The sequence below is a fragment of the Muscardinus avellanarius genome (genome assembly GCF_963383645.1).
Source record: "Muscardinus avellanarius genome assembly, chromosome: 14".
NCBI lineage: Eukaryota > Metazoa > Chordata > Mammalia > Rodentia > Gliridae > Muscardinus > Muscardinus avellanarius.
This window is the reverse complement of record NC_137800.1, coordinates 41,261,083-41,498,724: the sequence shown is the minus strand read 5'-3', so window position 1 is coordinate 41,498,724 and position 237,642 is coordinate 41,261,083. Positions and strand designations below refer to the sequence as shown.

General features: G+C 38.9%; 2 protein-coding genes and 1 pseudogene across 3 annotated transcripts; 1 reads left to right on the top strand and 2 right to left on the bottom strand.

The window, feature by feature from the left end:
- Positions 1 to 8,888: 8,888 nt before the first annotated feature.
- MTMR7 (myotubularin related protein 7) lies at positions 8,889 to 135,533 on the bottom strand (the record flags this gene model as incomplete). The annotated part of the gene is made up of 14 exons (XM_080710694.1): positions 8,889 to 9,254; positions 12,691 to 12,817; positions 15,090 to 15,230; positions 16,701 to 16,901; positions 27,940 to 27,989; positions 29,967 to 30,092; positions 32,096 to 32,205; positions 57,884 to 58,016; positions 69,409 to 69,543; positions 78,863 to 78,991; positions 87,086 to 87,243; positions 102,434 to 102,596; positions 105,005 to 105,127; positions 135,510 to 135,533. The coding sequence occupies 14 exons, from the start codon at positions 135,531 to 135,533 to the stop codon at positions 8,889 to 8,891; spliced, it is 1,986 nt and encodes a 661-aa protein (XP_080566820.1).
- Positions 27,108 to 27,614, bottom strand: LOC308273528 (centrin-3-like; annotated as a pseudogene). Its single transcript has one exon. The product of its transcript is annotated as a centrin-3-like (transcript).
- An 80,743-nt stretch (positions 135,534 to 216,276) lies between the features above and the next one.
- LOC308273140 (disintegrin and metalloproteinase domain-containing protein 21-like) lies at positions 216,277 to 218,724 on the top strand (the record flags this gene model as incomplete). Its single annotated transcript, XM_080710242.1, has 1 exon — positions 216,277 to 218,724. One exon carries the CDS (start codon positions 216,277 to 216,279, stop codon positions 218,722 to 218,724), a length of 2,448 nt encoding a protein of 815 aa, XP_080566368.1.
- Positions 218,725 to 237,642: the final 18,918 nt, after the last annotated feature.

Below are 237,642 nucleotides of genomic sequence, written 5' to 3'. Positions count from 1 at the left end.
CCATTTTTTCTCCACTTGTATTATTTTAGGAATGATTTTGTTGCAAGAACAAATATCAAACCAAAAAAATTAAGTAAAATCTTATGTAATTGGATAACAGGGATACAGTATAGCCAAAATGAAAAGGTATAGTTCAGTCACCAGAGAGTGAAAACACTAGGAGCTGCTCAGTAACCAAAACAGCTTCTCTTTCTTTCGCTTTTCCTGAGACTGCTTGTTTCTCATTTCTTCATCTCTGGGGTTTTTGTTGTGTTTTGTTTCGTTAATAATGGGATACAACCAATGGCCTTTTGCATGCTAAGTAAGCTCTCTACCACTAAAGCCTATGCCCAGCCTTTTTTTTTTTTTTTTTTTATCTCCCAAATCACTCTTCAACCATTGCTGCCCACAGCCGGATTATGTCATCTGACAGTGAAGTAGCTAATGGAAACTAGCAAGAGTCTCAAGTTCTGACAGAGCTCCCCAGAAAGACATGGGTGAGACACCCATTCTGGCTTAATCAGCTTGGTCTGGAGATTAGTGCCCCCTGGTCCTCTGCCCGGTCAACTGGGCTGAAGAAGTGGACTTTAAGAAGGAGCAAGGAAAGTTCCCTAAAAAAAGGAGTGGGCTCCAAGGAAGGAAGTGACAGATATTTCTTATCTTTAGGTTAGATTCTTCTACCCGCCACAGTACTGCCAACTCTGAATTGTCTTATGTCTTATTTTCCAAATAATACTGTAAATTCCTTCAATATAGGAACTGATTTTTAAACCAGTTTTCACAACTTGAAAAGAAAGTAGATATTGAGTAATGCTTATTTATTTATATGAGCAAACAAATCCTTTTCTATTTTATCATAATCAAGTTATGATAAATATTAATTGAAAGAGAATATAAAGGGGTGAAAATTGATCATGTTAAATTCAATCTTAGGGTTTTAAAATTTTCTTTTCTTTCCAGATTTTCCAGAAAACATGAACTGCCAAGAGAAAAATGGGACATAAAACTAAGCACATTGTTTTATATTTATGATTTACAAATTGGCATTTCATCACAGGCTGAATTCACAGACACACTATATAGATTGTATACAGAATTAAGACTGATTTTGTATAGATTAGAATAATTGATATGATCGTTGCTTTGAGAAAATTTTCTGCACTATTTGCACTAAAATGTTTATTTATTATTGATAAATTCTATCATATTTAAGTTCCATAGCTATTCCTCTTATTATTGATTAAATGCCTACGCATGTAATTTTAGCTAGTTTTCAATATTTTATAAAACTAATTTGTAGTTTCTATTTGAAACTCATTTCTTTATCAAGAATGGTGTTGTTTAGCTTATTTTTCTCTCAATTTTTTTGAAAAACTTTTCAACTGTGAAAAGACCATTATTATTATTTCTCTGTCTTTCTGGATGGTAAAACTTTCAAAAGCAATTTATTTTTGAATATTCATAGTGTCAGGAAACACCAAACCTGCCAATGTGCCATCTCAAGTAAGTGACTTTTAATACTTAAAATAAATCAAGAATAAACCAGCTGCTCTTATATATTGTTTTATTTTTAAAACTAAAGATGCATTTAAGTAACAATATAAGTAAATTAATATTTTACTGAATGGAACAAAACTGCCTTTCACTTAAGCCAATCCAAAACAGACTTTCTTGCTAATTTTTTTAAATGTGGGTCTGATGAACTTGTGCTTTAGATGGATATACTTTCTAAATTCCTAATATTAAAAACATTTTTTGTTAATAAAAATAGTAAATCTAGAGATTAAAAAGTCAATGAGTTTTTCTGACCTTCAGTTATATTTTCCTAAGAGAAAGTATATAGCAATAAGTAAAATTTAGTTTTCAACTATCCTAATTTTTAATAAATACAATTAAATTTTCTCTTTAATATTTACTGTATTTAGCAATTTGCTTCTACACTGTTTTACTGAATGAACATATTTAATGGGTAGCCCTAAAAGCCTATAAAGGGAGAAAATCTTGAACTGAGACTTCATAAACTAGTATCTAAATCACAAAACAACCTAGTGCATATTTTTGTTTAAATCTCATCTTTGTATAATTATCATTCCAACACCAGTGTACATTATAGATTGTCTTGTTTTCATTCTTCTCTTTTTCTCTATGTGTTCTTGGCAACAGAATTTTAAGAAAAAATTATTTTCTTAAAGTTGAGAAATACTTAGTCTGTGATTGTAGAAGGCAAATATTAAGTGGACTATAAAGGTACGATGTTGAATATTAAAAATAACTTTTATTAATTGACTGTCTTCTGGCACTATGCTAAGGGCATGCTAAAATGACCAAGTTGTAGAAGGTAAAGTTATTATTCCTGAATTATAGATGAGATAATTAGATAAAGTTAGGAGTCTCAAATTTGTGATAGTTTTTTTTGTGGGGACACTGGAGACTGAACCCAAGACATTCCACCTCGGAGCTACACCCCCAGCCCTTTCTTTTCTTTATTTTATTTTTTCTTGGTACTGGGCATTGGAACCCAGGGGCATTCTACCTCCAAGCTATACCCCCAGGGCTATTTTTTATTCTTTATTTTGAAACAAGGTTTCACTGATTGCAAAAGGCCTAGCTAAGTAGCTGAAGCTGTCTGCGAACTGTGATCCTCCTGTCTCAGCCCCCAGAATGCTGGGATTACAAGCGTGCGCCACCACTCCCAGCTCCCCCCAGCCCTTTCTGTTTTTTGTTTTGATTCCCTCTCGCTAGGTTGCTGAGGCTGTCCACAAACCTGCAATTCTTCTCAGCCTCCCAGGCATTGGAATTGCAGGCTTGCACTATCATGCCTGGCCTGTGATAGTCTTTTGGGCATTCAGAAACCTTTCATTAATGCTCTGGTCACCAGAGCTTAACATTTCTAAAACCACTGCAGTCAGTGGGAGATATAATAGTTCTAGTTTTTTGCAGACTATCAAGTAGATTTCTTAGAAGCCACATAGAACAAGAGGCCAGCAGACCATAGCCCTTTACAAACAACATTAATTCATTTTATTAATTTTATTAAGAATTTACTAAAAACACTGTAGAAATACTAGACAAAAATAACTCAAACATGGTTTAGGTATTTAGGTTTACCTTTTCCTCTATAAAAATATATTATTACATATTGTCACGTATATAATATGTAAGTTATATATAGTATATATTTTCTTACACAATACATCTCTTCTATATAATGACATGAGCAGTTCAATATTTTATTCTTTAAATGTTTTAATTATCCCAGTTTCATTCTCTATTAATTAATTTATCTTTGTTTCTCCAAAATTAGATAACCTCCTTACAAACCAATTATTAAATATAGGAGTATGATCACAATTATCTCTCTTACTCAAACGGACAAATTAATTTAGATATAAGTTATTTATATCATTTAGGGTGGAAAAAGTTTGCATTTAAATATGCCTGTGTAGCCAAGTATGGTCACCCATTCTCGTAATCTTGTAATCCCATTACTTGAGAGGCCATGGCAGGAGGATCTACGTTTGCAGCCAGCCTCAGCTACTTAATCCTCTGCAACTTAGTGAGACCCTGTTTCAAAATAAAAAAGAATAAAAATAGGGCTGGGAGTATAGCTCGGAGGTAGAATGCCCCTGGGTTCATTCCCCAGTACCATAAATAAATAAATAATAAATATAAAAAATAAATTATGTCTGTGTAGATTTGGATTGTGTTATTACAATAAAACTAAATTTTGTAATTTTGTGGCTGTATTCTTTTAAAAGTTGGCTATAGAGCCAGGTGTGGTAGCACACGCTTGTAATCCCCACTCTTGGGAGGCGGAAACAGGAGGATCATGGTGGTTCGAAGCCAGCTTCACTGGCTTAAGAGACCCTGTTTCCAAATAAAAATATAAAATAGGTCTGGGGGTGTAGCCCGGAGATAGAAGGGTTTCCAGGAATACCAGTACCACCCAAAAAAAAAAAAAAATGGCTATAGCTGGGCATGGTGGCACATGCTTATAATCCCAGTACTTAGAGAAATCTGAGACAGGAGTATTGCAAGTTCAAGTCCAGCCTCAGCAATTTAGTTAGACCCTATTTCAAAATTTAAAAAAAGGGCTAGCAGTGCAGCTCAGTGATAGAGGGACCTTGAGTCCACCCCAGTCCCAGTCTCAGTCTCTCTCTCTCTCTCTCTCTCTCTCTCTCTCTCTCTCTCTCTTTCTCTCTCTCTCTCTCTCTCTCTCTCTCTCTCTCTCTCACACACACACACACACACACACACACACACACACACACACACAGGCTGAAGACATACATGCCAAAATAGATTCTGATTTTACTTTAGTAGAAGACTAGATGGAAATCAAAGTTGTAGAGGAAAGCTTAGGAGTTATTAAGATTCCCAAAGTATAGTTGTGCCAAGGATAAATATTTAAATGTAAACCTGGCTTGGTGGCCCATACCTATAATCCTAGTACTTGGAAGGCTTAGGAGGATTGAAGGTTTGAGGCCAGCCTCCACAGTTTAGTGAAATCCCTTTTCTTTTTTTAAATTTCTTATTGGTGCATTATAGTCATATATCATATTGGGGTACAAGATGGTGGAGGCATACATGCACATATCACCCAATTAGCCCTTACCCAATTCCCGCCCCATTCTCTCCTCTTCCCTCCTTCTCATGTTTGGCTTAGTGATTGACACTGATATGTTTGTTAATGTACATCTTGTACATCAGAGAATTTCCCTCTTACCCCCCTAACTCCAACTAGAATGGCAGTCATTCAAAACACAAACACCAACAAATGCTGGCGAGGATGTGGAGAAGTGGGAACTCTAATACATGTTGGTGGGACTGAAAATTAGTGCAACCACTTTGGAAAACAGAATGGAGGATCCTCAGAAGAATGGGAGCAAACTTACCATATGATCCAGCAATACCACTTCTGGGTATCTACCCAAAAGAATAGAAACCAAACTACCAAATGAATGCATGTGCATCTATGTTCATAGCTGCACAATTCACCATAGCCAAACTATGGAACCAGCCAAGATGTCCATCAATAGTAAATGGATTACAAAATTATGGGATATGTACATAATGGAATTTTAATCAACCATAAAGAAAAACACAATTATGTCATTTACAGGGAAATGGATGGAACTGAAGAACATTACGCTAAGTGACATTAGTCAGTCACAAAAAATAAGAAACCTTTTTTCAAAATAAAAAAAGGGGTTTGAAGTATAGCTCAGAGGAATAATGCCCCTGGATTCAATCCTCAGCCCTACACACATACGCACAAACACACACAAAATTCTATCTCGAGAGGAAATTGCTGTATCTATGAGGTATGTGCTAAAGTAAATATATTTTAAAGTTGAAAGAAATTTCTAGGGATAAGTTGAGACTGGAATTTATATTAGTATAAATGTTATTGGACAAGCAAGTTTGAATCATAATTTATATGTGGTTAAAGGACAGCTCATTCATTTTCATAAGAAAGTAATCATGTGCTCTTAAAGAGTAAAAGTTAGCTAGGTGTGATGGCACATACTAGTAATCCCTGTACTTGGGAGGCTGAGACAGGAGGATCAAAGGTTCAAGGATAGCCTCAGCAAGTAGACATCAACCTAGTGAGATCGTGTTTCAAAATAAAAATAAAAAATAGGGCTGGAGATGTAGTTCAGAGGTAGAATGCCCCTGGGTTCAAACTAAAAATAAAAAATAGGGCTGGAGATGTAGTTCAGAGGTAAAATGCCCTGGGTTCAAACCCTAGTGCCACATACACACTCACACACACGAAGTAAAAAGGGTTTTTCCTCTTTTTTCTTTATCTTTTATTCTATTGAACCTTTGAGTTACTGGTTTACTCAATTATGATCAAAATTTTACCTATTTTATATCAAATTTACCTTAATATCACTAAAAAATCATTTGAGGTCTAAAGAATACTAGTTGGGAAATAATATGTGGATATCAGTTATACATGAGTTTATTCCCATGTTTTAACTGCCCTAAGTAATAAAAAAACTTCCTGATTTTTTATTTAAAATGAAGATGTAATGTTAAGAAATTATAGTCTTGTTTTATTAGCCATGCTCTTTCAAGGTTCTGTGAAAACAAAGTAAGGGTTTTTTTTGCTTTTATTTGGTACTAGGGATCAAATTACAGGGACATTCTACCTCTGAGATGCACCCCCAGCCCTTTTTTATTTTATCATTCTTAAATTTTTAACAGGGTCTTGATAAGTTGCTGAGGATCAGAGATGCTGAGACCATAAATCCGCAATCCTTCTGTGTTATCCTTACAAGTATTGAGATTACAGTTGTGTGCTATCACATTCAGCTTACAAGTTTTAATAACCAATAAATGCAACTTTTTTTGTGTGTGTGGTACTGGGGTTCCTGGAAACCCGTATATCTCTGGGTTACACTCCCAGACCTATTTTATATTTAAACAGGGTCTCTTAAGCCATTGTGGCTGGCTTCGAACCTACGTGATCCTCCTGTCTGCCTCCCAGGCATGGGGATTACAAGCGTGCACCACCACGCCCGGCAAATGTAACCTTTTTATAGATTTGAGAATTAACTTCTAAGAAGACTAAATGAACATATATTTAAATTATAATGTCTTAGAAAAAGATTGAGGAGACAAAAGTTTATGGCTCCAATGGAAGATGTCACATTAAAAAATTAAAATATCAGATATACTGTTTATTTTTCCAAATAAATACATAATCTTTTTTGGTATAGACACTCATTTTTTTAAAAATAGTATTATTTTTGTAGACTTAACACTGCCAACTGGAAGAAAATAAGCCACATCCTCAGTATTATACCACAAAGTTCCTGAGAGTGGATAACTACAAGAATGGCATGAAGTGAGTTGTGTATGTTACAAAAATGGTCAGGCCATTGCCACTGTATCATTTTAGGAAGGAATTCTCCACATATATTATGGAAATTGAACTTAATTGGGAACAGCTCAGCACAAAATCTTAAATTTATATATATATATATTTTTTTTTTTTTGGGTGGTACTGGGGTTCCTGGAAGCCCTTCTACCTCCGGGCTACACTCCCAGACCTATTTTTTTTTTTATAGTTTTTTTATTTGGAAACAGGGTCTCTTAAGCCAGCAAGGCTGGCTCTGAACCAGCACGATCCTCCTGTCTCTGCCTCCCAAGCACAGGGATTACAAGCGTGCGCCACCACGCCCGGCTTAAATTTTATATTCTAAAAGAATTATACTTGCTTTTTTACACTAATGAAATACTTTTATATTACAGATCTTTAGTATATTAAAGTCATTCTATTTTAAATATTATAAATAGTTATAATTAGTTATTTCATATATATACATATGTATATATCACTACTCCAAATCTTTCATATTAGAGATTTCAGCACTGACTTCCTTGCCCCTTTACCTTTTTTCTGTTTCAGCAAAATTTATTTTTCTATAAAAATTTTGCATATTTAAATTATTGACATAAATTGCAAAAAATTAAGTCTAAACTAATCCTTTTACATTCTAGAATATGCTAATATTTCTAAAGCCATGAAGAGCCAGTATTGTTCTCTTTGTTCAAACATGGCATCTTTTCTATTAAGTTCCTTCAGATCAAAAGTTTAGGTCATTTAGTAAAGTCTTGTTTTTTACTATAAGATTGGAATGATTCTGTTTCAAATGTAAATTTTTTTTTTGGTGGGGGCAGGTTTGAGGATAGAACCCAGGGGCATTTCACCTCCAAGCTACACCCCCTGTCCTATTTTTTATTCTTTATTTTGAAACAGGGTCTCACTAAGTAGCTGAGGCTGTCCGTGAACCCTGATCCTCCTGTCTCAGCCTCCCAAATGCTGGGATTACAAGTGTGTACCGCCACACCCAGCTTTAAATGTAAATTTTAACAAAACCTTTCAGAACTAACTTTAAACAGTCAGTGGTTATTAGATATTACTAATGCAAATTAAATCATTTAACCAGTTACATAATTTCTAAAATAATTAGATATAACTTATTCCCCTTGGTAAATAGGTGTGACAGAACTAAAGCTTCTAGTTCTTAAATGGGAACTAGAGAATCCCTGATGTTTTACAATGTTATACTTTGGGATAAGGTGATGATTGGCTCACATGGTCTTGCTAATGTAGTCTTTTGAATAGTAACAAAAAGTTATTAATAAAGTGAATGTGTCCTGAATTCATATGTAAGACCCAGACAGTGAATGTTACTTCTTTATTAGGTATCAGACCCATGTTTTTAAAAAGTGAATTGTAAGCTTTAGCATTTTTTAAATAATGAAGAGAAACAGAAGAAATTTCAGAGAAAGGCAAAAAATTATTAGAACAATTCAAGATATATTATGTAAGGAAAAGTTAAAGTGATTACCATACCTGAAAGATAATATTAAACAATTTCAAATCTCCTTAGGAATATATCCATAACAAAAAAGGGTATATCTCATTGAAGTTCCCGACTTTTAGAAATATTGGAAATAGGGTCAGAAGGAAAGATAATGTCAAATGTTTTAGGAAACACAAACAATGCATCTGGAAGTGAGGAGGAGAGATTCAAGACCTTTAGCAGGTTCAAGGGAAAGGGGTCAGGGGACTCTGAGGAGATGCATGCTGTGGCAGAAGATTTATATTGGTAACCTCAGGTGATGATAGAATTGCTTTATTGTGAGTACAATTTCCATAATCTAGAATACATTTCAAAATCATGAATAATTTTCCTTACATTTGATAAAAGAAATGGCTACTTCCCGTTCTTCAACTAAGAGTTGGTCATTTTCCACTTTCAAATATGCATTTTATAATTCTTAATGATAATATCCCATTGCTTGAGATATTTTTACTTTGAATTGCACTGTCTCCATATTTTTGCAAGCATTTCCTGTGTGTCCTTCACTTTGTAACTCTGTAGGGAAGCTCAGGCAGTGAGAAACACGGCTTCATCAGAATCCCGGTCCTTGCCACTGTCTTCGCTCGGGGCACGCTCACCACCACTTGGAGACCGACAGCTCAGATCCTCCACCCCAGACTCTTGGTCACTGTTCACTGACAGATCAGGATCTGAGCTTTTCAAATTGTCTTGGGTTAGAATCAGAGCAGAATCTTCATCACCTTGTGAAGGGCTCCTGGATGGAAATGATTTCATATTCCCGCTGTAATCCTGGGGAGTGTTTGCCGCGCTGTTATCTGAGGTAGAAAACCCTGAGTGTTTGCTGGGTTCACCTTGCTTATTGCTCTTCACTTTAGTGTAATTAAACTGGACTTTCTGAATTTTTTCCAGCCTCTAAAAAGGAAGCAACAATTTCAGGGGAAAATCATAAATAATTGAATATATATATCCTTAGTATTACCTCCCAGCTGCATATAATGTTAAGAATCTGGGACTTACATGGATGTGGATTCAAACCTAGACCTATGACCACAGACAAAACTAATTCTGTGAGGTTTGCTTTCTTCATCTCTAATGTAAAGATGGCAGTATCTGCTTTGACAGGCTTTCTATAAATATAAGTAGTATAACATAGGTAAAGTACCTGACAATCAGTAGTCTCCCTCTTTTCTATGCCTATATGGTTTAACATAGTGAACAAGAAAACTCGAAATATGTTCTTTAAGAGTCAGAAATGAAGTTTTATCTAGTTTTATCTAGTTTGAGATATAATTCACTTATCATAACATTCACCATTTAAAACATACAATTCAGTGGTTTCTACTATATTCGCAAGATTGTGTAGCCATCACTAATTCCAAATCATTTTCATCACCCCCCAACTTAAAAAAAAAACAACCTCATAGTCATTAGTAGTCAAGCCTCCATTTCTCTCCTCCCCATAGCCACTGAAAACCACAAATCAACTTTCTATCTCTCTGAACTTTATAGTTTGGATATTTCCTATCAGTGGACCACATAATGTGTGTCTTTTGTGTCCTTTTAGTTTATATGTCCACAAGGATCATCCATGTTGTAGCATGTCCAGTACCTCATTGCTTTTATGTTAAATTACCCCATTACATGGATATGCTCCCTTCATCAGATCATGGACATTGTGCTATTCAAAATATATTTTACCAGAATGAATCCTTCAGTGTCAGCAGGGAAGGTGTTAGAAAATCAAGCATTATGTATTCATTGAAAACACATTTATGTAAGATACTAATGCAGAAGTAGTGTGCTGGGCAAAATGAAGAATGGATGAATCCAGACCCAGCAGTAGAGAACCTGGGCTAGTACAAGAGAGGAAAGTTATGTAATGTAGGGTTTGGGGAGAAGCAAATTTAAAGGGTATTGGGTGGTATGGTTTGAGAGAAGAGAGAAGAGTAAGCTTCATGAATAGGACTGAAAAAGTTACACTTTGGACATTCTAGTGATAAAGCATTCCTTGCAGGAGGGACAATGAGAAAAACACAAAGGTAAGAAGGTGCCAATTGTATACAAAAAGCAGAAAATTGTTCAATTTTAGCAAAGGGAAGAGCAGAGAATAAAATTAAAAGGGTAGATTAGACTGAATTTTGAGGAAATATCAAGTGCCAGACTAAGAGATTTAAACTTTATTATAAGGAAACAGGACCACAATTTTTAAATTAAGGCACTTTTAGAAATTCTAAATAACTTAAAATTATTATTTTAACAGAAAGAATGTTTGAAGAGACTAATAGAATTCTAAGAACTTGGATAACTCTAGGAAGAGTATATAAAACTGACCCAACAATGACATGGTAAAAGGTATAGCATAACTCCAGAGCTCAAAACACCTAACTTGTGGCTCATTTTGGTCCTCTGCCTTTGTTCTTTTATTTAAGATGTTTTGGCCCTGTGTACAGTTCACAATTGTGGCACTCAATATTTAGGAGTCCTCATGAGAGGGGACCTTGCTGCACTGACAGGGTTCAAAATTACTTCTTCAGAAAAGTAAAACATGAGGAGAGGCAGAACTAACTCTTCAAATGGGCCCAGTGGTGTTTTGTTTTACCCTCACAGATATATACTAGATTACCATTTACGTTTGGTTTCAAAAGTCTTCAAAACCGATTTAGCCTTATGAATCTGTTTTGCCTGTCCAACTCTACTGTGCACCTGAATAGACTTAAAGTCTACCACAATATTTATATCTTGAAAGGTGATGTTTTCTAGAATATATGAGAAATCAGCCTCACCAGCTACCTCCAAATGACTCTCCTTTATTGCTGGGAACCTTGAACTATAAAGCTGGGGCCATCATCTTCAGTGGAGTGTACCTGCGGGCGAGTATCCACTGGGCAAAGGAGTAAGTGTGTTACTTTAGACACTGAATAATCTGAAGGTAATTGAAGTTCTCTTCTAGTCATGTTATTACTTTATGAGATACAAAGAATAACTTTAATTATTGATTCTTTCTTGTCCTAATTGTTTTTCTTTTTTCTTTTTCTTTTTCTTTTTCTTTTTTTTTTTTTTTTTGGTGATACTAGGGTTCCTGGAAACCCTTCTAACTCTGGACTACACTCCCAGACCTATTTTTTTAATACTTTTTTTTTTTAATTTGGAAAGAGGATCTCTTAAGCTAGCGAGGCTGGCTTTGAACCAGCATGATCCTCCTGTCTCCGCCTCCCAAGTGCAAGGATTACAAGCGTGCGCCACCATGCCCACTAATCCTAATATTTTTATTCACTACATATCGTTTTCTTTTTTCTTTTCTTTTTTTGTTTTTGTTTTTTGTACCTAGGTATATTCTACTTCTGGGCTACAACCTTAGCCTTAAAAAAAAAAGAAACTGTCTTGCTAAGTTGCTGAGGTCCTTACCAAGTTACTGAGTATGGCCTTGAACCTGCAATCCTCCTGTTTCAGCCTTCCATGACTAGAATTATAGGTGTGTGCCATCACAACTGACTACATAAGATCTTTTTAAAAGAAGTTTTCATCATATTTAAAACTCTAGACCTTAATTCAGAATTCAAGTCCCAAACAACAGGAATTTATTGCCAATTTTTTATCAAGTGAATGACATGGTGATGTAGGATTTGTGTGTGTGTCTGTGTGGTACTAGGAGCGGAACTCAGGGGTGTTTCTACCTTCAGGCTATACTCCCAGACCTATTTTATACTTTATTTGGAAGCAGGGTCTCACTAAGTTGCTGAGAGCCTCTCTAAGTAACTGAGGCTGGCTTCAAACCTGTGTCAGCCTACTGTCTCAGCCTCCCAAGCACTGGGATTAGAAGCGTGCGCCACCATACCCAGCTTGTGATGTAGGATTTTAAGAAGGCAATATGAAGTAGAATGAAGCAAGAATCCACTGGGTTTGATGATCAACTAAACTGCAGTGGTATCACTGGAAACAAAGTTATTCAGTTGGGAAAAGCATTTAAGTATATTATAACTTCCCTGGCCATATATGGAGAAATTACAGAAGCCCAAAATAGACCCCGCTCAATTTTAACTATTGTCACTTATTCATTAATATAAAATTGTTATATAATCTTAAAGTATGGAGTAATGGGCTTTTATTGCAGTTGCATGTGTCTAATTTTACTTTTTTTTTAACCTTTTCTTTTCATGCTTTCTCCAGACTTCAATTTAGTACTCTCAAATAATACTAACCAGTGTGTGTGTGTGTGTGTGTGTGTGTGTGTGTGTATTGACCAGTACCCAAGCAGTACTGATTTTATGTACTAGGCATTAAGAGGCGTTCATGGAGCAGTGTTCTTAAATAAATACACAAGAGATTAACAATAGCCAGTGTGTCTTACTTCTTCTAGGGCCTCCAGTTCTTCCTCCAGCTGCTGGGATTCCTCCTTCACTGCCATCAGGTAATCTGTAACAGATTGTCGGGGCTGCATCCCCTTTTCAAAGCGATTATACATTCCACTCCAAAACCTGGGAAGAAAGGTAGAATTTTATAATACCATCATACCGCAGTCATAAAACATGCTCTCAGATTTTCTCAGGAAACATTAATATTCACAGTCCTACATCCTTAATAATGACCAAATGAAATTACAGGTTCAAAAAAGCTACTTCTTTTTTCTTGGGTCATTAAACTTTTAAAATAAATTTCATGAAGAGTATATATATATATATATATATATAATACTGAATTTAGAAGACATGTTTTTCTATAATAGATTGAAGTAGCATTTGTTGCCACTTTTTTTTTGGTTTAAGAAATTGGCTCTTAATTTGAACTTCAAAAATTAGTCATTAAGGTGTGGTGGCAGTTTGTAATCTCAATACTTGGGAGGCTGAGACTGGAGAATCACAGGTTAGTGGCAGGCCCCAGTAACTTGTAAGGCCCTCTACAACTTTGACCCTGTTTCACAATAAAGATTTAAAAATTGGGCTGGCTATGTAGTTTGGAGGTAAAATGCCCCTGAGTTCAAGTCCCAGTACCACAATAAAATATGATTAGTAATTGTATATTTAAAATCCTCCAGCAGCAAAGGGGAACTTTTAAACTTGAAGATTTTAAAGCATTGTTTTTTTATCACAGCCACCACAAACCAACATTTGCATTTACAGAAACTCCTCCCTTTTTTTCCCTGTACAATAAAGCATACCAGAAGGTGAGTGAGAATGAATAATGCCACAGGGATATCTTTAGATCCATTATCCCACTTATTTAGAACAGAAAAGTACTTTGAGAGCAAGGACTTACTTTCACTCATTGTTTTATCCAAAGTGTCTACAACAGTGCTTGATTCTTCAGAAAATGTTAGTAAATTAATAATAACTGGAAATGAATAACTTAGTTGCAATACAATGACTGTAGTGTGTCTCCATAACTCTTAAAACTGTTGTTTTACATAAGCCATGGAGACATTTTTTCTTACTATTACACTATTAATATTCTGCTATAAAAGCCTGGGGAAATGATAATCTGAAGTAATCAGCAACAAAACCATCTTGAGGAATGAAATCCATAGACGGGAAAAGCTGCTAAATGTGTGTTGAAGTGAGCAGGGTAGAGCAATAAGGGCTTCTTCTGTCTGAGCTTGTCGTGTGTGTGTGTGGGTGGGGGGGGGGTACTGGGAATGGAACCCAGGGGCATTCTACCTCTGAGCTACATCCCAGCCCTATTTTTTATTCTTTATTTTGAAACAGTGTCTTAATGAGTTGCAAAGGGCCTCACTAAGTAGCTGAGGCTGGCCGCGAACCTACTGTCTCAGCCTCCCAAATGCTGGGATTACAAGCATGTGCCACCACGCCCGACTTGAACTTGTCTTTTTATTGACCTCTGAGTCTTTTTTTTCGATATCATACAAGACTAAAAAAGAAACTAAGTGGTAGCATACAACATACATATCTAGTGCACACCTAATAGAACTGTTAAGAGGCTAGCCTGCTTTCAGCATCCCAAAATAGACCATCTTAATTTTATTTTCAAAAGGAGATATACTAGGACTTAATCTTGATTCAGGAGTGATGAAAGGGTAATCTGAGTCATCATCTTTATCAAAATTTGTGAATTCAAGCCAGTCATGGTGGGGCACACCTGTAATCCCAGTACTTTGAAGGCTGACAGGAGGACTGCAAGTTCAAGGCCCATCCTCAGCAATTTAGTGAGACCCTGTTCTAAAGTAAAAAGAACTGGGATTGTAGTTCAAAGGAAGAATGCCTCTGGATTCAATCCCTAGTACAAAAACAAAACAAAAACCCTGTGATTCCAATTTGACATATAAGGTACTTTGTTTTCACTGTTTTTTTTTTCCCTTCTTTCTCTTTCTATCTCTCCCTCCTCCCTTCTTTCACTTAAAAACATAAATTAAGCCAGACGTGGTGGCACATGCTTGTAATCCTCGTGCTTGGGAGACTGAGATAGGAGGATGGCTTCGAACCAGCGCTATCCTCCTGTCTTCGCCTCCCAAGAGTGGGGATTACAAGCGTGCACCACCACGCCCGGCTGGAACTTACATTTTTAAGATGTCATTATTGTAAAGCATCAACTTCTGAAAAGAATTCCACAGTTATAGGGGGATGGAGAAGGAAAAGACACTATCAAAAACACCAGAATCAGATATTCAAGCAACTTTCTCTGGTGGATTTTATGTCCAAAAAAACCTTTGAAGCTCAGTGTCTCATTCAGTTTGGCCTCTGAATGTTAAACAGTGCCAGAATCAAATAGCTGGAGAGTCTCTAAAAATCGACCTACTTGTACATGAAGTTGCATGGAGCTGTAGGGAGATGAAGGCTTCCCTGGGTCTGACTGTGATCAGCTCTGAATAGAGGGTTCAGGTAGTCGGCCCGATTCTTCCACAGGTGAGCCCACAAAGAGTATGTTCTTTCTTGAATTCTGTAACAAAGAAAATAGAACTAAAAATGAGTTATCTTGGTTCTTAAGATAGAAAGGTAGAAGGGAACTGATAATTTTTATCTGAATACCAAAGGCCCTTGTTCTGCAGCAGGAATTGTATAGCCTTTTTGGTGGTTTCTTTATTTAGTAGGATAAACTTGTAAAAATGTTCACTTCTGCACTATCTGAACTAAGCCTTGACAAGATGTTTAATTATTCAGTGTTTTTAAAAAAAGGAAAAAAGAAAATGCTGCTGCATGGTTTCCTTGTTTTTTCCTCCAAATCACTGAATATTATCTGCCAGGCACCATTCTAAGTGTTTTCTCTCATTTGCTCTTTACTGAATTCTTATGATACATATCTATTTTCTGGATGAAGAAACTAAGGAATGGAGAGATTAAGTAGTCTCTCCAAATTTCATAGCTAGTAAGTGGAAATGCCAGGATTCAAACCCAAGCATGTATCATCAGAACTGGTTAGTCTTATGCAATAAACCACAAGTTGTTTAGGATAACAGATGAGTCTAAAGGATGTACTGCTTCTTTCAAGTCATCGCCATTTATCAGGAATTATACTTGAGAAGCTCCTTGTAGAAAACAAACCAGTATCTACTTGAAAGATAATTTTTCTTTCTGTTCAGCTCAGATGGTATAAAACCACTGGAGCATTTTATTTAAACTGATCATTTTCTAAAGTAAATTTGATTATATACATGCACCACAGTAAAATGACTTGATTCTATGACAATTTCAAAAATATTATCATTTCCACTTTCTAAATCATCTTATTGTTAAGTTTTTGACTTTATTATTATTCAGAAGTTCACATTTTGTCTACTTTTATTCTTGGATAATGCAATACAGTTTTAATCTAAATTAAAAGTGGCTTGAGTATAAAATTTGCTTCCAGTTGTATTTGCAATTTTCATTATAACAGTATATCCACCAAAGATGTCTAATTTCTTCTTCTTCTTTTTTTTTTTTTTTTTTGGTGGAACTGGGGTTCCTGGAAGCCCTTCTACCTCTGGGCTACATTCCCAGACCTATTTTTTATATTTTTTTATTTGGAAACAGGGTCTCTTAAGCCAGCACGGCTGGCTTCGAACCTGCACGATCCTCCTGTCTCCGCCTCCCAAGCTCGGGGATTACAAGCGTGCACCACCATGCCTGGCTCTAACTTCTTTTTGAGTGCAAAAATTACTTTCTTTGACCCTGGACAGTTTTTTTTTAAATATTATCATATCAAGTCTCCCAACCTATTTGTGTATATCAGGTAAAAATGGGGAGCAGATTAATATCTGTCAGTTGATGACATGTAAACCACTTTGAAATGATGTCAGGAACAAGAAAAATAAATTTAATCTGTCACTATGGATATGCTAAGTGAAATAGTATTCAAAATTGTAAAAGGCCACCTGAAATTTTTCAATCACCAAACTCTTTAGATAAGAATTAAACACCAAACACATACTTGAGTTCTCTTCTCTCCTTTTGGCTATTACATAAGAAGTTTCCAAACTGGCAGGAATAAATGTGATGTTGAATGTGAATCAAAAACCTCTCATTGAACTCAAAGGCACAGGGAAATTGTTCCATTAACTGCCACACACATTCAATGAACTGGTCAATTACTGGAGAGATTTCTTTTGGGTCACCATCTAGATTGCCGTATCTATAAAAGTATAAGAGATTTTATAAGGTCAGGTTTTTTATTAGAAAGTTATAAATGTAAACACACCTAGTCCTAAATAATCTTATCTATAAACTCAGGGTGAGCAAATGGAAAAATAACTTTAAATTTCAATTTTAAGAGACATTTTATGTAATAAAAGTCTAAAGAAAGAAGAAACTATCCAGGTTATAGTTTCAAAAGGAAGTTTTAATGCTAGAGATAAAATTCAAGGAAACTTGCCATGGGAAATAAAAACATTTTCTAATTCAGACTTTAAAAGTACATAAGCACTTTTTTTTTTAATTTATTTTTTATTGGTGCAATGTATTCATACATCATAGTGGTATAAAGAAAATACTTTTGTAGACATACATGCACATCTCGCCCAGTTAGCCCCTACCACGATCCCCACCCCATTCCCTCCCCATCCCTCCTTCCCACGCTTGGCTTACTGGTTGACATCTAGTATTATAGCAATTTATACAATATTAACATTGATAATCTCACATAACAGTTTCATTTGTCTGGTACCAAACTTTTGATGACTTAAAGATAACATTTCAATATTTCTTTTTGCTTTCTTTCTTACCAGAGAATATTTTTTTCTTTTTTTTTTTTTTTAGGTGAAACTATCATACATTTATTTATTTATTTTTCAGAAAAAATCTATCCTGATATGGAATATGGACTCTAGATACCCAAAACAGTCTCAAAGAAGAACAAAGCTAGAAGATGTATATTTTCTGATTTCAAACCATATAAAGCTACAATAATTGAAACAATGTAGTACTGTTATAAAGGCAGATATATAAACCATTGGAGCTAATTAAAAGCCTAGAGATAAATTCTTCCATACATTGTCAAGTTATTTTTGACAAGGTTTCCATGAACTTTTGGTAGAGGAAATACTAGTCTTTTAACTAAATATTGTTGAAAAATAATAATAAATGAAAAAGAATAAAATTGGACCCTTACCTAACACATATACAAATATTAACTCAAAATAGATAAAAGACCTAAATATAAATCTTAATACTATAAGCTTTTAGAAGAAAATCTGGGTCATAAAACCTCACAACATTGAAATTGGAAGTGATTTCTTGGATATGATTTCAATGGCACAGGCAACAAAAGAGTAAATAAACTCCCTAAAAAATAAAAAAAATATTGTATATCCAAAGACAATGTAAACAGAGTTAAAAGTTACTGATCCTCTTCCAAGAGTTCCTCCTATGACCCATTTCTCCCTAACTCTCACATATTAGGGAAAGCATCTGATTTCTTATTTTTTGTGCCTGACTGATCTCACTTAGCATAATGTCCTCCAGTTCCATCCATTTCCCTGAAAATGATGTAATTGAGTTTTTTTTGATGGCTGAGTAAAATTCCATTGTGTACATATCCCACAGTTTTGTAATCCATTCATCTGTTGATGGACATCTTGGCTGCTTCCATAGTTTGGCTATGGTGAATTGTGCAGCTATGAACATAGATACACATGCATTAGTTTGGTAGTTTGGTTTCTTTTCTTTTGGGTAGATACCCAACAGTGGTATTGCTGGATCAAATGGAAGATTTGTTCCCATTCTTCTGAGGATTCTCCATACTGTTTTCCAAAGTGGTTGCACTAATTTGCAATCCCACCAACAATGTCTTAGAGTTCCCACTTCTCCACATCCTCGCCAGCATCTGTTGTTGTTTGTGTTTTGAATGATGGCCATTCTAGTTGGAGTTAGGTGAAATCTCAGGGTAGTTTTGATTTGCATCTCTCTGATTGCCAGTGATGTTGAGCATTTTTTCATGCATTTATTGGCCATTTGAATTTCTTCTTTTGTGAAGTGTCTATTTAGTTCATTTGCCCATTTTGTTATTGGATGCTTTGTTTTCTTAGTGTTGAGTTTCTTGAGTTCTCTGTATATTCTAGATATTAGTCCTCTATCGGTGGTGTAGGTGGAAAAAATCTTCTCCCATTCTGTTGGCTCTCGATTGAGATTCTTGATAGTTTCCTTTGCTGAACAGAAGCTCTTCAGTTTCATGCAATCCCATGTATTGATTCTCCTTTTAATTTGTTGTGCCTTTGGGGTCTTGTTGAGGAAATGTTTGTCTGTACCTATGTGTTGTAGTGTTGGACCTATGCCCTCTTCAAGGAGCTTCAAGGTCTCTGGTTTAATTTCCAAGTCTCTGATCCATCATGAGTTGACTTTTGTACAGGGTGAAAAAGTGGGATTAACATCCAATTTTCTGCATATGGTTAACCAATTTTGCCAACACCATTTGTTGAAGAGGCTATCTTTTTTCCAGTGTATGTTTTTGGCCCCTTTGTCAAAAATCAATTGGCTGAAAGTGTGTGGACTTGTTTCTGGGTCTTCTATTCTGCTCCATTGGTCTATATATCTGTTCTTTTGCCAGTACCATGCTGTTTTTATTACAATGGCTTTGTAGTATAGTTTAAAGTCAGGTATTGTGATTCCTCCTGCGTGGTTTTTGTTGCTGAGAACTACCTTAGCTATTCTGGGCTTTTTGTTATTCCAGATAAATTTAAGGACTGATTTTTCTATGTCTGTGAGGAATGATCTTGGTAGTTTAATGGGCATTGCATTAAATCTGTAGATCACTTTTGGGAGGATGGCCATTTTAATGATATTAATTCTGCCAATCCATGAACATGGAAGGTCTTTCCATCTTCTAAGATCTTCTTCGATTTCTTTTTTCAGTGTTTTATAATTTTCTTTGTAGAGATCTTTTACTTCCTTGGTCAAGTTTATTCCTAGGTATTTTATTTTTTTGTGGGAGATCCTGAGTGGAAGTGTTTTCTGAATTTCTTTTTCAGTGGATTTATGGTTGGTGTACAGGAAATCTTCTGATTTTTTAAGATTGATTTTGTATCCAGATACCTTGCTGAATTTGTTGATCAGTTCTATAAGCCTTTTGGTTGAGTTTGTTGGGTTTTCTAAGTATAGTATCATGTCATCTGCAAATAGTGAAAGCTTAAGTTCTTCTTTTCCTATTTGTACTCCTTTGATTTCCTTTTCTTGCCTTATTGCTCTGGCTAGAGTCTCTAGTACTATATTGAAGAGAAGTGGTGATAGTGGACATCCTTGTCTCGTTCCAGTTTTTAGGGGAAATTCTTGAAGTTTTTCCCCATTTAATATGATGTTGGCAGTGGGCTTATTGTAGATTGCCTTAATAATGTTGAGATATGTTCCTTCTATTCCAATTCTCTGCAGTGTTTTTATCATAAATGGATGTTGAATTTTATCAAATGCTTTTTCAGCATCTATTGAGATGATCATGTGGTTTTTGTCTTTGATTCTGTTTATATGATGAATTACATGGATTGTTTTTCGTATATTGAACCAGCCTTGCATCCCTGGGATGAACCCTACCTGGTCATGGTGAATGATTTTCTTGATGTGGTTTTGAATGCGTGTTGCTAGTATTTTGTTTAATAGTTTTGCATCCAAGTTCATCAGAGATATAGGCCTGTAGTTTTCCTTCCTTGAACTGTCTTTATTCGGTTTGGGTATTAGTGTGATGTTGGCTTCATAGAATGTATTTGGGAGAGTCCCGGTTTTTTCTATTTCCCGAAATAGTTTGAGTAGTATTGGGATTAGTTCTCCTATAAAGGTTTTATAGAATTCACTTGGGAAACCATCTGGTCCTGGGCTTTTCTTTGATGGTAAGCTCTTTATTGCTATTTCAATCTCTTTGATTGTTATTGGTTGGTTTAAGTGTTCTGTATCTTCTTGACTCAGTTTAGGAAGGTTGTATTTATCTAGGAAGTTATCGATTTCCTCCAGATTTTCCATTTTGTTAGAGTATAGTTTTTCAAAGTAGTTTCTGATAATCCTCTGGATTTCTACGCTGTCAGTAGTAATGTCTCCTTTTTCATCCCTTATCTTCATAATTTGGGTTGATTCTCTCTTTTTTTTAGTTAGGTTGGCTAGTGGTTTATCAATCTTGTTAATTTTTTCAAGAAACCAGCTTTTGGTTTTGTTGATTTTCTATATTGTTTTTTTATTCTCTATTTCGTTAATTTCTGCTCTAATTTTAATAATTTCCCGTCTTCTGCTGGCTTTGGGGTCCAATTGTTCCTGCTTTTCAAGGGCTTTGAGGTGTGTCATAAGGCTATTTATTTGAAGATTTTCTGTTTTTCTTATGTGAGCACTCAGTGCTATAAATTTTCCTCTTAATACTGCCTTCAAAGTGTCCCAGAGGTTTTGATATGTTGTTTCTTTATTTTCATTTGTTTCTAGAAATTTCTTGATTTCACCTCTTACATCTTCTATGACCCATTCTTCATTCAGAAGTGTGGTGTTCAGTCTCCACATGTTTATGTTGTTTCTCTGGGTCTTCTTATAGTTGATTTCTAGTTTCATTCCATTATGGTCTGAAATGACACAGGGAAGTATGTAACATTTTTTAACTTTGCTAGTGCTCATTTTGTGTCCCAGGATGTGATCTATTTTGGAGAATGTTCCATGAGCAGCTGAGAAAAATGTAAACTCTGCTGTAGTTGGGTGAAATATTCTATATGTGTCCAAAAGGTCCATTTGGTTAATGGTGTTCTTTAGTTCTGAGACATCTTTACTGACCCTTTGTCTGGAAGATCGGTCTAGTATTGTGAGAGGTATGTTGAAGTCTCCCAGTATTATTGTGTTGGGATTTATGTGTGGCTTCATGTCACAAAGAGTTTGATTTATGAAAGTAGCTGCCCCTACGTTTGGGGCATAGATGTTGATTATTGTTATTTCCTCTTGCTGGACTATTCCTTTTACCAGTAAAATGTGACCTTCTTTGTCTCTTCTAATAAGTTTGTGTTTGAAGTCTAACTTGTCTGATATCATAGTTGCTACTCCTGCTTGTCTTCGAGTACCATTAGCATGGATTACCTTGCTCCAGCCCTTTACCTTGAGTTTGTTCCTATCTTTACTTGTGAGGTGTGTTTCTTGTAAGCAGCAGATGGATGGATTGTGGCTTTTAATCCATTTTGCCACTTTATGTCTTTTTATTGGGGAGTTGAGGCCGTTTACATTTAGTGTGATTATAGAGAGATAATTTTTAATTCCCAACATGTTAAGATCTTATTTCTGTTTGAGATACTGTTTATTCTTCTTTGCTTAGTTGTCCGCTGGATGGGAATTCTTGTTTCTTTGGTTCTGGCGTGAATTACCCATTTCCTCTTTGCAGTTAATCTCCTTGAGTATTTTCTCTAGCGCTGGTTTTGAAGACATAAATTCCTTCAGTTGCTGTTTGTCATGGAAGCTTCTTATTTCCCCATCTAATTTGATGGATAGTTTTGCTGGGTAGTAAATTTTTGGCTGGAAGTTGTTTTCTTTCAGAGTTTGGAATATGTTACTCCAAGCCCTTCTGGCTTTCATAACTTGGTTTGGGAAGTCTGGAGTGATTCTAATTGGTTTGCCTCTGTATGTCACATGGCCTTTTGTTTTTGTTGCCTTTAAGATTCTCTCCTTGGCTTCCACATTGGTCATTTTGACAATTATGTGGCGTGGGGATCCTCTTCTCTGATCCTGTCTAAAGGGAGTTCTATAAGTTTCCTGGACCTGTGTATCGACCTCTTGCTCTATGTTTGGAAAATTTTCCGCTATTACTTCCTTGAAGAGATTGTTGATCCCTTTGGTTTCACCTTCTTTTCCCTCCTCTATTCCAATTATTCTTAGGTTAGCTCTCTTGAAATGGGCCCATATTTCTTCAATGTCAGATTCCTGCTGTCGGGTTTTTTTTTCTAAATTAGAAACTATGCGTTCATTTTTAGCATGATCATCTTCAAGAAGCGAGATTCTATTCTCCATGTGGTCTAATCTGTTGTTTATACTTTGAATTGAGGCCTTTACTTCATTAATTGCATCCTTTATCTCTTTTTGACTCTCTCTAAATTCTTTTCGAAAGTCCTCTATTATTTCTAAAGTTATTTTCCTAATTTGATCTTCTAGAGATCTTTGGGTTTCTGTGTTATCAGATTCTGATGTTGTGGTGTTGTTGGCATTCACTGCTCCATTGTTATTTCTCTTTCCCATGATTTTGGAAGTTTGTGCCTTCTCTGGGTTCTTCCCTGAGTCACTACGAGTTCACTTAAGATGCTCTGGATCTCTAGTCTATGGTATCTCAGTCACCACTACTCCTTTACTGTGTTGTATCACAAAGTCTCAGACCCAGGGAGTCAATCAAGGCTGCTTAGACCGTGGGGGGTGCCAAGTTGGGCGTTCTCCAGTGGGGAGTTGTGACTATGGTATGATATCTCTGCCACTGCCACTCCCCCACTGGGCTGCACTGCTAAAATCTCCGTCCCAGGGAGACTATCTGCGCAAGTCCCTGGGAGTGCAGTACTGGGATTTCTCCCCTAGGGGCCGCAATTTGACTCACGGTTGTTGAGTGCGCTGATGGAGCTGTAGTGAACTCGGTGGATTCGCTGCTGCCGCCACTGGCAATATGGCACCACTGCCACGCCTTCGGCCGTGATGCGGCGTATTTCTTCTCTGGTTTTGAACTCTGCTCTGAGTCCTTGCCAGTTGTGCTGCGCCCAGCCCTTGGGAGCTTTAGATGTTCCCTGCACCAACAAAACTGCTGACTGCCGCCCAGCTGTTCAGCACCTGCTCACCTCGGCTCGCTGTCCACCCCTCCTCTCAGGCGCCTGGTGGCTGGTTGAGTGGGTTGGTCTAGGGCCGTCCGGTGAACTCGCCGCTGCCGCCAGCAGTAAGACGCTGCTTCTGCATCCTAGGCCGCGAGGCCAGAGTACCTCCTCTCTGGATTTGAGCTCTGTTTTGAGTCTCCCTCCTCTCTGGAGCCTGGTGTTGCTAGGGGAGATGTAGGCCGCGCCGCTCCGGCCGCTCTGCGCCGCGGCTCTGGCTGCTCCGCACCACGGTTCTGGCCGCTCCGGCTGCTCCGGCCGCTCTGCACCGCGGCTCTGGCTGCTCTGCACCGTGGGTCTGGCCATTCCGGCCGCTCCGGCCGTTCCGCGACTTGGCTCTGGCTGCTCCGGCTGTTCTGGCCGCTCCGCTCCGGCTGCTCTGCCCGCTCCGCTCAGCTGTTCTGGCCACTCTGCTCCAGCTGCTCCGGCCGCTCCACTCCGCGGCTCCGGCCACTCCGCGCCGCCGCTCCAGCCAATCCGTGCTGCAGCTCTGACTGCTCCGGCTGTTCTGGCCGCTCCGCTCGGCTGCTCTGGCCACTCTGCTCAGCTGCTCGGAACCGCGACTCCAGCTGCTCTGTACCGCGGGTCTGGCCACTCTGGCCGCTCCGGCCGTTCCGCGCCGCGGCTCTGGCTGCTCCAGCTGCTCAGGCCACTCCGCTCCGCGGCTCCCCCCAATCCGCGCTGCGGCTCTGGCCGCTCCGGCTGCTCAGGCTGCTCTGCGCCGCGCGGGCGCAGCACTTCGGGCTGGTTTTTTTCCGGTGTCTTGTTTTTCCAGCCCTTTTTTCTCTGTCCCTTGTATTTACCGTTTTTATTTCTTTGCTGTGGTGTTTTCTGGCTCTGAAAGGCGCTGGTTTTGAGGTAGTAGAGTTGGATTGTTAGCGGGACTTATAAGTGCCGCTTTCCTCCGTCGCCATCTTCCCGGAAGTCCTCCACATAAGCACTTCTGAACTAATCTTCCAACTTTATTAGAGACTAATGGGAAAGTGAGAAGAATATTCTAAGCAACTTCGGGGCTTTTCACTCTTGTACTGTTTGCTAGGAAGGGACAAGGAAGGGAATAGAGGTTTCCCAAGGTTCCAGGGATATTTCCCTTTCTATAGCAAAGATAATGTTGGTCACATCATTTATTTCCATATGACCACAGATTTCCTCAGCGGTGTGTGTGTGTGTGTGTGTGTGTGTGTGTGTGTGGCACTGGGGATTGAACCCAGAGACATTCTGCCTCCAAGCTACACCCCAGCCCTATTTTATTTTTATTTTGAAACAGGGTCTCACTAGGTTGTTGAGAGTCTCACTACTTGCTGAGATAGCCCTTGAACTTGCAATCTTCCTGTCTTAGCTTCCCTAGTACTAGGATTACAGTCATGCACCACCACATCTGGCTCCTCAGATACTTTTCTCCCTTATCTTTGTTTTTTACAAATACATTAGTCTTCCTCCTTGCATTTATATAGAATTTCATTGAAGAGTGTGCCCGGCTCCATATATTATTTTGTAATTTTTAGAATCCATAAGGTGCTTGGGGTACAATCAAAGACAAATAACAAGGCTGTAATAGGAAGATCACAGGTTTAAGGCCAGTGCATGGTAACTCAGCAAGACCCTGCTTCAAAATAAAAAATGGAAAGAGCTGGGGGTGTAGTTAACAGGTAGAACACCCTTTGGTTCAATCCCCTGTACCATGGGGCAGAGAAAAAGAAAAGTAGTACAGAACCTCATCTCAGCAATGAATAATTAACTTAAGGAACAGAATTGAGCAATGTCAGTTTTAAGAGTTTTCCCAAGAATAGAAACTTTAGAAATTATCTAAAGCCTTCTCAGAACTTACAGTTCCACTCGCCCTTGGTAGCTTTAAAAAGAGTTGCCCAAGCCAGGACTGGCGGCACATGCTTGTAATCCCAGTACTTGGGAGGCTGAGACAGGAGGACCACAGGTTTGGGTCAGCCTCAGCTATTTAGTGAGGCCCTCTGCAACTTAGTGAGACCCTGTTTCAAAATAAAGAATAAAAAATAGGGCTGGGAGTGTAGCTCAGAGGTAGAATGCTCCTGGGTTCAATCCCCAGTACCACACAAAAAAAGTTGCCTAATATATTTGATTTTTGTCAGACAGAAAATTAGCTGTTCTACAACCATTTCCATGTTCTTTATGTCATCTGCCTCCCGCTTCATAGATTCTAACTGCCTGGAGATGGTCAATAGAACCCAAAACTGAAAACAACATTGTGATTCTAAGAAGTTTACTTGTTTAGAGGCTTTATTTTTCTCACTTGTAAGTAGAATTACGATTTTCTAGAAAGGTAATCATAAAAACAATTCCAGAAAACCACAGCATTGAGGCTAAATGCAAAATCTTCAAAAACCCTAATGAATAACTGCATGAACTTAAAATTTATTTTAGGGAAACACACTGAAACCGTTAAAGATAATCTCCAATGAAATTATGAACAACTACCTAAATTTAAATTTTAGCAATAAAAGACTAAACTAAATACAGCTACAGCATTTATAATTCAGAGTCTAGAGTACATCAGAACACAGGACAACCTTTATCATCAACACTAACACAAAAGGAGGCTGGAGGCTCCTGAACCACAGCTAAAACCCTTCATCTGGGTGAGGCATAAGCTAAGTTTTAAACATCCTTGCCACAACCTCAAGAAATAGGGAGACCATCCTATACCACAGATGGAAAACAAAAGATCAGAAGGAAAGATGCCCAAGGCCAGAAGCAAATGCCACACCCTGGATTTAGAGTTTTATCTGTCAGGCTCCAAAGCTTGGACCACTACTGTCTTGCACTGCCTAACAGAGACATCTGGTACAAATACCACTTTTATCTGAATGCCTAGGAACAGTCCAATCTGATTACCCCTGTGGAAGAGCAGAGATTTCGTTCCATGGGCATTTCACGACTTGCAGCTTAAAGTGAATGCCAGCACTTCTAAAATAGAGCAACTCAGAGAGTCAAGTGTGCCTGGAAGGAGAAAGGGGGAGCCATTCCTTTCTAGGCCAGTGAACGAGCAAGCACTGTCTGTCTCTTCTGGAACAATTTAACATGAGTTAATTCTTCCCAGTTAATACTGAGGGAATAATAGAGTTTGTAAGCAAAATTTGAACTTTCCAAATAAGATATACAAAGTAAGAAACCTTTTGAAATGAAGCCTGTTTTCCACTGAACCTTCAATTAAATACTTTGGAAACAGTGCTTTTCTCTTTTTCTCTTTTTCTTTTTGTGGTACTGCAGATTGAACCCAAGGACACTCTATCTCTAAGCCTTACTTTAAGCCAGCCCATTTTTAAATTTTTTATTTTTTTATTTTTTAAAAACTTTATATAAAAGCTATATTACAAGTACAAAGCTAAACTATTTGAATACTAACAATACTATTCATACAAAGAAACTTAACAGTAGTAAAATACAAACACAGAAGATGCTTAATTTTGGTCCTTTTGGAAAAAAGAACTAAGTTGCTTTCTTTCTTCTTAATGGCTCCAGGCACAAAAAATAGAATATAAGATGGTAACAGCAAAATTCCTGGTATTTATCCTTGTAATTCTCTAAATATCACCAGTCATAATAGCAATGAACTCCTCTTGATTTATTTCTCCATCACCATCTTTAGCAAATTCTTCTATCATAGCCCGAAGTTCTTCATCACTCATATTTTCACCCAATTCTCTGGCAACAGGTCGCAAATTCCTCAAGCTTATTTGACCTGAATCGTTATTATCAAATAGTTTAAATGCTTTAAGTATTTTCTCATGTGGATCTCTTTCCAATATCCAGTCTGTCACAACTTCATTAAAATCTTCAAAGGTGATTTTCCCCGTGGCTTTTCTGTCATAATCTTTAAGAATCTTCAATACATCAGCTTTTTTTTTTTACATCAAATCCCAAGGAGGCTCTCATTGCCACCTTTAATTCATGATAATGTACTGCTTCATCTTTGTCTGTATCAAATAGCTCAAAAGCATCTTTGATTCTTGTTTTTGTTCCTCAGAGAGTTCTCTTCTTTTTTTCTTTGTTTTGTCTACTACAAGCTCACTTCTCAGAGCTAAACTCATTTTCTCTTCAGACACAGATGTCCCGCTCAAGAACGACCTTAACCCCCTACTCAAGGGAGTATCCATTTTTTATTTTTAATTTAATTTTTAATAGGGTCTCACTAAATTGCTAAAGCTTGTCTTGAACCTGTGATCCTCCTGGCTCAGCCTCCCAAGTACTGTGATTACAGGCTTGTGCCACCACTCCTTTAAGTATTTCCTCATGTGGATATCTTTCCAATATCCAGTCTTAATGTAAAATACTAAGCTTTTAACAGAAAACACCACTCCTGGTTATACATAGTTTTTATAAATATTCAAAAAAACATTTTAAAATATTTCTTACCTGTGATTAAACTTATGGCCAAAGGAAATCCAGTCCTTTTCAATTAATACCTACACAAAAAAAGAATATAAATATTATGGAGGAGAGCAAATAAAGGAAAATAAGACTGCAACCAATAATGATAAGGGATTCAGAAGTCTTTGGAGCAGAAGTCACTATCCTCAAGTAACCTATAAATAAATAAAAATGCATTACACCAATGCACACAGGAAGGGTCAAGTTGAGGATCATCTGTAGGAAAAGTACATGAAAATATACCACTCATTGAGGACTTCCATGTGCCAGGCATGTTCAGATTGCTTCATATATGATCTCTTTTCACTGTAGAACAGATGATATCCCTGTCATTTTACAAAAGCAAAGCGTAAAGCACAGAGAGATTTAAGCATTTGCCTTTTAGGGGGAAGCAAAGGATACCACCCCATAATCTAGGTCTCTCTGCACCATGCCTCATCTCTTAATATGTGAGGCTACCTCTCTGTATAATGTAAAGTACTAAGCTTTTAACAGAAAACAACTTGGAATGCTTCCCAGCAATCTATACTGCACATTAGAAGAATTCTAAAATCATGGGTCTGAGTATATTAGTAGTTTTAGCCCTTCTTTGGCATTTGGTTTACTATAAGTTTATAATCTGAAGTAGTCTTGTTTTAAAAGTGAAAATTAATAATATAAAATAGCCCATTAATATCACCAATGCTCTAACATGGCCACTAGTTTCCCTAAAAGAAAACAAAAACAAAAACAAAAAAAATTTCTTTGGGTTTGCAAGTTTAATGTGGCACAATTAGGATGAGTTAATGGCAGAAAAGGATGGTATATGGAGAAAGACTCTTGACAGTGTGTGATTGGGAACCTCTCCACTCTTCAAATGAAATGAAGGAATCCAACCGTCCACTTCAGCCCAGGACAGGGGTCTGGAGCAGGGGTGTCGCTGTCGCAGGTAACTGGAAGTTCTTAGACACTTCCTAAAAACAGCAAAGGAAAGGAAAGCTCCGGAAAGTAGTCCAAAGTCCACCTCTTCTCTTGTTCCCAGGGAGTTAGCTGATACCACTTGCCAATGCAGATCTAGCAGTCAAGAGAGTCTTGTCAGCATCTGTCCCCAGCACGAATTCAGGACTCACTGAAGCACTTTCTACCAGACCGTGGTTCAAGAGGCAGGTAATTGCCCAGTCACTAGGAAGCCCTCACAGTTGTTTAAGGAAATAGCTCCCTTGAGCCCTTGAGCCAGGCGTGGTGGCCCATGCTTGTAATCCCCACGCTTGGGAGGTGGAGACAGGAGGATCACGCAGGTTTGAAGCCAGTCTTACTGGCTTAAGAGACCCTGTTTCCAAATAAATATAAAAATAGGTCTGGGAGTGTAGCCCAGAGGTAGAAGGGGTTCCAGGAACCCCAGTACCACCAAAAAAAAAAAAAAAAAAAAAGAGAGAGAGAGAGAGAAAGAAAGAAAGAATGAGGGAAAAGAAATAGCTTCCTTGTAGCCAAAACTTAACCACCCCAGGAAACTGAGGTTGGAAGTAACCTGGTGTGCCTTGATGCACATATAAAATGTTTAAGTTCCAGGAAAGAATGTGCTCACCATTTCATCAGACAACATAAAGCACTGTGAAATCTTCATATTCTCATTCAGAAATTGTGAAGGACTACTTGAAAAATAGAAATCTGAAAATGAGAGCAGTTTTTCCTCCCAAAAACTATTTGCATATACAATACAGAATTTTTTCTGTTACATATTCATACACTACCCCAAATTTAAAATACTTATGAGAAAATGATGTATAAATTCACTATTTTCCAAACTACTGAATGTATTCTGTATTGACACCCAAATTCACATTCAGATTTGAAATTCACCTCTTTACAAGCCTTTTGTTCCTTTTTCCCTTTAACTAATTTTGCTGACCTACTAAAGGTAAAATGATATTGATGAAGAAAAAAAAGTTGCTCAACGTTTCTAAAACAGAGGTCCACTGCTGGTCAAAACAGAGGTCCACTGCTGGTCAAGGCTGTGCCTCTGGCACACTCACCATGAAGCCCTTCAGAGTCCGGTAGTGTGGATCTAGCAGGAGACTCGCCACCGAGCACACTTGAGCAGTCCTGTCCCAGCCGTCAGAACAGTGGACAAGCACACTCGCCCCTTCCTCTGCAACTGCCTGGAAGACACCCAATTAGCAAAGAGTCACAAAGAATGACTCTAAGAAGGAAACATCTCCCACCAGAAACAGATTTGATTATATATTTATAGAAAGTGACAGACAAGACCTGCTATTCTTTTTAGCATATGCCCTACCTCACTGGGGCATTGCCAAGGAGGGACTTAGGGAGTGCTAATAGCTGAACTTCTCTTGTCCTTCCCAGTCCACCCAGAAACCATCACTCAAGTCACCTCAAATTAGCATATGTACTAAGTAAAAAAGTATGCTTCCTATGAAACACAGCTTTATGACTTGTCCCCTTGCTTACCCTTGACCCTCATCTACCCTACAGTTTCCACATTAAGCCGTACTGAAATCCTGCAGTAGCTACTGGCCCCAAACTTTTCCAAAAAGAAAAAGATGAACAAATTATAAATTATAAGACTATGAAATTATAGATAATAGGATAAGTGCCAAGTGATGGATTCAGGGGTGGGAAACAAAGGAGAAAACAAAGCTAAAAAATTATACCATAAAATCTAAGAATTCTTGTTTGCTATTGCAAACAGACACACAATTTTAAGCTGTGTATTTTGGAGACATATACTGGAAAACATTGGGAATATTTCAACATAGCATCTGTCACTACCAGAAATTCTTTTTTTCTTTTTTCTTTTTTTCCTGTCAGCTGTGTGAGGGAAGAGACTTGATCTGGCTTAGTTGGCACTGAAACCATAGAACCTAGTCTGGTGCAGTACCAGGCCCTAAATAAATATTTGTTGAGCATACCATGTCATCAGGAAAGATATGGTTCCCTTTGGGTTTAATCTAAGAGAAATTTATTTTTAAAAACACCAAATAAACATGGGTATGCATATGTTGCTATAGTTCTCTGATTTTAACCCCTTTTGAAAGATAACCAGGAGTGGTATAGGTTATATGGTGGATCCATTCCCAGTTTTCTAAAGAATCTCCACACTGATTTCCATAGCGGCTGAACTAGTTTGCACTCCCACCAACAGTGTAAAAGAGTGCCTAAGCCGGGCGTGGTGGCGCACGCTTGTAATCCCCGCGCTTGGGAGGCAGAGACAGGAGGATCACGCAGGTTCGAAGCCAGCCGCGCGCGCTGGCTTAGGAGACCCTGTTTCCAAATAAAAATGTAAAAATAGGTCTGGGAGTGTAGCCCGGAGGTAGAAGGGCTTCCAGAAACCCCAGTACCACCAAAAAAAAAAAAAAAAAAAAAAAAAAAAAAAAAAAAAAAAAAAAAAAGAGTGCCTAAGTGAGATTAGCCAAGCACAGAAAGAGAAGGGACGTATGGTTTTCTCTAATATGCCCAAACTAGGGAGCATTAGGGATACTAGAGGGACTCCAGATAATGGAGGGGAAACTTCAGCAAAGCCTGAAAGGAGGCATAGGGGAGGGAGAAGGCTGAGGTAAATTAATGGCAAAGCTACATTTGAATATGTGTATACATGTGAATATAACATAGTTAACATGGACACAGTATTGGGAGGGAGGGAAAAGGGAAAGCCGTGGATGGAGGGCACCAAGTATTGTGTGAATATATGCCACCGTCAACATGATCCACATTACGATGTGAGACTATAGTGCTCAAAAAAAAAAAAACAAAAACCCACCAAATAATACAGTAGAATACATTAAAAAAAAAAAAACAGTGTATGTGAAAGTTGCAGCAATATTCTTAAGGTTCTTAAGGTAGAGTGGATCTCACCTGCTTTAGTTGTACTCTCTTATAGATAATTCTTTCCTTCAGGAGTAAGCCTAATGGAAGGGAGAATATTCTGGAAACATTTTACCATTTTCTCACTGTGTTGACATATCACTGGACTCTCACAAATGATGTCTTCAGAGAGCAAATTGTATGGAGCGCTGAGAAGGCAGCTACCTACTGGGTGCAGCACAGCTCAATACAGTGGAGCCACTGAGGAGAAGACAGGCCACCTTTTCAAGGTCTGAGTGGCTTGCTGATCTACCCATTTGTTTTCTCTGCATTAACATACCTTTGCAATGAAGATGCCTGCATCCATGATAGCCTTAATGTGCCTTAACCAGCCAGAGTTCTCTAGCCCCCACAGGAAATCACTCATAGAGGGAGATTTAAGTTCACACACTGTAAGATAAATTATGTTATAAAGGTAAAATTAAGAAAATATCTAATTTTATATATGATCATATTTTATAAATAGTTTATTAGTAACTTATTTGTTGTGGTGGATATTTTCTGAGAACCCTAAGTAAAAAATACCCAAGTTTCCTAAACTTAATTCTGTGGAATATTTCAAGAAAGGCTTTCTATTTGGTCATGAGGGATGCTGCATCTGGCTATCAAAATCATATCTGTAAGGTTTAAACCCCAATATTAGTGAAAATCATTGAATGGCATTATAGTAAAGAACTACCTGCGATTACCTACTTACCTTTCCAGCAAAGTTATTAAAAATAAGAACTTAAGGAATAGTTGAGATTACTATGGAGGAAAAAAACAAAACTAACTCCAGCACTTTACCCCAGTTAGAGCTGTTCATCACCCAACTACTTCAGATTAAGATTATTAAAAAAACACAAAAGGGAACTATTAAAAGTCTTAAATGGAAATGATCAAACTCCTTTATCAACAAACCAATGAGAGTAAAGCTTCTGAACTTAAAAATAAAACCTATATCACTCTAATGATCCAAACCCAGTGCATCAGGTAGGGGTTTTCTTTTTGAAAAGTAAAACCCTGTATCCCAATGAGACCTAAGCAGTTACATAATCACTTATATAAGATTAGTGACAAGTAATTTCCATCTCAGGAACTAATCCTTTATATAAATGAAGCTCTGAAAAAGCTTCAGTTACTGTTCTGACTATAATCACAAATACTCTACCTCCAGTATTATACCTATATTCTATTTGAGATTATAGCAATAAAGCCTACTTTAAAAGTCTTTCAAGAGCCGGGCATGGTGGCGCACACTTGTAATCCCAGCGCTTGGGAGGCTGAGACAGGAGGATTGCATAGGTTCGAAGCCAGGCTCAGCTACTTAGAGAGGCTCTCAGCAACTTAGTGATACCCTGTTTCCAAATAAAATATAAAAAAAAAAAAAATAGGTCTGGGAGAATAGCCTAGAGGTAGGAAAACCCCTGGGTTCCACCCCCCAGTACCACAAAAAAAGTCAAATCAACCCATGAAAACTAAATAATAATCCATAGTTTTATTTAAGTACATTTTATTATATTCTATGATACAGTAAACACATGTGGGGAGAGGGGAGCCCTATTTCCTTTTCTTGACTCAGCCAGTGGCTAGCTATGTTACTTAGTACATGTCATTTTTTTTTCTTTTTTTTTTTTTTTTTGGTGGTACTGGGGTTCCTGGAAGCCCTTCTACCTCAGGGCTACACTCCCAGACCTATTTTTACATTTTCATTTTGGAAACAGGGTCTCCTAAGCCAGCGTGCGGCTGGCTTCGAACCTGCGTGATCCTCCTGTCTCCACCTCCCAAGCGCGGGGATTACAAGCGTGCACCACCATGCCCGGCAAGTACATGTCATTTAACTCTTTGAGTCTCACTTTTTTTTTTTTTTCACTTTTACAATAGGGAAGATGTAGTAAGTTATATCCTTCCACCTCAAAACTCCCAGATTCAACTTTGTTAACTCTGAACACATTGTGCTTATGGAACACGTGGCGACCATTAACGACAACATTTAATGTAGCAAATGCCCTGTCCCAAATGTGCCAGACAAGAGTAGGTTAACTCTGATTTCCTGCATCATAAGAACCACACACACACAAAAGCAGAAATCGTTCAATTCTGAGTCACGGACAGCAATGATGAAGGAAATAACACTGAACTTTCCAGCAAAAAGCCCTACTTAAGAAAACCATATTAGGAATCTGTTTATGTACGATTTCAAACTCTTCTTTCCAAAAGCCGGCCCCACTGGAGCACAGCATGATAATCTAAAAAGCAGCGGGGACAGAGGTCCTTCAGCAGCTCCCAGCTCAGAGCCCTGTCCTGTTCCAGTCAGTGCTGTACCCTTGGGGCTCCAAGCCCACCATCACATGCAGGAAGACACCATGACTACCTGATAAAGTGCATGCAGAACAGTAAAGGAAAGAGTGCTCTGCCGAAGCCCAGTGAAAAATATACACACTGATTCTCAGAATCCACCATTCTATCAGTCCACCCCGCCAGGCCCTGGGTACTCAGCAGTAGGTTATTTCCAAGCTTCTAATTTTAACCATTAGACATTATGAAATATTAAAACGTGTCAAAATTTTAAATGTTACACATCTAGACAGTGAAAAGTTACTCAGCAAAATGAACTGTCATGCCATGAAAAGAAATGGAGGAAACTCAGATGTGTGTTACTGAGTGAAAACAAAACACAGTCTGAAAAGTCTACACACTGTATCCTTCCAACTATGTGACCTTCGGGAAAAGGTAAAACTATGGAGACAGTAAAAAGATCAGGGGATAGGCTGGAGAGACAGATGACGAGGTGGGGGCACAAGAATTTTTAGGGCAGTGAACTCTGTGTCTAATGTAATCGTGATCACATGTCATTAAACATTTATCCAAGCCCACGGGATGCAGAATAAGAGAAAGCCCTCATGTAAACTGTGGACTTCGGGTGACAGTGATGTGTCAATGTCGTTTCATCTGTTGTAACAAGCATGCCGCCCTGGTGGGGCTGTTGATCGTGGGGGCGGGGTGCAGGGGAACTCTCTCTACCTACAGCTCTGTTTTGCTGTGAACCTCCAACTGCAACAAAAAATAAATTTAAAAAATTATGGAACAGAAACCTATATTTGCCACAATTACTTTGGCTCTCTTGAAAGAATGGAAAGTGCTACAAAGTCCCATAGTCCCATGCCACCCTGCTCTTCCCTGTGCAGTTTCTCCCTTTATATGATTTTGTCCTTTCTCTAGTACATACTAGCTATTTGAGTTTGGACATGTTACTCAGCGTCTATGTTCCTTTGGTTTTCTGTAAAATGGGAATAAATAGCCCCTGTACCAAAGGTTGTAATATATTTTATGCCTTATTACTAATATTGCCCTCAAATAATATAGCTTATATATAAGAATATAATGTATATCTATATCTATATATCTATCTATCCACATTAAAGAGACCTGCAGAGTACAGTCAGGGGGTTAGAGGGAGGGGAAGAGAGGACTGCAGAGGGAAGTAGCTCAAACAGTGCTGTGACCGTATGTGAAGGTGTTACTGCCAGTTTCACTAAGGTACGGAGAGGGAGGAGGGGGAGCAGGGCGGGGAACGGGAGAAGTACACCAAGAGCTGTGTGCATATATGTTTTCTTTATCACATTGAAACTCACTATGATGAGTAACTGCAGTGTACTGATAAAATAATATTCAAAAGAGCCTTTTGTAACTTGATTTTTTTCATTCACTATTTCATTGAGTTATCCATATTATCCAAGCAGATCAACATCATTCATTTTAATGGTTATATAGTATTCCACTTTTAGTATATCTCAGATTATTTATCTATTTTCCTGCTATTGACAATGGTTTCCTCTTTTATTATTTATAAACAGCATAGTAAAAAGAAAGAAAAGAAAAATCTTTCTTTGTGTAATCTCCTTGTGGAAAGTCTCCTGTACTTGTATTCATGTAAGTGGCGTGGGCTGGGTCACAGGATTGCTGCATCTTAACCACCACGGGCTACCAAGGTGCTCTGGAAAGGAGCTGCCCTAGTTTACATTCTCACCAGCAGAGTAGGAGGGTTCCTTCCCTTTGCAGCCTAGCTAACACTTGGTACTGCTGACACATTGAGCTCTGCCAGTCTTATTTCTCCAAGCATATTTATGCCAGGGTTTGTTTGTTTTCTTGTATTCTCTCTGAATTGGATCTTTTGTTCTGTTTTCTATATTCATTTTTTTTTTTTTTTTTTTGGGGCGGGTCTGGGGATGGAACCCAGAGGCTCCGAGCTATACTCCCTGCCCTAGTTTTTAATTCTTCATTTTGAAACAGAGTCTCACTATGTTGCAGAGGGCCTCACTAAGTAGCTGAGGCTGTCCGTGAACCGTGATCCTCTGGTCTCAGCCTCCTGAACGCTGGGATGACAAGCATGCCCACCACGCCCGGCTGTTTTCTATATTCTTCTTGCTCACTTGCTCTGTTGATTGCAGTGTGTGTGGTCTCTGACATTTGGGCTGTGATTTTAATTTCTGGTAATTTCTCTCCCTTCCGTGTAAGAGCGAGATGCAGAAAGGCTACAGGAAGTTCTGTGTGCATGGCCGGCTTTCCTAGCTGCCCGGCTTTGCTGTGGGAGATTTGACCAGTCTGATCCCCAACTTTCTCTTGGCAAGGCTGAGGCCCCAGGGCAAATCTATCCCTAAGTGAATCTATCCCTAAGAGTGGAGCTGGGGTGGGAAGCACAGGCCTCCTCCCTCCACACACGACTTTTACTTAAACAGTTTGCCTGGGGTTCCTGATCCCAACATATCTCTGATCAATCTTTCCAGAAAGTTCATCGCCATCTTCTCTCATGTAAGCATGGGGAGAGGCTTCCCTGCCAGTACAGGGGAAGGACAGGCTGGGCCCACTGGACTCCTCTCAAGCCGTCACTCAGCCAGTCCTCAGCCCCGGAGGGTGAAGCCCGGAGTCCCAGAGCCAAAAGCTCCGCAGTTCCATCTTGCCTGCCCCGAGGCTTCTCACCCTGGCCACCAGTTCTGGCTTTTCTCCATTTTCCAGCTCTCATACCATCACTACCATCTCCTCTTGCAGTCTTTTGTCTTATATTTTTCCCTTTTTACCATTTATTTATGATTTTAGTGGCAAGTCAGAAGGAAATAGTAGCTTTATGTGCTGTTTAATGAAACAAAAACAAGAGACCAAACTGTGAGCCAGTACAGGGTACAATTTAGAATAAGATTCCTTACCTCAAATTGATCCCCTACAAAAGAAAAAAAAAATCTACGCATAGACTCAGGGAGCCGGCTTGAGCCTGGACATCACATGATAAAAATAAAAATGTACCCAAAGACTGAAACCCTGTGCTTGGACTCAGGAAAACTCACACTGTCCTGTGTGCAGAAGCTCACAAGCTTAGATACTGTTCATCTGGGCAGAGGCAAATGAAACACTCTTCCAGCAACAACACTTCCATGATTCCACAGAAACCCCCAGAAAAGACTTCACTGAAGATAAGTTTGCGACAGACTTAGGAACAGTGTTCTAGTAGAAGCAAGCCAATTGAGGCAAAAAAAAAAAAAAAAAAGAAAAAGAAAAGATAGGATCAGCCCTAAACGTATGATGGAATGGAACAGTAACCTGTACTTGGGTATATATGAATCGGAGCGGGGCGGGGGGGCTGGACTAAAACACAAAATGGACTCTTAGTGTGTTGGGATTCATACTTCTGGTGGCTTGTGGGTAGATGAGCATCTGCCGTGGCAGTGAGGTTGTTCCCCCAACCATGGTCTTGAAATAAAGTGCTTTTCAAACCACTACTGGTTCTCCTGCTTCCCTGATCAGGCATAAACCAGGAGTGCTTCAAGGAGAGCTGAGAAAACTGCGTGTTGACCTTAGCAAGGGTACTAACTTGTACTAGAAAGAAATATAAGCAGAGCTTACAAAAGCCTCAGCTGTAACATTTACAGAATAATGATCATGTACATGTTGAGGACAGAGCTAATCAAAATTAGGGCGGACTTCGAGGCAGAGAACACTTTTGCTATGACAGAGAATTAGAAATTTCAGGGAAGACCACTTATGTTTGGCAAACAAACTGTGGAGAGTAAAGATGAAGAGATACGATGAAAACATCTTATCTCTTTATCTGGGCTCATGGGTGTGCATGGTGGTGCACACCCATGAGCCCAGTACTTGGGAGGCTGAGATAGGAGGATTGCAGGTTCGAGGATAGTCTCAGCAACTTAGTGAGGTCTCTCAACACTTTAGCTAGACCCCATTTCTAAGGTAGGTATTTGAAGGAAGAATGCCTCTGGATTCAACCACCAGTACCAATACATACATACATACATACATACATACATACATACATACATACTAGAAAGGGTTAGGGATATAGCTCAGAGGTAAAATGTATTTGGGTTTGTACTAACACATAACTTAAAAAAAATAAAAGGTCTGGGGATGTAGCTCAGAGGTAGAATGTCCCTGGGTTCAACCTCCAGTACCAATAAGTAAGTAAATAAACAAGTAAATAAATAAATAAAATACAAATGAGAGTATAGCTTGGAGATAGAATGCCTCTGGATCCAAACTGTAGTACCAAAAGAGGGGGTGGGGGAGAAAAAGAAATTGATGATGTAGAAGCTGAGTCCCAGGAAGCACGGTAGCCGTGGCACACCCTGGAGAGCGTCTCCTGAGCTCAGGGGAGCACAGACACAGTTTGAAGACAGACTATTAATTACGAGGCAAAGGCCAAATGCCACCTCCTAGTTAAAACTCGGTGAGACCTGTCGCTTTTGCCCCAACCCAGCAGCGATCTGTCCTTTTCCTGACACACTACCAGACAGGCCCTCCAAGTGGCAAGGCCCTTCTCTGCCTATGCACAAGGAGACATCCCAGAGGGAAGTATAAAAAAAATTCCAGCACCCTCTGGGATCCCTCGCTACTCCCCAGGTGCCTGCTGCTGTCAGTCCATCCATCCCAGGCCATGACCCAAAGCGATCAACTTAATCCTAAAATACACATTCCACCACGTGAAGTCCCCGGAATCATCTGACTCCTCCAGACCTTCCACAGATAACATTCTCTTGCAGGTTTTCTTTTCCCCACTAAAAAGGCCAGACTTTCAGGCTGTTATTGTAGAGGGCTTTGGGCTTGTTTGCATTCTTATTTATTCTAAAAAGTCCAGGGAGCCTGCGGACTATCTTGGCATCCAAACTTTGGCGCTCAGTCCAAGAACAAACTATCCTTTTCACTTTCTCTGCCCACAAGTCATACACATGACAGCAAGTTTAAAAATAAAGACACTGGGCTTTCCAGCTAACCTGGACATGGCCTGTGCCAAGAGAAAGAGAGGAGTGGACAGCTCAGAACAAGCCCTGTAATGTCCCGGGACAGAGACTCGCCCAGCGCTCTCCTTTCCATGCAGCTCACATGCCCAAGGACAGGCGCCGGGGCTCCTGCCACATCAGCCCCCTTCGTCCCACACTGAGAACAGCTTCTTGTGTAACACTGCTGTTTTCAGGAACACTGAACTTGCAAACGCTTGGTAAAATAACCCTGCTAGGTTTTCAGACAAGGTGACAGCTGAGAGGGTGTTTTCTGCTAATGGCCAGTGGCTGTGTTCAAGGCAAACAGCTCTGCAGATGATTAACAGACATGACAGATGGGGGTGCACTTGAGACTGCTGCAATTAGCACCTGGGTCCTTAAATATGAAATTGTGAGTTTGTTTGGATAAACCCAGGATAAGGCAGAAATACTGATTTGCTCACTCTTGTTGCCAAACCCAAACCAATATTTACAAACCATTTTGCTGAACAAAGTTCATTTCAGCTGACATCAGAGGCATATGCCACAAATTACAGAGAACTGTACTCACAGGCCTGGAGTTGAGTGCCAGGTCTAGTGATATTTGTTTTATAGAACAGTGCATAAACACCATAAAAACCATGTTTAATTTTAAAACCTAAAAATTTGAAATGTACTTAGAAAAAAAGCTTTGTCTGGTGCTCCTCAGTTCCTACACCTCTCTCATTCTTTCCTATATAGTTGCTGAGTGGGGTCAGCGAAGACACAAAGAAAGGGTCCATCTGGACTCCATGCGACTGTTCTTTCCTGTGCCCTAGGAGCTCAAGTTGAAATGCTCACAGCCTTACTTATCATTCTGACACATGTTTCTGCATTTGATTTATCCCTTTCCCATTTTGGAGTTAAGAAGCAAAGACCAGGGAGATAGTCTTCAAAGAACTGGCAAAATGATAATAATCTCCCTTCACCAAGCATCCTGGAGAGGGAGACCCTTCCAACTGTGAAGTGGAAATGTTTAGTCAAGCCTGCTTTTGGTCTACCTCTTTTACTTGGAGCTCACCACGGTGACACAGAATAAGCTTGAGCTCCTCATTGAGCCATATTCAACTTACTAATGTCAGCAGTGCTCTCCTCCCTCCTGGGCCAAACTTACTAACAAATGTGGCCCTCTTTATGGAGAACTGTGCATTGTTTGGAGAGATCTGTGTATGAGCTTCCCCACAGGACATCAACAAGGTTCAAAATTATTCTTAAAAATATTTCTGAGTGCCGGGCGTGGTGGCACATGCTTGTAATCCCCGCGCTTGGGAGGCGGAGACAGGAGGATCGCACAGGTTCGAAGCCAGCCGTGCTGGCGTAAGAGACCCTGTTTCAAAAATATAAAATAGGTCTGGGAGTGTAGCCCGGAGGAAGGAGGGCTTCCAGGAACCCCAGTACCACCAATATATATATATATATATATATATATATATATATATATATATATGTCTGAGCCAGATGTGGTGGTGCATGCCTGTAATTCTAGTTCTTGGGAGGCTGAGATAGGAGGATTCCAGGTCCAAGGATAGCCTCAGCAAGCAATGAGACTTTCACCAACCTAGGGAGACCCTGTTTCCAAATAAGAAATAAAATTGAACTGGGGGTGTAGCTCGAAGTAGACTGCCTCTGAGTTCAATCCCTATTACCACCAAGAAGAAAAAAAATCTGACTCTGTTCCTGATGATATCCTCTGGAATCCCTACATAATAGTGCCATGAAAGCCATTTTGTATAGCCTAATTTTCTCATAAAGAATATGATAATAAGCCAGGCGTGGTGGTGCACAATTGTAATCCCAGTACTGGGAGGCTGAGACAGGAAGATCGCAAGTTCTCAGCCAGCTTCAGCTACTTAGTGAGGCCCTCCACAACTTGGTGAGACCCTGTTTCAAAATAATAAAAAATAGGACTGGGCCAGGCATGGTGACACATGTTTGTAATCCCCGCAATTGGGAGGCTGAGACAGGAGGATCACACCGGTTCAAAGCTAGCCTCAGCTACTTAGTGAGGCTCTCAGCAACTTAATGAGACCCTATTTTCCAAATAAAATATAAAATAGGTCTGGGCATATAGCCCGGAGATAGAAAGCCTCTTGGTTCTATCCCCAGTACCACAAATAAATAAATAAATAAATAAATAAATAAATAAATAAATAGGACTGAGGGTGTAGCTCAGAGATAGAATGCCCCTGGATTCAATCCCTAGTACTGCCAAAAAAAAAAAAAAAAAACGAATATGATAATATAAAATGACACAGTACAATCAGTATAAATTCTTGTTAACCTGTGTTAACATTGCTTAAATTAGTAGCATAAAAATAGTAAACATATATTCTTTATGTGCATATGTGTCCAGCTACTAAACATGCATGTATACATGTGAAGGTATGTGTACACATGCACAAATATGTTCCAGAACACTAATTCCTGTTGTCCTAAAGAAAGTCAAACAGCAGGTTCACATGAGGAATGCCCTATCACCGCTAACTAGTTCCACATACAAATCTTGTAAATAAAGACAAATTTATAGTATATGACAAAAACCTTCACTATCTTAGGGTGAATATGTTAAGAAAAATAAGATGTGAATATTAATAGCTGGGGTGTCTAAAACCTGGCTGCAAATAAAAATATATGTGACAATTTATATACATCTACTATGTATAAGTAATGGGGCTTGGTGCTTTCCTCTCAGTGTGTTCTGTCTTTCCCCATCATAGATAGTTATCTCAACTTACAGGGAAGGAAGGGGCTCAGCTGCTAAAACCATCAGAAGTACATGGTGATGGGCCTGTACTTCCTATGCCCCATCACTCGATCTTTTTTATTATTTCACTACAAATAGAAAGTAAAAGTCAGTACACAAACTGAGTCAGGATAAATAGGAACTGTGTAAAAGGTGGGATTGGAGGGATGATAAATCTAAATATAAAACTGAAAAGCAAAGGGAAATTGAGAAGTTTAGACTGGGAGGAGACAGGGCTATTGAAAGGCTGTAAGATGAAGATGCTGGCAGCAAATAACAGAAGTGGTGAGCTAAGTGCAGAAGATGTATGAGTTAGGATGTAATCCAGCTCAGAAAGCTTCCAGGACCAACACATTCATCAAATTTGAGACCATGTTGTCACTGGCAAGAAAATACTGGAGCTGCCAAACCCCAACTATGGCCTTAGGGAAAAACAGCTCATCTCATCACTGAAATAGTCATGTGTTATCTTTAATTCCATGAGATAGGCTTTCTTCTATAAGTTCTCCTTTTGCAATGTCCTCTTTATCCCAAAACTTGCCACCAAGATTAATAAAATAGAAAATAAAAACCTGAGGGTGGGAAATTTTACAATTATCTTTGAATTGTCTTAGTGAACTGCAAAAGAAAGTATAATATGGATTAAAAAATAGCTGTGATTCTCTTGTTAGGTAAAGCATTATTTTGTTTTCTCTTGATCTCTCCTTTCATGATGTCACCTGAAAATGAAGTTTTTGGCTTTCCTACCCAGTTAAAGCATCCAACCATGACATATGTAGGCATCCCTCAGTGAGGAAAACATCATTTTTTCTACCTGCCATAATTTTTGCTATCAAGTTGGTTGCTTCTTTCTTCTTCTTCTCCTTCTCCTTCTCCTTCTCCTTCTCCTTCTCCTCCTTCTCCTTCTCCTCCTTCTCCTTCTCCTTCTCCTTCTCCTTCTCCTTCTCCTTCTCCTTCTCCTTCTCCTTCTCCTTCTTCTTCTTCTTCTTCTTTCGTGGTACTGGGGTTCCTGGAAACCCTTCTACCTCTGGGCTACACTCCCAGACCTATTTTTATATATTTTTTTAAATTTGGAAACAGGGTCTCTTAAAACAGCAAGGCTGGCTTCAAACCTGCATGATCATCCTGTCTCCGCCTCCCAAGCACGGGGATTACAAGCGTGCGCCACCACACCCAGAGGAGCTTCTTTTTCTATAGAAGAATGAAGCAGCTTTCTATTCACTTCCCAGCAATGTAGACTACCCTCCATAAGTGATGAACAGGTGAATGAGATAACAGCAGGAGCTCCTGTTGATTAAGCACATTATAAGCAGGAACTGTGCCTGAGACTCTGTGTCTATTATCTACCACACAGAGGCCTAAGTACTCCCAATTTTCAGATTGTAAAGAGTGGGCAAAGGAGACTTATTAAGTCATCCATTGTTATACAGCAAGTAAATAACAGAGCTGGACCCTGTCCCACAGCATGTACCCAAGGAGTGTATGCCTTGCCTTGTACCTCAGTGCTTAGGAAATTACCATCTAGATTGACTAATAACATCCAGGATTCCTGCAGTTGTGTTTAAATCCTTATAGAACAGCACACAGAGGCAAAGCACACATCCTTTTGTGTGTGTGCATGTGTGGGGGGACAGGGTTCTGGGGAGTAAGCCCAGGGACATTCTACACTTCTAGCCCTATTTTATATTTGTTTTCAAACCAGGGTCTCACTTGGTTGATGAATGTCTCACTACTTGCTGATGCTATCTAACCTGCAATTCTCCTGTCGCAATCTCCCAAGTACTGAGATTACAAGTGTGTACCACCATGCCCAGCCAAGTATACACTCTTGATCCATACTTTCCCCCAAATGACCAGGGGATGCTAACTAGTAAATCCTAACAAGCAAGATCTATTGGCCCAACAAAATGCTCAATACAAAGCCTGACAAAAAAAAAAAAAAAAAAAAAAAAACCTATCCAAAAAACTGGATAGTAAAAAGCTATCCAGTTTTACTTTAAAAGAGAAAGTGGATTTTCTAGGCGGAAACTGCTGGGATTACAAGCGTGTGCCACCATGCCCAGTTTGTACTGTCTTTTAAATTGAGAAATACAGAAAGGTATGCATGGGAAGGCATGGGACCTATCAAATACTTGCCTGGCTAGCTGAACTCATCATCACCTGATCCATTTGATCTGGTGCTTCCCAAGAGAGAGCACTTGCACCTTCTGTTGGAGAATACTTGATAGTCTGCGGGGAAACTTTTAATAAGTCATGAATTGACAGGGGAAATATATTAAGTGCATTGCTTTACAGATACAGAAAATGAAATTTGTTCAGTTTTACTCGGGGGCTAACTCAAGAACCCAAACCTAGGTCTTCACATATTTAGGCCAGGGAACTTTCCACCTCTAACTTCACACTCTAGAGAGGCAGTAAAGCCGAGTGGTTATGAGTGTGCTACTTGCTTTTGTTTTGTACTGGGGGTTAAATCCAGGAGCAATCTACCTCTGAGCTACATCTTTTTACTTTTTATATTTAAACAGGGCCTTGCTAAGTTGATGAGAGTTTACATTGCTGTAGCTGGCCTCAAACCTACAATCCTTCAGTCTCAATCTTTGAAGTATTGGGATTACAAGTGTTAGAGTTAGATATAAAATTTCCCCTAAAGAGCTCATTTATTAATGTTTGGAGTTGATATAATAGAGTCTTGAAGGTTATAATCCCAGAAATGCAATGGATTTACCTGAGTGGTACCTGGGAGGCTGGTAGGGTGTGGCTGGAGATGGTCCCTGGGAGTGCAGCCTGGGGTATTATATTTGTTCCCTCCTCCCCCTGCTCTCTCTCAAATTTCCATCCTTGATGATGCGAGGAGCATAGCCCATGTGCTCTCTCTGCCTCCTGCCACCATGCCCAAAGATCTGAGGTTCCTGGCCTCACACAGACTGAACCCGAAACCATAAGAAGATAAATTTTCTTTAAGTTACATGGTCAGGTTTTGTTTTGTTTTGTTTTTTTGTTTTGTTTTGTTTTGTTTTTTGGTGGTACCGGGGTTCCTGGAAGCCCTTCTATCTCCGGGCTACACTCCCAGACCTATTTTTTATACTTTTTTATTTAGAAACAGGGTCTCCTAAGCCAGCGTGCGCGGCTGGCTTTGAACCTGCATGATCCTCCTGTCTCTGCCTCCCAAGCGCGGGAATTACAGGCGTGCGCCACCACACCCGGCCCATGGTCAGGTTTTTAATTAAGGCTGTTAGAATGTTGGCTGGAACATTTGTATGCCACCAACCCAGCATCAGTTTGGTGTTTGAATTCACATTAATGAGATGAAAATCTTGGTTCTAGTACTTACTCCTGTGAGCCAGCACAGTGACTCAGTGTCTGCACTTCAATCTCCTTATCCGTAAAATAAGAGTAAAAAGAACAGCCACAACATGATTGCAATAAGGATCACTTGAGCAAATAAATACACCTTCAAAATTTCAGTGTCCAGTACACAGTAATCCTTCCAAAATATTATGTCATCATTACTGTGTAGGGTGGTTTTCTGGGAGCCTGTGTGATATCAAAACCACAAATCAAGGATCATTATAACGGTATGGAAAGTATTAGGTTCAAACCCTGCTGTGTTATGTGAAACTGGAAAGGATGATTTTAAAAATCTCTTAATTACAACTGCAATAAATCAGGTCAGAACTGGAGAGAGACACTCCTCCTGGCCTTGAAGAAACAAACTGCTACATGTGACCCGCTCATGTAGAAGTCCATGTGGTAGAGTTATGGTGGCCTCAGGACCTGAGAGTGGCCTCCAGCCAAGCAAATGTGGGGCCCTAGCTGGGCATGGCAACTGCATCTTTAATCCAAGTACTTAGGAGACCGAGACAGAAGAATTTCAGGTTCAAAGCCAGCTTCTGAAACTCAGCAAGAGCCTCAGCAACTTAGTAAGATCTTCTTTCAAAAGCTTGTGATCCCAGCATTTGGGAGGTTGAGACAGGAGGATGGCGCTTCTAGGCCAGCCTCAGTTACTTAGTGAGGCCCTTTGCAACTCAGTGAGACCCTGTTTCAAAATAAAGAATAAAAAAAAATAGGGCTGAGGATGTAGCTCAGAGGTAGAACGCCTCTGGGTTCCAACCCCAGCACAGAAAATAAATAAATAAATAAAGCTGGGGTATAGCTCAGGTAAAGCATTCCTGGGTTCCATCCCCAGAACCACACACAAAGAAAGTGGGTCCTCAGCTGAACTCTGCCAACAGTCTGAATGAACTCCGAACTAGATTATTTCCCCATTGAAACCCCCTGATGAGACCACTGCCCACTGACACTTTGATTGCAGTCTGTGAGACCCTCGGAGAAGGTCTCTGGGTTCCTTTTACACAGAGGACATGTGTAGGCTCCTGACCCACTGAATCTGTGCAATAATAAATGCACTGTTAAAAATATATATACCAACTACAGGAAATATTTTGTAAATAAGAATGGAAAAATATTACCCATCCTCCATGTGTGCTAAGACAGTGATCACTCTAGACATTCTCCTGGTCTTTCTTTATACCTATGATTCAACGCATAGTAGATAAGCAAATACACACAACTTCACAACCTGGAGTTTTCATTTACGTTACATACATTCTCCAATATTAGCAGATATATTCTTGATATTTATTCTTATTGTTGTTGTTTGTGGTACTGGGGATTGAACCTGGGGTGGTCTACTATTGAGCCACACTCTTGGCCTTTTTATTTTTTATTTGGAGACAGGGTTTCACTCTTGGCCTTTTTATTTTTTATTTGGAGACAGGGTTTCATGAAGTTGTTTAGGCTGGCTTTAGACTTGTGATCCTCCAGCCTCAGCCTCCCAAGTTGCTAGAATTACACATGAGTGCCATTGTGGCTGGCCATATTAAATTTAATTAATTTATTTATTCAGTTATTTCTTTATTAGCACTGGGGATTGAACCCAGGAACAGTCTACCTCCAAGCTATATCCCAGCCCTTTTTTTTTTTTTTTTTTTTTTTTTGTGGTACTGGGGTTCCTGGAAGCCCTTCTACCTCTGGGCTACACTCCCAAACCTATTTTATATTTTTGAAACAGGGTCTCTTACGCCAGCGCGGCTGGCTTCGAACCTGCGCGATCCTCCTGTCTCTGCCTCCCAAGCGCGGGGATTACAAGCGTGGGCCACCACGCCCGGCTCCCAGCCCTTTTTAATTTTTTATTTAAAACACAGTCTTGCTAGGTTGCAGAGGGCCTTGCTAAATGGCTGAGGCTGGCTTTGAATCTGCGATCCTCCTGTCTCAGCCTTCCAGGTACTGGAATTACAGGCATGTGCCACCAGGCCTGGCCATATTTATTATTTTTAATGAATGTAAAATTTACTATTAAGAATGTAGAGCAAAATTATTTAATCAGTCTCCTATTGTTGAACATCGGTGTGGTTTTCAATATTCAATTATTATAAATAAAACACTATGAATGCTGGGCATGGTGGCGCACGCTTGTAATCCCTGAGCTTGGGAGCCAGAGACAGGAGGATCATGCAGGTTCGAAGCCAGCCTCTCTGGCTTAAGAGACCCTGTTTCCAAATAAAAATATAAAAAATAGGTGTCTGAGAGTGTAGCCCAGAGGTAGAAGGGTTTCCAGGAACCCCATTACCACCAAAAAACACCCCCAAAAAACAAACAAAAAAAACCCCACTATGAATAAAATGTGTATATCTTTATTTTAAAACTATATTTTGGATTAGTCCCTAAGAAGAGGCAATCTGGCTTTAAAAAAAGTATCTCTCCCTGCGCTTGGGAGGCGGAGACAGGAGGATCGCGCAGGTTAGAAGTCAGCCGTGCTGGCTTTAAGAGATCCTGTTTCCAAATTTAAAATAGTATAAAATAGGTCTGGGAGTGTAGCCCAGAGATAGAAGGGTTTTCAGGAACCCCTGTACCACCAAAAAATAAATGAATAAATAAATAAAGTATCTCAAAACAAAATATATTATGCCTAAATGATAACAAAATGCTCATTTTATCACATTCTTTTTAATTCTGAATATTGGGGTTTTTTTCGGGTCCAGGGATGGAATGCAGGGGTATTTGACCTCCAAGCTACATACCCTGCCCTGCTTTTTTTTCTTTATTTTGAAACAGGGTCTCACTAAGTTGCGGAGGGCCTCAATAAGTAGCTGAGGCTGTCCGTGAACTGCCATCCTCTGGTCTCAGCCTCCCGAATGCTGGGATTACAAGCATGCGCCACCACGCCCAGCAGTTCTGAATATTTTTAAAATGTCAAAAATGGTACTTAGAGATTTTAATTTATATTTCTTTAGATACCACACAAGTTTAAGCATGTTTATTTGATTATTTATCTTAACATACTGCTTCCTTTTAAAAAAATTATCTTATCTAACCTGAGACTGTTCTTCTACAAAATACAGATACCAGGCACTGTGCATTATTGTTATGAAAATCAAATACAATCATTAAAAAGAAAATACGTATGAAATAGATACATTAGCAGTTGCTTACTCTTCAGTTAAATGAATAAATCAATCATAAGTGGTCAGCTGCACAATGTCTGGCAATATTAATCCAAGACTCATGTGGAATGTAGGCACAAAATTAATAACAAGAAAAGAGTGAAAATATCTAGTCAATAGCCAAAAGAGGCAAGTTGGTTGAAAAGTGGGAAGTTGCCCCTGTTACGCCTTTGCCATGAGCACCTGCCTACCCAGAAAATAGAGTGATACAAAGAGGCCTCCCGGTGTAGTGTCACCTCACCAAGTCGAGATGTGAAAGAAGTCCCATGCATACTCTCTCCCTGCCTCACATAGATTCCCTCCTAACACCAAGGATGCCCACAAGGCAAAAGCTCCATCTCAGAACAATCTCCGCAGCCTTGAAAAGAGCCCTCTCCAGGCTCTCCTATGGGCTCTCTATCTCAGTAGCAAAGAAAGTACAGGTGTCCTTTTAATAATTTAAGAGAAATCAGTTACCTATATCATCCAAAAAAGAAACTATTATGAAAAGCATTTAATGAATTACAAAACCACTTATGTAATTGAAAGGCACCATTATCTCATTAGTAAGTACAAATACCACACAAGTATTTTGGTTTTAAACTTTAAAAATCTAAGTTCAAATTAAATCAGCTCTATTATGGACCTATACAGGATGTGAACTTTTTCTAGATTTCTATTTCTAATGAAATATCCTACAACTCTTGCTCATGAAAAAGCTATTATCACCAGAATGCAAATAATTTTTACTTTTCTATGATTTAGGATATACTCTGATCATATCCATAATAGAGGTTTTATAAAACTGAAGAAAATTCGAGTCCTAAATGAAATGCACCATTCCCACCTACCAGGGGGCCATCAGTATAAACCTTCCCATCTCTTTGATGCCAAAGACAACTGTTTGAATAAGAAAACACCTGAGAAGGTGGGCCTGATTGCATCACCTCATCATCAGCTGAGCCTCCACAGGTGGTTTATAATTTACTCAGTGAAAAACAGATAGTCAAACATTGGTCAAGTCTCCTGAAAGACATCCAAAAAGTTGTTCTCACTTATTGCACTGCACATAGCTGGAAAGTTATGTACAAGTACCAGGATCCCTTATGAAACAGAGCAGCCCTCCAGAACTTGGTCAGTTTGCTTGTCCTTTAGAAAAAGCAGTGAGTCAGACCCCAGGGATAAGTGTTGAAAACAAACACATACTAATATAAAAGATAAAGTCAATTTATATGCTATTAGTACTCCTGTGAGCCATTTTCTCCATAGAATAATATTTATGTCCTCAAAAAATCATCTTATGAAATTGCCAAGTGAAGAATATACATATTATCAACATAAAGGCTTCTTAAGTGATTCTGACAGAAATAAGCATTCATCATATTAAAGCTAGACTACCATTTCTATAACACTACTAAGCTAGCCTAGTTTTTTATCTATAAAAATCATTGCTTACAGCAGAAATGGCTAAAATTCCCATAAAAAATCTCTAAAAGTTTAAGAAGCTCAAATAAGCATACCCAGAGTATTGCCACTGTAATAAAAAAGATAGCAAATTATGTATAGGAATAAGATGGAGATAACTCTTGGACTATGATTTTTTTTTTTCAGATACAGGAAGGGATTCCTTCTAACCATTCAAAGGCTTATTTTTTTCCCATTACTGAGGATTGAACCCAGGGCCTTGCCCATTCCCAGCCCTTGAAAGCTCAATTTTAAAGTGTTTAACTAGGGGCATTGAATTATTACAGCTAGAAAGGCTCCTAGAAATTATTAATTCAATCATCTCATTTTACAGCAAATAGCAGAACCTCAAAGAAATTAAGTAATATGTTCAAAGTTTCATATTTACTTAAAGAAGCCAGGGAGTCCAGGAAAAAGAATGAAATTTAGGCCTGTGTGTGATGCACAAGTTTCCCAGCCTCAACACCTGGCCTTGCCACACTCTGCTCTTCTGATTAATAGGAATACTGTATAGGTAATTTAGAGCAAATGTATATGCCTATAAAAATAATTTAGCATCTTTGTCCCTCTTCCCACCAGATTATACATTTCCTACTGAGACAACACATTTCCTAGTGCTCAGCTCCATCGCTATGGGACATTTTCCCCAGAAGTGCATACACAGTGTTTACAGGCAAGGCATGAAGCCATCTCTTTCAGTTGCAACTGAAGCTATAAATGGTGGACAGTGACAACAGATTCCTTTGTGGGCCTTCATGATTACAAGTAGATGAAGCCAGGTTTGCTTGAAATGTAGAATTTCTGCTAATCAGTTTATGGGTGGCTATATGAATAACTCTTCCATAATTGATCTTTCTAATTTCCTGTTCATGTGAGCAGGCAAGTCTGTGTACTTATCCTCCAGTGCTTATTTCTATGGTGTTATTGCAGGGGGTGAAGGATATTGCAGCTGTTTATGTACCTAGAAATGAAGATGAGGACATCTATACTCTCTCTTCAAATGGCACTCTAGAAGCTAGAGGTACAATTTATGAACCTGGTCTCTGCTGCAAGAACAGCAACTTACTGTTTTATGTGTAGAACTGTTTTCTCTCCAAATGGCCATGAATGTGAGTCAGACAAACATTATTAGGAAAAATAAAAAATATCCCTGTGCACTTTCATCTCAGATGTTAAATAAGTACCACTGGAGAGTCTCTGACTGCACTACCAAGTGACAAAACTATCTCATAGTAATACTTGAAAGAAATAAGAGACTTCTGGAAAGATGGCAACCAAGGGAAGCAGCACATCTCAGTCCTGCTGATACTTGATATCTAACAATGTGAAAAAATACAGCATAAAATTGAACAGAGCAATAAAGATCGAAAGGCAACAAAATAAAAACTAGAAGACAAAACAAAGGAGAGAAAGTACCATGTCTGCCTCCCCTGGGAACCTCTGCAGCCATGGGGGTCATAGTGGTGCCAAGACTTCCTGCACTGCAGCCAACAGAAACCCCAGCAAGAAAGCTAATGACTTGAAGTAAAGTAAGTGGCTGCAGCTCATCAGAAATTATAAGCTGTCAGAACCTTATCCCATGCTCCACAGAGATCCTACTGCCCAGAACCTAGCTAAAACCTGCAGCAGCCAAGCTTACAGAATCCTCCAGAGATACAGAGTAGTGCTCAACAACACCATAAGTGAACCAGCTGCCCCCACAGAAGATCATCTGGTGTGGCTGCAGGGACTCATGCAGCAAGCTATAGACTCACAGGGTCTTAGACTTTGCAGTTCATCCTGGTGAAGGTTGAGGTAGAGTCGGCTGTTGGACACAACAGAGGCGAGGATTAGCAGACAGCCCCCAGGGCCAATTGGGCAAAGAGGCCTAGAGTCCAAAGGACACATCACCCTTGTAGGACCTCTGAAGATCCTCACAGACCACCCAATCATAGTGACCAGGGAGAAGTCAGACCAACCCAGACCTATCTATGGAGAATGTGGACTCCTACATATATACTAGTTCTGGTCCCAGGTGTACCTGCCACCTATGCAGGAGGGGAGAGACTCAAGCTCAGGATTTGTCAAAAGTGTGAAGACCCACACTTACACTAGATCCAGCCCTAGTGATACCAGCCGCCTACATAGACTGAGAGAGTCTTAGAGACAGGCTCATTTTGAGAGTTCAAAGAACCAGGATTGTAGCAGGAGAGGCTTTGGTGGCAACTGGCACCTGCACAAGAAAGAGTGACACCACACCAGGGTCCCAATCATTGAAGGAGACCAAAAAGGTGGGGCTACAAACTGACATCATTACTATAGGTTACAAAGCAAATGAGAGTGCTTAGATCATTCTCAAGAATTCATTATAGGATGTGAACCTTAAATGGTTTAGAGAATTCACCCAGACCCAGGAGGACTTCAAGTCAAGTCTGCTCAGTATTCATATAATTGTAGGATTGTTTCTTTTTTTTTTTGTTGGTGTGTGTGTGTGTGTGTGTGTGTGTGTGTGTGTGTGTGCTCTCTTCCCTGCTGCTTTAACAGGCTTCTTCCCTCTTTCACATCTACTCTCTTTTCTCTATCCATTTTTTTCTTTTCTTTTCTTTGTCTTGTATTAAATCCACTTCATATCACTATACCTATATACTGATTACTAGAATGCTCCTATATGATCACTATCTCTAATCTCTACACCCAAATTCTCATTCTATTTAATCCTATCAGCTACTTTACCTTACTCTTGCATTTACTACTTAAGCACCTTCCTCCTGACTCAACCTTCACCATTGAATACAACATAACTTGCCCTTGTATTTACCAGCTAACACCTACAGAGTGAGAGAAAGCTATCAAAACCAACAAAGACACAAACATAAGAAACCTGAAATCATGAAAAGGAGAAATAGCAAGGAAATAATGACCTTCCAAAATGCCACAATAATAGAACTCAACAATACAGAATTGCAGAGATGGCCAGAAGGACAAATCAGAATTTTAATAGTAGAAATGAGAAAGGATTTCCAGAAAAAAAATTTAGAAATAACTTGAAAGAAATAAGGAAACAAAGAATTTGACACCACCCCATAAAAAGTAATCAGAAAGAAGCTCTAAAGGAAGTGAAGGATACAATCATTGAAGTGAAAGCATCATTGTAAACTATAAACAGTAGACTAGATCACATGCAAAATAAATTCTAACTCTTAGAAGATGATCACTCTAGAAATGAACATATAGTATATAACTTATAAAAAAAATTTGACAGCATGAATTGGACACTGAAGAGATATGGACCAATGTGTGTGTGTGTGTGTGTGTGTGTGTGTGTGTGTGTCTGTGTGTGTGTGTGTGTGTGTGTGTGTGTGTGTGTGTCTGTGTGTGTGTGGTGCTGGGGATGGAACCCAGGGCCATTTTACCTTTGAGCTACACTCCTAGCCCTAATATTTATTTATTTATTTATTTATTTATTTATTTATTTATTTATTTGTGGTCCTGGGGTTCCTGGAAGCCCTTCTACCTCCGGGCTACACTCCCAGACCTATTTTATATTTTTATTTGGAAACAGGGTCTCTTAAGCCAGAGCAGCTGGCTTCGAACCTGTGCAATCCTCCTGCCTGCCTTCCAAGTGCAGGGATTACAAGCGTGCGCCACCACACCCGGCTCTTTAATTTTTTTGAAACAGTGTCTCACTGAGTTGCGAAGGGCCTTGCTAAGTAGCTGAGGTTGTCCACAAACTGTAATCCACCTCCCAAATGTAATCCACCTCCCAAGACTACAAAATGTAGTCTCCACCTCCCAAATGCTGGGATTACAAGCATGAGCTACCACACCCCACTTTGATATGGGCCAATTTTTCTTTCGGTGGTACTGGGGTTCCTGGAAGCCCTTCTACCTCCTGGTTACAGTCCCAGACCTATTTTTTATACTTTTTATTTGGAAACAGGGTCTCTTAAGCCAGCGCGCGCGGCTGGCTTCGAACCTGCGTGATCCTCCTGTCTCTGCCTCCCAAGCGCGGGGATTACAAGCGTGGGCCACCACGCCTGGCAATATATGGGCCAATTTTAAAAGAGCTAACCTAGCTGTGTGTGGTAGCGCACGCTTGTAATCCCTGCGCTTGGGAGGCAGAGACAGGAGAATCGCACGGGTTCGAAGCCAGCCTTGCTGACTTAAGAGACCCTGTTTCCAAATAAAAAATATAAAATAGGTCTAGGAGTGTAGCCCAGAGGTAGAAGGGTTCCATCCCCAGTACCACAAAAAAGAAAAGAAAAGAAAAGAGTTAACCTAAAAATAATAGGCATAATAGGCATAGAAGAGGGAATAGAAGCTGAAACCATAGGGATCACAAATATTTTCATAGAAAAAGAGTTCAATACACAAGTACAGGAAACATATAGAACCCCCTTTAGACAAGATTGGAGATAATGCTCACCATGCCCATAATAGTCAAACTGACTAACACAGAGACCAAGAAGAGAATCTTAAAGGCAATAAAAGTAAATGACCAAGTGAAAAATCACAGACAAACCAATTAGAATCACTCCAGACTTCTCATACCAAGTCATGAAAGCCAGGAGGGCCTGGTGCAACATATTCCAAACTGAAAAAAAATTGCAGCCAAAAATTTCCTACTTAGCAAATTACCTCTCAAATTCGATGACAAATAAAAAATCTTCCACAAAAAAACAGAAGCTGAAAGAATTTAAGTCTGCCAAACCAGCATTAGATAAAATCTCAAAGAGATTAACCACAAACAAGAAATAAGTGATAAACACCAGAACCAAAGAAACAATAATTCCCATGAAACAAAAACTAAGCAAAGAAAAACAAACACTACCTCAAACAGAAGTTAAAACTAAAAAATGTTAGTAAATAAAAATAATTTTTAAATAATCACACTGAATATAAATGGCCCCAACACCCCCCCAAAAAGGCATAAGATGGCAAAATGGATTAAAACCCAGAATTCATCTATATGCTGCCTTGAAGAAACACACCTTACAAGTAAAGATACTCAGTTTCTGAGTACTCAGTTAAGGACTGAAGCAAGGTAATCCATGCTAACAGAACTCAAGACAAGAAGGAGTAGCAATTATGATATTAGACAAATAGACTTCAAGTCCAAGCTTATCAAAAGAAACAAACCAAGTAATTTCTTTTTACTGGTAAAAGGAACAATACAAAAGTAAATAACAGTAGTCAACATTTATGCTCCAAATATAGGTCTATTCACTTTCATAAAACAAACTCTTTTTGGCATTAAGTCACACATAGAACCCAATACAATAATACTGGAAACTTCAACACTCCTCTCACAATGCTAGATGGATCTTCTAGACAAAAGGTCAGTAAAGATGCCTCAGACCTAAAGAATGCCATCAACCAAATGGACCTATCAGACACATATAGAATATTCCACCCAACTATAGCAGAGTTCAAATTTTCCTCAGTTGCTCATGGAACTTTCTCCAAAAGAGACTATATCTTGAGCCACAAAGTGAGCACTAGCAAATTAAAAAATATGACATACTCCCCTGAATCTTTTCCAACCATGCTGGAATGAAACTAGAAATCAATTATAAGAAGACCCAGAGTAACCACATAAATATATGGAGACTGATCAAAGAATGGATCACTGAAGAAGTAAAGAGGGAAATTAAGAAATTCCTGGAAACAAATAAAAAGAGACACAACATATCAAAACCTTTAGGACACCTTAAAGTCAGTATTAAGAAGAAAACTCATAGCACTGAGTGCTCATATAAGAACAGAAAATCACCAAATAAATAACTTAATACACTTCAAAGCCCTTGAAAAACAGGAACAGGCTAAACTAGTAGAAGACAGAAAATTATTAAATTAAAAGGAAAATCAGTGAAGTAGAGAATAAAAAATACAGAAAACCAACACAACCAAAAGATGGTTTCTTGAAAAAATAAATAAGATAGATTAACCACACCAATCCAAATTACTAATAGAAGAGATGGGGAAAAAACATATTACCACCGACACCATGGAAATCTATAGGATTATCAGAAACTACTTTGAAAAACTATACTCTAACAAAATAGAAAATTGGGAAGAAATCGACAAACTTCTAGATACATAGATCCTTCCTAAACTGAGTCAAGAAGATATGAATTTTTTTTTTTTGTGGTACTGGGTTTCCTGGAAGCCCTTCCACCTCCAGACTATACTCCAAGTCCTATTTTATATTTTTATTTGGACAGGGTCTCTTAAGCCAGCGTGGCTGGCTTCAAACCTGCACGATCCTTCTGCCTCTGCCTCCCAAGTGTGGGGATTACAAGCGTGCACCACCACGCCCGGCTGATATGAAAAATTTAAACCAATCAATAACAACAAAAAAGACTGAAACAGTAATAAAGAGCCTACCATCAAAGAAAAGCCCAGGACCAGATGTATTCCCAAGTGAATTTTATAAAACCTTTATAGAAGAGTTAATCCCAATATTCCTCAATATATTACATAAAATAGAAAGAAACAGGACTCTCCCAATATCACATTAATACCAAAACCAAATAAAGACAGCTCAAGAAAAAAAAAAACTATAAGCCTATATCATTGATGAACTTAAATGAAAAACTGCTTAACAAAATACTACCACCACACATTCAAAACCCCATCAAGAAACTCATACACCATGACCAAGAAGGGTTCATCCCAGAGATGCAAGGCTGGCTTAACGTACAAAAAGCAATCCATTTAATTCATTACATAAACAGAAACAAAGACAAAAATCACAAGATCATTTCAATTGACACTGAAAAAAACACTAGACAAAATCCAACATTCATTTATGCTAAAAGCACTGCAGAGAATATGAATAGAAGGAACATATCTCAGCATCATAAAGGCAATCTACAATAGGCCCATAGCCAACATTATATTAAATGAGGAAAAACTTTGAGAGTTTCCCTTAAAAACAGGAACAAGATAAGGATGTCTATTATCATTTCGTTTCAATATATTACTTGAGACTCTAACCAGAGCAATAAGGCAAGAGAAAAAAAATCAAAGGAGTACAAATAGAAAGAGAAGAACTAAAACTATCCCTATCTGCAGATGACATGATACTATACTTAGAAAACCCAACAAACTCAACCAAACAGCTTATAGAACTGATCAACAAATTCAACAAAATGTCTGGGTACAAAACCTATCTTAAAAAATCAGAGGCTTGCCGGGCATGGTGGCGCACGCTTGTAATCCCCGCACTTGGGAGGCGGAGACAGGAGGATCACACAGGTTTGAAGCCAGCCACACTGGCTTAAGAGACTCTGTTTCCAAATAAAAATATAAAAAATAGGTCTGGGAGTGTAGCCCAGAGGTAGAAGGGCTTCCAGGAAACCAGTACCACACACAAAAAAATCAGAGGCTTTCCTTTATGCCAGTCATAAATCCACTAAAATAGAAATCCAGAAAACACTTTAATTCAGGATATCCCACATAAAATACAATACTTAAGAATAATCCTAACCAAGGAGGTAAAAGACCTCTACAAAGTAAAGTATAAACATTAAAAAAAGAAATTGAAGAAAACCTTAGGAGGTGGAAAGATCTTCCATGTTCATGGATAGGCAGAAAAAATATAAAAATGGCCATTCTTCTAAAAGTGATCTACAGATTCAATGCAATACCCATTAAGATGTATGACTATAATGCAACAATTAAAAAAATAAGAGAGCCAGGCGAGGTGGCGCACGCTTATAATCCCAGCATTTGGGAGGCTGGAGGATCACGGTTCGCGGACAGCCTCAGCTACTTAGTGAGGCCCTCTGTACTTAGTGAGACACTGTTTCAAAAAATAAAGAATAAAAAAATAGGGCAGGGGCTGTAGCTCGGAGGTTGAATGCCCTTGGGTTCCATCCCCAGACCCGAAGAGAGAGAGAGAGAGAGAGAGAGAGAGAGAGAGAGAGATCTATTTAAATACTTAAAGAATCACTGCAACATGATATTATGATATTTTTCTCATAAATTATATTACCTACATAATTATTTTACCTACATAACAGTATCATTGGGAAAAATTAAAATTTTTACTTTGTCATCAAAATATTTTAATGGTATTTTTTAAATGACATGCATAGAAAATGGTTTACCTTCTAGCATTTTCTGTAGACTGTTCCTCATGACATGGATGTTCTCTATGCCGATAAACTGAAACTTGATATTGGAATAATTGTCTTCGTTCTCATAGCCTTTCCCTGCAGCACGATTTGCCATTGCATTAAGCTGAAGTAGTCAGCAAGACAGAAGAGTTATCAATTATATTCAGGACATGAGACAACCAAAATATTGTATGGATATTCATAAAAATATTAAGAGTGATGGGCAGAAACACGATATGATTTAGATCCCTGAGATACTGGGCTGAGCTGCGCAGTTTTGGGGCACATGCTGAGTTTTACTTGACAGTATGAATCTGTTGGCATGGGTAATGTTTGCTTAGCTGGAAGCATTCTATAGGTCAGCTTTCTGGAGGTGCTTCTTACAGTTCCCTGTCAGAGATAACAAACTTCATGAGGAATTCTGTGACAGAGCCAGGTTGCTCTGCCTGAATACCACTCATTACAACCTGCAGGTGGGCAGGAGACCAGCAGATAACCTGTGGATACATGGCTCTGTAAGTTCAATTTTGATGTCTTCCAGTATAATACTGCCAGTTAACATGTTATCGAGTATGAATGGTCATATGATTCTAATTGGCCTGCAAGGACTCCCCCCAACACTTAGTTAAATTTTGAGCAAGAATCCCTAAATAAAATGAGGAAATCATTCAGACTTTCCCTCTCCAAAGACACTTCCTCCAGCCACCTTATTTAAATCTAGACACCTAATCAGAGGGCTTTTAAGATCACTTTCACTACTGTAACTTTGCATATGAGAAGTTCAAGGTCTCTTGGTGCTAAGTTAGAAGGAAATACTTGTTAAGTACCAACTCTACCCTAGCCCTGTATAGTAAAATCAAGAAGGGGACAAGTCCTGCTTTCACTGGGAAATGCATAGATTTCAAGCATGGTTGTATGTTTGTTAATACTCCACTCTTGCTTTAACTAAGCAGGGCATCACATCTTTGAAAACAATTTTCACTGACCATTCTCTCCCCAGACTACAAAATACAAAGGAAACATTCCAGGCAGAAAGCTTAAGCCAAAATCTCACTACTAGAAACCTATGAATTTCTCAATAGAGAAAAGACTGGATAAATTATGGTCTATCATGCCCTATACTATTACTTGACACCACACCAAAAAGGACATAGATTATATACATATATAATTCACATAATTACCAATTTTAAATAAAATTAAAGCAACTTACAAATTTATACTTATGCTGATGCATGTTTATTAACCAGAAGAAAATTTTTGGAAAAACATAGTAATTTGGCAAGTATTATTTCACAAAGACAGGTGGCATGTGACAGGGAAATACCATGGATACTTCTTTAGATCCTCCTGTATTCTTTTTTTTTTTTTTACAAAGAATATATATATATATATATATATATATATTGTGTGTGTGTGTGTGTGTGTGTGTGTGTGTGTGTGTGTGTGTGTTACTGTGGATTGAACCCAGGGGCATTCTACCTCTGAGCTCTACCCCCAACCCTTTGTAATTTTTTTTTTTTTTTTTTTCTGAAACAGGGTCTTACTAGGTGGCGGAGAGTCTCTCTAAGTTGCTGAGGCTGGTCGTGAACCAGCAATCCTCCAGTCTCGACCTCCCAAGTACTGAGATTACAGGTGTGTATCACCAAATCCAGCTAAAGTTTGTAATTGAAATAACAAGCATATGAGCCAGGCGTGGTGGTACGTGCTTGCAATCCCCATGCTTGGGAGGCTGAGACAGGAGGATCACACAGGTTCGAAGCCAGCTTCAGCTGGCTTAAGAGACCCTATTTCCAAATAAAATATAAAATAGGTCTGGGAGTGTAGCCGGGAAGTAGAAGGCCCCTGGGTTCCATCCCCAATACCGCCAAAAATAAAAAAATAAAAAATAATAAAAAATTAAAAATAAATAAATAACAAAAATACAATGTATCAAAGGTGAAAATAAAACCAGAGAGGGTAAACTGGGCCACAGGGGCTCCTAGTTCAACTCATGTGGACTCAGCTAGGGACAATAGTTCACAAAAGAGGGCACAATTCTGCTAGGCAGACCATGAGAATAAAGGATTTAGCCTAAATCAAGAAAAAAATTAAATACTACATCTTAAAGATAACACGTTTTAGCCAGAATATGGTGGCACATAATCTCAGTACTTGAAAGATTGAGACACAAGGCTTCCAGGCTCACAGACAGTCTCAGGAACATAGTGAGACTCTATTTCAAAATAAAAAATAAAATAAATCTAGGGATGTAGCTCAGAGGTAAAATGCCCAGCACCATAAAAAAAGAAAAGAAAGTTAATTATTTTAAGTATTTTAAGAATTTTTTTAGAAAATTACTGCCGGGCTTGGTGGTGCACGCTTGTAATCCCCGCGCTTGGGAGGCTGAGACAGGAGGATTGCATGGGTTCGAAGCCAGCCTCAGCCTCTTAGTGAGGCTTTCAGCAACTTAGTGAGACCCTGTTTCCAAATAAAAAAATATAAAATAGGTCTGGGAGTATAGCCCAGAGGTAGAAAGCTTCTGGGTTCCACCCCCAGTACCACCAAAAAAAAAAAAAAAAAAAGAAAGAAAAAAAAAAGAAAATTACTTATAGGACTTGGTCTTCTGAGACTAGATATTATAAAATATCACTGCTTTATAGAATAATTTTTTCAAAGATAATTTCTTATTCTTTATAACAATTTTCATAAAACAGGACAAATTAACTGGATACTTTGAAGTATCCTTACTTTACAGGAACCTTATGTTTATTCTGTATCATGAACTTAAACCTACTCACCACATACTACAGAGATACTCTTCTAAAAATTAAAAAAAATAAAAATAAATGCTAACACAATTATTTTAATCTCTAATACTGTATGTTCACATTTTTAAATAGTCAATTACTTATGGTAGAAGAATTGATTGGTAGTAGTCATTAAAAACAAAGGAGCTAACATAAGAAAACCTAGGCTAGTGTGTACTTCACATCATGAACAGAAGGTGGAGACATTTAATGTACTATGCAAAGTGCAATTTTTCAGTACTTTCTATTTTACAGGATTTATAGAAAATGTGGTAAAAGTTGAACCCTTAAAGCAGAAAGCATGGTTTTGCAATGAATAGATATTCAAAAAGTTGTCATAGAATTACACAATTAATAAACATTCAAAAAGTTATCATAGATAGTATATACTATATATGACCCCCATATAAGCAAATCACGATCAGCAAGTCTAATTTGGTCCCTTTGACTAGGAATTTCATTTCAAAACCAAAGAAAAAACTATTCATTTCAACTCCTAAAAATTCTCAAGTAATAAATCAACAGAGATTATTAACTGCATTGCAGTTTCCATTTATGTTTAAGAAACACAACAGACAAATGAAAAAACTAAGAGTAGAAGATAAGCACCTGGTCATATATAACACAAGGTTACTTTGCTATTTGGTGATGTCAGCATCTTTGGGTCCACAGACACCCATAAATGAAACAAAAAGTGTCTTATCGTTTTTTAAATGAACATTTACTGTGTTTCAGGCACTGAATGTTAAAAAAAAAAAAAAAGATTACTATCCTAAGCTTATGATTGAGTACAGAAAGGGAAAGAACATGGAGCCAGACAATCTCACCATGCCTGGGTAGGAGCCAGGTAAATGGATCATGAGTGAGCGGAAGCTTGAGCTGGATGTCACACATCAAGGAGGATAGAGATAGGGGAGGGGACTCAAGATGAAGAGGCAGAGAGACCAAAGGGATGTGTGCCATCATGCTGAGTGGAGAAGGTTTATGTATGCCAGCAGTAGCAAGGATGAGGCTCAAAAGCATTTGGGGCCCTCCAAAACAGGCTCATTAAGAAATCTAGAATATCTGTGGCATTGGAGGGCAACCAAAAAACAAAATTAGAAAATTTGTGATTGATTTAGTGTCCAAGTCACAGGAGACCCACCAGAATGGGAAGAGAGTAGCGATGAGCAGGTATTTAAAAATTCAGTGGTGAATAAAAAGGATGGGGAACATAAGCTGCATGGGGACCTGGGTCGGTCTCACTTATGGGCATGCCCCTGCTGGTACAGAACAGGCATTGGATAAAGACTGACTGGCTGACCAACTGGATAAATAACTAAATGACAAAACAAGGTGAAGTGAGAAGTGAGTGGGCCAAGATTGTAAAGAAATAGAATCAGATTCTCCCTCTAGCCTCAGTCAGTCAAACCTGTGAAGACACAGTGTTCAACTTGCTATCAAGTTAAAGGTCAGCCAGGTCACTACCTTAGTCTTGGAGTCTAAGATTTCAGTGGTTATATTTTGTATTCAGACGGTGATAGGGCCCAATCTGACAGGGTTGGGAGATGACAGCAGAAGCTGATCTTGGTGGGAAAGGACAGGACCACACCCTGGCACAACCAGCCAAATGAGGGTCCCTTTTTCTTCCTCTGTCTATTACTGGTTAAAGGAGAACTTGAACTTTTGACACAAATATAAAAACAGGAGATGATTTTATTCCTTGAAAGTACTGTAGCTGAGCTGACAGAAATTCTCTTTACCTACCTCCTAAGGACATCATAAACAGATTTAATAACTTTAGGAATGTACTCAAATAGGAAATCTCCATCCAGCTTAATTTACCCTTTTAATCCTTATACAAGGTAAAATGATATCTTTCCCCCATTGTGGGCTCTATGGACTGATGAGCACTTGTTCTACAATTCCCTCCCTCCTCTCCTTCTTTCAGGCTCTGGGGCAGAGGGGGAAGGTGGTCAACAGGCTTTTGCAAAGCTAGGCAAGACTGCAGTGTGTCTTTTGTGGCTGTTGCTGTTGATCTATTTAAACTTGGTGACCATCTCTGTCTCAGACACTGATGTGGGTTCTTGTGGGAGGGAATTCACATTTTGCTGACACGAGACCCATCTTGGTGTGACCTCTTTCACTCCTGCAGCCTCCTCTGTGGCACACACTCACAGGCACTTGCAGCGAGGCACCCAGTGGGCAAGCCCCCTGAAGAATGTTCTAGTAAGAAGATTAATGTCCAACTTGCCTTGTAGGAAACCTCCCTATTTTTGCCCAGATAAGGAGCAGGAATGTGTAGTGCTCTACTGTGCCTCACTGTTGTCTCCCTCCAGTCTCTCTCCCTTGCTGCTGTGTAGGTGGCCATCAGCAAGGATAACACACAATTGACCAGGAAATGAGAGCCTAGACTCCCCTCTTTCTGGCACCCCATTCTTTACAGCTGCATTTCCTAGGTGCCACCCTAATTTCCTAGGTGCCTGCCTAATAACCCATTCCAGAGAAATGGAAAAACATCCCATGTGACATCCTGTTATACAATAAATTTTAAAAAAATCACAGACATGGTGAAATCGGAGACTAGAACCACAAAGCAATCTTTGGAAATGGAGCAAAGACAAAAGCCAAGCAGCCACTGCAGTGGGTGTCTGACTCCGCACTCCCTCCTGGAACTAGAGTGCAAAGATGACTATAGCTCTTCCAGCTTCCTGCCTTGGCCTGGCTCTGGATGAGCTTGTGGTTGGTCCTTCAGCTCTGCATCTCCAGCTTTGCTGTGTGCTTACTCAGATGCAGTAACACCCTGAATCTTACAGTGGGGACAAGGTTCCACTGGGGAATTTTCTATACATAGGGAGGAAAAATCATATGATGAAACAGAAAGAGGTCTGACTTTGGTCTGATAGGCCTGAATTTGAATCTGGCTCTGCCCTGAACTGCATGATCATTAGTAGACTTAAACCTAATCCCTTATTCATGAAACAAAACAAAACAAAACTACTAATTTGCAGGATTCTCATAAGAATTAAACAACAGCAACAACAACAAAAAAAAATCTGGCATTTTTAAAAGCTCAGCAAAATCCCAGATTTGATAAAGTTATGAACAAGGCTGAGTTAAAACAAGTTATCCCCCATTTTACAATTCAACAAATATTGCATTAGTTTTTTTTTATCAATACTGGGGATGGAACACAAGGGCATTCTACCCCCAGCCCTATTTTTTATTCTATATTTTTAAACAGAGTCTCACTGAGTTGCAAAGGGCCTCACTAAGTAGCTGAGGCTGTCCTTGAACCACGATCCTCCTGTCTCAGCCTCCCAAATGCTGGGATTACAAGTGTGTACCACCATGCCTGGCAGCACTTTTTTAATCTTTTCTTAATGCACCAGATTCTAGCAGTAATATATGACCTCAATGACATAATTTTTTTTTAGCAGATAGTCCATACATGCTTAAGGGCAGCACTGTCTTTGCCTCCCATTAGTGTAATCTCGACTCATTATTGTAATCTCAACAGCATATTAGAAGGCATGGGGTTCTCTGATGGCTCTCCTACAGGGCTAGCTCTACTCAAAGGACAAGAATCATCCTGACCACCACCAGAGCCTTTCTCTTTTTAATTAAACCTGGAAGCAAATCCGGGAAGCGCCCAGTTTGCCACTGTCCACACGTTCCATGACAAACATCCACTCAGTCTCCTGGCTACCATGGAAGCCTAACACACTCTGGAACAAAAACCAACAGACACGATCTTTAAAAGAATGAAACCTTGAAGCAAACAGTTTAAAAACCATGTCAAGTGAGTGTGCATGAATAAATATGAGAAGAGGGCCACCAATTTTCTCTAATGGATCAGCGTCAAACTACTTATCGCTGAGAGTAAACACACTGAGTGCTAAATATACCCTTCAAATCAAATCCTTTGGATTAATTTATTTTAAATCTGGAATATGCCTGGCCCTACAGCTGCTACATTCTAGGGAAGGCTTACATAACACAGTGCAAACTTGGATCACTAGCTCTTAAATTAGCAGGTGAATCTGCTTTATTTAAAGCTGGAGAAACAAAATAGGAAAAAAGGCTTTCTAGTCTCTGTCTTTTCTTTTTTTTTTTTTTAATCTTGACTTCAGTACATCTATGGAAGAGGAATTCATTCAATCGTCTATAACTATTAGGAAAGTCAAAACAGCTCCACCGCACTTACACAAGGCACGGGGAAGAGAAAGAAAGACAATCTGCCTTCAAGGAAGGGATTAAATATTAGCCAGAGAGAAATGCACACGCAAAGGTACAAGACTGAAGTCAGAGATTTTTCTGGCATCTTTCAAGTAAAAATTGCCAAGCAGAAAAGCAATTTTTGTTTCCAATTTGAAGCTTTAACTGTGTGATGTACTTTGAGAATTTATTTATAAGGAGCCCTTAACATATAATCTACTAGAATGCAAATGGGGTCTACATGCAATATCTATTTCACCATTGATCTCCATGACTGATTAGCTGACCTGACTCTCAGAAGTAACTCCATCCTCTTTACTCACACGCCTCCATCCTATAGTGCACCTCCATCAGAAATAAAATGGCTGTCCTGACTTCAGGGGAATGAGGAGGACACCGGGCTTACACTAGGACAGCACCACATTAAATGATCCAGGGCACGAATCAGTGTTTGGTGAAATGAGATTCAGAAAAGTAGTGAAAATCAGCAAGGTCTGAGTATCTACATGAAGATAGCATCTAATTCTCATTACTTTTCATATCGCCCATGAGCAGACTATGTCAATAATACCTATTCTTAACAGTGTCTACTTTCTTTTTTTTTTTTTTTTTTTTGTAATAACACTCTTTTTTTTTTTATTGGTGCACTGTATTCATACATCATAGTAGGATACATACTTTTGTAGACATACTTGCACACTTTTCCCAGTCAGCCCCCACCCAATCCCCACCCCATTCTCTCCCTATCCCTCCCTCCCATGCTTGGCTTAGTAGTTGACATCTAGTATTATGGCAATTTATCTAAAATTAAAAATGGTAATCTCATATAACAGTTTCATTTGTCCGATACCAAGCTTTTGATGACTTAAAGATGACATTTCAATATTTCTTTTTGCTTTCTTTCTTACCAGAGAATATTTTTTTTCTATTTTTTAGGTGAAACTATCATATATTTACATATTTATTTTTCAGAAAAAAATCTATCCTAATATGGAATATGGAGTCTAGGTACCCAAAACGATCTTGAAAAAGAACAAAGCTAGAAGATATATATTTTCTGATTTCAAACCATATAAAGCTACAATAATTGAAACAGTGTAGTACTATTCTAAAGACAGATATATAAACCATTGGAGTTAAATAAAAGCCTAGAGCTAAATTCTTCCCTATATTGTCAAGTTATTTTTGACAAGGTTTCCACGAACATTTGGTGGTAGAAATGATAATCTTTTAACTAAATATTGTTAAAAAATACTAAATACATGGAAAAGAATAAAATTGGACCCTTACCTAATCCCATATTCAAATATTAACTCAAAATAGATAAAAGACCTAAATATAAATCTTAAGACTATAAGCTTTTAGGAGAAAATCTGGGTCATTAAACCTCACAACATTGAAATTGGCAGTGATTTCTTGGTTATGATTTCAATGGCACAGGCAACAGAAGCGTATACAAACTCCCTAAAAAATAAAAAAAAATATTGTATATCCAAAGACAATGTAAACAGAGTTAACAGTTACTAATAGAATGGGATAAAATATTTCCAGTTGCTATATCTGAAGGTATATTAATATTCCAACTAGAGATCCTAAAAATTAACAACAATAAAGGCAAACAATACCCTTTAGAGATAGGTAAAAGACTAACATAAATAATGAATCTCCACAGATAACCAATCTTAGTTGTCTGTTGGATGGAAAATCTTGTTTCTGTAGTTCTGGTGTGTGTTACCTATTTCTTCTTTGTAGTTAATCTCTTTGAGTATTTTCTCTAGCACTGGTTTTGAAGACATAAATTCCTTCAGTTTCTGTTTGTCATGGAAGCTTCTTATTTCTCCATCTAATTTGATAGAAAGTTTTGCTGGGTAGGAAATTTTTGGCTGGAAGTTGTTTTCTTTCAGAATTGGGAATATGTTACTCCAAGCCCTTCTGGCTCTCATGACTTGGTTTGAGAAGTCTGGAGTGATTCTAATTGGTTTGCCTCTGAATGTCACTTGGCCCTTTGCTTTTGTTGCCTTTAAGATTCTCTGCTTGGCTTCCACATTGGTCATTTTGACAATTATGTGGCGTGGGGATCCTCTTCTCCGATCCTGTCTAAAGGGAGTTCTATAAGTTTCCTGGACCTGTGTATCGGCCTCTTGCTCGATGTCTGGAAAATTTTCTGCTATTACTTCCTTGAAGAGATTGTTGATCCCTTTGGTTTCACTTTCTTTTCCCTCCTCTATTCCAATTATTCTTAGATTAGCTCTCTTAAAATGGGCCCATATTTCTTCAATATCAGATTCCTGCTGTCGGATATTTTTTTCTAGATTAGAAACTATGCGTTCATTTTTGGAATGATCATCTTCTAGGAGTGAGATTCTGTTCTCCATGTGTTCTAATCGGTTGTTTGTGCTTTGAATTGAGGCCTTTACTTCATTAATTGCATCCTTTATCTCTTTTTGGCTCTCTCTGAGTTCTTTTCGAAGCACCTCTATTATTTCTACAGTTATTTTCCTCATTTGATCTTCTAGAAATCTCTGATTTTCAGTTTTATCGGGTTCTGATGTTGTGGGGTTGTGTGCATTCATTGCTCCAGTATTATTCCTCTTTCCCATGATTTCCTATGTTTGTGCCTTCTCTGGGTTCTTCCCTTGGGTCACTACGACTTCACTTAAGGTGTTCTGGATCTCGAGTCAGTAGTATCTCAGACCCCACTACTCCTTTACTGGGTTTTATCACAGAGTCTCCGACCCAGAGAGTCGATAGAGGCTGCTTTAGACTGTGGGGGGTGCCAGGTTGCACGTTCTTCTATGGTGTGATATCTCTGCCACCGCCCCTCCTCCACTGGGTCAAGTCCCAGGGAGCACAGTACTGGGATTTCTCCTTTGTGGCCCGCAATTTGACTCACTGTTCTTGAGTGCGCAGATGTAGCTGTACTGGCCTTGCTGAATTTGCTGCTGCTGCCGCCGGTGGCAATATGGCGCCGCTGCTACACCCTCGGCTATGGGGCTGGCGTTTTCTTCTTGGTTTTGATTTCGACTCTGAATCCCTGCAGCGTGTGCTGAGCTCAGCCACTGGGAGCTTTAGACGCTCTCTGCGTGGAGAAATCCCGCCTGGCTGTTCCGCAGTGGCTCACCTCGGCTTGCTGTAGCCGTCCCGTGAATTCGCCGGTGCCGGCAGTATGGCGCTGCTGCCGCTTCTGCCGCGTCCTCGGGCACGAGGCCGGTTATCTCCTCTGTGGCTCTGTTCTCAGTCCGCTTTCTCTCTGGAGCCTGGTGATTTTTTGTTTCACTGGTGATGGTGTTTTCTGACTATGAAAGGTGCTGATTTTGTGGTACTGGAGATTTGTTGTTAGCGGGGCTCTTAAGCCCCGCTTTTCTCGGTCGCCATCTTCCCGGAAGTCCAACAGTGTCTACTTTCAAGTGACTTCAATTGTTGGTCCTATTTTCCCTTTCCTACTGTAATGATTGTTTCCTTATATTCTTTTCCTAAAAGCTTATTAACATTATATTTACATCACACAATTGACCCACTTAAAGCATACAAATCAGTGTTGTTTTGTCTAGTCACATAGTTCTGTAACCATCACTAAAATATAATTTTAGAACATTTCCATCATCTCAAAGAGAAATCTTCTACACACTGAAAGTCATCCCCTACTTCTTGCCATTTTCCCAGCCCTAGGCAATAGTAGTTTACTTTCTGTCACTATGAATTCGACCAGGATATTTCATGAAAACATAATCTTACAATAGTGGGTCTCTCCCCACAGTCTTCTTTTACTTAACATTTTCAAGGCTCAACCATGTTGTAGCATGTATCAATACTTTATTTCTTTATAACAATGATATTCCATTTAATGGATATACCATATTTTCTAAATCCATTCTCAGTTTATATGTAACTATAAAATACAATTTTTCTAATAATAGTCAAGTAGAAAGTTCTCTATCTCCCCAAATCCCTTCTCCATGAAATTTTCATAGCCCAGTGTTTGTCCTTCCAGATATTTTTCTATACATTTTTACATAGCTATAGTTTTTATATAAATACAATAGTACACACATTACCATGTGTGGCTTTTTTTAAAAAAAACTTAACATTATGTTTTGTAGATCTTTCAAAAATCACAGGGATAGATCAATAAAAGTAGACTTATGAAAAAGTATTATCAGAATACCTCACAAAAATAAAACTGTTGGAGTTCCACAGCAAACTTCACGTTGTCAGAACAGAAAAAGATGCTTTAGAAATAAATCAAATAATAACTGGGTGTATTTAGGAAAAAAAAAATTCCAAAAATTAAAGCACCTTCAGTTATCCTGCATTGCTATGTGCCCAGCACAATCCTAGGGGCAGGGGAGATGTAAAATATGCTCAACACATCAGCCCCTTCAGGAGCTTAGGACCTCAGGTACTGACCATGCAAAGAGAAACAGCTCCTCTCAGACAAGCACCCAGAGGTCGAGACAACCGTCTATGGGCTTTCCAGAACCCAGCATCATCACTCGCAATGCAGAGACATGTGGGAAAAGCAGCACTTACTTTAGGCCTCGTATCCACAACGTAGATGAAGTCGCTTCCTGGGTTGGCTTTCCTGATGGCCTGGAGCATCTGCTCGTCCTCTAGGCAGCGGGCACTGAAGCCGGACAGGGGCTGGCTGCTCCGGCAGATGGAGGCCTGCAGAAAGAGATCACAGCGACACCAAACCATCAGGCAACCACCCAGCAGAGACCTTCGGGTCCATCTCCAGAGCAAAGAAGCCCTGGGTCCACCTGTACCCCACACCAACTTGTGAAAATATGGTTACACTATCTGGAAATCAAGACTTGTTTATTTTTAATTCAGGTTAAAAAAAAAACCCACCACTTGAGCAAGCAATATAAACCTTCCCTCTGTGTAAGATAGGAGAAATGTGTAAAGATGTTTACAGAGGATCCAAATGATAAAATTTAAAGCTACTAAAGCTGATTTTCCTTCTCCCTCTTATTGTTTCATTTTCTTGCCCAACACAGAAATACAAAATAAATAACCATTCTCCTAAAACTTACAGGATAGCATGAGTGTCAAGATTAATAATAATAATAATAATAATAATAATAATAATAATAATAAATATATTTGTTAAATACTTTTTGTGTCTGACATGGTGGTGCTCACCTATAATTCCAGTATTTGAGAGCCTGGGACAGGAGGATTGCAGGTTCAAGGCCAACCTCAACAACTTAGTGAGACCTTGTTTTAAGATAAAAAAAATAATAAAATAGGGCTGGGGATGTAGCTCAGAAATAGAATGCCCCTGGATTCAATCCTCAGTGCCACAATTTTTTTCATTATTTTTAAATTAACCTATTTAAAAACATTATGAATACTAACGATCCTAATTCTGAACAAGAAATTTTCACTGTAATGAAATCCCAGGTCGCTGCTAGGCTTGATACATAAGGGCAGCAGCACATACTGTAGGCTTTCTCTTTAGGTTCTTGATGATTTCCTTTGATGAGAAGAAACTTTTTAGTTTGAAGACATCCCACTTGTTTCTTCCTTTAATTTCCTGCACTTTGGAGGTCTTGTTGAGAAAGTTACTGCCTGTGCCAATATGTTGTAGTGTTGAGCCTATGCTCTCCTCTAATAACTTCACAGTCTCTGGTCTAATTTCTAAGTCTTTGATCCATCTCGAGTTGATTCCTGTGCATGGTGAGATATAGGGGTTTAGTTCCATCTTTCTACAAATGGATAGCCAGTTCTCCCAGCACCATTTGTTGAAAAGGCTGTCTTTTCTCCAGTGTGCGAGTTTGGCCCCTTTGTCAAAGATCATTTGACTATAGGTGTGTGGGTTTGTTTCTGTATCTTCTATTCTGTTACACTGGTCAGTCAGGTATTTTATTGGCTTTAAGGTTATAGTGAATGGAATTGTTTTTATTTCTTTCATTGTGGTACTTTTTAAAGAAAATTTACATATTATTATTATTATTATTATTATTATTATTATTATTTGGTGGTACTGGGGTTCCTGGAAGCCCTTCTACCTCCGGGCTACACTCCCAGACCTAATATATATATATATATATATATATATATATATATATATATATATATATATATATGTATGTATATGTATATATGTATATATATATATTTTTTTTTATTGGTGCACTGTATTCATACATCATAGTGGGATACAAACTTTTGTAGACATACATGCACACATCGCCCAGTCAGCCCCCACCCGATCCCCACCCCATTCTCTCCCCATCCCTCCCTCCCATGCTTGACTTAGTGGTTGACATCTAGTATTATAGCAATTTATCCAAAATTAAAAATGATAATCTCACATAACAGTTTCATTTGTCTGATACCAAGCTTTTGATGACTTAAAAATAAAATTTCAATATTTCTTTTTGCTTTCTTTCTTACCAGAGAATTTTTTTTCTATTTTTTTAGGTGAAACTATCATATATTTATATATTTATTTTTCAGAAAAAATATCTATCCTAATATGGACTCTAGATACCCAAAACGATCTTGAAAAAGAACAATGCTAGAAGATATATATTTTCTGATTTCAAACCATATAAAGCTACAATAATTGAAACAGTGTAGTACTATTCTAAAGGCAGATATATAAACCATTGGAGTTAAATAAAAGCCTAGAGCTAAATTCTTCCCTATATTGTCAAGTTATTTTTGACAAGGTTTCCACGAACATTTGGTGGTGGAAATAATAATCTTTTAACTAAATATTGTTGAAACATAATAATTACATGGAAAAGAATAAAATTGGACCGTTACCTAACACATATACAAATATTAACTCAAAATAGATAAAAGACCTAAATATAAATCTTAAGACTATAAACTTTTAGGAGAAAATCTGGGTCATAGAACCTCACAACACTGAAATTGGCAGTGATTTCTTGGATATGATTTCAATGGCACAGGCAACAGAAGAGTATACAAACTCCCTAAAAAATAAAAAAAAATATTGTATATCCAAAGACAATGTAAACAGAGTTAACAGTTACTAATAGAATGGGATAAAATATTTCCAAATGCTATATCTGAAGGTATATTAATATTCCAACTAGAAATACTAAAAATTAACAACAATAAAGGCAAACAATACCATTTAGAGATAGGTAAAAGACTAACATAAATAATGAATCTCCACAGATAACCAATCTTAGTTGTCTGTTGGATGGAAAATCTTGTTTCTATGGTTCTGGTGTGTGTTACCTATTTCTTCTTTGTAGTTAATCTCTTTGAGTATTTTCTCTAGTGCTGGTTTTGAAGACATAAATTCCTTCAGTTTCTGTTTGTCATGGAAGCTTCTATTTCTCCATCTAATTTGATAGAAAGTTTTGCTGGGTAGGAAATTTTTGGCTGGAAGTTGTTTTCTTTCAGAGTTGGGAATATGTTACTCCAAGCCCTTCTGGCTCTCATGACTTGGTTTGAGAAGTCTGGAGTGATTCTAATTGGTCTGCCTCTGAATGTCACTTGGCCCTTTGTTTTTGTTGCCTTTAAGATTCTCTGCTTGGCTTCCAGATTGGTCATTTTGACAATTAGGTGGCGTGGGGATCCTCTTCTCTGATCCTGTCTAAAGGGAGTTCTATAAGTTTCCTGGACCTGTGTATCAACCTCTTGCTCTATGTTTGGAAAATTTTCTGCTATTACTTCCTTGAAGAGATTGTTGATCCCTTTGGTTTCACTTTCTTTTCCCTCCTCTATTCCAATTATTCTTAGGTTAGCTCTCTTAAAATGGGCCCATATTTCTTCAATATCAGATTCCTGCTGTCGGATATTTTTTTCTAGATTAGAAACTATGCGTTCATTTTTGGAATGATCATCTTCTAAGAGCGAGATTCTGTTCTACATGTGGTCTAATCGGTTGTTTGTGCTTTGAATTGAGGCCTTTACTTCATTAATTGCATCCTTTATCTCTTTTTGGCTCTCTCTGAGTTCTTTTCGAAGCACCTCTATTATTTCTACAGTTATTTTCCTGATTTGATCTTCTAGAAATCTCTGATTTTCTGTTTTATCGGGTTCTGATGTTGTGGGGTTGTGGGCATTCATTGCTCCAGTATTATTCCTCTTTCCCATGATTTTGGAAGTTTGTGCCTTCTCTGGGTTCTTCCCTTGGGTCACTATGACTTCACTTAAGGTGTTCTGGATCTCGAGTCAGTAGTATCTCAGACCCCACTACTCCTTTACTGGGTTTTATCACAGAGTCTCCGACCCAGAGAGTCGATAGAGGCTGCTTTAGACTGTGGGGGGTGCCAGGTTGCACGTTCTCCTATGGTGTGATATATCTGCCACTGCCATTCCCCCACTGGGTCAAGTCCCAGGGAGTACAGTACTGGGATTTCTCCTCTGTGGCCCGCAATTTGACTCACTGTTCTTGAGTTCGCAGATGTAGCTGTACTGGACCTGGTGAATTCACTGCTGCTGCCGCCGGTGGCAATATGGCACTGCTGCTATGCCCTCGGCTGTGAGGCTGGCATATTTCTTCTTGGTTTTGAGTTCCACTCTGAATCCCTGCAGCGTGTGCTGAGCTCAGCCACTGGGAGCTTTAGATGCTCCCTGCGCCGAGAAATCCCGCCTGGCTGTTCCGCAGCGGCTCACCTCAGCTTGCTGTAGCCGTCTGGTGAATTTGCCACTGCCGCTGGCAGTATGGTGCTGCTGCCACGTCCTCGGGCGTGAAGCCGGTGTATCTCCTCTGTGGCTCTGAGCTCTGTTCTTAGACCGCTTTCTCTCTGGAGCCTGGTGATTTTTTTGTTTCTCTGGTGATGGTGTTTTCTGGCTATGAAAGGCGCTGATTTTGTGGTACTGGAGATTGGTTGTTAGCGGGGCTCTTAAGCCCCGCTTTTCTCGGTCGCCATCTTCCCTTAAGTCTCCTATTTTATATTTTTGAAACAGAGTCTTTAAGCCAGCGCGGCTGGCTTCGAACCAGCGCGATCCTCCTGTTTCTGCCTCCCAAGCGGGGATTACAAGCATGTGCCACCACACTCAGCTTACACTTTAACATTTGAATTAATGTTAATCTCCCAATCATACACATACATGATACACTGAGATTGTGAGTCCATTGTGTCAGAGGGTCAGTAAAGAAGGGACCCTCCAGGCAGGCTAAGGAGGGGAACTCCTACTGGAATTAACCAGGGCATGTCACCACATACCCAGGTGACTTGATGGGGCGGGGGCGGGGGGCTCTTTCCATGAAGGGGAGTTTGTACTCTGCGTCTAGTCTTCACTTCCCAGTCCTTAGAAAAAACCCATGACAACTTAGCAAAATTGGGGTTTCTCCAGAAAAATGTGAGCTCCAGTCTGACTCTTGGGAGAAGATGGGGCTATTTCCCACTAGTTATAAAGCCCAAGAATCATAGTACAGCTAGCACTATAACCATGTGAGGGCTCCACTACTGTTCTGTAGGAGAAAGGAGCCTTTAGTCATGTGGCTCAAGGATACCCTGGCTGTAGTCAGGTTCAGAATTTAGGAGGGCAGAGCAGGGGAACTGAGAAGGGGAGCCATCCCAAAAGCATCTAATTCTTGAGCAGTAGGAAAGAGAAAGGCCAAGGGTCTGAACATGGGAGAGGACGGCTAGCTAGAGCAAGGTTCAGGACTGAGGTGAATGACAGAGTCTGGGGACCAAGCGCAGGTCCTGTCCAGTGGGTAAACACAAGCAAATCCCGCAGGTGGCTCCGGAGGGGTCATCCTCCCTTTGATCTTTACGGAGTCAGGGCTGCCACCCTGCTCGGAGGGAATTCTGACCGGTGAGAGACTAATTCAAAGTTGGCGTTTTAGGATATTCTATCTGGGTTAGAAAAATATTAGTTAAAGACAGCTACCAGCAGGCAGTCTGCTAGATTCCATCAGAAGAGTTAGAAATGAGAACATATTGAAATGGTGGGAATGTATCTAAGCATGCACACACCTAAACTCATTGTGCTAGTGAGAGTCCAAATAGGAGATAAAGCTAATTCGTGATGATAACTATTTCAATTACCTTCTAGGAAAGAGCAGCTAGTTTTAAATAAGGGGTTAAGTTAGAACGGTCATACTACCAAATGTAGTTAATAAACTATGTGAGATATATTAAATAGACTACATTTTGGCATTTTGTAGGTCATTTTCTTAAAAACTTATGTTGTGTTTGAAATGGAATTCCTCATTGACACAGCGATTCCTCATAGAAATTTCAATTCTGTGTAAATGATAGTTTCTGAGTGCTTCTTTATATACAATCCATACCATTGGCAGTCAGGTTGTCAAGGAAGTATTACTTTTCTTTTTTTTTAATCTGGCAACATTTCTTCCAAATGCTAGTGACCTAAGAGAGGAGAACCTCCCCAGCAGTTCCCTGTCAGGAGAACTTCTCATTTGCAATGCGACTAATAGTTAAAATATGTTTGAATGCTTCTGTGGCAGGCACCACTGGTAGACACCAATATAAAAACTTTGTATATTTTTATTTAATTTTCCCAATTACCACATACAATAAAATCTGTTATTATTTACAGACGCAGTGACTCATGCATAGAGAGGTTAAGAAATTTGTTCAAGGTCACACAGCTAGTAATTGGTGAAACCAGGATTTGAATTCAGATAACATTATTTCCTAATTTTGAATTCTTAACCAAAATAATATAACACCCTGAAAGAAAATGGCAGGCAGCATGAGATAGCAATAAACAAGAGCAGCATTCGAGAAGATCTGGTTTTTTTTTTTTTTTTTTTTTTTTTTTTTTTTTTTTTTTGGTGGTACTGGGGTTCCTGGAAGCCCTTTTACCTCCGGGCTACACTCCCAGACCTATTTTATATTTTTGAAACAGGGTCTCTTACGCCAGCGCGGCTGGCTTCGATCCTGCGCGATCCTCCTGTCTCCGCCTCCCAAGCGCAGGGACTACAAGCGTGCGCCACCACGCCCGGCATGGTTTTTTAATGCTCATTTTGCTCTCACTTTCTGTAGAATTTTGGGTAGTTTTGTATCTTCTCTGAATTTCAGTTTTCTCATCTATAAAACAAGTATTAATATTAAACAAAGTATACAAAGTGGCAAAATATATTACACTCCTGAAACTGCCTATCATGTACGAAGTTTCAATAGATACCAGCACTAGAGACAGAAAGCAAGCAAGCAGGAAAGTGCCGTTAGGGATCTTGAGAGTTTTGTGCTCTAGAAACATCCTGTGAATTTAGAATGCCAGGTTATGCATGATTTAAAGCAGAACAATTTTTTTTTTAAAAGAAAGAACATCATGATAAAGAACAAAGGATACACCAATTCTAAGGGCTCTCAATTTCAAACATACACAGAATTTTGAATATTTATACATCTCTAGCTATGTTCTGCAAAGCTATTTGATTCCAAAGGGAGTCATGATGACCTTGTATGACCCACATGTGGTATAAGGTCTAAAATTAACATTACAGGTCGTCTTGACATCTGGTGAAACCGAGAGGGTGCCAGTGTGAGTTCCCCTCCACACTCTGCTTCTTTGGATAAACAATTCTTCTTATCCAATGGGCTGAGCTCTTGCTCACCCTGAACATGGGGTTTCAAACTCCCCCATCCTGAATATGGAACCATTTGGACAAGCCAGTCACACCCTCTTGCAGGAACAGGGGTGACCTCACCTTCTTGACACTACAAAGCTCATCTCTCACAGCCCGTGGCTGTCACTCTGTCCCCAGTACAACCCCCATGTGGCCCTTTGTGGCATGTGGTGTCCTCCCCTGAGCAGTGAGTCTATATGACTAATCAGTGGCTGTGGATCTTCTCTACCCAGAGTCAACAGTCAGGCATCTGGCCAGCCCCATAAGCAGAACCTGGGAGTCCCACACTCACCAACAAGTAAATAGGAAGAACATCATTATAACACTGTTCCAAAAGGGATTATTCACCCAGGGACATTTATATCAAAGGATTCTCAACATGACAGAATACATACTCTTAAGCATAAGGAAGAAAGACCAGCACATTTCTGGAATTAATAGCCACTGACATTTTATGGAACACTGCCTGTTCTATGTATGGGGTTTGATGAACAACGGCAGTATGAAGAACTACTTTGGCATGTCCTGTATCTCCCTTTAATCACAGAAATCACCCTTTAGTAGTGATAATTCCCTTTATGTAAAGCCTTGGTCCAGTCAGAAGCATTTATAAATCCAACTTGATACTAACATCTAAAAAAGTCAATCATTATCCTATCTACACTGGATTTCAGTGTGTAAGGGTGGGGAAGTGGGCAGACCTGGCCAGGCACATTAAGTACTTCACTGAGGTAAACAGACCTGAAGCCATGCTTAATAACATCTCTCTCTTTTATACATTGTAAAGAAAGCTCAAAGTTTCAATACAGGAAATCACTTGTTTAAATATCTATATCTAGTTGCTGTGTGAGTTCATCTTCGGGCAGACTTGAGAGCAGGAGTGGGTGATGAGGGTCTGAGGTCGGCACTGAAGAAGCCGCCACCTGAGGTCCAGCTGCTCAAAGTCTTTCTTTTTTGTGGCATTATACCCGTGCTCTTTGTAATACATAAAAAAATCTCAGTTTCAATAATTTCAAGGATGGGTACCATGTTCCACTGTTTAAATACTCTGCCCACCCCACCTCTGAAACAACAGTAACATATCCTCTCTCCCCCTTCCGGGTCTCCTTTCTTAGAAATGGATGCTAAGGGAAAATGAAAATGGTACTAGCCCTACAACCCCAAGTACAATATGAACATTATGAAATTCTGTTTTTATTAATTCATCTTTTATTTAAAAATATATTTTCTATTGCCTCTAACCATGGCTTGTACTAGTCTATTTGGGCCAAACTATATTTGGAGTCAAACAAACAGGATATTAATCAAACATTTTCTTCTCTTAAACCCTATTCTGGGGTGAGGAAAGGACCAAGTGCAGTGAATTCAACTAGAAATAAGACAATTGGCCAGGCATGGTGGCACACACCTGTAATTTAAGGACTTGGGAGTCTGAGACAGGAAGATCACAGGTGTTGAGGCCAGTCTCAGCAACTTAGGAAGACCGAGTTTCAAAATAAAAAGTCATGGGGATGTATGCAGAGATAGAATACCCTTGGGTTCAACCCCCAGTTAAAAAAAATCACACACACACACACACACACACACACACACACACACACATCAAGAAAGAGAGAGGGGGGGTGTCTGTCTATGCTTTTGATGGACCACACTTATCCACTAAATTAATGTTTTCCTTCATAGCATGCAACACAGGAGGCTGCATGCTTGCTCTGGTGGTAAAGCTTCTGGCATTGCTCAAAAAAAGTTTGGATGCATCCATTAGCATCTGACAGCTGCTGAGTGGTATTAGGCCAGGCTACCAGGCCTGGACTATGTGCCTTTTGAGTTTTATATAAGAGACAACAAAATTCTAGCCTATGAAAGCCACAGTAATTTAGTCTCTGTTAATTACAAACAAACCTAATCCCATCTTTTGCAAATAATATTTAAAAATAAAACCGACTGTCACTCTAAAGAAAAGCTTCTTATATTGAGGATACACAAAAAACATAGCCATTAGAAAAAGGAATGAATCAAGCCAAAAAAAAAAAAAAAAGTGCATCATGGACTTCAGAGGCTTTTCTAGAATAAACATGCAAAAGGACCTCCCACGTGGTTGAAAGGGTCAGAGAGTCCCCATGAGACTGCCTAGAAGAGGACAGCGCCTGTGTGGACAGCTAAACTCTGTATTATCTGAATCTGTTACATTACTTTATTGCCAAGTTAACGTGGAAGGTCAACTTTTATATGAGATAAAGACTTAAGCACAGTTGGATTATGTCATACCATACACAGGAATATCAACATACCTTTAAGATTTTCAACACACAGAGAGAGAGAGAGAGAGAGAGAGAGAGAGAGAGAGAGAGAGAGAGAGAGAGAGAGAGAAAGCAGCTAGAAAAGGACTGTTCGTGATAAAACAGAAAAGCAAAGTGTGAAACAAAAGCATGTCAGGAGACTTACGTGGTTATCTTTATAGTAGTAAGAAAGGGCAGGAAATCGCCGTCTACTCCGGAATTTGGAACTCCCCACTATGATGTGTGCCGTGGCGGATTTGGGAACATACAGTTCAGTAGGGTAAGAGTCACAAACCTATTACCAGAAAATACAGAGGGCTGTTTAGGCAATCAATCTTTTGTGTATCACCACCAGAAGTTCCATTTCACCATACTTTTAAGGTTGCATATTTCGTTGTTTTACCGGAGGAGGTATTTTGAGGAAATCAAAAGCCACTTGGGAGAACTTGAGAAAAATGAAGGCTCGCTGACTCTATGTATGATTCTGGAGGTGAACAAGATGCCCGTGAGCGTCCTATGTGTGCTGTCCCTGATCTCCAGGGCTCTTTATTTGAGGCAAGACAGTAACAACAGACCATTGCTTTCATCAAAAAAGGACAAATCGTAATTTTGCATTCTGACAGCTGAGAAAACTTTACCTTCTGGTATTTGAAAGAGAGCCTGATGCTGGGGACAGCTTTCTTACAATGTTACCACAGCAGTTAAGTCTTGGGTTACCTTTGTGTCCCTGGCAACGGGTGTGCTTTCCTTTATCCTCCTGGGATACTCCTTCTCTGGGTCTTCTCAAGTTTCATCTACCAGACCCAGCCCAAGTTCTACTTCCCCCAGGAAGGTGCCTCCCAATCCTCTAGCTCCAGCAGATTTCTTGATCTTATGTCCTAATGCGCCACACCGTACCAAAGAACAGCTTCATCCGTGTTTCTTATGTGTTGATCTTCAGTGAGAAATGATTTACTGTTTCTGGCAAGAGTTATTATCACTGTGGGAATTCCAGTGCCTTGGAAGGGTCTCATAATTTGGAACCAGAAGTCCATAGTTTAGTACCTGGCTCTGATTTAACAACTTTCTGACCTTGAAGAAGCCAAATAATACTGCTTTTCTAGTCTCTAAACCAGATACTACAGCAATAACAGCTCCAGAGGTTGATAGAAGATCGAATTAGATAAGACCCATGGCAGAGCGCTTTATGAACTGTTGGAAATGAAAGAAGCGTCAGCAGTAGCAATAGTTCTAGTGGGTGGCGCTGTTGCTTACTACACACTGCTTTCACATGAGTCTGTCTATTTTCTGCAGTGTGTCCACAGCAGTTTCCTCAAGCAACTGTTTATTTCCTGGAAGGCAGGCATCTCCCTAGGCATATCAAGAGAGAAAAGGGGGAACAAAAAGTATGCCTAGCCGGGTGTGGTTACACATATTTGTAATCCCAGCATTTGGGAGGCTGAGACAGGAGGAATGCAGTAGGTGGACAACTTCAGCTACTTAGGCCCTTTGCAACTCAGTAAGACCCTGTTTCAAAATAAAGAATAAAAAATAGGGCTAGAGTAGAGGTATAGCACGGAGGTAGAATGCCCTGGGTCCCATCCCAGTACTGCAAAAAAAAAAAAAAAAAAAAAGGGATGCCCAAAGTATAATTTCAGGATCCCATCAAAGACATTAAGGCAGAGGAGTACCAAAAAGGGGGGAGGGCATTGGGGGTTGAACCCTGGGGCATCGGGCCCGATTCTGACCCTGGCAGCTAACATATGGCCTATTTCAAAGCTTCTCTGCCCCCCCCCCCGCTTCCCCTGTTAACAAATAGCAGGCTCTTAGTTTACCGATCAAAAGAGTGAATGAAGATCTGGCATGTGGTGCTTGTGGATCTGAGAAAGAACTAACTCGAGGACAACTTAGACATTAACTCTGATGAGTCCACCAGTGTTGAAGAGCTAACTCTTAAAAGGAACTTGATTCCTTTGTTTAAAGAGACTTTAGGGCTTGTTCCTGAATAGTTAAACTCAATAGTTTCTCCAATTTGCTAGCAAATCAATAAATTACTTTTTCCTTCTCCCCAAAGACCTATTGCCATTATTTGTTTCAGCAAATTGGGGTAGGTACCAGATTTTGGTTACAAAGTTGCACTCCAGCCATATTTTATTATTATTTTTAAAAATTTGAAACTGTGTCTTACTTAGTTATTAAGGGCTCCACCAAGTTGCAGAGACTAGCCTCAAATCTGTGATCCTCCTGTCTCAGCACCACAACTACTGGGATTATAGCCATGCACCACCATGCCTGGCCTCAAAGAGTTTAATGTGGGGTCTGGCACTGACACGCTGAAGGAAAATCCAGTACCAAGAAAGATGGCCCAGCCTACTTGGACCCGGAGAGCTAGCATGCCTGTTGAAGACTGAAGACGTGCCAAGCCAGTATCTGAACCCGCCTGCGGCCAGCCAGCTCTAACATTGCTTAGATGGACCACACCTGCTTGATTGAGGTTCAAGAGACATGTAGTCACTGCACTAGACAGGCATTTTCTTAAAATAACAGTTTTTAAGAGGAAATAAGTATGTTTTCATAAACTGGGAATTACCCATTTTCTTTCTTATAATGACACTAAAGAATTGCTAAGTTTTACGACTAACGGAAATAAGTAGTAGGCAAGATTTCTCAGCATACTTATTGCATACAGCTTCTGCATATCAAGAGGTGAGTGAGACCCTGGGGAGACTGCCAGGCCCTTGATGGTCTCCTAAAGCCGGGAAATGCCCAGGTTGGCTCAGGTCCAGGCCCTGTGCATCACAGCTGCAGTTAGACCAGGGGAGATGTAATGTCTGCAGCCCACTATCCTTGATACTCTCGGTCCAGCTCAGGCTGGACTACTGGCTATGAAAACATGGCCTTTTTTATTCACCTGAGCATCAGAGAGGATAGCCCCCTGTCCTCTGGGAAAAGGACAGGCTCTACAACAAATGGTGCTGACAAAGTTGATATCCACAATCAAACACACAAAGATGAAACCTTATTTTATAGCACATATAAAAAGTGACTCAAAGCTGGGTGTGGTGGTTCATGCTTATAATCCCAGTACTTGGAAGGCTGAGACAGGAGGATCACAGGTTCACAGCCCACCTGAACAACTTAGTGAGGCCCTCAGCAACTTAGCAAGACCCTGCTTCAAAAAACAAAACAAAACAAAAAACAGCTGCGTGTGGTAGTGCAAGCTTGTAACCCCAGCATTTGGGAGGCTGAGACAGGAGGATAGTGGTTCAAGGACAGCCTCATCTACTTAATGAGGCCCTTTACAAATTAGTGAGACCCTGTTTCAAGATAAAGAATAAAAAATAGGGCTGGGGTGTAGCTTGAAGGTAGAATGCCCCTAGGTTCCATCCCCAGAACTGCAAACAAACAAACAAACAAACAAAGCTGGACATGGTAGTGCATACTACTTACAATCCCAGTACTTGGGATGCTGAGACAGGAAGATTGCAGGTTCATAGCCAGCCTCAGCTACTTAGTGAGGCCTCTGCAACTCAGTGAAACCCTGTTTCAAAATAAAGAATAAAAATAGGGCTAGGGGTGTAGTTTGGAGGTAGAATGCCCCTATGTTCAATCCCCAGTTCAAAAAAAAAATTACAATAGGTGTGGGAGTGGTGAGTGTAGCTCAGAGGTAGAATGACCTTGGCTTCTATACCCCAGTAAAACACACACACACACACACACACACACACTCAAAATAGGTTCAATACCTAAATGTAAGACCCAAAACATAAAATTCTTATAGAAGTACATAAGAGAAAAACTTTATAACAATGGATTTGATATTGATTTCTTATAATAAAAAGCATTGACAATAAAAGAAAATAAGACAAATGGGACAACATCAAACTTAAAATTTCTTCTGTATCTAAGGATACAATCAAAAGAATTTTGTAAAGACAACCTATGAATAGGAGAAAACATTTGCAAATCATATGTTTCCTATAGGGGTTATTATCCAAAATATATAAAACACTCCTACAATTCAATGACACAATCAAATGACCTAATAACAAACAGGCAAAGGACTTGATTATACATTTCTCTAAAGAAGATACACAAATGATCAATGTGCACACAAAGATGTGCAATACCACTAATCATCATGAAAATCGAAATAAAAATACAGTGACTATCATCTCACAATTGTTAGGTTGTCACCATTAAAAATAAAAACATAACAAGTGTTGGTGAGGATGCAGAGAAATGGGAACCCTTGTGTATTTTTGGTAGAACTGTCAAACACTACAAACCACGACAGAAAACAGTATGAAGATTCCTCAAAAATTTAAAACTAGTCATGGCAAATATGATTGAGCAATGCCACTTCTGGGTAAATAATCAAAACTAAAAGCAAAGTCTCAAAAAATAAGTGCACAACCACATTCACAGCAGAATAAGTCATAACAGCAAGAGGTGAGAGCTACCCAAATGTATAACCGAGAAATGGATAAATGAAATGGATATATTAAAATACAATATTATGTAGACTTTTTAAAAAGATAGAAAATTCTGTCATATCCTATAACAAGCTGAACCTTGAGTACATTAGTTAAGTGACATAAGCCAGCACAAAGAGACAAGAGTGTATGATTCCACCTAAATGAAGTATCTGAAAGTCAAATTTATAGAAACAGGAAGTAGAATGGTGGTTGCCAGGAGCAAGAAAGAATAGGGAGTTATTGTTTAATGGCAGAGTTTCAGTTTTATAAATAAAAAGAATTATGGAGCTCAGTTACATAATAATGTCACTATACTGGACATTACTAAAGTTTATACTTAAAAATGGTTAGTATGGCAAATTGTATGTTATGTATGTTTTAACACAATAAAAAAGAAACAGCAATCTTAGACAGCATTGCCTGCTGTCATTTTTGCAACAAGATCATAGAGTTGTAGTCAATATTCTCACAATGAATAAGGCACTATACAAAGTAACTATGCCACTATATTTTAAAACTCCTCAAAATGTCTCTCAAGATGTAGCTTGGTTATAAAAATAACACAGAAAAAGGAAAATTCAGAGAGAACAGGAAAAGTTCTCAAGGGTGAAAAATGCTTTTCTTCTAAATTTGTTCTTTCCTCCTGAATTTTGTTTCTTCTGACTTTGCCTTACTTAATGAAAGTATATCAGCAAGTTAATAACTTTGTTTTTTTTAATGCATAGGGAAGCCATTTTTATTTGTCCTCCATTAAATAAATTAGCCTTCCTGGTGTGCCTACCTGTCTCAATGTGCTACCCAATGAAATCTTCTTGGTAATTCTTTCATTCACTCAAAAAGCTTTTACTTATTACTTACTATATTGTAACTATTACTGTGAGGAGCTGGGGCAGAAACAAGTAAGAGTTTTGAGCCTTGAACACTTCATATTCCTAGAACAACTGATCTTTGTTGGCCTGGTTACAAACTTCCAGTAAATGTATTTAACACTGCAGTGCATTAACCACCCAAAATACCTTCCAAGATGTCTTATCAGACCACTATATTTATTAAAAACCAATTATTCAATCAAAGTACTTTGGGGGTGAGACTATGTTGTTAACTGAGATATATCTACATAGAAATTTTCTTCTTAAACATTTAGGTACTAAAACTTACTTCAAGAAATTTGTGATGAATGAAAAGAAGGGTATCAACAGCAAAAAGTGATTTATCTAGAAATAGAGTGCTGGGCATGATGGCGCACGCTTGTAATCCCCGCACTTGGGAGGCAGAGACAGGAGGATCGCGCAGGTTTGAAGCCAGCTGTGCTGGCTTAAGAGACCCTGTTTCCAAATAAAAAATAGGTCTGGGAGTGTAGCGCAGAGGTAGAAGGGTTTGAGTAACACCAAAAAAAAAAAAAAAAAAAAAAAGAAATAGAATACTCTGTCACATAAAATATAGCTTTAGATAGCTGTAGTCAAACAAGCTTTCATAAAATTACTGGTTTGGGTTATTATTTTAAATTTTATTCCAAAAGTATTCATTGAAAAATTTAACCTAGTAATGAATACTAATTACTTAATTTAAATAAAGATAATCCCAGGGTTAGGTATGCAATGAAATCCTATCTGAGAGAGTTAGACTACCATAAGCAAGTATTATAAATAATATAGTAATGGTGATAGAGGTGATAATAATAATATTAATAACTAGCTTGCCCAAAGCCATACAAACAAAAAATGGCCAACTGGTTCTGGAAACTAAGATTTTATATTTTATGTCTGGTGTCATTTCCACCATTGGCAATAGTTTCTTTTTTTATCATGTAATTCCACTTTCCCCACTTATCTAAAAGTATTTATAAGAAAGAAAATAAATTGTACATGAAGGGAAAGAAAATTACACATTTTTCTCAACCATGAGATTAAAGTCACAAGGAACGGATTAGTATGAAACTCTCTGGACAAGAGACTAGCCAGAGATTTTCTGCAAGACACAATTTTCATTCTATTTCTAAAATAATTATACATAAGGCTATTATAATATTTCCTCTTATTTCAGTGATGTTTCAAAGTCATAAATCCCATACGTTTTTGCCTTTTCTGTTTTAGCACAGTTTTCTGGTGGTTATCTTTGTTTTGCTGTGTTACTTTTGAAATGAAATGCTGAGGAACACATGTTTTGCAGTCTGTACAATGTAGAACATGACTCATATAGAGTTATGTTTGTGGTGCTAATTCTAGAAGAAAATATCATAAAAAATAAAAAGAACCTGTATTTCCAAGAAAATATTATTCCAGTAATGTAGCTCAGCTTCATTTTTTCCCTTGTCCAAGGGTGTGTCGTGTTTCTTGAAAAAGACATCCAACTTTCTCTACTAAACTTGGATTTCCCTTTCTTCCATTTTAGGACTAAAAATTCAATGCAAATTCAGCCTCAGCATGGGGACAAACCATTCTGACTAATTTATTCAGTTATCTCACAATGATTAGGAAGGCTATGGTTGTCACATTTGTGTTTTTTTGCCCATTTACATTGACTCTGATTCCAAAGAGGAATCAGTGTCATGACTATCTGTTATGCCCCCAAATAATCTACAAATCAAGATATTCTAAAGAATGACGTAGAAGGACCTAACCCACAAGATTTATTAAGATTTATTATAAAGCTGTAATTGTAACTACTAAAAATGTAATTATGGAATATATACAGTATCAGATTTAGACAAAGGTTAGCAATAGACCAGGGATTAAAAAAAATTGACAACTCAAAATTTCTGAGAATCAAGACACCCTGGAAATAGTAAACCAATATCTTCTGAGAAGAAATATTTGCAACATCTATATAAATGATTATAGATTATTGTCTAGAATATATAAAAAATTACAAATTAATACAAAAAGAGTCTTATGGAAAAAAAGAGCAAGAATGTGAACAGAAGAGTCAATGTAAATGGACAAAAAAACACAAGCATTACTTAGATGAAAAGTTATTAAAGTATGCAGATGAAGAAAAATTAAAGAAAATTTTAAGACAAAAGAATGGACTGTGAGTGTGGTCCAGAGACATAGTGCTTGTCCAGAATGAGCAGGGCCCTGGGTTCAATCCCCAGCACAACAAAAAAATAAAACCACAGAACAAAGTGATGGTGGATTATTTTCTCTCTCTCTCTCTCTCTCTCTCTCTCTCTCTCTCTATATATATATATATATATATATATATATATATATGTGTGTGTGTGTGTGTGTGTGTGTGTGTGTGTGTATGTATATATATATGTATGTATGTATGTATGTATGTATGTAAGCATCTCTATATATATCTCTATATATATGTATGCATGTATCTGTCCTTTGCAAACTCTCTGGGAGATTCTTTTATTATTTAAAATAGTTTAAGAATTAAGAGTGAAATCAACACCAATGTGAAAGCCCATCACTGGAAAGAACATGAATTTCTTTGCTACTCCTCCTCTCCTTCTTCTCGGTATTATTCTTTCCTGCAAGTGTAGACAGATTTCTCCATTTCTCTCTAGGGAACCCCTTGGTGACCTTGTGTACCAATCAAAAGTCCAGTGAGCACACTGAGAAGCTGGTGCCAAATTGTCATCAGCGTCTCTCTGACTTCCCCACTAATGGTTCCCTGTGCTATAAAAAGCTTTAATGGGAGAATGAGGTTCCAGCCAGCTCTCCCAACAACTGCTTTGCCACAAAAGATCTCCACTGGAGCTCCATGAATTTCCAGCCCCTCACACGCTGGAGCAGGAACATTTGGGGGATGGTTTCTGGGGTTGTCTTGTTTATACTTTTTGATTTTAGGTTCAGATACGGAAAAAAAATCCACACATTTATATCTATACCTAGGAGATAAAAGCCATTCTAAGCCATCAGAAGTCACAATTTCATGTGGACCTAGTATTTGGATTTCACTAAATGTCTCTCTCCACTTACTCTGTAGTCTCTGTTCACATCACTGAGCTGCCAATAACTATTAGGGAGGCCCATTCGCTTGTATTCTTCACTAAGATCGATCAGCATCCAACCTTGTTCTCTCTCTTCTTTATCTAGTTTGGGGTTGAATGAAAAGCAGTATAATTCCTCGTATTTCACTGCAAGAAAAAGGAGAATAAAGCCAAGTCAAACTGAGTGAAAGCCAGAACCAAATCTCCCCAATAACATTCTGTCCCAGCTGGAGTTCACCATCCCAGCCTCCCACCTCTGGCACCCTCCCAGGAGCACCCTGGCTCTGTGAACAGGGTCACTCAACTCCTCCTCCTGCTGAGAAGGCCTTGGGGCATCTGAATGCAACTTTGCAAGAACATCTTTCTTTTTAGAAAACAGGTCTTTCTTCCTGTGATTTCCCCCCCAGTTGCTTTAAAAATGAATATATTTTCCAAACCATATAAAATACAAACATATTAAGAATGTATATGTTGTTTAGACAGGCATGGTGGTGCATGCTTGCAATCCCAGTACTTGGGAGGCTGAGACAGAAGGATCATGGGTTCGAAGTCAGCCTCAGCAACTTAGCAAGGCTCTCAGCAATTTAGCGAGACCCTGTTTCCAAATAAAAAATAGTAGGGCTGGGTGTATAACCCGGAGATAGTCTGCCCCTGGGTTCAATCTCTAGTTAAAAAAAAAAAATGTATATATTGTTTAGACATAAAGAATTCAATTCAATTTTTAAAAATTTATATATTAAGTTTGGATTTGGAGTGGCTTCTCAGAGGTAGACACAGCCCCAAGCCACTTACATTTTTATGCTCACAATATTAAAAAAAATGAGCTGGGCGTGGTGGCCCATGCTTGTAATCCCAGCATTCGGGAGGCTGAGACTGGAGGCTTGTGGTTTGCGGACAGCCTTAGCTACTTAGTAAGGCCCTCTGCAACTCAGTGAGACCCTGTTTCAAAATAAGTAATAAAAAATTGGATAGGGTGTATAGCTCGGAGGTCAAATGCCTCTGGATTTCATCCCCAGACCTGCAAAAAACAACAACAACAAAAAATTTAAAAAGGAATAACAAAACAGTTGGAAATGCTATGGATTATATTATATATTTCCATTAAAAACATTTTAACAGAGATGGGCATGGTGGCACACACTTGTAATCCCAGTACTTGGGAGGCTGATAAAGGAGGATCGCAGGTTCATAGCCAGCCTCAGCGACTTAGTGAGGCCCCCAAAATCATGAGACCCTGTTTCAAATAAAGAATAAAAAATAGAGCTAAAGGTATGGCTTGGAGGTAGAATGCCACACATTCAATCCTCAGTACCAGAACAAACATTTTAACATAATTGTGCTGCTTGTAAGATATTTATAGGATTCACAATAAATTATCAATTCATCATGCATAGTAGTATCACGGTCATGGAGTGCAAGCTGAAGGATGTGTCATCAAAGTTTTCTGTCAATGTTTTCATGGTATTTCTGCCTTTATACATAGTCCTTTATGCTTGTAAGGCCAAGCACAATAGCCCCACTGTTTCCTTCTTCCCAGTAAAATCTAGGATTTGTTTATTTCCATATAAGGAAGTGTCTACACCAGCACTGTCCAACAGAAACACAATGCAAGCTACATATGCCATCTTAAATGTCCACTTTTAAAAACTAAAGAAAAATCAAATTAATTTAGTAATAAAATTAATTTAGTAATGTTTATTATATCAACTGCATCTAAGATATCATCATTATTATCCTTTCAATATGTTCACAGCATAAAATATATTCATTTTTACACATTTTGTACTGTCTTTGAAGTTCCATGTGTATTTTATACTAAATGATACATCACAGTTCAGAAATAGCTACAGTTCAAGCACTGTGGCCAGTGGCTACCACACTTAACAGTTCAGATCCTAGCCTTACTGATAATAATAAATGAAGTACTTGTTTTGTTCTAGATTTTGTTGTAATAAATGCACTGGTCCAGCTAGTCGGTTCCATTGTGGTCTTCATTTTACAGATAGAAATGTGAAGCAAAAGAAAGTTGAGGAGCATTTCTTCACAAGGGCCACACGGCTAGAAAAGGAGGAAGTCTGGCTGGAAGGAGGCCACCGGGCTGCAGACCACAGGCCCTAACCACGGCACACACACTGCTTCCCCAAGACACAGCCCTGTCTGTTCTTCCTTTACTTTCCTTGGTCCATCCCCCTAATCTCCAGGCTCCTCTCCAAAAGGTTTCTATCTCCTGCTGACTTTCCCAGGTCCTCCCATTTCTTCCTCAGCTGGCTGATAGCACTGGGTGAGGACACCTTAATTTTTCTACACACATGTCATCAGAGGAGCTATAAAGGATCTCAGCATCAGCAAGAGGCTGAGTTACACACAGGCAGCCCAAGATCAAAGCTCAGTTTCAGCCTTGTTTGGTTGCTATTGGGGTGACTTATACATGTGGAAGAAAGATAAGGATCGTATTTTAAGTACCAGATATTTTTATCAGACATAAATGCTTGTGAATGACTGGAACATGACTAGATACATTAGACTCTATTTAAGTCTCTCTGGATGTCATATTTCTAAAGTTCAAAACCTAGGATACTGACTATTTGAAAATAAGAAAATACATATACAGGTGCATGGATATATAAACAGAACAGACACTTCCAGTACAAACAGTTTTTTGGTTTTTTTTTTTTTTTTTTTGGTCATTTTGGGAATAGGAGACAGCATAGAAAACTGAGATCCTCTTCCGGGAACAGCTGCTTCAATACTGACACATCTTTTCCATCTCTAAGTACCATTTTCATGACTCAGGCTTCTGCTACCATAATGCTAACCACAAATGCAATTTGTTTAAGATGCCAAAAGAATCTCTTGAGAAAGCTTCAGTTCCCTCAGTGAAAAGAGAGCTGGTGAATATGGAGTAATAATGGAAGTTAAGTGTCCTTGGTTAAATATTTACACACAGGTTTAAAGGTAGATAAAAACACTCCATGACTATAGACAATGTTTTGTGTGTGGACTGATGCCTATTTCTATTGGGAAGAGGCAATGAAACAGGAATAATTTATAGTGGAAATTAAGATCACTCTTAAACTGGCAGACATTAGAATGGGTTGACACTAAGATTATGAGCTTTTCCCTTTCAGATATTTTTTAAGGAAAAGGGTGATTAGCTAATCCTGAGGCTCAATTTAAATAATTCTACATGAGGGCAGGAACTTCCCTTTTTGTTAGGCAAAGCTCAGTCCTGTTTGTGGGCAAGCTTCCTACCCAGAGCTGGCCCCGAAGAAGAAGCCTGGGCCTGCCTGCCCTAGAATGTAAAAGCACCATTAGCATTGGTGTATATTTCACTGAGTATTTTCCATCTTAAAATTTTCTGTGCCTCTTGTTCTAAATTCCATCAAAATATACAGCAGAATTTTTAGCAATTTAGGGAAGTAAGATTTTTAAAAAATAGAGGGCTATAGAAACCTTTTATTGTTGTTTCAGACTTTTGAAAGTATATATTGAAAAATTATAGTCATATATATCTATGAGGTACAATATGATGTAAAGATTGAAAAGACATGGAATGATTAAATCAACCTTATTAACATATACCTCAAATATTTAACTTTTTTTTTTGGTGGTGGTACTGGGGTTCCTGGAAGCCCTTCCACCTCCGGGCTATACTCCCAGACCTACTTTTACATTTTTATTTAGAAACAGGGTCTCCTAAGCTAGCACGTGTGGCTGGCTTCGAACCTGAGCGATCCTTCTGTCTCTGCCTCCCAAGCGCAGGGATTACAAGCATGCGCCACCACGCCCAGCAATATTTAACATTTTTATTAGAACATTTGAAATGTCTTTTATCAGTAATATTGAGATGTACAATACTCAATTACTAGCTATATTCACTGTGTTGTGCAATAGATCTTAAAAATAACAGGCTTATTTATTCATTTTTGTTAATAATGGTACAATGAACACAGTACAATGAACATGGAGGTACAGAAGTCTCTTCAATATACTGATTTCAGAACTTTTGGATAAATACTGAGATGTAGATCTGCTGGATCATAGGATAGTTCTATTGGTAGTTTTTTTTTTTTTTTTGAGGAACCTCCATACTATTTTTTTCCAAAATGACTATATTAATTTACATTCCTACCAACAAAGGTAGAAATTTTGTTGGTAGGAATGTTCCTACCAACAAAAAACAAAGGTTTTTTTCTCCATATCCTTGGTAAAATGAAAGAATTTTCTTTTGTCTTTTTTTAATTAGCCATTCAAATAGATGCTAGGAGATATCTCAATGTGGTTTCAACTTGCTTCTCTCTAATGATAAGTGATATTGAGCGTTTTTTCATGAGTTCTTTAACCATTTGTAGGTCTTCTTTTGAGAACTGTCTATTAGGTTCCATGCCCGATTCTTAATTGGATTATGAGTTTCTACAGAGTTCAGTCTCTTATATATTGAATATGAAACCCTTATCAAACATCTACCTTGCAAATATTTTCTCCTGACCCATAGGTTGGTTATCTCTTCACTCTGTTAACTCTTTCTTTATCATGCAGCTTTTTATTTAGAGAAATCTTTAATCTGTATAGAATTTGAGCTGAGAGAAAAATATTTTCCTGCTATGCTAAAATCCTGTTTCTCAACTTCCAGGAAGATGGCAACGGAGAAAAGGTGGGCTTACGAGCCCCGCTAACAACCAATCTCTATTACCACAAAATCAGTGCCTTTCATAGCCAGAAAACACCATCAGCAGAGAAACAAAAAATGTAATTTCAAGGGACAGAGAAAAAGAGGTCTAAAAAAACGAGACACCAGAAACCAGACCGCAGTTCTGCAGCCGGACCCACGGTGCAAAGCGGTGGGTGCCATTTTCCCTTGCAGCACCAGGCTCCAGAGAGGAGGGGAACTAATAACGAAACTCAGAACCAGAGAGAAAATACGCCGGCCTCACGCCTGAGGACGCGGCAGCAGCGCCTTACTGCTGGCGGCAGCGGCGAGCTCACCGGACATCACCAGACCAACGTATTCAAAAGCCCACCAGGCTCCAGAGAGGAGCAGCGGACAGCGAGCCGAGGGGAGCCGCTGCGGATCAGCCGGGAGGAATTTGGCAGATTTCTCGGTGCAGGGAGCATCTAAAGCTCCCAGAGGCTGGGCTCAGCACACCCTGCAGGGACTCAGAGCAGAGCTCAAAAACAGAAAAGAAATACGCCAGCCTCAAAGGCGAGGGCATGACAGCGGCACCATATTGCCACTGGCGGCACCAGCAGCAAATTCACCGAATCCACGACAGCTCCATCTGCGCACTCAACAACAGTGAGTCAAATTGTGGCCCCTAGAGGAGAAATCCCAGTACTGTACTCCCAGGGACTTGACCCAGTGGGGGAGTGGCGGTGGCAGAGATATCACACCATAGGAGAACGCCCAACCTGGCACTCCCCATGGTCTAAAGCAGCCTCGATTGACTGCCAGGGTCAGAGACTCTGCAATACAACCCAGTAAAGGAGTAGTGGTGACTGAGATACCACAAACTCGAGATCCAGAGCACCTTAAGTGAAGTCGTAGTGACCCAGGGAAGAACCCAGAGAAGGCACAAACTTCCTAAATCATAGGAAAGAGGAATAACAATGGAGCAATGAATGCCCACAACCCCACAACATCAGAACCTGATAAAAAAGAAATTCAGAGATTTCTAGAAGATCAAATCAGGAAAATAGCTGCAGAAATAATAGAGGTGTTTCGAAAAGAATTCAGAGAGAGCCAAATAGAGATAAAGGATGCAATTAATGAAGTAAAGGCCTCAATTCAAAGTACAAACAACCGATTAGACCACATGGAGAATAGAATCTCGCTCCTGGAAGATGATCATTCAAAAAATGAACGCATAGTTTCTAATTTAGAAAAAAAAATCTGACAGCAGGAATCTGATATTGAAGAAATATGGGCCCATTTTAAGAGAGCTAATCTAAGAATAATTGGAATAGAGGATGGAAAAGAAGGTGAAACCAAAGGGATCAACAATATCTTCAAGGAAGTAATAGCAGAAAATTTTCCAAACGTAGAGCAAGAGGTCAATACACAGGTCCAGGAAACTTGTAGAACTCCCTTTAGACAGGATCAGAGAAGAGGATCCCCACGCCACATAATTGTCAAAATGACCAATGTGGAAGCCAAGCAGAGAATCTTAAAGGCAACAAAAACAAAGGGCCAAGTGACATTCAGAGGCAAAGCAATTAGAATCACTCCAGACTTCCCAAACCAAGTCATGAGAGCCAGAAGGGCTTGGAGTAACATATTCCAAACTCTGAAAGAAAACAACTTCCAGCCAAAAATTTCCTACCCAGCAAAACTTTCTATCAAATAGATGGAGAAATAAGAAGCTTCCATGACAAACAGAAACTGAAGGAATTTATGTCTTCAAAACCAGCGCTAGAGAAAATACTCAAAGAGATTAACTGCAAAGAAGAAATAGGTAATACATGCCAGAACCAAAGAAACAAGAATTCCCATCCAACAGACAACTAAGATTGGTTATCTGTGGAGATTCATTATTTATGTTAGTCTTTTACCTATCTCTAAATTGTATTGTTTGCCTTTATTGTTAATTTTTAGGATTTCTAGTTGGAATATTAATATACCCTCAGATATAGCATTTGGAAATATTTTATCCCATTCTATCAGTAACTTTTAACTCTTTTTACATTGTCTTTGGATATGCAATATTTTTTATTTTTTTATTTTTTAGGGAGTTTATTTACCTTTTTGTTGCTTGTGCCATTGAAATCATATCCAAGAAATCACTGCCAATTTCAATGTTGTGAGGTTTTATGACCCAGATTTTCTTCTAAAAGTTTATAGTCTTAAGATTTATATTTAGGTCTTTTATCTATTTTGAGTTAATATTTGTACATGTGTTAGGTAACGGTCCAATTTTATTCTTTTTCATGTAATTATTATTTTTCAACAATATTTAGTTATAAGATTAGTATTTCCTCCACCAAATGTTCATGGAAACCTTGTCAAAAATAACTTGACGATATATGGAAGAATTTATTTCTAGGCATTTATTTAACTCCAATGGTTTATATATCTGCCTTTAGAACAGTACTACACGGTTTCAATTATTGTAGCTTTATATGGTTTGAAATCAGAAAATATACATCTTCTAGCTTTGTTCTTCTTCGAGATTGTTTTGGGTATCTAGAGTCCATATTGCATATCAGGATAGATTTTTTCTGAAAAATAAATAAATAAATGTATGATAGTTTTACCTAAAAAGAAAAAGAAAAAAATATTCTCTGGTAAGAAAGAAAGCAAAAAGAAATATTGAAATTTTATCTTTAAGTCATCAAAAGCTTGGTATCAGACAAATGAAACTGTTATGTGAGATTATCATCGTTAATATTGGATAAATTGCTATAAAACTAGATGTCAACCACTAAGCCAAGCATGGGAAGGAGGGATGGGGAGGGAACGGCGTGGGGATCAGGTAGGGGCTAACTGGGCGATGTGTGCATGTATGTCTACAAAAGTATTTTCTTTATACCATTATGATGTATGAATACAGTGCACCAATAAAAAATAAAAAATAAATAAATAAAATAAAATAAAATAAAGCTGGGGATTTAGCCCAGAGATAGAACATCAGTCCCCAGTAACCCACACACATGCATGCACACACGTATGAACGCATGCCATGGTCAAACAAGTGTGAAGAATATTGTATTGCTCAAACAACTACTAGTGTCTTACTGAAGGGTTATTCAGTGCCTGTAAGATGCAAATGTGCATCATGACTCTCCAAGGTGAAGGCTGCATCACACCATATTTTCCAGTCTCTTTCTTTCCTTTGAGTATTTTTTGAAGTGTTTTGTCCTATTGAATCTTCTGTGAAAAGTGCTTCAGCAGCTGACACACGGGCTTTGAATACTGAGGTTATTTTATACTTGATCGAAGTATTCTAGTCATTTCTCTATTTCTCATGCTCTTTAGGAGAGCAGCACAGTTGCAGTGGTTTCATGGTTCTATCTTTTCAAGGATTGCATAAGGGAATCCATGATTTCCATGTGCTGACTCATTTGCATTTATCTTCACAACATCCCATGGGATAAGCATCATCACCATGATCACCACCATCATCACCATCATCATCCTGTCATCATCATCCTGTCATCATCATCATCAACATCATCATCATCATCATCATCACCATCATCGCCATCATCGCCATCATCATCATCATCAACATCATTGTTATTATTTCTGACTACAATTAAGGAAATTGAGGCATGGAGAAATTAAATAAATCTAAGGTTGGAGATAGAACCGCTATTTAAATAAATCCAAGGTTGCAAATAAAAAAATAAATAAAATAATATACTGTTTCTCAGCTGAACAGACATGTATAATCCTCTACTGGCTTGGCAGGTCTTTCACCTCCAACACAAAGCATCTCCCACTGTTAGTGATCAGTTGGTTTCAACAGGATGTGCCCTGGGAGCCCCATGCTGAGGGGCCTTGTGACTGGGAGGGCACAGGAGTTCTTCCAATAAAAAGAAAATGCTCAGCATGCCTTTGGACTGATAGAGTAAACTGAATGGGCACCTTTAATTTAAGAAATTTCAGAAAAAAGTATAAATCATCTTAGTTTTTATTTACTTCCTCACATATTACCTACTTAAATCTAGATCTAGCTTCACAAAGGCAGATTGGAGTGTCTTCCTATTCATTCAGAAAATTAAATGGCAATTTCTATAATACTACTTGAAATTCAGAATGAATATCATTTTAGCTTTTTTTTTTTTTTTTGCAGCACTAGGGGTGGAACCCAGGGGCATTCTATCTCTGAGCTACACCCCCAGCCCCCTTTTTTTTATTTTTGAAACAGGGTCTCACTCAGTAGCAAAGGACTTCACTAAGTACCTGAGGCTGTCCACGAACCGCAATCCTCTGGTCTCAGCCTCTCAAATGCTGGGATTACAAGTGTGCACCACCAAGTCTAGCTCGTTTGGGCTATTTTTAAAGGAAAGCTTTTTTTTTTTTTTTTTAAAGTAAAGATGTTTCAGTCAAAAGTACATGCAGTGGCACACACTTGTAATCTCAGCATTTGGGAGGCTGAGACCAGAGGATCACGGTTCGCGGACAGCCTCAGCTACTACTTAGTGAGGCTCTCTGCAATTAATTGAGATCCTGTTTCAAAAAATAAAGAATAAAAAAAATAGGGCTGGGGGTATAGTTCAGAGATAGAATGCCCCTGGGTTCCATCGCCAGGACCACACACACACATACACAAAAGTACATGCTGGACAAGCACCAGGATGAATGTTTTGACTTACTTTACCTCAGCATTATTCATCTGATCTTCTTGACCTAAGGAGGTCCGTTCAATCTCCTCTGTCCTCACCAACTCCTTCACCCCAAGATAACCTCACTTCCACCTCCCAGAGAAAATGCCAGCCCCGTGGAAATGCTCAACCTGGAGCCACGAGCCGCCACGGGAGCTCTATCTGCAGCCACCCTCTGCTCCTTCCCTCCTTATAAATGGAAGGACATTCATTCTGCCAAAGGAAAGACAGACCTGGGTAAATGGAAACATTGGGGAAGGAAGGAAAACAACCTAGCTTGTTTCCCAGATATCGATGAAAAGGTTATGAAAACAGAATATTTACGAAAAAGTATGGGGGGAATTGCCTCTCATGATTGACTAGGATAAACAGAAGGCCATTTAATATTAAAACCAAAAGTACTTAAAAACTGAAAGAAACACAAGCATGAATCAGCATCAGCAGAATGGATGGATGGGGAGGGGAAAGTTACCAGCTATTAGCTGAAGGACACAGAAATGGGGTTTTTAGAATCCAAAGTTAACTATCAAAAGATAAATTGTTCTAGACAGTCTGCTGAATTTGAGTAATTTAAAATAAATGTAGAGCCGGGCGTGGTGGCGCACGCTTGTAATCCCCCTGCTTGGGAGGCGGAGACAGGAGGATCGCACAGGTTCGAAGCCAGCCACGCTGGCCTAAGAGACCCTGTTTCCAAATAAAAATATAAAAATAGGTCTGGGAGTGTGGCCCAGAGGTAGAAGGGCTTCCAGAAACCCCAGTACCACCACCAAAAAAAAAAAAAATAATAATAATAAAATAAAATAAATGTACCTGAAAGACCATTTAGAGAGGGGCAAAGATGATCCAGCTATTACTGGATTTTGCATATTCAATATAAAAATAGTAAGGGTGCCTTTTTCCTGTGAATTTTATTTTATTTATTTTTTGTGTGTGGTACTGAGGATGTGGACCCAGGGGCATTGCACCAGCTCTATTTTTTTATTCTTTATTTTGAAAAAGGGTCTCACTAAGTAGCTGAGGCTATTTGCGAACCGCAATCCTTCTGTCTCAGCCTCCAAAGTGCTAGGATTACAAGTGTGTGCCTCCACGCCTGGCTTTTCCTGTGTATTTTAAACACACAGATGTTTGTATTAAACATCAGGACCACTGAAGCTGACACATGCAAAGGGACAATAGACTCAGATTATGATCATCAGTAAAAAGAAACAACCACTGTCCAAATTGTTTAAACATCAATGACTTAGAGAAGAAATATAAAAATCTATAGAGAAGTAAATGAGCTTAACTCAATCATGAGATTTTTAAAAATCATAGTAACTACTCAGGGATGAAGTATAGCTCACTGGTACAGCAGGTGTTGAATATGCACAAAACCCTGGGTTTGAGCACCAGCATTGTAAAGAAAAAATGCAGAAGAATTGATAATTAAAATGAACTAAAAAGAAAAAAACCCTGTTATTTATTTATTTATTTATTTATTTATTTTAGTGGTACTGGGGGTGGAACCCAGAGGATTTCTACCTCCGGGCTATACTCCCACACCCATTTTATATTTTATTTGGAAACAGGGTCTTACTAAGTTGCTGAGAGCCTCACTAAGTAGCTGAGGCTGGCTTCGAACCTACACGATCCTCCTGTCTCAGCCTCCCAAGCGTGGGGATTACAAGTGTGCGCTACCACGCCTGGCTAAACCCTGTAATTTAGCAAAAATAAGAAAATAAACAAAAGAAATTATTTAAATTATTTAAATGTTAAAGGGATCACAAACACTAAAGATGGAAAGATAATTGATAAAAAAATAAACATCAGGAGGCAAGTTAGAGGGAGGAGTACAGAGAGAACATGGGAAAAGTAGAAGTGCTCGAAGAAACAGTGGTCTGTTAAAATGTTTTCTCTTTGTTAGTAGAGTGGATCTACCAAGTTAACTGATTTTTTCATTTAGGCCACAACTAGTATTTTTACTTAAGTCTTTTTTTTTTTTTTTTACTGAGAATTCAAAAGCTTGCTGAATTTGTTCATATTGTTTGTACAGAGACCTTTCATAGTCCATGACCAAATCTTACCAATCTTTACTCATACAAAGGCATACTAATGATATCTTCAAAATTTTCAGGAACTTGATTGGCTCTCATTACAGAAATTCAAAGAATCTTGAGATCTTTAAAAATATCGCCTTCATTCTCCCTTATTCAGATGCATCCAGAGGAAGGTGAAGGTGTATTTGGAAAATTATCCTGGGATGGCTCTGATGAACAGCCCTATGTCTAGGGCAGAGCCACTGTTTCCTCTCTGCCCCCCCCCAATCTGTCCCCATTTCCACCCAGAGTCAAAACCCTAAAACCCTGCCTCCCAGGGTAGGATCTATAATATAACTCACTTTGGCACCACCTTTAACATTAGACTACAAAACCGGCCATTTCTATTGCATCTTCTCACACTTACTAAAGGCATGGTGTATAATGCAAATTAGAATTCCTAATGCTAAGTGTAAAAGAGTTCTTCTTTCCCCACATCCTCGCCAGCATTTGTTGTTATTTGATTTCTTTATGCTTGCCACTCTGACTGGGGTTAGATGGAATCTCAGTGTAGTTTTGATTTGCATCTCCCTGATGGCCAGTGATGTAGAACATCTTTTCATGTATTGGCCCTTTGTATCTCTTCTTTTGTGAAGTATCTGTTTAGTTCATTTGCCCATTTCTTGATTGGGTTGTTTGTTTTGCTAGTGTAGAGTCTTTTGAGCTCTTTGTATATTCTGGATATTAGCCCCTTATCAGAGTGGTGGCTGGTAAAGATCTTTTCCCATTCTGTAGGCTTCCTCTTTAGGTTATTGATAGTTTCCTTTGATGAGAAGAAACTTTTTAATTTGATGCTATCCCACTTGTTAATTCTTGCTTAATTTCCTGAGCTTTGGAGGTTTTACACTGTTGGTGGGAATGCAAACTAGTTCAGCCACTATGGAGATCTGTGTGGAGATTCCTAAGAAAGGTGGGAATAGATCCACCATATGATCCAGCTCTACCACTCCTGGGTATCTTTCCAAAGGGGTTGAATTCAGAGAACTACAGCAACATATGCATACCTATGTTCATAGCAGCACAATTCGTAATAGCCAAAATATGGAACCAACCCAGATCTCCATCAACAGATGAATAGATAGCAAAACTTTGGGAAATACACACAATGAAATTCTATTCAGCCATAAAGAAGAACAAAATTATATTATCTGCAAGAAGATGGAAAGCCCTGGAGAACATTATGTTAAGTGAGATCAGCCAAGCACAGAAGGAGAAGGTACATATGTTTCCTCTAATATGCCCAAACTAGGAAACACAGAGGATACCAGTGGGACTCCAGATAATAGAGGGGAAATATCAGCAATGTTTGAATGGAAAGATAGGAGAGGAGGAAGGCTGATCTTGATTAATGAGGGTCTACATCTGAATATGTGTAAAATTATGAATATGACATGGTTAACCTGGACAACCATTGGTGGGAGGGGGAAGGTAAAATGGGGGCAGGGGGGAGAGGGCACCAAATATAGTTTAAATGTATACCATTTATGTTCAATAAAAAAATTGTTTAAAAAAAGAAAAGAAAAGGAATAATTTTGGAAAAGGATATTTTGGAAAAAATATCCCCCAAAATAATCAAATCTCTCAAATATGACTATAAAAAAGAATAAAAGCAGTAACCAAGAGGTTATAATAAAAATAAATAATTTAATAATAAGACCTAAAAAAAGAATTCCTAATGCTAGTATTTCAAAATGTTAGTAACTTTTAAATCCTCTAAGTGATGGCTTTAATTCAATTAACTTAACTGCTATGTTTCCTTTTCTGGAAAAGGTAGCCAGTCAGTTCTTTGGCTACTCCTAATATCTAACTACTAAAACATCATCTTTCAAGAAAAAAAAGTCTGTACTTTTTTCAGCAGGGGAGCACAGTGGTTTTCCTCCTGGGGATGATCAGTGAGAGTCCCAGCATTTTCTGGCTCTGGGCCGCAGCCCTCGCCACTATGATCTGCTCTTCCAGCTGCTCAGCCCTTTCCCAGTTCTCTGGGCTATTCCTAAATCCCATTAATCCGGTCAGAGCACATTTATTACCCAGTACATCCATTAATCAGTGACACAGAAATTGTTGGCACACAGTTCTCCTCGCGTCCTCTGCTGCGTGCAACCTAATGTACATCTTCCCAGAACTTCTGTTCCAATTATAGTGCGCCTTCCCAAAGTTCAACGCTTTTCTGGCTTACTCTGCACTTATTTTCAACACACTTGGAGAAAAAGACCTCAACCAACCGCTTTTAAAGGGAAACAAAGCCAAGTCACAACGACCAGATTGTGACAGCTTCCAGGCACCATGTCCATGGTTTGGCTCTTAGATACCTGCAAATTAGGTGGTCCTATCATAAAGAATTTAACAACCAGACAAAGGCTTTGAAAAGTTGACAATCAAATGTCCTGTCCTGAATAAAAATTCATTTGGAAAAATAACTTTAAGCATGCACCCTATTCCCCTTATTTTTGACTTCTGTGTAACACTTAACTTTTATATAAACATCCCCCTTTACAATGTATTCTCTGAAGAAATCTTGGGGGTATAATTTTTTAAGCAAAAGCATTTCACAGCTCACTCAAGCCACACAGAGCAACAAAAACCACTTCTGTAAAAGCCATAAGCTTATACTTATAAGCTTATATTTCTGTAAGCTATAAACCTAAAGATCCTAACAAAAGGGCTGGAGAAAGGTAGTAACGGAGAGAACCTGTTTTTTAAGTCAAACATTCTTCCCACTACACTTAAGGAGTTTTTAGGAGAATAAACATATCCAGACCCTGAGTTGAATTCACGGATGCTAACAGAAGTCTAATTGGTTGTATCCACCTTGGAGAACATATATTATTATCAAAAACCAAGGGAGCTGGGCATGGTGGCATATGCCTGTAATCCAAGCAGCTGGGAGGTTGAGATGGTAGGATGATAAGTTTGAAGCCAATCTCAGCAATTTATCAAGACTCTCAGCAACATAGTGAAAGCCTGTTTCGAAATGAAAAATAACATATGGCTGAGGGTCTAACTCAGAGGTAGAATGCTCTTGTGTTCAATCCCCAGTAACAAAACAAACAAACAAACAAACAAACAAACAGAGATCAAGCCTTAAAAGTCCTGAGAGGGGGGAGAATGCACTAGAAGTGTTTGGTGACAGTGCTTTACACTTAAAAAAAACTCAGTTATCTCCTCATTCAAGGTGGTTTCATTACTACAGTCACAAAAGAATGTAATTTTTTTTTTTTTTTTTTTGGTGGTACTGGGGTTCCTGGAAATCCTTCTACCTCCAGGCTACACTCCCAGGAATCAGGGTCTCTTAAGCCAGCACGGCTGGCTTCTAACCTGCGTGATCCTCCTGTCTCCGCCTCCCAAGGGAGGGGATTACAAGCGTGTGCCACCATGCACGGCCAGAAGAATGTAATTTTAAAAGTGATTTCACTCCGGAAAAAACAAAACACACTCACTACAACCTCCACCAAGAAAATGTGAATACTGAGACAGGCACGGTCTGGTATTCCTTGTAATCCCAGTACTTGGGAAGCTGAGACAGGGGAAGATTGCAGGTTCAAAGCCAGCTTCAGAAACTTAGTGAGGGCCTCAACAACTTAGTGAGACCTTGTTTCCAAATAAAAAATAAAATAGGGCTGGGGGTATATCTCAGAGGTAGAATGTCCCTGAATTCAATCCCTGGTACCATAAGAAGAGGAAGGAAGGGAAGTAGGGAAAGAAAAAAAAATGGAAATACTAAAATGGATGAAAGAGGCCCACTCGATAGCTAACTCAGGGAAATCCCAAATTTAAGCTCAATATCAGGTAAACATTCAGACTTCTTGGCCTCATCTGAGGTCAGGGATGACATAGAGTTCCTAAAAAACTATCATCCCTACACACCATACAAATTCTTACATGTGATTTGTCACGGTCTTAAGAGCAAGTCCCTATTAAACACTCAAGTCCCTGCCTACCTGGCCGTGCAAGGCGGATGAGAGAGAGGTACACGTCGTGGCAATCCCTTTCCTGCGGTATGATGAGTTGTACAATCTGGAAGTTCTTGCAGCGGATAAGCAGAGGACATCCAGTAGCAGTTGTTGCCTGTTTTTCGATGGTGGAAATCTGACTGTGAAGAATCTAGAAACCAAAAGCCAATTTGGATGCATCATGTACCAAATATGACAAAGAACAAAAACAGGTCTCTGAGCCACAAAGACAAACAAGGAACACTCCCCAAGCTTCAGCGAAGTCACTGCGTGTTCAGACGGCAAGAACTGAGATGGTCTAAGTGAGACCCAACTGTCTTAATTTACAATTTTTAAAATTTTATTTGTTTATCTATCTATCTATTCATTTGCGGGTCTGGGGATGGAATCCAGAGGCACTCGACCTCCGAGCTACACCCCCTGCCCTAATTTTTTATTCTTTATTTTGAAACAGGGTCTTACTAAGTTGCAGAGGGTCTCACTAAATAGCGGAGGCTGTCCACGAACCACGATCCTCAGGTCTCAGCCTCCTGAATGCTGGAAATGCAAGCGTGTGCCACCACGCCTGGCTTAATTTACTATTTTTTAAAAGACAAGCATTCTGATAGCCAGGATTGTTAAAGCCAAATATTCATTATCTCATTTTGCACAATTTCAGGTAAGGGAATATTTTTCATAGTCAAATGTTGAATGTGCTTAATAGCTAAAATTAAATAAGGTCATGGGAAGTTAGTAAAATTAATTTTTGCAACCAACAGACGCTAGAAATAGTGAAACTGGTAGGTGCCACCATGCTCCTTAATTTCACCTGGAATGCTCAAATTCAATAGCAACTTGGGAGTGTTGTTTTCAAAGCTGTTGGTGGCCAGGAAGGCTGCAAAAGAGTTATTTTTAAATTTATTAGTATTATTTTCAATGGACATAATCCTAAGTGCATACATTTACAGAATGTTTTCTTTTATTGCTTGTTTGTTTTGTTTTATTTTTGCAGAACTGGAGATAGAACCCAGGGGCATTCTACCTCTGAGCTACAACCCCAGCCCTATTTATTTTATTTTATTTTATTTTATTTTATTTTATTTTATTTTATTTTATTTTGTTTATTTATTTTTGCTATACTGGGGCTGGAACCCAGGGGCATTCTATGTCTGAGCTATACCCCCAGCCCTTTTTATTTATTCTTTTTTTTTTTGAAACAGGATCTCATTGTGTTGCAAAGGGCCTCACTAAGTAGCTGAGGCTGTCCCTGAACTGAGATCCTCCTGTCTCAGCCTCCCAAATGCTGGGATTACAAGCATGTGCCACCATGCCCAGCTCCGGCTCCAGAATGTGAAATGATTGGGTTATGCTAACTAATATACCCACCACCTTGCTTATTTATAATATTCACTGGTAAAACATTTGAAATTTACTCTTAGTCATTTTAAACTACACACCATTATTGACCATAGTTCCCTGCTGTGCAATTGATCTCAAAACCTATTCCTCCTGCCTTCCTGAAACTTCATGCTATTGGTCAGCACTTCCCATTCCTTCCCTCCTCACTCCACCTCCAGCCTCAGACAAGCATCGTTCCACTCTCTGAGGAAGCGATTTATCTGAAGAGAAATCATGCTGAAGTACATGTCTCTGAAGTGTCAGGAATGTCTATGTTCTATCCTCAATGGCAGCTCTTCATTCTTTAAATTCCTATCCACCAAGTAGTACTTTCTGTGTTCTGCTTAAAAAATGTAACCCTGTCCATGGTATATGGAAGGAAGAAAATCCACAATTCAGAGGTTCTGGTTTTGGTTATAATGTCATAGTTGGATTGCTGTATAAAATAAGAAACATTTAATGGTTTCATTATGAAGTGGTAGAAATAGCTGATGATGGAACTCCTCTCTAGCCTTTGCTTCCTTATTTATTTATTTATTTATTATTTTTATTTTTTGGTGGTACTGGGGGTGGAACCCAGAGGTCTTCTACCTCTGGGATATACTCCCAGACTTATTTTATATTTTATTTGGAAACAGGGTCTCACTTAGTTGCTGACAGCCTCACTAAGTAGCTGAGACTGGCTTCGAATCTGTGCAATCCTCCTGTCTCAGCCTCCCAAGCGTGGGGATTACAAGCGTGCGCCACCACACCCAGTTTGTTTCCTTTTTTAAACTATCAGATAAGTGGAGACAACCTGATATAAAAAAATGAGTGGTTTTATTACAAGATTCTGCAAATAATTTATGTAGCAAATCAAGGACTATGAAAATGCTGTATCTGACATACTGACATCATTGAGTCTCAATATTAGGCTATGACGTGAGGCATCTTCATGCTATTTCTAAGTCTATCTTTGAGGATTTCCAAACAATTAGTGTTTAAAGTGAGTAGGATGGTCAAGTCAATGTGACTCTGCATAGAAAAAGGCCAGGTACACGGCCCAGAAACAGTCCTCAGGAGACCTGAACACCACCAACGACTCATCTCACCCTGAGGACACAGAAGAATAGAGAGTTGGGTGGGTTTTATTTTTTTTACATTAAACAAAAAATCATAAAACCAAAAATAAGAAAAGCATACCCATGTTTCTTTTCTTGCATCGGATGCATTTTCCACGAATATGACATGAGTAGCTGTCAGATATAAAGTACCCAGTGCTGCTTTTTTAGAAGACAGTTGATCCACCAAGCGGACATTTTCAACCTAGAGAAATCAGGTTTGATGGAAAAAGTTTTAGTAAAGCTCTTCACAAAATATTAGGTATCCTTGTACTTACTTTAAAATATCATTTTGAGGATTACCCCAATAATAAAAACCAAAATGTGTCCCCTTTATGTTAATTAGACCTCAAACTATAATGTATATAAAAACAAAAATTTACCAATTACTAAAATATTGTTGGGGTGTGTCCATACAGCACCTAAAGAGATGCAGCCTCCCTCGGCCTGAGCGGCCTGCAGCCTAAGGCAAAACTTTAAGTAAAGTGATTCAGCAGAAAAGGGGCTAAGATGGCGCCTGGAGGAAGCTATGAAGGTGTGGTTTCCCCATTCATTATGGGTGGGGAGACTGAGCGGTTTTTCCCTTTTTTACCTTTAAAGGAGCTTCTGCACACATGAATGGCTCAGGTACTGACCTGGGATTGGCTGTGAACTACATGCTAGTGATCTTTATTCCGATAGGCTAGATTTTTTCCCATGGGAATTTCCCTTGTGGTTTGGTGCTATATATATATGATTGCTTGGAGAGAAATAAACGAGATCTTGCTTGACATATCTCCCGGCTCCGTGTGGTGATTGGGCCGTCGGTACTCATCATCTCGTCAAGCCCCGCCGCTGTCAAGCTGGATCCCGACAAAATATGACTTCAAATCTATATTGTAGACCCTATTCTTTCTTTGAGTTTTATGTAGGTCTATGTTATTATTTCATTGTAATTACATAAAATTTATAGCTTAAGGCAGGAAAAGTATGCATTGAAGCTCTGAGATTATAAAATGACTTACATTTCTTAGAATAAATTACATTCTAAGAAAAAGAAAATGATATTTTCCCACGTGTTTCTAAAGTTTTAAAATGGCCTTATGGTTGTTCATTGTCATATAAACGATAGTAGAAAATACAAACATACTATGAAAATAAAAATATCAGATATATATATACACCCTAACAACTTAAGATCCTCACATTAATTCATAATAAAATCTTTCTAATAGACGGTATGGTGGGATACTCTTGTAATCCTGGTACTGGGGAGGCTGAGACAGGAGGGTCACAGGTTCACAGCCAGCCTTAGTTACTAGCAAGGCCCTCTGCAACTTAATGACACCCTGTTTCAAAAATTATAATAATAATTAGTGACAGGCGTGGTGGTGCATGCTTGTAATCCCTGTGCTTGGGAAGTGGAGACAGGAGGATCGTGCAGGTTCGAAGCCAGCCTTGGTATAAAATAGGTATAAAATAGGTCTGGGAGTATAGCCCAGAAGTAGAAGGGTTTCCAGGAATCCCAGTACCACCAAAATAAATAAATAAATAAATAAATAAATAAATAAATAAATAAATAATAGGGCTGGAGGTGTAGCTTGGAGGTAGACTCTCCCTGGGTTTAATCCCCAGTACCAAAAAAAAAAGCCTTTCTAATGAATAGAATTCTCATCACTGAGCTAAAATTCAAACTGTTAGCATAGATGTCTGGAAACAACTTTTATCAAGTGCTGATCTGTTTTGTGCAGAGCAGTTTCATAGTAATATGCACTGGGACTATCTCATCATGAAATGAATGGAATGGAATGGACAATCTACAAAACACAAGGAAACTCAAACATGGTGACACTAATGAAACAGTTACTTTCACATGTAAATTAGTCATGTTATGAACACACGAATCATAAAGCTTCCCAGACATAAAAATTATTATTATTTTTTTTTTTTGGTGGTACTGGGGGTGGAACCCAGGGCTACACTCCCAGACCCATTTTATTCCTTATTTGGAGACAGGGTGTCACTAAGTTGCTGAGAGCCTCACTAAGTAGCTGAGGCTGGCTTCAAACCTATGCGATCCTCCTGTCTCAGCCTCCCAAGCGCGGGATTACAAGCGTGCACCATCATGCCCAGCTAAAAATTACTTATGATATGAAACAAATATAGATTCATCTTGTCACAGTGATATTTCTTTAATAATGATTTCAATTTCCTATATGGTCACAGATCTGTCTGTTCAGTGTTTCCATTTAGTACTAAATCTTGTTTTGATATCTATTTTCTTTATAAACTTAATGTGCATTTTCAAATTCTTAAAACTTACTTAATCCTTCTCTGTGGCCAAACCTCTCTTTCTTCATCTTTTCTCTCATTCCTTATGGTATGAATTATGTTTTTATACCATTTCAGGTAAAGTTTTTTTTAAAGTAACATCTTACATATATCAACTTTATACTTTTTCTCTACTTCTTTTTTAATAAATATTGTAACTTGGGTATTCTGTTTTTTTTGTTTGTTTGTTTGTTTGGCTTTTTTTTTTTTTTTTTGCGGCAATGGGGATGGAACTTAGGGGCATTCTATCTCTAAGCTACACACCCAGCCCTATTTTTTATTCTTTATTTTGAGACAGGGTCTCACTGAATTACAAAAGGTCTCCCTAAGTAGCTAAGGCTGTCTTCGAACCGTGATCCTCCAGTGTCAGCCTCCCAAGTGCTGGAATTACAAGCATGCACCACCACACCCAGCCCTAAATTCTGTTTTAATAGTCAATTTATTAATTTTCATTATTTTTGTTTAATAACAGAGGTTTTTAAATCCAATCATTTTCCTCCGAGTAAATCTTTGGCTGCATCCTTTGGTTTTATTTGTAGTATTCTCATTCTTTTTATTTTCTAAAAAGTCTATAATTATATTGGGCATGGTGGTGCATGCTTGTAATCCCAGCATTCGGGATGCTGGGACAGGAAGATCATGGTTCACAGACAGCCTCAGCTACTTAGTATGGCCCTTTGCAACTCAGTGAGACCCTGTTTCAAAATAAATGATAAAAAATAGGGCTGGGGGTATTGCTCAGAGGAAGACTGCCCCTGGGTTTCATCCCCAGTACTGTTAACAAAAAAGTCTATAATTACAGTTTTTAATTTCTTCTTTGATTCAAGAGTTAAGGAAAATATTTTTCAACTTCCATATGACTAGATTACTTTACTTAAGGTTTTGTTATTAAACATCCTTTCAGAAATATTGGAAATTCAGTGAAGAGAGAATATTATTGAGGGACCATCTCATGATATATACAAAGTCAGAACAACTTAAAATGAATTAAATGTCAGAGTTCTGGCACCATCCTGAGAACTCACTGGTCCAATCACTGCCTCATTGTTCTGCAAACTTAATTCTATCTCCTCTACACATACAGTAAGCCACACAGCAATAAGGTCTCTTTAGTACTTTTAGAGATAAGACTCAGGAAACTACTTGTTTCTTCAGAGTTACTGCAACTCATCTACGTGTTCCTGGGAATAAGACACACTAAATATTGGTGCTCTGAAAATGGCACTGATCCTATACACAAGCAATTACATCCTATGGTTCTTGTTTGTACAATTTTCATTTACTGATGTTTCTGACAATGAGATTCATCAGATGATAAGACTTCACTCTGTCACTTAATTGGCAGTACTCTTTTCTTTCTTGGTTAGAACATAAAATCTTGGTGCCTCTTACCATCACTGATGTCTTTCAGTTGTTGAAAGGCAATAGTGTTGGTATATAAATGTAGTCTTGGTATATAAATGATATTTGAAGCCATTCAAGTTACAATATTCAATTTGAAGCCATTCTACATAGCTCTCTATGTAGAAAGGACATGTAGAATGGGAAGAGAAGAAATATAAAGAAACCCAGTGTTTAAAGGCCTCATGAAAAACAGTAATCTGAAAAGCACACTCGGCAGACAGGAGTGGGCAGGTGGGAAGCTATTAACCAGGAGATTTTGCCATCAGGGGCATAGCAGAGGGACTGTTAATGGAGAGGGAGTATTTATATCACATGGTACATAGATCGAGTAAGGCAAGAACCTTATATTGCCCACTGGCTTCAGTAACACAAAACGTGCTGGGGGTCCTAGTAGGAGAAGTGCTGAGCACTCCAGATCAGAAGCTGGAACAGAAAGGCCCAAGACCATGCTCAGAGGCACTGAGAAAGTAGAGTCCACTCCAAGCAGAAGGGAGTTTGTGACTGGGCACAAGCCAGAGAAGGGCCTGACCATCCAAACTCCACCCCAGAGCAGCACGAGGCCAAGGCATGTTACAAGCTTTTCAGTCAACTAGGTGATCAAGACATTTTAAAGAAAGTAGCTCAGTGTTGACAAGGGCGCTTTCGCTTGCGAGGCATACAGAAATAAACTGACTCCATTAGTAGGGATTTGTGAGGAATACATCTTTAAGGATTAGAAAAAGATGAGGATCACTAGGCAAGGATTTATCCTGCTTATGCTTATCCCAACCCTATGATGTTTCTCAGCTTTGAAAACTGATCTTTTAAAAATTATAAAACATATACTTATTTATTTACTGTTTAAAGATTCAATAATAGGGAATGGAAAAATCACCCCTAGAACCATAATCCAAACACATGCACTACTGGTTTTTCAGTATATTTTAGAAGATTCCTATACCTCATTTTAAGCAGATGATGATGATGATGATGATGATGATGATGATGATGTAGTAAAGTGCTGAAGAAAATAATCCCCAGGAATGGGGTACACAAGTTTAACCCAATATGTTCAAAGTCATTTACTTTAATGCAGCATCAACTCCCTCCTTTTCCCAGATATCTGGACAGCTGTCTATATAGCAAAAAGCCTTCCTTGGTGTTTTGAAAAGACAGGTGTAACTGAGAAAGTGGTAGGTTCCATGCCCAAGTGTGTCATGAAACAGAGATGCACAAATGAATGGCGAAACCACCTACAACCTGAACTAAGCAGAAGATTATGCCAGAGGTGATGGAAACCCCAAGTACCCCTGAAAATTGGCAGAAATTCTAAAGAGAACTTTTGACTCCAGAAGGGAAGAGAATAGGGGTGTTCAAAATAACTCTATCAGTATCTCACAGATCAGGCCAATCCCAGTCACTTGGTTTATGTAAATAACAACCAATTATAAAGACAATAACAAATGCCTTTAGCACACGTTTGCTCTATACCATGCACTGTATAAGAGCTTTGCACATCTGGCCCCAGTTAGTTCCCACAGTAACCCATGAGTTAGGGTCTCCCTTCATCCCCATTTCAAAGTTCTGTTTGGAGACTTGACAAATTTCTTTAGTTTATGTAGGGAGTAAAGGCTCATCCTTTGGCTAAGGTTTCTCTAACTCCAAAACCCTAATTCCTCATTCATCATGACTGTGGGTACTAGTGAATACTCTTGAGGTCATGCTAGTAAGTTATTCAAAATTCATATGTTTATAATAATCAGTTAACAATTATGTGTTTGTGTGTGTGCACGTGTGTGTGTGCTCACACACATCTGTATGTGTGTTACTAAGGATCAAACTTAGGTATGTTCTACCTCTGAACTACATCCTCGACCCTGTTTTATTTATTTATTATTATTATTATTTTTTTAATTCTAAAGTAGGGACTCAAGTTGCTGCAGCTGGCCACAAACCTGTGATTCTCCTGTCTCAGCCTCCGAAGTACTGGGATTACAGGCATATCCCACCATACCTGGCTAGTTAACAATTGTTTTAAGCAATTTTATACATAGAATTCAATTCCAGTGCTTTTCCCCCCCTCTACAGTACTGGGAATTGAATCCAGGGCCATTCTACCTCTGACCTTAGCCCTTATTTTTATTTTAAAACAGGATGTTGCTAAGTTGCTGAGGCTGGCCTTGAACCTGCAATCCTACTGTCTCAACCTCCCAAGTACTAGGATTACAGGCATAAGTGACCATGCCCAGCTAATTTCAGTGCTTCAAAACAAAAACAAAAAACACATGCACAAATTACTATCAGAATATGATACATTGAGATAAAGACAGAAGCCTAGAAATAGTATACAAGAGCCCAAGCCCAAAGGTTGGCACAAATACTTTCAGGATTCTCAGACCTACTAAAAGAACACCAAACATCTAATTACATTCAACAAAATTCCTCTGTGTACCACTATGTTAGGTTCTGAGAAGAAAGACAAAGACAGAGTCTTTGTATACTGTCAAGAATTTTATGGATCCAATGGAAAAGACTGTGTCTCAGTTTACTATTCTTTTGATTCTCATCCCTTCTCTGTTGGAGTTAGATGGAAGGGAAAAAAGGATTTGTCAGCTTTCTAGGCCAAGGCTGAAAAGCTTCAGTCAAAACCTGGGCTCCATCCCCACCCTGCCAGGTTTGAAACAGGACACCCTGGCTGCAGAACACAGCTCTCCTTCGTCCTTCCCTCGCTGCCTAGGAGTCAGGGGATGTTATAAATCACGAAGAGACAGAGCCTCTCTTTAGCAGTTCTCCTGGTGCCACCTTCTAATTTCAATCTTAATAGAATATGTACTTTTGCTCTCTATCCTGCATGTCAAATATTACACTGATGATCATCTGGGGTTCCAGAATCATCTTGAGTCTATCAAGGTAGGTAAAACCACCCTGCAGGAGAAGGAATTCCCAGAGAAGGGGTAGAGTTACTGTTCATTGAAAAGACAGAAGCAAAGCCAATGGCACTGGTCACAAGCTCTTCCCCGGGACAAAAACCAAGATCTCAGTACCATATAAATTAGGCTAAAGGTCACTGTCAATCATCTGGGGGAGGAGATCCAGAGATTGTTGAACAAGGAGAAATCAAAATGTCAGCAGCAGCCAAAACCTAAGACAAGTTTATGTTCTAATCTAAGAAAAGCAGCTAGATAAATAGTTTGTCATGCTAAAATTGGCATCATGGCATTTTCTAGCCCTACAAACATGAAAAGAAAAGTATTTGCAAGTCAGGAGCCCTGGGCTCTGGTTCTGGTTCTGGTTTTGAAACTGATCCGTTGGGCACAAGCACTTGAGCCACTGTCTCTATGTTTTAACTTGTATAAAGAATTTTTTTTTGTGTGTGTGTGGGTCTGGGGATGGAACCCAGGGGCATTCGACCTCTGAGCTACACCCCCTGCCCTATTTTTATTCTTTATTTTGAAACCAGGTCTCACTGAGTTGCAGAGGGCCTCACTAAGTAGCTGAGGCTGTCCGCGAACCACGATCCTCTGGTCTCAGCCTCCCGAATGCTGGGATTACAAGCGTGCGCCACCACGCCCGGCTTGTAAAGAATGTAAGGGTCTTGAGTGTCTCCCTCCATTCTAGCAGGCTGCAGATCTGCCTTGGTGGTACTTCAGGGATGACTTAGAAGGACCCTGTTGTGGTTAAATAATGTGTCTGAAGAGCTCAGGCATTAACGTTCAGAGTTGATGTGATTAAGTCACAAGGCTGTAATCGCATCACTGCATAAATCCATATTGGGGGATTTACTGGGTGGTAAGGGTAACCTAAACAGAGGAGTAGAGCTGCAGAAGGAGGGTCCCTGGGAATGTGGCTTCAGGGACTGCACTTTTGTCTCTGAATCCCCTTACCTGTTGGCTCTCTTGCTTCAGGCCTCCATGAAAGGAGAGCAGAGCCCTTGATCTCTCTTCTCTCTGCTTCTTGGCACCATGCCCAGAGACCTGAGGACCCTGGCCTCACATGGACTGAACCCCAAGTGCCCAAATAATTGTGAGTAAATAAATATTACTTCCTCTAAGTTGATGGTCAGTCATTTTGGATTATAGTAGTGAGGCTGTTGACCTAGACAGACACCAAACAACTTTGAAAACCTATACATGTCTTCAATAGCAATTCAGTATTAAATTCCCAGAAATTTAGACACTCAGATACATAGCTGATCAACAAAACTTTTGTGGTTTACAAAGGAAAGGAAGACCCAGTTTCTGCAGCAAGGATGCTGCAACACTCTCTGAAATTGGCCCAGATGTTGCTCTCACATTCAGAGTTTTAGATCTAAGAAAGATTAAGAAACGTCCCAAAACCAAGTGCACCAGCCCATTTGCCTCAGTGAGAAACCACTGGGTCACAACCGGCTCTTTCTCAGTCTTAGACAATCTTAAATTCTTCTTTTAGAAGAGTTAAGCATTGACTGGCTAGAAATATTGGGGCATTTGTAAGATTTCCACATTTATTTCTATCTCTCATAAGTAAGTATCATTTGGTTTTAAGTCTGAATTAGTGAAGTGTCTTCTTATAGTATTCAAATTAAAGTCTTTTAAGCCAGGCATGATAGTGCACACTTGTATTTGCACTTAGAAAGCTGAGGCAGGAGGATAGAAGGTTTCAGCCCAGCCTCAATAACTTAGCGAGGTTCTCAGCAACTTAGTAAGAACTTATTTCAAAATTAAAAAAAAAAAATTAAACAGGGTTCAGGGTGTAGCTCAGAGATAGAATACCCCTGAGTTCAACCCCCACTACCATGACAAATAAATATATTATTTGTCATATACCATGACAAATAAATATATTAAAAAACAAATTAAAAACTAAAGCTTTTTAGTTGCTTTTCTTAAAGAAATAGCATACAAAAGAATGTCTTTTTAGACATTATATTCAATCTAATATATATTCAATCTAAGGTCAGAAAAATCTTAAAGATACAAAGAAAAAGATCGTGAAAATGTATATCAGAATGCCAGCTTGATTTCTGAAAACAAGATACTTTAAACTCTTTTTAGCCATCTATCCATCTAATTCTGTGTGTGTGATCTAGATGACAGGGCACACAGACTGACCTTGTTTCTTAGGATCTGCCTACCCAGAGCCTTCCCCACTGGCTAGAGACTGCCGAAGTGACAAGATTGCTTCTGCAGAAACCAGAGTTGAGGCCATGCCAGCAATGAGAGCCTACAAGTACAGCCAGACCCATTTCTCCCTAGAACCTTCTGTATTTGTGAGCGGAACATGACTTACAAGTCGTAAAAGGTAATAGTGCACAACACAAAAATGCGCATTATTTGGGTGTGGTGGCACATGCTTGTAATCCCAGCATTTGGGAGGTGAGACAGGTTGGTCACAAGTTCAAGGACAGCCTCAGCAACTTAGTGAGACTCTCAGCAACCTAGCAAGATACTGTTTCAAAACAAAATTAAAGGGAGGGGTGTAGCTTGGAGTTAAAATTCCCCTAGGTTCAATCCTGAGTACCAAAAAAACGTGCATTAATACTTCCATTTAAAATACATAATAGTTAATGTACTTCTCTTGTATTGTGCACTATGTATTATGTGCATGCATGTATTGTGTAGTATAAGAAAGGGGTGAAGGTCTGGGTCAGAGGCTGGAAGGAATCCTCAGGCAGTGCTGAGTGGGACAGCCGAGAGGACAGGGCCATGTGGGGAGCAGCTGCAGCTGCTCTGAAGCACAGGGATCAGAATGCTGGCCTAGCGGCTTCTCAAGAAAGGAGTCCTGCCCACTGCAGGGTGGTGTGGAGCTCCCCGGGGTGCCCTTGGAGAGCTACAAGGCGATGGAGAGCCTATTTGGGTGGACGACTCCAAGTGTGGATGTTGTTTTCCCTTAAGCACCACCCACCTCCTTATTCACCATTTAACTAAATACTGGTGCCAAATCAGAGTAATCTGTAAAACATAATTTTACAGAAAGACTGATGGTAAAGAGGGAAGCAGAACTGGGGCAGATTCCATCTCAATAGTCTTTAAAAATAGTAATTATGACTAAACAAATCCATAATGCGAACATCGGGATCTTACTCCCTGCTGTCCCTGAGTGTCATCTCACCATCTGTGACTTCATTCCCCTTGTGCTGAAGTGGTGGCAACTACAGAGTATTCCAGAATGATGGACTTCTCAGTTAGAGTTGGCAAAGCAATCTGACACACAAGGAGAAAAATTAAAGCAGTAACAACATTCTTCAGATCAGTCAGAATTGCTATAATCTTACAGTTACAGAAAAAAAGCATATAATTCTTCCAACTTAAAACAGAAATCAATTTCCCCTTATATAAAGTTACTTAAACAAATAAGGGGGTAGCCATAAAGCTCCAAGAGTTTTATAGTCCAGCCATTTGGTAGAGAAATCAGGAGCATCAATCCTTTCCCCCAAAGGCACTATTTAATCTGCTTAAAACTATAAAACCAATGAAAGTCTTTTCCCAGGACCATTTTATACAAAGGTCAGAGATTGGAAAAGAACTAAGGGAAGGGCAAAAATCACAGAGCACAGTCCAAGAAAATATATGACATGTTACCAGAAGAAACAGAAATTCTGCCTATCATGAAATCCACAAGAAGTCTTCAGTACAACACAGAGAAAAATGTTAGTGAGATATACACACTGGGGTGATAAAAAGTTCACTATTTTCAAGCTGCCTAAAAAATTTAACTTTAAAAAAATATATCCTACTATAAAACCAAGTGATTTCTAAAACATAGTTAATGTAGTCAGATATAACTCAAAGTAAGGTACCTATGAATGTGTCCTATTAAAAAAAAAAAACCAGCTGCCAGTAATCAGTTTGCCCTTTTCATTTCATTAATTTATTATGTTAATTTGTTGAGTATGTACTCTGTACCAGACACCTAGACAATTTGCCAAAAGGCTCCTAACTAGCCAGTTGTGGTAGCGCATGCCTCTAATCTCAGTATTTGGAGGCTGAAACAGAAGGATCATAGGATCAAAGCCAGGCTCAGCAACATAGAAAGACCCTCAGCAACTTAATGGAACCTGTTTTAAACTAAAAAATAAAATAGGGCTGGGGGTATAACTTGGAGATAAAATGACTCCTGGGTTCAACCTCCAGTACCAGTACCAAAAAAAAAAAAAGGTTCCTAAGTAATAATATTACACACACATTATCTGACTTATTTCTCACTTTCAAAATCTTCAGGAGAGAAGAAAAAAGAAATCTCAACTTCATATGAATCAAGCCAAAGTGGATCTTAATGGATCATGTGCCTTTAAAGGTCCGTAGTTGAGCTGGCTTCCAGACTGACCAGGAGTCCAAAACACCAAGCTCCTTACCTCCCTCTCCTGACTGCACTCTCTGCTGGCTTTCAGCTCTCTACTCTGGATGGGTTCAACAACCCCAGCTCATCTCCTAGCACATTCATGGCTAGTGGAGAAAAGCACTGGCTGCTCCCCCAGCAGCCCAAGCAGAGTCTCATCACATTTCACTGAGTCTCATGCTTGTCCTGAAACCAGACAGTGTGGTCATACAGAGGCATGATTTGGATAGATGGAGTGGCAGTACATGACACACCTAAAACGTACATGTGGAGCGAGCATCCTCAACCAAGGCCCAACATAAGGCTACCACATATTCTATCCCCCAAGTTGGTACCCAGTCACCCTGCAACACAACTTGATCATGCCACTCTCTACTGAAAGCCACAATGCTTTAAGAAAACCCCTGCTGCTAATGAGAAACTTGTATGGCCTGGTCCTGCCTTACCTGCTCAGCAGTGTCCTCCACTCACTCCCTAAACAATCACCATAACATATGATAGACATCACTGATCATTCTCCAAACACATATTACCCTTTATTCTCTTTCTTTTTTTTTATTAACACCTAGTTAGTCTGAAGAGCCACATCTTCAACCTTACCTTCTCATGTGCCAACTTTTCTCTGGACAGAGCTAGATTCAGCCAGGTTAGCTGAAGCAGCAAGTTCACATTTGGAAAGACAAAGATCTAGTTTGACACAGACTCATAATCTAAGGACTTTAGATAGACATGGGGGTAAATACTGGTAGAAAAATTTATCCCAGTAATCTTGATATGGTTTTTAAAACTCAGTGAGAAAAAGGAAAGATGGGCATATCCCAGTATTTTGTTGTGCTGGTTGCATGAGAAGATATTGCAATCTTGCAATTCAATGCTTGTTTAAAGGATTTTTAGCCTTTCAACTTCCTAAGTAAAGAATTTGTGTATTTCCCAATTTAAGTACTTCCTCCACATGGGAAATAGAGTACTTGATATGCCCGTTTCTATAGACTTTTGAGCTACTAATCATCAAATAATTCCTGTATTTAAAGCGATACTCTGCAAAATACAAGCTTGAGAAATTTGTGTTTTGTTTTGTTTTTTTTTTTTTTTGTGGTACTGGGGTTCCTGGAAGCCCTCCTTCCTCCGGGCTACACTCCCAGACCTATTTTATATTTTTGAAACAGGGTCTCTTACGCCAGCACGGCTGGCTTCGAACCTGCACGATCCTCCTGTCTCCGCCTCCCAAGCGCGGGGATTACAAGCGTGCGCCACCACGCCCGGCGAGAAATTTGTGTTTTAAAGGAGATAAAAATAAACTTCATACATAGATAAGCACTCTTTTACCCAACTTAGGTCAAGATTAAAAAAATACCTGACAGTCTGGGATGGCCTGGAGTGCCTATAAGTGAGCAGGTTATTGTTCCATCTACCTACACAATTGTTAAAACACTAGATTTGACTAATATTTATCTACATTTTAAAAATTCTCTGGGGGGGGTAATGAAGCTAAAATAGTGACACTGAGCCATAGGTACTTAAGAAATAAGAGTACTGGGAATTCTTGGAAAAGGCAGAAGGAGAACAGGGAACCCATTTGGGCTGAGGAAAAACTATAAAAGTCATGCCAGAAGTCAACTCTAATAAATAAAAAGTCAGGCACTTGAGAGTTTTGCACAAGGCTGTATAATTTATTTTGGTAGGATGACCCTGGATGTGTAGGCTTAAAAGAACATGTGCTGCTGAACAAAAGAATGGTCCCAGAATTATTTCAACACCACCTTAAAATAACCTCCACCAAAAATACCATTTTCAACAAGGACAAATTAAGGGAAAAAGAGGGAGAGAGATGTTAAAAAGAAAATAAATTAAGAGCAGATGCTAGGATCATTGTAACTCAAAAAATATAAAGTGACCTACTAAAGACAGGTTAAAATGGAATTTACAAGAATTTAAAAAGTAATAAAGTAGTACTGACACGCCGGGCATGGTGGTGCACACTTGTAATCCCCGTGCTTGGGAGGCAGAGACAGGAGGATTGCGCAGGTTGGAAGCCAGCCGCGCTGGCGTAAGAGACCCTGTTTCAAAAAAATATTAAAAAATAGGTCTGGGAGTGTAGCCTGAAGGTCTTCCAGGAACCCCAGTACCACACACACACACAAAAAAAAAAAGTAGTAGTGACAGAAGAAAATCTTGCATTGAAGTAATCAGAAAGTCAGTCTTATTTTATGATAATTTTCCTCTAAAATATTTGTAAAATTCTAAATTGCTTTTGAATTTGACATATTTTTTCTTTTTTGTGTGGTACTGAGTATTGAACCCTGGGTTGTTCTAACTCACACTATACCCCAAGCCCTATTTTATTTTTTATTCTGAAATGGGTTCTCACTGAGTTGCAGAGAGAGTCTTGCTAAGATGCTAAGGCTGGTCACAAACCTGAAATCCTCCTGCCTTAAATTCCCATGTACTGGGATTACAAGCATGCGCCAACATGCCTGGCTGAATTTGACATATTTTTGACAAAGACTCTCATAGTAAAGTACTAAACTGGCTACTTATATAGCTCTTTGAGAACTATGAGAAAACATTTTCCAAAGCCAATTTGTGCCAAAAGGAACTTATTGTTGGACCAAAGAGAGTAGGCATCCATGGGCAGTGAAAAGCAGGTCTTACTCCCTCTCCCACCAACTACAGGCAAGTATAGAGACAAAGGGTGAAGGGGAGAGTCCATCCCTCCAGGACAGAAGATGAAGGAGACAGTCAATCTGTCTAGGACAGAGGATGAAGGAGACAGTCCATCCCTCCAGGACAGAGGATGAAGGGGACAGTCCATCCTTCCAGGACAGAGGATGAGGGGACAGTCCATCCCTTCAGGACAGAAGATGAAGGAGACAGTCAATCTGTCTAGGACAGAGGATGAAGGAGACAGTCCATCCCTCCAGGGCAGAGGATGAAGGGGACAGTCCATCCCTCCAGGACAAAGGATGAAGGGGGCAGTCCATCCCTCCAGGGCAGAGGATGAAGGGGACAGTCCATCCCTCCAGGACAAAGGATGAAGGGGGCAGTCCATCCCTCCAGGGCAGAGGATGAAGGGGACAGTCCATCCCTCCAGGACAAAGGATGAAGGGGACAGTCTATCATTCCAGGACAGAGGATGAAGGGGATAGTCCATCCCTCCAGGACAGAGGATGAAGAGGACAGTCCATCCTTCCAGGACAGAGAATGAAGGGGGCAGTCGATCTGTCTAGGACAGAGGATGAAGAGGACAGTCCACTCCTTCAGGACAGAGGATGAAGGGGACAGCCCATCCCTCTAGGACAGAGGATGAAGAGGACAGTCTACTCCTTCAGGACAGAGGATGAAGGGGACAGTCCATCCCTTCAGGGCAAGTCCAGGTTCGGGCCATCTACACATTCCTATTCCTCACTCCTGGGCTCTGAGGCCCTCAAGGACACATTGTATAGCTGGTGCAGTTTTCTCTGTCTCCTCTTTAAGTACAGCCCTTAAGAGTCCATCATTCCCATTCTGAAATAGGTATAAAGCAAAATTCTTTGCAGACACAAAGATGTAAGGCCTTGTCTAAGGCCCAGTGAGAACAGCTGCACTGCTGCCTGGTCACAATGAAGTTACCAGGAACAGCGAGGACACCTGCACCCAGCACAATATGACCCCTTCAGCCTAATGGTCAAGGCCTACCTTCTTAGTATCACCTTGCCTCAACAGCCCTATCAACTGAGATCATTCTCCATCCTTTAAATGGCTGTGACACCTCTGGTCACCCTGCCTTATTTCCCACCTATCCCATACTGCCTAATTCCATCCCACTGTACTGCTCTAATAGTTGCCAAAGAGAAGTTCTCATATAAAGCATCAGTTATTTTCCAGCCCATGAACAACTAGGCATACACTTAAGCTAGATCTACAAAAAGAAAGGAGAAGGAAGCACAGACCTTAAATTGTTGGCTTCTAGAAGCAATTAGCCATGGGAACAGTTGCAGAGCATGGCAGCTATCTTTGACTGAAGGATCCTCAAGGATAGCAGTCACAATTTTTTCATCTTTGCATCCTAATCCCCAGCACATGTGCTAAAATATTTGTCCAATCAATGAAAATTAACAACACAATGGTTAGGGGGAAAAAAGTATGTGAGGGTTTGCAAGTAGAATCGGGTAGAATTAAGCAAGAAGGCTTTAATAATGAATTTGAATTTTCAGATAAGAAGATGAATACTCCACTAGGAATTTGTTGCAATTAAAGGAAACAGAGAGCAAAGACAAAAGGAATAAAGAGAGACTTCATTTACAAAAGCTTAACTAGTGCCATGTAACTGAAATCAAGAGAATGCTGAGGATTAAAAAATAAGGCCACCAAAAGACACTGAAACTTGGACACAGTGATATTAAACTGTTTTCTTTATTGCCAGGTGTGGTGGTGCACACCTGTAATCCCAGTACTTGGGAGGCTGAGACAGGAGGATCACAGGTTAGAGGACAGCCTGAGCAATTACTGAGACCCTGTTTCAAAATAAAAAATAAAAGGGCTGGGGGGGAGTAGCTCAGAGGTAGAATGTCAGTGAGTTTGACCCCCAGTACCCAAAACAAAACACTACGGGGTGGGAATTGGAGAGGGATAAATGAGTGATGTGTGCATGTATGCCTCTACCATCTTGTGCTCTATTAAGATGTATGACCACAATGCACCAGTAAAAAAATTTTAAAAAACACTTTTTTGTGTGGTACTGAGGTTCCTGGAAACCCTTCTACCTCCGGGTTACACTCCCAGACCTAATTTTATATTTTTTTATTTGGAAACAGGGTCTCTTAAGCCAGCGAGGCTGGCTTCGAAACTGTGCGATCCTCCTGTCTCCGCCTCCCAAGCGTGGGGATTACAAGCGTGCACCACCACGCCCAGCATAAAAAACACTTTTTAAAATTCATTTATTCACTAAATATTCAGTGGGCTCCTCTGTCCTGTCCCAGACAGTGTTCTGGGAGCTGGAAATACATACGTAGACAAAATAAAGTCACTGCTCACATGGAGTCTGCATTCTGTTTAGGGATGGGTGGGTAGGAAATAGGTAATACAAAGTAATCAAGAAAAAATAAAGTGTGTGCCTGTGTGCACGTGTGTGTGTGTGTGTGTGTGTGTGTGTGTGTGTGTGTGCGCACGCGCATTACTAGATGTGCAGGAGGAAATTAAAGCAGGTGAGCTGTTGGGTGGGGAGGGGAGCAGAGTATCCAGGGAAGTCTTCTCTAATAAAATGATGAAATATTTCAGTAGAGAATCAAAGCCAGCAAGAGAACCAAGCAGGAGGAAATCTAAGGAAAGAGCACTCCAGGTGGTGGGAACACGAATGGAAGAGACCCTGGGCAGGAGCAGCTTTGCTATGTTCAAGACCTACATACAGGTGGTGAGGTAGCCTGCTCGGAGTCTGTGAGGGCTGAGGAGCAGGAGATGAGGTGACTCAGGTCGCAGGGAGGAGTCAGGGGGGCCTTCCAGGACAGTGGTACAGCGCTGGCTTCCTCTTTAAATATGGCAGCAACTGGAAGGTTTATGGGAAAAGGGTAGCAGGATCAGAGAAATAAGTCTTGAAATAATGGAAGATTGTCTAAGGTCTTGCATACAATGAAATATACATATATATAAATACATATATATACATATAATATATACACTCATATATACATATATTTTGTTTGTTTTAAAAGAACTGCGATTTCATTTGTGTTTAATTCTTGAGGACAATGTAAGTTCCATGAAATCAAGGCCCAGTCTTGTCTTGATCACCATTGGATCTCCTGGCCCTGGCATCCAAGAAGCTTGCCTCAAGGAACATTTGTTGCATACAAATAAACACATGAACAGAGTCTTCGAACCTGTGCTATCTCAGAAGGCAGGATCCCTTTCTTACCCCACTGTTCAGAGTGGCTGAAGTGCACCTAGAACATTCTAAAAACTGGGTGCTTCGTTGCTGCATGTCTAAAGGAATAATGCTTTCTTTCATAGCTTGGCAACAAATTTATTTCTCCATAAATCTGTGATAAGCAGTGTTTTAGTAAGTGAAAAAAGAGGAGAAAAGTAAATATACAATTTTTATAAAGCTGTCATAGCCCACCACAAAACTTTAAGGAGGAGTTATTTTTAAACTATTTTAAATGGCTGTGGGAGGAAGGGTTGGGTTTGTGTCCTGGGAAGTACTTTTACTCCCAAAGGCTTCAACTAGCTGTCCACCAGGGGAAAGGGCATTAGAAAAAAAATAGTTTAGACTGTTCCTGGCCCAAGAAATATGGTACAAAATGAGCTTCTTGGACTTGCTCTAAGTGCAATTTAAGAATGCAAAATTAAACCATCGCACGGACAAAGTCACGGAATCTCTTTGGTCAAGAAGTTTAATTTCATACATATTTCACAGCTTGTCCTGTTCAGAATGGAAAAGAAAATACAAATGAGTTTTAACCAACGATGAAAAACATCTATGTGCATCTGTCCATGAAAACAAGCACTCCAGAAACTTCTGTCTCAAAGGTATCACAGGAGCAATAAGCCAACTCCACAATATACAGTGTGAGATCCCTAGATGGAAACGTCGACATTTACTAATAAATAATTACTGGCTGATGTGGGCCTGCACAGGCAGTTGCAGTTGCTTGTCTTCATTTCTGCATAGGAACATTCAAATGTCCCAAGGTGCTTAAAGCTTAACTGCGTCCCTTTAAAATCCTTTAAAGGCAGGGGGAACATTACCATGTTACTTCCCTCCACTAAAAAGTGAGGGAGTGAGCCAGATGTGATGGCCCACACCTGTAATTTCAGTACTTGAGAGGCTGAAACAGGAGGACCAAAGGCTAGAGACCAGCCTCACCAACATAGGGAGATTCTCAGCAAATTAGCAAGACCCTGTTTTAAAACATGAATACAGTGCACCAATAAAAAATTTAAAAATAAAATAAAATAAAATAAAACAACAACAAAAAATAAGTAAAAAGGGCTGAGGGTAAAAGCTCGAAGACAGAATGATACTGGGTTCAATTCTCAGCACCAAAACAATAAAAAGTAAGTCAGAAAGTGCTTCCCGGTTTCTTTTCCACACACCCACTCAAAAAAAAAAAAAAAAAAAAAAACCTGCCTTAGGAATCTGGAGTGTTGTCTCTGAGGCTCAGCCTCACAGGCCACTGCAGAGGCTTCCTGAGCAAAATCAAAGCCCTTTCCCAAAAGACATGTGCTTGCAGAGACTGATGTTTTTATTAAAGAAAAGTATACTCTAAGGCATGGGTGTGAACTGGAGTTGAGTTACACAAAGACACTCTTTGTGGAGTGCCTCCAGAGGAAAAAACAAATATTTAAACCCACTGTGCAGTGGGGAAATAATGGATAAGTAGGTCAAATGAAATGTTTGGATTAAGAAAATTGTGTGTGTGTGTGTGTGTGTGTGTGTGTGTGTGGTGTGTGTGAGAGAGTATATGTGTGTGTGGCACAGGGGATTGAACTCAGAGACATTCTGCCTCCAAACTACACCCCTACCCCTATCTTTATGTTTTATTTTGAAACAGGGTCTCACTAAGTTGTGGAGGGCCTCGCAAGATTGCTAAGGCTGTCAGCAAACCTGCAATTTCCTGTCTCAGCCTCCCAAGTACTGGGATTACAAGCATGCGTCACCAGCTAAGAAAATTCTTTTTATTCTCAAATTTCATGGAAGTTTTTTCAGCATATAAACCTGGGATCACCTCTTTTTACAATGATAATAATAGTTAAGTAATAGCAATAATATTAAGTAAAGTAAGAGCTACATGTAAGTGCAGCCTTTAACAAGTTTTAGGTTACGAAAACAAAGTTTTGAGGGACCCCCAATAACTGACTCAAGATCAAATGTCTACCTATTGTCATCAGGACTGTGTGGCAATGGCTTAGGAAAGATCTAGAGATCAAAGGACTAGAATTAAGAGTCCAAAAAGAAACCTACACATCTTTGGTGGGCTGATTTCGACACGAGTGCCAAGACAATGCAATGGGATAAGGGAAGTCTTTTCAATAAATAGTGCTGGGACAACTGGAATTCCACATGCGAAAGGATGATAGACCGCTACCTCACACTATTTACAAAAATTAACTTAAGTGGATCAAAGACCTAAACCTATAAACTGTTGTAACCTTGGAATAGGTAATAGCTTCTCAAATATGAAACATAAAACACAAGCAATCAAAGGAAAAATAAATAACTTGAGATAAAGTGCACTTCACCAAAATTTAACAGTTACATATTCAAAAGACAACAAGAAAGTGAAAAAAACTCTATCAAAAATAGAGGAATATATTTGCAAGTCATATATCCAGTAAAGATCTACTAACCAGAATATATAAAGACTACTTATAAGTCAACAACAAAAATGAACAAAAAATTTAAATAGATACTTCAGTAAGAAAGATGTAAAAATAATATTCACATAACATGTTCAAGATAACTAGCAACCAAGGAAAAGCAAATCAAACCACAATGAGATATTATGCATCCAGTAGGACAGCTATAATAAATATGACAGATAATAACAAGTTTTGGTGAGAATCTGGTAAAATTGAAACCTTCATAAACCTCAGCTGGGAATATAAAATTGTGCAGCATCTTTGGAAAACTCATAGCTTTTGAAAAAGTTAAGCAAATGGTTACCATATAATCCAACAGCTCCATTCCTGAGTATATTCCTAAAATAACTGAAAAGGCATGCTCATCTCCCCACACCAAAAGCCTCGTATATAAATATTCATAGCTTCACTATTCACAATAAACAAAAAGAGGGAAACAAGCCAAATATCCACTGACTGATGAATGCATAAACAAATGAAAGTGTATCCACACAATGGGATATTATTCAGCAATAAGAAAGAGTGAAGTCCTGATCCCTGCTGCAATATGGACAAGCCCTGAGAATGTAGTGTTAACTGAGAGAAGCCAGTCACAATGGGCCACACTTTGTATGATTTCATTACATAAAATATCCAGAGTAGAAAAATCTACAGAGATAAAAAGTAGATTCATAGTTTTCTGGAGTTTGGAGAGAGAAAAAGGGGTAATGACTGCTAATGGATACAAGGTTTCTTTTTAGGGGGTAAAAATGTTCAGAAATTTTATCTTTGTTTGTGTTTGTGTTTTGTTTTGTTTTTGTGGTATTGGGGTTCCTGGAAACCCTTCTACCTCTAGGCTACACTCCCAGACCTATTTTATATTTTTATTTGGAAATAGGGTCTCTTAAGCCAACAAGGCTGGCTTTGAAGCTGTGTGATCCTCCTGTCTCCGCCTCCCAAGCACTGGGACTACAAGCCCACAACACCACGCCCGGCATCTTATATTTGTTTGAATGTCATTTTATCCAGAAAACTGTATTATCATCATATATAAAAAATCCTAACTCACTCCTAGCCAACATCCCTCTCCTCATATTTTTCCTCTATTAACACGTGCGCATGCACACACACACACACAAACACACACACACACACACACACACACATCATACATAGGCATGTAGTCTGAATGCACCTAATTAGAAAGGTACCAGGCAGCTGGCAGTATTTATACTTAAAACACTGAATGAAAGCTCATGAATTCTTAAGTTCTTTGCCAGACTGTGTGTTCTATACATCTCAGCCTCACTCAGGATGACTAGACTTGAACCAAACGTTTGCTTGACCTATTAGAAGTAAGTCTTTTAAGAAGTGTAGATAATTTTTGAGGTGTGCTTATCCACAACTTCAGTGACTGGCTTGGACAATCCATCCTTACTTAGAAAACTAAAGAAGGCCTGTTTCAGCTGCACTGCTAAGTGGACTGGTTCACTACAACAATCTTCCCAGCCCTGTCATTGAAATGAGAGAGCATATTTGATTATACAAACTATCTCCTCAACAGCTGTTAAATATTGGGCAATAAAAGAGTCCAATAATTGGACAATAATCTGTCGTTAGAGAGATCTAAATCAGAACATGGAGCTAAGCTCAATTCTTTTGATAAAATCAAATTACCACATCAAGAAAAAGTGAGAGAAGGCGAGGCGTGGTGGCCCATGCTTATAATTCCAGCATTTGGAAGGCTCAGACAGGAGGATCTGGGTTCATGGCCAACCTCAACTATTTAGGCCCTTTGCAATTCAGTGAGACTCTATTTTAAAATAAAGAATAAAAAACAGGGCTGGGGTGTAACTCAGAAGTAGAATGCCCCTGGGTTCCATCCCTAGTACCACACACACACACAAAAAAAAAAAGAAAGAAAAGAAAAGAAAAAAAGAGAAGAAAAAGTGAGAGAAATGTCTGCTAACACAAGGGAAGCCCATTCACCAGAAGGCTAGGACTGAGGCATAGTACAAGGGCAGAACTGGAACCAGAACACCACTATGAATCCAAAAGGCACTTTTTCTACTCTTCTCAAAATCAATTCAGATCTTTGATCCATGTCGAGTTGATTCCTGTGACTGTGTGATGTGAATATAGCATTGTTAACCTAGGCACTCAGTACTGGGAGGGAGGGGAATGGGGACATGTGGAGGGGGCTAGTTCTATGTGAATATCTGCCATTGTCAACATGATCCACATTATGATGTGAGGCTATAGTGTGCCAATAAAAATAAATTTAAAAATCCAATCAGAAAACATCCAGGCACACACAGTGTAGTCACAGTACCCAGGAGACTGAGACAAGAACATCACAGGCTTCAAGGCCAACATACAATAACTTAGGACCTTGTTTCAAAATATGAACAAACAAATGGGGCTGGGGCATAGTTCAGAGGCAGAACTCCCCTGAATTCAATCCCCAGTACATCAACAAGAACTAAAAAGCAAGCAGTGTAGTTGTTAACACAAATTTTGGGGCCACACTGTTGCCTCTCACAGCTAATTAATTTATTTAACCTCAGTTTCCTTATCTGTAAAATAGGCCTAATAATAATTCTCACCTAATAAGACAAGTGTGAGGGCAAAGTGGGTTAATATATGTAAAGCTAGAGAACCATACTCAAGTACTATATATAGCTGTTAATCCTCTTTAAGGATTTTCTTTCATCAGTACCACTATTATCTTGGTAGTGTTATAAATAACCATAGAAAAGAAGCTCAATCTTACCAAGCCCCCCCCAAAAAAAAATACAAATTAACTAGTTTCTAGTTAATATAGTCATATCACATGACAGTCTTGAAATTTTTTTTTTTAAAGTTCCATGCCGGGGATGGTGGCACAGGCTTGTAATCCCCGTGCTTGAAAGGCGGAGACAGGAGGATCGCGCAGGTTCAAAGCCAGCCTCGCTGGCTTAAGAGACCCTGTTTCCAAAAAATATATAAAATAGGTCTGGAAGTGTAGCCTGGAGGTAGAAGGGTTCCATCCCCAGTACCCCCCCCCCACACACACACACAGTTCCTCAGCTAAATTAGTTGAAAAAACAAATCCAGAGGAAAATGTAGCATAAGGAATCAAAACTCTTCAAAATGGATAAAAACAATAGACCTTAAAGATTTAATCTAAGGCAAGAGAAAGATCTACACAACAATTTCAATACATTGATATTTACCAGTTATTTATTACTGTGACAAAATGAGACAAATTAAATAGGAGATCCTAGAGGATAAACTGACAAGGAGCATGAGGTACTTAAGTTTTGGCACCACAGTTTCCTTGGTGCTGACGAAGACCCAGGGACATTGTTCTCTGCTGCACACCAGGAACGATGGCCTATGGGACGATATGGAGCAGCCAGCACACGTGGATGTTGCGTAGAGAGCGGATTTGGCCACAGATGTGGAACGGTCTAGCTCAGACTTTAAGAAATGTGAATCATGTGAGCAGGCTGATAACACACCCATTCAACCTCTGTCCCTCTAAGAAACGTCATCTTTACTACCTGGGCAGCACTTAGGCTACTTAGGGTGCAACTATTTCTCTCCTCTCCTTGAAAAAGTAATTCAGAAAAATGCAAATGACCCAAGGAGAATCACTTCCCAACACTAAATAGCTTAAAGAGCATCCCTAGAATGAGTCTACGTGCTTAAAGAAATCACTTTTGTCACTGGCAATCAGAGATGCAAATCAAAACTACCCTGAGATTTCACCTAACTCCAACTAGAATGGCAATCATTCAAAACACAAACAACAACAGATGCTGGCGAGGATGTGGAGAAGTGGGAACTCTAAGACATTGTTGGTGGGATTGCAAATTAGTGCAACCACTTTGGAAAACAGTATGGAGAATCCTCAGAAGAATGGGAACAAATCTACCATTTGATCCAGCAATACCACTTCTGGGTATCTACCCAAAAGAAAAGAAACCAAACTACCAAACTAATGCATGTGTATGTATGCTCATAGCTGCCCAATTCACCATAGCCAAACTATGGAACCAGCCAAGATGTCCATCAACAGATGAATGGATTACAAAACTGTGGGATATGTACACAATGAAATTTTACTCAGCCATCAAAAAAAAACTCAATTACATCATTTACAGGGAAATGGATGGAACTGGAGGACATTACGCTAAGTGAGATTAGTCAGTAAAAAAAAATAAGAAATCAGATGCTTTCCCTAATATGTGAGAGCTAGGGAGAAATGCGTCTTAGGAGGTATTCTAGATGAAAAAGGAAATCCTATAGAGGAGCAAACAAGACAACTTAAAGGAGGAGAAAGGAGGGGGGAAGAGGAAAATCTCTAAAACACACAATGTACTTAAACATATCGAAGTCAACCACTAAGCCAAGCAAGGGAAGGAGGAACGGGGAAGGAATGGGGTGGGAATTGGGTAGGGGTTAAATCAGTTATGTGAACATGTATGTACACACAAGTTTTTTTTACTCCAATATGATGTATGAATATAATGCACCAATAAAAAATTTAAAAAAAATCACTTTATGGAAGAATATTTAATAAAATGAGAAAAATATTTATGGTGTACTATAACATCAAAAACTCCAGATTCTCTTTCTCCAAAATTTTATACAAACACACACACACACACACACACACTCTCTCTCTCTCTCTCTCACACACACACACACACACACACACACACACAAACACATACACACACAAAGAAGAGAGAAAATGGACCCCATTCTGTTTTAAATTTGACTTCTATTTATATGTGAAGCAAACGGCTGATAATATATAGAGAGCAGTAGTTTTCTAGGTATTGAGATTATACATATTTTTCCTTCTGCTTTTTTCCAGTTAAATTCTCTGTAATGTATTACTTTTATAGTCATAAAAACAGGTTTTCAAAAAATAAGCACAGATTGAGACTATACATATTTTTCCTTCTGCTTTTTTTTAATTAAATTCTCTGTAATTTATTACTTTTATAGTCAGAAAAACAGATTTTCAAAAAATAAACACAGATATGACACAAAAAAGACAAGTGCCAAAGGACACAATCAAAACAGTGAGAGGAATAAGGCAAGAAGGTTGCAGGTTTGAGGCCAGCCTCAGCAACTTAGCAAAACCCTGTCTCAAAATAAAATAAAACAGGTCTAAGGGTGAATATCAGAGGTAGTACAAAAAAAGAAAAAAAAAAAAACCCGCAGTGAATAAAAAACCTATGGAATTAAAGAAACACTTGCAAATCCTATTTCTCACTGGGATTTATATCCAGAGTACACAAAGAACTCTTACAACTCAATAATTTAAAATGTAAATAATTAAAAATGAATACAAGATTTGAATAGGCATTCTTCAAAGAAGATATACAAGTGGTCAAAAGCACATGGAAGATGTTGGACATTACCAGTCACTGAGGAAGTGCAAATCAGACCACAGATGAGATACCACTTCACACCTACTGTGATGGCTAAAAGAAAAAAAGACAGCAAGTGTTGGTGAGGCTATGGAAAGATTGGACTCCTTATACATTGTTGATGGGGCTTTAAAATGGGGCGGCTACTTCAGAAAACAATTTGCCCATTCCTTAAAATGTTAAGCATAAAATGTCTCTATGGTTCAGCAATTCTGCCCTTAGAGAAACGAAATTCACCCAAGACAGGTAAGAACATGTGTCCGCACAAAAGCTCATAATAGCATTAATCAATAAGGGCCCAGAAATGGTAAGACAATGTCCCTCAACTAATAAGCACACAAAGTGTGGCGCATCCATAGAAAGGTTAAGAAGGAATAAAGTATTTATACATACTACAACTTGAACAAGCATTATGTTAAGTAAAAAAAAAGAGAAGGTTCTATAGTATATGATTTAACTTCTATGAAATGTTCAGAAAAGCAAATATAGTAAGGACAGAAAGTACAAAAACAAATATAGTAAGGACAGAAAGTACTTGGGAGGCTGAAACAGGAGGATCACAAGTTCCAGGCCAGGTTTGGCAACGTAGTGAACTTTCAGCAACCTAGTAAGACTTTTTAACAGCCAACTGAGACCCAGTTTCAAAACAAAAAATAAAAAGACTAGGGTGTAGTTCAGAGGTAAAGGGTCCTGGGTTCAATTCCCAGTATCACAACACATACATACATACATACAGTAGTAATCAAGCAAAGGTACAATAAGAAAGATACTCTCTGCCCTTTTTCTGAAAGTCTCAAATGATGTAACAGTTTTGGAAAGTCATTTGGCAATGTATCTTAACTACAAAAATGTTCACCTTCTTTGACACAACAGTTCATCTAGGGCTCTACCCTAAGGAAGTAATCACATGTGCAGGTAATAATCAATAAATGACATGTTCATCATTAACATTATTATAATAACCTTAAAATGTAGAAATGGTTAATGTGATTATATTTCTATAGAATTAAAAACATACAGAATCTTCAATATCAAAAGCAACAATATATCTTCAATATCAAAGGCAACAATAGGCAACAATCGAAGCAACTGGATAGGGTAAGTTAAAAGAAGAAAACTTCAAAATTGTGTAAACTTAAATTTCTAAGTAAACAAAACATTTGATGCAGGCAAAAAAAAAAAAATGCCAGAAGAAAATGAACTAAAATATTGATGGTGGCTAATTTCTATATGCACTCTATATTACTTTTTTATCTTGAAAACTACTTGCTTGATGAAGATAAAAGAAGAAATAATTCCCAGTGCCATGGTATACTGGTGGTGAAAGACACAGAGAAAACAAAGCTATGACTCTGTTGCTGTCTCTCCCTCACACCGGGAACTAGCAAAGGAGATCACCATTGTCAAATGGAGGATGAGGATGCAAATACATTGGTGAGTTTGTCATTAATTTTAAGCAAGTCTCTAAAATGAATTCCTTAGTGGAACTTTGTATGAGTCTAGAAATGAAAACTATCAATCAACAAAAACATCATGGATTTGCCTAGTCATCTTTTATACTCCTGTACTTCCTTTTCTATTAATGAGCTATTGGGAGAGCTTATAGAAGCCAAATTATCAACTGGTAAATGACACCAAGCTGAGAGAACTCTAAATAAGCTATGAGGATCCAGAGGCCAAGAGATGGAGGCAACTGGATTAAGTCACTAAAAATTCACAGCCCTCTAAGTTCCTTTCTTAGCTGAGATGAGAGATAAGGTAATAAAAGGTAAGCTCATTGCACTGTGGAAGGTACCAAACTGAGAGGAGTCATAGATACATCAGGTTCCAAAAGAGACTCAGGGATTAAGGAATAGTTTAAAGCCAGTAAAATAATATTCAACGTAGATAGGATAAGATATTATAATTTAAGTCTAACAACTATTCATTGATATTGAATTTCTTTCAAGGTGATAAGATTGTTCTGAAAGTGAATGGGGGTAATGGTTGTATAAATATACTAAAACCACTAAATTGCATGCTCTGAAGTGATAAAGTGGTAAATTGTAAGTTGTCTGAATTTGATCTTATTACAACCTATTTTGTGATCAGATATATTTGTAATATCATCATAAGCGTATATCATATATTATGTAACATATACTGATACCCACAAATATTTAACATTAATACTATTTGAGAATTCACAACACTGCCAAGTTGTGGCTACCATATACATGAGGCGTGGATTACTAAAGCTAATTCCTAAAAATGAAGTACTAAAATCAAGAATTATTCATTCCTTCAATTATTAATTTATGTTTTGTGTGCTTACTTGGCACCATGCACTGTGTTAGGTGCTGAGGATACAGGGCTAAACACAGTATCATCCTCACCCTCTTAGGGCCTCCAGTTACAAAGGGGAGCTTGACATTAAACATGACTCAAATAAACATAACCGTCATAGGGGGCTTAATGGGAAAATGCAAGCTTCTATGACAGAGTATACAGCAGGCAGGTCTATTTAGATGGAGAGTCAGAAAACAGCCTCTTTGAGGAAATTACATAGAACTAGAAATTAGAGAGATGAGAAATGTATCCAGGTGAAGAGAGAAGATCAGGACCCCCCAAATAAAACAGGGGTGCAAAAATCCTGAGGTAAAAAAGCCCCCGTGCACTTGAGAACCCCATGAAGGCCAGCTGTAATCAGTGGGTTGGCGGGTGATAAGATGGTTCTGAGGTGACGCTAGAGAAGTCAGAAGTCAGACAGAGAAGGATCTAGTCTACACCGGGCCTGAAGAGCCTTTCTGAGGATTCTCGTTTTATATTTTGGGTACAAAGAACGGGAGCTGGGTGTTGTAGCAGTGGGCTATAATCCTAGTACTTGAGAAGCTGAGACAGAAGGATAACATGTTTGAGACCAGCATCAGCAACTTAGCGAGACTTTCAGCAACCTAGCAAAACCCTGTTTGAAAATTAAAAAACAAATAATAAAAATAAAATAAAATAGGAAGCCAGGCGTGGTGGCTCACTAGGAAAGCAATATGCATCATAAATGCATACATTTCTTTTTTTTTAAATAAAACCTGGTTACCCCATGGTAAATATTGCTTCAAACGCACAAGAGATCACATAAACAGCCTTACAAAACCTAGACATGAAACTATGAGATCAAAGGAAACCTGTCTATTCAGTTTCCTCAGAGGAGAAGGAAAGCAAATAATGAAGATAAATATGACCACTAACAATGGTATGTTTTACAACACAGGTTCTAAAGGTAGTCTTACTCTCTCATTTAGATGATGAAAAATTTTACACTTAAACCAAAAGATGTTATTTAAGGCCGGAAGTGGTGGCACATGCTTGTAATCCCCGCACTTGGGAGGTAGAGACAGGAGGATTGCGCTGGTTTGAAACCAGCCGCGCTGGCTTAGGAGACCCTGTTTCCAAATAAAAATATAAAATAGGCCTGGGAGTATAGCCCGGAGGTAGAAGGGCTTCCAGAATCTCAGTACCACCACCAAAAAAAAAAAAAAAAAAGATGTTATTTAAGCTTAAGGAATCATTAATTTTTATCATTGTTATTGTTTTCAGCCTCTTTGAGGTTATAACTGCTTATTACAGTAAATATAAGTTACACACACACACACACACACACACACACACACACACCTCTACATGACAGCCTTCTTAAATGTTCCTGATCCTCCCTGATTCTTTCCATGTTCATATTCAGATTTTTTGTGTGTGTGTTTATGTGGTACAGGGAATTGAACCAGGGGCATTCTACCTCTGAGCTATACCTCCAGCCTTATTTTATTTTTAAATATGGCCTAAGTTGCTGAGGCTGGCCTCAAACCTGTGATCCTTCCATGTCAGCCTCCCAACTACTCAGATTACATTCATGCACCACAGTTTCACTGGCCCGTAGTGGTCGGGTTGCTCCTTCTATTCATTCTCCCCTCTGCACTGATGTACCTTGTACATATTTCCCACCATGCAATGAAATATTTAGGGCTGGGTGCCCTTCAAGGCTGTGAATTCCTCCATTTGTGGTGCCCATAGCACTTACTACATAGCCTGACACAGGAAAAATTCCCAAAGGTTTGTGGAATGAAATGAAAGAATAAACAAATCTCATCCACCCAACCTATGTAATTTTAGATCACACCCCCTTGAAATACCCTATATGTCACTCCAATCCAGTGACACTTCAGACAATTCTACATCCCCATCCCCACCACCAATTTCTTTCCATTTCCATATAAAAGAGGAATTCTGAATTGAAGTTCTAAACTGCTTAAAGGGTATTTATAAAAAACCAGTTTTAAAATAAGAGAGAATATTACTTGCTTCTCAGTTTTACACATATCATTTATACATGGTGAACTTGAATATGGAATAGAAAAGATATTTATTCCCCCAAATTCATATTGTATAAGCAAATGAAATCAGTGCTATGTCACCTGGCCATTCTTGCTTCTGACACTCATATTACTTGTATTTTAATAAAGGGACCTCTTCATCATGAAGGGAGAAAGAATGCCCTTTGCAAGGACAAAGAGCATTAAATTCATCTAGGATAAATTATTTAGTACCACTTAAGCCCTGAAAGCATTGAGCCACCTAGCTTGTGGTTTATGGCACTGTCTTCTAAGTTTACAATTTCCTGATTGTGAAGCAACAATTTAAGTCTACTGTGCAAAATCAATACGATTTAAATCTAATGTTGGAAATGACATTCTCGAGACAGCAAGATAAAAGATGTATTCTTCCCCTGACAGGTAAATTTAAAGGGGCCTTTCCAAAGAGGTACTCCATAATCAGTCCACAATTTTGAAACCAATTCTTGCTGGAAACAACAACGGAGCAATTGCCTTCCTGTTCGCAGAGCAGTATCTTGGGCCACCTGGGCCCTCTGCTCACTCTGGTATAGCTTTGTCCTAACTACACCGGGGGCCTATATTCAGAATACAAGATCATGCTGGAAACATACTGAGCTGTAGTGGTAGTAACACGAAATAGCGAATAGGATTTGAAAATGCAGAGTTGCATTAGTTTAGGGGTTTCCATCAGGAATGGCGGTCACTGTTTTCATGCCAAATTATATTGCCAGTAGAATTATGAGTTGGAAGGTGCCAAGGCTAAGCACACGTTTTCAGAGTTATTTAACTGCACAATCAAGGATCAGTCACTTTTTTAAGTGGCAAAAAGTGGTGTATAGTGGATGAATCTCTCATCTGCATCCTTCTCTACGAAGAACTAAATAGACTTTGGAAGGGGAGGAACACAACATCATTCAACCTGCGGTAAATATTGACCATCTGCTCTACCAAAGGTCCCTTTCGACTGCTGGCCTGAGAATGGAGACCTGGAAGGGTCCGTTGTGTGGGTCTAAAGCTTTAGATTCAACAAGCTCCCAAAGGCACCCAATCCACCTGCACATAGCTCGTTTTCCTCTCACTTGTCATTGAAAGACTGATTCTCCCTTGCAACTGCTCAGAGCTTAGCCCACAGTTTAGAAGACAAGATATAAAATGTTAAAGGCCTCTAATACCAGGCCAAAAAGAAACGTTCACCAGCAGCCCGGCTACTCAGCAATCAGGGTTCCCTCCCGTTCAGCCCTATTTCCCTGCAGAGTCCCAAGGACAAGCGGTTAGACCCAGCAGCAGCTAAAGCTAGGCCCATGAGACAGCAAGAGGAAGACCGGCCTCCGAGCGACCCGGGGGATGCTCAGGCGCCGCCCGCTCCTCCCTCCACCGCGGTCCAGGCTCAGCTGCGGAGCGGGGAAGCCGATCCTCCGCGCTCAGCATCCTTCCCCGTCTCCCTCCGGGTCCGCGCGGTGCCACCAACCTTGGGCGTGCGGATGTGCTCCATGCCGGCGGCTCTGCGGGGTCCCGGGCTGGGCCCCACGCACCTGCGCGTCGCGGCGCTGCGGGAGGGGCGCGGGGAGGGGGCTTCGCGGGGAGGGGCGAGCTTGGCTCCGCCCCCAGGTGCGGCCGCGGGTGGGGTTGCGGCGGGCGCCCGCGCGGCCCTAGAGCGCGCTGCACCTGCAAGCCAGTCGCCGCTGGCTGCAGACCAGGCCGCAGACCCGAGATGCTGGTGGCTCGCCCGTGGCCCCGGTACTCAGGAGGCTGAGGCGGGAGGATCTCCCGAGGTCAGGAGTTGGAGGCCAGCCTGGGAAACAGAGCAAGACTTCGTCTCAAAAAAAAAAAAAAAAAAGTGTATAAACGAGGCACAGCCGGCATTTGTACTGAGTGTCCTAGTTCCCCAGGACACAATGAGGGCCTTGTGTTGGGTGTGGCCTCTTGGAGGAGAGCTGGGGAATAAGCGCTGCTCCGCACCCGCTTTGGCTGCCTTCCAGAGCATCCCGATATAGGTGATATTTCAGAGTGGGACAGGAAAAAAAATGCCCCATTTTCTCCCGAGGCAGCTCTCTGCAGGGCGGCTCGGCCGGCCTGGCGTCTGAGTAAGGGTGGAAATAATAGCAACAGTGTTCGCGCCCTAGTAAGTGGCTCTGAAGCCAGGCATCTCACACCCCCATGCCACTGCCCTGGCAGGACTGTGACAAGAGACGCTTTGCTCTTGGCACTGCATTGGGTGCTTATTTTTCACCTTTACCTAACTGAACTGGAAGCTAGAAATACAAAGCATCCATTATGAGGCATCATTAAGCCACTGGAAAAGCCACAGAGAAGAAATGCGCTCCACCTCCCCGCCCCGCAGACCTAAGCATACAACATCCCGCACTGTGCATAGCTCTTGGAATAATATCTGTTCTTTTTTTTTTTCTTCCTAGCTTTTACTCATCTTTCCGATGGGACTGTAGATTATTTGACAGGAAAGACTGTTTTTAGCCCTCTCCTCCCCCTCTCCCAAGGCCTGGCATAAACACTGAGGCTCCCAAATAATTACTTATTCCATAGTGTTGAGTTCATTTTAAAATTTCCAGATCCCCTTCACACACCTTATTTTATCCTCCTACTGCTCTAGTAGACAGTCAAAACGAGTACCATAAACCATAGTTTCAAGAGGGCAAGATTGACCAAAGGTATAATTTCTTCTTTCCTAAAGAGCACCAGAAACAGAGTCAGGTGCACTCTAGTCCTGACTCACAGAGGCCTCAGTCTCCCGTTTATAAAATAAGAAATTTGCCTGCCCAGATAATCTAAAAAATAGCTTCCATCTCTAAATTCCATCCTATATAGGACTAGAATTGTACCTTTTGGGCAAACTTAAAAAAAAAAACTTTTATTGGTGCTGTAATTATACATCATAGCGAGATTCAAAGTGATACGTTCACAATGCACACATCCCGTGTACCTCAGTCCACATCCCACCCACATCCCTCTCTTCCCATTTGGGAGAAGACGTCCTGAATGAGGTAATTATGTGCTCCCAGGGCTCTTCTCTTTGTCTGCTGCTAGGCAAATCAAGAGTTTACTTGATGAGCAATTTTTGTATGCAAGTATTACTAGCATGATTTTAAAAGAAAAGATTAATTGGTAGGTGAACAGATGTGAGGGTAACTTATGTAACCTAACAGTAAGAAAATATTCACAAATTAGTTTAAAAATACATTTTACGCCGGGCGTGGTGGCGCACTCTTGTAATCCCTGCACTTGGGAGGCAGATACAAGATTATCGCGCAGGTTCGAAGCCAGCCGCGCTGGCTTGAGAGACCCTGTTTCCAAATAAAAAGTATAAAATAGGTCTGGGAGTGTAGCCCGGAGGCAGAAGGGCTTCCAGGAACCCCAGTACCACCAAAATAATAATAATAATAATAATAATACATTTTACACCAGGCGTGGTGGCACGTGCTTGTAATTCCAGCATTTGGGAGGCTGAGACATGAGAATCATGGTTTTTGGACAGCCTCAACTACTTAATGAGGCCCTTTGCAACTCAGTGAGACCCTGTTTCAAAATAAAAAATTAATGTCCTGGGTTCAATCCCCAGTACCACCACAAAGAAATACACTTTACATTGAACATAATTATAAAATTAGGACCCGGTAAAAATGAATAGAAATATTATCAGACTATCAGGATAAATTAATTAACAGAACAAAATAAATATAGAGAAAGAACTTTCTATTAGCAAACATTTTGGTTTGATATAATCGTTCTCTGAGGAATCCATCTCAACTTGTCCCCCAGTCACCCCATTATGGTGGCTATTAGATCACAAACTTCATAACCCTCAGTAGCCACCTCAGACTCTCTGGTACTTATACTGCCATCAGTCTCATAAGCCCAAGTCCCACCGTCTGCCCCAACCACCACCCAGCAGAGGAGAAGGGATGGGGACAAAAGCAGCAAGAATCAGTATATTCTTGTAAAAAAAATATACTGTCTACCTTGTAGCTGAGAGAGCTACAAGTATACTATTGAAATGGTGAAATGTATTCATCTTAAATATGGGGAAAGGAAAGTAACCGTTCACTGACTCAAGAAATAGTACCATTATTTAGTAATTGGTCACACTCAGAGTATCATCGCAGATGCAGAGAGACTGAAGGATGAGGACACTGAATTCTGTAAATGTGATATGGCTAACACCAGGGAATTAAAAGATAGGCCAACCAAAACAATGAACAGCAATGGGTGTGGAAATGCCAAAGCCACAAGAAGAACCATCTTCTTTCTACATTTTCCTCATTACTTAGAAATAAAAAAATCAATGAATAGACTTGGGATCAGACACTTAGTTCTTGAGGTTTGGTGTCTGGTGTGTCCGGAATGAACTATGCATATGCCATGTGGATGAATATTGGGTTTCTCCAAACCTCTCCATCTGGCTCTAGGCCAAGAAGATAGAGGGGAGGAAAAAAAAGTTTTTTCCAATTGTACGCTTGCAGATGCATGCCCACCCAGATTCATGGTAAGTCAGCCTATGCCCCATAGACTGAAAAATGGTTATGTTTCTCTAGTATTTGTGAATACTGATAAAATATAAAAATATTTCAACAAAACAACGTTTACTATCAAGCCAAACATCAGAGTTGAAACTTTACTGCTCGTATATCCACCGGACTAGTTCCCTTGCCAGAGCACACTGCGATTCTACTCCTGTATCATCACTCTCTCATGCTTCGGTGATTTTCACCTTTGCAAGATGGTAGCTATTACTATTATTACTATGCGCACCAATATTTATTTCTCCTGTCCTTCCTGGGTATCAGGAGACTTCACAATCCCCTGACTTTTGGGTGGGGCCATATGACTAGTTCATATGGTTTGTGTCATTTCTGGACCAAATCCTTGCAAAACACCTGTGCCACCCTTCATCTCTCTTCCTCTGTCTTGATGATCTGAAAGTAACACAGGGAAATTAAAGAGAAAACAATAATAGTGAAATTACTCAGTATATGAAGCCATTATGGCCCTAACTACCAGCATTACATAGAAATGAGACAAGTGGAAAGAGGCTGTTCTTGAGATGTTCTTAGAAGAAACACAGAATCCTCTCTTGTTGTTCTTGTTGTTTGTCTGTTTGTCTATTGTATGGGGGACTGAACCCAGGGGCATTCTACCTCCGAGCTACACCTCCAGCCCTTTTTGTTGTTACTGTTTTGAAATGGGATCTTGCTAGGGTGCCGAGAGTCTCATTACATTGCTGAGGCTGGCCTTGAACCTGCAATCCTCCTGCCTCAGCCTCTAATGAACTAGGGTTACAGGCATGCAATACTATACCTGGCTCACAGCAGACTCTTTGGTAAATGAAAAGAATACCTGTTGTTATTGTTGTTGCAGTTGTGACTGCTGCTGCTACTGCCACACAAGGCACTGGGATTTCAAGGTTACTTCATGAGTCTAGCCTGGCCTAGCCTTTACTGACTTTATCTAGAAGAAGAATTTCAGAGTAAAAAATATACTGTCTACCTTTTGTGTTTCTGATTTTTTAAGAGTTAACGGTGTCTTTAAGAACTGAAAAGATGTTTATCATCTGCAAGATCTAAGCTACATTATTATTCATTACCAGATCTTTCAGAAAACATCTTAAAAATTTACCATGTAGTATCCCAGCTGCAAATAATATTGCTAGATGAATTTTTAAATAAAAAAAAAACCTGGATATTAACTGGGAACTTTCCCAAAATCTTGTGATCTTTAGCAGCACGAAGAGATTTGGAAACTTATCAAACACTTGTAAGATTTTTTCCAGAATACTTCCATCTCCTCCTGTGGTGGTTCAAACTTCTAATCTGGCAGAGAAGGCAAGAAGTGTTTTCTTAGGGGGGTAGTATTGCTAATCATTACAAACTCAATAAAATCCTAGTCAGCAGTATTAAACCCTAGTGGTCCTTACTATGTGTGGAGGAGAACATGAGTTTCCAAATAAGACTAGCCTCAGCTAGAAATGTATTAGGTACCAGTACATTAGAATCAGAGATGCATTTTCTCCTGCCTGTTGAGAAAAAAAGCAACTTCACCTCCTGGATTTTTATGAACTCCATGATACAAAATATGAATGTCTTCTTTGGCTTGCCTGTGACAAAGATGTTGAGAAATATCACTCAGCAGACTGTAAGCAGCTCTCCCCTTTTTCCAGAAACCAAAAAGGAAATTAAAGGCAGCCAAAAACACTTATTCTGTGAGCAGGCAGGGGTTTAAAATAGCCTCCTTCATTTTGTTCTCCCTCCAAGAAGGCTCGAAGCTCACACCCAAGTCTATGTTCTCAAGCCTGTATAATTGCTTCGTCCCTTTTCCCACCCATCTCTTCAACTATCATTTTTTTTTTGTTTGTTTTTCTGGTACTGGGCATTGAACCCAGCTGCATTCTACCTCTGAGCTACACCTTAATTTCTTTTTATTTTTTATTTTTATTTTTAAACAGGGCACCAATAAATTGCAGAGGGTCTTGCCTAGTTGCTGATGCTGGCCTTGAAACTGATCCTCCTGTCTCAGCCTCCCAAGTACTGGGATTATAGGCATGTGACAACACCCCTGACTTCAACTATCACTTTGCTGCAGATCACTGCTGTAGCAATATTTCCAGTTATGAACCCCCCTATGTCACCTATATTTCCATCTACCCACTGAGCACCTCCACTTGGATATTGCATAAATAATCTACCTGTCACAAACCAAGTGTAGTTAAAACAGTTGTGGTGGTGCACTCCTGAAATCCCAGTTCATGGAAAGCTGAGACAGAGACAGCATCTGAGCAGAGACAGCGCCTGACCTCAGGTTTGAAACCAGTGTGGGGTAACTTACAGAGACCCTATTTCAAAACTTTGAAAAGGGCTGGGAGTGTAGCTCAGTGGTAGAAAGTCCCTGGGTTCAATTCCTAGTACCACACACAACTACAAAAGCGTAGTTGAGAACCTAGGCTCTGGAAGCAGACAGGCTTATAATCAAATCACACCTCTGGTGTACTAGCTGCGTGACCTTGACCAGGTTGCTTAATCACTGTCAGTTTAAGACTTCTCACCTATAAAGTGAAGAGAATGATGATGGTATGGTCTGAATGTTTGTGCTTCCCCAAAATGTGTATGTTGAAATCCAAACCCCTAAGGCAATGGTATTAAGAGGTGAGACTTTTGGGAGGAAGAACCTTCAAGATTCACTAATCTTCCCTCATGAATAAGATTAAGGCCCATAAGAGACTCCTTGGCCCTTTTGCCATAGACTTTATAGTGAAAATATGGTGTCCATGAATCAGAAAGCAGGTCTTCATGAGACATCAAACTGTGCTTGATCTTGAACTTCGCAGCCTCCAGAACTGTGACCAATCAAATTCTATTGTTTACGAGTCACTCAGTTTATACCATTTGGTTATCAAAGTCCAAGCAGACCAAGACAGATAGTATTGTAATGCTTCTCAAGATGAACAATAGATGTATATGTTTGGCTATTAAAGTCCAAATAGACGAGACATATAATACTATAATGTTTCTTAAAATGAACAATACATGTGTATGCTCATTATAATACTCTCTATTTTTATGTATGCCTAATGTAGTTCAAATTAAAGAATTAACAGCAAAAGCAGGATAATTATGCCTCCTTGTTAGGGTGGATATGACAATTTACTCACATCAAGTATGTGACGTATTTTGTGACAAATACCTTTCAAGTGCTCATCTTATGACAAGCAGGGGCGATAAAAGCTTCAGCAAGAGCAAACCCAGAACCTGACCTCAGGTACTTCCATCCGGCATCAGCTCTTATTGTCCTACCTAGTATCTGTCCTCCTCTTGACTTCTCTCTTTCTTTGGTTGATCAGTCATTCATGCTTGGGCTGTTTCAGGCTGTTGTGTCTTACTGGCTCCCACTTTGGGGCGGTTGTACATCCTCTTCCACGCCTCTGCGTCCCACCCTTTTCCGTTTTCACTGTTACTCCATCTTCTGTTCCTCATTGTTACTTCCTGGCTTGGATATTAGCTTCTGCTGCCAGATGAAATCTTCATAAAAAGCAGACCTAATAATATTACTCTATAACTTAAAAACCTGCAAGTGGTTTACAGTTGCCTTCAGCATGACTTCCTTATTCTGTCCCTTTAAGGCTCAACCACATCCTACAGCTGTCTTTTACAAACATGGCTAAGTAGATCACTGACATTTAGGACATGCTCACAAAATATCTTTTAATGCATCAACTGGTTGACCAATTATTTTCTAAATCCTACATTTGCTTATCGCTGTATCTTTGCTTATACTATTCTCCTCTATCAAATCTTCTGAGGTTCACTTCAAAACCCACTTCAACATTCCCATCGCTGATGCAATTCTTCCAAAATAACTCATGTCTATTCATTCCTATAAGCAAAGATCATCACAAGCAGTTTATTTTCATCTGGAAGTATAATTTTAAGCCTCTCTGTCACAACCAGTCCACAGAGACTTGGATTAGTACACTATGTCAGGGATATCAAGCTGGCCTGCTACATTGATGACAACAGTGATCAATTGTTCCTGATTATGTCTGGTGGGCAGAAAGTGATGGATCCCCAAGTAAGGCATACTAAGTATCAGAGGGTAAGAGATACATTCCAAGAAAATCTAGGGTTCTGATATCTTGGTGAAATTTCTAGGGACCTGCGGGAATCAGTGCACGTTGACATAGTTTCTCTAACATGAATGGCAAGATGCCTCACAGTACACCCCTACCACCACTCCACAAAAGAATCTATCAGTGAGCTACCAGCTCCAGAGCCAGAAAAGGTTTTTAATTTGGTTGAGCTTTAATTTGGTTGAGTTTTTTTTTTTTTTTTTTTTTTTTTGGTGGTACTGGGGTTCCTGGAAACTCTTCTACCTCTGGGCTACACTCCCAGACCTAATATATATATATATATGTATGTATGTGTATGTATATATATATATATATATATATATATATATATATATATATATATATATATGAAACAAGGTCTCTTAAGCCAGCGAGGCTGGCTTCAAACCAGCAAGATCCCCCTGTCTCTGCCTCCCAAGCGCAGGGATTATAAGCGTGCGCCACCATGCCCGGCTGGTTGAGATTTTAATGGATACAAATCTGTCACAGTGGCCTTTTGACCCCAGCAGATCCCCCAATATCAAGGTATCTGCAGGAGATAGGAGTTGTGGTGTGGAGCCGCTGACAAGCCCTAATTAGAAACAGCCATTTACCACTGGCCTACAGTGTCTTTGTGCTAATTTTTAAAAGTGTTTATATTTTAAGTGTAGTAAAATACACATAACATAACATATACTACCTTAACTGTTTTAAGGTTCCATTCAGAGGTGTTAGGTACATTCACACAATTGTGCAATCACCACCACTGTCCATCCCAGAACTTTTCATCTTGCACAACTGAAACTCTGTACCCATAAAACAAAAACTCCTGATCACTTCCTCCCCCAGCCTCTGGCAGCCACCATTCACCTTTCTGTCTCTAGGAAGATGACAACTCTAGGTACCTCATGTAAATACTGTGTGGTTATATAATCTTTGTCCTTTTCTGACTGGCTTATTTCACTTAGCATAATGTCCTCAAGGCTCATTTATGTTGTGACATGTGTCAGAACTGTTTTCCCTTTTAAGGCTGAGTGTTTTACTTATCCATTTATCTGCCAATGGATATTTGGGTGGGTCTGCGTTTTGGCTAGGGTGAACAATACTGCTATAAACACGGGCGTGTAAATATCTCTTTGAGATTCTGTTTTCAATGATTCTGGATATATACTCAGTAGTGGAATTTCTGGGTAATATGACAATTCTATTTTACATTTTTGGAGAAATTGTTTTTCATGGTGGATGCAGCGATTGACATTCCCACAAACAGTGCACAAGGATTCCAATTTCTCCACATCCTTATCTATAGTTTTTTCTGGTTTTGATTATTTAAACACCAAATAGGTGGTTTGTCGTTCTCATAAAAAAGATACAGAGGGCCAGATGTGGTGGCACATATCTGTAATCCCAGTACTAGGGAGGCTGAGAGGAAGATCACAGGTTCAAGGATAGTCTCAGCAATGTGTTGAAACCCTCAGCAACTTAGTGAAATCCTAAAAAAAAAAAAAAAAAAAAAAAGGATTGGGGCATAGCCCAGAGGTAGAATGCCCTCAGATAAAGTCCTCCAATAAAAAATAAAAGATGCAGAGGAAGTCAATTAATCAAATAGCATCGGATTCATCCTGCCACAAAGTTAGCTTTGCCCACCAGAACTCAATAGGGAGAAAGTGGTGCTTTGATGCAGTAAGGATCCCACCAGAGCAGACCCTGAAGGTCTGAGTTGCCTGAAGGTGGTTCAGGTCCCCATGTCCCTCATCCAGTGCCACTGCCGCCTCTCCTGACCCACACTTAGGATTTAAAGGAACTTTAATGCACCTAGCTCACAAATGAAGGCAACCCCTGCCTGGTTTGTAGCTGTGTTTGCACCATGCCCTCACCCCAGCCACAAGGGGACTGCTGTTGGTGGCCCTCCAGGAAGGTGCCAACTGCCTCCAGGAAGGTGCCAGTCGTCTCCCAAGAAGTAAAGAATTACCCTACTCCTTAACTAAAATCCTTCTCTTTCTCTCCTTCCTCTTCATAGGACCCTTATACTTTGTTCAGGTGAGAAGCTGATCTGAGAGCTATTTTCTCCACTTCTCCTTATTCTCTGGCCAAAGGATAATTGCCTCTTGGTTTTATTATTGGTTCCACGATTCAAAGGGAGAGAAAGATCCCAGTTTGGTTAGAAATTGGCATCAGTTTTTATCCTTATACTGGTCTTGACCTGAGAGAAATATAGATCACAACATAATTATGAAACCTAAATACTTCAGGCTTCAGATAGAAAGGCAGTCACATGACTATTATACTAAAGGTCACCATCCTAAACCCCTGTCTTCATAGAGAGTCCTCTTCTTTCTAATACTTAAGAGGGTACCAAATGTATACACAAAGCCAGTCCTGATGTCTTGCTAGCTGGGTAAGGATCCTACTGCAAGAGGCACTCTAATAAGACTTACAGAATACTGCTCCTTTTGACCCACCACTGTAGCTCTGAGATATGTGCAACTTGGTGTCAAAAGCTGGAATGCTGTCTCAGCTTCCGAGTCTAAGACCAAACTTCACCCAGGTAGGAGGTTGTCCTATGCCACCTAGTCAGCCTCCTGGAGTATAAGAGTTTTTCCTTTTCCCATCATGGTCATCCATGAGCCTATGGCAGTTTCATCCAGTGCCAGGCTCACAGTGTGATTCATCTATGATTAGCCACTGCTGTTGCTAACACTGTTAGTCGCACTGTGGTCATTGTTACCAACGGTGCTGAGGACTTGCTCTCCCTCAGGTTTGTGAAATTGCAGGCTGCCACCCTCTCCCCTTGCCAAAGATCTGCCCACTGCAGCTATTGTCATGATGAAAGGCGAGGCATTTTGACGGCTTGGTTAGGGTTTGTGCCATGGCAATCTCTGAGTCACCAAAGGGTCAGAGTTCATAGCCTTTCCATTGACGCACATTGCCACAAGGTCTGTGAGCAGGAGGCATCCTGAGACCAGTGAGCACTTTGCACCAGAGCCCCCACTCTCCCTCTGACATCAATAGCCAAAGTTTGGTTTGCTTTTCATGTTTGAGCTCATTTCCAGTTGTGCTGAAGCCTCTCCACTCTTTGGGTGGAGTTGGATGCATTGTGGAACAGGATGGTATCTGGCCATGGACTCCCAGACTCTCCAGACATTTGCAAATATCTCTTCAGAGTTCAAGTCCTTGTAAACTCAGGAAGCTCTTTTGCTGGGATGAATATAATTGTATTTTAATGGAGCCCTGGGGGAACAGGATTTTTTTTTTTTTTTTTTTTTTTTTTACTGGGACTTGAACTCAGGAGCATTCTATCTCTGAGTTACACCTCCACCCTTTTTATTTTTTATTTTAAAATTTTAAAACAGGGTCTCACTAAGTTGCTGAGACTGTGTATGTGTGTGTGTGTGTGTGTGTGTGTGTGTATACATACACACAGTTTTTGTTTGTTTTTATAGTACTATTGTTACTTTTTATTTTTTAAATACTTTTATTGGTGCATTATAGTTTCACAATTATAGTGACATATATGTACACAGCACTTGGTGGGCTTCTCCTGGCTCTGCCCCTGCTCTCCCTTTCCCAGTGCAAGGTATTAAGATTGGCATTGGCAATCTCACATAAGTACACAATGTCAGTGGAAATGTTTCTTTCATTAATTCTCCTCCCCAGAGCCCTCCTCTAAGGCCACCTCTCTCTCTCCTCCAGGGTTTCTTCTCTACTATTATTTTTTGGTTTTGCAATACTGTGGATTAAACCCAGGGTGTTCTACCTCTGAACTATATTCCCAGCCCTTCATCTTTTTGTTTTATTTTGATATAGGATCTTGCTAAGTTACCACTGTCCTTGAACCCGTGATCTTCCTTTCTCAACCTCCCAAGCAAGTTCTCCAATTATAGACATACACTATCACATCTAGGATACATATGGATCTTGTTCTGAATTGTGTTTCAAATATGCATGTGTGAGCCGGGCCACATTTGTAATCCCTGTGCTTGGGAGGCTGAGACAGGAGGATCTCACAGGTTCAAAGCCAGCCTCAGCTACTTAGTGAAGCTCTCAGCAACTTAGTGAGACTCTGTTTCTAAATAAAGTATAAAACAGATCTGGAAGTATAGCCCGGAGGTAGAAAAGCCCCTGGTTTCCACCCCCAGTACCACCAAAAAAACAAACAAACAAATATGCATGTGTGTGTGTGCAAAATTGTGTGTGTGTGTGTGTGTGTGTGTGTGTGTGTGTGTGTGTGTGTGTAAAGAGAGAACAGAAGAATAAATACTCAAATATAACAATTACATCTGGGTGGTGGATTAATGGGTGATTATAATTTTAAGTTTTAAAAAGTACTTTAGAAACATTCATACTGCAATTTTAGTAGTTATAGATATCATGCATTTTTAAACTCAATTCCAATAACTATCATAGTCAGCAATCATGTCACAATGTCGTGAATCAAAGCAAACATTTTTGTGAAGAATAAGACATTAAGTTGGATACTGAATAATTGAGAGACCAAGTATAGACTTAGTAATATTTTAATTCAAAGGTCATCATTTTCGCCGGGCGTGGTGTCGCACGCTTGTAATCCCCGCGCTTGGGAGGCAGAGACAGGAGAATCGCGCAGGTTTGAAGCCAGCCACGCTGGCTTAAGAGACCCTGTTTCCAAATGAAAAAATATAAAAGATAGGTCTGGGAATGTAGCCCAGAGGTAGAAGGGCTTCCAGGAACCCCGGTACCACACACACAAAAAAGGTAATCATTTTCAAGGTAAAACCAGGCATATTTTCCATAAGAAAACAAAGGCAATATCCCAAACATTTCTGGAAATAGCTGGAAAAGAACAGAGAAGCAGGTTATCCCCTGTATTTGTAGGATCTTGGCAATGCTATTACAATTAAAAACAACAACAACAACAACAGCAACAGCCAGGCATGGTGGCACATGCTTGTAATCCCAGCATTTGGGAGGCTGAGACAGGAGGATCCGGGTTCGTGGACAGCCTCAGCTACTTAGTGAGGCCCTCTGCAACTCAGTGAGACATTTTCAAAATAAAGAATAAAAAATCGGGCTGGGGATGTAGTTTGGAATTAGAATGCCCCTGAATTCCATCCCCAGTACCACAAAAGAATAAATTAATAAATAAAATTAAAAAACAGCAACCCCAAAGATTTTAATGTAGTCCAATCAGATTTGAAAGGATGCTCTGTGGTGCTTTAAAGCCAATGCTCAGTAAAAACTATTTAGTTTATCATTAACTTTTGATAATAATCTAAAATGGATCATTGATATTTGGGTAATAGAATATGAAGAAAGAATTTACATTACAGAGTTTTACATTAACCTACTCTTCTTTTAAAATTAGTTACAGATGCTAAATATTGGAAAAAATGTATAAATATGGATATTATCACCAGGACACCTGGGACTTTTGCTAAATGTCAGGGCCCACTCGGCTAGACTGGGATGGGGCGGTGGCTCAAGATGGCGCCTAGGCATGTTGCCAAGTCATAAGGCTCATGAGGCTGGTGGTGCCCTGAGCCTGCGCAGTGAGCCCTATCAGGCGCCCTACAGATGATCAGTGATGCAGCGCCTCATGCTACCACCAGCCCGCCTATGAGAGGGTTAGAAATGTGCATGCCCTAGTTGTGGGAAGCTTGGGGTTGGTGGGGTGATGAGGGAGGGGTTATGAGACTGATATATATTTGCCTGCTGTGCACATTGAGGGGGAAGCATTAAAGAAGAAGTATCATCAGCAGACTCAGCGTTTGTGTCTTCTTTCCCGGGGCTCTGCAGGTCGGAGCTTTAGGGACACGACAACAGATATAAGTGTTGTTCTTGGGTTTCATGAAGGTTTCTTGTGGAGATGAGTAATTTCAAATTCTGGTTCTACAAGAAAATTATTTCTTCTCTTCTTTGGCAGAGAGTATTTTTATAACCAGAAGCAGTGAACAAAATTTGTCCAAAATGGCAGATAGCATAATGACTTCATCTGCACCTAATTGCTGAGAGCCATCTATGTTTGCATTCGGATCTGACAGTAACAATTGACTGTCTCATCCCTGCAAAGGATTTGACTGTGGTACAAAGTAGGAAGCCTATTCTTTTCAAGATGAGCAGATCTAGTTTATTTTCAGTGTTTTCTTCCTGATAATCTTGCTGTTTTGTAGGAATAGTAAATAGTGGGTCTTTGCAGACTATGAAACAATATTCTTTCAGCACATAGGATTATATACATATATGTAATAATATGTAGAACTACAGATGTGATGGATTGAGGCCATCAAAGACAGTAAATGAATTAAGGTCACTATACAAAGGACTTTCCAGAAAGTGAGTTCTCTTTCTCCCCTGCTGGTCAGCTAATTTAGGACATGATGTTCCCCACAATACACATTGCCCCACGAAGGTCGCAGCATTTAAGACCTCATCGTGGAGGCAGAGAGACAGGGTCCTAACTTGCTGGTATATTGATCTTGGACTTCCCACTGTCTGAAACCATGAGAGAATAAATGTCTATTCTTTATAAATTATGCAGAGTTTGGAACACCTGGCTTCTTTGTGCTGTGAGGAAGCTGTTGCAGCCCTGCTGCGGTCAGTGCATTACGAGCTTCCATGGCTTCCAGCGTCTAGAGAATAGTCAGTGCCAGTTCCTAGTCCTTAATTTTAGGGCAGGTGATGTGGCTCAGTGGTAGAGATCTTCCAAATCCTTAATTTTAAAGATACTTTCATTTCCACTATCAGTATATTTCAACTATCACTCATAAGCTTCAATGATTTATATCTAGCACTTTTGCACATTTTATACTTCTCTTTTCTTTCACAACTTAATACACACTTGTTAGACTCCATTTCAAAGAGTACATGGTTGAAACTAAAACCAAATACTTTTTCATAGCTACTTATTTACATCTTCTACATTATCATATCATTATTATCATTTCTATTAATTATTTGAAATAATTGCAAAATGCAATAAAATATTCAATGTTCAAATAATTATCCAGGGACTTCTGGACAAACCAAGAAAGTAAGGTAGTTTAAAGAATTATACTCACTGGCCATCAGGGTCACTATGCGACATCTCATGGTGTTATGTTCAAGAATGCCCATGGGTTCAACCTTCAGTACTAAAAAAAAAGTTCAAGTGTGAAAATTGAGGTCTTTATAAAATCTATAAAAGTGCAGGTTTTTAAAAAGTCATAGATAGCCAGGCATGGTGGTGCATGCTTCTAATTCCAATACTTGGGAGACTGACACAGGATGACCAGGAGGATTGCAGGTTCTAGGCCAGCCTCAGCTACTTAGTGAGGCCCTCCACAACTTAGTGAGACCCTCTCTCAAAATAAAGAATAAAATATAGGGCTAGGGGTGTAGCTCAGAGGTAGAATGCCCCTGGGTTTGATTCCCAGTTCCACAAAAAGTTAATTAATTAAAAAATAAATAAAAAGTCATAGTTAACTTAAGTCCAGGCATTATCTTTAAAACTTTGCTTCATTCCTCAGGCAACAAAGTATATTTTTATTTTCTGAAAAAATGTTAATATCAAACTGCCATGAGAATGCTATGTAGATTGAATATTCCTTCAATGTAAGATTATATATTCAAACAGAAGATAGAAAAGTTTACACACCCATGGAATATTTGCTGCACTGAGAGGAGACACCTCCTGCAAACCTAACTGTAGCAAAGCACATGCACACAGTGCCACTGAGATTCTCATTAATACTTTCCTCAAAGTGCTTTCTCTCATGAGATGGGGGGCACCAGTCAAGAAGTTTAGGCTAATCCTTTCGAACCTAAAAGAAAAAAATGTTTACTTATCATCAGAAACTCTAAAACAAATTATAACCACACTGTGTTTGTGTTGCTTAATTTTATTTTTACTTAGTTTTTCTTTGCTTTAGCTCACTGTATTAAGAGGCATTATTATAATGTCTGATTATTGTTATAATCAGAGCATGAGTCTGAGAAGCCAAACTGCATGGGCCTGAATACACCCTCTTATATTTACCAGCCACTCAGCCTGGAAATTGCTTGAGTTCTGTGCTTCAGTGTCCTTGGTTATAAAGTGGGAATGTATAATTGGGTTGTCCCAAGGAACCATGAACTAGTAAATTCAAGGGAAAGAGAACAGTGCCTTACAAATGTAAGGTCTTAAAAGTCCTTCCCGCTGCATTAGCATCTCTTCTGTTTCATTTTACTTTTTAAGCTTAGAATAAGCATAATTGAAAACATAACACTTCTCCCTAACAGATACTGGTGAGACAATTAATTCATAATGCAAGACTGACCCACAAATTTCAGGGTCAGTTTATCATCCTTGGTCTCTTGGCACCAAATGCCAGTGGAACTCCCCAGAGTCTGACAACCAGCAGAACTTTGCCCCTCCACAACATCTTCAAATGTTCCTTGGTTCCAAATGCTCACCAAGGATAAGAACCACATAAATATTTGGCACTACTTTTATTGATGTCAGCCAAAGTTTAAAGAGAAGAAAATGGAAATGGGACTGGATAAAATAGACAATAATGATATTAACAATGACTATTGAGTTCTTACCATATGCAGAGGTCTTAAGAGACCTATAAGAAGAGAAAGAAACTAAAAGGTAAAAAATAAATACGTAAAGTCATAAAGTTGTCAAGGTGATATAGGAATTTGAGTTCATAGCTATCTTACCACGAATCTTTTGATCTTGTTCATCAAACTGGATCACTTACAGTTTTTAAGTTAAACTAAGATAGATAGTTTCATCACTTTTATAGGAGACTAGGTTTTGTGCAAGTGCAAAGTTAACCCATTCATCTATATAACTATATTGTATGTCTAAACAAAGCTGGTTTTGCTTACCCTGTGTTCTAGACTCTTGACTTTAACAATTATGTAGAGTCCAAATAGTTTGAAGGCAGATATAGATAATAATATCTGTAAAAATTCTTATAAAATACACAAAAATTGCATTGTGATGAACTGATTTAATAGCTAGTAATGTGATGCAAGTATAACCCATAGTCCCCGGGCTTTCCTAACCTCTAACTATAGCATATTCTTATTGTCATAGGTTATATATATTCAGAAATTATTCTACTAGTATATTCAGAAATCCCTGTTCAGAAACTTTCTCAACTAGTGTATTCAGAAATCCCTGTTCAAAAACTTTCTCTCAGGCATGTGTGTGCATTCCTACAGGCTTCCTCAGATAGGTCTAGGAACACCATTCTCCTAAAGATTCACTGAATTCTCAGTCATATGAAATCCCGAGTGGTAGATACCTCATCTTACCATTGCTTGCAGGGAATTTCAGTGAGGATGTTAATACATATTCCAAGAGAGATGTTTTCTGGCACTTTCTAGATTAACCATTTTGAAGGGACACAGCCACACTAAGTTTTCCACAGGAGTGAGGGGGATCCTCTGTTCCCAACTCTAGGTTGCATTTTTCTCCCTTAGCCTCAAAACAACTCTACTTGAGCCTAGGGTGCACAGAAGTTCTCATGAAGCTCCTTTAGTTTGGGGCTCATTCATGCTTGCATGGCTGCTGAAGCCTGTCTGAGTAACTAGACAGGGAGACACTATGTCCTGCTAGCCATTGTCTTGTGTTGGCCATCTCCCCTAATCAGTCTCTGCTCTAAAACAAAATTTAAACCCTTATTGTAGTGGTTAATTTTATGTTTCACCTCAACTCGGTGATGGCATCCAGTTGTTGGTTCAAATATCAGTGTACTGTGAGGATTGTTTCTAATATAACATTTAAATCAGTAGATGTTATGATTTAGCTATAAGATGTACTCTTAAAGAGCTCATGTATTGATGTTCAGAGTTGATGTAATGAGGTTGCGATCTCATCAGTGAATGCATCCATTGTAAAGGATTTTTGGGGTGGTAACCTAGGCAGGTGGAGTGTGGCTAGAGGAGGTGGTTCCCTATGGGTGTGGCCTTGGGCACTGTGCTTGTGTCTTTGACTCTCCTTACTAGCACTCACCTGTTTCCAGCCTTTGTGATGTGAGAGCTGAGCCTTTGCTCTCCCTGTTTCCCACTGCCATGACCTGAGCTCTGCAGATGTAACCAGGCCTGACGAGGACTAACGCTCTGATATCTCCAGAACTGTTAGAAAATAAATCTTCCTTCTTTTAAGTTGTGGTGGCCTGTTGTTTTATATTGAAGCAATAAAAATGCTGACTAAAGCAGTAGATTTTAGATAAAGCATATTACCATCTCTATTGTAGGCAGGCCTCATCCAGTCAGCTGAGGGCCTTAAGAGAAAAGATTCAGGGCCACCAAAGAGGAAGGACTTTGCCTCCAGATTATCTTTGTACTAAAAAAATGCAGCATACCTCTTGGGGAATTCCAGCAAGAGATCTGTCTTCCAGATTCTGTATTTGCCAGCTTCTACAGTCATATGAGCCAATTACATAAAATAAATCTCAATTTGTTTATCTCTTTCCCTTTTGTAATCTATTGATTCTGTTTCACTAAAAGATCCCATTATATTTACTATACCTTCTCTCTGACAAGCCAAAAGTATTCAATCATAGCAGCTCATCTAAACGGATGTCCCTACTTGATAAGCCAGCAAACTAAACATGTATTGATTAGCATATGAAGACCCCCTAGAGCATCATTTTATTTGGTAGATGATGAGTTAAAGGAAGTATTGGGCAGGTTGGGATATCAGTCTAGGTTCTTCTTGCCTGAGACTCTAAGCCAGTATTGCTGAAGGGCTGCCTCCTGTGCTGGTCTTATTTCATGTTGTTCTTTCTTTCTTTGTGTCACCACTGTAATGAGGCTTCCTCAAGAACATTCCTTCTACCATGATTTCTACTTCCACTACTTCTACTAAAATTAGCTCTCATGATTTCACCATTATCTGTTTAACCCAAATATTAGCTGGGATATTATCACTCTCTGAGATGAAATTGACTTGAATTCACAGTCCATAGCACATGAAAGTCTAAACTTTTACACTACTTTTATATTGGTACATTGTAGTCATACATCTTAATGGAGTACAAAATGGTAGAAGCATATATGCACACATCATTCATTTAGCCCTTCCTCAATTCCCACCCTGTTCCCTACCTCTCTTTCTCATGTTTGGCTTAGTGATTGACTTTGATATGTTTGTGAATGTATATCATGTACATGAAAGAATACCTCACTTCCCTCTCCCATTCCTGTTGGGTAGTTGCCGTATTTGCTCATGTATGGTTTCTCCTTCTTCGTATAGAGTTACTCCTATGACCCTTTTTCTCCTTAGCTTTCACATTAGGGAGACCATGTGATTTTTTTATTTTTTGTGACTGACTAATCTGACTTACCATAATGTTCTCTAATTCCATGCATTTCCCCCAAAATGACATAGTTTTGTTCTTCTTTATGTCTGAGTAAAATTCCATTGCGTACATATCCTTTAGTTTTGTAATCCATTCATCTGTTGATGGACATCTTGGCTGGCTCAATAGTTTGGCAACTGTGAATTGTGCAGCTATGAACATACAGGCATGCGTTAGTTTAATAGTTTGGTTTCCATTTTTTTGGGTAGATATCCAGGAGTGGTATTGCTGGGTCATTTAGTAGGTTCGTTCCCATTCTTCTGAGGATCCTTCATACTGTTTTCCAAAGTGGTTGCACTAATTTTCAGTCCCACCAAAAATGTATTAGAAATTCCACTTCTCCTTATCCTTGCCAGCATTTGTTGTGTTTGTGTTTTGAATGATTGCCATTCTAGTTGGAATTAGTGAAATCTCAGGGGAGTTTTGATTTGCATCTTTCTGATTGCTAATAATATAGAGCATTTTTTCATATATTCATCATCTATTTGAATTTCTTCTTTTGCTAAGTGTCTAATTAGTTCGCTTGCCCATATTTTGATTGGGTCATTTGTTTTCTTTGTGGTGAGCTTCTTGAGTTCTCCATATATTCCAGATATTAGACCTCTATTGGAGGAATAGTTGGCAAAATATTTTCCCATTATTTCAGCTCTCTGTTAAGGTTCTTGATAGTTTTCTTTGCTGCACAGAAGCTCTTCAGGCTAATGCAATCTCACATATTAATCCTCCTTTAATTTCTTGCACCTTTGGGTCTTGTTGAGAAAGTTTTACCTGTGCTTATGTGTTGAAGTATTGGACCTATGCCCTCTTCAAGGAGCTTCAAGGTCTCTGGGCTAATTTTCAAGTCTTTAATTCATCTTTAATTGACTCTGTGCACTTAAAAAAAAGTGAGGTTTATTTTAATTTATCTGAAATGGTTAACTAGTTTTGTGAACACCATTTATGGAATAGGCTATCTCTTTTCCAATGTATGTTTTTGGTCCCTTTGTTAAAAATCAATTGGCTGTAAGTGTGCGGATTTGTTTCTGAGTCTTCTATTCTGCTCCATTGGTCTATGTATCTGTTTTCGTGTCAATACCATGCTGTTTTTATTACTATGGCTTTGTAGTATAGTTTGAAACCAGGTATTGTGATGCCTCCTGCATAGTTCTTGTTGTTGAGAACTATTTTGGCTATTCTGTTTTTTTTTTGTTGTTGTTCCAAATTAATTTAAGAAATGAATTTTGTATGTTTATGAAGAATGACCTTGGTAATTTAATGGGTATTGCATTAAATATGTAGATCACTTTTGGAAGAATGGCAATTTTAATGATATTTATTCTGCCTGTCCAAGAACATGAGAGAGCTTTCCATCTCCTATTGTCTACTTCAATTTCTTGTTTCTTTTTTAATTTAAATGTTTTAAAATTTTCTTCGTAGAGCTCTTCTACCTTCTTGGTTAGGTTTACTTCTGAGTATTTTATTTTTTGTGGGATATTCTAGTGAAAGTGTTTTCTGGATTTCTTTTTTAGTAGATTTATGGCTGGCATACAGGAAAGCTTGTGATTCTTTAAGATAGAGTTGTATCCCGATATTTTGCTGAATTTGTTAATCAGTTCTATAAGCTTTTTGGTTGAGTTTGTTGGGTCTTCTTAGCAACATGTCATCTGCAAACAGGTATAGTTTTAGTTCTTCTTTTTCTATTTGTATTCCTTTGATTTCCTTCTTTTGCTTTATTGCTCTGGCTAGAGTCTCAAGTACTATATTAAAAAGAAGTAGTGATAATGAACATCCCTGTCATGTCCCTGTTTTTAGGGGAAATTCTCACATATTTCCCTGGTTTAATATCATGTTGGCTGTGGGCCTATTGTATATTGCCTTTATGATGTTGAGGTATGTTCTTTCTATTTCATTTCTCTGCTGTGCTTTTAGCATAAATGGGTGTTGCATTTTGTTGAATACTTTTTCAGCATCTATTGAAATGATCATGTGATTTTTGTATTTATTCCCATTTATGTGATGAATTACGCGGATTGTTATTCATATCTCATACTAGCCTTGTATCCCTAAAATGAACCCTATTTGGTCATGGTATATGATTTTTTATGTGGTTTTGAATGCATGGTGGTAGTATTTGTTTTAGCAGTTTTTCATCTTAGTTCATCTAAAATATAGGCTTATATCTTTCTTTTCTTGAGCTGTCTTTATTTGGTTTTGGTATCAATGTGATGTTGGCTTCATTGAATGTATTTGGGAGAGTCCCCTTTCTTTCTATTTCATGGAACAGACTAAGGAGTATTGGGATTAACTCTTCTATAAAAGTTTTATAAAATTGACTTGGATGCCGGGTGTGGTGGCACATGCTTTTAATCCCTGTGCTTGGGAGGTAGAGACAGGAGTGTGTAGGTTCGAAGCCAGCTGTGCTGGCTTAAGAGACTCTGTTTTCAAATAAAAATATAAAATAGGTCTTGGAGTATAGCCTGGAAGTAGAAAGGCTTCCAGGAATCCCAGTACCACAAAAACAAATTGACTTGGGAAAACATATGATCTTGGGCTTTGGTTGATGATAGGCTCTTTATTGCTGTCTCAATCTCTTTGATTGCTATTGATTGTTTAAATTTTCTATATTCTTGGTTTAATTTAGGAAGGTTGTACTTGTCTAGAAATTGTCGATTCATTCTAAGTTTTCAACTTTGTTGGAGTAAAATTTTTCAAAGTAGTCAATGCTGGAAGCGGTAATATCTCCTTTTTATCTCTTATTATAGTAATTTGGATTGATTCTTTTTTCTTGGATAGGTTGGCTAGTAGTTTATCTGTCTTGTTTATTTATTTTTTTTTGAGAAATGAGCTTTTGGCTTTATTGGGTTTCTCTGTTTTTTTAAATTCTCTACTTCATTGATTTCTGCTCTTATTTTAATAATTTTCTGTAACATCTACTGTTTTTCAAGTGTTTGGAGGTACATCATTATGTTATTTATTTGGTGATTTTCTGTTCTTCTTATGTGGGCTTTCAGTGATATGAATTTTCCTCTTAATACTTCCTTGAAGGTGTCCCATATATTTTGATATGTTGTGTCTCTATTTCCATTTGTTTCTAGGAATTTCTTAATTTCACCCCTTACTTCTTCAATAAAACATTCCTCATTCAGCAGTATGGTGTTCAGTCTTTATGTGTTTATGTATTTACTCTGAGTCTTCTTTTAGTTGATTTCTATTTTCATTCCGTTGTGGTCTGAAAAGACACAGGGGAGTATGTCACATTTTTATTTTTATTTTATTTTATTTTATATTTTTTTGGTGGTACTGGGGTTCCTGGAAGCCCTTCTACCTCCGGGCTACACACCCAGACCTATTTTTTTACATTTTTATTTGGAAACAGGGTCTCCTAAGCCAGCGCACGCAGCTGGCTTCGAACCTGCGCGATCCTCCTGTCTCTGCCTCCCAAGCGCAGGGATTACAAGCTTGCGCCACCACGCCCGGCAGTATGTCACATTTTTAAAAAATTGCTAGTGCTCACTTTGTGGCCCAGGATGTAGTTTATTTTGGAGAAGGTACCATGAGCAGCTGAGAAAAATGTGAACTCTGCTGTAGCTGGGTGCAATATTCTGTATGTGTCTAATAGGTTGATTTGGTTTAAGGTCTGAGGCATCTTTAACTGACCTTTTTCTTGATGATCCATCTAGCATTGTGAGAAGAGTACTGAAGTCTCCCAGTATTATTATATTGGTATATATGTGTGACTTAATGCCACAAAGGGTTTGTTTTATGAAAGTGGCTGTACCTATGTTTGGAGCATAAATGTTGACTACTATTATTCCTCTTGTATTGTTCCTTTAATCAGTAAAAAAAAAAAAACCAATGACTTACTTTGTCTCTTCTGATACGCTGAAGTCCAATTTTGTCTGATATCATATTTGCAACTCCTGCTTGTCTTTGGTTTCTGTTGGCATGGATTACCTTGCTCCAGCCCTTTAGTTTCTGAGTGTCTTTACTTGTAAGGTGTTTCTTGCAGGCAGCATATAGATGAATTCTGGTTTTTCATCCATTTTTCCACCTTATGTCTTTTTTGGGGGGAGTGGAGGCCATTTATATTCAGTGTGATTATTTAGAAATAATTTTTAATTTCTAATATTTTTTGGTTTTAACTTCTATTTGAGGTAGTGTTTGTTCTTCTTTGCATAGTTTTTTGTTTTATGGAAATTACTGTTTCTCTGGTTCTGGCATGTATTTTTGTTTCTTATTGCAGTCAGTCTCTTTGAGTATTTTCTCTAGTGCTGGTTTGTAAGACATAAATTCTTTCAGCTTCTGTTTGTCATGGAAGATTTTATTTCCCTGTCAAATTTGAGAGATAGCTTGCTAAGTAGGAAATTTTTGGCTGGAAGTTGTTTTTTTTCAGAGTTTGGAGTATGTTTCTCCAGGCCTTCCTGGCTTTCATGACTTGGTTTGGGAAGTCTGGAGTGATTCTAATTTGTTCACCTGTGATTGTCACTTGGTCTTTTGCTTTTGTTGCCTTTAAGATTCCCTCCTTGGCTTCTACATTAGTCAGTTTGAACCTTTTTTCTGATCTTGTCTAAAGGAGGTTCTATAAGTTTCCTGTACCTGTGTACTGATATATTTTTCTGTACTTGAAAAAAATTTTAATATTACTTCTTTGAAGATTGTTAATCCCTTTGGTTTCACCTTCTATTCTCTCTCTATGCTTATTAATGGTTATTATTTTTGGTTAGCTCTTTTAAGATGGGCCCATATATCTTTGATGTCTAATTCATGCTGTTAAATAGTTTTTTCTAAATTATATACTATATATTCATTTTTGAAGTGATCATCTTCTAAGAGCAAGATTTTACTTTCCCTAAGATCTAATCTATTGTTTATAGTTTATATTGATGTCCTCACTTCAATTATTGCATCCTTCACTTCCTTCAGAGCTTCTTTCTGATTCCTGTTCAGGGTTTCAGATACTTTATTTGTTCTTTTTTTTTTCAGGAGTTCTCTCTGAATTATTTTCAGAAATTCTGTATCATTTCTGCTGTTAAATTTGTGATTTGTCTTTCTGGCCATCTCTGCAATTCTGTGTTGTCAGATTCTGTTTTTGTGGGGTTGTGGGAACTCACTGTTTCCTTGCTATTCCTCCTTCTTATGATTTCGGGTCTCTTAGGTTTGTTTCTTTGTTGCTTTTGATAGCTTTCTTTCACTCTATAGGTGTCAGGTGGTATATACAAGGGCAAGTTGTATTGCATTCAATGGTGAAGTTTGAGTGAGGAGGAAGGTAATGAAGTAGTAAACGAAGAAATAGGATAAAGTAGCAGATAGGGTTGAATAGAATGATAGTTTGAATTTAGTAAGATAATATACAGTAGAGATTAGAGTGAATATGTAGTAGGATTTTAGTAACCAATGGAGAGTATTTAGTATAGTGATATGAAGTGGATTTAATGCAAGACTAAGAAAAGAAAAGAAAAAAGAAAAAAGGGTGGAGAAAACAGAGTATATATGGACAAAAGAATCTTGTAAAAGGGGAAGGAAAGAGAGCAAACACACACACACACACACACACACACACACACACACACATGAAACAACAAAATAATACAACCCTACAGATATATGAATACTGAGCAGACTTGGCCTCTTCAGTTCTACTGGTTCTGCATGGATTCTTTCAGCTGTTTAAATTTCACATTCTATAATATGTTCTCAAACGTGTTCCAAGTACTCTCATTTGTGCTGTAACCTATAGTATTTATGTCAGTTTATTGGCCCACTTTTTGGTCTCCTTCATTGGTTGGGACCCTGGCCTGGTGTCCCTCTCTATCCTTGCAGGTACCAAGTGCCACCGACATCTTTCCTGCTGCAAGCCTGGGTCTCTTAGTTCTCAAAAGTACCTGTCTCTGAGACTCTCTCAGTCTATGCAGGTGGCTGTTATCACTGGGTCCAGATCTAGTGGTAAGCACAGGTCTCCATGCTTTCCACAGACCCTGATCCTGTGTCTCTTCCCACCTGCATAGGCGGTGGGTACCCCTGGGACCAGACCCAGTATATAAGTAGGAGTTTGTGTTCTCCACAGATAGAGATGAGTTGGTCTTATTTCTACTGGTCACCATAATTGGGTGGTCTGTGGTGATCTCAGGAGACCCTATGAGAGTGTTGTGCCTGGGGACTGTAGGCCTTTTTGCCTGATTAGCCCTGGAGGCTGTCTGCTAACCTGCATCTCTGCTGTGTCCAACAGCAGACTCAGCCCCCACCTTCACCAGGTCAACCTCAAAGTCTCAGACCTTGTGAGTCTATCACTTGCTTCTTGAGTCCCTGTGGCCATTCTTGGTGGTCTCCAGCAAGGACAGCTCATTCACTTATGGTGTTGTTGACCTTATCCACCACTGCTGCAGGTCGCAGCCAAAGTCCAGGCAGAAGGAACCAACCACTTATAATTTTAATGAGCTACAGCCACTTCCATCATTTTAAGTTGTCAGCTTATTTGCTGGGAGTTTCCGGAGGCACATTGCTGGCAGTACTGGAATGGTGAGGCAAGATGGCACCACTGAGCTCCCCAGGGCTGCAGCTGTTGGAGATGGGCAGGGTACTTTTCTATTGTCTGACCTGCCTTCTAACTTTGTTTCCACCTCTTTTCAATTCTCGGTGCTCTGTTCAAATTTATGCTGTTTTTTTTTTTCTTGTGAAGACACTGTTTTTACAGAAGTAGAGATTGTGTCAGCAGGACTGGCTGATATGTCCTCTACAGATTTTTAGGTGGATATATATGAGGTTTTATTTTCCAAAGGAAATGTAGGTTCTAGGTTTTTGTTGCCTCTTTCCAAATATACTATCTCAGACTTAAGTGGAACTTTTTATCTCTATTTCCATACAATATAACTCAAACCAAGTATTTGTGGAAAAATACAAGCTACACTGATAATTTTTAATTTCCATGTCAAGGTTCAACTTTATTCAATATAGTCCTGCCCATCTAAAACACCTGTTAATATAGTAAATAATATTTGATTTATTAGTTGAAGTTTCCTTATCTTACATTTTTCTTCACTATAATCCCTCTCCTCCAGCAGATGAGACATCTTTTGTTTCCACTGAAGAGAAAGTCAGCTAGAAAATAGAGCCCCCAAACCTTGGAGCAGTGAGAGAGTTGAGCTGAGAGTGACTGCTCTTGAACAGAAACAAGCCTTCTGAATTCCAAGAACATAGCTTTAATTATCAAAAGGCAACACCTGAAGGGGGAAGACAAAGTTTATCCACAAACAACCAACAGGAAGAAGAAAGATAAAAAGCCATTTTTAGCCACACAAGAAGATGAAAGACTTTTCTTGGTTGGAGAAAAGGACTTCAAAAGGAAGGGGAGACCACAGAAGTGAGTTTAGGTGTGTCTGGATCATGCCACTATTCTCTCACTTGGCTTGGTCTGGGTGGGAAAAGCAACTGGAAATCCAAGATGGGATTAGGGGACTCAAGGCAAGAAAGAACATAGCCTTCCTTCTCAGCATGGAAGACTGGGAATACTGCAAGTTTCTTAGAGGGATTCAGCATCTATCCTGGCTAGTAAATTTCGAGAGAGACACCCAGATATCTGGCCCAAGAGCAGCCTCAGGAGCCCCCAGGTAGTACAAGGACAGTTGCAGGAAGTTACTGTGGACCCTGAGAGGATAATAAAGATGGCACCTTTGCTACTGGATATGAAGGAATATGATATCTGTGCTCTAGCACAGAACACCCAGAGTATTCAGCATGAGTCCTTAAGACAGTGGCCCCTTTAACACAAGCACTCAGAGGCCTGGGGGATAAGTTTCATGGTAGTAGTTGCCACAGATTATAAAGGATGATTAAGAACCTAGTGTTGACTTTTCCTTATGAGAATGATCATTAAATTTCATTCTGTCTGGAATTTTTGTCACCTTGTAGGAAGAAGGGAGCAAAGATCTGAGGAAGAAAATGGAATTGATTGAGAAAATAGCTATCATACAGCAAAGTTGTGAGCCCTCAGGTCTGAGTTAGCCTTGAATCAGAACACTGCTCATAACTACCAAAGAGTGGCTACAAATCTACTTCAATTATAGAGGAAGTTTAAATGTTGCATATTGTGCAGTGTATAGAGTGCCTATAATGTTTTTTCATAACTTTTGTCATTCTTACTGTTGCATGTGACCATAAATGAGTTTCTCACTGGCATTGTTTAGCCTTTTTTCTTCCTGGCTTTTTGTTGTTGTTGTTGTTTGTGTGTGTGGTACTGGCCATTGAACCCAGGGGAATTCTACCTCTGACCTACACCCCTAGCCCTCTTTTATTTTAAAACAGGATCTCACTAATTTGTTGAGGTCCTCAATAGCTTTCTGAGGCTGGCTGTGAATCTGCAATTATCCTGTCTGAGCCTCCTAAGTACTGGGATTACAGGTGTGTGTCGCTATGCCCAGATTCACATTCAGTTCTTTGCTCCCTTTTGTGAAGATTGCCTTAGGAACTCCAAATTCAACCTCAGTAATTTTCAGAGTAGGGAACATGTCACAACTCCTCTAATCACATACAAACCCAACTCTTTGGTAGCATGAAGAACCTTTCCATTGAACAGAACTATTTCTTAGAAGCCATCTGGGGCCATGAATGGTATCTTTCTCCTATTGACAGTTATGTATCAACAGTGAGCTAGTCATTTTACTTATTTCACCTCATAATTACACACGTAAAAAAAAATGGGCAAAGGCTCAGAAAGAAAAGTGAAAGAGATATAGGTAAGAAATTGTGAATGTGGTGCTCAAATTGTCTCCCTTATTTCCAAACTCTGCGCTATTAGCCACTGGATTGCAAAAATTCCTAGCCTGTGTATCACTTAATCCTTGAGGATTAAGTCTTGATTATCTTGTTTCTTCAGGGGCTTGAATTCCTTTTAGTTGGCTTCTAGTCTTGATGTGCTGGTTAGGGAACCATTGACAGCTGATTGTTTCTGTCTTCCTGACCCAAGAGCTTATGATCTGCTTTCTTACTCTGGCAGCTTTCTCAGCAGTACAATTGGCCTGACTGCTCTCTGAAGCCTGAGAGAATCTGGTAATTCCCCTTTGGTGAGAACAGTCATTTCCGGCTGTGGGTTTAAACTGAAATGCAATCATGAACATTTCCTGTACTTCTTTCTGGGAAAAGTAGCTGATGGGAGGTATTCTGTCTAATCAATTTATATCCTCCTCCCCTGTGGACTGCTGGAGTCACTCAAAGCAGTGATCTTGCATCCGTCTTTAAGCAATTGCCTTCAAGAGGAAGTTGATTTAAATCAGTTCCCACACAATATTCTCACAAATGAGAGAGGAGAAGAATGTTGTGTAAACAGGTAGAGCTGCACAGAATACTTTGCTCTCAACTAAAAGCTTATGTACTTGTAAATGCTACCAGCTCATAAAAAGTAGAGACTTCTGATATTTTCTCATTTCTTAAAGGACCAAAGAAAACACCTTGCATTTAACCTGGGCAAATAAATTCTAATTCCAAATGTCATATACTTTTAAGATTCTTTGACTCAAAAATAAGAAATTCATGAGATTTATTGAAAATAGTCATAGCTAAAAACTAATCTTTTGTGATTGTTAATAACCAAGTAGTCAGGTAGAATAAACTCAAATTAAACTTGATGAATTGCTACTTTTTAATTAACCTTGAGGTATATCCCAAGAGCACAGATCACAGGTTGATTGCTGAGCATGGTGGCACATGCCTATAATCCCAATACTTGGGAGGCTGAGACAGGAGGATCTCGGGTTTGAGGCTAGTCTCAGCAATTTAGCAAGACCCTCACAATTTAGCAAGACCCTGTCTAAAAGTAATAATAAAATATAGCTGAGGGTGTAGTTTGAAGAAAAAATACCCCTTGTACACACTCTCTCTCTCTCTCTCTCTCTCTCTCTATATATATATATATATATATATAATATATATATATATATATACACATATATATATAACATATATATTTATATATTTATATATTTTATATATATTTTACATAATTAGTCAATAGGGAAATGAAAAGTAAAGCCATAATGAGATAGCACATTGCCTTAGAAGAATGCCTAAAAATGAAAAAGATTAGCCAGTTAATTCCAAGAAAGGCACCCAGATATCTGGCCAAGGGTAGCCTCAGGGGCCCCCAGGTAGTACAAGGACAGTTTCAGGAAGTTACTGTGGTCCCTGGGAAGAGAATAAAGATGGCATGTTGGCTATTGGATATAAAGGAGCACTTGTTTTTTCAGATTGGAATTGGTCACTGTAAGTGCTGCCCTTGATGGTTGATCTCTTTCACATGTGCCACTGTTTTATTCGGCTTTTTAGTTACTATGATCATAATACCTGATAAGCACAACATAGAGGAAGAAAAGTTTGTTTAGAACTCATGCTTCTGTGGCAGCAGAAGGCATGGCAGGGCTTTGGGGCATAGCAAAGGAGGAAAAGCCACTTTTAGTTCATGGAGGAGGAGGGGGAGGAAGCAAGGGACAGATACAGTCTCCAATGTCACACCCCTAGTGAACTAGCTCCTCTAGTCATGCCCTACCTCTTAACCTAACACATGAGGTTTTGAGGGACATTTTAAATCCAAGCTGACTGCTTGCTGGTCAGAGACACTCTAGGGCCTATCCATGAAAGACTCAAATATTACATTGGGATGTAACAGCTAATAACAGCCACTGAAGAACACCCAGCCAACCTCATGAAAGTGGGAATCTAAGTCCATGATTAAGTCCTTGCAACCTGGTATAGTCTGAATGTGGTTTGGCCCACAAAGATTCATGTACTGACAGACTAGTCCCTAGTGTGATGGTATTAACAAATAGCAGAATCTTTAAGAAGAGGGGCCGAGTGGAAGATAGGTTACTGGGCATTATCTTCAGAAAAGATTAATGTTGGCTGCATGGAGTGAATTAGTTTCCACTGAGTGAATTGTTATGAGTGAGAAAGCCTGGCTCTTCAATCCCACTCTGGCTTCTTGTCTTACTGTGTGATTGCTGTCATGTACACTCCCACCCCTGTGATGTCATCAGCCATAAGGCCCCAACAGAACTAAACAAGCTGGCACTCTTGGATCTCCAGAATTGTGAGCCAATAAATCTACTTTCTTTACAAATTACCCAGTCTTAAGTATTTTGTTACAGCAACAGAAAATAGACTAATATACAATATGGGAAAATGAAAGAGCTAGAAGTCCCTTTCATATAAGTTAAAAAGCAAAAACTTCACCTAAAAGAAATAAAATGAAATTATATGATGATATTGAAATTTTATTGCCACAATTAGTGAATATAATATGTATATATATATACATATGCATATGTGTATATGTATATATATGATAACTTTCCTATAATAAAGGCAGTTAATATTTATCAACTAAATCATGGAAGACTAATGAATCAACAAGAAATATGTAATTATAACTAATAGCACTTCATAGTCTACAGATACTTTTTATTTATACTTATTTTATTTTTTATTCCAACCCTGTGAAGATAGACTTAATTATAATTGTCACAAAAATCTCCAATTTTCTAAGAAGTGGTGCTATATAAGCAATACAGCCAGATTCAAAATCAAGTTCTCTAACTCCAATTCCCATGCCTTGTCTTTTCCATTAGGTCAAGGTCATCATGTAATTGCTGATGCTGACATAGTAGCATCACATAGTTTATTGGGCTATTCCCCCAGAGGCTCACATTGGGTTCAAGAGAGCCACACGAGGTCTGTGTCCTTAGTTCAGGGTGATGGCATAAAACCCTTTTTGTCATCACACCCTTAGCTATGACCAATGAAACAAACAGTAATGCCATTACGTAAACAGAAAATGATATCAACATTTAGCTTTTAAAAGTTCTATAAACATTTCATTTTCTTCTCTTCCTTTTTCTCTTCTTCCTGTCTCTTTTTTTGCCAAATAAAAATAATACAAATTATTAACTTACAGAAAAGAACAACTCATCTGTAAAGTCTAAAAATTTTAAAATTTAAATTACTTTGAGTTTTCTGTAGCCTTTGTGACAAATGTGAAAAACATACAGGGTCTACATTTAGTTCATTTTACATGGTAGTTTCCTGGTAAATGTTTGTGAATTAACCAATTATTCAAATAAATATTTGCTGAACTAGACTCTGGGAATGTGCCAAGAAGAAAAGATCTCTGTCCTCAAGGATCAATGACATTGTTGAGGAGACTAAGCAGAAACACCTGAACATAGAGTCAATAATACAAGAATTCAGGATATGAATGAAAGAGCTAGCACTGGATTGACCAACAGTCAAGAGATGGGTAGTAGATAGGGAGGAATTTTGGAAGAGGAAGCAGTTCTTCAAGCAGAGATGATCAATTGGACATTTTACAGGGTGGGAGTGGCCTGAATCTGGACTTAAAGGGTGGCTAATCTATGGATGGGTGAAAAAGAAATGGGAGGGTCTGCCAAGGCCTGGGAACAGGCAAATGCAAACATCATCTCTGAGGCTGTTTTTCCATTAAAGAGAGTGAGAAAAGGTTTCCGGTGAAAAAGTTGCTTATGTCAGAGCAACCAGATTATAGTTCTTTCGTGGGTTTGTGTGTGTGTGTGTGTGTGTGTGTGTGTGTGTGTGTGTGTGCAGTGATGGAACCCCGGGTCATTCTACCTTCAAGCCATATCCTGGCCATATTTTTTATTCTTTATTTTTAAATAGGTCCTCACTAAGAAGCTGAGGCTGGCTGTGAACCTGTGATCCTCCTGCCTCAGCCTCCCAAGTACTGGGATTACAAGCATGCACTACCATGCCCAGTTCAGATCATATATCTTGAAGAAGCAAAATGTTGGATGTAGCTCCATGCTAGAGCATTTGCCTGGCGTGTAAGATTCCTAAGTTCCATCCCCAGGACTGGCAGGGAAGGGGGGAGTAAAAATGTCTCAAAACATTGGAGACTACAAGAAAAATTATTAGCTAAAATTCAAGTTTTAAAAAAATCAGAGCTGGGCGTGGTGGCGCCTCCTTGTAATTTCAGTACTTGGGTCTGAGACAGAAGGATCACCCCTTCATGGCCTGCCTTAGCTACTTAGTGAGGTCCTCTGCAACTTAGTAAGATCCTATTTCAAAATAAAAAGAATAAAAAATAGGGCTAGGGGTGTAGGTTGGAGGTAGAATGAATGACCCTAGGTTCAATCCCCAGTACCCAGTACCACACACACACACACACACACACACACACACACACACACACACACACCAGATGATTTTTTTTTCATATTTTCTTTAGCTACTTTGTAAAACTGCATTCTAAAAAAATATTGTGTGGAAAAGTAATTAACTTTCCTTTTTCTCATCTTTCTCCTCCCCCTCCTCCCTTTCTTCCTTCTCTTCCTTCTTTAGTATTGGAGGTTGAACCCAGGAATATTCTACCTCTGAGCTATACTTCCATCCCCAACCCTATTTTGTTTTTTATCTTGAAATAGGGGCTCAATAGATTGCTGAGGGTCTAAATTGCTGAGTTCAGTGTCAAACCTGTGATCCTCTTGTCTCATCTTACTAAGTATTGGGATTTTACACATGTACCATCATGATTGATGGTAATTGTCTTCTCCTAGAGTTTTGTCTCTGAGTTAAAATTTGACATATAGTTTCAAGTTCTGTGTTTATGGGTTAAAGTGCACTTACTTAAACAATGGACAGATTAATTTATTTCTCACAAATATGATTGCTCATAGTATTTTTCAATATGGTGTATTAAAAATAACTTCCCAAATATTTTCTGTCTTTGATAGGCCCACCACCTTACTTTTTCCAACCTTTAGATTATATACAATGTGAGGGATTTTTTTTCTGCTTCTTTCTTTCATTCATTAGCATCATATCGGATTTCTAGGTCATCCCAACAACTTAAAGTCCAGTTTGGTTCTGAAGTCTGCAAAGAACTTTGTCATCAGGAAGTTTTACTCAGAATGTGGAACCCAAGTTCCCTGCATATCTATAAACTATACCAAATATTCTTTTTGTTCTTAGAATCAGAATGCCTGCTTTTAAACCACACTTTTCTAAGAATGAAACCAGGACAAAAACTTTCCATTCACTGAAGGAATCTAATAAAAGAAAATAAAAAGAAACATCTATTATTGGAGAAAAACTGTCATCTTCCTTCCAAATAGTGTTAGAAGCACATGTCAAGTAGGTCTGCTAAGAATAGAAAAAGAAAGTCCTCCTCATTTTTTATTTTTTATTTCCCTCTTCTTTATTGTTTAATGTAAATGTGTGAGGCAGCTGCAAATTTTTATTTTCATGGAAACAATCCCACACTCATGTTCACCCCAAATATATTTTTTTCAACTAAGAACAGATTTTTCCCCTTGAATTTCATGGTCATAGAAGTTTGAACCTTAGAGATCACTCATTTATAGATGAGAATTATGCAGGAAAACAGTGGAGAAATCTACCTATCCTGACTCTTACCTCCAAGCAAGCCACACTCCAGCAACATCCAGCTTGTCTAAAAGTCCTGGATAATGAAACTATGGAACCAGCCAAGATGTCCTTCAACAGATGAGTAGATTACAAAACATGGGATGTATACACAATGGAATTTTGTCCAGCCACAAAGAAGAACAAAATTATGGCATTCACAGTGAAATATCACAAAAAATGAAAAATCAGATGCTTTCTCTAATATGTGAAAACTAGGGAGAAATGGGTAAGAGGAGGAACTCTAGATGAAGAAGGGATCCTACAGAAGGATTACGTCCATATCTCTATCATGGACTTGCAGTATATTACCATGATCTGTTCAATGTTCACTGACTGGACCATCAGAGTCATAGTTCTTTATCTTTACATATCAAATGCCTAGCAAAGTATTTGCCATATAAATAGATAATTAATAATTGATGATCTAATAGTATAGTCAGGATTAGCCTGCTGCCCTCCTTACCTCTCATTGATTTGGTCATATACTTTCAGATCTGTTTCATGTATGAATTGAAAGCATCACTTGCATAATAATTATGAGCCCTTCATCTTTTGGAAAATAAATTAAAATGGTCTTGTCTTTAAGTTTTCTTGGACTTCTGGGAAGATGGCGACTGAGAAAAGTGGCGTTTACGAGTTCTGCTAAAACTTGATCTCTATTGCCATAAAATCAGCGTTTTTCATAGCCAGAAAACACTATCAGCAGAGAAATAAAAATGTAAACACAAGGGACAGAGAAAAAAAGACTAGAAGAACAATCAGAGACCAGAAAAGAAATCAAGTCCGCAATGCGGTGACGGAGCCAGGCCAGCGCCATCTTCCCTCACAGCACCAGGATCCAGAGAGGAAAGGTAGACAAGAAGCTGAAGTGAGCAGCTGCAGATCATTTGGGTGTAATTCAGCAGTTCTTTCAGCACAAAGAACGTCTAAAATTCCCAATGGCCAAGCTCATCATGCCTTCCAGGGACTCAGAACGGAGCTCAAAACCAGAAAAGAAATACACCAGCCTCACGGCCAAGGGCATGACAGCAGCTCCATATTGCCATCAGTGGCAGCAGCGAGTTCACCACGCCCTACAACAGCTCCCGATCTGTGCACACAATAACCATGAGTGAAATTGTGGCCCCTAAAGGAGAAATCCCTGTACTGCACTCCCAGGGACTTGCGCAGCTTTGGTATTCTCCTTGGGTCTGAGATTTTGCAGACAAACCTAGTGAAGGAGTAGCGGTGGCAGAGATACCACACCCTAGTCACGGCTCCCCATGGGAAAACGCCCAGCCCGGGACCCCCCACAGTCTCACGCAGCCTTGATTAACTTCCTGGGTCTGAGACTTTGCAATACAACCCAGTAAAGGAGTAGTGGCAGCTGAGATTACCACAGTCACGAGATACAGAGCACCCTAAGTGAAGTCATAGTGACCCAGGGAAGGCACAAACTTCTGAAATCATGGGAAAGAGGAACAACAATAGAGCAATGAATGCCCACAACCCCATATTATCAGAACCTGATTACACAGAAATTCAGAGATCTCCAGAAGATCAAATTTGGAATATAACTGTAGTAATAATACAGGACTTTCAAAAAGAATTTAGAGAGAGTATAAAAGAAATAAAGGAAGTAATCATTGAGGTAAAGGCCTCAATTCAAAGTATAAACAATCGATTTTCCAAACATAGAGCAAGAGGTCAATACATAGGTCCAGGAAACTTATAGAACTCCCTTTAGACCAATGTGGAAGCCAAGCAGAGAATCCTAAAGGCAACAAAAACAAAAGGCCAAGTGACATTCAGAGGCAAACCAATTAGAATCACTCCAGACTTCCCAAACCAAGTCATGGGAGCCAGAAGGGCTTGGAGTAAAATATTCCAAACTCTGAAAGAAAACAACTTCCAGCCAAAAATTTCCTACCCAGCAAAACTTTCTATCAAATTAGATGGAAAAATAAGAAGCTTCCATGACAAACAGAAACTGAAGGAATTTATGTCTTCAAAACCAGCGCTAGAGAAAATACTCAAAGAGATTAACTACAAAGAAGAAATAGGTAACACACACCAGAACCATAGAAACAAGATTTTCCATCCAACAGACAACTAAGATTGGCTATCATTGGAGATTCATTATTTATGTTAGTCTTTTACCTATTTCTAAATTGTATTGTTTGCTTTGATTGTTCTTAATTTTTAGGATTTCTAGTTGGAATATTAATATACCTTCAGATAGAGCATTTGGAAATATTTTATCCCATTCTATCAGTAACTTTTAACTATGTCTACCTTGTCTTTGTATATACAATATTTTTTATTTTCTAGGGAGTTTGTTTACACTTCTGTTGCCTGTGGCATTGAAATCATATCCAAGAAATCACTGCCAATTTCAATGTCATGAGGTTTTATGATTTTCTTCTAAAAGTTTATAGTCTTAAGATTTATATTTAGGTCTTTATCTATTTTGAGTTAATATTTGTATATGGTGTTAGGTAAGGGTCCAATTTTATTCTTCTTCATGTAATTATTATTTTTCAACAATATTTAGTTAAAAGATTATTATTTCCTCCACCAAATGTCTGTGGAAACCTTGTCAAAAATAACTTGACCATATATGGAAGAACTTATTTCTAAGCTTTTTATTTTACTCCACTGGTTTATATATCTGCATTTATAGCAGTACTACACTGTTTTGATTATTGTTGCTTTATAAGGTTTGAAATCAGAAATTGTACATCTTCTAGCTGTGTTCTTTTTTGAGATTGTTTTGGGTGTTTAGAGTTCATATTTCATGCTAGGAGAGATTTCTTCTGAAAAATAAATAAATAAATAAATAAATAAATAAATAAATGTATGATAGTTTCACCTTAAAAAAAAAAGAAACAATATCCTCAGGTAAGAAAGAGAGCAAAAAGAAATATTGAAATGTTATCTCTAAGTGATCAAAAGCTTGAATCTGTTATGTGAAATTATCATTGTTAATTTTGAATAAATTGAATAAATTGCTATAATATTAGATGTCAACCACTAAGCCAAGCATGGGAAGGAGTGATGGGGAGGGAATGGGGTGAGGATTGGGTAGGGGCTAACTGGGTGATGTGTGCATGTATGTCTACACAAGTTTTTTTTTTATCTCATTATGATGTATGAATAGAGTGCACCAATAAAAAAATTTAAAAAATAATAGTACTACCAAAAAAAGTTTTCTTGCGTGTGTGTGTGTGTGTGTGTGTGTGTGTGTGTGTGTGTTTTACTAGGGATTGATCCCAGGGGCATTCTGCCTCTGAGCTACATTCCGAGCCCTATTTTATTTTTTATGTTGAAACAGAATCTCACTAAATTTTAGAGGGCATTGCCAAGTTGCCAAGACTGGCCTCAACCTGCAATCCTGTCTCAGCCCTCCAAGTACTGGGATCACAGGCATGTGCCATCACACACATCTTTGAAGCCTCTTTAATATATCAGTTGAATTAATTATTAACCACAGTTACAATGAATTAAATTTAAGTCATAGAGTTGTTCAGACTTCAGTGCACAAAAATCTAATCCCTGGGCCTAGCAGATCTCAAGTAAAATAAAATTAGAGTATGATGGCTTTTGCCTTTTTAAAATATTTTTTTATTGGTGCACTGTATTCATACAACATAATGGTATAAAAAAAAACTTTTGTAGACATACATGCACACATCACCCAGTTAGCCCCTACCTGATCCCCACCCCATTTCCTCCCCATCCCTCCTTCCCATGCTTGGCTTAGTGGTTGACATCTAGTATTATAGCAATTTATCTAAAATTAACAATGATAATCTCACATAACAGTTTCATTTGTCTGATACCAAGCTTTTGATGACTTAAAGATAACATTTCAATATTTCTTTTTGCTTTCTTTATTACCAGAGAATATTTTTTCTTTTTTTTAGGTGAAAGTATCACACATTTATTTATTTATTTTTCAGAGAAAATCTATCCTAATATAGAATATGGACTCTAGATACACAAAATGATCTCGAAAAAGAACAAAGCTAGAAGATGTATATTTTCTGATTTCAAACCATATAAAGGTACAATAATTGAAACAGTGTAGTACTGTTCTAAAGGCAGATATATAAACCACTGGAGTTAAATAAAAGCCTAGAGATAAATTCTTCCATATATGGTCAAGTTATTTTTGACAAGGTTTCCACAGACATTTGGTGGAGGAAATAATAATCTTTTAACTAAATATTGTTGAAAAATAAAAATTACAGGGCCAGAACAGCCTGAGCAGCCAGAGTCGCGTGGCGGAACGGCCGGAGCGGCCGGAGTGGCCAGACCCGTGGTGCAGAGCAGCCAGAGCCGCGGCGCAGAGCGGCCGGAGCGGCGCGGCCTACATCTCCCCTAGCAGCACCAGGCTCCAGAGAGGAGGGAGACTCAAAACAGAGCTCAAATCCAGAGAGGAGGTACTTTGGCCTCGCGGCCTAGGACGCAGAAGCGGCGTCTTACTGCTGGCGGCAGCGGGAACATCTAAAGCTCCCAAGGGCCGGGCACAGCACAACTGGCAAGGACTCAGAGCGGAGTTCAAAACCAGAGAAGAAATACACCGTGGCAGTGGTGTCAAATTGCCAGTGGCGGCAGCAGCGAATCCACCGAGTTCACTACAGCTCCATCAGCGCACTCAATAACCGTGAGTCAAATTGCGGCCCCTAGGGGAGAAATCCCAGTACTGCACTCCCAGGGACTTGCGCAGATAGTCTCCCTGGGTCGGAGATTTTAGCAGTGCAGCCCAGTGGGGGAGTGGCAGTGGCAGAGATATCATACCATAGTCACAACTCCCCACTGGAGAACGCCCAACTTGGCACTCCCCACGGTCTAAGCAGCCTTAATTGACTCCCTGGGTCTGAGACTTTGTGATACAACCCAGTTAAGGAGTAGTGGTGACTGAGATACCACAGACACGAGATCCAGAGCATCTTAAGTGAACTTGTAGTGACTCAGGGAAGAACCCAGAGAAGGCACAAACTTCCAAAATCATGGGAAAGAGAAATAACAATGGAGGAGTGAATGCCAACAACCCCACACCATCAGAATCTGATAACACAGAAACCCAAAGATCTCTAGAAGATCAAATTAGGAAAATAACTTTAGAAATAATAGAGGACTTTCGAAAAGAATTTAGAGAGAGTCAAAAAGAGATAAAGGATGCAATTAATGAAGTAAAGGCCTCAATTCAAAGTATAAACAACAGATTAGACCACATGGAGAATAGAATCTCGCTTCTTGAAGATGATCATTCTAAAAATGAACGCATAGTTTCTAATTTAGAAAAAAAAACCCGACAGCAGGAATCTGACATTGAAGAAATATGGGCCCATTTCAAGAGAGCTAACCTAAGAATAATTGGAATAGAGGAGGGAAAAGAAGGTGAAACCAAAGGGATCAACAATCTCTTCAAGGAAATAATAGCAGAAAATTTTCCAAACATAGAGCAAGAGGTCGATACACAGGTCCAGGAAACTTATAGAACTCCCTTTAGACAGGATCAGAGAAGAGGATCCCCACGCCACATAATTGTCAAAATGACTAATGTGGAAGCCAAGGAGAGAATCTTAAAGGCAACAAAAACAAAAGGCCATGTGACATACAGAGGCAAACCAATTAGAATCACTCCAGACTTCCCAAACCAAGTTATGAAAGCCAGAAGGGCTTGGAGTAACATATTCCAAACTCTGAAAGAAAACAACTTCCAGCCAAAAATTTCCTACCCAGCAAAACTATCCATCAAATTAGATGGGGAAATAAGAAGCTTCCATGACAAACAGCAACTGAAGGAATTTATGTCTTCAAAACCAGCGCTAGAGAAAATACTCAAGGAGATTAACTGCAAAGAGGAAATGGGTAATACACGCCAGAACCAAAGAAACAAGAATTCCCATCCAGCAGACAACTAAGCAAAGAAGAATAAACAGTATCTTAAACAGAAATAAGATCTTAACATGTTGGGAATTAAAAATTATCTCTCTATAATCACACTGAATGTAAACGGCCTCAACTCCCCAATAAAAAGACATAAAGTGGCAAAATGGATTAAAAGCCAGAATCCATCCATCTGCTGCTTACAAGAAACACACCTTACAAGTAAAGATAGGAACAAACTCAAGGTAAAGGGCTGGAGCAAGGTAATCCATGCTAATGGCACTCGAAGACAAGCAGGATTAGCAACTATGATATCAGACAAGTTAGACTTCAAACCCAAACTTATTAGAAGAGACAAAGAAGGTAACATCTTACTGGTAAAAGGAATAGTCCAGCAAGAGAAAATAACAATAATCAACATCTATGCCCCAAACATAGGGGCAGCTACTTTCATAAATCAAACTCTTTGTGATATGAAGTCACACATAAATCCCAACACAATAATACTGGGAGACTTCAACACACCTCTCACAATACTAGACCGATCTTCCAGACAAAGGGTCAGTAAAGATGTCTCAGAACTAAAGAACACCATTAACCAAATGGACCTGTTGGACACATATAGAATATTTCACCCAACTACAGCAGAGTTTACATTTTTCTCAGCTGCTCATGGAACCTTCTCCAAAATAGATCACATCCTGGGACACAAAATGAGCACTAGCAAATTTAAAAAATGTTACATACTTCCCTGTGTCATTTCAGACCATAATGGAATGAAACTAGAAATCAACTATAAGAAGACCCAGAGAAATAACATAAACATGTGGAGACTGAACACCACACTTCTGAATGAAGAATGGGTCATAGAAGATGTAAGAGGTGAAATCAAGAAATTTCTAGAAACAAATGAAAATAAAGAAACAACATATCAAAACCTCTGGGACACTTTGAAGGCAGTATTAAGAGGAAAATTTATAGCACTGAGTGCTCACATAAGAAAAATAGAAAATCTTCAAATAAATAGCCTTATGACACACCTCAAAGCCCTTGAAAAGCAGGAACAATTGAACCCCAAAGCCAGCAGAAGACGGGAAATTATTAAAATTAGAGCAGAAATTAACGAAATAGAGAATAAAAAAACAATACAGAAAATCAACAAAACCAAAAGCTGGTTTCTTGAAAAAATTAACAAGATTGATAAACCACTAGCCAACCTAACTAAAAAAAAGAGAGAGTCAACCCAAATTATGAAGATAAGGGATGAAAAAGGAGACATTACTACTGACAGCATAGAAATCCAGAGGATTATCAGAAACTACTTTGAAAAACTATACTCCAACAAAATGGAAAATCTGGAGGAAATCGACAACTTCCTAGATAAATACAACCTTCCTAAACTGAGTCAAGAAGATATAGAACACTTAAACCAACCAATAACAATCAAAGAGATTGAAATAGCAATAAAGAGCCTACCATCAAAGAAAAGCCCAGGACCAGATGGTTTCCCAAGTGAATTCTATAAAACCTTTATAGGAGAACTAATCCCAATACTACTCAAACTATTTCGGGAAATAGAAAAAACCGGGACTCTCCCAAATACATTCTATGAAGCCAACATCACACTAATACCCAAACCGAATAAAGACAGTTCAAGGAAGGAAAACTACAGGCCTATATCTCTGATGAACTTGGATGCAAAACTATTAAACAAAATACTAGCAACACGCATTCAAAACCACATCAAGAAAATCATTCACCATGACCAGGTAGGGTTCATCCCAGGGATGCAAGGCTGGTTCAATATACGAAAATCAATCCATGTAATTCATCATATAAACAGAATCAAAGACAAAAACCACATGATCATCTCAATAGATGCTGAAAAAGCATTTGATAAAATTCAACATCCATTTATGATAAAAACACTGCAGAGAATTGGAATAAAAGGAACATATCTCAACATTATTAAGGCAATCTACAATAAGCCCACTGCCAACATCATATTAAATGGGGAAAAACTTCAAGAATTCCCCCTAAAAACTGGAACGAGACAAGGATGTCCACTATCACCACTTCTCTTCAATATAGTACTAGAGACTCTAGCCAGAGCAATAAGGCAAGAAAAGGAAATCAAAGGAGTACAAATAGGAAAAGAAGAACTTAAGCTTTCACTATTTGCAGATGACATGATACTATACTTAGAAAACCCAACAAACTCAACCAAAAGGCTTATAGAACTGATCAACAAATTCAGCAAAGTATCTGGATACAAAATCAATCTTAAAAAATCAGAAGCTTTTCTGTACACCAACCATAAATCCACTGAAAAAGAAATTCAGAAAACACTTCCACTCAGGATCTCCCACAAAAAAATAAAATACCTAGGAATAAACTTGACCAAGGAAGTAAAAGACCTCTACAAAGAAAATTATAAAACACTGAAAAAAGAAATCGAAGAAGATCTTAGAAGATGGAAAGACCTTCCATGTTCATGGATTGGCAGAATAAATATCATTAAAATGGCCATCCTCCCAAAAGTGATCTACAGATTTAATGCAATGCCCATTAAACTACCAAGATCATTCCTCACAGACATAGAAAAATCAGTCCTTAAATTTATCTGGAATAACAAAAAGCCCAGAATAGCCAAGGTAGTTCTCAGCAACAAAAACCACGCAGGAGGAATCACAATACCTGACTTTAAACTATACTACAAAGCCATTGTAATAAAAACAGCATGGTACTGGCAAAAGAACAGATATATAGACCAGTGGAGCAGAATAGAAGACCCAGAAACAAGTCCACACACTTTCAGCCAATTGATTTTTGACAAAGAGGCCAAAAACATACACTGGAAAAAAGATAGCCTCTTCAACAAATGGTGTTGGCAAAACTGGTTAACCATATGCAGAAAATTGGATGTTAATCCCACTTTTTCACCCTGTACAAAAGTCAACTCACGATGGATCAAAGACTTGGAAATTAAACCAGAGACTTTGAAGCTCCTTGAAGAGAGTATAGGTCCAACACTACAACACATAGGCACAGACAAACATTTCCTCAACAAGACCCCAAAGGCACAGCAAATTAAAAGGAGAATCAATACATGGGATTGCATGAAACTGAAGAGCTTCTGTTCAGCAAAGGAAACTATCAAGAATCTCAATCGAGAGCCAACAGAATGGGAGAAGATTTTTGCCACCTACACCACTGATAGAGGACTAATATCTAGAATATACAGAGAACTCAAGAAACTCAACACTAAGAAAACAAAACATCCAATAACAAAATGGGCAAATGAACTAAATAGACACTTCACAAAAGAAGAAATTCAAATGGCCCATAAATGCATGAAAAAATGCTCAACATCACTAGCAATCAGAGAGATGCAAATCAAAACTACCCTGAGATTTCACCTAACTCCAACTAGAATGGCCATCATTCAAAACACAAACAACAACAGATGCTGGCGAGGATGTGGAGAAGTGGGAACTCTAAGACATTGTTGGTGGGATTGCAAATTAGTGCAACCACTTTGGAAAACAGTATGGAGAATCCTCAGAAGAATGGGAACAAATCTACCATTTGATCCAGCAATACCACTGTTGGGTATCTACCCAAAAAAAAAGAAACCAAATTACCAAACTAATCCATGTGTATCTATGTTCATAGCTGCACAATTCACCATAGCCAAACTATGGAACCAGCCAAGATGTCCATCAACAGACGAATGGATTACAAAACTGTGGGATATGTACACAATGGAATTTTACTCAGCCATCAAAAAAAACTCAATTACATCATTTTCAGGGAAATGGATGGAACTGGAGGACATTATGCTAAGTGAGATTAGTCAGGCACAAAAAATAAGAAATCAGATGCTTTCCCTAATTTGTGAGAGTTAGGGAGAAATGGGTCGTAGGAGGAACTCTTGGAAGAGGATCAGTAACTTTTAACTCTGTTTACATTGTCTTTGGATATACAATATTTTTTTTATTTTTTAGGGAGTTTATTTACCCTTTTGTTGCCTATGCCATTGAAATCATATCCAAGAAATCACTTCCAATTTCAATGTTGTGAGGTTTTATGACCCAGATTTTCTTCTAAAAGCTTATAGTATTAAGATTTATATTTAGGTCTTTTATCTATTTTGAGTTAATATTTGTATATGTGTTAAGTAAGGGTCCAATTTTATTCTTTTCCATGTAATTATTATTTTTCAACAATATTTAGTTAAAAGACTAGTATTTCCTCCACCAAAAATTCATGGAAACCTTGTCAAAAATAACTTGACAATGTATGGAAGAATTTATCTCTAGGCTCTTATTTAGCTCCAATGGTTTATATATCTGCCTTTAGAACAGTACTACACTGTTTCAATTATTGTAGCTTTATATGGTTTGAAATCAGAAAATATACATCTTCTGGCTTTGTTCTTCTTTGAGATTGTTTTGGGTATCTAGTGTCCATATTCCATATCAGGATAGATTTTTTCTGAAAAATAAATAAATAAACGTATGATAGTTTTACCTAAAAAAAAAAAAAAGAAAAAAATATTCTCTGGTAAGAAAGAAAGCAAAAAGAAATATTGAAATGTTATCTTTAAGGCATCAAGAGTTTGGTACCAGACAAATGAAACTGTTATGTGAGATTATCAATGTTAATATTGTATAAATTGCTATAATACTAGATGTCAACCACTAAGCCAAGCATGGGAAGGAGGGATGGGGAGGGAATGGGGTGGGGATCGGGTAGGGGCTAACTGGGCGATATGTGCATGTATGTCTACAAAAGTATTTTCTTTATACCACTATAATGTATGAATACATTGCACCAATAAAAAATAAATTAATAAAAAAAATAATAATTACATGAAGAAGAATAAATTGGACCCTTACCTAACACCATATACAAATATTAACTCAAAATAGATAAAGACCTAAATATAAATCTTAAGACTATAAACTTTTAGAAGAAAATCATAAAACCTCATGACATTGAAATTGGCAGTGATTTCTTGGATATGATTTCAATGCCACAGGCAACAGAAGTGTAAACAAACTCCCTAGAAAATAAAAAATATTGTATATACAAAGACAAGGTAGACATAGTTAAAAGTTACTGATAGAATGGGATAAAATATTTCCAAATGCTATATCTGAAGGTATATTAATATTCCAACTAGAAATCCTAAAAATTAAGAACAATCAAAGCAAACAATACAATTTAGAAATAGGTAAAAGACTAACATAAATAATGAATCTTCAATGATAGCCAATCTTAGTTGTCTGTTGGATGGAAAATCTTGTTTCTATGGTTCTGGTGTGTGTTACCTATTTCTTCTTTGTAGTTAATCTCTTTGAGTATTTTCTCTAGCGCTGGTTTTGAAGACATAAATTCCTTCAGTTTCTGTTTGTCATGGAAGCTTCTTATTTTTCCATCTAATTTGATAGAAAGTTTTGCTGGATAGGAAATTTTTGGCTGGAAGTTGTTTTCTTTCAGAGTTTGGAATATGTTACTCCAAGCTCTTCTGGCTCCCATGACTTGGTTTGGGAAGTCTGGAGTGATTCTAATTGGTTTGCCTCTGAATGTCACTTGGCCCTTTGTTTTTGTTGCCTTTAAGATTCTCTGCTTGGTTTTCACATTGGTCATTTTGACAATTATGTGGCGTGGGGATCCTCTTCTCCGATCCTGTCTAAAGGGAGTTCTATAAGTTTCCTGGATCTGTGTATCGACCTCTTGCTCTATGTTTGGAAAATTTCTGCTATTACTTCCTTGAAGAGATTGTTGATCCCTTTGGTTTCACTTTCTTTTCCCTCCTCTATTCCAATTATTCTTAGGTTAGCTCTCTTAACATGGGCCCATATTTCTTCAATGTCAGATTCCTGCTGTCAGATATTTTTTTTTCTAAATTAGAAACTATGAGTTCATTTTTGGAGTGATAATCTTCTAGGAGCGAGATTCTATTCTCCATGTGGTCTAATCGGTTGTTTATACTTTGAATTGAGGCCTTTATTTCATTGATTACATCCTTTATCTCTTTTTGGGTCTCTCTGAATTCTTTTCAAAACACCTCTATTATTTCTACAGTTATTTTCCTGATTTGATCTTCTAGAAATCTCTGAATTTCTGTTTTATCAGTTTCTGATGTTGTGGGGTTGTGGGCATTCACTGCTCCATTGTTATTTCTCTTTCCCATGATTTCAGAAGTTTGTGCCTTCTCTGGGTTCTTCCCTGGGTCACTACCACTTCACTTAAGGAGCTCTGGATCTCGAGTCTGTGGTATCTCAGTCACCACTGCTCCTTTACTGGGTTGTATCGCAAAGTCTCCGACCCAGGAAGTCAATCGAGGCTGCTTTAGACCATGGGGGGGTGTGCCAGGCTGGGTGTTCTCCTGCATGGAGTTGTGACTATAGTGTGATATCTCTGCCACCGCCACTCCCCCACTGGGTCAAGTCCCTGGAAGTCAGTACTGGGATTTCTCCTCTAGGGGCCGCAATTTGACTCACTGTTGTTGAGTGCACTGATGGACCTGTAGTGGACTTGGTGAATTTGCTGCTGCCGCCGGGGTGGCAATATGGCGCTGCTGTCACGCCCTCGGCCGTGAGGCTGGTGTATTTCTTCTCTGTTTTTGAGCTCCGCTCTGAGTCCCTGCAGGGTGTGCTGAGCCCAGCCCCTGGGAGCTTTAGACGCTCCCTGCGCCGAAAAATCTGCTGAATCCCGCCCGGCTGATCCGCAGCAGCTCACCATGGCTTGTTATCTGCTGCTCCTCTCTGGAGCCTGGTGGCAGTTGAGTGTGTTGGTCTGGTGCCGTCTGGTGAAGTCGCCGCTGCCGCCGGCAGTATGGTGCTGCTGTGTCCTCAGCCGTGAAGCCGGCATATCTCCTCTCTGGCTCTGAGCTCTGTTATGAGTCCCCCTCCTCTCTGCAGCCTGGTGCTGGAAGGAAAGATGGTTTCCACGTGGCTCCGCACTGCGGCTCCGGCTGCAGCACTGTGGTCTGGTTTCTTTCTAGTGTCTCATTTTTTCAGCCCTCTTTTTCTCTGTCCCTTGTATTTACCTTTTTTGTTTCTCTGCTGATGGTGTTTTCTGGCTATGAAAGGTGCTGATTTTGTGGTAAAAGAGATTGGTTGTTAGCAGGGCTTGTAAGTCCTGCTTTTCTCCGTCACCATCTTCCTGGTAGTCTTTCGGCTTTTGCCTTTTGATAAGAAAATTTTTTGTCTTTTATTAACTAGACATAATTAGGATTCATAATTGGGTCTTTGCATTTTGTGATTAGCTTATCCTCATGTTTAGCCCTGAGGAATACTTCACTTTTGAAATATCTCACCAATTACTTTAGGGACTAGAAAGAATAGAATCAAGTTTGTTTATTACATACACATATCTCCGTAAGGTACTCCTAAAGTACAAAATGTCAAATTTTTAAAATTTGAGGCTAAGATAGGAGGATCACATGTTTGAGGACCATTGGAGAAATTTAATGAGACTTTGTTTCAAAATAAGAAATAAAAAGAGCTGGGCATGGTGATGGACACTACAATCTCAGTATTTGAGAGGCTGAGATAGGAGGATCTCAGGTTCCAGGCCAGCCTCAGCAATTTAGCAAGATCCTCAGCACTTAACAAACTCTGTTTCAAAATTTAAAAAAGAAATAAACAGGATGTAGCTCAGAGGTAGAATGCCCTTGGCCTTAATCTCCAGTGTCAATATAAATCCAAATAGGGCTAGAATGTAGCTCAGTGGTAGAGCCCCATGGGTTATATCCCCAGTAATGAAATTTCTTTAAATTTAACTTTTAATCAGCTCTATCCTTTACTTCCAGCCCAATGGTAAAATGGAAATTATTTACACAGAGAATTTTGACAGCATTACTGATGAATCACCCCTGATACGACATGAGACACAGAGCTGGGTTTCTGTGTGCTCTCTCCATGATCACTGTTGGTTTTATATCTTTCTTTAAAATGAGCCAACCTGAGGCAAACATTCATCCTCTATGGAAAGGCCACTAACCTGTCAGAGAGGGAACTCACTACAGTGTTGGGTGGATGAATCTTTGGATAAAAATCAAAGTCTGCATGAAACTTGATATAAACAAACCATATACAGCCATGGAGCCAAAAATAAATACAGTGAATTGGCAAAGGCTCAGAGCTCGGAAGTCAGTCTTTGAAACTTCTGGTATAAGTTCCAAGTTTTTCCTATTAATCTGAAAATACTAATACTTGCGATTATTTATCATACTAAATATTTGCTCCCTGGAGAAAAGTGCAGAAAATGCAAATGTTTCCTTCTCTACTTTTTTTCTCCATTAATCCTGCAGGGGTATTTAGGCTTTAGATATACAAAGTCTAAAATTTGCCTTATAATATACTATAGAATTTTAGCAGCAGTAAAATATGTCTCCTCACATAGAGTATTGATACCATATATTTTTTTCCTCAAACACAAAAAGATTATAATATTTATATATCAATATTTCTGGACATCAGAATTATTTGTCCTCTTCCTTTCCTTATTTTCTATTCATATTTTATTTTGTTTGCTTATTTGTTTTGTTTTAGTTTGGGGGGTATTTATTATGTTGGGCTATTACCCAGGGCCTTGTGCATGTTTAGCACATTCCCTATCACTGAGATATACTTCCATTCCCCAAATATGTGTATATGCATATAAATATACATTTATGTGAAAATATATGTATATATGAAGAAAGAGAGAAGGCTCTTTTTAAGTTACATTTTAAATAAATTAGTAATCAGACAAATAGTGTGTGTGTGTGTGTGTGTGTGTGTGTGTGCGTGTGTGTGTGTGTGTGTGTGTGTTTTCTCATTCTACATCCCATTTAGAAATGGGGCATATCGGAAAAAAACCCCACACATTATGTCCTGGGTAGGGCAGGAAGTAACTGAAAACCTCAGGAGAGGCTTTCTTGGGACCACATGAGGCCATTTTTGGTAGATCCAGGTGTTTAAAAGCTTGGTATAGACTTTGAATTGTTATCTGAAGCACAACCTTGACACCAAGCCCTGCTTCATCACTACAACATCCGCCATGTCCCCTGAGATTTGAGTTGTTATGTCTTTATACCTGAGATTTAAAGAGGATAACAAAAAATCAAAGCCAACCATTACCCTGGCAAAACCCTTAGCCCAAACACTCCCATTTCTTTCCTAGCTTTCCCTTTAAACCAACAAGGAAAGGCAATGGATCACCTTTTCTAAGGCTTTAAAAATGTAAATTAAAAAAAATGCTTTTGTTAGTGGATTGCAATTAGACATTATAATGAGGTTTATTGTTATCCAAACATACATGCACACAGATCTTGATGTATTTCCTTCTGCAGCCCACCCCACTCCCTTGTCTCCTTCCTTCCTGCACATGCAAGTAAAACTGATAGTTATTCCTTCAAATATTGCCACAGTATTATTTGAACTGTTTCTTCCTTAATCCTTATTTCTCCCTTCCCAACTACTTCTCCCAATTCCCTTCCTCTGTTCTATAATTTTTCAAAGATTATGTTGCTATGAATCTTGCTTTCTGGGGAATTCATTTTAATATTAGAGCACTGATTTATTTTATCTCTTTTCCTTAACCCAGACTATCACAATGTAGGAGCACTCAAGTGTTTTCTACATCATTTTATTTATTTTTTTTAATTTTATTTTTATTTTTTTATAAGTGGAACATATTGAGAGTGGTGTACATTTACATTGTGCTTCATGCCCTTCCCCCTCCATTTCCCTCCCCCTAATAGATATTGTCCAGGTTAATGATGTTGCATTTATGCTATTACTTATTATTATATGTAGTTCCTCCATTGAACAACATCAGCTTTCTTCCTCTCCTATCCTTCCGTTCAAGCTTTGCTGAGATTTCCCCTCCATCATCTGGAATCCATCTGGTATTACCACTACTCCCTAGCTTGAACATATTAGAGAAAACATATGTCCCTTCTCTTTCTGTGCTAGACTAATCTCACTTAACATAATGTTCTCTAGTTCCTTCCATCTTCTTGCAAATGCTATTATTTTATTTTTCTTTATAGCTGAATAGAATTCCATTGTGTGTATTTCCCACAATTTTGCAATCCACTCATCTGTTGATGGAGATCTAAGTTGGTTACATATTTTGGCTATTACAAACTGTGCTGCTATGAACATGGGTATGAATATGTTAACGTAGTTCTCTGATTTCAGCTTCTTTGGAAAGATACCCAGGAGTGGTATAGCCGGATCAAATCGTGGATCTATTCCCAGTTTTCTAAGGAATCTCCATACTGACCTCCATAGTGGCTGAACTACTTTGCACTCCCACCAACAGTGTAAAAGAGTTCCTCTTTCCCCACATCCTCACCAGCAATTGTTGTTGTTTGATTTCTTTATGCTTGCCACTCTGATTGGTGTTAGATGGAATCTCAGCGTAGTTTTGATTTGCATCTCCCTGATGGATAGTGATGCTGAACATCTTTTCATGTATCTATTGACCATTTGTGTCTCTTCTTTTGAGAAATGTCTATTCATTTCAGTTGCCCATTTCTTGATTAGGTTGTTTGTTTTGCTAGTGTAGAGTCTTTTGAGCTCTTTGTATATTCTGGATATTAGCCCCCTATTGGAGTGGTGGCTGGTAAAGATCTTCTCCCATTCTGTAGGCTTCCCCTTTAGGTTCTTGATGGTTTCCTTTGATGAGAAGAAACTTTTTAGTTTGAAGAGATTCCACTTATTATTTCTTGTTTTAATTTCCTGCGCTTTGGAAGTTGTATTGAGAAAGTTACTCCCTGTACCTATATGTTGAAGCGTAGATCCTACACCTTTCTCTAATAACTTCACAGTCTATGGTCTAATTTCTAAGTCTTTGATCCATTTCAAGTTGATTCCTGTGCATGGTGAGAAGTAAGGATTCAGATCCAACTTTCTACAAATGGATAGCCAGTTCTCCCAGCACCATTTGTTGAAAAGGCTGTGTTTTCTCCAGTGTATGAGTTTGGTCCCTTTGTCAAAGATCAGTTGACTATATGCCGCAGACTGGCTCAATCGAAATTGCCGTGATTCCACTCACGATCGAATAATCTCAGAAACGATGGGTGAGGATTCGGGTGCTGTTCTGCAGTCGCTTATCTGCAGCGATTCTTTCCCTTCTAGGAAATAAATTTCTTTAAGTTCCTATTTATGGCGCTTCTGGAAAGAATCTGACATGGACAAAAGCTTCTTGAGCTATTGACACTTTATTACAAGAACCCAGAAAATTTATATCCTTCACCAGTGGGGTTAATAGTAAAAAAAAAGAAAGGAGTGTAATCACCATAAATCAATAATCAAGGTAAAAAAACAAGTTAGTCCGGCATTCAAGAGATTAGCTCAGAATCTTCTCCGGATCCTGCAGCAGATCCAGCTGTCCTTGCGAAGGGCAAATTCCAGAAGAAACGGCACGCCCAGGGCTTAGAGGCCTCTCATGGAGTCTTCTTTAACTTTTTTGGAACTTTCCATCTTTAGGGCTTAGTCCATATGGCAGGCATGGGGAGATGTGGCGATCCAGGTGGATGTAATCGAATTCTCCCAGGTGTCGTCCTGCCTTGTCTTCTAAATTCTGAAAGCTTAAGCAAACTCACAACACAGTTTGGCAGATAAAACACCAAAATATACCACGAAGTTTTTAGATTTAGTTGTCAGATGTATTTCCTTAGCTGCTGAACACTTTTCCTCAAACGATAGGCTTATTAGAATCCTATTCCTCTGTTAATAATCCATTTCCACATCACAATCCTTCTGCAACCTGCTTTTAATCTTTCTAATTCCTTTCTTTCCCATTTGGGACAATCTTATGATAAGCTCTTCTTCATACAAGAATCCTTTCTTATTTTCACCATATTTCCTTTCTTTTACACATTTATTATATCTATCCTTTGTTCTGACATACTCATTTCTTAGCCACGTGGCGCCTCCTAGTCTCGGGCAGCGCTCATACTGGGTGTAAAGGTAAAGAATCTTCCTAGCCTTCACCTCTATTGTATTGGGCAGTATTAGCTGCTCATAAAGTTTATCTTCTCTGTATCTAGGCAGGATCGCAAGGATAAACAGTTACTGGTTGCCTCCCCTTTAGGGCTAATGGTTTCAGTTAACTTAATGCTTTTACTGTGTGTAAATGAAAGTCAGAGATAGAGGGGAAATCCGCATTTTGTAATTGCTGTTACGGGAATGCTGCCACTGCATCTGAATTCCAACTAGATTTTATTACCACTTTAACAAAGCCGAGGACATTTAGAGGCTTAGACAAATTACCAGAAAGTTTATTTTCCACGGACTCAGTTTCTCTCACAGTCCTGATCTTACACCACCGGAGCAATTCGTGTAGAGAGTTAAAAGAATCATTACCAAAAGAATAATAGTTATGAAAGAATATCTAAAAGTGGGGAGTACTTTGGCCAGATACCACACCCTCTCTCGGGCCTTATTTCTCGCATTGAGATCCTGCCAATTAGCTGCGTGGGTGGTCTTCACGCAGATGCTGAGAGAAAGCAGGTGGTCTCGGCAACTATAGATGTTTCAGTTTGTTTCTGTATCTTCTATTCTGTTCCACTGTTCAGTCTGCCTATTGTTGTGCCAGTACCATGCTGTTTTTACTACTATTGCTCTATAGTATAATTTGAAGTCCAGGATTGTGATGCCTCCTGCCTGGTTCTTGTTGCTGAGAATTGCTTTCACTATTCTGGGTCTTTTCTTCCTCCATACAAAATTCATGACTGATTTTTCCAGATCTATGAGAAATGTTGTTGGTATTTTAATGGGGATTCCATTGAATCTATAGATCACTTTTGGCAGAATGGCCACTTTGATTATATTAATTCTGCCTATACATGAGCAAGGGAGATCTTTCCATCTTCCAAGGTCTTCTTCAATTTCTTTAATGTTTTGTAGTTTTCTCTGTAGAGGTCTTTTACATCTTTGGTTAGTTTATTCATAGGTATTTTATTGGTTTAGAGGTTATAGTAAATGGAATAGTTTTTTTTATTTCTTTCATTGTGGATTCATTGTTGGCATAAAGAAAAGCAACTGATTTCTTTAGGTTGATTTTGTATCCTGCAACTTTGCTGAATTTGTCAATCAGCTCCAGAAGTCTTTTGGTTGAGTTCATTGGATCTTCTAGATAAAGGATCATATCATCTGCAAATAAGGATAGTTTCAGCTCCTCTCTTACTATTTGAATTCCTTTGATTTCCTTCTCTTGTCTTATTGCTGTGGCAAGAGTCTCAAGGACTATATTGAAAAGGAGAGGTGATAATGGGCATCCTTGTCTTGTGCCTGATTTTAAAGGGAATTATTTCAGTTTTTCTCCATTCAATATGATGTTGGCTTTGAGTTTATTGTATGTAGCCTTAATGATGTTGAAATATGTTCCTTCTATTCCAATTTTCTGCAGTGTTTTTAACATAAATGGGTGTTGGATTTTGTCGAATGCTTTTTCAGCATCTATCGAAATGATCATGTGGTTTTGTTCTTAGTTCTATTTATGTGGTGAATAACATGTATTGATTTGTGTATGTTGAACCAGCCTTGCTTTTCTGGGATGAAACCAACTTGGTTATGGTGTACAATTCTCTTGATATGGTTTTGAATGTGTATAGCTAGTATTTTGTTTAGAATTTTTGCATCTATGTTCATTAAGGATATTGGTCTGTAATTTTCATTTTCTGAAGTATCTTTATTGGTTTGGGGATTAATGTAATACTGGCTTCATAGAAGGAATTAGGGAGAATTCCATCTCTTTCAATTTCCCGTAACAAGTTGTGAAGTATTGGTATTAGTTCTTCACTGAAAGTTTTGTAGAATTCAGCTGGGAACCCATCGGGGCCTGGGCTTTTCTTTGTTGGCAGAATTTTTACTGCTGTTTCTATTTCTTTCTTTATTTGCTATTGGTTGGTTTAGGCTTGCTATGTCCTCTTGGTTCAGTTTAGGTAGGTTATATGTGCTTAGAAATCTATTGATTTCTTCCATGTTTTCCAGTCTGTTGGAGTATAAATTCTCAAAATAGTTTCTGATAATCCTTTGAATTTCCCCTCTGTCTGTGGTGATGTCTCCTTTTTCATTTCTGATTTTAATAATTTGAGTTGATTCTCTCTTTCTTTTGATTAGGTTGGCCAGGGGTTTGTCAATCCTATTAATCTTCTTAAAGAACCAGCTTTTTGTTTTGTTGATTTTTTGAATTGTTTTTTGCTCTCTATTTCATTTATTTCTGCTCTGATTTTAATAATTTCTTGCCTTCTGCTGGCTTTGGGATTAGATTGTTGCAGTCTTTCTAGGTCCTTGAGTTGTGTCATTAGGTTGTTTGCTTTGTGGCTTTCTGTTCTTCTTATGTGGGCACTCTACATCATTTGATTTAAAGTGCACTTTTTTCTATAATTCAAGTCAGAGAAATTTTCTTTCCACGATGTATTCTCTGGGTAGCTTCAAATACAATGAAGATGGACAGAGGTGAGAATAAGCTGAGAAGTAGAACAACATTTGGCCTTTTGCATAAGTCTGTCCTCTTTCTCTGATGATGATGATACACATGAATGGATATAGCCCAAACCTCCTCTTCCTCTATGAGCTAACCCCTGAACTGGTGCATCACGTCCAGGATGGGAGTTGGTCACTCAACTATGTTTAGAATTTGGCTAGTGTCAGGTGATTCTATCCCAAGGTAAGAGTCACTTTAACTTCAAGAGTTTGTTTTCACTCACTGAGCTCTATATTCAAGGCCACTGAAATTGCATCGAGTAGCAAAGCTTTTGGGGACATGTGTCACAAGATGGTTGATTGTTAAATAGAATCAGCAATGATTACTCAAGTCCAGTTAAGTTACGTGCAAAACCAGCATTGTTATTCATCCACAGTCTGCTTTTCTGAGGAGACAGTCTAGGGGGAAAAGAACTGCTTTATAAGAAGAAAATTTTAAATTTTATTATAAAAGAAAATGATGCATCTCATAAATAGTATCTAAGAGTGTGTAATCTCTCACTTTGAGAAAAGAATAATTTTGTAATTATCATTAGCTAATAAGTCTTGGCTCTCTCCAATATTTGGGACAAGATAATTGCTCCTATCAACTGATCAAGTGTTTTTTGTTTATTTGTTTGTCCCATAAACAATAATTTCTTCTAAAATATGTTTCTTTTACTCCATGGAAAGCAATTTTAAACAACTAAAGAATTAGTTTTGATCTCCATATGTTATTCATGACTCTATTTATAAAGGACCAAGCAAAAACAGATGAAGGTCTGCTGGAGCCAGCCGGCAAGAGTATGGGTTCTGAAGAGAGGTGTGAGGATGAAGAATTTTTATTCTAATGTGGGGGAGCCGCCAGCCTACTATCTCTACTGGTTGACCCCTGTTCTCGGGTCAATATTTCCTACAGGTCGACAACTATGCCTGGGTCAGTATTCTCTATTGCACCAACGCTCCTGGCCAATGCCTATTTCTGGGTCAATCTCATCTTTATTGCGCCGACACCGACACCGATGCTGAGTTTGTTTTTCCAGAGGTATTTATACAGTCACAGGTCATAACAATATCCTCGTGCTACCACCACCAGAATACAATAAAGACCAATACAAAACACATCTATTACAGATAGGTTAATCAGTACCCTCGTGCCATCATCATCTGGTCCTCTCTCCCCAAACCTTGTTGACTCTGGGCAAAGGACAGTCAGCTGAGTCAGAGACACTAATCTAGGGGAAAGCCTTAATGGCTCCCCAAAAAGGTCCAGTCCCTTCAGGAAGTGAAATATCCCACTTTCCAAACACACCTAACACAATCATCTGTGGGTGAACTCTGCATCCACTAGCAGAAGCATCTGCAGTAACCAATCATATGAAGGAGTTTAATTTGTAATTTAGTCACAGTTAGAGGTTAACAACAATAATTACTATTAAAATGAACAACTGATACAACATACTATAAACACTGTTATTTAACAACCTGCTGTTACTTAAAACTTATGAATTATTTTTTCCAGAAATTTTTATTGAATATTTTTGGATCTAGGTTGAGTGTGGGTGACTGAAACTATAGAAAGCAGAACTGCAGGGGACACTATATTGGATTTGCACCTACAATGCTTCTTTTCACTTTCTGTACTGTACAAGATGGTAGATAGACTGAATTCAACTTTTTAATGTTATCATCTCTACATATTTTGAATGCTTTGAATTACTATAAACTTATCAGATAATAAACTTATTCCTAAGATTAAGAGATATGGATCTCACTGTTTTATAAAACAATATAAAAATCTATCCAAGAAAGAATAAAAGTGAGTCTGGATAAAAATGTTAGAAGTGGATCTCTGCTTTAATATTCTTATTGTTTAAACATCTTAAATATAACAGCAAATATGTGAATAAAAGCATGCTTTAGGGTCTGGTAATTATCTGGTGTTATGATGATCAAATTCCTATAATGTACATTAGAAGGTCAAAATCCTGTAATGTGTGATGTTTGTAATTATAGCTTCTTATTCTTAAAAAATCAGTTTCTCATTTTTATTAGTGCATTGTAATCATACATCCTGATGAAGTTCAGGGTGGTGGAAGCACACATGCTCACAGTACTCACTGAGCCCTCCCCCAGGTCCCACACTACTCCTCCCTCTCTCCTCCTCCCCATGCTCAGCACAGTAATTGACTTTGATAAGTTTGTGTATGTACATCATGTCCATTGAGTTGTTCCCTCCATCCTCCCTGCCAGCTCTCTGTTAGGTAACTTTTTTCACTCATTTAAGGTTTTTCCTCTTTTATCTGGAATCTCCTACACCCCATTTTCTCCCTAACTTCCACATATTAGAAAGAACATACAACTTTTCACTTTTTGTGACTGACTAATCTCTCTTAGCTTAATGTTCTCCAGTTCCATCCATTTCCCTGCAAATGACATATTTTTGTTCTTTTTTATAGCTGAGTAAAATTTCATTGTGTACATATCCCATAGTTTTGTAATCCACTCATTTGTTGATGGACCTCTTGGCTAGTTCAATATTTGGCAATTGTGAATTGTGCAGCTATGAACATAGATATGTATGCATTAGTCTGTTAGTTTGGTTTCTATTCTTTTGCGTAGATACCCAGGAGTGGCATAGCTGGGTCTATGTTCATTCCCATTCTTCTGAAGATCCTCCATACTGTTTTCCAAAGTGGTTGCACTACTTTGCAATCCTACCAACAATGTATTAGAGTTCCCATTTAATCACCTCCTCACCATCATTTGTTGCTGTTCGTGGTTTTAATGATTGCCATTCTCATTGGGATTGGGTGAAATCTCAGGGTAATTTTGATTTGCATCTCTTTGATTGTTAATGATGTTGAGCATTTTTTCAGTGTTTATTTGCCATTTGTATTTCTTATTTATTTATTTATTTATTTATTTATTTATTTATTTAGTGGTACTGGGGTTTCTGGAAACCCTTCTATCTCCAGGCTACACTCCCAGACCTATTTTATGTTTTTATTTGGAAACAGGGTCTCTTAAGCCAGCGAGGCTGGCTCCAAACCAGTGCGATCCTCCTGTCTCCGCCTCCCAAGTGCAGGGATTACAATTGTGCACCACCACCCCTGGCTTTCTCCTTTTATAAAATGTCTATTTAGTTAACTTGCCCATTTTTGATTGGGTTATTTGTTTATTTTGCAGTGAGTTTCTTGAATTCTCTATATAATCTAGGTATTGGTCCTCTGTGGGAAGAGTAGTTGGCAAAAATCTCCCATTGTGTCATCTCTCTGCTGAGGTTCTTGATAGTTTCATTTGCTGCACAGGAGCTCTTCAGTTTAATACAATCACACATATTGATCCTCATTTTAATTCCTAGTGCCCTTGAGGTCTTGATAAGGAAGTTCTTACCAATGCCTATATGTTGTAGTATTGGTCCTATGCCCTCCTCAAGTAGCTGCAAAGTCTCTGGTCTAATTTCTAAGTCTTTTTTTTTTTTGGTGGTACTGGGGTTCCTGGAAGCCCTTCTACCTCCGGGCTACACTCCCAGACCTATTTTTACATTTTTATTTGGAAACAGGGTCTCCTAAGCCAGCGGGCGCGGCTGGCTTCGAACCTGCGTGATCCTCCTGTCTCTGCCTCCCAAGCGCGGGGATTACAAGCATGCGCCACCACGCCCAGCTAATTTCTAAGTCTTTGATCCACCTTGAATTGACTCTTGTGCAGGGTGAGAGAGTGGGGTTTATTTCCATTTTTTGTATATTGCTAAACAGTTTTGCTAACACCATTTGTTGAAGAGGCTATATCTTTTTTTCCAGTGTATGTTTTTGAGCCCTTTGTCAAAAATCAATTGGCTATGTGTGGATTTGTTTCTGTGTTTTATATTCTGCTCCATTGGTCTATGTGTCTGTTTTTGTGCCAATACCATGCTGTTTTTATTGCTATGGCTTTGTAATATAGTTTGAAGTCAGGTATTGTGATGTCTCCTGCACCGTTCTTGTTACCGATAATTATTTTGGCTATTCTGGGTTATTTGGTGATCTCATTCTTAAAAAACTTTGAAAGTTATTATTACATAGACCTATGAAACCTAGTTTCTATTCTTAAAGATATTGTGGTCAAAAGCTGGATTAGTAATGGGTAAATGGTTGCAGTATGAATCAGGACAACTCGTGGATGTTTCTGGCTGGCATCTGTGATCAGCTTGGGTCCCTGATTATTTGATGGTCTAATGACCACTCATAACCAGGCATGAATATCTGGTTGACATCCAGAGATCTGTTCTTCTAGTAGTCTTTAAAAAAATAGATTCTTCATGAATACAGAAGATCTGATATACTTCTTAAGGGTGGTACTCATGAAGTAAAAATTTGCTAGAGAGTAAATGTGCAACTCCAATATGAAAAGACTATTCTAAGTCAACAGGTATAATTTTCACAAAGATAGAGTTCTTTGTAATAAAATAAACCTTGTCATATTTCTGATTAAAAACTGAAAGTTTATCGCCGGGCGTGGTGGTGCACGCTTGTAATCCCCATGCTTGGGAGGCGGAGACAGGAGGATTGCACATGTTCAAAGCCAGCCGTGCTGGCTTAAGAGACCCTGTTTCCAAATAAAAAGTATAAAATAGGTCTAGGAGTGTAGCCCAGAGATAGAAGGCCTTCCAGGAACCCCAGTACCACCAAAAAAAAAAAAAAACCAAAAAACAAAAAACAAAAAACTGAAAGTTTACTAAAAGGTGAATCAATACGTGGGATTGCATGAAACTGAAGAGCTTCTGTACAGCAAAGGAAACTGTCAAGAACCTCAATTAAGAGCCAACTAAATGGGAGAAGATTTTTACCTCCTACTCCTCTGATAGAGGACTAATAATATCTAGAATATACAAATAACTCATGAAACTCAACACTAAAAAAAATTCAATAAAAATTGGACAAGCAAACTAAATAGACACTTCACAAAAGAAGAAATTCAAATGGCCCATAAATGCATGAAAAAATGCTCAACATCATTGGCAATCAGAGAGATGCAAATCAAAACTACCCTGAGATTTCACTTTACCCCAATTAGAATGGCAACTATTCAAAACACAAACAACAACAAATGCTGGTGAGGATATGGAGAAGTAGAAACTCTAAAACATTGTTGGTGGAATTGCAAATTAGTGCAACCACTTTGGAAAACAGTATGGAGAATCCTCAAAAGACTGGGAACAAATCTACCATTCGATCCAGCAATACCACTACTGGGTATTTACCCAAAAGAAAGGAAACCACACTACCAAACTAATGCATGTGTATCTATGTTCATAGCTGCACAATTCACCATTGCCAAACTATGGAACCAGCCAAGATGTCAATCAAAAGATGAATAAATTACAAAACTGAGATATATACACAATGGAATTTTACTTGGCCATTAAAAAACAAAACACAATTTCAACATTTACAGGGAAATGGATGGATCTTGAGGATATTATGCTAAGCGAGATTAGTCAGTCACAAAAAGTAAGTAATTGGATGCTTTCCCTAATATGTGAAAGCTAAGGTGAAAGGGGTCATAAGAGGACTTCCAGGTGAAAAAGGAGATCCTTTAGAGGAGCAAATAAAGCAACCTAACTGTGGGGATGGGAGAGGGGAGAAGAAAACTCTTTAAAGCACACAATGTACAAATTCATATCATATTCAACCACTAAGCCAGCATGAGAGGGAGGGATGGAGAAGGATTAGGGTGGGGACTGAGTGGGGGCTGGCTGGGTGATATGTGCATTTATGTCTACACAAGTTTTTTTTTTTCTTCATCATGATGTATAAATACAATGCACCATAAAAATTAAAAAAAAACCCTGAAAGTCTGAATGACTAACCTCTGTTTATAGAATAAGGATGCTACAGATCCTGGAGACACTGCAAAAGCCTCTGGCCATAGTTCCAAGGGTGTGGTACTGAGAAACTCTTAGCCACAATGCTCTGACACTGCTGAAAGGAGGAAATGGCATAGGGAGTTACTTCTTTCAAAAACCAGCCACAGAGCCAGGCGTGGTGGTGCACACTTGTAATCCCCATGCTTGGGAGGCAGACAGGATGATCACGAAGGTTCAAAGTCAGCCTTGTCAGCCTCACTGGCTTAAGAGACCCTGTTTCCAAATAAAAATAATATAAAATGGGTTTGGGAGTGTAGCCTGGAGGTAGAGGGTTTCCAGGAAACCCAGTACCATGAAAAACAAACAAATAAACAAACAAACAACAGCCACAGTTTTGCTAACAGATCCATTTTTTTATTATTATTATTTTTTATTTTTATTGGTGCACTGTATTCATACATCATAGTGGGATACAAACTTTTGTAGACATACATGCAAACATCACCCAGTCAGCCCCCACCCGATCCCCACCCCATTCTCTCCCCATCCCTCCTTCCCATGCTTGGCTTAGTGGTTGACATCTAGTATTATAGCAATTTATCCAAAATTAAAAATGATAATTTCATATAACAGTTTCATTTGTCTGATACCAAGCTTTTGATGACTTAAAGATAACATTTCAATATTTCTTTTTGCTTTCTTTCTTACCAGAGAATTTTTTTTCTATTTTTTTAGGTGAAACTATCATATATTTATATATTTATTTTTCAGAAAAAAAATCTATCCTAATATGGAATATGGACTCTAGATACCCAAAACGATCTTGAAAAAGAACAAAGCTAGAAGATATATATTTTCTGATTTCAAACCATATAAAGCTACAATAATTGAAACAGTGTAGTACTGTTCTAAAGGCAGATATATAAACCATTGGAGTTAAATAAAAGCCTAGAGCTAAATTCTTCCCTATATTGTCAAGTTATTTTTGACAAGGTTTCCACGAACATTTGGTAGTGGAAATAATAATCTTTTAACTAAATATTGTTGAAAAATAATACTTACATGGAAAAGAATAAAATTGGACCCTTACCTAATCCCATATATAAATATTAACTCAAAATAGATAAAAGACCTAAATATAAATCTTAAGACTATAAGCTTTTAGAAGAAAATTTGGGTCATAAAACCTCACAACATTGAAATTGGCAGTGATTTCTTGGATATGATTTCAATGGCACAGGCAACAGAAGAGTATACAAACTCCCTAAAAAATAAAAAAATATTGTATATCCAAAGACAATGTAAACAGAGCTAACAGTTACTAATAGAATGGGACAAAATATTTTCAAATGCTATATCTGAAGGTATATTAATATTCCAACTAGAAATCCTAAAAATTAACAACAATAAAGGCAAACAATACCCTTTAGAGATAGGTAAAAGACCTACTTTTACCTAAAAGACTTTGGGAAGTCTGGAGTGATTCTAATTGGTTTGCCTCTGAATGTCACTTGGCCCTTTGTTTTTGTTGCCTTTAAGATTCTCTGCTTGGCTTCCACATTGGTCATTTTGACAATTATGTGGCATGGGGATCCTCTTCTCCGATCCTGTCTAAAGGGAGTTCTATAAGTTTCCTGGACCTGTGTATCAACCTCTTGCTCTATGTTTGGAAAATTTTCTGCTATTACTTCCTTGAAGAGATTGTTGATCCCTTTGGTTTCACTTTCTTTTCCCTCCTCTATTCCAATTATTCTTAGGTTAGCTCTCTTAAAATGGGCCCATATTCTTCAATGTCAGATTCCTGCTGTCGGATATTTTTTTCTAGATTAGAAACTATGAGTTCATTTTTGGAATGATCATCTTCTAAGAGCGAGATTCTGTTCTCCATGTGGTCTAATCGGGTGTTCATGCTTTGAATTGAGGCCTTTAATTCATTAATTGCATCCTTTATGTCTTTTTGGCTCTCTCTGAGTTCTTTTCGAAGCACCTCTATTATTTCTACAGTTATTTTCCTGATTTGATCTTCTAGAAATCTCTGATTTTCTGTTTTATCGGGTTCTGATGTTGTGGGGTTGTGGGCATTCATTGCTCCAGTATTATTCCTCTTTCCCATGATTTCGGAAGTTTGTGCCTTCTCTGGGTTCTTCCCTTGGGTCACTATGACTTCGCTTAAGGTGCTCTGGATCTTGAGTCTGTGGTATCTCAGACCCCACTACTCCTTTACTGGGTTGTATCACAGAGTCTCAGACCCAGGGAGTCGATAGTGGCTGCTTTAGACTATGGGGGGGGGGGTGCCAGGTTGCACATTCTCCTATGGTGTGATATCTCTGCCACCACCACTCCCCCACTGGGTCAAGTCCCAGGGAGTACAGTACTGGGATTTCTCCTCTGTGGCCCGCAATTTGACTCACTCTTCTTGAGTACGTAGATGTAGCTGTACTGGACTCGGTGAATTCACTGCTGCTGCTGCCGGTGGCAATATGGCGCTGCTGCCACGCCCTCGGCCGTGAGGCTGGCGTATTTTTTCTTCTCTGGTTTTGAGTTCCACTCTGAGTCCCTGCAGCGTGTGCTGAGCTCAGCCACTGTGAGCTTTAGATGCTCCCTGCGCAGAAAGATCCCGCCTGGCTGTTCCGCAGCGGCTCACCTCGGCTTGCTGTGGCTGTCCGGTGAATTCACCGCTGCCGCCAGCAGTATGGTGCTGCTGCCGCATCCTCGGGCGTGAGGCTGGTGTATCTCCTCTGTGGCTCTGAGCTCTGTTCTCAGTCCGCTTTCTCTCTGGAGCCTGGTGATTTTTTTGTTTCTCTGGTGATGATGTTTTCTGGCTATGAAAGGCGCTGATTTTGTGGTAATGGAGATTGGTTGTTAGTGGGGCTCTTAAGCCCTGCTTTTCTCGGTCGCCATCTTCCCGGAAGTCCTTCTAACAGATCCATTTCTATGTGATACATTTCAGCTTTTTCTCCTCCTCCTCCTCCTCCTTTTTTCTTCCCCCTCCTCCTCCTCCTCCTCCTCCTCCTCCTCCTCCTCCTCCTCCTCTTCTTCTTCTTCTTCTTCTTCTTCTTCTTCTTCTTCTTCTTCTTCTTCTTCTCTTCTTCTTTTCTTTTCTTCTTTTTCTTTCTTCTTCTTCTTCTTCTTCTTCTTCTTCTTCTTCTTCTTCTTCTTCTTCTTCTTCTTCTTCTTCTTCTTCTTCTTCTTCCTCTTCATTGTCTCTTCTTCTTCTTCTTCTTCTTCTTCTTCTTCTTCTTCTTCTTCTCTTCTTCTTCTATTCTTCTTTTTCTTTTCTCTTCTCTTCTTCTTCTTCTTCTTCTTCTTCTTCTTCTTCTTCTTCTTCTTCTCAGTATTCTCAAAATAAAATAAAGAATAACTTTACTGCAGTTCGCTTTTAAAGCATTTGTTGTTTTCAAGGCATTTAGCTCATTACCTTAGACATATCTAAGTGTGATATTGGTGTGATAGGAAGATGTATCACACCAAAAATATACAGGTGGCAAATAAGCACATGAAAAGATGTTACATATAGTTAGCTATTAGGTAAATGGAAATTTGGCTTGTATCTTCTCTCTGTCAATAGAAGGTATTCTCTGCTTTTAACTTTCTATTTCACACAGCCCAGAATTTTGCTATCCACTATTGACAACCACCATCAGCTGTGTGTTTTGAAATAACCAAATTGATATTCAAAGAGGTTAAGCTCTTCATCCAAAGCTACATCACTTTTTGTAGAACCAAGATTGTTCTAACATTAAATATTTGATTTTCCCCCATATCTCACTCCCAACTTAAGTCATGCTAGGAGAAAGGAAATTATAACAAAAATCTTTTTGAGGTCCTAGAAAATCACTGTGGAGTCATCTGTAAAATAAATTTAAAAGAAAAGAGACCAAATTGCTAAACATGTGAAGTCCTTCATAGAAGGTCCACATACTAGAGGCTAGTAGCTGATTGTCTTGAGGCTGAGCTCCAGTCAGCATGGAGTGGCTAAAGCAACAACAGGGAAAGCTCTGGTCCTCCAAGCACCACTGCAGGACAAACTCCTCTCAGGTGGCAGTGTGGAGTGTCACTGATGCTGCAGTAAAGATGTCCCAGAGATTTTTTACTTGGAAACTCTTCAGAATTTCATTGTGGTTGTAACAAGTAGCTGTGAAAGACTGAGAATTTTTTATGATAGAATGAGTTGGTTAGCTAAAATATGTGAAATCTTCTGAAAACCAGTATCTAATTCCTGCTCTGTATCTGTATTATCCCCATAATACAGACGTCTATTACAGTATCTTGATTATAGAGCAGGCTTGCACTCTATTCATAAATCAGGAATGAACAGTGTTTTCTACTTGACAAGACCAGCCCAGAATAGTGCCAGGTGTGGGAATGCAAGACTCACGAGCAGTCACAGGCTTCATGGAGCTACCACCCCAGCACGTAATCATAGACACATTCATCTGACCAAATCCCCTGAATCAAAGTCCAACCAAGAACTGGGCATGAGAATTAACTTGACTCCATAGCATCCTAGTGTTACTGTTCAAATGAAGAGGTGGAGAGAAAAGTAGTCACCTACATGATGTTTCTTGAAAGGAGAACAAATTTCTTTTTGTTAGCCACATTCCTTCTGTTTCTCTTAAAAATCAACAAACCAAAAATGAAAGCAAAAAGGTAGAGGACAAAAAGGACAGTGAGGAGTTATTTGATTAAATATTTTCTATTGCTTGCTTGTTTCCAAGACAATGCATACTAATACATATTCAGCCACATGAGTGTGGTAAAATTCCTCCGGTAGCATAAAATAATTGTATAGTTAAACATAGCCTGCTTCTGCCTTTGAATTCTATCAATAGGGACAAAATACAGTTTAGAAGTTGCTCAAATGTCAAGTAGCTTCAATAGCACTACATTTTGATGACTTGAGTCTAGGTGAATCAGACACATATAGATCTAATTTTCTTTGTAAAATATATAAGCTTAAAAATCAAGAGGAATAGTGATTGTAGGAAAAGCTTGGCACAGTGTTTCTCTCAACCAAACTTAGTGAAGTTATTTTCTTTTATATCTTTTTTTTCCAGTACTGGGGATGGAACCCAGGGGATGGAACCACTATGGAATGGAACCACTATGTCGAGCCTACCTTTTATTTTAAAATCCAAGCTTTATGGGTGACTATTACATTAATTACCATTTTCTATTGAATACAAGGAACAAAAAAATGTTGTGAGTTTAGATTTACTAATTTAAGTGAAAATAAATGAACTATACCATCTTCCCTAAGAGGTAAGTGGGTGGGTAGGAGAAAAAAGTTACTTATATACAATCAACTGTTGTGTTTGAAGGGAGATCCAAGAATATGGGTTATGCTGCACTATCCCTTGATTTGCTGTAGCGTTCCACATCTCAGTTTTTTCTACCTGTTAATTTCATTGACCCCTATTTTCAGCTGAAAACTCTTAGAGCACAGAGACTAAGTTTTATCTGTCTATGTGGTGTTTAGAAACACACATTTCTCTATGAACTGGTTGATCATCAATTGAATTACATTAAGAATTGTCAAAGCATCACAAGTCTTACACTTATTTAAAAAAATCCCAATGCCCCAATAATTATTTCTTCATTACAAAGCCTAATATTAAGTGCCAGCCATATGTCAGGTTATTGACAAAATTGAGTAGTTTACTTACTCTCATAAAATCAGATTACTAGCATTCAGATTTAATATAAAGAAATATGGTTAGCCCTTATGTATCTCCTCCCAAAATTATTATTAGCCTAGTCATTACTATCAGGATTGTGTAAACCTACTGCTAATTGTGTAAAGCAGAGAATTTGTCCTGGAAGTGTCTCTGAATAAGAAATATCTATTACCCTGTACCACCTCATATGACCCTCTGCTAGCATAAGGTGTAAAAAGAACATGGAGTCAAAACTGATTTGTCTCCGCTATTCCAACTAGCAGGTGTTTACAGTCTGTTTTCCATCCAAGTGGTTGCCTAAGAGCAGAAGTTTGAACTAAGTTATCACAAGAATTGCCCAACATATCAAACTTGTCAACTGGTTTTTGACACCTGCGTCAAGACCAGATAGAAAGCAATGATTGAAGCTTGCCAGCCACGCCCCTCCACACCCCCCCTGATGTCACTAACCATCGTGTAGACAGATGGGCAAAGGATCTAACAACTTGGCTTGACTTTATTTTCCACTAAATTTCATTTAAATCTTTTTCTCCTTTTGTATTTCTTTCTAAGTGTGATATTGGTGTGATAGGAAGATGTATCACACCAAAAATATACAAATGGCAAATAAGCACATGAAAAGATCTTACATAACCTCAAACTTAACCCTAATGTGGTCTTCTTAATTCCTTAGGAATTAAGCAGCATATCAAATATAAATAAAGCCATGTTAGAAATTTTGTCTTTTTTGATAATGTATTCCATGTACTTTGCCTTTTACATTATTACAGGCTGGCGCCCTGTTTTATCTCATTGAGATATAGCTCTGATTCATTGCTGTCTTTCCATCCACATTTCCACTAACATCTCTGAAAGCACAAAGCTAAGGACAAGTTGTGCTGAGTATTGAAATCCTATATTTGTGTAGCAGGAATCATGTTTGAGGTGGGTACTACTCTCTTGCCAACTACCTCAACTTCAACCTTGACCCAGAGGACACCGGACAACTTCCTGTGGAGAGCACTGACATGGTTGAGGGACTCCTTTAAATGTGTTTCCTTCCTTTTTTCTTTCCTTCCTTCCTTCCTTCCTTCCTTCCTTCCTTCCTTCCTTCCTTCCTTCCTTCCTTCTTTCCTTTCCTTTCCTCCTTCCTTTCTATTTTTGTACTGGGGATTGAACTCATGAACATCTACCTCTAAGCTACACCCTCAGACCTATTTTATTTTTTTAAACAGGGTTTCACCAGGTTTCTAAGAGTCTCACTAAGTTGTTGAAGCTGTACTTGAACCTGATTTCTCCTGTTTCAGCATCCTAAGTACCGGGACTGCAGGCATATACCACCACACCTAATCAATGTGTTTTGTTTCTTATCTCTTGCTGCCTTTTCTTCTTCTTCTTCTTCCCTCCCCACTTTTTTATGGTACTGGGAATTGAATCCAGAGGCATTCTACCTCTGAGTTCCACACCCAATTCTTTTTATTTATTTTTTGTTTGTTTGTTTTGAAACAGAATCTTGCTAGGTTGCTGAAAGTCTATGTTGCAGAGGTATGAAACTCTGATCCTCCTGTCTCAGCTCTGAGGTGCTGAGATTACAGGCATGCACCGCCACATCCAATTTAGTAGTCAATCTTTGTCTTAGATTATTGATAATTTGATTACACTATGTCTTGGTGAATTCCTTTTTTGATTGAAGTGTGTGTGTGTGTGTGTGTGTGTGTGTGTGTGTGTGTGTGTTACTGGAGATTGAATCCAGAGGCATTCTACCTTTGACCTACACTCCCAGCTGTATTTTACTTTTTATTTGAAACAGGATTTTACTATGTTGCAAAATTCCTTGCTAATTTGCTGAGGCTGGCTGCAAACCTGGGATCCTCCTGTCTCAGTCTCCCAAATATTGGGATTATAATTCATGTACCACCATTCCCAAGTTGTATTTAATTTAATTGGAGACTTCTGAGCTTCCTGTACCTGAATGTTGTAATCTTTCCCCAAAGTTGGGAAATGCACAGTTTTATTACCTTAAATATACTTTCACACAGAGCCTCTGGTGCGTCACCAGAAAATAGCACTTACATCCCTCACAATGCTTTATCCAGTTGTGGCTGGCTGGGCAAGCACCTTCCTCTCCATGCTGTTCTTTTCTGCACCAGTTACCATAGAAAGAAGGGCTTTAAAAGCTAGAATATAGAAGCAGTGGCATTACTAACTTAGCCTGCTTTGTCCCATTGTGTGACCAGCATCCGAAAGAACATGGCATGCATGCCAAAAAGCAGCTTTCCACAAGAACACTAACCTGCCCTGATTTCCAGTATACAGGAGAGAAAACCAGTGTCCTTCGAGATAATATTTATCTGAACATTCTGGCCCAGACTCACTCTCATTGGTCTCTTAACTTGATTAAATTCTTGGGAACAGAGAGGTGCACTTCAGGGACATTGGCTATTTCTCCTAGGCTGACACAGGCTGACACCATGAGCCAGCCTCCCATGGCTGGAATGCAGAGCAAGTATCAAGGTCCATGCACTGGTCTCTGTGAGCCTCACTCCTGTTCCTTTTCTATAACTGTTTCCAGGGGATCAGCTCTGCTGATACTGCCAAATGTATCCCATTAGTTGAGACAAAAAACTGCCCTCTGCAAAGGGGCCTTCAGTTGTGTGGGAGCCATATGTTCACCTCCAACTCTCTTGCTTCCTTTTTAAAACCACAGGTCTCAGTGAATATTCTATATGCAGAACTGTGACAGCTCGGGCGAAGGGGCAATGTGATCAGAGAAAAAACACTCCTCTTTCTTTTGCAAGCTTCTGTTCTTGGTTCTGTAGACCAATGGATAGCTTGGCCTCACTCTCAAGTTCTGGGATACTCACCAGGGTATTCGTGTCTGTGGATGCTTGCTGGTTGAATTTCTGGGGTGAGTGGGGGTTTAACTAGAGAATTCTATTTTGCAATCTAGATATCAAATCTGAATCTCCTGGCTCCAGAGTTAGTGCTACTATTATTGGATGTGCTTTATAACAAATGAAAACTGCCCAAGTGTGGTGATACACACCCGTTATCCCAATACAGAGGCTGAGACAGAAGGAGCAAAGATTCGAAGCCAGCCTCAGCAATTTAGCAATGCCCTCAAAAACTTAGTGAGACCCTGTTACAAATAAAAAATTAAATAAGGCTGGGGGTATGGCTCAAAGGTAGAATACCCTTGGGTTAAGTACCATAACAAACAAACAAACAAACAAATGAACAACAAAAGTGGAAACTGCCCACAAAATCACATAAAGAATTTTAGCTATAGAATATTTTACGAAAGAAATAAACAAAAATATGCTGAGAATACACTGATCAATAGTACAATGACACCTATCCACTTTCTTTGAAGAAAATCATATATGCTACTTTTTATATGTTGAGACATTCAGGCATTATAAACTATTAATGAATTTTCTAGATATCATTCCCTTTGACTCAACTGAGGGATATGGCCATCACTGACCAAGTAAGTAAGGCTGACATGTACCTAGGGAAAAATAATGTATGTATGTTTTAATTTATTTGTACTAGGGATTGAACCCAGGGGCATTCTATCTCTGACCTATACCTTTGGCCCTAATTTATGTTTTTGTTTGAAAACAGGGTCTCATTAAGTAGCAGAGGACCTCCCAAAGTTGCTGAGGTTGGCTGGGAAACTGAGTTCCTCCTGTCTCAGCCTACTACATAAAAATGATTTTATGTGTTGTGGAGTTCAAAAATACTCAGACTTTTAAACCAGAAGAAACAAAGTTTTAAATTCAGTGCCTTATAGAAAGCCTACCCATTCATATTAATCTGTAATTGAGGTTATAGGATCACAAACTGGAAAGCATAGGACTGGGTAAAAAGGAGCAGGAGGAGGACCACGAGGACAAGGTAGAAGCAGCTTTTCCAGTAATTGTATGGGGACATTTTGGAAATATTAGTCATTAACTCTTTAAAATGAATGTAAGAAAGATGGGAGGGGTAAGTGTACAGAAATCCATTGAGAGCTACACAGTAGAAGGTTCTGACAAGCTACGTCAGAGTGGGGCTGAACTCTCTCCTCCTCTCTGATTTTGACTCTAGAGTTGTTACTGGAAAGTCAATGTCTTACACTCACACTTCAGTTTGTGCCACAAGACCACAGTATACTTCTTTTTTTCTTTTAATGTTCCCAGTATTTTAAAGAAACTGGGAAATTTAAGTATCATAATTAGTCTCAGCAACCTAGAAAGATCCTGTTTCAAAAACAAAAACAAAACAAAATGAAAAAGGCTGGTGGTGTAGCTCAGAGGTAGAATGTCCCTGGGTTCAATCTCTAGTACCACGAAAAAAAAAAAAAGAAGTGCACAAAAACCCAAAGTTACCCAATGTTCTGGCAGATTGTAGTTTTGGAAGCACTAATAGCTAAAATGCAATCTTTATTTATATATTGTTACTGGGGATTGAACACAGGGGCATTCTACTTCCAAGCTATAGCCCTTTTTAAATATTTATTTTGAAACAGAGTCTCTCTCAGATTACTGAGGCTGGCTTTTAACTAGTGATCTTTCTTTCTCAGCCTCCCAAGTACTAAGATTACAACTGTATATCACCATTCTCGACTTTAAAATTCAACATTTAATAAAAGCTTGGGCAAAAAGTTAAATTTGGGCTACAAAAAATAGGAGTTACAGTTTCTAGGTACATTGTGTTGTCACAAAATGAAAGCAGCTCCCTAAATAAGCCTTTTGTTTATTGGCATTCTTGTTTTGAATTTTAGATATCTTTCAAGGAGCAATTTCACATAGACAATGCCTCTGGGAAGTAATTCTGTATTAGCTTGCTACTTGGCTAATAGATAAACACAACCAAACACAAAAAATAAACATCAATAAGCAGTTTATAGGACTTCTAGGCAGGGACAACTGGTTTTAGGCAGGCCTGGTTCATGGTAATGAATTTCTTTCTCCTTTGAACTATTATAAAAGAAACTCAATATTATATAAAAGATATAAGAAATAATATAATAAAACTAAGAGAGTAGAAATATGCTCTGCAGACATTTCTTATTCTTGCTCTCTTAACTTGCTTTCTACTGCTGATAGGTAGCTTAGTGTCTCCTATTTTTCTGGTTCTTTAAGGCTTTTGGTCTTCACTGCCCATTTATTTATTTATTTATTTATTTATTTATTTATTTATTTATTTATCTATTTTCTTTGGTACTGGGGATGGAACCCAGGGGCATTCTACCTCCAAGCTATACTTCCAGCTCTATTTTTTTTTTTTTTTGGTGGTACTGGGGTTCCTGGAAGCCCTTCTACCTCCGGTCTACATTCCCAGACCTATTTTTTATTTTTGGAAACAGGGTCTTTTAAGCCAGTGCGGTTGGCTTCGAACCTGCGCGATCCTCCTGTCTCTGCCTCCCAAGCGCGGGGATTACAAGCGTGCACCACCACGCCCAGCCCAGCTCTATTTTTTTAATTCTTTATTTTGAAACAGGGTCTCACTGAGTTGCAAAGCGCCTCACTAAGTAGCTGATCTCACTGAGTTACAAAGGGCTTCATTAAGTAGCTGAGGCTGTCCTGGATCCAAGATCCTCCTGTCTCAGCCTCCCAAATGCTGGGATTACAAGCTTGTGCCACCACGCCTGGCTGCACTGCCCTATTAGTACTGTTCTACGGTATCCTGTACATTTTATTTTATTTTATTTTATTTTATTTTATTTTATTTTATTTTATATTTTTGCGGGTCTGGGGATGGAATCCAGAGGCATTTGACCTCTGAGCTACACTCCCTGGCCTATTTTTTATTCTTTATTCTGAAATAGGGTCTCACTAAGTTGCAGAGGGCCTCACTAAGTAGTTGAAGCTGTACCCGAACCGCAATCCTCCGGTCTCAGCCTCCCGAATGCTGGGATTACAAGCATGCACCACCATGCCTGGCATATCCTGTACATTTTAGAATGTTCTATTTTTATTTCTGCCTGGCTCAACATATCTTAAAATTTCCCTTTCATCTCATGCTACCTATTAGTTTGTCAAGAGTGTATTGCATGATTTCCACATCTTTGTGAATTTTCCCAGTTTTCGATCTCCAGGAATATTTTTATTTTGGTCAGAAGAAATACTTAATTTCAATCTTTTAAAAATTGCTGTGACTCGTTCTGTGATATTATCTCTAAAAAGTCCTACAAAATGATCTGCACATGCTTGGAAAGAACGTGTACTCTACTTCATTGTGGCATGGTTCAAATCTGCTTATTAACTTTCTACCTGAATATTATAGCCACTATTGAAAGTGGGCTATTGAAGTCTCCTAAAATTATTATATTCCTCTCTATTTTCCCCTTCAGATTTTTCAATATTAGTTTCTAATATTTAGGTGCTCTTATATTGGGAGCATATCATCATAGAATCTTGGTCTCCTGTGACAGTTTTTGATTCATCTATACTTTTTGATGTGAGTAGGTGTTCCTGTAAAAGGAAGACAATTTGGACATAGGAAGAACAGCAAATGACAATTATAATTTGTTGCCACAGACCAAAGAACTACTAATTAATAGGAAAGAAGACTGAAATATGGAAATATGGGCCTGAAGACACCATGATGTTGGACTTTGAGCCTCCAAACTATCATTCAGTAAATGTCTGTTTTTAATGCCACTTGTTTTGTATAACTCTTATGACAGTGCTAGCAAATCATACAGAAGTTAAAACCATCAAATCAAGTTTGTTTCCTTAAGAACTAGGGATGAGCCAGGCATGGTGGTGCATGCCTGTAATCCTGAGTGAACGGGTGAAACAGGAGGAAGAGTGAAAAAAGAGAATGCCAGGTTCATAGAAATCTCAGCAACAAGGTCATCTGCAACCTACTGACACCCTATTTCTAAATGAAAAATAAGACAGAAAATAGGGTTGGGGGTGAAGCTCAGAAGCAGAACACCCCTGAGTTCATTCCCCACACATTTGGACACACAAGAAAAAAAAAAAGCAGGAAATTCTAGTGGAGAAAATGGTGCAGAACTAAACTTACTAAGGTGTGTGGGACAATGGAGAGATGACACTGAAAGATAAAACTTACAGGTATTACCAACCTCCTCCTCATCATACAGGTGAACTTTGAAGGGCAATATGTGAGTGGATTTGTTTTTGTGGCTTACCCTAGCCAATCAGCTAAATGCCATCTTTCTAGATGGGCAGTGTGTGTGTGTGGGGGGGGGGGAGTAGAGAGGATCGAAACCTGGGGAAGGAGGTTTTAATCCTGGACTACACTCCCAGTCTTATCTTTTATTTTGAAATAGAGTCTCACTAAGTTACTGCACACTGGCCTCAAACCTGTGATTTTCCTGTCTCAACCTCCTAGGTACTGGGATTTCAGGCATAAGCCACCACTTCTGGCAAGATGAGAAGTTTTTAAACTACCAACTTTTCAATTTACCTATGAAATATATTCCCAGGCTATTTTTATCTGTTTTTCTCTTCTTCTAAATGCTGTCTTTGCATTTTCCTACAGATAGCCGTTTTCCATAATAAATAAAGTATATTATGTGTAGATATGCAATATCTCTGAGTCATTCATCAGCCTTAGGAAGAAAGACACATATAATTAATGTTGTATAGATTGCTTAGAGAATGTTTATTTTTTAATTTTTTATTGGTGCACTGTATTCATACATCATAGTGGGATACAAACTTTTGTAGACATACATGCACACATCTCCCAATCAGCCCCCACCCGTTCCCCACCCCATTCTCTCCCCATCCCTCCTTCCCATGCTTGGCTTAGTGGTTGACATCTAGTATTATAGCAATTTATCCAAAATTAAAAATGATAATCTCACATAACAGTTTCATTTGTCTGATACCAAGCTTATGATAACTTAAAGGTAACATTTCAATATTTCTTTTTGCTTTCTTTATTACCAGAGAATATTTTTTTTTCTTTTTTTAGGTGAAACTATCATATATTTATATATTTATTTTTCAGAAAAAAAATCTATCCTATTATGGAATATGGACTCTAGATACCCAAAACGATCTTGAAAAAGAACAAAGCTAGAAGATATATATTTTCTGATTTCAAACCATATAAAGCTACAATAATTGAAACAGTGTAGTACTGTTCTAAAGGCAGATATATAAACCATTGGAGTTAAATAAAAGCCTAAAGATAAATTCTTCCATATATGGTCAAGTTATTTTTGACAAGGTTTCCACAGACATTTGGTGGAGGAAATAATAATCTTTTAACTAAATATTGTTGAAAATAATAATTACATGAAAAAGAATAAAATTGGACCCTTACCTAATCCCATATACAAATATTAACTCAAAATAGATAAAAAATCTAAATATAAATCTTAAGACTATAAACTTTTAGAAGAAAATCTGGGTCATAAAACCTCACAACACTGAAATTGGCAGTGATTTCTTGGATATGATTTCAATGGCACAGGCAACAGAGTATACAAACTCCCTAAAAATAAAAAAAATATTGTATATCCAAAGACAATGTAAACAGAGTTAAAAGTTATTAATAGAATGGGAAAAAAATATTTCCAAATGCTATATCTGAAGGTATATTAATATTCCAATTAGCCGGGCGTGGTGGCGCACACTTGTAATCCCCGCGCTTGGGAGGCTGAGACAGGAGGATCGCGCAGGTTCGAAGCCAGCCGCGCGCGCTGGCTTAGGAGACCCTGTTTCCAAATAAAAAAAAATGTAAAAATAGGTCTGGGAGTGTAGCCCGGAAGTAGAAGGGCTTCCAGGAACCCCAGTACCACCAAAATATATATATATATATATATATATATATATATATTCCAATTAGAAATCCTAAAAATTAGCAACAATAAAAGCAAACAATATAATTTAGAGATAGGTAAAAGACTAACATAAATAATGAATTGCCACAGATAATCAATCTTAGTTGTCTGTTAGATGGAAAATCTTTTTTCTCTGGTTCTGGTGTGTGTTACCTATTTCTTCTTTGTAGTTAATCTCTTTGAGTATTTTCTCTAGCGCTGGTTTTGAAGACATAAATTCCTTCAGTTTCTGTTTGTCGTGGAAGCTTCTTATTTCTCCATCTAACTTGATAGAAAGTTTTGCTGGGTAGGAAATTTTTGGCTGGAAGTTGTTTTCTTTCAAAGTTTGGAATATGTTACTCCAAGCCCTTCTGGCTCTCATGACTTGGTTTGGGAAGTCTGGAGTGATTCTAATTGGTTTGCCTCTGAATGTCACTTGGCCCTTTGCTTTTGTTGCCTTTAAGATTCTCTGCTTGGCTTCCACATTGGTCATTTTGACAATTATGTGGCGTGGGTCCTCTTCTCTGATCCTGTCTAAAGGGAGTTCTATAAGTTTCCTGGACCTGTGTATCAACCTCTTGCTCTATGTTTGGAAAATTTTCTGCTATTACTTCCTTGAAGAGATTGTTGATCCCTTTGGTTTCACTTTCTTTTCCCTCCTCTCTTCCAATTATTCTTAGGTTAGCTCTCTTAAAATGGACCCATATTTCTTCAATGTAAGATTCCTGCTGTCGGATATTTTTTTCTAGATTAGAAACTATGCGTTCATTTTTGGAGTGATCATCTTCTAAGAGCGAGATTCTATTCTCCATGTGGTCTAATCGGTTGTTTGTACTTTGAATTGAGGCCTTTACTTCATTAATTGCATCCTTTATCTCTTTTTGGCTCACTCTGAATTCTTTTCGAAACACCTCTATTATTTCTTCAGTTATTTTTCTGATTTGATCTTCTAGAAATCTCCGAATTTCTGTTTTATTGGGTTCTGATGTTGTGAGGTTGTGGGCATTCATTGCTCCATTCTTATTCCTCTTTCCCATGATTTCGGAAGTTTGTGCCTTCTCTGGGTTCTTCCCTTGGGTCACTATGACTTCGCTTAAGGTGCTCTGGATCTCGAGTCTGTGGTATCTCAGACCCCACTACTCCTTTACTGGGTTGTATCACAGAGTCTCGGACCCAGGGAGTTGATAGAGGCTGCTTTAGACTATGGGGAGTGCCAGGTTGGGCATTCTCCTATGGTGTGATATCTCTGCCACCGCCACTCCCCCACCGGGTCAAGTCCCTGGGAGTCAGTCAGTACTGGGATTTCTCCTCTGGGGCCCGTAATTTGACTCACTGTTGTTGAGTACGCAGATGGAGGTGTAGTGGACTCGGTGAATTCGCTGCTGCTACCGCCGGTGGCAATATGGCACTGCTGCCACGCCCTTAGCCGTGAGGCTGGCGTATTTCTTCTCTGGTTTTGAGCTCCGCTCTGAGTTCCTCAGCTCGCTGTCCGCCGCTCCTCTCTGGAGCCTGGTGGGCTGTTGAGTGTGTTGGTCTGTAGGCGTAGCCATTTGGTGAAGTCGCCGCTGCCGCCGGCAGTATGGTGCTGTTGCCGCGTCCTTGGGCGTGAGGCTGGCATATCTCCTCTGTGGCTCTGAGCTCTGTTCTGAGTCCCCCTCCTCTCTGAAGCCTGGTGATTTTTTTGTTTCTCTGGTGATGGTGTTTTCTGGCTATGAAAGCCGCTGATTTTGTGGTAATGGAGATTGGTTGTTAGTGGGGCTCTTAAGCACTGCTTTTCTCGGTTGCCATCTTTCCGGAAGTCGAGAATGTTTTAAATAGTGTTGGATTTTTTTCTGGAACATTAAGTCTTTCAATTATTTTATAATATGGTCCAATATTGAGAAACTAAACTGAGACCAGGATAGCAATATGAGAAAGAAATTTAGAAGGTCAAAGGACCAAAGTACACATGAAGAGCATGCAGAATAGAAGGAAATAAGTCTGATTCATATTAAACAGTGAACAAGGGCGAGGAAGACAGATTCATTATTATTGAGGAATATAGAAATAAAGTTTTGTTGAGATGATGGAGTCAGTATAGAGAGGAATCTTAGCCAGTCCCCTGTTTTGTTGACTGACTGAGCTGCCTGTTGCTAGGCAGCTCAATCTAGAACTTAATCAAGGAGAGACAATTGAAGAGGAGATCTATTCCCCTTTGTGTCATGGGAGGCCTCAAATAACAGAGAGCATTAAAAATGAGTGATAATGAGGGTTCCTTCTAGAAAGGAGTGTGGGAATCATCACTTTATCTATGGTAAGTAGACATTCAACAGATTAGTTATGAGGAGAGAAGCTCAATAATTAGTGAATGAATAGACACACGCATGCAAAATGAGTCTGCAAGTTGTTAGATCTCCAAGAGGATTAGGCACTTTACTATTTTCTATTCTGCTCTGTTTATTTGAATGGGAGCCACTAAGACTGTTTTTAAGGTATTGTTGCTCATACTTTGAAAAACACTAAACTCAACTATAAATGGGAATTAGAGGAAGGTAGTAAATAGGTGACAGAAACTGATGAAGTTGATGAGGCTGTGGGGGAAAGAAGAATTTATAAGATGGTGTATGAGAGACAACTTTGAGGACTCTGTACTATTCTGACATCATTCCACTTTATAAATGAAAATATTACATTCTCTCAAGGACTGTGGTCTCTGGGGTCATTCTCTAAAATAATGTAATGAAGCCAGGTGAAATGATACATACCTAAAATTCCAGTACTTGGAAGGCTGAGAGAGAAAGATCACAGGTTCAAGGGCAAACTTAGCAATTTAGCAAAGCCAACAGAAAATTAGTGAGACCCTCTTCCAAAATAAAAAAATAAATAAAATAGTGTTGGGGTATAGCTTGGAGGTAAAATGTCCTTGAGTTCTAACCCTAGCATCATATTAATAAATAATAAAATCCTCTGGCTCAAATAATCTTTTTTGTTTGCTTTCGTTTTTGCTTGTTTTTGTGGTGTTGGGAATTGAACCCAGGAGGATTCTGCCTCTGATCTCCTCCCCAAATCTGTTTTATTTTTTATTTTGAAACAAGTTCTCTCTAAATTGCAGAGGACCTCATTAAGTTGCTGAGGCTGACTATGAACCTGCAATCCTCCTGTCTCAGCCTTCCAAGTACTGGGATTACAGGCACGTGCTACTATGCCCAGCTCAAATAATTTTTAGGTTTTGTTTTGCTATTACCAGCTTGCAGGATGAAGTCTTGGAAACATGTTCTGACAGATTCCTTTGTTTTCAGAAATTTACTAGCCTAATTACCACCTACTCTTCAATAGTGCCACATAATTGTTCTTTCCCATCACAACAATCCATACTCCGTGATAATTACTATATATATGAACAGATATATATGGCTAGCCAAGCAGCAGATTAGAATTTTGCTTAAAATTTGGAGAAGTTGTTCTCAAGGGTTTCTTTCAGTGATCTTGAATTCTTCCATGGGTATTTTGGAAGCAAGGCTCCTTTTTATTGAACCTGCTTGCTTTACCCAAGCAATTAAGGTACTCATGTCACTTCAATGATGAGAATAATGTTCAGTCTGAAACAAATCCCCTGCCACCTGTCTGCAAGGACAAAGCAAAGATAAAGAAGGAGAAGGAGGAGGAGGAGGAGAAGAAGAAGAAGAATTAAATCCTCTATTAGAGTAGCATTAAGTGAAGAATTCTTGGTTTTACAATTAAAACTAACACAATGAAAATCTGACAATAGTAACAATTTGTAGAAACAAAGAATGTTGACTTTCAGCCTGGAGACATATGTATTCATGAGGAAATTTAGGGGGGAAATCAGAAAGCTGGGAGCAATGTAGACAACAAGACATACATTCTTAAAGGCATCGAAGTACTTGAAATCAATATTCATGACTTTAGTAAGCTAAGCTATTAGGCTTATCCTAATTTTGCATGTCTCTCCCTCTGATGCATTGCCCTAAACAAACTCTGAGATTTCTGTTCCCAGCAGTGTTGGCAGTGTGTTGCAGGAGTGGTGAAATAAGGCATTATTTCATGAAAAGCATTCATCTAAACTGGGTTGAACATTTTAGTTAACAGTGGTTGAGCTGATAAAGTCTAGAATCTGACTATAGGGATTACAGGTCAATGATGAAAACTGGGATTACAATGGGAAAACATAGCTAAAGATTGTTGAAAGTGAGTTAAAATAGTGACAGAAAAACTGGCTTAAAGAAGAATTCAATAAATTTAGAATCAAGATAAAAGAAAAATTGAGGAGAAATGGATCCTGGGTCCAGGAGACTGAGTCTGAACACTTTCCATTTTGGATTGCCTACTGTGGGCAGTGTAGAGTCAGAGTGTTTGAGCTCCCTCATAGCAGAGTTGCTTTCCTCTGTTGTTCCAGTGCAATTATTGATCTCATTACTTTAATGATCTCAACACTTTAATGATCTCATGAAAATTGTGGATACTCTGACCAGGCCAAAATTTTGTTGCAGTTTTCAAGGTTTTAAAGTATATCTTCACTGCAAACACTGTAAATTTAGGTGCTAGACTATTTACTTAGGACTGTATCATCTTTTTATATTTCCCAAGTATACAGCATAGTATATGCATATTATGCAGACTCATTCATATTTTACTTGAAACCAGGCATGGGGACGCATGCCTGTATTGCCAGTACTTCGAAGTATAAGACAGGAGGATCATAGGTTCAAGGCCAGCTTCAGCAACTTAATGAAACCCTGTTTCAAAATTTTAAAAAAGATAAATAAGCCAGGGGTGGTAGTGCATGCCTGTGGTCCCAAAACCTGGGATGCTGAGACAGGAGAAGCTCATGTTGGAGGCCAGCCTCAGCAATTTAATGAGATCTTGTTTAAAAATTAAGTCTGGGGGTGTAGTTCAGTGGTAGAATGCTCCTGAGTTCAATCCCCAGTGCCAAAACTGAATTCATACATACATACATACATACATGCATACATAAAGGCTAAGGAGTGTAGCTCAGAGGTAGAATATCCCTTGATTCAATCCCTAGTACCAAATATATATGTATATATATTATTACCAGGTTTCTTGTACTCACTCTTTATCTCTTTATGATAGTATATTTGTATTATCAAAATGCTTTTTGTATTTGTGTTTTCATATTCAATATGTGTGTATTTTTACTTCTGAGATAAGTCCATTTGAAGGTTGCTTTTGGGAACAAGCTAATTTCATCCTACAATGCCAGGGATATGGACATCATTGCCTCAGCATTAATGTTACCATCCCCACAAATTTCTTTCATTCTCCGAGTAATTAATGTCCTTTTAATTTCTTAGGGCACTTGGTTTAGATTTTTAGTCTTTTCTCATCCCCAACTGTGGCTATTCCAGCTAGTTTGATTTCCTTTGTATTCTATATGGTCAAAGGCTTTAAAAATGTCATTTTCCTTATGACTATAATCAAATATAAACACCACTGAATAACATCTTTCTATCAACCCAAGTTACTCTTTCCAATGACACTATGCTTAGTTTTGTGTTTTAGTGTGTGTGTGTGTGTGTGTGTGTGTGTGTGTGTGTGTGTGGCACTGGAGTTTGAACCTAGAGTTTGCTATCTCTGAGCTATATCTCCCAGCCTTTTTTTATTTTATTTTTTAATTTTGAAATAGGAGGGTCTTATTAAGTTGTGGAAGGCCTTAGTAAGTTGCTGAGGCTGGTTGTGAACCTGTGATCCTCCTGTCTCAGGCTCCCTAGTACTGGGATTACAAGCATGTGCCACCATGCCAACTCTCACTATTGCTTGTTTTAATGAATGAGGATATTCATTATAGTAGATCCTAATAGTTTTGAAGGCTAACTGATGCTTTGACACTTTACAATTTGACAGAATTGGAGGAAAATAGAACAACAATGATCTCTCTCATGGAAGTACATATTAAGGACCATGAAAAAATTTTTATATATATATATATATATATATATATATATATATATATATATATATATATTATATATCTCTCCTGAGCAATGTGACTAAATAATTTATCATATGAAATTAAAAGCAAGAACTATATATATTTTTCCCAGTTGATATGTATAAATATAGGTTCCCTCATTAAACAAGATATATGCTCATCTTTTTATTAACACTTTTGTTTTAAATATTTATTGTGGAAATGTTCACACATGTACATATACTTATTTTTGTAGAATTTTATTTTTATTCAAAATTTTATCTCAATTGTATATATTTATAGGGTATAGTGTCATATTTAATATAGGTATATGCTGTGCAATGATCAAATCAGGGTAATTAGAATTTCATTCCTTTAAACATTTTTTACACTTTTATTGGTGATTATAGTCTCACATCATAATGTAGTTCATAGTGATAATGGCATACATGCACACAGCACTTGGCCAGCTTTCCTCTGGCTTCCTCCCCATTCCTCTTCTTTCTCTTTCAGGATATTGAGATTAACATTGGTATTCTCACTTACATGTATATGTATTTAGAGAATAGAGTAATGAATGCGTGTGTCCTTCATCTAGGTTCCACAATTCTTAACCTGTGGCCAACTATCACTATCTTGTACTCTCATGGTGTGACTCCCTCACCAAAATTAAAGAGAAAATTCAGTACACAATATGGAATCATGCCCTGAACTTAATGCTAATTTATTTGACCCATGCCCTGTCTTTCAGTCAAAATTCTCACTGTTATAATCCAAAAACAACTAGCCACACAACTTAGAGGAAGGAAAATTATTTGCTTACATTTCTAGAGATTTCAGAGGTTCAGTCCATGTTGAGCTGGATTCATGGAGCTCAGGGAATGGCAGTGGGAAGCATAGAAAGGGAGAGAACAAATTCTCTGCTCTCACATCATGGATACTAAGAGAGCTAGCAAAGGAATTCAAAGACATAAGCACATTCCCCAAAGCCACAACCCCAGGAACCCACCACCTCCTACCATACCCCACTTTCCTAGGTTACCACTCAGGAAATCCATTACAATGGATGTATACACTGATGATATTATATACCACATGACTTAATTATATAAATTCTGAACATTAATACATAAACATTAATCCATCCGGGGAAATTCTATATCTAACCATAGCTCCCTACTCTTTTCTGTAACCCTGGAAAGCTCGTAGTTTAGAAACCCCTATTTTTGCCCTTATTTTTATTTTTTCTTTTAGTTTTGCTTCTCTGATGGATTGACTTAGCCAGAAGACATCCCCTTAAAGGTCAATGCTGCATACAACCAAGTCAAAGGGAGGGGACAGTCCTGCAGTGCCTCCTGCCAATTCTTCTGCACCTTTACTCATAGCCAGGATGGCTGTAGGAGATATCCTGGTGACTGTGAGGATCCCTTTCCTGCATGTCTGGCTGAAGGCCTGGATCTTCCTTTTGGGATGGCCCCAGGTTGGGCATTCTCAATACCACAGGCTCCCAGAAGTGGTGATACCCTTGAGGGTAATTGGCACTAGTAGAGGCGAGAGGGCACCAGGATGGCTTTCCTATAGCCTGCACTTTGCAGGCCAAAGACACATTATGCACATGAAAGCCATAAAGTTTTTGGTGTCCAAAGACCTCTCTGTGTTCACTTACACAGACCAGGGTGCTCTGATTGAGGACCACCGCTTTGTCGAAACAGACTGCTACTATCATGGGTATGTGGAAGGGGACCCAGAATCCCTGGTTTCTCTGAGCACATGTTTTGGGGGTTTTCAAGGACTGATACATGTAAAGAGCATTGCTTATGAAATCAAACCCAGAAAGAATTCTACCACATTTGAACATCTGGTTCATAAGATAGACAGTGAGGACACACAATTGCCACGCAGGAGATGTGCATTAACAGAAGAGGAAATAATACACCAATTAAAGCTTCAAAAGAGTAATAATTCCATTTTGAATCAAGGTAGCTATTTGGGATGGTGGACTCACAGATCATTTATTGAAGTAGCATTGGTGGTAGATTATGAACGATTCCGTTACAAAGGAAGAAATGTCTCAAATGTGATGGAGGAAGTGTTTATCATTGTCAATATAGGAAATTCCCTTTTAAAGGCACTGGGTGCTGAATTTTCTATAATTGGACTTGAGATCTGGACTGAAAGAAATCTCATACCAGTGGGTAATATAATAGAAACTCTGGGAAATTTTTGTACATGGAAAGTTTTCGGCCTTAATTCTCGCATAGAAAGTGATGTTACAGAGCTTTTTATAAATGCTCATTTTGTTAATTATTATGGCTATGCCTATATTGGAACTATATGTGTTTATGAATTTAATTGTGGACTTATTGGTCTCCTGGGAGAGGAAATACTTAAATTTGCAACTACTATGGTACATGAGACAGGTCATATTGTGGGTATGGTACATGATGAAAAATATTGTACATGTGGCCACAAAGAATGCATAATGTTTTCAGAAGGAAAGGAACCCAGTAGATTCAGCAACTGCAGTTATGATATATTTTGGGAAACCTCTTTAGTAACAACCTGTATGCGCAATACACCAAGACCTTTGGACATCTTCACAAATAAGAAATGTGGGAATGGTGTGGTTGAACAAGATGAGGAGTGTGACTGTGGGTCCCAAATGGAATGTGAAAAAGATCCATGTTGTTTGGCAGACTGCAAAATTAGATCAGGGGCCACCTGTGCTTTTGGGCTTTGTTGTAAGAATTGCGAGTTCATGCCATCAGGCACTTTGTGTAGGGAAAAGCTCAATGAATGTGATCTGCCAGAGTGGTGCAATGGATCTTCACATGAGTGCCCAGAAGATGTGCATATGCAGGATGGGGTCCCTTGCTTGGGCAATGGCTACTGTTTTGAAAAAAGATGTAATCAGCGTGATGCGCAGTGTCAGCAAATTTTTGGCAAAAATGCCAAGAATGCAAACATGACTTGCTACATAAAAATGAACAGCCAAGGTAACCGCTTTGGTCACTGTGGCTTAAATAACACTGAATATGTAAACTGTAGTAACTCAGATATTCTCTGTGGGAGAGTTCAGTGCGAAAATGTGACAGAACTTCCCCTGTTAGTAGAACATTCCACTGTGCATTGGACTGAATCTGATGGTGCCTCCTGCTGGAGTACTGATTACCATTTTGGGATGACCATACCAGATATTGGTGGTGTGACAGATGGCACAGAGTGTGGTCCAGGGCATGTGTGCATCCAGGCTAAATGTGTCTCTATGTCACGCTGGAAAAGAAATTGTTCTTCAGAGACCTGCAATATGAAAGGGGTCTGCAACAACAAGCAACACTGTCATTGTGAGTCCCAGTGGAATCCACCCTATTGCCAGAGCAGTGGCTATGGAGGTAGTGTTGATAGTGGACCACCCCCAGGGAAATATGTGCCACCGAAATCCTCGGAAAAAAACAGTGGACACCTTTTTCTAATTCCTCTTGGGCTTTTATTTTTGTGTTCAGCCCTTTTACTTTTGATGATTCAGAAAATAGTTAAGAAAGAGCCCAGAGCTCAAACTGCACCTCAGCCAGAACAGCCCAGTGCTCAAACTGCACCTCAGCCAGAACAGCCCAGTGCTCAAACTGCACCTCAGCCAGAACAGCCCAGTGCTCAAACTGCACCTCAGCCAGAACAGCCCAGTGCTCAAACTGCACCTCAGCCAGAACAGCCCAGTGCTCAAACTGCACCTCAACCGGAAGAGCTCAATAATTAAACCTCACCCGAGACAAAAGAGTAAAATCTTACATTTTCAGAAGTTAATTCCAATCCTTAATGAAATTTTTCATGTATTAATTTTAGTATCCTCATGTGCAAAGGTTATTGCAAGTATGAGAAACCACTAATAGTCTCATAGATCATAAACATGATCTATGTTTATGATAATTTTTCAGGATCATAAACATTCCCCATTTAATAAATATGATTCCTAGTATATGCCTACTTTTCATTATTATAATCAATGTTAGTCATTTATTTGTTTAGTTTATTCTTTATATTTGTGGTCCTGGCTATTCACATATGCTAGGCAAGCAACCATTGACCTACACCCCAACACTAGTGGTTTAGTTTTTTAGTTTTTTTTGGAATTTATTTCCTTGTGTTTCCTGAGCAAAGGCACAGCACAGAAGGGTGTGTGTGTGTGTGTGTGTGTGTGTGTGTGTGTGTGTGTGTTAACTTGGTGTCTTTTGATCCCAAATGTCCTGTTTAATCTGCTTTGTCATGTGGAGAGAGGGAACCCACAAATCATACTCCTCTGCCAGTCCTCCCAACTGGTTTTTGCCCACAGGGGAGCTAGTGGGGGACAGGAACCCTGAGAGAACCTTTGACTCATGTTCCAGTCCAAGTGTCTTAGTATCAACTCTCACCTTGGCCATTTGTGCTTCACTGTGTCTATATAGGACCTCCCAGAGGCACCAGGATGGTCAGCGCCACAGATACACACAGCTACAACCATGTTCCCTCAAAATCCCAAGTCCTGTTCTTTGAGCCCTCCTCCACATCCCAGAGGTGCCATCACCAAGGTGGCGCCTTGTTTTCTATGGAAAAACAAGGCCCTAGAACTTCCAACTAAAATCTTAAACTTCTATTTTAAGGTTGTCAGAGGGCTGTGGAAGCAAAGAGGAGTAGATGGACTATCCTTTTCAGAAATGGAGGACAGTTCTGAGCTGTCTGAGTACTGGCAGCCATTCTCCTCTGGAGCACTGACTGATGTCTCATGGGAACTGAGGCTGAGCTTTTGTGCAGCCAGCAGAGAGGAGCTCTCTTGAGAGGCAGACAAACCCCATCATCTCAGTTACTTCATGGAACTGGGTTCAGAATGTACACATTTGAAAGTCTTCAATTCATACTCATTTTTCCCAAAGCCAAACTTACCAAATTTGATGGGTTTGTGGGATTCTGGTGAAATAGTATAAATTTATAAAAGGCATATTTTTTTTCTAAAATCATGTTGTATTTTAATGGTTTTTTAAAATTTTATTTATTATTTTTAATTTTTTATTGGTGCGTATTAGTCATACATCTTAATGGAGTACAAGATGGTAGAGGCACACATACACACAATTAGCTCTTACCCAATTCCCACCCCATTCTGTACCCCCTTTCTTCTCCTCAGGTTTGGATTAGTGATTGACTTTGATATGTTTGTGAATGAACATCATGTACATTAGAGAATTTCCCTCCCCCTTTCCGCCCTCAGTTAGGTTACCTTATCTGTTCCTTTTTAGTATCTCCTTCTTTGTCTAGAGTTCCTCCTATGACCCATTTTCTCCCTAGCTTCCAAATATTAGGGAGAGCATCGATTACTTATTTTTGTGACTGACTATTCTCACTTAGCATAATGTCTTCCAGTTCTGTCAATTTCCCTGTAAATGACATAATTGTGTTCTTCTTTATGGCTGAGTAAAATTCCATTGTGTACATTGCTTATAGTTTTGTAATCCATTCATCTGTTGATGGACATCATAGCTGGTTCCATAGTTTGGCAATTGTGAATTGTGAAACTATGAACATAGATACACATGCATTAGTTTGGTGGTTTGGTTTCCTATCTTTTGGGTAGATACCCAGAAGTGGTATTGTTGGATTAAATGGTAAGTTTGTTCCCATTCTTCTGAGGATCCTCCATACTGTTTTCGAAAGTATTGGACTAATTTGCAATCCCACCAACAATGTATTAGAGTTCCCACTTCTCCACATCCTTGACAGCATTTGTTGTTGTTTGTGTTTTGCATGATTGCCATTCTAGTTGGACTTAGGTGAAATCTCAGGGTAATCAGGTTTGCATCTCTCTGATTGCTAATGATGTTGAGCATTTTTCATGCATTTATTGGCCATTTGTATTTATTATTTAGTTCACTTGCCCATTTTTGATTGAGTTATTTGTTTTCTTAGTGCTGAGTTTCTTGAATTATCTGTATATTCTAAATATTGGTCCTCTATCGGAGGCATAGGTGGCAAAAATCTTCTCCCATTTTGTTGGCTTTCTGTTAAGTGTCTTGATCATTTCTTTGGCTGTACAGAAGCGCTTCAGTTTAATGAAATCCCATGTATTGATTTGCCTTTTAGTTTCTTGTGCCTTTGGGATCTTGTTGAGAAAGTTTTTATCTGTGCCTATGTGTTGCAGTGTTCTATGCCCTCTTCAAAGAGTCTCAAGGTCTCTGGTCTAATTTTCAAGTCTTTGATCCATCTTGAATTGACTCTTGTGCATGGTGAAAAAGTGGGGTTTATTTCTATTTTTCTGCATATGGTTAACCAGTTTTTCCAAAACCATTTGTTGAACAGTCTATTTTTTCTGGTGTTTGTTTTTGGTCTTTTTGTAAAAAATCAGTTGGCTCTAAGTGTGTGGATTTGTTTGTGTCTTCTATTCAGCTCTATTGGTCTATGTATCTGTTTTGTGCCAGTATCATGCTGTTTTTTATTACTATGGCTTAGTAGTACAGTTTGAAGTCAGGTATTGTGATGCCTCCTGCATCGTTTTTGTTGCTGAGGACTACTTTGGCAATTTTGGATTTTTTGTTGTTCCAAATGAATTTAAGGACTAAATTTTCTATGTTTGTCTTTATTTGGTTTTGGTATTAATGTGATGTTGGCTTTATATTTTGGAGAGTCTTATTTTTTCCTATTTTATGAAATAAATTAAAGATTATTGGGATTAGCTCTTCTATAATGGCTTTATACTTGGGAAATCATCTGGTCCTGGGCTTTTCTTTGATGGTAGAATCTTTTTTTTTGTATTATCTTTTTTTTTAATTTATTTTTTATTGGTGCAATGTATTCATACATCATAGTGGTATAAAGAAAATACTTTTGTAGACATACATGCACATCTCGCCCAGTTAGCCCCTACCACGATCCCCACCCCATTCCCTCCCCATCCCTCCTTCCCACGCTTGGCTTACTGGTTGACATCTATTATTATAGCAATTTATACAGTATTAACATTGATAATCTCACATAACAGTTTCATTTGTCTGGTACCAAACTTTTGATGACTTAAAGATAACATTTCAATATTTCTTTTTGCTTTCTTTCTTACCAGAGAATATTTTTTTTCTTTTTTTTTTTAGGTGAAACTATCATACATTTATTTATTTATTTTTCAGAAAAAATCTATCCTGATATGGAGTATGGACTTTAGATACCCAAAACAGTCTCAAAGGAGAACAAAGCTAGAAGATGTATATTTTCTGATTTCAAACCATATAAAGCTACAATAATTGAAACAGTGTAGTACTGTTCTAAAGGCAGATATATAAACCATTGGAGCTAAATAAAAGCCTAGAGATAAATTCTTCCATACATTGTCAAGTTATTTTTGACAATGTTTCCATGAACTTTTGGTGGAGGAAATACTAGTCTTTTAACTAAATATTGTTGAAAAATAATAATAAATGAAAAAGAATAAAATTGGACCCTTACCTAACACATATACAAATATTAACTCAAAATAGATAAAAGACCTAAATATAAATCTTAATACTATAAGCTTTTAGAAGAAAATCTGGGTCATAAAACCTCACAACATTGAAATTGGAAGTGATTTCTTGGATATGATTTCAATGGCACAGGCAACAAAAGAGTAAATAAACTTCCTAAAAAATAAAAAAATATTGTATATCCAAAGACAATGTAAACAGAGTTAAAAGTTACTGATCCTCTTCCAAGAGTTCCTCCTATGATCCATTTCTCCCTAACTCTCACATATTAGGGAAAGCATGTGATTTCTTATTTTTTGTGCCTGACTAATCTCACTTAGCATAATGTCCTCAAGTTCCATCCATTTCCCTGAAAATGATGTAATTGAGTTTTTTTTTTGATGGCTGAGTAAAATTCCATTGTGTACATATCCCACAGTTTTGTAATCCATTCATCTGTTGATGGACATCTTGGCTGGTTCCATAGTCTGGCTATGGTGAATTGTGCAGCTATGAACATAGATAAACATGCATTAGTTTGGTAGTTTGGATTCTTTTCTTTTGGGTAGATACCCAACAGTGGTATTGCTGGATCAAATGGAAGATTTGTTCCCATTCTTCTGAGGATTCTCCATACTGTTTTCCAAAGTGGTTGCACTAATTTGCAATCCCACCAACAATGTCTTAGAGTTCCCACTTCTCCACATCCTCGCCAGCATCTGTTGTTGTTTGTGTTTTGGATGATGGCCATTCTAGTTGGAGTTAGGTGAAATCTCAGGGTAGTTTTGATTTGCATCTCTCTGATTGCCAGTGATGTTGAGCATTTTTTCATGCATTTATTGGCCATTTGAATGTCTTCTTTTGTGAAGTGTCTATTTAGTTCATTTGCCCATTTTGTTATTGGATGCTTTGTTTTCTTAGTGTTGAGTTTCTTGAGTTCTCTGTATATTCTAGATATTAGTCCTCTATCAGTGGTGTAGGTGGCAAAAATCTTCTCCCATTCTGTTGGCTCTCGATTGAGGTTCTTGATAGTTTCCTTTGCTGAACAGAAGCTCTTCAGTTTCATGCAATCCCATGTATTGATTCTCCTTTTAATTTGTTGTGCCTTTGGGGTCTTGTTGAGGAAATGTTTGTCTGTGCCTATGTGTTGTAGTGTTGGACCTATGCCCTCTTCAAGGAGCTTCAAGGTCTCTGGTTTAATTTCCAAGTCTTTGATCCATTGTGAGTTGACTTTTGTACAGGGTGAAAAAGTGGGATTGACATCCAATTTTCTGCCTATGGTTAACCAGTTTTGCCAACACCATTTGTTGAAGAGGCTATCTTTTTTCCAGTGTATGTTTTTGGCCCCTTTGTCAAAAATCAATTGGCTGAAAGTGTGTGGACTTGTTTCTGGGTCTTCTATTATGCTCCATTGGTCTATATATCTGTTCTTTTGCCAGTACCATGCTGTTTTTATTACAATGGCTTTGTAGTATAGTTTAAAGTCAGGTATTGTGATTCCTCCTGCGTGGTTTTTGTTGCTGAGAACTACCTTGGCTATTCTGGGCTTTTTGTTATTCCAGATAAATTTAAGGACTGATTTTTCTATGTCTGTGAGGAATGATCTTGGTAGTTTAATGGGCATTGCATTAAATCTGTAGATCACTTTTGGGAGGATCGCCATTTTAATGATATTAATTCTGCCAATCCATGAACATGGAAGGTCTTTCCATCTTCTAAGATCTTCTTCGATTTCTTTTTTCAGTGTTTTATAATTTTCTTTGTAGAGATCTTTTACTTCCTTGGTCAAGTTTATTCCTAGGTATTTTATTTTTTTGTGGGAGATCCTGAGTGGAAGTGTTTTCTGAATTTCTTTTTCAGTGGATTTATTGTTGGTGTACAGGAAAGCTTCTGATTTTTTAAGATTGATTTTGTATCCAGATACCTTGCTGAATTTGTTGATCAGTTCTATAAGCCTTTTGGTTGAGTTTGTTGGGTTTTCTAAATATAGTATCATGTCATCTGCAAATAGTGAAAGCTTAAGTTCTTCTTTTCCTATTTGTACTCCTTTGATTTCCTTTTCTTGCCTTATTGCTCTGGCTAGAGTCTCTAGTACTATATTGAAGAGAAGTGGTGATAGTGGACATCCTTGTCTCGTTCCAGTTTTTAGGGGAAATTCTTTAAGTTTTTCCCCATTTAATATGATGTTGGCAGTGGGCTTATTGTAGATTGCCTTAATAATGTTGAGATATGTTCCTTCTATTCCAATTCTCTGCAGTGTTTTTATCATAAATGGATGTTGAATTTTATCAAATGCTTTTTCAGCATCTATTGAGATGATCATGTGGTTTTTGTCTTTGATTCTGTTTATATGATGAATTACATGGATTGTTTTTCGTATATTGAACCAGCCTTGCATCCCTGGGATGAACCCTACCTGGTCATGGTGAATGATTTTCTTGATGTGGTTTTGAATGCGTGCTGCTAGTATTTTGTTTAATAGTTTTGCATCCAAGTTCATCAGAGATATAGGCCTGTAGTTTTCCTTCCTTGAACTGTCTTTATTCGGTTTGGGTATTAGTGTGATGTTGGCTTCATAGAATGTATTTGGGAGAGTCCCGGTTTTTTCTATTTCCCGAAATAGTTTGAGTAGTATTGGGATTAGTTCTCCTATAAAGGTTTTATAGAATTCACTTGGGAAACCATCTGGTCCTGGGCTTTTCTTTGATGGTAAGCTCTTTATTGCTATTTCAATCTCTTTGATTGTTATTGGTTGGTTTAAGTGTTCTATATCTTCTTGACTCAGTTTAGGAAGGTTGTATTTATCTAGGAAGTTGTCGATTTCCTCCAGATTTTCCATTTTGTTGGAGTATAGTTTTTCAAAGTAGTTTCTGATAATCCTCTGGATTTCTACGCTGTCAGTAGTAATGTCTCCTTTTTCATCCCTTATCTTCATAATTTGGGTTGATTCTCTCTTTTTTTTAGTTAGGTTGGCTAGTGGTTTATCAATCTTGTTAATTTTTTCAAGAAACCAGCTTTTGGTTTTGTTGATTTTCTGTATTGTTTTTTTATTCTCTATTTCGTTAATTTCTGCTCTAATTTTAATAATTTCCCGTCTTCTGCTGGCTTTGGGGTTCAATTGTTCCTGCTTTTCAAGGGCTTTGAGGTGTGTCATAAGGCTATTTATTTGAAGATTTTCTGTTTTTCTTATGTGAGCACTCAGTGCTATAAATTTTCCTCTTAATACTGCCTTCAAAGTTTCCCAGAGGTTTTGATATGTTGTTTCTTTATTTTCATTTGTTTCTAGAAATTTCTTGATTTCACCTCTTACATCTTCTATGACCCATTCTTCATTCACAAGTGTGGTGTTCAGTCTCTACATGCTTATGTTGTTTCTCTGGGTCTTCTTATAGTTGAACCGCAACTCCAGCTGCTCTGTACCGCGGGTCTGGCCACTCTGGCCACTCCGGCCGTTCCGCGCCGCGGCTCTGGCTGCTCAGGCCGCTCCACTCCGCAGCTCCCCCCAATCCGCGCTGCGGCTCTGGCCGCTCCGGCTGCTCCGGCCGCTCCGCGCCGCGCGGGCGCGGCACTTCGGGCTGGTTTTTTTCCGGTGTCTTGTTTTTCCAGCCCTTTTTCTCTGTCCCTTGTATTTACCGTTTTTATTTATTTGCTGTGGTGTTTTCTGGCTCTGAAAGGCGCTGGTTTTGAGGTAGTAGAGTTGGATTGTTAGCGGGACTTGTAAGTGCCGCTTTCCTCCGTCGCCATCTTCCCGGAAGTAATGATGGTAGAATCTTTATTACTGCTTCAATATCTTTCCTTGTTACTGGTTGACTTAAATTTTCTATATCTTCTTGACTCAGGTTAGGAAGGTTGTATTATCTAGAAAGTTGTCAATTTCTTCTAGATTTTCTATTTTTTTGGAGTATAGTTTTTCCAAGTAGTTTCTGATAATCCTCTGGATTTTTATGCTATTGGTGGAAATATCCCCTGTTTCATCTCTTAGTTTAATAATTTAGACAGATTCTCTCATTTTGGGGGGTTAGGTTAGCTAGTGGTTTTTCTATCTTTTTTATTTTTTTGAGAAAACAGCTTTTGGTTTTGTTGATTTGTATTTTTTAAGTCTCTGCTTCATTGATTTCTGCTCTTATTTTAATAATTTCCTGTCTTCTACTGGATTTTGGTTTAGACTGTTCTTCGTTTTTCAAGGGATCTTAGGAATGTCATTAGGTTATTTACTCGATAATTTTCTGTTCTTATATGGGCACTCAGTGCTATAAAATTTCATCTTAATACTGCTTTCAAGGTGTCCCAAAGGTTTTGGTATGTTGTGTTTCTGTTTTCATTTGTTTCTAAAAATTTCTTATAAATTCACCCCTTACTTCCTCTATGGCCCATTTTTCATTGAGCAGTGTGGTGTTCAGTGTCCATGTGTTTATGTAGTTACTCTGGAACTTCTTTTTTTGTATGTGGTACTAGGGTTGGAATCAGAGGCTTTTCTACCTCCAGGCTACCCTCCCAGACCTATTTTATATTTTATTTGGAAACAGGGTCTCACTAAGTTTCTGAGGGCCTCATTAAGTAGCTGAGGCTGGCTTCAAACTGTGCAATCCTCCTGTCTCAGCCTCCCAAGTACTGGGATTACAAGCGTGTGCAGCCATGCCTGGCTTTGGATCTTCTTATAGTTGATTTCTAGTTTCATTCCATTGTAGTCTGAAAAGATGCAGGGGAGTATGTCACATTTTTCAGATTTACTAGTGCTCACTTTGTGGCCCAGCATGTAGTCTTTTTTGGAGAAAGTTTCATGAACAGTTGAGAAAAATATAAACTCTGCTGTAGAAAATAGAGTGGAAAATTTTTAATGTGTTTAATAGGTCCATTTGGTTGATGGTGTTCTTTAGTTCTGAGTCATCTTTACTGACCTTTTGTCTAGAAGATTGGTCTAGGGGTGTGAGAGGGATGTTGAAGTCTCCCAGAATTATTGTATTGGGATTTACATATGACTTAATGTCACAAACAGTTTGTTTTATGAAAGAAACTGTACCTATGTTTTGGCCTAAATTTTAACTATCATTATTTCCTCTTGCTGGATTGTCACTTTTACCAGAAAAAATGACCTGCTTTGTCTCTTCTAATAAGTTTGGTCTTGAAGTCTAATTTGTCTGATATGATAGTTGCTACTTCTGCCTGTCTTCAAGTTCCATTGATGCAGAGCCTGAGCCTCTGAGCCTCTGCTATGTCCAACAGTAGACTCAACCCCCAGTTTCATTAGGTTGAATCATGGAGTCTCAGACCCAGTGAGTTTATTACAGCTGTGCAAGTCCCTATGGCCACACTGTGTGTACTTCTGCAGGGATGGTAGGCAGGTTCACTTCCAGTATTGTTGAGACTGCTCTATATCTCTGGAGGGTATGGTGAGCTTGGCCACCAACTGCTGCAAGTTGTAGTGAGTGTTTGTTTGCTCAGGAGGAACTGATGGCTTATAATTCCAATGAGCTGCAATCACTTACTTTGTTTTAAGTTGTTGGTTGTTTTCCTGTAAGTCTCTGGCACTTGGACACAGTGAGGCAAAATGGCGCTGGCCACCATAGTGCCCATGGCCATGGCTGCAGCAGTTGAAGAACAGAGGAGTCCTTTTTTGATCTCTAATTGGCCTTCTAGTTTTTTATTTTTCTGCCACCTTTTACTTATCATGTTTTCTTTCTTTTGTAAGAACACTGGTGTTTTGTTTTGTTTTGTTTTGTTTTGTTGGTACTGGGGCTGAAACCCAAGTACGTTCTACCTCCAAGCTACAGCCCCAGCCTTATATTTTATTCCCTATTTTGAAATAGGGTCTCACTGAGTTGTAAAGGGCTTCACTAAGTAGTTGAGGCTGTTCATGAACCACAACCTCCTATCTCAGCTTTTCCAAATTCTGGGAATACATGTGGTCACCACCACACCTGGCTTTAAGAATGGTATTTTTATGGCTATGGAGATTGGGTGTCAGCAGGACTGATATGTGCTGCTTCCCTTGGTTGCCATCTTCAGTTCCTGGAAACCCTTCTACCTCCAGGCTACACTCCCAGACCTATTTTTTAAATTTTTATAACAGGGTCTCTTAAACCAGCAAGGCTGGCTTCGAACCTGCGTGATTCTCCTGTCTCCACCTCCCAAGCATGGGGATTACAAGCATACACCACCATGCCTGGCTATCTGTTCTAATAATCCATCTTCAAGTTTGTTCATTCTTTCTTCTGCTTATTCAACTCTTCTTTAGATATCCTCTATGACTTTTTAAAAATTGGGCATAAATTTTGCCTTAGGAATTTTTATTTAGTTCTTTGATAAATTTTTACTTAATTTAGAGTAGCTTTTTGTATAGTCTATATTTGGTCAGAAGTCATAATTCCCTTTAGCCAGTGAGGAATTCACTCATTTCATTTTTATTTTGGGGTACTGGATTAAAGCCAGAAGCATGCTACCACTGAGCTACATCTCCAGCCCTTTTTATTTTTTATTTTGAGACAGGTTGTCTCTAAGTTGCTCAGGTTGGCCTTGAACTTGTGATCTTCTGGCCTCTGTTTCCTGAATATCTAAAATTAAAGGCATGCAACACCAGGGACAACTGAAATTTATTTATTAATTCTGTTTTGGGGGGAGGATTTAGAGTTTTTATACATATATGATCATGTTTTCTACAAAGAGAGATGATCTTAATTCTTCCTTTTTAGTTTGGAGGATTTTATTTTCATTTCATATCAAATTGCACTGGCTAAGAGTTCCAGTACTATGTTGAGTAGAAGTGAAGAGAGAAGACATGTTTGTCTTATTCCTGATCTTAAAGAAAAGCTTCCACATTTTGTCATTGAGTAAAAGTTTAGCTGTCAGATGAGCCCAGTTTTAGGAGGTTCTGAGTACATTGCCACTGCATTGCCCAAAGCCTGAACCACATTGTGAGCTCTCTACCTGGGATCTTCTGTACAGTGCCATCTTAAACCCTGCACTTCCTAGGTCCTACAAAGAAGACTGATGGGCTTGTACAAGCAGTCAGCTGTCCTTGTCTCTGAGAACTAGCTTCATGCTCCATCTCCCATCACTTCCAGGAAGCTATAGATGACCTGCTCTGAGTGCCTTGGTTTACCAAGTCCAGGAATTAGTTATGTGACCCTGCCAAACCTCCTGAGACCTGAAAAACAGCTGGGTGCCCAAGCCCGCATTAATATGCCCTGGAAGTTGCAGAGTAGACCAACCCACTTTCCTGTGGCTCTAGTAATCTGCATTCCTAGAGAGCAGTTAGAAAAATTGTCATGAATGGTTCAATGTGTCAAAGCCCCACAAAGATATCCATGAGTCTTCTGACACAAAAAGGTACCCTGCCTAGGCTCAAGGTGCAGCTCAACCACTGTGTGGTCTTTAGATACTAAAAAACACCCTGCCCCTGCTGTCAGGAGTACCAAGACATGCTTTCCCAAAGGCAAATGAAGCAGTCCCATTGCTACATGGCCCTCAGAATTTGATGGGTTGCCTACCTCTGCTGCAATTCCAGCTGTACCTTGTCTCCTTAGACTTGCCAGAATGGGGAAACTGACAGGTACCCTATAATCACAAGTGCATGCACCACACTCAAAGCCACTGGTAGATCTGCCTTGCCTAACATAACTGCATTCTAGCTAAAAGAGCAATAGTATGGTCTTGTCCAGGCTTAGCCACCAACACAACCACAAGCATTACTGGTCTTAATTAGAGTAGTAGAACAAACTACATGGAATACACACTACTATGTGCAACTTTAACCAAAGCCAACGTAGCTTACCCAACCAACACCCTAGGACACATCCCATAAGTCTTTCAGTAGGAAAGCCACCCTGTAAAATTAGTAAAGGCATTTGATTCACCAGAAGGAACATAACTCTCTATGTCAGATCCCCCCAAATAGAAAATCAACAAATTGCCTGAAAAAAGAATTCCAAATTGTTATTTTTAGTCAAATTCAATAAAATATAAGAAAATATAAATACACAAGTTGGACATGGTGATACACATCTATAATCCTAGTACTTGGAAGGCTGAGGACAGGAGAATTTCAGGTTTGAGGAGAGCCTCAGCAATGTAGTGAAACTTTCAGCAACCTAGTGAGACCCTGTTTTAAAACAAAAATAAAAAGTACAGATTAAGGTATAACTTGGAGGTAGAAAATTTCTGGATTCAAGCCCTAGCACCACGAGAGAGAGAGAGGGAGAGAGGGAAAGAGAAAGAGAGAGAGAGAGAGAGAGAGAGAGAGAGAGAGAGAGAGAGAGAGAGAGAGGAAAATATAAACATATAAAAGAGATAACTCAGGGAAATTCAGAAGATATAAAAAAGAAAACATGGAAAATGGTGGCAGCCGTGGCTGCAGCAGCAACCACAGCCACAGCAGCAATGGTTGGCAGTGACTGAATAGGACATCTATTCCTCTGAGAAACCCTGAACAACAGATTTTAGTTTAATATCTGATTGGGACAACATACAGAGACATTTCCAGTCATGACTTCCTATTTAAAATAAGAGAGAGGAGGCAGATCCAGATAGCAGCGGTGGCAGTGGTGGCCAGTATTTGGGAGAGGCAGACAGATCCAATCCAATCCACATTGAACTGTTAAAGAAATATCCCTCAAAAATAGACTGCTCCTGCCCCACATGCTCAGAAACACTGGACAACATACTATGTAAGAAAAATGTTTGGGAGGAAAATGAAGATGGTGGCTGTGGCAGCAGAGGTGGCCAGTATTTGGGAAAGGCAGACAGATCCAATCCAATTCACCTTGAATATTTGAAGAAATCTTCCCAAAAGTATACTACTCCCCCACATGCTCTGGACAACATACTATGTAAGAAAAATATTCAGGATGCATCCGTTGGAGCCCTGCATAGCCGTATCAGCCAGCGTGCCATGCATTCATGGCTGGTGTGCTCCTCTGTGCAGCAATGGGGGCCAGGGTACACTCAGAACAGCAGATCCTGCTCTCCATGATGAAGCTGTGGATCTCTGCTCTTGGTGGGGAGATAAAATGCATTGCTGTTAAGTACTCGGGCTCCCAACTTCTGCAAAAGACATGTACTGTTTCCTTTTATTAAAAAATATTGAAGAGACTTCCGGGAAGATTGTGATGGGGAAAAGCGGGGCTTACGAGCCCCGCTAACAACCAATCTCTATTACCAAAAAATCAGTGCCTTTCATAGCCAGAAAACAACATCAGCAGAGAAACAAAAAAGGTAAAAACCAGGGACAGAGAAAAACAGATCTGAAAAAACGAGACACCAGAAAGAAACCAGACCGCAGTGCTGCAGCCGGAGCCCTGGCGCGGAGCCATGCGGACGCCATCTTTCCTTCCAGCACCAGGCTCCAGAGAGGAGGGGAACTCAGAACAGAGCTCAGAGCCAGAGAGGAGATATGCCAGCCTCATGGCCGAGGACGCAGCAGCAGCACCATACTGCCGGCGGCAGCGGCGAGTTCACCGGACGGCACCAGACCAACGAACTCAACAGCCCACCAGGCTCCAGAGAGAAGCGGCGGACAGCGAGCCGTGGTGAGCTGCTGAGGATCAGCCGGGCGGGATTTGGCAGATTTTTCAGTGCAGGGAGCGTCTAAAGCTCCCAGGGGCTGGGCTCAGTGCACCCTGCAGGGACTCAGAGCAGAGCTCAAAAACAGAGAAGAAATATGCCAGCCTAACAGCCAAGGGCATGGCAGTGGCACCATATTGCCACTGGTGGCAGCAGCAGCGAATTCACCAAGTCCACTACAGCTCCATCGGCCACTCAACAACAGTGAGTCAAATTGCGGCCCCTAGAGGAGAAATCCCAGTACTGACTTCCAGGGACTTGACCCAGTGGGGGAGTGGTGGTGGCAGAGATATCACACTATAGTCACAACTCCATGCAGGTGAACACCCAGCCTGGCACTCCCCCATGGTCTAAAGCAGCCTCGATTGACTCTCTGGGTCTGAGACTTTGCGATACAACCCAGTAAAGGAGTAGTGGTGACAGAGATACCACAGACTCGAGATCCAGAGCACCTTAAGTGAAGTCGTAGTGACCCAAGGGAAGAACCCAGAGAAGGTACAAACTTCCAAAAATCACGGGAAAGAGAAATAACAATGGAGCAATGAATGCCCACAACCCCACAACATCAGAACCTGATAAAACAGAAATTCAGAGATTTCTAGAAGATCAAATCAGAAAAAGAACTGCAGATATAATAGAGGTGTTTCGAAAAGAATTCAGAGAGACCCAAAAAGAGATAAAGGATGTAATCAATGAAATAAAGGCCTCAATTCAAAGTATAAACAACCGATTAGACCACATGGAGAATAGAATCTCGCTCCTAGAAGATTATCACTCCAAAAATGAACTCATAGTTTCTAATTTAGAAAAAAAAAATCTGACAGCAGGAATCTGACATTGAAGAAATATGGGCCCATCTTAAGAGAGCTAACCTAAGAATAATTGGAATAGAGGAGGGAAAAGAAAGTGAAACCAAAGGGATCAACAATCTCTTCAAGGAAGTAATAGCAGAAATTTTCCAAACATAGAGCAAGAGGTCGATACACAGATCCAGGAAACTTATAGAACTCCCTTTAGACAGGATCGGAGAAGAGGATCCCCACACCACATAATTGTCAAAATGACCAATGTGGAAGCCAAGCAGAGAATCTTAAAGGCAACAAAAACAAAGGGCCAAGTGATATTCAGAGGCAAACCAATTAGAATCACTCCAGACTTCCCAAACCAAGTCATGAGAGCCAGAAGGGCTTGGAGTAACACATTCCCAACTCTGAAAGAAAACAACTTCCAGCCAAAAATTACCTATCCAGCAAAACTTTCTATCAAATTAGATGAGAAAATAAGATGCTTCCATGACAAACAGAAACTGAAGGAATTTATGTCTTCAAAACCAGCGCTAGAGAAAATACTCAAAGAGATTAACTACAAAGAAGAAATAGGTAACACACACCAGAACAAGAGAGAAAAGGTTTTCCATCCAACAGACAACAAAGATTGATTATCTGTGGCAATTCATTATTTATGTTAGTCTTTTACCTATTTCTAAATTGTATTGTTTGCTTTTATTGTTGCTAATTTTTAGGATTTCTAGTTGGAATATTAATATACCTTCAGATATAGCATTTGGAAATATTTTATCCCATTCTATCAGTAACTTTTAACTCTGTTTACATTGTCTTTGCATATACAATATTTTTTATTTTCTAGGGAGTTTGTTTACCCTTCTGTTGCCTGTGCCATTGAAATCATATCCAAGCAATCACTGCCAATTTCAATGTCATGAGGTTTTATGACCCAGATTTTCTTCTAAAAGTTTATAGTCTTAAGATTTATATTTAGGTCTTTTATCTATTTTGAGTTAATATTTGTATATGGTGTTAGGTAAGGGTCCAATTTTATTCTTCTTCATGTAATTATTATTTTTCAACAATATTTAGTTAAAAGATTATTATTTCCTCCACCAAATGTCTGTGGAAAGCTTGTCAAAAATAACTTGACCATATATGGAAATATTTATCTCTATGCTTTTATTTAACTCCTATGGTTTATATATCTGCCTTTATAACAGTATAACACTGTTTCAATTATTATAGCTTTATAACATCTGAAATCAGAAAATATACATCTTCTAGCTTTGTTCTTTTTCAAGATCGTTTTGTGTATCTAGAGTCCATATTCCATATTAGGATAGATTTTCTCTGAAAAATAAATAAATAAATATGTGATAGTTTCACCTAAAAAAAAAGAAAAAAATATTCTCTGGTAAGAAAGAAAGCAAAAAGAAATATTGAAATGTTATCTTTAAGTTATCAAAAGCTTGGTATCAGACAAATGAAACTTATGTGAGATTATCATTGTTAATTTTAGATAAATTGCTATAATACTAGATGTCAACCACTAAGCCAAGCATGGGAAGGAGGGATGGGGAGGGAACAGGGTGGGGATCAGGTAGGGGCTAACTGGGTGATGTGTGCATGTATGTCTACAAAAGTTTTTTTTTATACCATTATGATGTATGAATACAGTACACCAATAAAAAAAATAAAATAAAATAAAAAAATATTGCAGAGGAGAGACCAGATGGTGGTGGTGGTAGCGATCAGTATTCAGGAGAGGCAGACAGATCCAATCCAATCCACCTTGAATTTTTGAAAAAATTTCCCTGAAGTAGACTGCTTCTGCCGCAAATGCTCAGGAACTCTGGACAACATACTATGTAAGAAAAATATTTTGGAGAGAACCAACATGGCGGTGGCAGTGTTGGCCAGTATTTGGGAAAGGCAGGCAGGTTCAATTCAATCCACTTTGAAATTTTGAAGAAATCTCCCCAAAAGTACACTGCTCCTGCCCCATATGTTCCAGAACTCTGGACAACATACTATGTAAGAAAAATGTTTGGGGCACATCAGAGGGATCCCCAAATAACCTGATTGGCCAGCATGCCACATGTCCTGGGAGACATCATGTTCATGGCTGCCATGCTCCTCTGCACAACACTGGGGGGCAGGGTGCACTCAAAGCAGCAGAACCTGTTCTCCGTGGTGAAGCTGTGAACCTTTGCTTTTGGAAGGGAGACAAAATTCATTGCTTCTAGGTATTTGGGCTCCCAGCTATTGCAAAAGACATGTACTGTTTTCACCTGCTAAAATATATATACATATACATATTATATATATATATATATATATATATATATATATATATATATATTATATATGTATATATGGAAGAAAAAATGAAAATTTCTGTAGATGACCTGCCCACATTGATGGAGACCAGAGCATAGCGCACAGCAAGGCCAGTGCCGGTGCCTGAAAGGCCGGGATCAGAGCATGCTGAGCAGCGAAATTGTAAGTGTTTGCCTCCTTGCACCATATTCCATAGAGATATCACTGTGTAGCCCCTGGGTACAATCTGTGGCAGCAGCCGCCAAGCTCACCACATCCTCCAGAGATCCAGAGTGGCTCAACAACACTGCAAGTGAATCGCTGTATCCATGAGAGACTGCTCAAAGAAGCCACAGGAACTTGACCAGCAAGCAATAGACTCACAGAGTCTGAAACTTTGCAGTTCATCCTGGTGAAGGTGGGAGTAGAGTCTGTTATTGAACACAGCAGAGGCACAGATTAGCAGACAGCCCCAAGGGCCAATCGGGCAAAGAGGCCTACAGCCCAAAGGGCACAGTGCCCTAATAGTGCTTCCAGGGATCACCATAGATCACCCAATTGTGGTTACTTGGGAAAAATCAGACCAATTTAGTAGACTCTTATGTATAAACTGGATCTGGTCCTATTGGCACCCAGTACCTACATAGTCAGGGAGAAATGCAGGCTAAGGGTCTATTGAAAGCATAGAAACCCATGTTTACACTGGATTTAGTCCCAGTGATACCCAGCACCTTCAAAGACAGACACTCGCAGGCCTGTGGAGATTGCAAAGATCCAGGTTTGCAGTTGGAGAGGCACCAGTGGCACTTAGCACCCACACAGACAGAAACACCAGGAGAGCATCCCAATCATTGAAGATAATCAAAGAGTGGGCCTACAAACTGGCATCATTGCTACAGGTTACAGAGCAATTAAGAGCACTTAGAACATGCTCAAGAACCTACTATAAAGAGTGAACCTTAAATGGCTGAAAGAATACACACATAACCAGAAGGACTACAGAGGCCAAGTCAGCTCTGAACTCATATTTATAGGCTTGTTTCATTTTGTTGTTGTTTTGCTTTGGTGTGTGTGTGTGTGTGTGTGTGTGTGTGTGTGTGTGCATGTGTATGTGTTTGTGTGTTTGCTTGTTTGTTTGTTCTTTTCTCCAACCTTTTTAGAAGCTTCTTCCCTCTTTCATATTTACTCTTTTCTCTCTGTGCTTTTTATTTCCTTTTCTTTGTTTTGTATTAAATCCATTTCATATTACTATACCTAAATACTCTACACTGGCTACTAGAATTCTCTTATGAATTCAAATTACCTAATCTCTACTATATATTACCTTACTACACTCAAATTCTCATTTTCCCAATCCTACCTGCTTCTATATTCTATACTTGTATTTACTACTCCAGCATCTTCCTTCTCACTCAAACTTCATCACTGAATACAACTTGCCCTTGTATATACGAGTTGACACCTACAGAGTGAGAGAAAGTTATCAAAAGCAAAAAAGATACAAACATAAAAAAATCATAATAAGGAATAGCAAGGAAGCAATGAGCTCCCACAAACCTACAATAACAGAACCCACAAAGAATTTGTAAAGACTGCAAGAAGAACAAATCAGAACATTAATAGTAGAAATAATACAGGATTTCTGAAAATAATTTAGAGAAATTCTGAAAGAAATGAAGTAACACATAAAACTGACACACTGAACAGGAATCAGAATGAAGCTCTGAAGGAAGTAAAGGACATAATAATTGAAGTGAATATAGCAATACAAACTATAAACAGTAGACTAGACCACATGGAAAATAGAATGTCACTTTAAAAGATGACCACTCCAAAAAGAATGTATAGTATGTAATTTTTTTGTGTGTGGTTCTGGGGATGGAACCCAGGAACATTTGATCTCTGAGATATACCCTCTGCCCTATTTATTTATTCTTTATTTTGAAACAGGGTCTCACCAGGATTACAAGCATGCACCACCATGCATGGCTTAGTATGTTATTTAGAAAAAAACAATTTGACAGCATGAATTGAACATTGAAGAGATATGGCACAATTTTTTTTTTAAAAAGCTAACCTAAGAATGATAGGTATAGAAGGGGGAATAGAAGGTGAAACAAAAGGGGTCAACAATCTTTTCAAAGAAGTACCATTAGAAAATGTTCCCAACTATCCTTATATGCAGATGACATGATCCTTTATCTAGAAGTCCCAAATAACTCAACCAAAAGACTTCTGGAGCTGATTAACCAAGTCAGCAAAGTTGCAGGATACAAAATCAACCTAAAGAAATCAGTGGCTTTTCTTTATGTCAACAATGAATCCACAATGAAAGAAATAAAGAAAACTATTCCATTTACTATAACCTCAATACCATACCTAGGAATAAATCTAACCAAAGATGTAAAAGACCTGTACAAAGAATACTATAAAACATTAAAGAAAGAAATTGAAGAAGACCTTGGAAGATGGAAAGATCTTCTGTACTCATGGATAGGCAGAATAAATATCAAAATGGCCATTCTGCCAAAAGTGATCTATATATTCAAT